Source organism: Syngnathus floridae, chromosome 8 (assembly GCF_059516105.1).
Source record: "Syngnathus floridae isolate MCC-2025c chromosome 8, RoL_Sflo_1.0, whole genome shotgun sequence".
Lineage (NCBI taxonomy): Eukaryota > Metazoa > Chordata > Actinopteri > Syngnathiformes > Syngnathidae > Syngnathus > Syngnathus floridae.
This window is the reverse complement of record NC_142420.1, coordinates 2598377-2816241: the sequence shown is the minus strand read 5'-3', so window position 1 is coordinate 2816241 and position 217865 is coordinate 2598377. Positions and strand designations below refer to the sequence as shown.

The 217865-nt window shown below is 44.0% G+C and overlaps 21 protein-coding genes, 5 long non-coding RNA genes, 1 other non-coding gene and 1 pseudogene across 43 annotated transcripts; 21 read left to right on the top strand and 7 right to left on the bottom strand.

The window, feature by feature from the left end:
• Nucleotides 1–6668: 6668 nt before the first annotated feature.
• On the bottom strand, nt 6669–20968 carry arhgef7a (Rho guanine nucleotide exchange factor 7a). 2 transcript variants are annotated; one of them, XM_088383498.1, is made up of 21 exons: nt 20565–20964; nt 18611–18694; nt 15626–15710; nt 15370–15503; nt 14815–15016; nt 14632–14720; nt 14465–14559; nt 14297–14392; nt 13657–13779; nt 13403–13541; nt 13275–13334; nt 13066–13212; nt 12719–12805; nt 12563–12641; nt 12350–12489; nt 12055–12276; nt 11789–11882; nt 11499–11588; nt 8140–8239; nt 7493–7547; nt 6669–7213 (listed from the first exon to the last, which is right to left on the bottom strand). In XM_088383498.1, the coding sequence occupies exons 1-21, from the start codon at nt 20727–20729 to the stop codon at nt 7091–7093; spliced, it is 2409 nt and encodes an 802-aa protein (XP_088239624.1). In that variant the 5' UTR covers nt 20730–20964; the 3' UTR covers nt 6669–7090. The 2 variants fall into 2 exon arrangements, with proteins under 2 accessions (XP_088239624.1, XP_088239625.1); XM_088383499.1 differs by lacking the exons at nt 6669–7213; nt 7493–7547; nt 8140–8239 and adding an exon at nt 8461–10734 and having other exon boundaries at nt 20565–20968.
• A 749-nt stretch (nt 20969–21717) lies between these two features.
• On the top strand, nt 21718–36547 carry aff3 (ALF transcription elongation factor 3). 2 transcript variants are annotated; one of them, XM_088383709.1, is made up of 19 exons: nt 21718–24145; nt 26022–26063; nt 26695–26763; nt 26843–26876; nt 26952–27000; nt 27379–27430; nt 27607–27641; nt 28178–28337; nt 31147–32772; nt 33371–33498; nt 33668–33818; nt 33883–33980; nt 34063–34126; nt 34390–34526; nt 34611–34682; nt 34767–34860; nt 34956–35005; nt 35073–35281; nt 35870–36547. In XM_088383709.1, exons 1-19 carry the CDS (start codon nt 24071–24073, stop codon nt 35989–35991), a joined length of 3267 nt encoding a protein of 1088 aa, XP_088239835.1. In that variant the 5' UTR covers nt 21718–24070; the 3' UTR covers nt 35992–36547. The 2 variants fall into 2 exon arrangements, with proteins under 2 accessions (XP_088239835.1, XP_088239836.1); XM_088383710.1 differs by lacking the exons at nt 21718–24145; nt 26022–26063; nt 26695–26763 and having other exon boundaries at nt 26849–26876; nt 31163–32772.
• A 1005-nt stretch (nt 36548–37552) lies between these two features.
• On the top strand, nt 37553–45834 carry rev1 (REV1 DNA directed polymerase). 2 transcript variants are annotated; one of them, XM_088383724.1, is made up of 22 exons: nt 37553–37750; nt 38811–38886; nt 39000–39129; nt 39216–39384; nt 39460–39903; nt 40062–40756; nt 40825–40917; nt 40994–41110; nt 41194–41302; nt 41377–41505; nt 41721–41875; nt 41946–42065; nt 42147–42367; nt 42457–42629; nt 42717–42934; nt 43014–43195; nt 43260–43523; nt 43597–43696; nt 43777–43976; nt 44034–44184; nt 44322–44424; nt 44506–45834. In XM_088383724.1, exons 2-22 carry the CDS (start codon nt 38821–38823, stop codon nt 44615–44617), a joined length of 3951 nt encoding a protein of 1316 aa, XP_088239850.1. In that variant the 5' UTR covers nt 37553–37750; nt 38811–38820; the 3' UTR covers nt 44618–45834. The 2 variants fall into 2 exon arrangements, with proteins under 2 accessions (XP_088239850.1, XP_088239849.1); XM_088383723.1 differs by having other exon boundaries at nt 40994–41119.
• A 108-nt stretch (nt 45835–45942) lies between these two features.
• On the top strand, nt 45943–48094 carry txndc9 (thioredoxin domain containing 9). 2 transcript variants are annotated; one of them, XM_088383728.1, is made up of 5 exons: nt 45943–46066; nt 46519–46705; nt 46779–46897; nt 47081–47335; nt 47441–48094. In XM_088383728.1, exons 2-5 carry the CDS (start codon nt 46532–46534, stop codon nt 47556–47558), a joined length of 666 nt encoding a protein of 221 aa, XP_088239854.1. In that variant the 5' UTR covers nt 45943–46066; nt 46519–46531; the 3' UTR covers nt 47559–48094. The 2 variants fall into 2 exon arrangements, with proteins under 2 accessions (XP_088239854.1, XP_088239855.1); XM_088383729.1 differs by having other exon boundaries at nt 45977–46108.
• A 222-nt stretch (nt 48095–48316) lies between these two features.
• On the bottom strand, nt 48317–49893 carry mrpl30 (mitochondrial ribosomal protein L30). The gene is made up of 5 exons (XM_088383730.1): nt 49612–49893; nt 49241–49312; nt 49016–49162; nt 48879–48952; nt 48317–48618 (listed from the first exon to the last, which is right to left on the bottom strand). The coding sequence occupies exons 1-5, from the start codon at nt 49663–49665 to the stop codon at nt 48486–48488; spliced, it is 480 nt and encodes a 159-aa protein (XP_088239856.1). The 5' UTR covers nt 49666–49893; the 3' UTR covers nt 48317–48485.
• A 424-nt stretch (nt 49894–50317) lies between these two features.
• Nucleotides 50318–52184, top strand: mitd1 (MIT, microtubule interacting and transport, domain containing 1). The gene is made up of 7 exons (XM_088383653.1): nt 50318–50598; nt 50676–50777; nt 51003–51139; nt 51236–51322; nt 51465–51574; nt 51770–51830; nt 51905–52184. Exons 1-7 carry the CDS (start codon nt 50454–50456, stop codon nt 51998–52000), a joined length of 738 nt encoding a protein of 245 aa, XP_088239779.1. The 5' UTR covers nt 50318–50453; the 3' UTR covers nt 52001–52184.
• Nucleotides 52185–52565: 381 nt separating this feature from the next.
• On the top strand, nt 52566–59480 carry cracdla (cracd like a). 2 transcript variants are annotated; one of them, XM_088383651.1, is made up of 11 exons: nt 52566–53884; nt 54790–54874; nt 54985–55100; nt 55175–55319; nt 55710–55851; nt 55911–56072; nt 56164–56415; nt 56520–57492; nt 57642–58390; nt 58533–58617; nt 58676–59480. In XM_088383651.1, the coding sequence occupies exons 3-11, from the start codon at nt 55052–55054 to the stop codon at nt 58861–58863; spliced, it is 2745 nt and encodes a 914-aa protein (XP_088239777.1). In that variant the 5' UTR covers nt 52566–53884; nt 54790–54874; nt 54985–55051; the 3' UTR covers nt 58864–59480. The 2 variants fall into 2 exon arrangements, with proteins under 2 accessions (XP_088239777.1, XP_088239778.1); XM_088383652.1 differs by having other exon boundaries at nt 52566–53894.
• A 218-nt stretch (nt 59481–59698) lies between these two features.
• creg2 (cellular repressor of E1A-stimulated genes 2) lies at nt 59699–61809 on the top strand. The gene is made up of 3 exons (XM_088383076.1): nt 59699–60172; nt 60451–60734; nt 61141–61809. Exons 1-3 carry the CDS (start codon nt 59768–59770, stop codon nt 61280–61282), a joined length of 831 nt encoding a protein of 276 aa, XP_088239202.1. The 5' UTR covers nt 59699–59767; the 3' UTR covers nt 61283–61809.
• Nucleotides 60300–60373, bottom strand: trnan-guu (transfer RNA asparagine (anticodon GUU)). The gene has a single exon. It is a non-coding gene; the product is annotated as a tRNA-Asn (tRNA).
• Nucleotides 61810–62517: 708 nt separating the features above from the next.
• Nucleotides 62518–79968, top strand: mgat4a (alpha-1,3-mannosyl-glycoprotein 4-beta-N-acetylglucosaminyltransferase A). Of its 2 annotated transcripts, XM_088382935.1 has the most exons (16): nt 62519–63176; nt 69981–70148; nt 70289–70429; nt 72296–72429; nt 72505–72551; nt 72621–72734; nt 73202–73277; nt 74213–74327; nt 74545–74675; nt 74845–74952; nt 75052–75126; nt 75551–75669; nt 76434–76512; nt 76753–76813; nt 77238–77350; nt 77438–79968. In XM_088382935.1, the coding sequence occupies exons 1-16, from the start codon at nt 63083–63085 to the stop codon at nt 77462–77464; spliced, it is 1602 nt and encodes a 533-aa protein (XP_088239061.1). In that variant the 5' UTR covers nt 62519–63082; the 3' UTR covers nt 77465–79968. The 2 variants fall into 2 exon arrangements, 1 of the variants encoding a protein (XP_088239061.1); XR_015859838.1 differs by lacking the exon at nt 77438–79968 and having other exon boundaries at nt 62518–63176; nt 76434–76639; nt 77238–77324.
• A 138-nt stretch (nt 79969–80106) lies between these two features.
• Nucleotides 80107–82288, top strand: coa5 (cytochrome C oxidase assembly factor 5). The gene is made up of 3 exons (XM_088382940.1): nt 80107–80353; nt 80527–80610; nt 80684–82288. Exons 1-3 carry the CDS (start codon nt 80252–80254, stop codon nt 80723–80725), a joined length of 228 nt encoding a protein of 75 aa, XP_088239066.1. The 5' UTR covers nt 80107–80251; the 3' UTR covers nt 80726–82288.
• On the bottom strand, nt 81001–83977 carry LOC148393953 (inosine-uridine preferring nucleoside hydrolase). Of its 4 annotated transcripts, none has more exons than XM_088382938.1 (8): nt 83782–83960; nt 83607–83702; nt 83310–83352; nt 82940–83127; nt 82321–82500; nt 82000–82111; nt 81781–81917; nt 81001–81690 (listed from the first exon to the last, which is right to left on the bottom strand). In XM_088382938.1, the coding sequence occupies exons 4-8, from the start codon at nt 83117–83119 to the stop codon at nt 81343–81345; spliced, it is 957 nt and encodes a 318-aa protein (XP_088239064.1). In that variant the 5' UTR covers nt 83120–83127; nt 83310–83352; nt 83607–83702; nt 83782–83960; the 3' UTR covers nt 81001–81342. The 4 variants fall into 4 exon arrangements, with proteins under 4 accessions (XP_088239064.1, XP_088239063.1, XP_088239062.1 ...); XM_088382937.1 differs by having other exon boundaries at nt 83310–83401; nt 83782–83956; XM_088382936.1 differs by lacking the exon at nt 83607–83702 and having other exon boundaries at nt 83310–83401; nt 83782–83977.
• A 461-nt stretch (nt 83978–84438) lies between these two features.
• LOC148393952 (uncharacterized) lies at nt 84439–88173 on the top strand. 3 transcript variants are annotated; one of them, XR_015859991.1, is made up of 4 exons: nt 84439–84599; nt 84822–84933; nt 85144–85210; nt 87899–88173. It is a non-coding gene; the product is annotated as an uncharacterized LOC148393952 (long non-coding RNA). The 3 variants fall into 3 exon arrangements; XR_015859992.1 differs by lacking the exon at nt 85144–85210 and having other exon boundaries at nt 84447–84599; nt 84822–84929; XR_015859990.1 differs by lacking the exon at nt 85144–85210 and having other exon boundaries at nt 84447–84599.
• Nucleotides 85264–94286, bottom strand: inpp4aa (inositol polyphosphate-4-phosphatase type I Aa). Of its 2 annotated transcripts, none has more exons than XM_088383603.1 (24): nt 94133–94286; nt 91591–91822; nt 91457–91501; nt 91137–91255; nt 90958–91074; nt 90792–90871; nt 90592–90709; nt 90421–90511; nt 90197–90344; nt 89932–90062; nt 89713–89817; nt 89430–89538; nt 89336–89353; nt 89083–89263; nt 88689–88943; nt 88475–88622; nt 88304–88336; nt 87918–88090; nt 87734–87857; nt 87364–87631; nt 87113–87210; nt 86927–87039; nt 86703–86857; nt 85264–86640 (listed from the first exon to the last, which is right to left on the bottom strand). In XM_088383603.1, exons 2-24 carry the CDS (start codon nt 91718–91720, stop codon nt 86508–86510), a joined length of 2892 nt encoding a protein of 963 aa, XP_088239729.1. In that variant the 5' UTR covers nt 91721–91822; nt 94133–94286; the 3' UTR covers nt 85264–86507. The 2 variants fall into 2 exon arrangements, with proteins under 2 accessions (XP_088239729.1, XP_088239728.1); XM_088383602.1 differs by having other exon boundaries at nt 94074–94235.
• A 572-nt stretch (nt 94287–94858) lies between these two features.
• On the top strand, nt 94859–101581 carry slc9a2 (solute carrier family 9 member 2). The gene is made up of 13 exons (XM_088383156.1): nt 94859–95382; nt 96060–96274; nt 96338–96586; nt 97541–97791; nt 97858–98075; nt 98299–98498; nt 98721–98810; nt 98876–98946; nt 99359–99526; nt 99621–99726; nt 99985–100101; nt 100177–100264; nt 100950–101581. Exons 1-13 carry the CDS (start codon nt 95100–95102, stop codon nt 101282–101284), a joined length of 2391 nt encoding a protein of 796 aa, XP_088239282.1. The 5' UTR covers nt 94859–95099; the 3' UTR covers nt 101285–101581.
• On the bottom strand, nt 101479–106045 carry slc67a2 (solute carrier family 67 member 2). Its single transcript, XM_088383157.1, has 6 exons — nt 105670–106045; nt 104806–104893; nt 104050–104093; nt 103383–103512; nt 102926–103135; nt 101479–102665 (listed from the first exon to the last, which is right to left on the bottom strand). The coding sequence occupies exons 1-6, from the start codon at nt 105754–105756 to the stop codon at nt 101872–101874; spliced, it is 1353 nt and encodes a 450-aa protein (XP_088239283.1). The 5' UTR covers nt 105757–106045; the 3' UTR covers nt 101479–101871.
• A 1114-nt stretch (nt 106046–107159) lies between these two features.
• Nucleotides 107160–111529, top strand: tmem182a (transmembrane protein 182a). The gene is made up of 5 exons (XM_088383860.1): nt 107160–107537; nt 108631–108754; nt 109323–109421; nt 109505–109642; nt 109946–111529. The coding sequence occupies exons 1-5, from the start codon at nt 107385–107387 to the stop codon at nt 110164–110166; spliced, it is 735 nt and encodes a 244-aa protein (XP_088239986.1). The 5' UTR covers nt 107160–107384; the 3' UTR covers nt 110167–111529.
• Nucleotides 111530–111758: 229 nt separating this feature from the next.
• On the top strand, nt 111759–114856 carry LOC148393947 (uncharacterized). The gene is made up of 3 exons (XR_015860125.1): nt 111759–111889; nt 112921–113013; nt 114228–114856. It is a non-coding gene; the product is annotated as an uncharacterized LOC148393947 (long non-coding RNA).
• Nucleotides 114857–117889: 3033 nt separating this feature from the next.
• Nucleotides 117890–130066, top strand: LOC148393946 (uncharacterized). Of its 2 annotated transcripts, none has more exons than XR_015859930.1 (3): nt 117890–118056; nt 125733–125931; nt 129225–130066. It is a non-coding gene; the product is annotated as an uncharacterized LOC148393946 (long non-coding RNA). The 2 variants fall into 2 exon arrangements; XR_015859929.1 differs by lacking the exon at nt 129225–130066 and adding an exon at nt 127999–128381.
• Nucleotides 130067–132699: 2633 nt separating this feature from the next.
• Nucleotides 132700–134830, top strand: pou3f3a (POU class 3 homeobox 3a). The gene has a single exon (XM_088382934.1). The coding sequence runs from the start codon at nt 133042–133044 to the stop codon at nt 134341–134343; it is 1302 nt and encodes a 433-aa protein (XP_088239060.1). The 5' UTR covers nt 132700–133041; the 3' UTR covers nt 134344–134830.
• Nucleotides 134831–138353: 3523 nt separating this feature from the next.
• gpr45 (G protein-coupled receptor 45) lies at nt 138354–142224 on the top strand. Its single transcript, XM_088383127.1, has 3 exons — nt 138354–138545; nt 139250–139351; nt 139755–142224. Exon 3 carries the CDS (start codon nt 139835–139837, stop codon nt 140993–140995), a length of 1161 nt encoding a protein of 386 aa, XP_088239253.1. The 5' UTR covers nt 138354–138545; nt 139250–139351; nt 139755–139834; the 3' UTR covers nt 140996–142224.
• A 392-nt stretch (nt 142225–142616) lies between these two features.
• On the top strand, nt 142617–144527 carry tslig2 (tRNA splicing ligase complex subunit 2). Its single transcript, XM_088383442.1, has 4 exons — nt 142617–142776; nt 142942–143105; nt 143542–143803; nt 144109–144527. The coding sequence occupies exons 1-4, from the start codon at nt 142648–142650 to the stop codon at nt 144163–144165; spliced, it is 612 nt and encodes a 203-aa protein (XP_088239568.1). The 5' UTR covers nt 142617–142647; the 3' UTR covers nt 144166–144527.
• A 525-nt stretch (nt 144528–145052) lies between these two features.
• Nucleotides 145053–149447, bottom strand: fhl2a (four and a half LIM domains 2a). Its single transcript, XM_088383441.1, has 6 exons — nt 149354–149447; nt 147472–147646; nt 146587–146761; nt 146331–146500; nt 146065–146251; nt 145053–145583 (listed from the first exon to the last, which is right to left on the bottom strand). Exons 2-6 carry the CDS (start codon nt 147625–147627, stop codon nt 145432–145434), a joined length of 840 nt encoding a protein of 279 aa, XP_088239567.1. The 5' UTR covers nt 147628–147646; nt 149354–149447; the 3' UTR covers nt 145053–145431.
• An 8777-nt stretch (nt 149448–158224) lies between these two features.
• Nucleotides 158225–176900, top strand: nck2a (NCK adaptor protein 2a). The gene is made up of 4 exons (XM_088383452.1): nt 158225–158502; nt 169450–169691; nt 173766–174544; nt 175094–176900. Exons 2-4 carry the CDS (start codon nt 169466–169468, stop codon nt 175286–175288), a joined length of 1200 nt encoding a protein of 399 aa, XP_088239578.1. The 5' UTR covers nt 158225–158502; nt 169450–169465; the 3' UTR covers nt 175289–176900.
• A 2386-nt stretch (nt 176901–179286) lies between these two features.
• Nucleotides 179287–180409, top strand: LOC148393940 (intersectin-2-like). The gene is made up of 4 exons (XM_088383761.1): nt 179287–179447; nt 179541–179681; nt 179756–179843; nt 180043–180409. The coding sequence occupies exons 1-4, from the start codon at nt 179430–179432 to the stop codon at nt 180189–180191; spliced, it is 396 nt and encodes a 131-aa protein (XP_088239887.1). The 5' UTR covers nt 179287–179429; the 3' UTR covers nt 180192–180409.
• Nucleotides 180384–183220, top strand: LOC148393939 (uncharacterized; annotated as a pseudogene). Its single transcript, XR_015859959.1, has 5 exons — nt 180384–180396; nt 180974–181121; nt 181203–182021; nt 182103–182200; nt 182309–183220. The product of XR_015859959.1 is annotated as an uncharacterized LOC148393939 (transcript).
• Nucleotides 183221–185567: 2347 nt separating this feature from the next.
• Nucleotides 185568–187527, top strand: LOC148393938 (uncharacterized). Its single transcript, XR_015860075.1, has 3 exons — nt 185568–185735; nt 185835–185953; nt 186239–187527. It is a non-coding gene; the product is annotated as an uncharacterized LOC148393938 (long non-coding RNA).
• A 704-nt stretch (nt 187528–188231) lies between these two features.
• Nucleotides 188232–197533, top strand: LOC148393937 (uncharacterized). Of its 3 annotated transcripts, none has more exons than XR_015859726.1 (3): nt 188232–188511; nt 189875–189996; nt 191948–197532. It is a non-coding gene; the product is annotated as an uncharacterized LOC148393937 (long non-coding RNA). The 3 variants fall into 3 exon arrangements; XR_015859728.1 differs by lacking the exon at nt 188232–188511 and adding an exon at nt 188542–188827 and having other exon boundaries at nt 191948–197533; XR_015859727.1 differs by lacking the exon at nt 188232–188511 and adding an exon at nt 188849–189078.
• The last annotated feature ends 20332 nt before the right edge of the window (nt 197534–217865 follow it).

The window sequence follows — 217865 nt, the reverse complement described above, 5'->3', positions numbered from 1 at the left end:
GTGCGCACTTACAAGTAGCCATAACATTAGGTACCGCTGGCACAATCTCATGAGAGATATTATTAAGAATATGGTTATTGTTATGGTTTGTGGAGATCTAGACAGGCTAGTGAAGGTCACATGACCAAACCCAGAAAACAGGTGATCCATGATGGACGTTACCTGAGCCCTGAGCAACTGTGACATCATTTTGCTGATTATTTCATATTCCACAAAAATGATATGAATAAGAATGCCCTTCCTGTTTAGACTATTGGGGGTGCAGCCATAACATTTTATTATAATGAAAATGCCTCACTTGATTTAAAAGCAATTTCATATTTTAACCATTAAAAAAATTGCAATTGTTGAAACAATTGTAAAAAAATTAAAAAAGACATTGACAAAAACAAAAGAGTGGAAAACATTTTTCGAGTTTCTGCCATACAAAAAAATGCATTCTAAAAATAACCAAATTGGTAAATATAATGCAGATACTAATCAATGGTTGCTTACAATAGTCTATCTTGGAAATTAAAAACTAAAACTAGTTTAACTGCAGTAACTGTATAGTTAAATTTTAGCCCTGTGTCAGAGTCAAGCAAAAAAAAAGCACGATTATCTTTGCCATTCTGGATCTCATTCAGTTGTGCAGGCATATCTAATTTTGCGATGAGACAAACGCACATACACAAACAGCGGCTTCCCTTCCCTGTGAATGAAAAGTAGCATGAAATGCCCCCCCCCACACACACACACATCCGTCATTCCCCATCTGTGTGGCCGGCCTGGGTCGTCTGACATTTGGACACTTGTCAATCATCTCTTTCAATAGCCCAAACGGCAGGAAAAATGGAGTCGGGGGGTCAGAAACTCGGCATATCACCATGGCAACAGCTGCATTGAAGTTCATAGCCTGCTGGGACTGTAGCGCTAAGTGTGTGCAAGTGTGTGGCAGTGTGCGTGTGGGAAAGTCCATTTTAGTTTGCGGTTCAAGGGTGTGTGCGCACCTCCTCGTGTGTCCAATTGTTCACCATCAGCCAGAGGCAAATACTCCTCCCCCAAGTCCATTTTTTTTTAGCTCTTACGTTCTCACCTTGAGACCTCACAAGCCGCTTCAGCCTTTTTCTCCCCCATTTCTCTTGCTGACACTTTTTATTTACACTTCCCCGCGCTGCACTACAGGTGAGGGATCAAGGCCCTGCAGAAAGTACAGTGTCCCCTAAAAATGAGCACTTAACCTTTGCACTCTCTCTCTCTCTCTCTGCCTTGTCAGTGTGCCTCACCTTGCTCGCCCCCATGTGGCCTCGCGGCATAATTATTATCAACTGTTGTCATTTTTCTGTAACAATTGTTTTATGATGCTCAAGAACTCCACCTGAAAGTGGATTCATAAGATGGACATAAAAATGATTTTTTTTTTACTTCAATTCAATGGATATTGTGCTACTCCTTCTGGGGTGCCTGCCATTTCAGACTGAAGGATATATCACACATTAAGTGGTCTTCAGCTTCTCAATATGTCGCAGTAATAGAAGTTGGATAAAATAAATATGCGCCTTTGAGTATTCTTTTATTATCTGTGATATGTCATTAACCTACACTACATTTATCACTATTAAATCCCAGTTACAGCATATATTTTCATTCATATATTTTATTTCATTTGCATTTCAAATGCAAAAGAGTAAGTGCGGCGGCAAGGCAAAGCAATTGTATTTACTGCATGTAGCGTATTTCACACACAAGGCAACGTCAGCGTGCTTCACATCATTGAACGTACAACATTTAAAAGCGTTTACAAATAAAAGAGTCGATGACATTCAAAAGCAAAATAAATAAATAAAAAATACCTGAGCGTGAGCTGGGGACTTGAGCAGCTATGTGCAAACTACTTCACTGCATGCCTTTTGTAATCTGGACAGTTGTACCGTTATAAACAGAGGACCTCACCTGCAATATAAACAGTACCCTGAAATTTTAGGTTCCATCAATGAGGTGGATTCAATGAAATTGTCAACTAATGTTTCAGAAATAAAGGAAAATCAGAAATTCATCTAAATTAAAGAATGAGAAAAATTTCCACACATTTCTAATTTATAAAAAACAAAACATGGATGTCTAAATGACTATTTGAAATGCTAGCAGTGGGTGAATATTAGCTTCTTTATCTACAGTGAATATGTAAAGAAAAATATAGTTTTTAAATGTTTTTTTAATTTGGAAAAAAAAATCCGCGATGTAGTGAAGCCGCGATAAACGAAACGCGAAGTAGCGAGGGATCACTGCATTCTGACCAATCTGCAAATTCTAAAACGTCATCAAAAATTCATACCAAATATAACTAACCCTCAAAGGATGAATTTAGGGTTGAGTTCCAGAAATGGAGCACTTTAACCATGCAGGGTCAATCCAGCCAAATTCACGTTTTGCCACGGTCGCAGTTTGTTTTGAGCGAGCCTGATTGTTAATTTTGCAAAGTAGCGCCATCTATAGCAGCGGAGGTCAACATACCTCAGCCAAGGTGAATCCTTGGAGGACACAAGTACGAATAAATCTTTCTCCAGATGACTTGTTTGCCAGTTTTCGATCTGCTAAGTATTGTTCGTGACGTGCACGAGCATTTGCGTGCACGTTGGGTCACTAAATTCAACTGCTGGCAGTCGGCGATAAATAAGGAGGATATTTTGTGTTCCCGGTCGGAAAATCGTTCCGAAGGGGCAATCCGGTGACCTGTTTAGTGAACACTTACCGCGGAGAGGCTTAGCGCAGCTATACAAGCAGCATGTGCAGGTCGGTGGCGCAAAAGTGGTGAGCAGTCGCCACGATTTCCTGCCCAGACGCTGACAGCATGGGAGAAATCACTTTAATGATGCGCTCGAAAATTGCTCCAAAACTGTGCCGCTTTTCAAACAAATCTCGGAGGAAAATAATGGCACAGTAGCAACATGGTTCGTGTCAACCAATAGAATGATTCACATTTTAATATATATTTTTTTGCCATTCGGAAAAAGAAGTGAAAAATATCCAAAGTATTGATTTTGTGAAACTGTCGTAATTTGAGCTGCTAATAGTTGTTTGGTGTGGATTAACACGCTCCATTACATCCAATGCACCAATGCTGCCAGAATCATTACACAAATTCACACACACAAGAAAAACTCCTGCTCCCACAGATGGACAAGGCCTGACTGGAATGGCGTAATTCTAGAGGGATAATTCGTGGATAATTTCGGGATAATCTTCAACCAGCAAACCCATTCGGAGCGCCGCCACCCAAGTTTGCCCACAGCCTGATTAGCAGGCGCCCAGTGCCAGCCACTTGTAGTGACCAGCACCGCCAGCAGCCACTTTACTGCCTTGCAAATAAACACAAACAAAGAAGGAGGCAGTGCGTACGGCACTGACAATTGCGCTGACACTCGACTGTCAGTGAAAGACTGCAGGTTAAACATATGGACACACAAACACACACACACTCTAACGTGTTCCATAATGTGTCATTGCCATCTTGTGGTAGGAACCAGTACAATTCATATATCAGCTTTTACCGGAGTGTGGCATTTTGCAGAAGCCAATTCATAAACATTTAAAATATTAAGTAGCATCAGGAAATTAAAACAATTGGTATTAATGATAATCTTATTTAAAAAGAAATATTAGATATGTGGACTTTCCGCTGCATTTAAAGGGAGTCTGAATCCAATTGAAAGTAATGAAATGTGTTGATAAATGCTGACATCTAGAGGGGGGAAGTCAACATTGCATAAGGCGCACCTTTAAATATTCAAGCGCCCCTCGTATGGAAAAAAACGGAAAACTGACAGCTATTTTACGTGGCTGCGTGAATGCCAACGTTAATCAACAATAAAATGCTTTCGATTTCAAACAGTACATTATAAATAGAACTACATAATACACAATACTACATTTCACGTATCACACAAACAGGGTTTAAAAGTGATTTATAAAAAAACAAACAATACTTTTGTAGTCTTTCGTGGCATTATTTCACATACATGCAACAAAAGTTTCACTTCTTCACGAATTCCAGAGACAACACACACACACACAGCCGAAACATGCCATCCCTAGATTACTCACCATGAGTTTTCACCTTTACTTTTAAAAAGTCTAAAGTTCAAACGACGAGCTCCCCAATTAGTGTCCTGGAGTTAAAGGGTGGGTAGAAAGATTCCTCGATGTTACCTTCCTTGTTTAGTAAGAATCCCACAGAGCTTGAGGGAGGGGAAATCCAGTCAGAGGACATGTGGAGTCGGGAAGCACTCAGTAAACTGTGAGCGAGCAAGTGGACGGAGCCAAGCATCACCTGTGGTCCCCCCCCCCCTCCCTCCGATTCCCACTCACTCCCGATGGACTCCTTGTATGCACACTTTCTCCGCCTCACCTCTTTTTTTTCATCTCCCATCAGCTCCTTTCCGGCACTTTTCTTCTGATGAGCGGTCCGCCCTGACCCAATTTGGTCCTATTCGGTGTCCGGTCGTCCCTTGCGCTCGCCATCCCTGCCGCCGCCGCCACTGCCGCCTCACGTCCTTATATATCCCTCAGCCTTCCCTTTGCCTTCTCCCCATCTCCAGCAGCATGAATATATTATTATCCGCACAATGGGGCCCTGCTTATTGTTTATGAATTACCAGCCTCGCGGCCAAACAAAGCCTATTTTCATAAGAAACATCCATTTCATTTCAGCTCCAATTAGATTGGGGGGGTGCTAAAGAATAGGAGTCCTCAGGCCTCTCAGCCCCTAAGGATGGCAGGTCCATTCAGCCGCATTCAATGGGGGCCTTATTGCTTCGCCGTACAAAAGAGCACGTGGACGAGCTTTCAGACGGAAAGAGCCACCCCAAAAATGACTGGGAGACAGTACTGTACAATAACAAATCTTTAAAGAAAAGGACACTGAGTGCTTATCCTCCCATCCCATCAATTCATCCCTCGCTCACGGCTTTCTTCTCCTCCGCCGCCACCGCGAGATTGTGGACATTAATGACAGACAGTTGAAAGAGAGAAAGGCAGAGGGGAGAAAGAGGAGAAGAAAAGAGCTCAGTTTTCCACAATGCACGTCAAGTCTAAATGATCGTTGGCCGCTGAATAGCAGGAAGCGAGTCTCCTGTATGTACGAGAGAGTGTGTGTGAGAGCGAGTGCTTGATTGATTCCATGCATTCAAAAGAGAGAGAAAGAACCAACACACCAGAAGAAGAAGAAGACCTTGATGCTTTTTCTATAGATGCAACAATGGCGGCAGCTTCCGAGTTGAATTGTTGGGCAGGCTGTCATTCCATCCTGTGTGTGTGTGTGTGCGTGTGTGTGTGTGCCTGAGGCGGGTCAGAAGGTGATCGTAATCCTCCTCACTTCACAACTTTCTCAAATAGCACACTCTTGAAAGAGCCCACTTGTCAAGTTGCACTGGTAGAGTGAGCCCATCGTTGGATTTCCACCTATGAGGTTTTATGGTTCTTGGAACTTTGAGATCCTGGAACGAAAAGTAAGGACCAAGGCTGACCAGTTTCTGCCAAACTGGGTGGACCACCACACCAGCAGAAGCAGGCCTTTCTTCTAAACGCCATTATGATGTAACGTGACTTATTTATGGTCAATTTATTTGAATCAAATTATGCTACTGGTCTATAAATACGATCATTTTATTTCACTTTTACCATTATCAATGCATTTTGATTTAACTTACCGAGGAAAATAATATTTAAAGAAAAAAAAATGTACTCACATGATCATGCTTCGGTTTTTATCTGACCTCATCTGCCTCACAGGTTGAATGTGAAGTAAGGCTTTTGTTCCCCTATGAGGCACGGAGGTTAGTATTCAACGTGAAACAAAAGACAACCGTTTTCATTACCAACGAGTGGACAAGGTCAGAGTCACTGTGAAAAGGTTGACATCTGCGTTTATTCATACCACCGAGGCCGGATTGGATCAGCCAACTCCTCCGATAAACAAAGCTTGGCGTACAATAGATTTCAATAGGCCGGCTGCAAACACACACACAAACGTGTGCCGTATGTTACCGTGGCGATACGATCACGCAACTCATTAACATGCAAGTTACAACACATAAAATATGTCAGAGGCCGATCTACGACTGGACATTTTTATTAGGTACACAAGTAAATGAAGGATCGTCATTGTCGCATTTTTCCATGCCGTAGAAAAGCAGCAACTGAGAACAGGTTTTAAAATTTTGAAATAGGTGAATTTTTCTGCTTAATTAATATTCCACAAACGCAACAAAATGGATTTTTTTAAACCAGTGGAGCCACATACAACATGTTCTTGTACGGAAATATTTTGGGATGATTTCCCTTTTAAATGCCGTACCGGAATTGAAATGATGCAGTATAATATTTTCTGTAGTTGGCTCAGTTTTGTTCCTGTTTTCTGAAAAGAACATAATTAGGCCTATTTTAGGAAGGTCACAATATGATGGTATAGTCACAATTTGAAGCAAAACTGAAATCAGAACCTAAGGTAGGCTTGCACAATCTAGGGAGATTCCTGTCATAAATTGTATTAAATTGTTTTTATTCAAATCTGTTTTGTCTAAGAGCTAGTATTGACAGCTAACGTTCCCCAATTTAGCAACACCGTTTAAGAACACACTATATTCATAAGTCAGTGTATGAAAAAAGCGGAAATATTCAAGAACAAAAGGTAAATCTTTTTTTTTTTTATTTCTCCCCAAACTTTTTCTTGCCATATTTACACTATACACTTCAAGTTAAACAATGGAGCACTTACCTCAGCATTCCCAAACATAGCAAATCAAATAGCAAAATAAACATGCAAAGAAAATAATCATAAAAAAAGCTTATCAAAGGACTCAACAAGTCATAAAAATGAAATAACAAAATGTTTACGAAAATACATGTCAGAGGTGCAGTCATTGTGTATCAGTACCATGTATGGAGCACCAGAGGGCATCCAGTGGAATGATTGTAAACAGGACCTCGAGTTGTCTTTTCCCCCTCGTGGGCAGACTGGAGATGACGTTCATGTTTGAGGAATGTCTTGAAACAATTCACACGGGAAAGTAAAACAGAGCACATCAACCATCTCTTGTTTTGAAGCACAGTTTCACAGGTTGGTCTCGTCCCAAGTGGGGTCATTTATGCTCTTCAACACCCTCCTGACAACCTTCTCCAGATCTTTGAGGGCCTTCTGCTCTTCCTCTAATGACCTTTTCATCTTTTTGTTGTCCTACACAGGAACAACAAAAAGTGCATGCTTAAAACCATCAAGATATATAAAACTGTATACAAAGGGGAATAAACAAACCGAAACACATTTCCACGACGCTGGACAAAAAATAATATCCGACGTCTCAGGTTAGGTCTTTAGATTTGTGAAAATAAGATAAATTGACTATGATAAAAAGATTCTATGTGCACGTATGAATGGGGACGTGGTTATGCGGATCATTTTGAGCAGTTGAGGTTTAGCAGCTGAATAAATACAAACTTTTGCAATCGGGATTACCTGTTTTAGTTCTTGCACCTCGCCCCTCAGGGCATACAGCACATCCACTAGGCTCCTTGAAAAAGAGAAAAGAGAACAAAATATGAAGCTCTTTAGCATTCCTAAAGGACTTTTATCAAATTATCTGGCATGTACGTTTTTTACCGTATTCTTTCAAACTGTATGTCACGTTTTTTTTCATAGCTTGGCTGTTTTTTCAACTTGCACTCAGATATGAGACTTGTGTTAAAATTGGAGCTTGGGCTGGCACCAAAATATCCCCATTCGCAAATCATGTTGAATTTCTTTTGGAGGGTTGCAAATACTTTTGGTGCAAGAATTAAAGAAGAAATGGAAGAACAAGAGGTACGGAAAGGCTAGATGACCTCAGGCGATGTCATCGCCGGTCGGCCATTTTAGAACAGACCACTGCTCTGGTGCGTTTTACTGTATTCCGTGGTAAATTGGATGATTTATTCAATTAAATAATCGTAACTTTGAATTCTTAACTTGATTTACAAACTGATTAGTTTATCACAAATCATAGTAGCGGCTCACAGCAGGTATACTGTATAAGCCATTGAGTCTTTGTTTACATATATCTATATCTGTGGTATTCTAGCTCAGGTAAGGCGATTTATAAATAATGAAAATGAAAAATAAAATACTTCTCTTCCGCTGCGCTTTGTCTAATGCGACCGGGGTCGTCGAGCAGGACTTTCTCCTCGCTGGGAATGATCGCATGCAGCCCTGTTTCCCTTCGTGGTCCTGTTTCAAGACAAAAACAAGAGCTCAGACATTCAACACTTCACTTTTTTAGCTTTTCCAACAGCTGAGTTTTTTCTCTTGAATAAATGTCAACAGTTTTGAAAGCACACATGTTAGTTATGTACAGACATAAATGTTGAAGGGAAAAAAAGAGTGGAAACAGAGAGGTCGTGCTCCTTCCAAAATAATAGAATTAAGACAAAATCACAATGAAACACATCTACCAAAAGACAGATTTATTCCAAATTCATAATCCAGCCGTTTTAGGACTTGAACAATTCCGCAAGTATTTGACAAACACTCTCAAGGCGCCGTTAATGAGTTATTGAGACACGTACGTCAAGGACAATGATAGTTCAAGACAGACTTCACTCTGCATGTCCCAAATGTTGATTCCACTGAATACAACTGTCACAAAGTATAGCACAATACAGGACAGTGATATTCCTACAGCTCACTAAATTATTTTTTTTCCCCCAAGGTAATTAACAACTATATTATTTACAGAAGACGGGTGATGTACACTTTTAAACCTACATTATTCTGAGATTGAGAGCATTCATATAAACACTTCAAATCTGCCTGGATCAATATTGTGAGATTAAGGGAGTTCGTACATCCACTTCAAGGTCGTATTAAATTTTGAGCATGTTCATACATCCGTTTTAATCCTCACCCCGGAGCACATTTCGAGATTGAAGCAGTACGTCCATAGAAATGTTTCTGTTAAAATATTTTTTGTGGCCCTTCAATTCTTACACAATGCTGAAGGAAGGCATCACACCACATGACTTTACTTTACAGAAACACACAATATTTAATAAAAGTCTCCCTTTAGGAACTATAACATTCACACTCTAGGTAGAGGAGAAAAGATTTTTGCATTTAACACATTCTCACTCCACTGTCCAGTTACATGATTGTGCAAAAATAATTTATAACACTTCACTTTTTGTCCAAATAAATTTAAAAAAATCATGGTTTAATGGTTTTATAAACTGATATAAAAATTTAAATAAATTAAAAACATTACAAAAAATAAATAGAACAAAAATCGTAACATGGACCATTATATGTAATATGGCTACACAAGCCAACCAGAATTTCTAGTACCAACACTGGAAAAATACTTTGTCAGAAAAATAGTGACAAGCCAGAAAACACTGAGGCATGCCGGACTTTTAATGAGGCTAAACAGCAGTTAGCATGTTAGCTCGCCATGGTTTAAGTGTAAATAAATCTGGTCAAACTTTGACAGCCTTCTACTTAAGATATTACTTTTTGGACATTTTGGGAAAAGTGTCGAGTCTCAACCACAATTTTAAATCTTGTATTCCAAATGTTTATGTTTTTACAGAGCTGGAGGTAGATATAACTTAGCATAATTTAGCCTAGCATCCAAACTAGAGAGGAGATTTAAATACCTAGTCTGGCTAAGTCTTTTTTTTTTTAAACCCATAGGGGAAGGGGTTACCAATTTTGTTGCTAGCAAAAGTGGGCTCGACGCTCAAATTATTGACCGAAATGTTGCACTTTTTGTCTTTTACGATTAAAATCAGCATCAGGGCGATCATGTCCGTTATCATGTTCGATGAACTAGGACATGAACGAAAGTACTGTGTGTCCATTTCCAAAATATCTCACTACATTTTAAATTGTAGACCATCATTTATCACCAAAAAGGCATTTGGTTTCCTACAGTTTTGTTGTCCCTCAATAAAAGATTGGAATGAGGGGCATGTGGGGTTAAATTGGCATGCTGCTGTATTAAATGGCAGCAGGGACGGAGATCATGGCTGAAGTTGTCTTCACAAGTGCCATCTGTGCTAAGTGTTCCTCAAGCATCCACGCTCCAAAACCACCAATGGAAATAGAAGCCAGACACCATCCAAGAGTATTCACTCCTTCCTGAACTACATCTGAATATCAGACAGGGTAAGAGGAGCCTCCATTTTTTTTTTTAATTCCACCAACATCTCTTTCATGCTCACTCTACGGGGCAAAAAGAGAGTTCCCCATGTTTGTGCTCAAACGAGGGGGTCACATTCAAGAAGAACAAATGAACAGGAATGGGCAAACGCTTACTGCATGACAGCTACAGAAAGAGAGGAGGCACATAGAAGGGGAAAAGGGGCAAAGGCAACAGGGAGCTGCATTAAACCTTCTCAAATTGTCCAAAAATAAATAAAGCCAATTAAGTTAACAAAAACAACAGAATAAATAGATTAAAAAAAAAATTGAGATGATAAAGAGGTAAGCATGCCAGGTGGCAGCACGGAGAATTCTTTAGTTTTGGTGCGAGAAGCAGCTCTTGCGTGACACCGAGCCCATTCGGTAAGAGTGGCTGGTCCAAATGGAGTCGTAGTCCGAATCCTCCGAAAGGTCGGAGCTCAACTCCGGTCGCGACACGCTGCTGCGGCGACCCGGCGAGTCCGCAGAGGGCCGATCGGCGTCGGCCAGCACGTGGTTGTGCATCAAGTCGGTGCCCTGCCAGGCTGGTATGGGGAGGGAGTTGTGGGAATGTAGCGGAGGGGAAGTTTGCGCAGGTTTTTCATGCACAACAAATGGCAAAATCGGGGAGGATGGGACAATGGAGCGAATGCAAACAAAGAGAATGGCCAGAACACAAGAATGGATAAAGGTCAACCGGAGCGATGAGGAGAAGGAGGGAGATACAAGAAGGAAAAGATACTGTTAGAAGGCACAGCTGAGGACATCAGTGTTAATAAAGGTCAGCAAACCCAAACACTGCTCATTTCAACAGCAACAAGTATCCAGGACATACTTCTATTTAAGAGTTACAATGGTGCAGCAATGACAGTGGTCCCAGGCAAGCGCTGTGAAGCCTCACAAATTTGTGGTTCTGAATTTGCAAATTGGTATACTTGCAGGTTTTTTGGGGGGGGAACTGATATCTGAAAATATTATCGGAGTTATTTTTGTGCGCAAACCAAAATATTTAAAGCTATACATTGGCCCCACCGATCACAAAAGTACGGTTGATAGTTGTATCAGCCAGTACCTTCAAATAAGGCTGGTATCGGCACCGATACCTGCCGTTATCGGTACTCGCCCATCTCCACCCACATGTGATCACATGGATTCATGTAACATGCTAGAAGCAAGATGTGGGTACTTCATGATCCTCTCCGATTTTAGCGCTTTGCCACCAGTAGCGGCGAGTAGGCATTGTGCAGTGGGAAAGACCTGTTTGTCTAAATCAACAAACTGTGGTCCAAACAAATGTTATTTTTCTTACTGGAGTTGAGTGTCTGCCTGGTCTTGGCACTGGTGCAGTAGGCCTCAATAACTTTTAGGATCTGGGCATCTTCTTCCAGAGCAGCGGTACCTAAAGATAATGAGAGGTTATTGCTTCTCCATCACTGGAGAAGATCTGTTTTGATGGACACTGCAAGAGGAGCTTTTCATTATCAATAAACGTATGATTGTGCTTGACCTCATCATACTGAGAGATAATATTTTGGTGACCGTATCAGGTGGCCATCATACACAAACAACCTGCAGATATGAAAAGGAAAGAAAACATACTCTTCCTCAAGGCAAATTCTTCCTCAGACTGTTTCCTCTCTGGCTTGCGCTTGGGAAGGAGTTTCTTGACACTCTTGGGACTTTTACTTAGATCCTACACACAGAGAGAAGACTACAATGACTGATAGTACAGAAGTTTCAAGTCGTTGTTAGCTCCCTACTAAATACCCAATCTACTGTAAAGAGTCATGTAGCAAACCCAAATTTAAATGACTAATTAATTGCTGCTAATACGTGGACTTTCTTTCTAACCCTAACCCACTCACCTCCTTGTAGCAGAGGGCCGCAGAGGGTCGCAGCGGGGGTGCGGGCCGCAGGCAACTTAAGCTCCAGGGTTTGGGGGTGTTGGGAGGTTCCAGGGGGCCCCACATCATGGTGCTGTGAGATGTCCCATGGGAGGAAGGGTGAGGGAGGGTGTGGTAGGTGGGGGCCACCGTCATGGCCCTTCCCTCGGCGTGACGGGACGGTGTGACAGGATGGGATGGAAGCTAAGGAGCCGGTGTTTCAAATGTATTAGAAATGGAATGAAAACAAAGGTGTGTGTGTGTGTGTGATCCTGACCGTGTGGCAGGGAACAGTGAGAGGTTTGTGGCTCGGCGCTGTAGCTGCAGTGTGCTTGATCTGCCGCGTTAGATGCTCCACCCAGTCCAGCAGATCCTGCTGGCTGGTGCACGACACCTGAAGACGCTCAAACATGGGGCCTGCCCAAAACGGAGTTGTTGAAGACCTTCTGATACCACAACTTGATGCAAACACGATGTCGAGGCGTTTTACCGCTGAGCTCAAAGGCATTTTTGTGGGTTTCACATTCTTCGAGCTTGCTCACCGACATGCTGGCCAGAGGCAGTTTTCCCTGTGGATAGCAAACACACCATGAGAAGGGAGACCAAAATAAATATGAAACATAGGAGCACATTCCTCAGCAATAACCTGGAATATGAAGCCGCTCATCCTGGGGCTGGCCGACAACATGAGGAGGACGTGGGGGAACAGCATGAGGTAACGCTCACTCCTTTCCTGAAGGATGAAAAGGAAAAGGCACAGAGAGAATAAGGTTTCCAATCGGCTTGTAAATATTCCAGATTCACAGTTTTATGGTCAAACAGTAGCAGACCAGAAATTTAAATATGCTTACTCAACCAATACAATTGCTAAAACTTACATTTCAAGGGTGTCAATCTCCAAAACGTACAAAATGAAAGTTTTTGCTATCCAATGCCAAAATGAAAGGCATGCTTGAAACATTTGAAAGACAAATGGACAAAGTGTAGCTTTACCTCTGCCCCAGGAGTGTGCACAAGGACCTGGCTCATGTAGAGCACAGAGCCCAGGGTCTTGATGTCGTCACCTTCCCACAGCCGGATGGATTCAGTCAGAATCTGCAGCTCCAGCTCCTTCCGCTTGCGTACCTCCTGGCACTGCGCCTGAAACAGCTAAGCAGTCAGAATCCAAATCCCCAAGTAAGAAGATGAAGATAAAATCTTACGGAAAGATGTTTGAAGGTGGCCATGCACTTCTGGATGTCACTCCTGTCAGGGTGACTCTCCTGAAAGACATCAAATGAGATAAGATGTAAGATGACCTTGCAGAGTGTCAACATTTCTACATACATACCTCCATGTGGCGCTCCAGCTCTTTGAGCAGGGTGGGGTATTTGTCGAGTCTCATGAAAGGCTTACTGAGACCGGTGGTCAGAGTGAGGATCCCGGGGCTGACGGCACCTCGGCCCTCCATGAACTCCCCCAACGTCTCGCTGCAGTCACACCAAAACAATTTGTAGGGGAGAAAAAACATTTCAATTCGCTTTAAATCAAAAGTGGCTTGATTTTCGATTGACTGGTGATCGACTGGTGCATTCAAAGACGGACCTGTGTTGCGTCAGTACGTTAACTGCACAGGGATGGTTGGAGCAGTAGCCCACATAAAGAGCCTTCATTTGGGGCATGAGGTTCAGGAAGAAACCGCCCACCCTCTGCTGACTTTCTGGAAGCCTTGGAAAAATAGCAAGAAGGTGCCATCTTTATAAAATGACACAAAAATACATTCACAATATTTTGGCAGCGTGAGCATAGAACTTTAAGTTGTATATCTATGTCTAATATTATGCCCAATAGATGAATAAGAAAATTGTGCCTAATGGCATGTCCACCTAAACCTTGTTATTTTAAAGAACATGTTTTTGCATAATTGGATAAGTATGGAGAGAAGAGATTATTTCATTTCTATTTTGTGAATTATATTTTCAAATTCAAATTTTAGATTTTGAATTAAGCGTGCAACATTTAGGTCTCACACAATACTGGGGAATGGAGGTATCAGGATGCTGCTGGCTTTTCCAGGCATTGTTATCTCCTCCAAATGGGAAAAAAACGGACCTGGGCACATTGACTTTAACTATCTTTGTAGTACAAAGGGCCAACGCTAGAGGGCTCTGCATTTTTGTTATGAAACAGGCTGGGCTGCTGCTGCAGTGAGACTGTGCTGGAGGGGTGGGAGTGGGAGATTTACTTGGTGCATTCCTCCAGTGATTGGACAAGCATCTGTTGAAAGGTGCTGATCTCCTCCAGGTTCCCCAGGATCAGAGATAGATCAGAGCCGCTCAGCCTGAAGGTGGAGACAGTTTGTGACGGTTTAGCACCATTCGTTTTACACTTTGACTGAGCCATGCCGACGTACTTTTCAAAGCTCTGAAGGGGGCGCAGGTAATTTGTGAGGAGGACCTGAAGGTCCTTGGAATATTCAGTCTCTGTTTCTAAAATGTTCTGCAACACCTATGAACCCAAGCAGGAGAATGACATGATCAATTCCGAAACTACTGTTGAAACAGTGCCCGACATGCTTACCAAGTTGTAGTATGTCTTGCTAATGGCAGATGTGTCAAAGCCTTTAGGAGGACTTTTAAGGGTACCAGATTTGGGTGACACTTGCTTATCTATGGAAAGACAGACAAATACAGAAATATGCATTGAGCAAATAAAAACTCAATTCGAGTCTCCAGACAAATCACATCCTGTGAGGGCACCCACCAGAGCCTTTGACTTCACGGACGTAGTTGCTAGGAAACCATCCCGTCTTGCCGTTGAGGGTCCCCTCCCACCAGCCCCCGTCCTCCTGACGAGTCACGCCAATGATGTCACCCTTGTTAAAGGTGAGCTCATCCTCGTTCGTTTGTAGGAAGTTGAAACGCGCCTTCACCAGCAGCTGCTGCCCACTGTTCTCTGACATGTCCTGGAAGCATGATCGCGAATTAGCATCTTTCCGCCAACTCGTTAGCCTGCCCAGTACTTCTTGTTGGTGACCGTACTTCGCGGATTTCACTTATCGCGGATGGTTTTTGGAACCGATTATCCGCGATAAACGAGGGATTACTGTATACCTGTTGTACAATGACAATCAAGACATGCTATGCTATGCTATGCTATGCTATGCTATGCTATGCTATGCTATGCTATGCTATGCTATGCTATGCTATGCTATGCTATGCTATGCTATGCTATGCTATCAACCTAGTGCCAGCATTAACTATGTCTATTGCTTTGAACAATACGTGTTAGTCAATTTATTTCAATCACAGTACTTACCAGACTGCGAAACTGGTTTTGCAGCAGCTTGGAGGATCGAGCCAGTGAAGCCTGGGAGGCCAGAGACTCAAAAGACTTGATGCGGTGGGCTGACGAGTGTCGGGCGCACACCGAATCACTGCCCACGCCGATATCTGGAGAGAAGTGGGCGAGAATAAAAATATCTCAGACCAGGTTGCTGCGGTCAGAACCGAAACACGTTCATTGACGACTCAGCTGTTAGCCTTTATGAACACCCACATATATTTGGACTAACCTGCAGTCACTTTATTCAGAGCCACGAGACTACTCAGCACCTTGGAGAAGTTCAGACCGAGCAGGAGGTCACTGGCCTCAAATGGCTGTAGATGAGAGAGGGAGGGAAGATTTGAGTGTCACAAAACTCTAATTGTTCCCAAGCACAAAACAGAGAAATCCATTCCACTTCTGGTCGTCCTCGTTCAGAGATTTAATGAGGACCAGGGCGGAGGAAAAACACGAACTCAGCAGACTTGAACATCTGCAGCAGTCAACCCTCGTTACACCACATTGAATTATGCGCTGAGTGAAGAAGCCCAGTGCGATCAGTGATAGGACTGAGGACAATCGGGACTTGTTGTGGAATATGGTGACAGTCGCAAAAAAAAAATGAAGACCTCAACGTTCATGTCAGTGTGGCTGCCAGTTGGGTTGAATGGCAGCGATTGTATCTCTGATGACGAGGAGCGGCTCTTCCTGTGGAGCACTGGTTATATTGCTAGTGCTTCAGTCATGCTGAAGATGAGTGAGTGAGATTCAAATCTTCCGCTCTGATTGCTGATATGCCTCAAGGTGATGTGTGGATGCGGCTTTGTGTTTTTCAACAAGTCGACGGTATTTGTGTGGATGCTTTGCGGATTCACAGAAAACGGCCTTTTGTGTGTGCTTGAAAGCACGCATTGCAACATGTATCCTTTCAATGAAACAAGAGAGACACATGATGGGATAACAACACAATCGCTCGCTGGCTCAGCAAATGTTGTTTCCCCTGCGAACATAGAATGTCACAAAGTTGGACTCATTCATTCCTGTGTGTATGAAACTAGATGCATATTTATTTTTAAAACAATATAAACATCACTGCCCTTATACTTCCATAAGTTCAATGTGCTCCAATTTGCAAATAGTCCGCCATTAATTATTTTTTTCCTCCACTCAATTCATTTGTGTATTGCACTAAGGTTCGGCTCGCGCGCTGGTTCCTCCGTTTCGTGAGGTGTGTGTTTGCATGTCCTCCTTGTCTTGTTGTGCCCAAAGCACTTTTGAAGCACCGCCTTTTTTTTACCATTCCCAACCTCCACACATCTATGTTCTTCCCACACACTCTCAAAAATCACCGACATGGTGTCCCATCCCCATTGGTGGCAAGATGCAGAGGTGAGGTCCACGTTCATCTCTGTAATCATCCACAGCCAGGGTCAAGTACAAACTCCTTCATGAGTCAGGACTGATGGTAGGTAGAGGGTGTGACCCCCCCCCGCAGATGGAGCAACGTGGGTTCATAGCCAGCAGGGTGCGGCACAAGTCTGACAAAGATCCAACTGGGTTGTGCAGATGGCAAAGTCCCAAACTACATGTAATCCTGCTCAGTCAACTTTAATCAAAAGAATCAAGTCATGTCTTTGAACATGCTGAGTCTTGTGGGCACATATTACCTGGAAAATCTCCTGGATAATAGATTAGAATATTATATAATGATAAATTGGCAACAATATGGTAATCGCCAACTAATTTGATAGCATAGCAGAAAGACTGTGTAAATGAAATAACAAGACTCCTAACAACCCAATTTTCTCACATTGTCTCCGAACAACAACAAAAAAATGATTGTTTAAAAAAACTGTATTTCCAAGATGGTGAGATTTCTTGACATTGTTACACAAAGGTGACAGTTCTGTCAAGCAATTAATGGAGAGTGTTTAGCTCTCACCACTCTGCAACCAGTACCTCAACAAAAAAAGTTAGACATGATCTAGGAGCCTTTAGATTGGAACACGATAAATGTGTCAGACCCATTGACCTCCAGCGGAGAGCCTAAATAAACGGACTTCCTTCTCCAAATCGGTCAGACATTTGCAGACATTCAGCTGTGTGGGACTGCTGAAGGGCCCGTTTCATTTGTTCAGAACCAGCCAAGAGGAGCAGCGCTGAAGAACACTGACTGGCATTGTCAGGAGGAGCGTGCTTCAATGACCCTGTGTGTAAGGGCGAATGCACCGCCTTACACGGCACACTCCCCTCCATTTAATCAGGTGGTATTCTGGCATTCTCATCGGTCCGAACCCACATCGATAAATTGCAAAAGTCAAAATGCCAAACAATGGTATCAATTGAAGACATGCCCTCTTTCGAATGTGGGAAGTAAAACAGATGAATCAATCCAAGCAACGTGATTGGCTGAGGCCCCATTTCCACAAGTCAGTATGGTTTGGTGCAGTTTTTATTATGTTTCCATTGAAACAAAATATCAGACTTAAACCATTCAGTGGAAATCACTGCATGTCACAAAAAATAAGATACAGTATGTGAGCAAAGGAAAAAAAATCTGATATAACCTACAATGTGAACGTAGCATGAGAGTATTTGTCATACACATACAGTATTTACTATAATTATAGTACTTACATTGGCACTCATTTTGTCAATATAGACTTAAAAATGTCTCCAAAATCATAAAGGTTTCGTGCTTCTATTTGTGGGGGAAAGCTTTGATTTTTCTTTGTGTTTCAGATAAAAAAAAAGATTGTAGATCTGTGATGATAGCCCAATTTTATTAGCTGCTTAGTATTATGATTTTCTGGCAAGGCCATGCCAGAATATTGTTTTGGAAACGAGTCATGTTGGGAAAATACATCAGAGTGTTATTTTTAGTACAAATTTAATGATCTTGAAGTAGTTGTGACAACAAAGCCACGCATGACTACATCGATTTGCATTCATTAATAGCTTGAAGCTTCTGGCTGTGTAAATACAAATGTGAGGCAAATAATACCGTCAGTGGCTGTTTAAAGAAGTTTGCAGAAATGTTACGAATATAATGTGGTCGCGACACTGCTCCGAGGCAGCCGGGCGATGGGTGCTTGCTCCCCGGCTGCAGCCTCCTCCCCCTTGCCAGCACAGCGGCAAGCTTTGTTTCAACATCTCCACTTCAAGCGTTTTATAATCGCATTTAAAACTAAGTTTGGGGAATGTTTTGCTGATGTGTTTAAATATTACGTCTTACCTCGACGCGGAAAGATGTGCAACCCTTGACAAACTCCTTTATGTTGCTCAGACACTCGCTGTCGTTCTTGGGCTCCTGGTAGATCTAAAAGGGACGAGGAGCGCCAACATTAGCGACACATTTCCACTTCTCCGGCTTGGGGGTCACTTTAGTTCACGTTCTCAAATTTAATAACCCCAGAAAATGGTAAACATTAACAACAATAAGATCCACAACGACTCCGATATCGAGAGCTCATGTCCCGCTGTGAGCTCCTGTAGCGAACTGAAGACGTAGAGGAGCTGGGTTAGAGTCTCATCGGAAGTGACGTCACAAGATTTCTCGTTTAGAAAACGAAAAGTATACTAATGACTATCAACCAACAACTGTCTGTATAAATATATATGTATATATTAGTGGTGTCAGTCAATCAAGTTATTAACGCGATTAATCCAACCCCGTTTTAATGCCATCATTTTTTTTAATGGCGCAATTAAGGCCTAATAATAGTTGTAGTCTTTTTCCCGTGCTGCTGCCGCAGAAAAACTACAACACCTCACCGGATGTGCGTGACCGGAAATAAACATCAAGCAAACATATTCTTGGCTTGCTGTGCAAAGATTTCATCCGTTTTTAGAAATAAAACCATCACGGCGAGAGGTCTGTTCATTCTTTCTTGAGAAATCAGAAAAAGGGTTAATATGGTGAATCAAGACCGTTATATTGCTTTTAAGTTCAAAACAAACTTAAAAAATGGTTTTGTTGCACTATAGGCTGAATCCTTGTTTACATTTCATGTGCATGTTATATTTTTTATATTGCCCGGATTTTGAATTCTTAGAATGGACTGTTGAGGGGCTATTTGTGACTATAAATTGAATATAATTCAATAAAAAATGTCTGTATAAGAAAATCAATCCTGTTCTTCATATTAAGGGTATCCAAATGTGTTAAAATAATGGATCACAAACTTTGAACATTTTCTATCTTTATGGACTTCTTCCTCCTGGCTCACCACCATCACACCAACTTTCTTTTCTACACAGATCGGTTTATGCGATCACAGTAACATTAGTCTGTGTGGAAAAATGGTGCAAAGGTCCGATGCGGTGATTTTACTCTCTGTAATCAACTTATTTGAGTCATTCAATGAATTATTGCAATCCAGTGCAGAATTTGGTCAATTAAAGCTCCATTATAGAGGATATAATCTGTGTATCCACACACTTGTGACATTCCTTTTTATGCAATAAGATTTTTTTTTTGCATAATGTAAATTACAATATATGCATTGGCGCAATAAAGATGAGGGAAACAGCCCCCCACCCCACCCAAACTATGCGAGGGGGGGGGGCTGCCATGGGCATGAAATCGGAATTGGCCGCTTAAATGGATACCGACAAAAAATATATAATATTTGTCTCTCCAGTTTGGTGCATCGTGGAGGATTTCTTGCTGCTTTTTAACAGGCTGATTTAGTTACCACCCTGGGGGCCCCTGTCGAAATGGGCCCGGGCAGTTTGCTGACGGACACAAACACCACACTGTGTCTTTAAAAAAAAAAAAAGAGAGAGAGGGGGGTGGGAGGGGGTCCATCTGCGTTGGACTTGGCAAGTCAATGGCGGCTTATAGCTACAGTATATGGTCCACATCAGCATATTATTTTCACCCAATATTAAATGACATTTTAAATCCTTTCAAATATGTTGTCCGTGTATTAAACTGCACGCTATTCTGCAAGATTTATATTATTATTTCAAAGCATGTGCATTGGTGTTATTCTCCACACAACAATAATGACGTCGTGACGTGACCTACTAACGAAATCTCCTCATGGTCCAGTGGGCAGGGAGTGAAGCCAGACAACAACCTCGGATGTGGGCAGCACACAGACACGCCGAACCTTATGCGGAGGGAGGGAGGCAGGGTGCGAGGAGGGGAAGGGAGGGGAGGCGGACAACAATCACGCTCTTACTTTCTCCGTGGATCCGGGGCTGAGGCGCTCCAGGAGCCTGCAAAGCACCACGCCATCCTTGAGGGAGCTGTGCAGGAAAGCCTCCGGGTCCGCAATGCTCTTCTTTGGCGACTCGAGCACGCCGAGCGTAATGAGCCATGTCACCGTTTGCTCCGCCGAATTCATGTCCACATCCGAGTCGATGAAAACGGCCGTGGAGGGAGAAAGAGGGGCGGGGGCGGGCGGGCGTGTGTGTACCTCGACAGCTCCTGGCCCCGCTTCACGCTGTCATCCCGGAGCATCCACAGGAATGATGATGCACGCGGGGAGAATAGGAGATAGAGAGGAGCGGGGGGGAGGAGGAGGTGCTCCGATTTCTTCCCCTCTTCGGTGGTGTGTTTCCCCTCCCTCAATCTGTCAGACTCTGCTGATGCCGCTCGATGATGTCACGCACGCGTGTGGGAGAAGGGGGAGGGGGGAATTGACTGTTTTCACGTGCCACTTCCCGTCTGCGGGACATAACATTAGGTACACCACGTCCTACTCCAATGCAAAAAAAAAAAAACCTCTATATTTCAAAATAGAACACATCTTTCTCTGCACACATTAACTTTAACAAAACACTAGAAATCTGACTCAAAAGGAAATTAATCTGTCAAAAAATAACACTTGTTTTCACTTCACAATGAAAGTACACCAGATTTTAAAACCTTTATTTTATTTTCGTATTTTCTCACACAGTAATGGATTTCATTTTTATTTCCATGTATTCTCTGTGTAAAGATTCCATTTGTCAGCCACAGTCTGCAAAAAAAGATGTAATCAATCAAATTTGCATCTAAGCATAGCTGATTCTGCATGCATTTTTTGTCAAATTGCATCATTTTTGTCAAATTGCAATTTACAGTCTTTGTGTGTGTTGTTGTAATCTAAAATGTGGCCATCAGTCATTGAGGTGCTGTTGACCAATATTAAAGGAGAGCTCAACTCAAAATTTTCTGAACAATAATGAGCCCCTACTGGTCTAAACGATCAGAATGTTGTGTTTCGACTAGTTGGACTCAATGAAAATCTGGGAGTTGACTTCTTCTTTAAGCCCTGCCCCTTCTAAAGTGCTCTCTTTTGAAACCAAGTCTTTGCGTGTCTTCCTCTTTCATCCACACAGGACATGTGTGTGTGTGTGTGTTGTCATCCTCTTGTAAGCTGGCCTCAATTTAAGAGCAGCAGCAGAAATCAGACTTTTTTAATAGTCCTCCATTGACAATCATTCATCCATGGAGAAACAAAAAATAGGAGGAAATATCAAAGTGGTAGTTATCTGGTGCAACATGCTGTTAGCCAGTTAGCTATGCATACGCAATCGACCAAGGGCTTGGTGATTTTAGAACGCCTCATCGTCACCCGTGAGTATGGCTGCAGAGAGAAAGGAAGGAGGGAGAAAAGAAATCCGACTTGAGAGCTTCAGGCTGGTGTGGCCTCTTTAGAGCACTTCGTTGTTAGCCCTGAGTGCATGCATGCATGCACTGGAGAGAAGGCGGAAGAGTGTGTGTGTGTGAGTGTGTGTAAGCATCTATTTCTCCACGTTGTAGCAATGGCATTTGATTGACAGTTGACAGCTGGGCTATATCATTTGTTGTCGGAGAGGCATTTTGAAAATCAGACTGCGTTCCAAAGAGTGTTCATACTCTTCAGGTAAATCTTGCCTTACTTATGAAAAACATCTAATCACAACAAAATTGTCTGACTAAAAGTGAAAGTTATATCAACAGTAGCAGAATATGCAACTCTGGCTCTTCTTGCAAATTTCATCATTGATTATCATCAAGCCAACCCACTCATTACCATTGCTCAGAATTGATCAAGAAACACTATGTCCTTTCGTTTCCTTGTTATTGTTGCCCAGGGTATGAGTCACATCCATAATCGTTTTGTCGGAGTCAGCCATGATGCTGCGTGACGACGGTGAGTCAGGAACAGCAACAGCAGAGGCGAAGCAGCTCAGTGCAATTCAGCCATCACTCATTCTATTATTCATCCACGCCTGTGTTTTTCCCACTGGAATATATCCAGGTTGTGTACTACTGTGGAAAATCATCATTTCTTCATGCATACATTAAAACATTTCATTGTTATGAGGTACTTGAAAGCACTACTTGGAGGCCTCACTTCAGGCCACAGGGTGGGGCTCTTTGCACACTGCAACTATCTCCAACGACTAGTACTACGACAAATAACTATTCATGCTTATAGACAATTTAGAGCCTTCAGTGAACCTAACATGCATCATTTTGGAATGTGAGCAGCACAGCAGATGATGATGATCATCAGAGTAAGCTGATAAAAAACTTGACCTGTGATCATTTTTAAAGGTTGCATTTTTTGTATGATGATATAATGCCTGTACTATTACTCACATCAAATGATTGGAATTTATTTCACTGAAAATTGAATGAGAACATTATACATATTTCTTTAAATACCCCTCGCACCCCTCTCCATTTCGTTCTTCATATGAGAGGATGTTAAGGAAGAAGAGGTTGTCAGGAGGACTAACTCTTTTGGGGTTATGGAGCTGCTCCACACAGGTGAGCGTCTGGGGATTGTAAGTTTGAAGGTGGCGTCGCCATGCCTAGGTAACCATGGGGCTCGGCCCCCAGGCATGTTCTATGCCTCCGTTCACCCGAAATTCCAACATTTCCGCTTCTCCCACTGGGAAATGCTGCTGTTTTGCTATTCACTGAACAGATGTTCCCACCACAATAATATCAACACGCTGGAGGAAGTCCACTTAAATCCCATTTATTATGTAAATGAGTTTGGTTCGAGAACCCATTTTGGTTCTCGAGCCTCAGTTTGGGGAAAATTGATGTTATTCATTTCAGGTCAGTGGTGCACATTGGTATTAAATGCTTTCACATCTGGATTGTGATCTATTCGCAGGAAATATTATTCCCACTCGAAGCCAGAATGGATCAAGCACGGAAGCAGAAATAATGGATGATGCTGGCAAGAGGACAAGGCCAGCATGCAGGGATAGATGGTCGGACATATGTTCGCTATAATCCCGCCACGGGGATTATGTTGACGGAAAAAGCCGCCCGACTGAATTTAGCATCCCATTTCTAATGCTAACCTGCTATTCATAAAGGCTACAAAGCCCAGATTCAGTAAGAGCCCCCTTTATGTCTCATAATATGTCTCATTTGTGAAGGAAACCAAAGGAAGAAATAAGTAGACAGAGGCACAGTCCTGAGGTTCTTCTGCTAATAATTTCATCTTCTTCAAGCACATTACAGTTAGCAAATTGAGGAGACTCTCCTGGGTCGTGATCGTCCCCAGCATCCCTACGTCTTTGTGACGTCACCAGCCCGCCTCCAACTGCCCTCCACGGTAACCACACGGAGCTTCATCATGATCCTGCTCATCATCTTCCTCCTCAAGAGCAAAAAAAGCAGGCTGCGTGTCGCCACGCTACTTGAGCTTAATATGGACAACCGCACGGGGCTCTGAGAATCCAGGCAGGAACAATGCCCACTGTCCTGTGCAGTGGCAGGAGGAAACTTTCCTTTGGCTTTTTGCTGCACCGATGCCTTTTTTCTCAGGTGAGGAAGAGCTAAGTCTCCGACAAAGCGGGTGTGCGTGTGTGTTTTCAACTGGGTGTGTGTTTAGTGTACAATTTCTTGTTTCCACATGATTTTGGTTTTAATGCTTTGTTTGGTAATGTTCCAGAAGTGTTCTAATGCAATTCACAGATGACTTTAGAAAAGGACCTAAATGCAATTTTGTGATGGACAAACTCACCCCAAAGAATAACCAAATAAATGTATCTGTTCATGTCAAATTATTATTGATTTGAAACTTGGTAAGTTACTTGTCTGCCTGCTCCTCAATTGTAATGTTAAATCAAGGTAAATCCAGATTGATTCGTGATTGCACTTTTATTGGCAGTATCCAATTAAGATCTTAAAGCACTAGGTTATCTGATGATTGTTTAACATTTTAACAAATATTTTTTTTTTAATCCAAACCTTTTGGGAATATTCCAGAAATCCTAATTAAATTCAAGTAAGAATTTCTGCATTGATAATGTGAAATAAAGTTAACATTCAAAACCTTTCAAATTTAAAAATGTAGTGATTAAAATGTAGTGATTAAAAATAAAAATAAAGAGTTACACATTCCAGGGTTACAGTCTATCTAAAACAACTTGGTACTTATGATCCTAAATAAATTTAATGTAAACCAAATTCAATCCAGAACTGATCCATGTTTCATGTGCATTATTAAATTAAAATCAAATTAAACATTTGTTCAAATTAAAATCAACGTAATTACATTGGAAAGGGGCATCCCATAGCTTCTTCATGTGTAAATTTGAATATTTTCAAAGTATATTTTATTTGTCAGTCATCAGTTTAACACAAAAATATTCAGCTTAGTCGTCAACAATTGATTCTTTTTCTTTTGGATGAAATCTTGCTTCATTTCATGTTACCCATTGTGGACAGTTTATTTTAAAGGAGCATTCTGCCTGCAATCCAGAATATATATTTTTATGTACACTATCCACCAAATGGCAGCTATTTGAAGAATGTTAACCTGTTGAAAAGTCTTGCTGTGTGCAGCTTGTGGCAGGTGTTTTGTTTGCTGGGTTGCGGTTGACTCGATCCCTCGTGGCTTGGTCCGTTCATCAGGGTATTGCGCCACAAGTCTACAGCTTGGCCCATGTGTTATAATAGCCTGCTAATTGGAACTCAAAGAACTGTTTCTCTTTGACCTGATGAACTGATGATGGCACACTTGAGCCCTTTTCTCCTCCGTGGCCTTCCGGTCTAGCCAAGTGACCTTTGTGAGTCATGAATGAAGGACGGCAAAATGGTTCATGGACACCTACACTAGCAATGGCTGTCATTGCAAATTGTCTTCACTTTCAAAAATCAAAAATTTCAAATATTTGAACAGTTTTTACTAGTCTAATTTGACAACGAGTTTTATTTTGTAGCTTATAATATGAAGCGTTCGTACATTTATTCGGGTTGACCAAGGACAAGAAAAGATGGTTGGATGCACACAGAGACCAACTGAGATTTCTGCTCTCATATACATCTGAATGGGGAGCAGCAAAAAGGGCGAGTAACATGCGGGGGAGGCATGGGGTAGAAGGGCGGAAAGCGAAAGATCATTTTGCAACATGCACACACGCACTCCCCGTCCTCCTACTCATCTGCAGCTGTGATTTCAACTAGACAGTATGACTCACTGACTCCCTGTCATTTCTTACAATGACTAATATCTTCGTTCTGCATCATTCACCTGCACACCTGCAACTAAGAGAGCATGAGTGTGATTTTAAAAACATCTTAAATGTGAATTAGTTGGTTTGCATTGTTAGCTTGGCTACTGTGCGTGCACCATCACTTATAGTTCGTGATGACCTTTGACTCGCCTTTGCTCTTCCTATCACGCACTTGTGTACAGGTAAAGAGAGGCCAACACAGCTGTGCCAAAGATATTTGGAGGGTAAGGACCCACTTTTTATTATATCACACATTTATGAAAATATTTGACTTGTCATCGTAATTGCATATTCATTGCAGCATTGATATATTCATAATACTAGTATCTTATTATTTTTTTATTATTTTCAGTGTCATACTGCTAAATAAGGTCACAAAAATATTAGAAAGATTTCTCAGTAAAATGATGTATCATTAAAATACCACCAGAGAGAACCTGCGTACCACACTCTGAAAATCGCTGTGATAAAAGATTAGAAGCAGTGTGTAAAATTTCACATTTTCAAAATTAACATGTTAAAATATTTTAAAAAAGGAAATTTTATTTTAAATTTTATGTGGCCCACAAGGACAAATCAAATTTAAAATTGCAAATTGTTTTCACTTTTAAAAAATAGAGATATTGCTAGCATTTTTTACGATTCATCTTTTTAAAGTATTTTGCAGTGGTTCCATTTCTTATTCTGTGGTTATCACATTTTGCCCACACAGTGGCATCACAAAAGTCACAAAAAAAAACTTTGACTTTTGAGGCATGTTTTTCCAGAACATCTTGATTGGATTAATCGTAAACAAAATCGTTTGAGGATTCCTGAGATTCTTCTGTGTGTTAAAGATAATGTATGATCCAACAGGACATGACTCAGTCGTGCCCATCAGAACAAGCCTTAGCAGGTGACCAGGGAATCCTCTTCAACGCTACGGTACATTCATTTATTTTCAATTATATTTCATTTCAATGTCATTTGTGTCGTCACATTTCTACTCCCAATCTGTTTAAAGGATGGCAAACAGCCGACAACACAACAGAGGCAAGGTACGTGGGAATTTAAATGAGTTATAATCATCTTAACATGACTTTATATCCGCTGTCCATGTCTCTTTCCGACAGGTTGGGGGCTGCGAATGACCCGTCATCCCCATGTGGCGCCTCACAAGTCGTAAGTGACACATGAGGAAAAGATAAATCACAGCAGCTTCTTAAACCTCAAAGGCACAAACACAAATGTCAGTGTGGAACTCAGGGGCCAGCGACCCCCTTTGAGCTTCTTCTCGGTTAGTGATTAATGCTGTTACACACTCTGAAACATCAAATTTGCTCAGATGACTGTTATTTTTAAAGATTATTATTCATCATCACAATAAGGCACTTTGATATAGTTTTAATAAATTACAAATAGTACAACCATGCCAATCAAAACATTGATCACAATCATCTTTAATGGCTGTGTAGGCAAGAACACTGCCTCCTTTAGTTTGAGCAATACAGGAACAAGAAAGTGTTACTTTCTAATTTCTCTTTTTCTTTCCTTTTGTAGAATGCTTGTTGATGATTTAAGATTAAGCAGCGATGAGGATGATGCACAAAGGGTAGGTGGTATTACTATTTGCCTAATGGCTGAAATACAAGTTGGAGTGAAGGAAGCACACTGATAATTGACTTAAAAACTTTGGGGCAAAATTAAGTTACAAATGTGTTTATATTTGACTTCTGTGATTGAGGATGTTTACTTTCATTTTTTTTTTTTTGCTTTGTGCTGCAAAAGGCAACTCGTGAATCAGCTTCATGGGAAGGACACAGGTATGTGTGTGTGTGTGAGTGTGTGTGTGTGGTTTAATACCTGGCAATCACGTCTCCTTACCCTGTTATGTTGAACGTAAAGTAGATATTTTGTACATCACCAAAGAATGAACTAAATGTAGGATTCCATTGGAATTGTGCTTGCATTCCTCTTCGCTGGGTTCTGTGTGAAATGCTGAGTTGGATAAATACTGGTTTCCCAGAAACTGTATGAAAGGCGTTGCTGATGACATAATGGCACCTCTCTTCTGATCCTCACCTGAATGTCTCCTAAATGACTCTTTTTTAGAAATCACTTTTGTAACGTGGCTGTAAATATGTTGGAGTAGCATGTCTGCCTCCGAGTCGAGAAGTTCTCGGTTCAAATCTTTGCTCCAACTTCGTAAGGTTAAAACATCTTAGGTATGAATGGTTGTTTCGAGACATGGATTGAAGATTTGTATACTTATTTTCAATGTTTGTATCTGTGTGTAGCCATAAAAGGAGTACTTTGCTAACCCTTCCTTCTGCTGGCGTGTGTGTGTGCTGACTGACAGTGTGTCGCACAGAAACGGCAGGAGGGTGAGACATTCCAGCTCGAACTCATCGCAATCCCACTCTTCCGTGGAGTCGGTCAGCGGGAGTCTTCATTCCCGGAGCTCCAGCCCAGCTGCTTGGCCCACAGATGCACAGTCCCCATGCAGCAGCAACAAGGAGGTAAGCACCAGGGCCATTGCTGCCTCTTCTCCTTGCTTGGTTGTCTGGATGATGTGGGAGCGGTGGCCTGGAGGCACTTATGACGGCAGGTGTGGGAGGGAGGGAGAGAGGGAGGGAGGAGGAATGCAAGTGTGAGTTTGAAAAAAAAAGGTGGAGGAAGTAGTAGCTCAGGGGCTGTGCGGTGCGGCGGTAGCTTTGGGAATTATTGCCTGGGTGTCATGTCAACAGGCTCACTCTTACGGAACAAAAGCCCCCAGGAAAGGAAGTCACGTTGACATCAGACACGGCAACAGCGCACACTAACTAGGATTACACATCCATCCATTTCCTAAAGCGTTTGACCTCATTAGGGTTGTTGTGGAGCTGGAACCTATCCCAGATGACTTGGGGTAAGAGACAGGGTACACAGTGGAGTGATTGCTATCTATCTATCTATCTATCTATCTATCTATCTATCTATCTATCTATCTATCTATCTATCTATCTATCTATCTATCTATCTATCTATCTATCTATCTATCTATCTATCTATCTATCTATCTATCTATCTATCTATCTATCTATCTATCTATCTATCTATCTATCTATCTATCTATCTATCTATCTATCTATCTATCTGTCTATTTGTCTGTCTGTCTGTCTGTCTGTCTGTCTGTCTGTCTGTCTGTCTGTCTGTATATCCATCCATCCATCCATCCATCCATCCATCCATCCATCCATCCATCCATCCATCCATCCATCCATCCATCCATCCATCCATCCATCCATCCATCCATCCATCCATCCATCCATCCATCCATCCATCCATCCATCCATCCATCCATCCATCCATCCACCTACCTACCTACCTACCTACCTACCTACCTACCTACCTACCTACCTACCTACCTACCTACCTACCTACCTACCTACCTACCTACCTACCTACCTACCTACCTACCTACCTACCTACCTACCTACCTACCTACCTACCTACCTACCTACCTACCTACCTACCTACCTACCTACCTACCTACCTACCTACCTACCTACTCACCCTTCCACCCTGACTAACTTTTGATGGCAGGCAGGTAGAGCACAAAGAAAACAACCTTTAACACTCACATTCACACAATTATGGTCAATTTAAAATCTTCATTTCAGTGGCCCATCCTAAAACATAACTAGCACACAGGGGAAAAAATAGCAAATATTACTTTTTAAGTCTCTTCAGGTCGAAAAGAAACCAATTTAAGTGAGGACTATATAGCAGCATTTTTTTTTTTTTTTTGGTCTGGTTTTATATTCTCGTTTAGGACCATATTTTCTTTTCGAAGGGCAAAATGAGCTGGATCTTTCCAGTTCCAAGTGTCCGATTACATTGTTAGTGTTGACGTGTTAAGCATGGTATACTGCGGGTGGAATCCTGTGGAGAGCGGTGGGCTGCTCTGAGATGCTTGGTATGTGGGGGGACGAAGGGGCAACCTGCTCCTCTTTCATGAAAGCAAGGCCCTGTAGATGTCCCACCATGCAACACATTGGGCCTCTATGGCAAAAAATGGGGAGTGGAGTTTATGTGAGGCTGTGGAGGGGGGTGGGGGGGTTGACCATGTGTTTTCCATTTACGCCGAGTGTCTCCGAAAGGACGAGACGAGCTTGGAGCTGTTCAGGCAGCCGGTCCAGAGTTATAGGTACGAAAGAGGTAGGGTGGACCAGAAGAAAAGAAAAGGGGAGGGAAGTCGAGACGGTACAAGCGATGTAGTGTCTTCCCTGGAAAGAGGTCGAGGGATGTGGCGAGTAGGAGGGGGCTCGCTGTTTGACTTGAGGAGTGGAAGTTTAATATTAGCGCTGCTGCTTCGCTGCCAGAGGGAAGGGAGAAGACGAGAGGCGAAGAGACAGGGAGCAGGGGCAACTTTGCTCTGCAGCTGTGAGTATTTTTCCCCAAAACTTTTTTTCACTCGTACGCTTGCCGTGTCACTCATTTGTCGGGTCAACTTTGAGTTCTTTGAAAGCATCAGACGGGGGTTGTGTCGCTGGATGTGAGTTTGAGGAACAGCAGTAAGACATTTTTGTTGTGTTGTAGTGTCACGGTTAGCACTCCGGACTTTGAATCCAGTGATCGGAGTTCAAAACTCGATCACCTCGATGTTATTTATTTGGAACTTACATGAGTGACCTATCCTTGTGTCTATCCATGTCGTAAGATCTCAGAAGGAATAAATAAATAAATAAATAAATAAATAAATAAAGCACAAATAGTTTGGGAGATTGCTTATTTCAAGTGAATTTGTACTTCTAAAGATAAGATTGAAATATGTCGCTGAGGTTTGTCAGTTATATCGTGAAAAAAAAAATTCAGTTCAGTGAGCATCAAAAGTGTGTATGGTAAAAAAAGGTTTAAAAACAGGACATGTCAGGTAGATAAAATGAATTTACTTTTTCAACATCTTAATGTTGGTTTATTTTTTATTCTTGATCGGCAGTACTGTCACATTTGCCGTACAGCTCTCAGTCTTTTTGTGGCTCCATTTTCTCTCCATGGTTGCAGGGACTCCAAAAACAAAAATACATGTTAGCTTCATGGAATGCAATATGTCCTTTTATTCTCCCCGTACTTCAAAAATGAATCACAGCTCAAACTGTGTGTCATCTTTGAGATTACATGTGTTGCTTTAAGAACAAATATTCACTGGGGTGCTGGTAATAGGCAGCCAGCTGCTTTGGAATGTTTACCGTGCATATTTGTTTGAGATGTATTCACTCTCAAACACAGTTAAATAAAACACAAAATGATTCGCTGAAGTTCCATTTTCTTCAATGATCTCTGCAGACTGATCGCTCCACAGCTGCCCAGTGGCAATTGGATAAGTGGCTGAAGAAGTCCCAGAACAAGGTAGCTCCAAGTGACCCCACCCATAGCATTTCTGGAGATCCACCCTCCCCACGCACACTCAAAGCACCATCTCCGGCAAGATGCTGGGACAGCAATCAGGAATACAGCCCTAGCCAAAGCCCCATTCCCAGCCCGCAATTGAGCTTCAGGCCAAGCAGCCCCCTGCTGAGTCCCGATTACGGCTTTTGTCCGAGCCCGCTCCCGAGCACCTGCCCAAGTCCCAGCAATAGCAGGCGCAGTTCCATTCTGAGTCCAGCTCCAAGTGAAATCCCAAGTCCATGCGGGAGCTCAAGAGTGCAGCATAGCCCAAAGCCAAGTCACAGAGGACCTCAGTTAAGTCCCACTTCATCTCCTTTGCAGGGTTACCACTACCCTGAGGTTCAAAGTCATCTGTACGCAGCAAAATTTAGGTCACGGATTGACCCATTGTCTAACTCTGACGCCAAAACCAAGCTCACAAATAGCACAAAGGCGAGGCCCGCAGAACCCAGAGACCAAAAACAAAACAAATCCAAAGCCGTCTTAACCCACAGTGATAGTCGCAGACCACAGAACCGTTCCCATCCAGGCAATAAAAAGCCGGCCAAACACCCATCGCAATACGAGCGCATTCAGGGAGACCGACCCGGCAAGGCTCGTTCTCCGCTTCGGCTCAGTTCTCAACACCTTCAAGGCCCGAGCGCCAAAGCTGTTAATCACCCGAGACCATGTCCTAACCCACAACCCTGGGCTAAGCCGAGTGCTGTTAATGTTTCTACAACATCACACAAGAAGCCCCAGGACAAGAAACGTGACGTGGTCCACAGAGAAGTTCCTCAACCCGAGGGGAGGAAAGACAGAAGGAGAGAAGATAGGCACAGGGAGGAGGCGAGAAAGGAAGACAGGAGGCTGGCGGAGGAGCAGCTCCTGAGACATCGCTGGATCGAGACTTCCGCAGAAGAGGAGGAAGAGGAGGCGGTAGTTATCGAGAAGCAGCGGAGGAGGCCTCGGGAGAAACAACAAATCCGGGAGTGCCAAACAATCCATTTCAAAGAGCGACAACCTCATCACAATCAGCCCCAAAGAAGAACACAGAAGAAGACCAAGCGGCGAGACTCTTCATCTTCACTCAGCCCGCCTCCTCAAGGACAGTCTTGCTCATCCTCTGCTCTGACAAATTCCGATTCGGAATATCAGACACAAGTCGCCAAGGTTCCGGCAGACTCTACTTCACTCCAGAAACTTCGCAGGAGAAGTCAAAACATCTCTAGCAAGTCCAGAGGAAAGACCTCCGAAAGCCAAGGCGAGGGGCAGCAGAGTGAGACCAGGCACAGACTCTACACTCTGGTCCCGTTCGGGCGAAGCGAGCAGGCCGCGGCGCCTTCCCAACGTGGACTGGGGAACCTGGTGGTGCACATAGACCTCTGTCTCCTCAAGAGGGTCCCGGACACAGCTGTTAATTCCATCGTTAAAGCCACTAACTCCTCCTCGTCTTCGTCAAAGACGAAAAACAAGCAAACGGAGGCTATGAAACATCTCTACATGGCAGATGCCTTCTCCAAAGACAGCAAAAGAAAACGCAAGGTAACACCAAGCATTTTTTTTTTTAATACCGTTTCAAATGAGCACTTTGAAACTTTAAAGGAGGCAGATGGTGTTAAAAACAAATGAACATTTTGGAGCTTTTAGTCAAAATTCTAATTCCTCAGCCCAAAGTGATGTTTCCTCATGTGTGCACTTAACAGCCTGTCAAAGCACTTTCATGCAAAATGACTTCAAATGAATATTGATTTTACTTTCATATAAAGTCACCAAACATGACCGCCTCACAGTTAGGAGGGTGCGGGTTCGATTCCACCTCCAGCCCTCCCTGTGTGGAGTTTGCATGTTCCCCCCCGTGCCCGTGTGGGTTTCCTCCCACATCCCAAAAACATGCTGGGTAGGCCGATTGAGTACTTCAAAAGGTACATTTGGATTTATTACTATGGTGCAATCTGACGGATTTATATGATTCAAAAATTCTTATCTAGACTCAGCCTCATTTTTTTTTTTTTAAGAAAATAGAGTAGGCTACTTCCCCAATTTTCTCAGTGTTGGAGTAGGAAGTGAAGACGTCCACTAATTCCTGGCAAGTAAATTGTGTGTGTTTGTGTGTGTGTGCACACGCACACTTGTGTGACAGTTGGAGAATGGCGTCTCACAAAAAGAAAGCAAGAGGAACACGCCACAAGCCAAAGACGCTGCCTCTGGCTTAAAATCCTCATTACATGTGGCTGAGTGTAGCATTTCAACTGAGACCGTGCATAATGGGTAAGAGTTGGATTATTTTTTTTTGATCGACACATGCTGATCGGTATGACCTAATGAAATCATTTGAAAATGGACGTACCGAAAAATCCCATCTCGTAGAATGTATCGTGTATAAAATTGGTGTTCCTAATAAAATGGCTGCTACAACATGCTTCTTGTTTGTTGACAGATTTTTGGACGAGTACTTAGACGATAAGCAGCCGTTATCTCCCCTGTCACCGCTGTCAGACAACCCTGAGACCACCCAACGTACATCCAAATCAAAAAATGGCGAGGTTTATCACAAGAACAAAGATAAGAGCAAAGATTCAGCACTCAAGGTAACACAAAACGATTTACTTGCAACCGATTGTCTTGATTTTTATTTTTCACGTACTCCCCTAGCCAAAAAAGGAGGTGGATTATGTGAAAGTATCCAGACGACCTTTGTCGGATTCCTGGGGCCCTGCAGGACACAGAGCAGCCGTGGCAAATACAGAAACGTGAGCGATCATTTTGGACGATGCCACCTCATTAGGATTTACGAACAAATCTTAATTAACATTTCATTTCTCACATTTCCAGGCCTCACCACGCCGAGTACTACTTACACGAAGCTAAAAGGATGAAGCACCGTGCAGATGCCATGGTGAGTCTACGATCACAAAAGTACGATTTTAGACAAAAGTCAAAAGATGTGGCTGGAATGGCCTCAGTGCAACTCAATAAGAATTTTGAAAAGTACAGATAAGTTCCACAAAAAATAGGGCATGTACTTTATTTTCTATTTTTTATTTGTGACCTTGAGGGTTGAGGGTTTTAGAAGTGCTCATTCCATGTTTTTCATTTTAAGAAAATTCCACCAAATAGCATCATTGCTAATGTTAGCCCTGTCCCCTTCACGTATTCCAGGTGGACAAGCTGGGGAAGGCCGTAAATTACGTCGACGCTGCTCTCTCATTTATGGAATGTGGCAAAGCCATGGAGGATGGCCCGCTGGAGGCAAAATCGCCCTACACTATGTATGCGGAGACGGTGGAGCTCATAAGGTGAGCTAAAAAAATACTCAGACAGTACTTCTATCAAAAAAGATATTTAATTCCCCAATGAAAATAAACTAAATGGCTTTCCAGGTATGCTATGAGGCTAAAGAGCCATTCTGGTCCTGGTGCACGACAAGAAGACAAACAGCTGGCAGTCCTCTGGTGCGTAAGTTTGCTTCTCACTCACAAAGATGGGTTTTGAAACTCTATTCAAAGTGACTTTCAATCGTCCTTGTTTGTTCGCAGCTTTCGATGTCTCGCCCTCCTCTACTGGCAGATGTTTCGTTTAAAGAAGGATCATGCACTGAAATACTCTAAAGTACTACTCGACTACTTTAAGGTAAGCCACGATTGGTATCGCCGGTGCTGGAATCGGAACTGGACCGAGCAGAAAGAAAAAGGATCTCCTTACTGACTCTGTTGTTCTCCTTCCAGACTTCTCCCAAAGTGCCTCTGATGCCATCCTGCTGGAATGACACCGGAAAGTAAGCAGACAACAAGTCTAATTGCTCCAAGAATCAGACTCAAACCACTCTTGCGTTTATCCTGCAGGGATACAGGAGGACCCTCTCCTCCCCAACTACCCGATGCCACCAAACACATCCGGCGGGGTTCACATGGGGACAGTGCTTCTCCGTCACTCATAAGCATACCTCAACGTATCCACCAGATGGCGGCAAATCACCTAAATATCACCAATAGTGTCCTGTACAGCTATGAGTACTGGGAGGTTGCAGACAATCTGGCAAAAGAGAGTAAAGGTATGTGCATTGAACGTCATACATAACTGATTAATTGATTTATTGGGTATATTATAATGAAAAATGTTGGTCATTTAAAAACAAAAAACACACAGTACATTTGATTAATTTAATTTAATAATTGGTTCATTAATTAGAACTGAGTTGAAAAAAAATAGAATTAATTGTTATATTTGAAATGATTGTAATTTAGAATATTTATTTTATTTTGAATTCTATATCAATAAAAAGTAACTTTAGATTTCATTATTTTATTCTAAAAGTAAACAATTTTACATTTCTTATTCTTTGAGTTTTACATTAGTTACTATTGTAAAAAAACGACTAATGATTAGTTGTAGTACAGGTAGTAGTAGTGAGTATATATTAAAAAAACAGTTACATATACAGTTAAAATATCTATTTTATCAAATATTTTTTAGCATTGTTTATTATTACTATTCTATTAGTAAAAGGAAACAATGTATATAAATTATATAAATACTTGCCCAGCCTTCCTCTGACCACTAGTCCACAGTGTTACCTGCATTGCACATTATTTAACTTGAAAATATTTCTTTTTTAAATATTCTTTTTCTACTCAAACAGAGTTCTTTAACTACTTGAATACTCTTTCCGGGCCATTGACGCTTCACAGCAGCATCGTTCATGCAGTCCAGTACACCAGACAAGCTCTTCAGTGGATTCGCATCAGTGCCAAACTTAACTAACATGCACAAGATGTCCAATCTGTCAAAGAAAAGCCTTCTTCCTATCATTTACGGAAAGTATGCTGCAGAACTGGAGCAAATGTCTATAATTATATATTACGAGCATTTTGCCTCGGGCCATAGGTTCCCAACCCTTGAACAAAAGAGATCTGAACTGTGAACATCCCTGCAGAAATGATATTGACCAATTTCAGGACTCCTCCACTTCCTTCCTCATTAAATGAACCTGGAAAAATGTGCATAGTGATTTGAAGCCTCTAATCCTTTGCCAAATATCCAATAGCGACATAAACAGGACTCAGTCACTGTAATGTCAGCCAATTGTTGCGCAAAGGCCTTTCATATGTTAATTACAGTTGTACTTTTTTAATATGTGCTGTACAAAACAGTTTTTACAATTTTGCATTGTGCGCTAATGAAGATTTCATGGTTTTTTTTGTATATTTAAATATTCGTTCTACTGTGCAATACTTCTTGGAATTGTTTAAGAAAAACAAATACAAAGAAATAAAGTGTGGCTCTCTCACTACCTAAATTTGAGGAGTGAAAAGTCAAATGAATCAGGTGAGCACATTATTTGTATCCCGACTCAAGATACAGAATGGTGGACATCTGTTGTTGAAGGGGGTATTTGGAAATCTATAGCACAGCAAAAATCAATTAATTGTTAATTGATTGAAACAAAAATATTGCTGACAATAGAGACAAAAAGACGTAGAGTGACAGTCACAAGTAGATGTAGATTGGCCAGTTATTCTTTATCCTTTGTATATTTTGACAGGATAAAAAAATCAAATACATTTTAAGACATATCAGAAACATCCCTGTGTGATGCATAGCAGTACTGAACTACTCAAAACTACAAAAAAAAAAATAAAAATAAAATATCAACTGAACATATTATATAATTGTGAAGGGACACGAACGTCAGCCTCTCCATCTATACTTCCTTCTTGCAAAAACAGTAGGCGTAAGACACCTCAGCATCTCATGTCTGCTGCCATGGCAACAGTGAACAGCCAATGACAGCGCTCACGTGCATTATAGGTCAAAGCGTCCTAATCCTCGGAGTCTGGGAGCACGTGCACTGCAGATAATTGTCATTTTAAACGTATATTTATGGATTAAGTATGTACTGTTTGATCCATCATGATGTAACCCATAATTACACATATTTGTGCGACGCCAGTGGGTTCATCTGAGGACAAAAACATCCCAGACAGTCCCATCGACTGTCTGCAAAGCGAGTGAGAGAATAGCATGGAAGCATAAGCAAACTCTGCTGACGTTGTAAAATAAAATCACGGTGAGGGTCGACAATCAAGTGTTAGGAAATTGACATATTCATATTCGGCCATTGTTTCGTGAGTTATGGGCCAAGAGTTAATTTAAGTGAATGGGCGACGAGCTAGATAAAGCTAAACGTTTAAAAATATTTTCCGGCAGTGGCCAAAAAAACTATCCAACAATAAAACATATCAGGCTTCGTAACCTTAGGTGTATTTTATTTTGAAAATATACCGGAACTATGCTTTCTCTACACGTTTATTTTTCCACAGCGCAGACAGAATGGAAAGCAAAAGGGACCATCCGAGAAGCGGTAGCAATGGAGACCTGACGGGATGTAGAACATGACCAACTACCCGGTGTGTCGCCATGACTATAAAAGGTTATTGAAGCCGAATAAGGACAATAAAAGGCTGGTTCTGTCTGGGGGAATTTCCGAAGGTTTGACGACTGGACAGCTTCACATGCGGAGGCAAGTCTGCCGTGTGCTCATTTTGACAGCACAAAAGGAACACGACATTCCATGTTTGTCACATGGCCCCGTTTGTGTACAACGCGCTCAGCTGCTTCTTGTTTTCTTGCTTTTTTTTTTTTTTTTGTGCGGTAGTAACGTTTCCCCCAGCGATTAGTTGACGCTTGGAATAATTTGCCTTGAACTGACGTGAACTCTGTGCGATTTGCCCTTTGTGATTTCGTGCTAGGCTAATGTTAGCTAACAAAAGTGCTTTTGCATTTCGTTAATAAGTTTGCATGAGCTGGCAGATATGCCTACACAAAGCTTGCATACATTGCTATTAATGCATTGCCGTTTGAAGATTGATATATTTTAATATTGCCGAAGACTTTACGAACAACATACATAAGCAAGGTGTTCTCGTGTTACCACTGAGTTCCCCCAAATTTGTATGAAATCCGTATCTGTAGCTTTCCTACGCAAAAATTTTAAAATTAATTTAATAAGACACGAAATATCAAATGGAAAACACTAAATACGAATTGTAGCTGACCTTGTAGCCGCAAATATTCAGAAAAGTACAGCTGCAGCCTACAACTAAAGATGATTCTTATAATTATTCTGTCACTATATTTTCGATTAATTGAGTCCAATAAAATGTATTTATTTCGTCCCTTTAATAAAAACAGGACATTATTTGAAATTGGCATTGCAGAAAATGTGCAAACAAATTCCTTTTATTTTCAAATGTCCTATTTGGTAACTGTTAGATAGAAAATCAGACTGTTTCCCTGAAGGACGACAGAAATCTGTGAATATTTACTTTTGACAGGCTGAAATTCTCAGCATTTGGATCATTTTAAGTTAAGCATGGTTTTTAAACAATCAGTTTACAAGATTTTTGTCTACTAATTTGATAATTTTTTTAAAAAAAATCAAGACTGCACATTCGGAACAATCCAATAGTAATCAGTAAGGACTGCTGTAACTACACCATGTGTGTAACCTCCAAATATTATACAGTTGCCACCGTCTTTTCTGCACAGTCCATTTTTAATGTGTTTATTTGTGTTTTCAGGTAGCTCAGTATGAGTCGAGATGTGTGGACCAAGAAGAAAGCCAATGCCAGCGATGACAACGGTTGGGCTGAGAGGGTGAGCACCTTTTAACAGTGTCAGTCGTGTCACATAAGATTAACATTATTTCTCATATGAAATACATAAAGAGAATTTACAATGTTGTCACTCATTCCCATTCTTGTTTGCAGGGCGGCTACATGGCTGCCAAGGTGTCAAAGTTGGAGGAGCAGTTCAAAAGCGATGCCCCCAAGGAGAAACAGAGGGACAGTTCTTCCAATATTTTCTCTGGGGTGGCCATCTATGTTAACGGCTACACAGGTAACATATGTTCAGATTTTGGAACAGGCCAAAATGTCATTTGTTGTCCTTCATAAAATAAGTCCAAATTTGTGATTTGTGGGCAGAGCCAAGTGCAGACGAGCTCCGCAGGTTGATGATGCTGCACGGCGGGCAGTTCCACGTTTACTACTCCCGCTCCAAGACCACCCATATCATTGCCAACAATTTGCCAAACAACAAAATTCAGGAGCTGAAAGGGGAAAAAGTCATCAAGCCCGGCTGGATTACCGACAGGTGAGTTCATCTATAACGCAGATGAGAATCAATGATCTGGATTAATGTTTTTTTTTTTCTTCTTCTTCAAAATAGCATAAAAGCAGGGCATCGCCTCCCTCACTTGCACTACCAACTGTATGCCAAACACAAAGGGCCACTGTTTCCAGCTCTAAAGCAGCATCAGACCTCAGATAGCGCTGGACCCAGTCACAGTCATCACAGTGTTCCTAAGCAAGACTCACCTAACTCCATTTCCCCCTCTCACAAGCACCAAGACTTTCACCAGAAGAGCCTCTCGCCAAACCCACATCTTATCACCTCAGCATTCTCGCACACCGACCCTGAGCACAGCCACTTTAGTGTCGAACCCAGACACCGCAGCAGTTCCGATTCCCACCACCCGCTATTTAAATCAAGCCCCTTAAAGCGCCCACAGTTATCACCTCATACCCTGCAGCCACAGAGTGAAGACCAACATGAACCTCAAGCTTTCTGCAGTCCGCATCAGAGGAGTCACAAGGAAGTGGAAATAAGAGTGTGAGTATGTCTTTTTATGCCAATGTTTTCTTTTTTTTGTATGACTTTGCCGCTAATGTACAAATCAATATATTATTCATACTGGGGAGTTCAGTGTGTTCCAAGTGAACTGTTAAATTTGCTTCCTTTTTTTTCTCATTCAGTTTATCAACTTGCAGGAATGGATCCTTGCAGACCTCAGACTTGACACCCGAGTGCATCGACGCCCCCTCGCCCCTCACCAATGGCCATGCTCATCTTTTTAATGGTGCCTTAAAATCAAAGGACCTTTTTACAGACAAACATTTTGTTTCCAAGGACCTGAGTAAATGCAGAACGGTGAGCCCCGAACATAAAGACACTTCCTTGAACAAACTAGACCCGTACGAGTTCCCCAGCAGTCCTCCGAAACAGTCCGACCTGTCGCCCGTTCGTTTTGAGGAATCGTGTTCGAAAGATGCGCTCGATTCATCGCAACAGACTTCCTGTCAAGTTGACTCAAGTCCTGACAAAATTCCTCATTTGCCAACATCTCATCCACACATTCCCGTGCGTCTGAACGGAAGTCACCAAAATGCCTTCTCATTCCACCCTGCCTTGGAAAGCAACTCAACCGACCGACCTCATCCCAGCACGGCGGCGTCCGGATCTCCCAACGAGGCGGCCACTGCGGCTCAGCTGTCGGCGCAGACGGGCGGCCTGATCTCAGAGTATTACGCTCACTCGCGTTTACACCAGATCTCCACGTGGAGGACGGGCTTCTCCGAGTACGTCAACGAACTGCACAACAAGCGGAAGGCGTCGGGCGGAGCCTCCTTTCCGGGCAAAGAGCGACTTCGGAAATTGGTGGAGCAACGTACTTTTGGAAGCCCAGGTAGAAAAAGCGATAAACAGTAAGTTTGTAAAAAAAAACATTCCTGATGTTTTATTTTCATTTGTCAGATACACAGACAGCAGTTAAATCTTGCATCCTCCACGTGGACATGGATTGTTTCTTTGTGTCTGTTGGGATCCGGCATCGACCTGAACTCAAGGGTGAGGTTTGTCTAAAATGAATAAAGTTATCAAAATATTAGAATTTCAGGGTTTTTTTTTCCCTTCCCTCTCACAGGTAAGCCCGTAGCTGTGACGAGTAACCGTGGGCATATGCGAGTGCCTTTAAGACCAGGGGCCAACCCACAGCTGGAGCAGCAGTACTACCAGAGGAAACACTCTCTGGCTCCACCTGGTGTGAACGGTCTTACCTGTTGAAATTGTCCAATCGAAGGTGTGCTTGATATTAGAAATGACGCACGTCGCTTTGCCTCACAGGGAAAGAGTTTGAAGATTCACATGATGATGCTCCTCAAGAGGTCCATGCTAACGGAGTGGACCAGGCTCTTTCTATGGCGGAGATTGCATCCTGTAGCTATGCTGCAAGGTGAGACATGGACGTTACATCTTCCGAATAACATTCACTGACTGACTCGCCGCTGCGTCGGCGTTCACTCACAGGCAGGCAGGTGTGAAGAACGGGATGTTTTTCGGAAAAGCCAAACAGCTGTGCCCCAGCCTGCAGTCCGTCCCGTACGACTTTGACGCCTATAAAGAGGTGGCCCTCACCATGTACGAGACTTTGGCCGGGTAAGAGGAAACGCTGCTCGATTCGGGCGCTCATTTGAAAAGTACAGTGGTGCTTTGAAATATGAATTGAATTCCTTCCCAGACCGTGTTTGTAACTTAAAGCGTTTATATCTCAAAGCATCTTCCCCAGTGGAATGATTGGTCATTGTTTTATTTTAGTGTCCATCCAAGATGGAGATTTGATATGATTTGGTGATTGTTTTTGTCGGTTGCAGTTACACCCATGACATCGAAGCTCTAAGCTGTGACGAAGTCCTACTGGACGCCTCTGCTCTCATCGCCGAGTTGGGGGTCGACCCAGAGGATCTGGCTGAAGCCATCAGAGCAGACATCAAGGAGAAAACGGGATGCTGCGCTTCAATTGGCATGGGTGAGTGTGCGTGTTTCGGATCAGTTGAAGCAAGCGTTTCGAATTCACTCTTACTTCTCATCTTATTTAGGGTCCAATATCTTGTTGGCTAGGCTTTCCACACGCAAAGCCAAGCCCGATGGGCAGTATTTCTTAAAGTCAGAAGATGTGGATGATTTTATCCGGGACCTGCTAGTGACCAGTTTACCAGGTGAGTACAGCACCCCCTGTTGATTGGAATTATAGGTTCCTCTCAGTGTTCTTAAGATTTGCCTTTTTTTTTTTTTTCCAGGTGTGGGGCCTGTAATGGGCAGAAAGCTGGCAGCTATTGGGGTCAAGTCATGCGGAGACCTCCGGAACGTTTCTCTGACTCAGCTGCAGAAGAAGTTTGGACCTCGATCGGGACAGACGCTGTTCCGTTTCTGCAGGGGTCTCGATGACCGACCCGTCCGCTACGAGAAGGAGAGGAAGTCCGTGTCGGCAGAGATGAACTACAATATACGTTTTAAAAAGGTCAAACTGACGCTTCCTGGACTCTTTAATTGGTTTCAGTGAGAGCGGTGTGCAAATGTCTCATGTATTTCTACTTATTGCTCTTTCAGGTTGATGAGGCGGAGTCGTTCCTATCCAGCCTGTCCATGGAGGTGGAGCGACGCCTACAAGAAGCCGGGCTGCAAGGTCGCAGAGTGACGCTCAAAGTCATGGTCCGCAAAGAGGGCGCACCCCAGGAGACGGCGAAATACGGCGGCCATGGCATCTGCGACAACTTTGCCAAGTAAGAGGGGGGTTGCCTCCATGCTGCATTTCAAAACGACTTGACTTGACGTTTTCATGTGTTCATCTCTTCTCGTCTTTTGTTTAGGACAGTGATGCTAGCACAGTCCACGGCCAGTGGCCAGCTGATTGCCGCTACGGTCATCAAGATGTTCCACACTATGAAGTTGCCAGTGCAGGACCTCCGAGGCCTCGGCATCCAGGTCCAACTTCTCGAGGGAAGTCAGTCTGCTCACAACAATGTCAACGGGCATCGGACACGGTCCATCAAAGAAATGTTGCTCGGCCATGCATCCACCAGCAAAGGTCAGCCTCTTTAGTTGACGCTGCTTCAGTTGATGTACAGTATTTACAAACTTTAGAAAGAGTCCTATGTACGTCACAGATGCTGCTGACAACAAAGATCAGCCCCCTTCCCGAGCTGGATTACCTGGAACCGTTGAGCATCCTCAGTCTCCCAATGCAACAGTTCCAGGAACTAGCAAGGAACATGAAGCATGCAGACAAACGCCCAAACACCCCAGAACGCGTCTCGACGTCAGTATCGAAATCCCCTCACCTTCACAGGTAGGCACTCGGTTTCGCTGTGTGCTTTTTCCTACACACAAACATTGTTTATATGATGTCCAAGGTGGATCTATCCGTGTTGGAAGCCCTGCCCGCAGAGCTGAGATTACAAGTAGAACAGTCGTGGACTTGCAGAGAAGGCAAACAACAAAAACACTGCCATCCTGCCGCTCCACAACCTTCGAGTCCCAAGTCACGGCTGGTCTCCTCCGCTTGTTCTCCTCCTGCACTGAACAACCACCCTGCACCGCCTGGAGCGCTTCTACTGCAGATTCCAAACCAGCCGGACAGTCCTGGAATTATTTTGGAGCTGCCCAACTACTCCCAGGTATGTGGACATTCGTAGCTGATCAGTGTCATATTAAAAAAAAATATATTTCTTCTCTAATGTGTGATTGCAGGTTGACCCAGAAGTTTTCGCCGCTCTCCCCAAAGAGCTCCAGGAGGAACTTAAGTCTGCTTACAACCGAGCTACTAATAACCAGCCTCAGACAAAAACATGTACGCCTTTGAAGTGTTCTAATTCTATTTGCAGCACAGGTTTTTTTTTTTTTCTGTTTCTCATTCTTATTTCCCCGCAGTGGAGCAGAAGAATGCACTTTTGCAGCTGAAGCAGTCTGTAGGAGTCGGCATCGGACGAGTGAAGCGGCGATACAAGAGGAAGAACGCAGTAAGCCCTGCCAAAAAGGGCCCATCGCCTCAAAAGAAGCCCCGCCTAATCAACAGCCCTGCCAAAGCAGCACCTTTTACAAAACTAAAGGAGCCTATGAATGTATTCAAGGTAGATTTGCAATGATTTTTTGTGGAAGTGGAACATTTCTAACTTTTGCTTGCGCAGGGTGAAAATGGTCCATCCACATCCTCCTCAAAGCAGGACCTCGAAGAGCCTCTGCCAAAATGCATCCTTCGCCCTCCTCCAGCATTGGCCGGAGCTTCTGAGCTACCGGATATTAAAACACTTTTACGGGAATGGGTGACCACCATGACAGGTATACATGTGACTCTGCAATATTGTTAAAAAAGAAAAAAAGATTAATCTTGATGTGAGATTTCCTGACATCTTTTTTTTATGTGACAAATGAGTCATTGTGAAAGGATTGTAGTGAGACTTGTAACTTTGTGTCAGACCCCATGGAGGAGGACATTCTGCAGGTGGTGAAATATTGCACTGATCTAATCGAAGACAAGGATCTGGAGAAGCTGGATCTGATCATAAAATACATGAAGAGGCAAGTTTGACGACTCATGAAGTCCTTCATCGCTCCTACTGTTATCTGAAAACAAATCCGGTGACCATGTTGTGTGCGCAGGATCATGCAGCAGTCGCTGGAGTCTGTGTGGAGTATGGCCTTTGACTTCATCGTGGACAACGTGCAGGTGGTTGTGCAGCAAACCTACGGTAGCACCCTGAAGATTGCATGAGCATATCAACTTTTTTCCGAAATTTGAACCCAACTGCTGGCTTCTGTACGCTGCATAGACGTCACAGCTTTCCTGAGCCAAGGAAGAAATGCAAAAGCCACGAATTTTTTTGGAAGTTTGTATTTGTTTGTCTTTTAAAGACCAAGTCAACCGAAGGGCAGAACTGTTAGAGACCGGCTCCTCGTTTTGTAGGTCGTGTTCTTTCTTGGAAATCAGTGGGGCCTCCAAAGTGGAACACAGTTTGTCACATATCTATCACATAGGATATAGTGCAAAGTGAATTCGTTTTCTTCTCTCCATAATTCCCACCCCTCCTTTTTTTTTTTTTTTAATCGCACAGTTAATGTTTTAATAAACATTTTAACATTCTTAACTGTCATGCAAGTTAACTGCAAAAATAAAAAGTAAAACGACTCATTGGAAGTGCCTGACACATTTATTGGAGGGAGGGCAGGAAGGTGCAATTACAAATTAAAAGGTACACGATTTGTCCAATGTAAGATTTTTCTTTTCTCCTTTAATATATCTGATCATATCTGATACTACTTTTTAAAAAAAGCAGAAAAAAACACTGCAAAACATTTGACATTTTACATTTTTTGCAAAAAAAAAAGTGCCAAATCCTTGTCATTAAAATATGTAAAAAAAAAATGTTTTTCAATGTACTTGTTTAATGGAAGGGTTTACCTCTTGCATTGTTTACATTTAATGAATTCTTAGTAACTGCAAACTGGACCTTTTGGGTCTTTGGGGAAAAAGAGCACTTAAGAGGTTAGCTGTTGTCACTCTTGTCAATATAATACCTCTAATTTTTTTTTTCTTTTGTGTTATCTAGTGAAGATGTCCCGTTGGACACAAGTTTGATCTGAACAATGTTACATTTTTAACTTTATATTGTAAATTTGTATTGCATGACATTCAGCGCTCATCATTCAGAAATGCTGTGCTTGGTTGGAGGAAAGAAAAAAAAAAACTATATATGCAAATCAAATTAGTGTAATATTTCTGCATATGAATGTTTGAGAAGTATTGTTCACTTTCCAAGTTGTTGCTTCTCATGTTTTCCTCTCCTCCCCATTGATGTGTTGGTGAAAGCAAATGGGCCACATTTTCGAACGGGCCAACATTTGTCTTTATAATTCTGGCTTGTGCCTGAAGACCTGAAGCTGTGAAAGTTTTCTAAAGCTTGATAATAATAATAAAATGTTAACTTCTAATTTTGTGGAGTTAGTCTTAAGTTATTTCTTCTTCCTTGACCTAATCAATTCTCATCTGCCTTCTCCTTTCTTTCTCCTGCCTCAGTACTTTAAACTGAAGACAAAGCCTGCAAAGTCAGTTTTGCACTCCTGTACAGTAGGTGGCGGTAGAGACCACATAAATGTAAATCCGTCACGGAACTCTGGCGTCATTTCCGCAATAGCATTACTATTGTTACTGCGTCGCTATCAGGTAACGAACGACACCAGCGTTACAGTTCTGTTAATTTTATTGGTAAATTTACTATCTTATTCGAATTTATGTTTGTCTGTTTGTTTTTCCATAACGTGCAATTCAATGTGGAACTTTCGCTGGCCTCTTATTGCTGGTTACTAACGCGTTGCTAGGTTAACGCTAGCTTCGTAGTAACGTAGATCATTAGTAGCGCCATATACATGACTGTAGTTTATTATCTTTTTCGTGTCGTCTCATAAGAATAATGTTATTTATCCTGGAAGCGAAATATGACCTATAAATGGCCTTTTGCTGGCAGAACTTCAGAATTTAAAATGGTGGAAGAATAATATGGCACTAAATACACCAACGTATTACACGTCATTATCAGTGCTTGGTTTTAAACTACTTTGATGTTGCGCCAATGTTTTAGATATTTAAAATGTGACTGTGTACCGTTTCACTCTCAGGTTGAAGGCAACTATGGCGAACGACATGATGGACAGCATCACAAAGGTTCTGGTGCAATCCGCTAAGGTGGTGGAGGATCAGGTGGATGCGGAGTTGACCAAACTCAATGAAATGGATGAAGATGACCTTGAGAAAATGAGGGAAAGACGACTAGAGGCACTGAAGAAAGCACAGAAACAGAAACAAGTATGCCTTTTTTTTTTTTAAATTGACCTTTTATGCAAAAAAGTGAGACGATGTTATGTTTCTGTCATCACAGGAGTGGTTGTCTAAAGGACACGGAGAGTACCGTGAAATTTCTAGTGAGAAAGAATTCTTTGGTGAGGTCAAGGACAGTAAGAAGGTTGTCTGCCATTTCTACAGAAATACCACCTTCAGGTGAGGTCACTGTTTTATTCTCGTTCGTTTATAATCGGCAAATGTTGGAGAAGCCAATTAGACAGAATTGCATAGGAGCCAAAATTGTCCAGAAGCGTATGGGATTTTTTTTGCTTGAGTTTTGCATATTTTGATGTCATGCTATCGTGCAGGTCTTCATTCAAATGTCTCCCACACATCTAGATGCAGGATCGTGGACAAACACTTGGCCCTCCTGGCAAAGAAGCACCTCGAGACCAAATTCATCAAACTCAACGTGGAGAGGGCGCCCTTCTTGACCGAGCGGCTGCGCATCAAAGTCATCCCCACCCTGGCGCTGCTCATCGACGGCAAGTCCAAGGACTACGTGGTCGGCTTCAGCGACCTGGGGAACACTGACGATTTCAGCACCGAGATCCTGGAATGGCGACTGGGCTGCGCCGATGTTATTAACTACAGGTACATCCTGCCAGCGTGCTTTGAAAATTATACATTGTAATCGCACTTGATCATTATTAGTCTTTTTGAGAACGTAAACATTTCCTTCATCTTCATTCCCCCTAGTGGGAACCTGATGGAGCCACCCACATCCACGCAGAAGCCTCACTCCAGGTTCACCAAAGTGGAGAAGAAGACCATCAGGGGGCGGGGCTATGAAACAGATTCTGACGATGACGACTGAGGGACTTTGACAGCCGTCTTGGTTTCTCTCTCTGGGCTACCTCTTTCGTAATCTCTAAGCCAGCCCTATTTTCTTTTATTACTCCATCCTTTACGATTTGTTGAAACGTTTTCATGATAAATAGGAAGTTACTTCAAATCGTCTTTCAGCCGTGTCTACACAGCTTGGTAAGTGCGTTGTGCCATCATAGTAATGAATTTAATTCTCCATTGCCTAAATACGTTTTATTTCTTGACATCAGGCCTTTTCACACACAAGTGAAAAGATAATCGAAAGATTCTTGGTTTTGCCTAACGAAACAACAGTTTGGAAACTTAATTCATTAAAAAAATGTATCGAATGCTGTGGAGGTACCCAGTACTGTGAAGGGATTAGAAACCTTGAAATTAATATTTGATGGACGGCTTGAACTTTAACTGAGTTCTTGCTCAGACAGAGAAAAAAGTACTTAGTCGACTGAGAATGATTGATGAATACTCTGTAGGACTAAAATTTCAGTTTTTGCTCAAGTAAAATAAAAAAAATGATTTACAGTATTTAATTGTACTTTCTTAATTTTTGTTTCTCGCATCTAATGCAAACAAATCTAATTTGGACATCGAAAAATATATCCAGTAATATTGTAATTTATGTACTTTTTTTCCCCAGAAAGTCTCATTGTAGTGAATTGACTAGCTTTGGCAGGTCCCAGTCGACAAAGCAAACTTGTACTTTTGAAAAATGTCCTTGATGGGGTGAATAATGCTACAGACCACATGTGCTTTCACAATTATTTAATTTAATGATGACTGAAATTAATTTGACAGTCAAACTGGGTAACCATGGTAATGGAGTTTGACTGAATGCTGCAATACAAGATAATAGAAAAGAAAAGGGTGCTCCATCGTTAAGATTGCCCAAGGTGATCCAACAGCCTGGGTGGATGCGCTAAGATTCAATAGCTTTGGGTTGGAGCGGTGTGAGCAGCCGTCGAACAATCAGTTCGCCATTGCTATTGATGTAGCTGTCAGCCATGTCCTGCTCGGTGGGCAGCCCGTACGGTGTCCTCAGTGGCTGAATCCTGAAAAAGTATTGTCATCCCATCTCCATTTATCTTCGTTAAAACTGTTTACAACATTGACAGATTAATAAAATACAAATATAATTATGACAATCTAATCAGCAATTTAAAGAGAAAATGGCAGGTTATCAGCACGAGGACTTTTATTAAATTTATAGTTTTTTTAAGTACAATTTAAAACGACTTGGCTTTAGATACTCATGTTATTAGGCTCACAATAAAAATTCCCAAATGCTGTTTTCAAATGTAGCATCTCATACCTGACAAGATGCTTGATGACTTTGAGTTTGTTGTTGACTGCAGGTATATTCTTGTGGATCACAGGAACATGTGGCTGCATGACAATGACAAGGCCATTATATTTCACATTTAACTCAAATTAGAAGAGCAGCCTCACCTTTTGGAGGCCCAGGTTCTTCACCATGTCTTTCTCCCAGTATGGCCGTCTCATTGCGCTTCTGACACGAGTCACTACGTGAAGTTTGTGAGGCTGCTCTGGGTCGCCACCATATTTCTCATGTTCCTTCGACCGCTCTTCAAAGAGCTATTAGGGCAAGACACAGATGAGGTTATGAAGACTATAAAGCAGACAATCTTAAAATGGCAACAAAATCAGATTTACCTCTTGTGGAATTCTTGCTCTGGTAAACTTGCTGCGTCCAAACAAAATATAACGGGAAATTCCTGTCAGGACCTATCACAACAACACATAGTTAATAAACTCATGACAAAGAACACATAGGACAAACAAAAATCAAACAGTCCTTTATGGTGAAATAACATTTTACATCCGATTTAATTTTAATCCCCATCTAATTTGGGCCCAGACCTCCAGTTTGCAAAACCCTTTTTTATAAGGAACAAGGTGATCAATTTTATAAGGTGATTAATTCTAATCACAATAGTTCATTACATGAACCAAAAATAACTGACAGGAAAGACATTTTATATTTTTCAAACAGTGGAAGAGTATATATTAGGCGAAGCTCTTACTTTGACGGATGATGACTTTAAACTGAATGCAGACATTTTAGTGGCTCCTAACATTCATTTTGACCGAGCTGCAGGACAAGGTTAGTGCGCGGAAGTCGCGTGAAACATGCGCAATCAAGCTTCAATCATATGACGAAAATCGAAATGCAAATTTAAAGAACAAAATGCAATATCCAGTTAATATTACTATAACTAAAGAAAATATTTTGGACAGCTAAGAGAAGACCACACGAGAAACACGACCACCATTAAGCCTCATCCGGAACCAGAAATACGTCAAGCGACATCCGCGTGTGTTCAATTTGTTTTTATTATTATTTTTTAAAAAAGGTCAAAATGTAAGAAATATACACTAACAACTCACAGAAGAAAACATAGTTAAAAAACGCCAAAATTAACAAAAATATATACATAAAAAATGCCTCGGGTTTTTAAACGAAAACAAAAATAACAAAAATGTGTCATTACGTTTCCTGGGGACATGTTTTGTAGACGTACCCGTCTAAATTGCCACTTAATTTGTTGGCGTTAACAGTTATGGTTTCTGGGTTATGGTTTAAAAATTATAAGCAGAACCATATAACTGCGCTATCATTTTTATCATGTAAATACCCGGTACATACTTAAAATAATATATATAATAATAAATTTTAACGATGCAAACCAAGCAAACCACTGGCGGAACAAAATCAGCCACTACGTTCCCTAGGGACATATATTGGCAACGGAACCACACGGAAGTGAAGCACCATCGCTTATGCTAATGCTGCCACTAACAATCCTTTGGTTGATGCCACCCTTGCCCACAATCTCCCTCAAATCGTGACCCTACATTTGACAACATGACTCAAAATCACCTACCAGGTATGGAGTCGTCCGCCATCTCTGTGCTAAAGCGGGCGGTGGAGTTGGACCAGAGTGGCCGCTTCTTGGAGTCTCTCGTCTGCTACCAAGAAGGCATTCAGTTGTTGTTAGACGCCCAAAAAGGTCGCCGCCACACGTCTCGCCCCTTTTATTCACACTACTGTATATATTCCACAATTTACATTTTCTATTGCCAGCAGCAGTGAAGGATGAGTCGAAGAGAGGACATTACAGGGAAAAGATAAAAGGTTATATGGACAGAGCAGAACAAATCAAAGCTCATGTGAACAAGACGAAAGAAGGTAATCATAAAATGGTCAATTGATTGATCATAATAATAATCATTTATTTACGCTACATGCTGCTAAAGCACTAATATGCAAGTAGACAAATCGAATTATATTGTATCTCTTTGTATGGGTTTTCTAAGACTGATTGAATCCAATGTCAAATTTGTGATTAAAAAAAATTATATTCTGACCCTTGGGGGAATATCACACATTCCTCCTCCCTCTCTGTTTTCTCAGAGGGAAAGTACCACGAGCAGGTAAGGATAGAGGAGGATGCCACAGGTTACAGTTACGAGGCCATCTTCAAGCCGTACATCAGCGGTGCTCTTACCGAGGTCTGGGTGGAGGATCCTTACATACGACACACACATCAGGTTAGCCAACAGTCACATTGTTGGATCATATTCAATTTACAGGGGTTCCTAATATTTGTTTGAATTGAACACAAGTCATGTTTCCATGCATGGTAGCTGTACAACTTCTTGCGGTTCTGTGAGATGCTACTCAAAGCGTCATGCAAGGTGAAGACCATACATCTCCTCACGTCACCTGAAGAAGTAAGTTTCTGGGGTTTTTTCAAACAGTAAGGTTTCACACAAAATATGATTCCAATAAAGACTATGTCTGCAACTGTGTAAACAATTATTGAAATTTAGTTAGAAGTTTATTGAGGTGGCATTCATACGCGTTGCTGTGCAGGATGGTGGCCAACAGGCAAGCTGTATGGCCGAGCTGAAGCAGAGCCTCGGTGCTCACGGCGTCACTCTTGACCTGCGGTACTCCACCTCCATCCATGACCGAGAGATCAGGTACTATGAGTGAAGGAAAAGTGCAGGATGAAAATCACCACAACTAAAAATGGCATCACGTTTGCTCAATCATAGCTCACCTGTTTTTTGGGATATGGCAAAATGACGTTTGGAAGATGAGCAATACTTAGTTTTCTATGGTCATCATCACCTTCACATCACTCACCAAACGCTATCATGGTGGACTCTTTGTAGGTTTGATAACGGTTGGATTGTCAAGATCGGAAGAGGGCTGGATTACTTCAAGAAACCCAAAGTGAGTCCACATTTGATTGTTGAGATTCCAAATTTGCGTTTTACGTTCTCATGTGTTGTTGTGATCATCCACAGGGACGGTTCTCGATTGGATACTGTGACTATGACCTCAGGCAGTGCCACAAAACCACAGTAGACATTTTCCATACAAAACACACCAAAGTCCTATGAGGCACACAGTCACTTACATTTAATGCATCTATTTTTATTATGAATGTATTGTAAAAAAAATCATGTTAAAAATGTAATCAAGCAGAAGATCTTAGATTTGTATTTAAATGAATATAATCTGGTGCCTTTTTTTATCATGCTCTTAAAATGGGGAGAACAGTGGATAGCTTGGTTGGTAAAATATTGTATCTGCATATTGTAAAATTGTAAAAATTGATTTTTATTTTCACAAAATTTATTGAATTAATGTCATTTAATCTAGATTTACTTACTATTAAATGTGGTATAATGTTAAAAATACACAATTGTATTGAGTTACAGTAAGAATGGTGTAAATATATGTCACTAGTTTGTGATTTTACAAAATGTAAACTAAACGGTTAGGTGTCAATATAACTTTTTTATTACCCAAAGCATTTGTTTGTGTAGGCGTCTCTTATACTGTGGCCTGTTGACGTTGTCTGGAAAATGTGTGAATGAACCATGAGCCGTGAGAGTTGAAACGGCGTTGTGATCGGATTATCTCTCGGCCTTAATCTCGATATGTCATCTGCATGCACCACCGGGGGAAATTATAATCCCGGAAAGGGGCGCATGCATCGAGCAGGATGGTGGAGCTGCCACCAAAATTTATATATTAACGCAAAGAACCTTAAGAGTTACAGCTCGATGTATTGGTGTCACAGGACTTAATGTGGATCGATAACATTTTCGATTGATTCCATGAATGGTCATATTAAGCAAAACATAGACGTCTCACTGAGGTAATCCACAACAACAGCTGGTTTGGTGCTGTGGGTGGGAGAGCAGATTTATGTGAGAACCAGAAGCCTTTTACATTAACACCTTAAATTTTACATTTGAATTATTCTCTAATATGTGAGGTGACTTTATTATAAACACCTTTCTTTTCAGGTCTTTCAAAGGGTGAGTGGTTTGACTTGATTTTAGTTTTATTATACAGTTTTTTGTTTATGTTAATGACAATGTGTCTATGGATGGAAAATATATTTATATACATTTTTTTACAAATGAATAATCTAAAAAGTTTCATCAATAAATTATATTATGTGATTTAATGTAATAATATTTTTGTAAATATGTTTTTAAAGAAATATTAAATCATAGATATTTTGCGTACATAAATCTACATTTCAATAATGGTATGGTGAAGGTAAATAATGAAAAAAAACGCTTTTAACAAAATATTAAATCATCACTGAATGAAAATATTGCCAAATTACCATATAAAGAGTGTATAATATGCATATATTCATATACAAATATAGTATATACATGAATATATAATTATGTTTTTTGACCTGACCTATATAGCCCACAGCGAAGCTATAATTATTTAATGATGAGAATGTGCAGGAATGTAACATTTGACATGTGTTAGTAGTTTTTATTTCATTCCTCTTTTAGAGTGAGCGTGAACATTCATTCCTGCCGTGTTTCCAACTACGAGCTTTCATTACCCCCCCTCCACACACACACACACACCCTCCACCTCCGCATCCCCTCCCTCCCTCCCTCCTTTACTCTCATTTCTGGGCCCAAAATCAGGTTAGTGTTTTATAAGGAGCTTAGCGCAGAAGGCCACAGTGTGCTCCTAATGTAATAGAGTATCTCTCCTCCTCCTCTCTCCCACACTCCCTCCCTCCTTCTCTGTCTCATTCTATTCTGTCCTCTTTTTGTGCATGTGCATGTCCCACCATAGTGACCTTCTCCCTCTCTCTCTCTGGCACTCACTCCGCCTTCCCTCCTCCCCCTCCTGTCTCTCTGCAGATGTGGACGACAAACCTGCAGGTTCAAACAGGACGGGACGCTGACAACACAACTTGGGGGACAACAGACAGCTGAGTCCTGGGTTGACTCGTGGTATGTTGAGGTACTTTTATTTTTGAGTGGGGGTGTGTGTGGGGGGGGGGGTCTGCTGTGACATGTGAAGTCTTGTCATTGAGATCATCTAAGACTCCCAAAAATGGTCTTCTTGCTTCATGCATGACCACACGTATATGAAATTAACTTTAGGCCTGTTTTTCCATCCGGGCTCTCACGTGTTTGTCAACACGACAGATGAGGTGCAGTCTGGACTTTGCTTTCACGAGCGGACATATCTCGTCTTTATCACGATACCAGGGCACGGTGTTGACAACAGCACTGACAGCCGGACTGCTCGATCCGGAGCAAGTGTGTGATGCACGCAGCGAGAAAGTACACAAATGACTAAAATTCGAGATATAGTGACCTTCATAATTATTGCCACCCCTAGTTAAGATGTGTTCAATTTGATTTATGAAAATTGTAGGAATTCCCCAGACTCCAACCCCACTAAAAACCAGGGAGGGGGCTAGAGGAGAGGAAACAGGTCGCTGGATAATTTAGTGTGCAAAGAGGAATGGTCTCTTTCTGTCATCATCCATCTAGTGAAAGATTATAGAAGAAGATTATGCATTGTGTTGTTGGCAAAATAGACTTCGATGTGAAATATTTTTTTCTTAATGTCGTCCATTCTCACACTTGTATTGAATTTTTCTCTTTGTTTAATTTTGGGCTTATATTATTTATTTTAAAAAATGATTTTTTTTTAGAACTTTAGGAACACATCGTGATTATGGACATCACTGCACAAAAATGAAAATCATAAAAACATCAAGCCCTTCCTCACATGCCGGGGGTGTGTCTGCTAAATTTGTTGGAATCACAACTCTGGAACTAAAAAAAAAAAAAAAGGATGCTACTTTGTCTAGCATTTTCCTAATCTGATTCAATCTCATCTGCAGGTGTACCTAATGTAATGTCCTGCAAGCGTGCAGTCGATTCATGAAAAGGACAAAAGGGTGCACACCCCACCCTCTAACAGCGAAGGTTGGTCCCGTTCTTGATAAGAACAGTAAACCTTTGAACCGCAAGTCCGTGCGTCACATCTCAGGGCTTACTTATCTGCAAACAATATTATATTTTTTTTTCCCGCCCAGTGAACTGGTTCTTGTTGGCTCTTGCCATCTGGACTTTTGTGCCGACCAGTTTGTACCAGGCAGACAAATGGAGGCCTTCTCGGCGAATACAGAGGTGTGCGCCGAAGATACTTCAGGTGAGATTATCGAGCAATCTATCGAAATGATCATAACATTGAAAAGACAGTCTCAAACATGTTATATTTTCTAGAACCACCAAAGTCCAGAGTCAAGTTTCCTAGGGCTCGTCTGTTTATGAGAAGCAAGCGAGCAGGCGTGGAGTTCAATGCCAAGTTCAGCCAGTCGGCCAGTGACATCCTTGCAGGAAAGGCGCTGGGATCCGAGGAGGATTTGGCGTGAGTGTGATGGCTCAAAATGTAGAGAGGACCAAAAGTATATGAAAGAAAATGAGCTTTGATTTTGATCTTCACTTTAAAAAAAAAAAATAGTTATTACTTGCAATTTTATTCTCTCTCTCATTTATCCATCCATCCATCCATCCATCCATCCATCCATCCATCCATCCATCCATCCATCCATCCATCCATCCATCCATCCATCCATCCATCCATCCATCCATCCATCCATCCATCCATCCATCCATCCATCCATCCATCCATCCATCCATCCATCCATCCATCCATCCATCCATCCATCCATCCATCCATCCATCCATCCATCCATTTCTTTTTGAAGAGTTAACTTGAATGTCTCATAGATCGGTGCGTCATCTATTTACACTGTAGATGCCCCCAGGGAATTATGGGATCTCGAGCGCTCTCCCACGACAGCATCTTCTGGGCCGACCAGGTGCATGCAGATGACGACGACGAGCCAGTCAGGGTGTCATCCCAGGAGAACGTCCACAGCAAAATCAAAGCTCTGCAGGTGAGGTTTCTTTTCTTTTTGAAAACGGAGGCCACAACTCAGCGCTGCTGCATTTTCAGGTGAAGCTTCAGCAGCAGAAGATGCATCTGGGACCGCCTCCTCTTGTTCTGCCCATCAGGCGACAAGAGAATGGAGGTGGCAACTCTAATGAGGGCCTTGCTCCTCACAAGAGCCCTGAATTTTCTACTGTGGATGTTCCAACCCATGGAGCCCTCAGAAAGGTGAAATTGAGATCAGTTCCAGGTTCAAACCGACAAAAAGAAACGTATATGGGCAATGTTGGAAGTACAAATCTGATGTTCATCTTCACAGGTGGCATCCCAGCCAAGCTCACACCCACTCTCCCCCATCTTCAAACCTCCAGCATCCAAATTTGGGGCGGCCACTACGCCGTCCCCAACGTTCATCCCATTTGGTCCCGCTGTCCCTTCTCCTGGCGAGTTCCCGTCGGACTTTAGCACTCCGGCCCAGTTCACCCCTTCTTTGGACACATCTGCTGCCCGGCATCGTATGTCCATCAAGCCCCGCAACCAGAGGGTCAGCACCAAGAGGAGAGCGGCTGAAGTGAGTGGTCCTCTTCTCCACCTTATGGAATATTACTTCCTCTTGAAATGTTAGCATTTCCTGAATGGGTTTAATAATAAAATAATCTTGTCCATTTTTAACAGCCTGATGCTAAGGTGGATGACATGAACAACCATCCTGAACCTGTGACAGATGAACACGCTAAGGAGGAAGTCATATTGGAAGAACAAGGCGAAATCAAGGTGTCACAAGAAACCTTTCCGAAATCCACCCAGCCCGAAGCGTTCCGATCGGAAGCCACTCTGGACCGTGCTGGCAGATGCTCTCCCGTGTCCTCTCAAGAGCTTCAAGTGAAGCTTCAGAGGCGAGCACTTGTAGTATCAAGCGAGAGAGCACATCCATACTCAGAGGATTCTGGAATTGAAAGAAAGACCCACAATAAGAGTGAAATCATCTCCTCCAGCCAGCTGTCCAATAGCGGTGCATCAACGTTGTCCAGATCCGTAATTTGTCCTCAGGATGAAGCCGACGTAGACAGCGTGAGAGGACTAAAAAGACCTGGATCTGGATCATTTCATTCCTCCATTACCTCTGCCAAGAGCCGCATCGAAGACAGACCGCGATCAGGCAGTTTTGTGGGAGTTGTAGGACAAGCGGGGTCCAGACACAAGGTAGGAGGACCGGTGGAGGACATAACGTCAAGCTTGAGGCAAAGGGATGAGCGTAAGGATCTGCAGCCAGGAGCTAGGCCTTTTGCAGTGGGAAAACTTAGACAAGAGCAGAGAAGCTCAGGACATCCCTGGGAAAGGCAGGATAGTGCGAAAAATCTCGAAGGAGCTAAAGCCGTAGATGCTGTCCCATCGCAGGAAGTGGAGGGGGTCGTCGTGGCCACAAAGGTGGAAATCAAGGAGGAAGGAGAAGAAGAAGCAAAGACCATGTTTGGTTTTAAACTCCGCTCCACCTCTAACTCCATGCGATTTTGGTCCGATGGATCTTCCAGCCGTCAGTCGGGGAAGTCGTCGAGTGAGGAGCCGAGCGTCGGACTGAAAAGTCAAGAAAGCCGAGATCACGATAGCCTGTCCAAAAATGCTAATGCGGGAGATTTCACACAGACAGGTGAGTTCTCGCCTAGTTTTTTTTTTTTGGGTGCCCTTTAATTCGAGTAAAAATAAATGACTAAATAACCAGCATGTATGTCATACATATATATTTTTTAATTTACCTCATTCTAACATTTCCAACAACCATTTGTTTTGCCTCCACAGATCCAGTCCTCTCATGCAAGCCGAGCCCTCCGTCTATCTTCGAGGCTCCCACCTTCCCAACAAACGTCCAATCAACCTCCTTAAATCAATCTCAGGAGCTTCAATCGACCCCGCAAACAAGTTCACCCGAGGTATCCTGGATGAGTCTAGCAATGGAAAAGACCAGAAGCCTCCAGCAGCTTTTTGCGAGACGATTTCCAAAGGACTGCTCGAGTTCGGCTCCACCAGAGAAGACACCAAATTCTGCTGAGATGTTAAATGAGAAATCTCAGTCTGTACGATTACAAGAATATGAGAAACCAGCACACGATGGCGGCGGCAGAGTTGTAATGGAGCACGGCGAATCGTTCCAGAAGACAACAGTCAACACCTGGAAAGAACCCGAAGCACCTCAATCACATGTAAATACAAGTCAACCGGCCTTGCAAAGAAACGTATGGACAAAATGTGGGTCTCCATCACGCTCCAACGCTCAGTCAGACACCCCGTCTCAGTTTGGAACAGCGACGACTCAATCACGAGCCCAGTCCTACCAGACTTCAGACCAGCACCCGCTACCTTGGAGCCAACGAGGTCTCCAACCTACTGCACAGCAGCCCAAATTTGTGGACCAGGGCAAATGTACAATCCAGGAAAAGGAGAGCTCCTCACCTCCGGTGAACCGCAGCATTTTGGCCCGATCAGTCAGCGAGCGAGCTGCGTTTTTGGAGAGACAAGCCGAGTGGTGTTGTCCGACTTTAACAAAAGGGGTTTGTACTTCTTTGTTAACCATCTTCAGAAATGGCAAACATACTTACGCTTGGTCCTTAAGTAGAAGTTCACGTACTTTATGACATTGACATGACATTGTTACTTCCCAATTTCTCTTTTCATGATTCCCAATCTTCTTAGGTGGAGTTGAGGAAAGTGGAAATCAAGACTGAACCCCTCACACAAGGCAAAGACACAAAACCTGAAGAAGGCTTCAAACCTCCAGGTACGGCAATTCCCAAGTGGAATCTTTTCATCTGAGGTAACTTTGTGTTTTCTTCCAGAGTCCCACAGCCCCATCCGAGTGCCTGACAGACCTCGCGAAGAGAAATGGATGCGCAAAAACATGGGGTCCTCGCGGTCGCCTTCCTCGTCACCCATCTTGAGGTCCACGCCTGACAACGCTCAGCCTTCCTGGATGGAACTGGCCAAAAGGAAGTCCATGGCGTGGAGTGACAAGACCATGGACTGAGGATTTTTTTTTATTATTTAGCTCCCTAAGAATCATAGCACACTTGTCTTTTTGAAAGCTGAAATGAAAAATCAGCCTCTTTTGAGGAGGTTTTATATCGCCACTCCTACTTTGGATACATACAATTCTGCCATTTTAAAGGAAGACAGTCAAGAAGCTCTAAGAGCAAATGAAAGTCCGCAGAGAAACTTATGAAAGCGCAAAAATATTTCAACCACAGAGGAATGGTTGTCTGTCTATGTGTGCCCTGTGATTGGCTGGTAGCCAGTTCAGGTGTTCCCTGCCTGCTGCCCAAAGTCAGCTGGGATAGGCTCCAGCTCGTGAAGATAAGCGGTTCCGAAAATGAATGGATGATATCAATATAATGATGTATATTTGTAATAATTAACACATGTTCAACTGTTGCATTCCTTAAATGTAGTATGGAAACAGAAATGGGAAAAGCTGCTATGGGCAAACCACAATTTAGTGGATGACAGGGTTAAAAAAAAAAAAAAAAAGTTAAATTGAAGTGTAATTCTTTCCAAAGGGTTGTGTATTCAATTGTATTATACTGTAAAATGTCCATGTTATTTGCCACTCCAACACTTTGAAATAAAGAATATTTCTGGATATAATTTTGATGTTATGAATGTATAGAAAAAATATTTCATATTACTGTTCTGAGTATCTGGATTATTATCTTCTGGCTAAATGGTGTGGATTAGTTTTGTTTAGACAAAAGTAATGGTTTGGCAACATTTAGGGGCTGGTCTCTCGTTCTGTCCCCCCAGACTTTCCTCAATATTTTTTGGAGTTTTACAGGTTTATGTAGTACCCGAATGTGCCAGTAGGGGGCAGATAATGCTTATGAAACTATTGGATAAACGACTTCTAGGGAAGGCAGCCATTGCTCATAAAACTCATGAGGCCCACTTTTTACTTCACCCTGCCAGTGTTGGCAAACATTCTGACCGCGTGTGCAGCCTACACTTTGAGGAGCTCCGTCTCCTGGGCAGTGTCCTCCAACCACGTGGAGGCCGACCTGTCGGAGGAAGTCGCCCCGTCTTTGCTGGTGGACGGCGGCGGACTGTGGAAGCAGGCGTATCCGGCAGGCATAGATGACACTCCCGGGGAGAAAGTGGAGCCAGAGGGCGACTCCAATGCGGCGGCGGCGGAGAGCCCCGCTCGCCTTTTTTCCTATCGGACCGAGAAGGTGCAGGTGGGGAGGGGTGGTCCTCCACCGCACCAGGAAACTGCAAGAACGGCCAGATACATCGCTCATAGTAGCGACTGGGGTTCCCTGGCCACCATTTCTAGCCAAGACAAGGTAACATACGCACGAGTTAATGTTTACATTAATATGCAAAACGCATAAATAATAAAATGGCCCTGGTTTAAAAAACAAAACCTTCCACTAATTTTTCCATTGTAAATCATCGTTCCTAAAAATTGCTCGTCCCTGGGTGGGCTCGAACCACCAACCTTTCGGTTAACAGCCGAACGCGCTAACCGATTGCGCCACAGAGACACGATGTCACCGCGATACATCTCCACTTCAAATTGGTCATCTAATGAGTCTTTTTTTCTTTTTTTTTCTTTTGCTAGATCAAAGGTCATCCTTTTGGGAACATTTTCTCCATCAGTGATGGACCACTGGACAACAGCACAGGCGTCATCTATTTTTATATGACACCTATGGACAACACAGTAACCGACCTGAAGATGAACCCTTATGCTTCCATCACTTTCTCAGAAGCTGAGAGTGATTTCTGCAGACAAATGATCTATGAGGCAGAAGACCCCAGATGTGCTCGACTCACGCTTACAGGCAAGATGGTGGAGGTGGCCCCAGAGGAGCTGGCCTTTGCTAAGGAGGCCATGTTCTCCAGGTAAGAGCAAACACCCTTCACATTCAATGGTGTCTCAACTCAAAACATTCGTAGCAAGTCTTATTTCTCATATGAAATGAATGAAAATGTCTTTAAATGATTCTAGCTGCCCAAAATGTTTTAACTTGTTTTTTAATGAGGGAAACAGCAGTATCTTACTTTATAGAAATACGGCAATAATGAATAAATAAAGTACAATGTAAAGGATTGAACAATGTGTGATTGAGATTTATTTATTTTGCAACGTCCTCTGGTGCGCATCTTGGCCACCAGGGGGCAGTATTAATATACAATACGTACATACAGGCATGAAGAAAGGACAATCACTACTGAGTAAAATCTCATCTGTGGTAATGAAGTATTTGGATATCAACACATTTTAATATGCCACTTTTTTTTGTTCCAGGCATCCGGTGATGGCAAAGTGGCCCGTGGGACACAAGTGGTTCTTCATGAAGCTGGAGCTGATCCAAGTGTGGCTGCAGGACTGGATAGGAGGCACGTCGCTCATTCCTCTAGAAGAATACTTCAAAGCGTCCCCTTTTTAAGATTCGCTGCATTATGAAAAAGAAATTCTCACGAATCCAAGTCTGTCAAATTTTCAATGTATTGTGCTACGGTGAAGGTCGCCAAAATGGAAGTACTAGTAGGAAGGGATGCTGGAACCAGAAAGGGTTCCAAGGCTAACACTGAAGGGTCTTCTGTCACAGAAGCCTTGATCTTCTCCCTTCTTGTCGTCCTCCATAATCATGTTCCTTAATTAAATGCTTGGACTGTCTGCTGAGAGGTGGGGGGTGGACTGTCAGATTTTATGCTGCGAGGCTTTTATAAGAATTGGTTGGGATCCTCTGCTGCCATTTGCGGGGCGACTGTTGCCATCTGAATCCACATTACATAACCACAGCCGCTGGCAAACATTTTCAGGCCAGCAGTCCACTCTGGTTTTGCTGTGGGCATATGTGATTTGGTTTTTGAAAATAAATATGCATCCAAATCATGTTAAAGGAATGCATACAATTATTTTTCATACAGTTGCTCCGCTTTGGATTTTGTATTAAAATCATCGCAAAATAAAGAGTCTGAATACGCTCGTAAATGTAAAATGTCAATGTTGCAGCATATTTTTTCGACACCATAATTTGACACAATTTTCAACATGCGCAAAACATTATACACCTCAATACAAGCTAAGAAATGTGAATTAATTAGCTTTGGGTGGATTTGAATGTGACTGCTACACCTGAAACAATTGAATGTACCCTATGCGCGAAATAAAAACCCAATGTATTGGAAATAATGGAGATACAGTATACATAATAAGTCAAAATGAAACTTTGGACGCCTTCATTCGAAGGGAAACCGCAGAAAAGCGTTTGGCAGGTTTTGTAGTACATCAAATGGTCACTGTGTGGCGCCACAGGACACTAGTCCCAGTCACGCGTCGCTTGTTGGAAAACAAAGGTTGCGCTTGGTCAAACAAGCAGTACTTCCTGAGAAATCATTTTAATAGTTTAGTAGCTCCGTTTAAGACAATTTTAAAAAAAACAACATCCTGCGCTATAATTTTAATTAAATAGAGCTTGCAGATGGTTTTTTTTCTTTACGTAAAAGAATTACACATTTTCATGCATGGATGAAGTTTTATTTCTTTAAATATTTTTGCTACAATTTGATAGAATCGAGGGGTTCCTGCTTTTCTCTGGTCTAAAATGTAGTTTTTAGTTAGTCTTCACGTCCACTATTTTGAAAGGTGTAACCGGAAGCGAGCCTGGAAACGGACGGTAATAGACAGGTAAGAACAAACAGTTTGTGTGCTCGGAAATGTGCGTGAAGTGTGCATGAGGAATTTAACATTTAAGGCGTTTCCCGACGAAAGATTGAGATATTAATTACCTGGAATGCCTTTTTATTGTTTTGCAATAGTGTGTCGCAATTGCAATTGAATATTAGCTTGACGTCCTGCCAAGCTCGGCTGATCCGCAGAACCGAACCGAAGAGGATTTATGAGAAGCGGGGGATGTGACTGCACTTGAACGGCTCTTCGGAACCTCGTTTTCGGGTTGCCTCATCTGTTGCTTGTTGTAGCGGAGTCGACGTGGTTTCGAGGCGTCGCCAGTAGGCGATCACGGAAGGGTCCCGCCACCATCAGACACCCGCCTGGCAACAAGCCGAAGTCGAAATGCTCCTTCTTCCTGCTTGAGACGCTTCCTAACGGAGACTCCCCTCCCCTCCCCCAAACGAAATGGAGCGCGCCGGTAGCTAACAAGCCACAGCCCCCCGCCACCCCCCTATTTTGGGGAGAGCCACGGAGGACGGCGGCGACACAAGCGAGGCTTCGCTGAAATGAGATGAGGCTCAGAAATGGAACTGTGGCCACTGCGATAATTTTCTTCACGTCTTTCCTCAGCTTGTCCTGGTACACCGCCTGGCAGGATGGCAAAGGTATGCTCAGCCGCTTTGCTCACTGTTTCACTTTGACATGTACAGGAAAGAAGAGAAAAAGGCATTTAAATTCATTCATTTTATTGTGTTCATAACTCATTTACATTTCTTTTTGGATGTCAGCATGCTTGAACAAACTGATGGTATAAATGCTTTGGAATGTTTTTAGGCAAGGTGTTGCACTTTGAAAATAATTTGAGTATACCTGTTTGGTATACTCTTTAACTTCAGTATATGTGATTTTTATTTAAAAAAAAACAACATGTGTTCAAGGCTTGAACATGCTTTTATGTATTTAATTTAAAACTATAGGCATAGTACTGTATGTCTATGATGTATGATAGGCATATGTCTATGATGTATGTATATTATTTCTTTAAGATTCTAATGGCCTTCTTCTGTAAGCGAGTGATTTTTAATATTGAGCTTTTATAGTTGTTTCCCCATGTCTCTGAGCAATAGCTCAAATATAGTGATACCAGAGAACGATTCAATATATGCAGATTTGTGATCAAGAAAATACTTTGCCATATACAAGATTTCTTTTCAACGTATCTAATATAATGTTTCCAATTTGTATATTTATAATTCCATTTTTAGTCTATGGAGTCTTTCAATTATGGTTCCATCTATTTGTATTTGAACATCAGTTAATTTGTGATGGTTACCAAAAGTGGTTTTTGGTTTTACTCAATTTTATTTATTTTTTTTAACTAAAACTTTTAAATTTTGAACTATTGTAAGTGTTTGTGGCACATGAATGTAAATTATGTAGGGTAAATAATTTTTGTCAGAGACTTAACTGCTTCAGTGTCTGAGGTTTTAAGCGATATGGCCTCAAATTCATCGAAAACGAAACTTACCCTCTATACCAGATGAATTTGAGGCCATATCGCTTAAAACCTCAGACGCTGTTTGAAGCAGTAAGTACAAGGTATACGGAAGTACCAGGTATACGGTATACTTTGTTTGAGTCTACGAAAAGTTTCCTTCATGCACCATTTTCTCTTAACTATATAACCCACCATCATGGAATCATTAACTCATGGTTCCAGCCTTAATTATCACGTATCACAATTTTTGTTTGGGCGTAAGGTGAGGCCAGCTTGTGACTGCTTGCCCAGGTTTCATTTCCTGTGGGAAGCATCGGAGCTGTGTCTTTAATGACTTCTTATCAGCAGAGTGTAAATAATTGCAGCCCTTAGATAAATTCCAAGCCACGTCATCGTGGTGTGCCTTTGCGCTATCAATCTTTATGAGGAAGTTCAAAGAATGAAAGCACGTTGGGGCGTATGACTCAAGAGCAATGGGACGGTGAGCTGCAAGTTGGTGCACCTGTCTACACAAACCAACACATTTTATAGTCTGAACACATCACATGATTGTGATTATTCATTGAATGAACACTGATGATGAACCGAACGAACAGTACAAAATTTGGATTTGCAAAGTGCGCCAATTACTTTTTCCCAACAATCTTTGTGCATATAAAATGTCCGGTTGTCCTTATTTCACGTAAGCAGAGGTGATAGATTTGATCTCCAAAGTTGGCGCATTAAGTTTGACAGCCCTAATATTTTAAAGGATGATTTCTTTTCATCATTACGTCAATGGAAAATGCTCAAATTCAAAGTCACCAGTGTGATACATTAACCCTTTCTTTGAAACTGGAATATTGTTGGTTATCATGAAAATGAAAACATTTTGCTGTCCACTGCAACTAGAAATAGTATTTTTATAGTCAAATGATACAGTTTATTTTTACATCAAAGGATACATTTATTACCAACACTAATATACCCAAAATTCAAACCAAATAAAAAAATTACTGCCATTTATTACACTTTATTGGATGACCAAAATAATATCTCTTAGGTCACAAGCACACCACAGAGCCATGCCCCCTCCTGGTTTCTATTAAATACAAAAAGATGAAGACACGCTGAATAATATTTTTGGAGTCACGACAGCGGTAATCAAAATTTCAATCCGTATCCGACAAATGTCATTCAACCAAATACGTAAGAGCCACTTTTGGGAGCTGAGAGCTAATCTTGGATGTTGGAGTTCGTGCCTCTTGACATCTTGAATCATTCCCTGGTCATGTGACCTGATGAGACAACGGCCTGATGTAAGTCAGCTGTACAAACACTCCATCGTGACTCTCTCGAGTGCGCGCTGCTTTCTTTCTTGTTGCATCTCGTGGTGAAGCAAAGAGTGGATGGCAGTCAAATGCTATGTGACATATCCTCATTAATAACATCATGATTGATAATCCCAAATTAATTTTCTAAAGATGTCAACATGTCCGTTTTTCACGATCGCAACTCGTAAATTTTCCAATTTTTTGGAACAATTAAACATTCGCATCTGTCGGCAAAAATTTAAATGCGTATATTGTTTTTGTTCCATCGCATAATATGTTTAAGGGGAGTGTTGAACTTGCGTTGAACGCTCTTCCTCTTTGCAAATTACACTTCCTCCTCCCTGTCCTTCAAGATCTCCCTTCCAGCAACCGGCTGATGCTTTTCCTCCTGAGTCCCAGCAGTCCACACACAATGGGACAAAAATAGCACACGCAGGGTGCGTCAAATCGGTTACAAACACACTCGCATGCAAAAAAACGCAATAATATGCATTTTCAGATTGTTTGTCTGAATCACGTAGAAGCGTTTGGGTCGTGTGTCGCCGTATTGAGGAAGTGCAGCCTGCCAGACGAATCCCTTAGTGGTCTGGAAGGATGAGGAGGGCAGGAGCAGGCCGAATGATAAAAGAGGGAGAGCGAATGGTGGGCTGCTGGATGTGAAAAGCAGGAGAGTGCTGACAAGGCAACGAGACAAGTGGGATGTGTTCCTTTCTTTGTTGTGTGTCCTGCTACACATACCTACCTGCCGTTCCCCCGGGCGCTCCTCACACTGTCGGAAACAGGACTGGGCACCTTGCACTCTTAAGTAACGGCAACATCCTGCGTTCCAGACTTCCGTTCACACAGTCACAATACATTTCTATTTCGGCACAGAGATCCCCCCCAAAAGAATTCCCCTTGATTTTAAAATTGGGATACATGCTGTAATTTATTGTCCTTTCAACGGATTAATTTTCCGGGACTTCTGTCTTTTCTCGGCACTCATGGTAAGCGTATTTACATAAATATTCACAGCTATGGTCAAGGCCAGGTCTCGTAAATGCCACAAATCACGTTTTTAGAGCGCACCACGGCAACTCTTCGCTCAAGTAGCGCTCATGTTTATCGGTTTACGCTCTCGGCAGTCACGGGAAGAGGCTTTTGTGGTCGCTTGGCTGAAGTTATCACAGTTGCCTCTGTCATGAATTCTATGTGATGGTCGGAAACGATGAATAAAGCAAGACTCTATTATGAAGACAAAGCATGGTTTGTTTATTTGAGCATGAATCTTAAAACTTACCATTCCTGTTTTGTGTGTGTTTGTGTGCTTAAAAAGGAAGCCAACCCCGAAATTTTCTTTACAATAATATTTTGTATGTGCCACAACTAGTCTAAACGCAACATTGTGATTAATATTGTATTTGTGGAATATGAGTTAAATGAGCTAAGCAATAAAAGCCACCTTTTTTTTGTATCCATCGCAAGGGGCGGCCATTTTGCCAATGACATCACAGCTTCCAGGTCTCAGGTCTCAACCAATCACAGCTCAGCTTCAGTAAACTTGAGCCGTGATACAGAGCATATTCTATAAAGTATTGTGAAAGTGCTATACAAATATATATATATAGTTTGTGAAAAAAGCATAAAGGTGAAAATTTCCAGTCTTGCTGGGTATTATCACTTACTATCCCAAATATGCTGCACATTGTCATGCTACAAAAGCCCTATTGAATCCATGCTTCATCTTTTCTAGTCTGTGAAGGCACTCGTTTTTCTCGAGAACAAACTGAACGTGCTAAAAATAAATTCTGTAGAGGACTTTCAGCTTTTCAATTCCGTGTGGTGTCACGTTCTGTACAGTACAGTCAGCTTTTCCTGCTTTACATATAGTAAAATGACAGCTTTCCATCCCCTGCAAAGGAGAGTTTTTTTTTCCTGTCCTCTAAACACAACCATGAAAAAACAAATAAGAAGTGAAAAGGTACAGACCTTTCAGTTCCTTCCCTCCTTTGGCTAATAATTTTCCGCAACTTGTTAGTGTTAATTACTCTTCATCTTCACGCACCAATCGTTTTGCTTTCATAACCAGAGAGGCTTTCAACAAGAAAATAATCCGAAAATAGAGATGCATCCTTTTTTCATGTGGTGCCAGCTTGCTGTGCCAGTGATGCTCACAGCAAACAGCAGGATCTCAAGAGTGGGTGAAGGTCGAGAGAAACAATGAGCTCATGTTGAGGAAGCAAAATAAAGAATCTTTGTTGGACCCATGCCACAGGGATTGGCTGGCTTGATGCTGCAGTCATTTTGCCTTGCAAACAGATTAGATTGGACTGGAAAGATTTATTATAATAAGAAAAACACAAGGTAATCCTTTGGGGCTCGCTGATCTGAAGTCTTGTTAGCGTGGCGTTTCATATGGCAGACCAGGCTAGCACGTTTGGCGCACATGTGGCTCTCATCTCGCTCTTGTGTCAGCTCGGTGGAATCTGGGGATTTCTTTTTTCCACATTACAATTAGATTATTTTAAAATGTTCCAGTAAATAGTCTGATCCTAAACTATAAGAAGTGTCAAGGTTCTTTTGCTCCTATTTATACATTCTGATTCAAATCGGTTATTTTATGTGAAGTAATACCAAAATGCAAATGTGTATGCAGACGTGACGTCCATGTTCTTGCTGTGGCTGTCGTGTAAAAGGAGCGTAAGGCCTTAATGTACATTTCAAAAGGCATTTGACGAATGTCAATTGCACAGTTCGACTGGCCTTGCCTCCATTAATAAATAAATACGCCCATGTTTTCCGGGAGAGCACGGTCACGAGAGAAGAATAGATAAAAAAAATCTGCAGCAGAAGATGAAACGCATACAATCAGGACAGAAGAAAGGTTGTGTCAGCGGTGGATGTTAGCTCCTCCTTCCATTTCTCCTGGGGAAATGGAGAAGAATAATGAGATTGGCAAGGACTGGACTCTGCTTGGCCTAATTGTTTAATGTATTTTGTGCACTTGCCCACGTTTTTTATATCCGCTATTGCTTTTCGTAAGTGACAGTACCTGACAGACGCCCAATTCGATTTTTTTATTTTACCTTTTATCAACATTGACAAGTTTTACTCGAGTATATGTTGCAAACTGCATTGGACACATACATGAAGACATTTATGATCGCCGCATGCCTTAATAGAATCCGACTTGAGATCAATAGACGGAAATGGCGTGAAGGTTCATAAGCTCCATAGACGTAGGCCAAAGCTCGTCGATTTAGTCTCAGCTCATCACGTGCGGCGTCTCTCACAAATTACAAATTGAATGAAATGTTAAAAATTGTGTTCCAGGGTTCAGAATTTACGGTACCTAACATCTCCAGTATATTATAAATACAATTCGTACAGTACAAACAAAAAGGAAGACAAAATCACCTTTGGACTCTTTGACTCTTTGGACTCGACAAAATTGCCTAGTCTGCATTCGCAACAGTGTTCAGAATTGTCAAGTGTTGAGTTACCCTTTAGAAAATTTGAAAAATGATGATGGGTGTGGAAGATTGTTGCTTGGAGTTCCATTCAAGTGGATCACTGTTTTGGTTTCGTCAGCATCAGTCCAGATAAGCGCTAGAACATGCAAGCATTGGTTTTTTTTTGGTCAAGCAGGCTGTGATATGCAGATGACTCATGTTTAAATGTTTTTTTTATACGGAATACTCCTCTTTGTTGCCCAAAGAGAAGAAAATAAAAATCTTTTCTGCTCCATGGGATTAGCAGGTGTGGCTTCACCTCCACAGTGCTGGCAGCCAAAAGCACTGTTGTGCAGATGAAAGTCTATTTCGGATTTGAAGCTGCCCTTTTCATAGGGCTCGGGTTCACATGACTGCATCTGTGTTTAAAGCGGGAGCAGCCTGGAACAGACAATAGCTCAGTCAGAGAGAATGCAAGATAAAGGGAGTCCAGTCGGCATTGTTTTATTGATGCTCACAACAATATACCGGCCGGCGCTGGTAGATCAGAGACAAACGGCCCCGGATAAACCATAACCTCTCCATCTGGCCCGTTCTTTGAATTTCAGTTGCTACTTCAAAAGGTCTGGTTTAAAAAAAAAAAAAAAGTCAAAAATGCAGAAAAGCTCACTTTTCTGGGTTACTGCCTGGAGCCATGAGTCATATGAGACAACATTATGACGATAGCGCCTGAAGAAAACCTCGTTGACACCTCAAAACAGACGATCCTCTTATATTCCCAATTAACAGGCTGAAGAACTCTTAAGTCATCCCTATTTTGAACAAACAGATCTTATCATAGTTGTCAGATGACAACCATTTTTCTTAAAAAGATGTCACTAACAGTACTGGTAAATACCAAAATCTTTTTTTTTTTTTTTTTAAATGCAAAGGCCCATGTCATTGTTGTTGACAACTCTTTTGATAATAGGGTAATTATATTTCGCCAAGATTGTCCAAATCAATCTTCTCAACAACAATATCGTCTAATTTATTGGTTGTCTGAACGCCACATCGCTTATTCCAACTACTTTGATTTTTGCCGATCAGTAACACAGAAGTCAGCCACAGGTGACATTTGTATACTCGATATATTCCACGTAGTTGCTGCTCGCTAAAGTTCCGTTTTTTTTTTGTTTTTTTTGAATGATTGAGTTCTCAAAAGCCACTTTCTGTTCCTCATTGCAGAGAAACTGGTAGCATACCAGCGGGAATTCCATACCTTGAAAGAGCGCCTACGCGTCGCCGAGCACAGGACACTGCAGCGCTCGTTGGAGCTCAACAACATCCTCGAGCAGTTTCGGCGCGCCGTTGCCGAAACCAACAACAGCAAAGATGCCCTCACCAATTTTTCAGGTAACCTGGAACGTATAACGAAGAAATGGCAGGTGTTTTAGTGTCGTTGGTGTTTAAAGGTAACAAAAATCAAAATGCTTGCCACACCAAGGTTACTGGCGCTGGCTCGGCTGATATATTTTCTGTCCTTATGAATTTAGCGGATACCAAGAAACTTTTTAAGCAGCTGGCCAACAGGGAACCTCTCCACGTGCCAGACATCTATCACCACATGCCTCACCTGCTCACCAACGAGGACAGCTTGCACCCCGCCGTACAAGTCAGCCTCGGGCGCACCGGAGGTGAGAACTTAGTTAGCCAACGCATATTTTGAGCTTCAGTGACGCCTTCTCTGTAAATATCCTCTGGACTCAACGTTGAGGCCTCCCCGAGGAATGTTTACACACTGTAGATAATTATAGTCTATGTACAGGAGGACATTGTGAGTCTAAGCTATGCAGCAAACTTCCTGACATTGATCGCTTAATCAATGTGCTTCCCACTTGCACTTCCCAAAAAGTAGTTGTTGGTCTCTGCGTACCCTCTAAGACAGTTTAAGGTGTCCACCACCTACTGCCCGATGACTGCTGGGATTGGCTCCAGGAAACACCCATGATGGAAGTCCTCACCATTAGTCTAAAATAAAACCCTGAGAAGGAAAAATGGCAAGCATTTTTTAAAAGGTTCATGTCGCAACACTGGTCAAACCGGCTGAATGTTGCCGTGGAGGCCCCTGCATACATGTTCAGTACACTGCTGATGTTTTTCTGACCTGCTGGCCTCAACCTGGAGGACCTTTGTTTAGTGTAGTATTACATAAACACTCTTGATGTCCTCATCCCGTCAAAATTGAATAGCATCCAAAGTCCACAAGGTTGTAACCTTTTATGTATTGTGAAGAACCTTTCTGATAAGCATGTTTTTTTTTTTTAAACTTCTGGTTTTAGTTTCTTGCAGAAATTTCACACTTCTTTTGCTTAGCAACACATTCCTCCTTGTGTGAAACGTTTCTATTTTTACTCTTAAGTGTGACCGTGTAAAACGTTCTTCATTGATGAGTTCATTTACTATTGAGCGGAAAAGCTTCTCTGGATGCAGCCCAACAAAACTCTGCAAAAATTTGATGAACGGCCGGTTTGAATGAACGATTTGAGCAGCGATTAGCGAGGGATCAGGCTGGAGGGGTTCGGGGCTTGCATTGAGTTTCGGGCGCTTTTAGACTTCTGCACACGTTGCACTTGCCTGCATTATCACTCATTCACTGTCTACCACCATCCCTGATGATGTCACACTTTTTTTTTATTTCCTGTCTCCCACGCTCTCCTTTCATCTTCGACCTAGTTTTTTTTTTTTAATGCTGGTGGGCGTCGCCATTCAATGTGGGGTTCGATGTGAGAAACACAAAGCGAAACTGGGACAGATTTTCCACGCCGTGGAAATTGTTGGCCCCCTTTTCTCAAGCCTGCAGCGTGCGCCTCATTGCTCCTGCACCTCATGTTTTTCGTAGTCTTCGCGATGCTCCCTGTCGCTGTTTCCAACGGCCATGATAACACCTATCGTAGCCAAGTGTTGTTTCCCTGTGATTTAGGGCTGCAATGAAGTAACTTGAATACTTTGATTTACAAAATTTGTGACGCAGTGCTTCACAGCAATCAGACGTCTGACTTTTTTGGTATGATAAAAGAAAGCACATGGGACCAGCCCATCTCTCATCATCACTTCCTGTTTCCTGTTAGTCGAGTGCCTGCCTGTTTTTAAAATTATTTTGAGAAAACCTAATGAATTCTGATTTATTCATAAACTAAAGAAACAAATTTGATCATCTGAGCAACATCATGCCCTTTGGGCAAATCCATTCAATTCATAAAAGAAGCTCATGAATTAATTCAGCAGGTCTTTGCGTCAGTCGAGCGGATGCCAAGTAGCATTACGCTCCCGTGTCGTCCTTAATTCTGCCAATTGTTGCCCTCCTACCGCTTGTAAACGGAAGCATTTATAGAATCCATCCATATCTGACTCAGATGTTGTTTTAAGGTGGCTCTCCGTGAGCATCCAGGGTTGCCATCTCTTTGCGTTGTGGAATCCATCCAATCTATTAAATGTCGAGCAATGCGCATGCACTATTTATTAAAACTCCTCCGTTCTCACCCCGGTGCTCCTCTGCCCAGTTACCATGGTGATGGGGATCCCCACGGTGAAGCGGAAGGTGAAGTCGTATCTGGCGGAGACGCTGCATTCCGTCATCGACAAGTTGACTCCGGAGGAGAAACTCGACTGTGTGGTTATTGTCTTTGTCGGGGAGGTGAGAGGTCGCCCTGCAGCGGTCTTCACGTGACTCGAGAAGTCGCTCAAAGGTCACCCTTCTTTTTCCCCGCAGACTGACCTGGAGTACATTCAGAGTGTGGTTTCAAGCCTGCAGAAGGAGTAAGAGCAACTTGTGATGGGAATGTTCTCCATGCTCCCTGACGTCACCCGGGTTCTATTTTTCTTCAGGTTCTCAACAGAGCTGAATTCAGGTTTGCTAGAGGTCATTTCGCCTCCCGCCACCTTTTACCCAGACCTCAACAACCTTAAAGAGACATTTGGTGACTCCAAAGACAGAGTAAGGTACGACGATGAATCATCTGCACCACTTTTTTTTTTTTTTCCTTTGCCTAATTAGGCAAAGTGAGAAGGAGAAAATGATGGCCTGAAGAGGCACAGATAGGAGATATGAGGCAGCGACTGCAGAACCAGAAGGGATGAGTCAGTGGGAGGGAGCGAGCGGGCGAGAGCTTTTAGTCAGCTGCTTAGTATTCTACAAGCATTTGTCAAAGTCGGATCAAGGTCATCAGTAAAGGCGCCTTCCGCCTCTTGCACCCGAAGCACTCCCTCGCTTTTGTCGTGGATGTTTTCTTTACCTCAGCCGACGAACGGCTTAATAGAAATCTGTCAGATTGTGTGGACTCCATGGGAATAGAGCTCAACCACAGACGAGTCTTGTTTTGTGTGGGAGCGAGTGTTTGTTTGCACTACCTTGCTGGGTAACATATGTCTTTTATTTATTTGTATTTTTTGTGAATGTGTTTGCTTAGATGGCGGACAAAGCAGAACCTGGACTATTCCTTTCTCATGATGTATGCAGTGAGCAAAGGAGTTTATTATGTTCAGGTAAGCCCTTAAATGATGCTAAGTGGTGCTTTCACTTTGACTGCCGCTCTCAATTTAAAAACGAGGGCGGCCACAAAACAAATGTCGTTGCAATTCGTCAGCGTCTGTTTCCTCTCGTTAAAACCCTCGCCCCGGTTCACTTACTCTCGGGTTAATCCTCTTGGATTTCTGCCGCCATCATCTGTCTTTTTGGCGCTCCGAGTTTTTTAAATTTGTCACCAATACAGTGGTACTGCTAAAGTTGAGCACAATCTGTTCGAGGATTCCATCGAAATCTGTCCCGCAATCCAACTATCAGCATCAGAAATCCTTTATCAACTGTAATAATCCCTTTTAGTTGGGCTGATCGATATTTTGATTTAAGGTTGTAATCGTGGGCAGATACCAGCGATCGTTAATCCATGCCGATACCAGCCTTACTTCACGGTATCGATACTCGTGACGTTGGCCGATACCAGCATGGGCTGCCATTTTACGATGAGGAACTCAAAATCAAAAATTAGAATAGAAAATGAATTTCATTCATTCTCATGGTCACCTGCAGACTTACTTTCTGCTCCGAATGTCAAGTCTGTTTGCTTCATGTACGTGTATCTTCCAAAAGACTGAAATTTTAAAGGAACTGACATTTTTGACACGATTGTCAGTGATTGGAACGCTGAGATTTTGTGTGATATTTCTACGGTTTTACGATGGTTTTGTTTCACCGACGACTACCATGTTATCAGTTTCACATCTAATGGTTGCTAATTTTCATTCTCTGCTCTCACCTGGAGGGAAGAGGTACTAACCATCCGCTTTAGTTTGATGTACACTAGCTGGGCTGTGGTTTCATTGCTTAATTCCCAATAGCACATCCCTTTTGTGACCATTGCAAGTCCCAACCCTCCCAGTTGTTTGTAATGGCTCACTCCTGTGCGCTTCTGCTCCCTCAGTTGGAGGACGACATCGTTGCCAAGCCCAACTACTTTGCCACCATGAAGAACTTTGCCCTCCAGCTTGCATCCGAAGACTGGATGATCCTGGAGTTTTCTCAGCTCGGCTTCATCGGTATGATAAGTCACACTGGCTCAACAAGTGCTCAACTCACTTTGCGCTTTTCTGCTTAAGGGTAGCATTTCTCGTCCCACCTGTTTATGTTCTCCCGTCGACGGTGTCGCAACAATTCCCCGATGTCTTGTTAATCAGACTCAAATGTTGGTTGCTAATGAGCATCTGTGCCAGAAGCTCAGATCTCATTAATGCTTTGCAATGCACTCTCCTGCAGGGAAGATGTTCAAGGCACCAGACCTGAATCTCATTGTCGAGTTCATCTTCATGTTCTATAAGGAGAAGCCAATCGACTGGCTGCTGGACCACATTCTCTGGGTCAAAGTGTGCAATCCGGAGAAAGATGCGGTATGTGAGAGTCTTTGGATGTCTTAAGTCATCTCTGACGTTCTCCTTCAAAATCTCGGTGATAATTCAGACACAAAAGCATTTCTCGTCAAATTCCAAGTCGTCCAGCTTTCGCTACATAATGGCAGTGAACGCATCCTGTTGTTGACCCATTTTAACACTTTTCCAGAAACACTGCGAGCGCCAGAAGTCCAGCCTCCGTGTGCGCTTCCGACCCTCCTTGTTTCAACACGTGGGCCTCCATTCTTCTCTCGCCGGGAAGATCCAAAAGCTCACAGTGAGTCCCTGTGCCCACGCAAGCAGTCACTTGACACACTTGATCCATTCCGCACATTTCAGCGTTGCTCTTTCTTTCTCTCTCTGCACGTGGCTGCAGGACAAAGACTTCCTCAAGCCTCTTCTCCACAAGATACATGTCAACCCGCCTGCCGAGGTTTCCACCTCAATGAAGGTAAGCATCTTTATAGGTGCTTTTATTTTTTCTGTCATACATATATGGTAGAGCCTCCAATTCTAAACAAATGATCCCGTAGAGAACAATACAGATTAAAAATAATAAATTGATACAACCTTCAAATACACAAACGTACATCATTTTAAATTTTAGAAATTAGGCGGGAAGTATTCTAAAAAGTAGTTCCTCGATTTTTAAAATGATGAATTTACATTAGAAAACAGTCATGCAATGATTTAAAAAAAAAAAATGGGAGAGTGGACCTTGACTTAAGCCATATGTACGGTTTAGAAATATTTTTCAGGAAAGATTTTAATTTAATATGTTAAGATTGACACCATCCTACGCATACGTTTCATAACATACAGTTGTTTTACCCTTTTGCAGAATTTGAGTTCTAAACATGTGTTAATTCTGCCAGGTTTATCATGGCCACACCCTGGAGAAGACATACCTCGGGGAGGATTTCTTCTGGGCCATCTCACCTTCCGCAGGAGACTACATCCTCTTTAAATTTGACAGACCCATCAGCATAGAGCGGTAAGAAGAGAGGTTATTGGCACTCAACTACCCTGCTAAGTTCATTTCCACACGCTACCCTTTGCACAGAGCCCATTTTTACCTCCTGTCTGTATGTTTGCATACCTCTTCGAGGATATAAAGAGAGAAAACTAGCCGAGCGTTGTCAGTTGCTCTGCCAGGAAGGGACTCCTATCCGTCGGAGTGATGTTCGTTATAGACTCTAGCTGTGCTGATGAGACAAGATCTTATCAAGAGGAAGACCATTTTTTTGCTGTCTGTGCTTGTTCGCTGAATCGCAGCCCCCCCCCTCATATTTTATTAACAGTAAATGTCTCCAACTTTGGTCCGTAGAGAGAAATGAACATCTTGAATTCCAAATTAACGCTCACATTGTTATGCTAGTCCCCCCCTTTACTGGCTAGAAACATTCAGCACTACATTTGTGACTTATTATTGCGAACTTAAAATGACTGAAATGGTTCTGCAGATCCGTAAAACATCTTAAGAAGGCTTACATTCAAAGTAAATGCCGTGATTATCCTCAAAAATGACATTCTAAAATGCCAGACAGAGCAAAAGGGACTCATTTCAGTGGTGCACCTTCTGTTGTTTTGTTTTAATACAATTAAAAAGTAACCGTAGTCGGCAAACACACTGAAATCCCTCGTTTGGCCTCACTTTGATATTTTTGTAAAATGATGTGAGAAGCCACGAGTGGGCACTTGTTCGCCCCCGTATCAAGTTTAGAAAAGTGCTTAATGATTTTTTTTTTTTGTCGGCAGGTTCCTGTTTCGCAGCGGTAACCAGGAACACCTCGGGGACAAGATGCATAACACCACAGTGGAAATACTGCCCGTCTCCGTAAGGAAACACTCGCCCACATGCAATCCAGCACACACAGCGATGTGACCAGTGACAGCGATCATTACATGACACTGTTTGGACCGATCGCTTTGAAGGCTGCAGCCCATTGATTTGAAAGCGGAATGTAAGCGTGACAGCTCTGCCGGAGGCAATTGACTGATCAGGGATCAGAGACCCACATCATTAACATTCGCTTCGACTCGACTGTTGCATAATTTAACTTTTGCCTTTTGTCAGGAACCTGGACCGCAGACCAAAGAGAAGTACAAACGAACCGAAGATCGCTTCTATAGGATCGGTAAGTGTGTGTGCAAACACACGTAAACATCAGTCTCAGATAACACACACATCGATTGCACGCTGGAAATTCTACGTCCGTGACGCAAATTTGATATGAGTACGAAACCCAGAGGAAGTTGAAGCCCGCTGATAAGTGGCGCCTCGAGATACGAGTGACCCCGACTGGTTTGCTTTGACGTGAAGGAAGGGCTGTATGGTGGCAGTCGACTCAATTTAACAAAACAAAAATAATTTCTCACTATATTTCAAATCACAGAAAAGTCTGTACAGTTTAATGCGAGCATGCAATGCAATACAGTGAACATTTATTTATTTATTGATTGATCCCCGGGGGTGGGGAATTTTTTTTTCCAGCAAGCACGTTTGATATGCTATTATTAATGTGATTGTGAGATCAAATGACATTTAACATTGCCACACAGGTCAGTTTGAAAAGGGTGTGGCTGAAGGGGCTGTCGATCCTTCCTTCAATCCCATCGTGGCCTTGCGACTGTCCGTGCTCAAAAACTCGGCTGTTTGGGTCATCATCAGTGAAGTAAGCAAAGCGAATAACGTGTGCATGGTTTGTGTAATCATTGCATCTTTAACTGGATTTGACAGCATCCTCTCTTTGTCTCATCAGATCCATATAAAGAAGACAGCAGGCTGAATTTCGTGCAGGGCGGCCTCCAATTGCCCATCCCTGGGAGTTAAATGCTTGCAGGCTTCTCATATTGGGGCCCTCAGGCAGCAATGAAGTCATGAGACCACTTGGAGCTAGCTCATCGTTATTTCTCTTTTCATTCACCCTTTCTCTCTCTCTGTCACTCTCTTACTTCCCTTGATAGTGAGAATGTGAATTCTGCTGCCAATGGGCAAAACAGGCACGCTTGTGTGACGGAACCACACGAGCAATTTTGGAACACAATCGGATGAACGAGGACAAAATCATGACGTCAGTCACCTGGCCACTCGTGTCCATGTATGCTGCCAAATCACTCCCGTTCAACTCAATGCTGCCACTCTTGGGCGTGCTGGGGCATTGCACTCTGACTAGCGCCACCGGCTGGTGCCCATGATTGTGCCAGGAATGTATACCCGAACCCACAAATGAGGAAATAACCGTTTTAAGTACAACACCAGCCCCAACTCACAAAATACTCCAATATCTTTAAATCCTGCCTGTGCTCGGTTACAGTCGGCGATAATTCTTGAAAGGAAAAAAAAGTGATCACCGCCTGTCTGACCTGACGGGGGTCCTTGTATATAACCCACTCAAGAAATTGCCTTGGTTTTTTTTTTCCAGAAGGAACATACTGATAAATTAGATATAAGGATCTATGAAGGTGACTTAATTTATTTAAAAAGAGATCTTTTAATTTCTACAAAAGTAAATATATTTTTGAATCTATGACGAGATGTTTATGCTTGTGTGACTTTAGTTTTTACGTTTGCTGTGCATTTTCATGATTGATTTCACTTGAAGCCCGATTGACATTATTCATCATTTTCATACAGCTCAAAGATAGGAACGATGATAACAGACTCAGTTGTGTGTGTGGAAAATTGTGCCTTATTATATCGTGTTCCCCAAGTGTGTATCAGCTATTTCAATCACATTTGCCAACATCTCACTGGCTGGATCTAGTATTATCATTGTAGTTATTGATGTGAAAATAGCAGACAGTGTTTGATGTGATTCCAAAAGTGTGGTATCACATTACATTTTAAACTGCTTGCTTTGCACTGTTTGTTCGTTGCATCAGCATTGGGACCACAATCTTTTCATTGTACGAGGACCATTAGGGCCAGACTGAAGAAGAGGAGGGGGCGTGGCAAATTAGGAGAACTTGAGTCGTACCGTTTTGGAAATCATAATAATGTGTGGAAAAACTTTTTTCAGACATGGAAAATATATTGTAATTTTATTACAAGATAAAAAGTCACTGTTAGTCGTTTAAAAGGAAAACAGTAGAAAAAATAATTTCTTGCAGAGCCTTGGGATCGACCACATACGATTAACCTTTTTGAATGTGAAGGAAAAATACTTCCATTCATGTAAATTGATTTTTTTTTTCTTGGACTACTTACTATTGCAACAAAAAAATAAGCATTTTTAGTTTAATTTAAATCAAATTTTCCACATTTTTTTAAATTAAACTATCCTGGAGAGAGATTTATTTTTAAAATAAATACAAGATTAGTCTTGTAACAACCCAGCCCCCACTGCAATTTTCTTGCTAAATTACAATTACAACTAAAGTTTTTGTTGAATTTAAAGCATTTTTATGTGGCACTAATGCTCCTTCGTACCCTTGTACACTTTACCTGAAAGGACATCATTTCTCTCTTGTTTTGTTTTGGAACGGAATGTCACGACTACTGATCTAAAGAGTGCACCTTTTTTGTCGTAGAGTTTTAGCGGAGGATGTCGCCTTCATTGTAAATGTATAAAAAGCAATGAGCATCTCTTTCTGTCACTTGTCCAACTCGCGTAACTAGTTTATTGAAATCCACATCACTTTTTGTCGTAACTTGCTGTCAATTTAAATGACAGTGGTCAAGGAGGTCATGAAGTGCCTTTTGATGAAAGTGGACAGAGTTGTAAGTGTGCTGTACACACAAGTTTGTACATACTTGACAAGTGTTATTGTTTATCTAAAGCAAGCTTCTGGATTACACTTTCAATTTTTTTTCAATTGATTCTAATTTATCCTAATCAGGATGTTTACTTTGGAAAAGGATGAGAATAAGATGCCACAAAGCTTCTCTTTAACATTTACTGGATTGTCTTTATGCCTAAAGTTGTGAAACTGGTTGCACGTCACAAAACCCCTTCGTGAATGTTAATGGAGAGTAAAGACTGAAAACTATTTGATTTATTTTAATTGATCCTAATCGGGATGTTTACTTTGGAAAAGGATGAGAATAAGATGCCACAAAGCTTCTCTTAACATATACTGGATTGTCTTTATGCCTAAAGTTGAAAGAAACTGGTTGCACGTCAGAAAAAAAAACCCGTGAATGTGTTAATGGAGAGTAAAGACCGAAAAAACGATTTCAGGCTAGAAACCTCCTTCCCTCCTATCGGTTTGTGTGCCTTCATCGTGTTATATGTTGCCTTTTTTGACATCTTTTTTTCATGGACATGTTAGAAATAAATGAGGAAACAAATTGCCTGGTGTTTGTGCATTTAGTTTTGTTCTTTGCGAATTAATCCTTATGTCTCAAACCAGTTTGGGCCTACAGTTGTATGCTTTTTTTGGCTCTCGCAGAAACGATAAAAACTACAACTGCTCCCATGATGCATTTCTGTCAGCATTTCCTGTTTCCCATCATGCAACGCGTTTTCAAAATGGCCCCGGAGTGCGTTCATAACAACTAAAATAGATGTCAACCCTTTTGGTTTTCGCACCATTGAGGTTATTTATGTTATTGTTGTCAACAGAATTTTGCAATGCCGAAATATTACGAAGATAAAGAGGAAGATAACCGAGCCTGTGCTGGGCTAAGAGAGGACTTTAAAGCTTGTCTCCTTCAACATGACTGCGTCCTTAAGGTAAGCCACACCTGCCTATCGCTTTTAATATGAACGCTTTTGTGTTAAAGTATTTAGAAAAATTGCTTGAATTACGCTCCAAATCTTCAACCATGGATCACCTGCAACAATGGAACTCATTCTATCCGTATGCAAATGCATATTGAGTCTATATTCCTTTACACCTTTTTTAGGAGGGCAAAATGCCCAGTGAATGCTTGAAGGAAGGCCACTGCAAAGCCCTGCAGACGTCATTTTTTGAGTGCAAGAGATCTATGGTGAGTTTGTGAAAAGACTCGGCACCAAACACTGAAAATGTCCATTCACATTCTCCACACTCTTCTATCGCAGCTGGACACAAGGTCAAGATTCAGAGGAAGAAAGGGATATTAAAGACTGCAAGAATTGTGCCAGTTAAGCTTCTCCTCTTCCTGCTTGCTTGAACAGCTCAGGATGTCAGAGAGCAGCAAAGGACTGTCAAAGTTCCAAGAAAAGTTATTTGACACTTAAGCAAATTAAGAGAGACATTTTTGCTTTTACTTTTTATTAGTTTTTGCAGGTGGAGTATTATGAAACTGTGCCTATTGTTGAAAACTAGATAGTAGAGCCACACTGAAAATAAAGTTGATTTATGAATCAAGAACAAAATCACAATAAAACACATACAATGAGTATAAAAATGTTCTGTTTTAATTCTTCAAAAGTCACAGTGGCCCATTATTAGTGAGCTATTTTTAGAAGTGAACCAGTTGCTGGTCATGTTCTTGGGGCTAACAATACACATTAGATGTGTGCATATCATCTTGTTCCCTACATTATGAGTAAAAAAGGTAAAAAAATAAAGTTAAATTGGACCAATCAGACAAGCAGCTAATCATAGTGTGCACTACTTAATCGTCCTCGCAAACAAGAGCCAGTATACTCATTTTATTAATGTGAAGAAAAACATTAACCTAGTTCAGTGTGACTCAGTTCTATTAGTGTGACTATTGTTCTTCAAGCATTAAGAACTATTTCAAGGCGGCCATCATCATCTCCTTAAACCTCTCCATGTCCACCTTCTTCATGATAAAAGCCTTGTGAGTCTTCTTGAGCAATCCCATCTTGTCCACCACCATCATGCCTCGTGTGTGCGTGCCTGTCAGCTCCACGCTGACCGGGTAACAGTCGGTCTCGGTGACTAACGCGTCATCCACGGCGGCGGCCGCGGCGTACGAGTCACAGGAAACGAATCCGCTGCCGCCCACGAACACCTTCTGGACGTGCTCGCTGAGTGACGCCTCGATGCTGTGGCGGAAGATGCGTGCCATGAAGCGAGCTTTGTGTGTGGGCTGCGCCAGCCAGGCGTCACAGAACTCCTTTTAGAAGCAGAGAGATGGTGTTCAGGTTCAATAAATCATGAACTCTGCTGGAATGTTTGTTACACAAATAACCTGTTATGTGCTCACCCAGGACAGCTGGCTGTAGCACGTGAACTCCCAGCATGCCAAGTAGGTTGGACACTGGTATTCGTTCAGCACGATGTACGCCGCTTCCGGATCAGCTGTGAAGTTAAACTCCCCGCACACCGTGGTGTTCCCTCGTGCTGCTCAAAGCGGCCGTAAATGTGTCACTTAACAAAAACTCCACACAGTCATCTATTGTTGATGATGTTCGACTTGACTGACATTCAGTGTTGCCTCCCATGATGTAGAGCGCCCGCAGCTTGCTCGGCAAAGACGGTTCCAACCTTACGGCCAGAGCCAAGTTGGTGAGTGGCGCCGTGGCAACCAGTGATACCTTGCAGAAATGCGAGAGAAGCCCACACACAGGTCACATAACAGCATGGATTGTATTTTCTCTCGTGGAACTGTTTTTCCAGACAGACTTGGCTATTGAATTTCACACGAGCAACTAAAATTTCTAATACATCTCATAAACTACCAATAAATGTACAACTTTATTAGTTAGAAAGGAGCTTAGGTGTACCTAATATAGCAGTGGCTCACCTCTCCAGGGTTCTCATTGACAATTCTGATCATAGCTGACACGGCGCCTTCGTCCTGCACCAGGTCCACGCTGGGAGCATTCGGGTCAGGGGCGTCCCCGAGGCCGTCCAGCCCGTGGAAGTGGCTCGCGTTCATCGTGTTGCCAAGGAGGGGCTTGGCAGCACCTTTAAATACTGGAATCTAGCACATGAAATGAAGCACTCGAGGGGTTGAGTTGAAGATTTTACCTGAACAAAATTGACAAGACTAGAGTTGTAATGTAAGATATTGGGGGAAAAAAACATCTAAAGATCATGTAAATTAAGTTCTAATATTTTTTTCAAGAAAATTCTAGCTTAATGAGAGTATTGTCAAAGTCTATCCAAGTAGTCAATTTTCCAAAAATCAAGCCACATTTCAAAAAGTCACAATATTATGAAAATCAAGCCATCATTTGAACAAAAGCAAATATCTCAGGAAAGAAAAATGTAACAGACATTTACTAACTGAGGCTTCCTGGTTGGAGGACAAGTAAATCATTGTCCGTCCCTGAAGGTCACATGAGTGCAGTCAACTTGACTCATGTGATGCAACCTCTTCCAAATCTCCATATTTCCAAGTCAAATCAAAATGGACCCACCTCTAGCCGATCACAAGCCTGCAAAACCCGCAGCGTGTTCCTGCACACGTTCTCCACTGTGGTGTTTCCGTGCACGCATGTCACTCCCAGCAGGTCCACGTTGGGGGCGGCTAGTGCTAACATGATGGCCTGCGCGTCATCCACACCACAGTCCACATCCATCAGCAGCTTCTTGCTCATTCTGGAGGCTTTTTTGCACAATTTAACAGTTAAGTTATGTTTACAGTACAGTTCAGTTGCTTAACTCAAGTTGTATCCACTTTGGACTACTACGCTACTGTATTTTATCATTTGTCAAAATGGCATTACTTGGAGAGCCAAGTATTTTTTTTTTAGGTGGAGAAACACTAACTTAGGCGACCATACTTACCTTTTGGATATAAAAATGAAGTGAAGCGTGTGATTGCTGAAGTCTTCGGAAAGAAGAAACAATGACAGTTGATAGCTGTTGTTGCCAAGAAACTGTTGTTAAAATGTTACAAGAATAAAGTTAGATGATTTCATGTTAAAAGAAAAGGTCAAATGTTACAAAATGAAAGGTTGTTGAAAGGCATGTCAAGTTTTTTTTTTTTTTGCAGGAATCTGTAGCAGTACTACATAAAAACATTACACAGTAGTGAGAATAAAGTTAAGAATATAAAGTCCCAAAAGTCAATGTTGAGAAAACCTTTGCCCAGGCGTCCTCGAAAATATGAGGCGTCCCCTTTTTTCCGCAACCCAAATCTGGTTACCCTCGCGTTACTCTCTCACGCTCACGTCGATACTACAACAGGAAATTCACAGTCCATATAAAGCAACAATTTTCTCTTCTAATGTTAATAATTGAAAGAATTTAAGATTACCTCGGTGCAAAGCTGCGGCGCAAGACGGTAACACACAGCGCCATGCACGGGGGGCAAGAGAAGGGTCAAGAGAGTAAGAATTTGCACGTCATTTTTTGCATTTGTACACAATAAAACCTTACTCGAATTTAAGACATCCTAAAAATGTAGCATAAAATTTGTGTGGGTTAAAAAAAAATAGAGAGAGAGAGAGGGCTCAACTTTATGCTGGAGGACCAGCGGCATGAAACGTCATTTCCGGTTGTTGCCTTAAAGCACTGGTGTCAAACTCAAGGCCCGGGGGCCAGATACGGCCCGCCACATCGTTTTATTGTGCATCAAATTCGTGTGTCATTACGAGAATTGCAAACACTTTTTTTTTCGGGGATGGTTGATGATGAAGTGGTACACTCGCCTGTTTTGATTGCAAGCACTATGAGTTCGATTCTCACGCATGTGTGTGAGAGTGTGTGACTTAAATAAAAGAAAAAACATTTTCTTTTGAGCTCATTAACGTAAGCGAGATGCTTTTTCATCATTACCGTATTCACTGAATAGTGTTGCGGTGACCCGAGAAGTGCGCACCTGTCTGTGGGTGCATGTGACCACAAGGGGGCACTGCAGGGGTATGACGTGAACGCGCAGCACGCAGGGGCGCTCCTCAGAGCGCCTCAACAGTTGAGCGCAATCAATCCTGATTGGGAGTACGCGCACGCCAGGGTTTATAAGCAGCAAACAGCCAAAAAAAACAATCTTTTTAGATCAGCGAGCAACGCACTGAGCTCCACGGAGAAAGGAAAAAAAAAACTCATGGGAAGAGGAGACCAAAGAGACTACAGGTGAGCTCACAGTTCTCAACTGGACTCATTTATTTATGACAAGCATTAAATTGTGTTTGAAAAACTAACCCTAACCCTTTTGTTTGAAAGTGTAACTTTATGTTCAATACCCTTTCTTTCCTTCTTTTGGTGAAATGACCTGAACTTTATCTGCATTGTTTATTTGGAAGGAAATTGTACCTTTTGTTTAAACTCATCCATTTTCTTGTATGTGTTTTAAAGGTTTTTCACCTTGATTGTTTCGCTCATTAAAAACCCGAACAAGAGTGGAATCCCAGTCTGGTCAAGTCCTCAAGTGTGGAAACCCATGATGTTAAAATACACTCGCCAGTAAGTATGTAAATAAATAACATATTGGCCTAGTTCTGAACACAAATTGTTGATACAGCTGGATGATCTAATCTGCCGTACCTTCTTCCACATAATGGAAAATCGTCAGTTACGTTGTCTGTCACGATACGTCATTGTCATATTTTAAATAAATCACAATTTTCAACAAATTAGTCTGACAATTTTAATCTGGTTGGAAATCGCTGCTTTCAAGGAACTACATGGTGCCAGACCACCCCGGCCACGTCTGGCCCATGTACTTGAAACACAAGAACATCATGGTGAGTCAGTGTGTATAAGAAAACAAGAAATAAACATTTCAGGCCACATATCATTTTCTCACCCATTTTTGGAGTTGACCATCTTTTATTCAGCAGCCATTTTTACAAGCTCTTCCACCTATGCACATGTAATTTATGCAATAATCTTAACAACATACATGAACACAAATAGCTCTAAGCAAAATATAATTTCTAAATTAAAATTGGCAGTGTCTGTTACAGTACAGTGAGGTACATGGGGCCTGCTATGGCAGCAACAAAGGAGGTGCTGTTAAAGCTCAATACAATTTATGCTTTACCGCAAACAATAATTATTTTTCTTAATCCCGTGCAAAAATCACTATTTTTGTAACAATGTGCATAATTCCACTGAATGCGGCAACTCAAACCAATACATGCTGCATGGGGTTCTTCTCCAAGAGCTTCCAGTGTGCAATCAAATAACGTTCAATCCACATCTGGTGCGCTTGTAACATTTCATGCAATCTGTTTTCCTGCACATATACTCATTATCTCATCTGTGGCATTTAGGGAAAGAAAAATAAAGAAATATCAGTAGATTGCTATGCATAAAGAAGTATTAGGACCAAACTGAAGCTGTGTCCAAATTCAAAGCGTGCGTCTGTGAAGGTAGCATTTTTCAGCTGTGTGATGTCAGTTCCAGAAAGATTTTAAAAAGACAATTGGTAGGCTGGGTCTTTTTAAATTTGTAAATTTGTACTGTTTTGAGATTTATTTTCATATTTTCAATCAAGACAAAAGTCATGTTTTTAAGATTAAAGTCGTAATCTTGTGAGGATTAAGTTTTATTTTCAAAATTAGTCTTAACATGAGAATAAATATATTTTCTAGATGTTATATTGACTTGTAAAATCTTATAATCTTAAGACTAAAGTCATAATTATGAGAATAAAGTTTCACGTTTTCAAGATAGTTTCAAGATTGAAGCAAAAAAATAGAATAAAGTTTGTGTATAGTTTTAACATTAAAAATGTCATGAGAATAAAGTCTTGTATCGTCATTGTTAAAGTTGTAATATTGTGAGAATAGGAGAATTTTGAAATTCGCTTGTTAAAATTTGAGTCAAGAGGAATACTTGAGTGTTCTTAAATGAATTTTTTCTTCAGTTTGCCACTAATAGTACTTTGTTGTAATTCAACTGAAAGGAAACAAAATCACTAAAAAACAATCTACAATAGCACTTGGAAATAAACAAATCTCCTTATTGGTGACTAAACACAACAACTGTCACTGTGTGCGTGTGTGTGTATGCTGTAAATTTATCAATCTTCTCCAGTTAGGATTCAACTTTCCCGTACGTGCCCTCCGGGGGGCGATATTCTTTGGGGAAGGCCTTGAGCTGGAGTGAGTTAAAGGCGTATTTGCGACATCCCACATTCTTCATCGTATTCTCCCGTCTACAGCCCTCGCTGCAAGAATGACTGGGTTAGGGTTAAGGTTAGGAGTGATGAACATCTGGCGAGCAACTGACCTGCGCATACAGTCCAGGGCCTGGTAGAAGACCTGCGGCGCTAAAGCGTGTTCCTGCTGCAGGATGTGACACTGCTCCAGCGTCAAGGACATAGCCGTGCGGTCCTTGGCACTCTTGCAGCTTGTGAAGCGCACGCCGTTCAGACGTCTGCACGCCTGCAGAAGACATTTTTTGGGGTCAAAATATCTGCATTGAGGTCAGAGGGTGACGATTTGTTAGTGTACCTCTGCTGCTTGCCACAAAATCTCCACATTCTTGCTCTTTTTGGCGTTGACGTTGTGGCTGAGCTGTTTGAGCAAATCGGGCAGATTGGTGGTGCTACGTGAGCGAGGAAGACCTATGAGGAGAACGAAGAGTGAAGGCGAGGGAGACATTTTTACTGTTGATGCTTTAAAGCAGAGTGGACTGACAATCTTCCGGCAGGACTTCTTTAAAGTGGTCGTAATACAAGCTGAGACGAGCCATGCTCTCCGTATTGATGACGTCCTGCAGAGATGTGTCACCAAACCTGCACACCAACAATCGTTCGAATCAAATCATCCTCAAATGAATCATTATTCGTCCACTCGAACATGGAAACTTGCTGAACTTGATCGAATTCCGATTAAATCCGCATTTCTATCGTAATTCTGTCTCGTTAATGAGATTTGTATCAACTTACTTCTCAGCCAGCGTTTGCTGCTCATTGATGCCTACGTTGAAGAGGACGGGTTGCACGCGCAGCAGCATCCCATTTTGGATTTCCCTCGGCAGACCGTCGAAAATGGCCGCGGGGATGGGGACCCTGACATTAAAGCCGTTCCTGTTTCCTGTGATGACGGGAAGCATGTCGGGACTGAAGACCGTACTCGCTTGCGTGATCTTAAAGGTGACGTTCCTCAGGTCGGTCACCCCGACGCTCATGTCCTCCAACATGGCAAGTTCCTCACCTAAAGGTGCCCAAACACATTGGAGCAATCTCACCACTGACGCACCTTCTAATATTATCTTAATATGCATTCGAAAAGCGTCGGTGTACACTCGCACATTACCGTAGGTGCTGAGCAAGCTCTCATACTGCACCAACAGGCCGATGGTGTGGAGCTGCTTGAGGAAGCCCGAATCACACAGGCTGTTCCTCAGCTTGAGGACAAATCCGCAGATAAGAGCTGTTATCTGTAAGCACACCAGCAAAAATCATCTTCATCCCGTTGCAGGCGGCCGCAGAGAACTGACCGTCTGGCAGAAGACGACGTCGCGGCGGTACTGCAGTGTGAGGCTCATGGCGATGGTAGGGGCGCTGTCCTGCATGAGGAGGAACACCATGGCTTTCTTGGCTTTGTCGCTCATTAGCGAGGCGCGGTCGCTCAGCGTGGAGAGAAGAGGGTGCAGGGCCTCGGCCCACTCTCCTGCGGGAAAGAGGTTTGTGGTACATCACACCTTATTTTCCAAGCCATTCTTCAATTAATGGATTAGCCCCTTTTTTAATAAATGCCTCCAACAATTCCAAAGACAGACTCCGTAAATTTCGTTGTACCCACTGAGAGTCAAGTATGTGGAGATCTTGAGTGACCTCATGCATGATGGAGAGGTCAACTAGATAGTCTTGATTCAGGCCTTACCTGGAGATGTTTTTCCCCGCTCAGGACTGCTCCCTAGCAGAGAGAGGGAGTACGAGTCAACACGTTTATTCAAATGTTTCTTTTCTTGCATGCCAGGAGATATGTTCAAAATGCTGCCGACAATAAACATTTCAATATATATCCTCAACTATGACAAAATAAGAGCTTGACCTTTTTGGGTGTTTGTAGTATCTTCACTGGCCAACGCAAACACATCATCAGAGCTGCTGTCGCTCTGGAGCTGATCCCCTCGCAGCATCCTGTCCACCTTCTGGATAACGCATTCTAGACTCTTGTCCACATTCAGCCACACCTTCTCCTGCACACACATAGGATAAAGATTCGTAAAGAAGTCCACGCACGAGTCTCATGGATGTTCTCGTACCCACTCCTCCGCATTCAAGGAGGCTCGCTTGTTTTTAATCGCGTCGATGCTCTCCGGCGGGGTGGCGAGGCGGGAGGGTGAGGTAGCCACCCTCGAAGGGGACGATGGGTGGTGAGCTGGAGAGCGCGAAGGTGAACGCGAGGAAGGCGAGAGGGAGGATGAGGAAGGGGACGGAGTGCCTGGGCGGGCGGCGGCCAGGGCGATGATGGCCGAGGACAAGAGCTTGGAGTCGCAGACGCTCACCAACTGACGAGTCTGAAAGAGGCCAGCAGATAGATTGTTCAATAAAACTTCAATGTTAAGTAAGCTGGTTAGCACGTGCGCCTCACAATTCAGGGCTTTTCCCCCACCCCACAACAACGAGGCGCTCTAAAGCAGCGCAAAAGAACCACACCTTCTCCTTGAGGACAGCTAAAGTTCTCTCCAGGGCGTTGGCCGAGCGCTCCTTAGCCGCTCTGGTCAGACGCTCAATGTAGTAGCACACTTGGGTCTTCAGCGTGTTAATTTGGCCAATCAGCTCCTTTGCTCGGACGATATCCTGCGGCTGGTACGCCATTCCTCTCGGCCCGGCCGAACTACCGAAAAAACATTTCGATTTGGGAGGTAAATGTGCGGCCACAACACACCAATGACATCATCAGTCTTACCTTTCTTCCTCGTAAGAGCTGGCAGTGCACAAAAAAAAAAAAAGGAAAAGGGTGTTATGTTTATTTCTAATTATTTTAAATGCGTACTACTTACTGTTGTCTGGCCTCTTCAAGCTTTTGCAGAAGCTTCCTAAGGCCGCAACCTTTAAAGCCTTGATGATGTGCAGCGGGTGCGCCGTTGGTCACCACGTCGTACGTGTGGTCTGATTGAACGACACGGGTCAAGGGTCAGTGAAAGCAACACTAAATACATTACAAAAAATATTAGCTGCCCAATCTAATAAGATCCAATGCAAGAAAAGTGTCAAAAATTCCACCTTAATGAAGATAATAATACTCGGCTCTTAATTACTGGATGTCATTGGATTGTGAGTTACCATAGCCGGAATCTCCTTGTACTCTCATCCTCTGGATGTGCAAATTTGTCGGAATAAATTCCAACTTCCGCTCAGCCTTCAGTGTGCTGGATTTAAAAGAAGGTCCTGAAAGAGAAGAAAGGCTACTGTTTATTTTCATTCATTTTTTTTTCTTCTATTTCGAATAATATGGCTTTGCTTAAATGTTGTGTTCCTGTATCTTCAACTTGTGGCTCTTACCTTTGTATTCATGCAGGTCACTAATGGTCTCCTGATATGTGAGAATGATGGTCTGGTACTGAGTGATGATCTGCCTCCTGAGGTTCTCCCAGCACGGAGACAACTCGCCCAGTTCTTCCAGTTCACAACATCTGTGAGACATCATCACCACTCTCAATTGAATATTGCAGATGGATTCCGGTGATGTCTGGATTCTTCGTTCTACTATTTCGTGTTCTAGCTGACAATTATTAATCCCATTCAAATATTTATCTGGCAATGTTACCTGACAGCGTCTTCTTCCAGAAGCAACTTCACAAACTGTCGAGGGATGTGGAGGGAGAGCACGCTCTCAGCCATCTGCTCGAGGACGCGGAGATGGTTGCCGTCCGTCGTGGGGAAACGGTACGTGTGCGACATGACACCTCCGAACACTGGGAACGACGGGAAACATCGGCGTGACACCATAAAAACTTTCTTGAAGTTCAGATGCTCTCTGATGATACTCACCGGCCTTCAGCAGGGGATCTTTACACAGGGACGAAGACTTGGACTTGATGCCTTTAGATTCAGTCAGGCTTTCGTCAACTGGAAGAACCATCTAGAACCGTAGATGACTTTTCATTTCAACATACCGAGGCAAAGTATTCACACTATGTCGGAAGAAGTATAGATACTCACCCTTCCGTTAACAGTGTCTCCTCGCTGTAGTTTGGCAACCGAAGCTTTCTGCTCGTGTTTCTCCTCAATCTGCCAGGCGATGACTGTGAGGTTGCCCACTCGCTCATTCTCGGCCGACCTGGAAGTAAACTCAATGAGCGTGATCCCCAGTCCAGATGGGGGGGGTCACTTGAAAGGAGGAAAACATTGAGATGGGCTACCTGAGAGCCAGGTGCAGACGATGGTGTTTGTCCTGCAGGAGCTCCTTCAAGGAAAATATGGCCGAGCCGAGCAAGTACATCTGTTTGACAGAAGTGGTATTTCCGAGAGTTCACCAAACGGTTTGGTTTGATCGTGACCCCAAAAAAAAATCCGGATGTGACTTACAGTGCCCTGGGAGCGATCCTTCACATCATAGACCGAGAGCTTGACCTGTGTCTGCTGAGTGATTAGAGAGTCCTGGAAGAAGGCCACGCTGCTCAAGAAGATGGGGTTACTTGTCCCCTGCAGGCAACATGGAAGAAGGTCTATGTTGTCCTTGAGAGGAGCGAGGAAGGTTTATGTACCTCAATAATTTCGGTTTGAGAGTGTTTGGTCCAGAAGGCTTGGGGGGGAGTGGTGCAGCTGACGGCCACAAAGCTGCTGGGCTTACGGTCCACAGTGGGTGTGACCAGCTCGCTGCAGACTGGAGGAAACAGAAAGTTCTGGAGCGGTCACTAATTCTTTGCTCTGCTTTCACATGTTGTTGGTTAAGTGAGATCGAACTGTTCTGGACCGAGTTTGAGCTATCCAAAGTCCTGTGGTGCAAATCCTAGCGTAAGGCTCCTTTCATAAATTAAATTTTGTGAAGTCTAAGTTCATGTCCATCTCCAAAACACATTCTTACCCAAACTGAACTCTAACACTGGCTCGTCCGGGTCCTGACTGTTGCCTGTAGACCGAAGAGAAGGAGAGCTCAATTGGAATAGCTTTTTTGTCATAAATGGAGCAGCGTTACCACGGATACGGTCACATGGTTACCTGACAGAGCCAGCCCCATCATCTCCGACGAAAGATCAAACGTGTTGGCCCGGTAGACTGACCACGGCCTGTGACGGGGGCTGCGCTCTTTCCCAGACATGGATGGGTCACGTCGCGGCTGTGGATGCATCCTTTTTTTTGTCTTGAAGAAATTTCAAGAGAACCTTCAACCTGAACTTCCCTTGCGATATGGACGTCTCGTGCGATGACCTCAGCAGTTACGCATGAGTCACTAATGAAAGGCAAACAGGAAGAGGAGAGGGGGTTAGTCTGATGTCGCCATGGAGACAGATGAGACACTGATGACATCATCTTCTCACCCAGCTGGCTGCATTTAAATTGACACAATTATCTTCTTCCATGCGCCGACTCTGTTGATGTGCTAATGTAGGCAGTGGCAAACCTTTCCCAGTGTGAACTTTCACATGACTAAAAATACCCCTGCTCAATCTGCTCATGTTAAAAGGTGGAATATTTTTGTTCCACAAACTGCTCATAAAATTGGAAGCATAGAATTAATCAAAACATAAGTTATACTTTTCCTAATACTACATGACTAGTTGCTAGTTACCTGGGAATGGGAAATAAAGTAACAATGGGGTCCCATCTACACCTATAACCTTAGGTTAGATGGGAAATTTGATAAATATTTCGAAATTGAAGTCTGAAGAGAAGTTTTTAAAGCTCATAAAATAAATTGTCATTTTAAAAAGCATCATTGCAAAGTACCACTACTACTACTGATAATAATAATGATAAAAATACTACATTGACCACTGACTACATTGTAGGATGGGTAAAATTAAAATAAAATGCTAATAATAATGTTTGTAAAAAAAAAAAGGTAAAAAAATATTTCAAAAGAATTGGGGGAAAATATATTACAAAATGAGTAATGGAGTCATAAAAATGGTTATTGTCTCCACTGTCCAAACTGTAAATAAAAAATATGTCTAATTAATTGTAAAATCCTCTAAGGTAAGTTTAAAAAAAAAACACACATCACAAGTCAGTAGATGTGACTTTACACCAACAAATACAGAAGTGCTTTAAACATGCATGTGTGTGTGTGTGTGTGTGTGTGTGTGTGTGTGTGTGTGTGTGTTTTTCTATGTGCGTATGTCATTGTGTGTTCATGTGTAAGAGCATCCGCCATGGCGCTCTATTTTTACATATGAGTCTGTTTTGACGTCACCCGCCCAGTCCCACACATGCTGCTCTTCTGCTCAGTCACAGATGAGCTCGTATAGCCTGTGTGTGTGAAAAGAAAATGTGAATGTTGGTTAGGGTGGGGGGGGGGGGGGGATGCTCTGTAGGAGTGTCACAGTCGGTTTGGTACATCGACCCAGGGAGTCACAGATCATTGTGGTGACATGTTTGACAACCACCACCATCCTCAGATGCATGTGGCGAGCTTCTCCATTATGTCGCTCATTAGGCGACCCCCCCCACACAAATATGAGGAAAGCAAACATGTTGCTTTGAATGCATTAGTTGGAACCAGCAAAAAACAATCGTGGAGATTGACGGACTTCGGTGGTAACTTATTCACATAAGATGCTAATTTCATCACTGCAGAAAAGCTCATCCAGGTTCAGCTACCATTCACCACTCCATCTTTATGGACGTCATTTTATTTCTATTTAGGGTTTTTTTGTAGCACTGCCTGCAGATCTCCAGAGTTCCTTGCGAGAAGCCTACAGATGCAGTCAGCACCAGCTGTTCCCCCAAAATACTCAATAGAAACGCATCATTAACATTAAGCCGCATCATGAGGCTCTCAGAAAACTTTTATTATTATTGACGTCACAGCATCACTTTAATGCGGAGGAAAGCTCCAGTGTTTATTTGCTCAATCATTGATCAGTCTTTAAGTTTGACTTAGCACACACTTGAGGAAAAACAAATCGAACTAAAGCAAAATCTAGGGGAAAAATATAATGTCACATCTTTTCCCGCATTTCAGATTCATTCCACCGCATTTCAGTACCGCATTCACACTCCTACAGAAATCAAATTTCGTTTCATATTAGCAGAGCGGACCGGCTCCAATATGACTGCGGGAGGTATGTGGCCCATGGACCTCAGGTTGACTACCTCTGCAACACTGACTTGTCACTGGGGTGGTACCCTTAAGCGCCACTTTGACAGCAAAACAAGGTATTTTTGGTCCACCTAAAAGGACTCAAATCGAGTTGTAAATAAATGAAAACATTCCCCTTCCCTCCTAATAATCCACAACCAATGGCCTGGATTTTAATCCCGCATGAAACATGTTGTGTCATCTCGTCTGTTTACTTGGATGCTTGCATCACTTGAACAGCTACTGTGTGTAGTAGTGTCACACAGTAACACAACAATATACACACTATTACAAATTTCCGTCATGATGTCTGCTGATGCTTACAAAATGAAGGAGGGGGAGGAGAGAGGGGGAGCACAGATGAAAACAAAAACAGCCACATCGCTATTCATTTCAGCACCTTCTCGCTCTGAATGCGTGACGTCATCAGGTATTTCATGTAAATCTCAGAAATCCGACCTTTGGGAGAATCAAGGAAGAAAACGTGTTGTCATCGTAAGCCGAGCGTTGCTGCATCCATCCTGGCTGCTCGACGGCGTCTGCAGGCTGCACGAGACTCGCCCAGACTCCCTGTGACACCCTGCAACGTCACTTTAAAGCCACTAGAGGGAGCTAAAAGTCTGCTTTGAAGCTGCCTTCATAAAAGTTCTCTATTACCGCTGGTTCATTTGTGGCCTCCATGATGCTGTGGCATACGCAATTGTAATGACGTCGCCATTGTTGACGTATTTAAAAACACCGTTATTATTTGGTTTTAAAAAGCAGTCAGTCGAGGAAAACGTTGTAGCCGCCCGTACCACTGTGCACGCTTAATTTTTGTATTCATGACATGTTATTTTTATAAAAAACATTGTGTTTGAACTATGTGATAGAAATCATGCTTTACTTTTGTAAATATTTCAGATTTTTGTGATCAAAAACATGAACTAATAAACTAGTCAAATTAATGTCATAATTACAATCAGTATGCATAGTGGATGTAATAGGTAAACATATCCATGCTCATGCCAGGATTTTGTGAAAAATAAAATCAAGATAAACCTATTCAAAATATTTTTAAATAAATTTTTAGACGAACAAGTCAACTGAGATGAACCTGTTTTGTTGAACAAAACGGGAAGTTGAAACTTGCGCGTCCACCGAAACTGGGCCCATCAGTTCACGTGACATTCAATCAGTCGTGACCGCGCCCATGTAGAGGAACTCGTGCACGCGCCCCAGGTAGACTTTTCCACAGGTGTGCTCTGAGTAGTGCTCAACTTTGGAAGAAAGCAGACACACCAAAGGGAGACACCAGACATTTGGCAAACATGTCGCTTTTGAATGTTTCAGCGAGGAAAATATAATGCGTGTTTAAAGTTCTTGTCGCGTTAATTAGTTGCCTGGTGGATTGGTTGAGCGCAACTCGCCGCGACGGACACTTAAAATGGACCCTCACTTCAGCAGACCATGGCACGTTTTGCTTTTTATTTGTGGTATTTTAAGCGTCTTGCATGGCTCCGCGGGGAGGATCTCATCTCAGCCCACGCTGGGTGGTGTTCCTGCTGGCGGTGGTGTCACGGTGGTGCCCCCGGTCGAGCCGGACGGGCCCCAAGCATACCCAGAGTCCGAAAAGGACAATTTACCCGTTTTCACCATGGACTACCTGAGAATCCAAATTCCCTTTGAGATAACTCTCTGGGTGCTACTCGCCTCTTTTGCCAAGATCGGTAAGTGGCATATCGAAGTAGAACGTTTCCAACATTACATAGGAAAAAAAAAATATTTAACCTCTCTGAAGTCCGAGGTGGCAGAGTAGCCTTCTCACACTCAAGTGGAAATACTGATTCAACTTGAAAAGTGCAGTCTGAAATGTACAAATAAAAAAAATATAAACAATACGCATTTTGGAAACTAGGCAGAACCTTATCTGGACACAAAATACAAAGCTTTCACTGATCTTAGAAATTCAAGATGTAACTTTAACAATTTGTGCATCGTAATTAAATGTTGCAATCATTGGGTTATTTCTTCTGGTGTTCCTGCCTTTCCATTGGGAGGCAGTATAATCATGCAGAACACTTTTTCAAGCTACTACTTACTACTGTAAGTGACTGCATTTTTTTCTGTAGAGGATAAAGAATATATGCCCATGTGTAATATTGCATTATCTGTCTACAAGTGTTCAAATATCTTCTGCTTTTTAAAACATCAAATGTAAATCTTAACCATTGTGTCAATGGTATTTTGCATTTATTTGTGTTACCATTTACAGTCCTTTAGCTTAAATAAATGTAACATGAAGTTAAGCTATGTCAACTTATAAAACACAACTGCTCCAGATGGTGCTGATATGATCAAAATGATGCTGGTAACAGGATTTCAGAACTTTGCTCTCCTCTCTCAGGCTTTCACGTATACAACAAGATCACTGTTTGGGTACCCGAGTCATGCCTGCTGATCAGCATCGGCCTCATCGTGGGCGCCATTATGCACTCAGTCAACGAGGAACCCCCCGCCGTGCTGACCAGCGACGTCTTTTTCCTCTACATGCTGCCCCCAATTGTCCTGGACTCGGGCTACTTCATGCCCACCAGGCCTTTCTTTGAGAACATCGGGACGGTCTGTTCGGAATATCCGAAAGGTCTCGCAGTGATACCGAGGTTAATATGTCTGTGTGTGTAGGTGCTGTGGTTCGCCGTGGTGGGAACCCTGTGGAATAGTATCGGTATCGGGATGTCACTGTTCGCCATATGCCAGATCGAGGCGTTCGGAGTGCAGGACATCAACCTGCAGGAGAATCTCCTCTTCGCCGCCATCATCTCAGCAGTGGATCCCGTGGCCGTGTTGAGCGTCTTCGAGGATGTGTCTGTCAATGAGCAGCTCTACATCGTGGTGTTCGGAGAGTGTCTCTTCAACGACGCCGTCACTGTGGTGAGTTGTTGATGACGTTTTCTCCTGTTGCTTGTTTTGGTGACACAAGACAATGTGGGTTGTGTGCAGAAGTTAGTACCGATGTTTTGACCCACCACAAAATGAGACCTGAGGGGGCAGAAAATCTAGAATTTGCATGAGGAACCACAAAAAGCTTCCCATTTTTCCTAGCACATCTTGCAAACGTTGAAGTTTATTTTTGAACATGAGCTCGACCAAACACAAAATCATTTTTTTCACATAATTTCATGTTATGCCAATAAGACAAATAAATCAACATGTTTAAAAAAGAAGGAAGAAGCTATTGCTATTAATTCTTAACATGGTTGCTGATTAGTTTTTTCGAGGTACAGAAACTTGATTTATCAGAGGAAGATCATTTTGGAAATGAAAAACAGTTTATACAATAATATTCTGGAAAGAAAAATAAATAAGATATGGACTATATAGATGAAAACAGACAAGCAAAAGATTTCAATTACTATAATTTTCTAGTGTAAACGTAGCTTTTGAGTTTCTTTTGTTTACAACCATTCCCCAACTCCACCCTCCATTTTGAAACTCCAGTTTGGCCCCTTTTTATTGTCAATAACATGAAAGCTAGACATACTATTGTGTTTCTCTATTCTTTCCCCTCCAAGCTTAGCTCAGGTTTCGCTGCATTTCTGTGGTCGGTTTTGCCTTTTGCGTGTGTAACGCAATGTTTGGGGCATCTCGATTTAAAGTTGAGTCAAAGTAACATGGTTGATAAACATTCCGCTTTGCCGTTGGGAGTTTATTTGCTTAGATGTCGTCAAACCAGTTTGTGAGGGCACTCTGGCAAACGTTATGGGAGGAGATTGCCCGGAAATCATCCGAAACTGGACTGAAGTTTCCCCTATCCCACAATGCCCCCCGCCCCCTTTGCTTTATATTGCAAATTGCTCCCTAATTCACCTGTGACTGTTGTTGCAGGTATTGTACAACATGTTCAACTTCATAGCGGAAATGCCGGTGGTGGAACCGGTGGACGTGTTCCTGGGCATGGCCCGTTTCTTTGTGGTGGGCTCGGGCGGCATGGCCTTCGGCGTGTTGTTCGGCATTGTGGCGGCCTTCACCACCAGGTTCACCTCCAAGGTGCGGGAGATCGAGCCGCTCTTCATCTTCATGTACAGCTACCTGGCCTACCTGGTGGCGGAGCTCTTCACCATCTCGTCCATCATGGCGTGAGTAGACAATCAGTGACAAAAATGTCTTTTTTGGTCAATCAATCCATCTTCCCTCTCCGTCAGCATCGTGACGTGCGCACTCACCATGAAGTACTACGTGGAGGAAAATGTTTCTCAGCGCTCGTGCACCACCATCCGCCACGTGGTGAAGATGCTGGGTTCCATCTCGGAAACGCTCATCTTCTTCTTCCTGGGCGTGGTTACCATAACGACAGAGCACGAGTGGAACTGGGGCTACATCCTCTTCACGCTGCTCTTTGCCTTTCTCTGGAGGGGTCTCGGTAAGGACGCGGGGGCTGAGGAGTTTTTTGCGCCATTGCCTGTTTTTTTTTAAAAAGCATAATGATCTCTCGCCGTTTAGTATCGGCCCAAACAGACTGGATATCGATACTAACCCAATACAGTTGATACTAGAAAGGCTGGAAAAAATATTTATCGTAATCGAAGAGCATTTTGATATCCCAAGCCAACTTTTCGACTGAATCTTTGCCCCCTCCTTGGCAGGTGTCTTCGTGCTGACTCAAATCATCAACCCCTTCCGTACCATACCCTTCAACCTCAAGGATCAGTTTGGTCTGGCATATGGTGGTCTTCGAGGGGCAATTTCATTCGCCTTGGCCTTCACTCTTCCGCTTAACATCGGCCGCAAGCAGCTTTTTGTCACCGCCACCATTGCCATCATCATCTTTACCGTTTTTATACAGGTATGAAGCAACGTATGCTGACGTGCTGTTACATTCCAATCCTGTAGATGGCAGTATTTCACATTGGAAAGTCGTACAATTTAAGGTGTCACTGCACTGGTCAACAGCACATTTTAATCAGAGATTAAGCAATTATTTTTATTTTTTTTTAGCTTTTGATGATGATGTCGTTATACATGGGCGGGTTAAAGCATCTTTTGTGTTCTCTTCTGATCTTTGCAGGGCATCAGCATCCGGCCTTTGATCGAGTTCATTAACGTGCGCAGAACTAATCGCAATCTGGACACCATCAACGGTGAAATTCACTGCAGGGTATGTATTGGTGTTATTTGAATGTATGCTTTGGTAGCTGAACAAATCCCTCTTTGTGGTCTTAGCTGATGGAACACACCGTCGCTGGCATCGAGGACCTGTGTGGACAGTGGAGTCACTTTTACTGGAAGGACAAGTGAGTCTCACTGACATACTTGGTCAAACTTTACTTTTTTTTTTCTTTTGTTTCAACCATGCTGCCATTGTCTGCTGTGGGATAGTGTGGGAAGTTTAGATGTGGTGTCATGTTCACTTTTGCACAGGCCAGACTGGTTTTTCTCTATCGAAATTTCTTAAAGGTTCCTCATTGTCTCTTGTTGACGACAATTCACATATTCACAGTTTACTGTTACCAAAATGAAGCTCTTATCATCGATACCAGGGGTCCTCAAACACAAATCTTTACAAATATATATTCAAAACAAAATGTCCAGCAGATGAAAAAAGCAGCGGCTTAAAGTGCTAATTCTATTAGCCATTTACTTATACAGATATATATATATATTTTTATAGTATTCGATATTTCATTTTTTTTCTGTCACTGTCAGATTCATGAAGTTCAACACTCGCATCCTGCGCCGAATCCTGATCCGGGACAACCGTGCGGAGTCGAGCATTGTGGCGCTGTACAAGAAGCTGGAGCTGCAGAACGCCATGGAGATCCTGGACACAGTGTCGGGAGACATCAGTGCCGCGCCATCCATCGTCTCGCTGCAGTATGAAGCTGTCTTGTGTCTCTGTGTGTGATTTTCACCCTCCATTTGTTGTGTTGTGATGAACTGATGAGCTTTGTACAAAAAAATATTTCAGTGAGGAGAAGAAAGGAGTTGCTAAGCCTAAGAAGAAATTCCTGGCTGCTGACTTGAGGAGCATGCATGACATTCTGGCTAAGAACATGTACAAGATCAGGCAAAGGGTGAGGCCTTTGTGTTTACTCAATAATACATTAGAATACAAATATTCACCCCAAAAAATATTAAATTATGAACAGCACAGTGATTATTTAATATGTAAGAAGAGCGCCATCTGGCGGGGCACTGACATATGACACTTAAGCCTTATCAGTTGACAAAAGAAATTGAATAACTTGATCTACACTAGGTTTTTTTGGTGTGATGGTTTTTGGAGAGTGTTTTGTATGGTACCAAGAAGCTTCTTATCGTTCTCCCATCAGACGACGTCATACACCAGCAAGCACGCGTTGCCCAATGACAATCGGGCCAAAGAGATTCTCATCCGACGTCACTCCAGCATCCGACGCAGCCTCCGCTCGGGAAGCTTCCAGACGGCGGTAAACTTTGACATGCTGGTGTGAGGTTGCTGTGCCCGCTCTGCAAAGAAACATTTATTATTTCTTTATTTGAAGGTGGTGCCCAAATCACACAAGTACTTCTCACTTCCTGCTGGGAAGAACCTGGACTCTAATTTCCCACCTATGAGGCAGAGTGACCCTGGTGCGTTGTTTCTTTTTATTCAAGTGGGAGAACGCCGTTTAGCGAATATGAAAATGAAAATCACTGTTTTCATACGTTTAATGTTATGCATTACTAGCTACTCAGTTTTCATCATTTAAATTGAGCAGGCAGTTTTCATATTAAATGAGGGGCCAGCGATCCAAAAATATTACACTCTGATGATTATTATTTTACTTTGTTATAATAGCCACATTAGCCATTACTAATTGGGATTATTCAATATGTACTCTACATTTGTATGCTTTTACAAACAAATAATTGATCAAAGGTAAATTACATGACTTGATCTTAATCATTGATTCACGTATTAGTGTAACAATTTATACATTATTTATTGAGCCAAGCACATATTTATGTTTATTGTTCATGGCACTCAAAACATCCTAAATACGTTTAGTTTATTAATAATAAAACGTGTAGTGCAGCTGCAGCGCCATCTGCTGGATCAGTTTGCACCATTTTTTTCCCGACGCAAGTAAAATGTAATAATGATTCAATTCAAATGTATCTCACATAAAAAACAGCACATAAATGAATAAAAATAAAAACTTGCATCTGCATTTAATCTTCAATTCAAAACAAGTGAGCTGTACTTAAGCTGTGATTCTTTTGCATTATTAATTTTGACACTCGCTACGTTTCATTTGGATTGTTTTGCTTGCAGATGATCACGAAACCATGTCGGAGTTGTCGTACCCTGCCAGACGTTCCCGCTTCGCCCCGCCCTCACGCTCATCGTCCAGGGGGGGATTTCCTCTGCACCGGCTGGACACGTTGGAGGAAGCTCCCTCCGTGGACCTCCTGGATGAAAGACGGCCCCGGAGAGGTCTACCCAGAACACATTCTTCTGCTGTTGAACCTCGCCGCAACGCAGACCCATCAGAAAAGGTAAACGACAATGACAGCTCAACTGTGGCCGCTGGCTGGGCTGCAGAACCTCGAGAGGACACCACGAGGAACCCACTGCTAAGGAGGCCGCAGTGGAAACCCTCAAAGTGAAGAGGTCAAGACATGCAACATAGAAGCTTTACAGTATGGCCATTTTGTTTCTTTTTCAAGAACTACGCAGCTTAAACTGAGAGGACAGTCAACAATGGCTGATGTGGCCCATCTTTAAAAGTTTAGGAATATTACCTGTAGCATTTTGAATGTAAATTTTTAAAGTGACTATTGTGGTTTTTTTTACACATATATATATATATACCAGTAAATATTGTTTTTAATTCATAGTTGTGTGTGGATTTCCGTTTTTAAGTCAACACAAGCTGTTACAAAATAAATTTAAAAAAAAAACTTTTGGGGCGCTGCAATGAATGATTTTAGATATGATTGTTGTGAATCGCTGGCTTGGTAATAAAATACAAACTTGTAGTCAAGGCACCGCTAATTAGTGATTAGGGAGAAGTGAAGGATTCTGAACACAGATTCAGATTCAGTGGTCGTTTAGTGTGATACAGCAGTGATCACTGTAAAGAAGCACTAATGTCAAGCCATAAAAATAGTTTTAAAAATATAAACCCCCCTTCTGAACAAAATTGTACAGTATGAGAAAAAAGTTCAGTGCTTTGAAGAAAAGTCTGGTCTTGTTACTCTATTTTGGTTGCCATTTTTATCCCCCCCATCTTGCTCCATTTAGGGATTCTAACAAGAAGCACGGCCACCGCTGCGAGAGCCAGCAGCACCCCCAGGCTGGGGGGGCCGCACGGGCTGAACTCCTGGGTGACACCTGAGAGTAACGGGGCCAGCACGCGACCCACGGCCGTTACCGACTGTCCGGCGCCGATCAGTGTCCCGCTGTCCCGCGCCCCGCCTCTCTGTAACTCCAGGTCGGTGATGCTGGTGCGGCCAACTGTGGTGGACATGGCAAAGAAGGTGGAGGTGAGCAGCACCTGCCACACGCCCTGGGCGGTGGCGTACAGCGTGATAAGCAGACACGTCAGGAGAGTGGAGTGCAGCAGCAGGGCTGCCATGTTGTTTCCGTAGAGCTTGGTGACGGGTCCCACCAGGAAACCGGCCAGCGCGCCAAGAGTGCTGCTGTAGCTGATGAGGTAGCCTGTCGTCTTGGGCTTGAGAGAGAAGCGCTCCTCCATGGCCAGCGAGAAGTTGCTGTAGTACAGCATGATGGCCACGGCCATCAGCAGGCGCACCAGGAACAGGTCCCACATGTCGGACAAGGCCACCATGCGGATCCTGGAGCTCACCGAGGACAGCTGGCGCCAGGCAGGCTCCCGGGAGGACGGCCGCGTCTTCGCAATATCTGGGTAGGTCCGTGCTGAGACGTGGCTTTTGGTTGAGCAACCGTTGCTGATTGATTTGCTGGGGTTATTGGTGGCGTTACAATGTAGGATAATGTGGTCCCATGGAAGCAGCCATACAAGCCCTACAAAAGACAAACAGCATTTGGAACACTAAAAAAACTACGGTAGTCTGCAAGGGACAAAAAGCTAAACAACCCAAGTTGTAAAGCAACATAATGGTGAGTTTTATTTTGATTTAGATTTGTTTTTATGCTAGTCGTATCATTTTATGTTGTCGTATTTACCCTCTGGACTTTAAAGGCCGGTCCGTGAAAATATTTGACACATAACCGGTCCGTGGCGCAAAATCGGTTAGGGACTTTCAATAAGTTTATCCACCCACCTGCATTGATGAGGAAGATGGCGGCACAGGCGAAAGCGGAGGTGTAGAAGCCGCCCTCGTGCTCCGTCAGGTAGCCGCCCACCACGGGCCCCAGAATGAAGCCCACGCTGGAGGCGGCGTTGAAGTGTCCCATCACCAGGGGGCGCTCTGCCTCAGACACCAGGTCAGACAGCAGGGCTCTGCAGATGGACAGGGAGTGCTTGAACAGTCCTGAGACGGGAGACAGTCGACAGGCTGGCATCATTAACAAACACTCGCTGACTAATCAGTAAAATAATTCATTTAATTATTCGGGTTAAGGTTAGTACAGTCCACTTGTCGTGTACTACGTTTTCCCTCAGGAGCTACAAATGAAACCGGCTTTGGAGAATAGATGGTTGGGGGGGTTAGTTGTCAACATCAAATTAAGTTCAAATATAAATGTATGACTGATTTCTTCCCACGGCTAGTCACTTACCCACGGGGATCCGTGAGAGCACAAACAAAGTGATGCTGGAGGACATTCCCAGCAGGCCGTAGCCCAAAGCGCTCAGAAGTAAGCAGGTCAGCAGAGACTGACGTCGACCCACCACGTCACTCCAGCTGCCCTGAAAACCGCACACAAAACATTTTGAGTCAATTACAGGAACGACATTTATGAAGTTTTATGTTTTGTTAGTCACGCTTTGTTGCATCTCATGATAGGTTTTCCTAATGAAGTATTTAGTCATTTATATGACGGAATTGAGGCAGACTCTGCATCTTATTAGGCAACAGCACAGACAGTTGTATTCAATTTCTACCCCATCTTTAACACACGCACACAAATAATGCAATTTAGACAGAGTGAGTTTGTCGTGTTCCACGTGCAGGCTCTTGTAGACTTGTCAAGATTCCGCCACAGGGAGTAACAGATGCCTCCTTATCATCCTAATTGGTCGCATGATCTGCCACAATTGCGCCCACGTCAGGAGCTGAGCAGAGGCCTGAGAATCTTGCATCAGATGGAATACTTAACTCTGTATCTTTTGTCAGAGTATTTCTTTCCTCAAGATGAGAAAGTGTCGATTATCTATTATCACTGTGCCTATACAGTGTCAAATTGAGAAGGGGGGTGGGGGGGGGGGTTAAAAGTTGATCCTCACCACAACTGTGCTTGAGAACAACTGTAAGACGCCATATGTGGACCCTGCAAACAAAATAAAATCATGAGATTCAGATCAGGGAGTAATTGAAAAATTATGTACACAATTGATTTCACGGGGAAAAAAAAAGTGTGGGTTAAAAATAAGATACAGGAAAAGTTACATGAAATCATAAATGTATATAATATCCATCCATTTGCTTTACCGCTTCTTCCCTAACCCTATCACAGCTGTCTTTAGACACCCTGAACTGGTTGCCAGTCAGTTGCAGTATATATAATATATACATAAGAATAAAATTTTTTGGTATAATAACCCTAATACGAACGTTTTCTCCACTTGCAAGTGCTAAAAGGGACTGTCTCCCGTGTGCTTCTTGCAAATAAGTCCAATGAAAATATAGTCTAAACATCCCAAAATTATTTCAAACCTTTTTTTAAACATTTTTCCCATTAATGTGACCAACTCAATTCAGAAATATAGACTATTTTGAGTGGGGTAGTGAAAATAAACAACTGAGGGATGTGGTTGCATAAGTGTGCACCCCTTGTTATAACTGGCTGTGAACCAAAATTTATCTTGGGACAAGGCAAACACTTGCCACCATAGTGCCACTAATTAACCACAAATAAAGTTTTATAAGACCTTTCTTGACAGTTTTTCGGTTTCTAGTAGAAGCCTGAAGTTATTGGACAAACGATTTGTTTTTATTTGTTGCCTTGAACGTAAGTAAGGTGGGTCATGGCTACGTCTCACCAACAATACCAGCAACAGTCGGACTTGCGCCGAGCGCTTTGACGTGATGGCTCAACAGCGGGATGATCATGCTCACCCCAAACAAGTCCTACAAAAAAGAAAGGGGAAAAAATTGAGAAAAGCTAAGAGAACATCTTAATTTGTGTGACGTCATCACGGAAAGGATCGGTGATGGCAAATGGGATTTTGTAAATGTTGTGACGTTCTCTTAGCATTTTAAGAAAATGTCTTTCTAAATATGGACATTGGAGGTTAACACTGAAAAAGGAAGCTCCGCCTTGTTTTTATTCATTCTCCATTGCGGAGATCAGAGCAACTGTTGCCAAACTCTTGATATAAGGCTCAAGGCAAGTCATTATGTCTTCTGAAGGCACTGCTTCATGTTATTTGAGAACATTACCTTGCCCAGTGGCTCTTCTTATCCTCTCCACTTTCAATTAGATGAAGACAGGGTTAGCAGGTTTGGCAGGTAAAAAGTTAGTCGTCAACCCATAGAATTGTTCTTATCGTATTTTGCCATGGTGTTAATGTAACAGACTTGCAGAGCTGCCTCATGCTGCAACAGATTTTAGTGACAGGGATGCTTTTGAACAGGAGACCCTCAGAGTTCACTGTGTTGCCATGGCAACCTGAAATATGCACCTGACTGTCACCTGCATGACCACATTAGTTTGGTCATATTAACAAAAGGCAAATAAGCACATACTGTTATTCAGATAAGCATGACCGATTATTTTAAGGTACATTTATGTGTGATCATTTTCTTTGCCGAGTTTCCTTAAGATATTTGTTTTACACACTGAAGTGTGTCTGCAGAGATCACAAAACATTCTAGTGTGTTTTAGCTGCTGTCACTTTACTCACCATGAAGCCAACCACATAGATACATTGAAGAATTCTCGTCCGTCCTCGCGGTTTCTGATACAAAGTGCTACATTTGTGGTTGCTCATCCTCCGTCTCTGACCGCACGCCTGATGGCAACGCGGAAGCGCACATCCGACTTGGGAGTTTCACGTCAAAGATTCCGCGGTTGTCTCTCAAAGGGGGTGACCGACAAACAATCTGGTTTGTTTCTTTTGTAAAGGAAAATTCGCCACTAAAAAAGCAGAATTCACTACATAAAATATTCGACTCTCATACTGAGATGGCGGGAGCGTGGTTGTTCTTGTTTTTGTACAGAAAAAAAATTCGGGTAGACCAGTTCGACTACCCCATGTTAACATGAACGGTTGGTATCATCTTTGACGTCACGTCTAAAAGCGGAAGTGTTTCTTTTTGTAAACAAATAAGGATTTCAAAATAACAAACGAACACGATTCATATTCTTGAGAATTTTTTTCTACACAAATGCAAAGTTTTGAAGGTGGAACAATTTTTTTTCCATTTTCACAACGAGTTTGTTTCTTTTCCAAAGAATTATGAAAAATTATGTTAATCTTGTTTATATAATTGACAAATACATGTTATGTGAAAAGCCCTAGCTGATTTATTTTTCTCATTTATATATCTATTTTTTATATATTGCACTATTTTTTCCTGTATTTTAATTGCTAGTGTATACTTGTTTCACACACATGTTCATTAAAGAATGGATGGATGCATGGATGGATGGATGCATGGATGGACGGATGCATGGATGGATGGATGGATGGATGGATGGATGGATGGATGGATGGATGGATGGATGGATGGATGGATGGATGGATGGATGGATGGATGGATGGATGGATGGATGGATGGATGGATGGATGGGAAAATTACCTTACCACCTGGAAACTTGATATTACCATGTGTTGCTCAACAATTGTTATGGGAAGACTATTAACCAGCTGATCAGCATTTGGTCTTTCAGTCATTTATAACTGCAAGGGCAAGTGTTGGGTGTGGTTGGGTCACACCAGTGTGTAAATGAGTCAAGCGTCTACATATAGGTTCACCGCTAAATATTCCCCTGAGACGCTACTTAACCTGCAGGCCAGTTGATTCATGTTATCCTGTACCTTTTATCCTGATCAGGTATTGACAAATGAGTAAATATGTTTTATTATGATATGTTATACTCCAATGGTTCCCACTGGAATGCTCAAAAAGGTCAAGACACATTTGTATATATTTGTATTGTATTTGGGATAAATTAGTGCAATTTTGTGGAACAAATGTTATGTACGACAGTGCTTCTTCTGGTCTTTAGACCACTGACATCCCACCACTGATAATATCCTAAATGACGTGCATTCTGCTGCTGGGGCAGAATGTGGCGTCCTCACGGTCTCACCCTGACATTCCCTCGTCACTCCGGGTGTCCAGTTGCTGCTGCTGGTCCCATTCCTTACACACTCCCGCAGCAGTTGGAGTGTTTGGGCAGCAGCCGCCTTCACTCAGGCCTCAAAATAGCACAGAGGGCTGTGTGATGGGTGGGCAGGGGTGTCCAGAGAGGAGTCATGTGCTCCAAACAGTCGACTGTCATAGAGCTTGACACGCTGGTGTGGATGTGCTCCAGCATCTGAACATTGTCACATGCGTCAACTCGTTGATTGTGCACACTTCCTTAACCACTGACGCATTATTTCCCCCCAGCATGGCCATGAAGCTCAGCTTGGCGTTGTTCTTTGCGGGTCTGTTTGGGGCCTTGGCGGTGGTCTTCATCCTCCTCTCGTTCGGAACCGATTACTGGCTGCTGGCCTCTGAGAGTTGCCATCCACCTTCTGATGACGATCACAACGCTGGGGAGGTAGGTGATAAAGCGACAGTAATTAACCAGATTGATTACTGTATTATTTTTGTCCCATGTTAAATGAGTGAGAGTCAAATGGTTTGTGATTCCAAACCTGTCAAACCATCATCATTCAGGACATCAGGAAACCTCACGAGAAAGTTCAGCGAGCCTCCACAGCAATGGTGGAAAATGCTCAAGGGCCATATTTGTTTTGTCAAATGGACGAATAACACCCATACATTGTAGATCAGTTGGAAAAAGTTGTTCAAATGTCCCATTGGGGTCCAGAAATAGAATCACTGCATTGTGTCGTACAAACAACTAACTTTGCGTAAAAGTCTGCTAGCTTTATGCTAACATATAATAAGAAATGGCATTGACAGGCTAACCAATAGCACTGGTGCTGCTTTAAAACTCACTCTTTTCAAGACCCACAGGAAAGTGTAGGTAGCCAAATCACATATACTCGAATAAACAACACATTGAATTCAAACAGGAAATGTACAAAAATGTCAAAAGACTGCAACAAATTTATATTATAGGGGGAAAAATGTAAACAATTAGTTTGGAATTCATCTGCATCACTCAACAGATTATGTTCAATTTTGGATGCTCTACCATGTAGGCTTGCATTCCTGGTGGTTTTGCCTAGTCTGGAATGTCCAATCAGGAGATGAAATCCATGGCCATGGGACTTCTTCTTGTAATCACACTCACAGTTGAGTGTGTGTGCAGCTATGCAAAGCTTTCAGCACGAGAGAAAAACAAATACCGGCAGTCCCAGCGGTGGAATGATGTCAGATTAAATATCACGAGAACACGTCTCGCTTTAGATAGAGCAACGGGAACCTCTTGCTTTTGCTTTCAACGATATATAAAGATGGGGTTATACTGTATACCGCAAATACCCCCATGGCCGCAGCTGTTAGTGAGTGTAACTCAATGGCTAAAAATTAGGGACACATAAACAATCCAACGATTGCAATGGAAAGATAATAATGCTCACTTTTGATTGATTTTGGCCACCATGTTGAAATTTTCAGGTGCACACCTGCCCGCCATGACACGGAACATCTCACGATGCGAACATTTTTTTCCCCCCCTCCAGCATGGTGATATTTTGGCAAAGAACGTCACCAGTTGGGTCACTTTCTACCATGAGGGCTTCTTCTGGAGGTGCTCTTTTGGGGGCAGTGTGGAAGAAGAAGACTTGCAATGGACAGTTTGGTTCAGTAAGTTAAACTTTGTGAAAAACTGGAAACTCATTGGGACTCATTAGCAACAAAAAAAGATTAGTGTATGTATTTTATGACTGTTTCATGCTGTTGTTTTAATCAAGAAGAGCGTGACAGTAGTCGAGTCCCCAACTTAGAATATGTTTAAATACCTTAGTCAAACTTGAAAAACTTCCAGAAATGTTCCTAAAATTGTCAACAGGGCAACACGGTTCGGAAGTGGTTAGCACATCTGGCTCACACTCAAGAGGTTTTGGACTTATAACAGTCGGGGACTTTTTATTATAGTTAGTTTTTCATTTGTTTTGACTTTTTTTTTTTTTTAAACATTCGGTCAGTTTTAATTCATTTTTATAGAGGTTTTGCTCATTTTTATTAGTTTATTTTTCATTTCAAAAATGCATAAATTTAGTAATATTTTTTTATTTTTTGAACTATATGGAGTATTTGCCAAGTGCAAGACAAAAAAGGGCTATTGTGTAATAAAGTAAAGTAAGCTACAATTCAATTCAATTTTTTTTTAATGCATTTTTTCATGAATGTCCTTTTTACTTTTCCTCCACAGCAAATCAGCCTTACTCCAAAGTGTGCATCCCCGCCTACCTTTACCCATTCCCAGTGTCCCATCACACTCACAACGCCACGGCCTATGAATCCGCCATAAGTAGATACTATTTCTATTTGGTATATTTCATTCCATGATTATTCCGCAGATCCATGTGCAATAAATATGTTTTCTTCTTTTAGTCTACAGAGGCTTCTGGAGCATTTTCATGCTCATCGGCGTGGCGGCTGCGGTGCTCGCTGGTTTCATCATCATCTGCGCTGCCCCCTTTGCCAGCCATTGCTTGTACAAAACGGGAGGTGGCTTCTTCCTGGTATCTGGTGAGAATTTCAAAAGGATCTTGTTGATCTCTGTCTTTTTCCAGATTCCTTAATTTTTGGATCATCACAGCATTTTAAATTCAAACAACCCAAGCATGTTATGGCCTGCAAAAATGACTTTTTCCAAGATAGGGCTGACAGGTTTGACTTTGTTTTTAAAATAGAAACTGATTTGACTTGGGCTGTCTTTGTGAGGTATTGCGTTTAGACTGATAATCTGAAATCTAGGTGTCATAAAAAATAAAAAAAATGACATGGGCAAAAACATTTGCATCGTGACTCAATCATCATCATCATTATTAGGTTTCTTCCTGTTGTGTGCGGTGGTGATGGACGTGATCTGGACTGAGCTGTTGGACGTGGTGGACGTCTACGTGAACTACCAGCGTTCCACCATGTGTTCAGACTTCCAGGTGATCATGAACTATGGCCTCTCCTTCTTCTTCGCTCCCATCGGCATCTTCTTCTCTCTGTTAGCTGGCCTCCTCTTCCTCTTGATTGGCCGAGCCATCAGGATCCTCTAACTGTGGGGAATCAAAAGGGAAACGCTTGAAACTCAAAATACTTCCATTTCGAGTTCATGAACTACAGTACTGTGCAAAAGAAAAAAGCAGCATTATTTTTTTTCAATCTGTGATACATCTTCTTTATAGATTTATATTATTTTTAAAAAATTCAACAAAAATAATCAGAGTTTCCTTTAGCCTTTTTATGACAAAATAAAGTCCAAAAGTAAAAGCAGAAATTAATTGATTGATTGACACTGTCAGAGAGGTATAATTTAACAAGTCTGAATGGTGATCATTAAGATTCTTGAGGGTGGACTTTCACTTCTTACAATGATTTATTAAAATGTATCTGGTCATTTATCAGCAATCTAGGGGTGGGCAAACAATTGCTTCCAATTTTAATGGTTATTGTGAGTTGTCTCTATTTTGTTGCATCAATTGAAATCCATTGCTTGAAAATGGTTCATCCCAATGTATTTTTTTTTGTCAATTCATTCAGGACATTGAATAATTTCTTTCTTTCAGTTTTTAATATTTTGTTTTGTGTGCAAGATGCACTTTCAGAAATAGAACCTTTTTCCTTAAAAAAAGATAATTAGGCCTTTAAGCACAAGTTTGCCCACCCAATCTTGCTCTTTAAAGTTTTGATAAACATTTTAGCTGCTATCTACAATAAGTCAAAATAACTGATGTGAAAAATTAAAACAAAGTTAGTCGTGAGGATTGACCCAAGACTTTTGTACAGTACATGGTTCTTGGTTTATTATATCAGGATATATAATAAGACCCATTCAGTACCCACCGTATTTCCCCTTTTATGCTTGATGTCTTTATATTCATGGCCTAGTAATGTTTTTCACATAAATATATATTTTTTACAACAGCATTATCGTAGGTTAGTGATAGACTAGCCGCGTGCGTGCAAATTCAAGTTACGTTGGTTGATGGAATGGAATCCTGTCATAAACAACCTCCTGTAGTCATCTGGAGCTTGCGTGATGACTGCTGGTTAACCACGCAATTATCTCACTTATACCTCGTGTGTTTCATTTCATTTTACTTTTATATAATGGAACCTTTGAAGTCAGTAAGCGGCTTCAAATGTGTGTTTTATGTGATGGCAGCCTCTCACAGTGTCTGTTTATTAATTGACAAAGCTGTTATAACATCACTATTGGCTAAATTAAAAATGTTTATACGACTTTCCTTACATTTGGTGGACTATTGTGAAGTGGTAGACCAACGGAGAGTAAAGTCACAAGTATTGCAATATGTACACCAAACTGTACACGCTTTATGTGGATTGTATGAATCTTGTTTGGCAGGATGATTCTGCATATATTTTGTGTATACAAATAATAAATTTGTCTACAAATTACTTAACCAAAGTCAGTTGCGTTAAGTTTCAGCCCACCCATGACCCCAATGAGGACAAGTGATATAAAAAGTACATTGATATGTAGAAGAATGAGGAGAAAACGCCTCTATATAGCCACAAGAGGGCAGTATAGTGCCATCTGAGCCTCCCCTGCGGCCCCTTTAAGAGTGAGGCAGACGCCCTATTTTGCTTCTGCAGCCTCCATATGAAGTGCATGTGGTGTTATGCATCTCATCACAAGTTGAGAGGCAGCATGAGAGGAAGATGAAAGAATTCACACCTCCTGGCTGACAGACGGATGCTAATTTCACTCATGAATGGAGCATTTGATCAGGAATGAATGGATGCCGCCGTTGAATCGTATGTGTCTCAATCAACTATGTGTCTCATTCCCATCTAGAAATATACTTTTTATATGTCAGTGTTGCTGACAAAAAATAAGAAGATTCACACCTCCAAAATCAACTGAGGATGTATAGTCCACAGGTCCACCAAGGGACTGCATATGTGGAAAACTGAAAATGTGGAGGAGCCATATTGACGTGCCACATATTTGGCTTTATTAAACATGCTCAAGCCAATCTAGTAGGTCCAGACATGCCCAAAAATAATCAATACTGCTCCTCAGAAGTACCTTGAGATACAAGTGTGATGACTCCAACCCGGTTATTCTCACGATGAGTAATTCTTTTCAAAATAATCACAAAAGTGTGGTAGTCAAAACTAACGCACAACTTTGACCTCTGCAAGCTGCTCAGTGGTTACACCAAATGTTTTTTTTAAATCAACTTTAGTGGATGGGTGCTAACAAGCATGCAAAAAAATAGACGTATGCATGCATGAAGAAAAGAAAACTACTTAAACTTTTTATGGTATGTGGGCCAGATTTATTTTTTTTAAGCAGTGGGCCACAAATCCAGGCTGGTGAGAGCTGTCAAGGTTGCTAGATGCTAATATAATGTAAGTATATATAGTCACATGTTGTTGTTTTTAAAAAATATTTTAAGAATTTTTTTTAAGCCACAAATCCAGGCCGGCCGAAGTTTGCATCCAAAATAAAATGCAACATATACTATAGAGGAGTATCTCAGGTCACTACAAATCAGACTGTCAAGGTTGCTAGATGCTAATATCACGTAAGATACCATCACATGATTTGTTCAGGGTTTACCTGCAGAAAAAAAAGTCTCTCGGGGATGATATTCCTTATCTGTTTCACTTCCTGGTTTGAATGAAATCCTAATAAGATTAAAAAAGTCTCGCTCCATCCACAGCTTTTAATGCTGCTGTGTGGCATGCTGCCTTCCACTCCGCCATGTCATCAGAGTGAGAGCTCCAGCTGAATTGAACACTGTTCTGCATGATTGCCCGTGATAATTGTGTGTTGATAGGGAACGCCGGAGATGGAGTGTAATTTCCACCGAGAGATTCCTAAACAAATACCTGACGTGAAGCGGCGGCGGCGTCGGAGGGACAGGAAAGAGGTGAGGAGAATATAGAGGATGAGGTGAGACGCATGATGATGAAAGGTCGGTGAGGAGGAAGGATTGAAAACATAACATGAAAATCTGTGCACAATCACACTAGAAATATAAGATTAGCCTCAAAAACTAAAGATAAAACAAAAGACAGGTCGTGTATGAGGGGCACAAAGCAGTTGAGGTTGGCTCTTTAAGTTCATGAGGATACACTCGTGAGTGTGAATTAGGAGTTATCATAGCTCTTCTCCCAAATCTGTCCTAATCCCTCACGACACGCAGGTCAGGCTCCATTTAAATACCATCATCCGGCCAATGTATTTGCATTGCATGAACAGTATGGCAAGTCACATTACACGCGGTGGTCCTCTTTGGAGATAGTTTTACATAATTCCCCATTGGTTACTGAAATCATGAATAGACAATGGGCTGTATAATTGTGAGGATTTACAATTCAGAGGACTCCATCATCGTGTCATCACCATGCATAATTCAGAGAGTGGAGCGCGTGGGGTGTGCTCCTGCATCCCCCGCTTCACCAAAAATGAAACTCAGGTCACCAAACAAACATTTGGAAATCAACACTTTCATTAGTGCAAAACCACTGACAGTTTAACACTGCATTGGAACACGATGCTTCACTTGTCCGTTGAAAATATGTGCACGGCCACATTTTGTGAAAATTATTTTTCCTTTGACTGTATTCCTAATTATACTTTTGACTTTTAAAATGGGAAATGTCACATAGATTGAAATCTGACAATGACAACTGACAATGAAAGCTAAATCCTACCTCCTCTCGCTCTCTCTCTCATATATATATATATATATATATATATATATATATATATATATATATATATATATATATATATATATATATATATATATATATATATATATATACACATATATATGTATACATACATATATACACATGCATAATGTATAAGTGTACTTAAAATATTTTTTAAACATCATATATATACATGTATAATGTATAAGTGTACTTAAAATATTTTTTAAAAATCCTTTACTTTAAATTGGATGACACGCTATCGTAATATATCGTAATCATCATAAAAATTCAAGATATTGATAAAACAATGCTATATATATATACATGAAAGGAAACTTTCCGAATTCGGAGATGCTTTTTTTTTAACTGTTCAGTGACCATATGTTTTTCTCGTTTCTTTTTTTCTTTTGCACGTTCACAGCAACTCCTTGATGTGTTAAAACTTCCATTTGAGCCACTGAGCGCTCCACCTGCAAGCAACCCCCCCACTTGCACCCTCACATCCTCTGGCCTCCCATCTCACTTTGTGCATACAAATGACATTCCAAAGTGTGCATGGATGGCTCTTGTTCATAGTCAAGGTCTCTTGTTTCAAAGGCATGCTAATGTCTTTCTCTTTTAGTGTAGGAGTTGATTTGGACTCTTCAACCGGCTTTTCCGCTTGCATATTCATACACGTTTTACTATTTAGCCACAAATGCTTAACAACACCCCCCTAAAAAGTCGCCTCATTAAAAATCAAGGGCTCGTTTCATTGCAAAAAAAGTTGACATTTGGAGAGAAGCGCAAAAAGTTTGCGCCGAGTTGAACATTCATCACTTTTTCCAAATGTTTCGTTTGGGCGGATCAGGCAGCATTAATGCCCCTTGCTCTTAATTTGGACCGTAAGGCTCACCTCAGGCAATTCATTAATGCAGTGGTGCAAACAGCTGATGGATTCCGCCATAAATATTCAAATATATTTCTTGCATATTATTTCTTATTTGGCCTAAAACTATACAGTCAAAAAAGTTATAATCCTCAACAGGGTCTTATCATATTTGATTGATATTTATTAATACTGTGGAATAATGCAAAGAAAGTTTAGTTTGTTTTGACATCATAGATTATGATATATATATCTATATATCTATATATCTATATATCTATATATATATATAATCAAACTTTATATTGGTTGTATTTATTTTTCAAGTAATCCATTTCACATTTAGTACACTTGCTAAATAATTTTAGTCGTGTATTTATATAGTTTTAATTTCTTACTTGTTAATTATGATCATTTTATATTAAACAAATGTATTTTATGGATAAATAAAGTGTTTTTAAAATGAAAGATCTTTAAATTCAAACATTATAATGTAGAATAAATACGTGACACAGGTCTTGATATATTTCATAAACATTTCAGTACGTTGTTTTGCTTCCTTCAATAAAGATACATTGCATTTTGCCATATTTTAAGAGTTTTGTTTTAAATAAAAGAAAATCACAGATTAGGAAAATAACATGGCCAGTAATGAAAATGTTAGATTTGCATGGAGTGAATAGTGCTATTTAACAAATCAACTTTCCAGAATCAAAAAAATTCAAAAAGTACAATTAACTTTTAAGATTTGCTCTGCTCCTCATGTAAGTAAAATGTTAAAAACAGGAAACTACAGGCAAACAGTTCCAAAAAGATAAATTGTAACGTTACCTTAGGTCTTCCATTGTGTTGAACCCGAACGCCCTCAGACTGTTCTGATGTTTATTAATGCCATTTAGCAAGAGGGCGCTGTCATATCTGTTTGTCTTACGCATGTCGTTGCGTATAAACACGTTGGGGGAGTAAAAAAAAAAATAAAACAGCTTACCATATTTAATAGAGAGAAATTATGTACAACTCTAATGTAACTATTCAAATGACTCCCACTCCCTTTGTCTGGCTCTTCATGTGTATTCATAAGAGTGGCGGACTCACTTCATTAGAGCAACATTTATGAAAATGGCGGATTAGGCATTTAAATGATTGCAAAGCAAATACGGGTCCTATTATTAACAACTGAACTACGCCGCTGCTGACATTTGAGTCGCATCGCCCGGGCTGTAATCTAGGTGATGTGTGGCTTAAACTTAGTTCCTGCATGCAAACAACACTGACAAGGAGGTGGAACTCTCTTGCTTGAGGTAATACACAAAAATAGAAAATGTACGGTAAAAAATGTTGATAAAGCAAAAAAAAAAAAAAAAATCATTACAGTGCTTTTAAAATATATAGACGCCAGACAAGATGAAATTAGTTCCATTATAAATAGTTAATAAAGACAAACCTGGCTGTTTCCCTTGAAATCCTCTTTTTTCCCAATAGGAGAGTGAGGTCATCCGCGGTAGGTTCAGCAAACGAGAGACTTCCTGCTCAACTGGCGGCTTCTGCCCGCATGCTTTTTTATATACGGCTTTCAACGTGCAAAAATTATACCTTTGACCTCGAGTGGGGCTGACATTCTCTGAAAGTCAAATCAAACTGTCGAGTTTTGCAATGGTAAAAGTATACTTTGTATTAATTGAAGTATAATGATACCCCAAGTGTGGACGCCCAGGACGAGCGCACACGGTGAATAATGTATCTCCATGCAGATGGTTAACGCTCACGTATTCATGTATTCATTTTTACTTATCATACAGCAATTGAGCTTGCCCTTATACCTTAATACCTTTATTTTGATTCCGTTTACATACTCAATGCTTACAAGTGGGACAATTAAAAAGAAGAACTTTTGCTCTGGAAAGTTTTAGCAAAGTTTCAGCACGAATAGCATGAGGAACTAGCATCGGGCCCGCGGGCGGTGACATGGTGGGCCACGGGGACCACACAAAAGACTGGTAAATGTTACCGCCGATAAATAAACATTATTTAAAAGACATGTCAGCTCCTGTTAGAGCGCCGCCGTGCTTCATTTGTTCCGCCGCTCCGAGGGTATGAGGAATATTTAATCAAGTCTTCCGAGAGACATGAATAATCACACGTGGACGAGCGTACGCAGACGATGTTTAACATTTACATACTAACGATTCACTTTTGATTTCAGAGAAGATACATTAGCAAGTATTAGTGTTCGCTCAAGATTAATCTGGTTAGGCAAGATACAAGAAGACGTTAGTAAAGCAAAGTTATTAGTGGTAAAATTAATGCAAGCGATTCTCTTAACCAGGACAATGAAAATGTGAAAAATAATTGCGGAAGACAATTCTGAGGATTTTGTCTTTTTAATGAGGATTGTTAGGGCAAAATTTAGTTTGAGGGTCACAAATTAAAATGTATTTACGGGCCTTTAGTGTGAATTTAGATACAGTAGGCCTATACATGTTTGCAGATAGTTGCAGAATAAATGAAAAGACAAAGAACTAAGTGGTGATGACTTGAAGTACTTGATGATATCGTAGTATTAAACAGTTTTTCACCAGATTTTTGTGGGGGCATGACTAAAACAACACAGAGTGACACATTTTGAGTTCCCTCTTCCCCACAATATAAAAACTTGAGCCTCTTATCTGGTAGTTAGTGCAATTTCAATTTACTTACCTTACTCGAGGACAGGAAATTGTATTTTTTCAGATCGGAAACCCTCGGGCAGATCAAATTGTAGTGACTTGTGGGGTCCCCTGAGAATCTGTAACCTTTGACCCCTTTAGCTAATTCTGTCCATGCCTTTTGGCCAGTTAGCATGGAGTTGTGCTGCCTGTTAGAAATACAGACTCAGATTTACATTTACATTTACATGACAGAAGGTGAATATAGGCAATTGGACTCTTTCCAATTAATCTTTCCCTTTCTTACAAAAGGTAGATTAATTATAGTTATATGTAAGGAATTTGTTACAAATGAAAAATTATACACTAATTAATGTATGTGATATTATTTAAAGATGTCACGTCTCGTCCCCAGCCGTTACTATGTGTCCGTTGTCATGGTTTCTGTCTGTGTGCTCGCCCCTCCCCTCCTGTGTGCCCATGATGAGTTTGAATCTTCTCACCTGCCTCTTGTTACCTGTCGTGGATATAAGTCCTGTCTGCCCCTCACTCCTTTCGGGTCATTGTCGTTTGTCAATGTCTTGATGTCTTTTATCTCACGTTTCTGTTGTTGGTTTTCTTAGTAAGTTACGTTAGAGTTTGTCAGTTGTTCCCTTCAATAGATCCTGGTCCAAGCTGCACTTGGTCGCCCTGCTCCATTCCTACCGTGACAAAAAGACCGATTCAAATCAATGACGGTGAGTAAAATCGACACAGTAAACTCCAGATTAATTAATTAGGCAGCGCCGCAGAGCATTTTATCGTGGGATTGTGGGATTCTGTTAAGAACAAATCAGGGAGGCACTTAAGGGTTTAAAGAGCATGTCAGCCATGCCTCATTTGCTGAACAGTGAAGCAGTACACCGTTTACAGCATCAGTGTTGCTCTATAAATTAGAATAAGATCAACTATAATACTGTATACCTATTTTTTTTTAATTTTTACAACTTTTGAGATGTTGCCACTCTATTAGAACAGATTTCTGTGTGACTTCAAACAATGATAACCCCAATATGCTGAAGACCTCAAAGTATTCTTTTAACAGCATTTTTGGTTCATAGAGATCTCGGTCATTGGTAATCAAAAAATGTGTATTATCATTAAAAAATAGAATTTTGGTCGCAATTCTTGCACTGGATCGAAATGTTTGTTCAAGTCAACGAGTGTCATCGTCTTACTTTGAGTGTATGTTGCTGTCCTTATTTGCAAATGACATTAAGGTCAGCCCGATTAAAAATCTAAAAGGAACGTAACAACATTGCGTCTTGACTTGGGAATGAAAGCAGAGGACGGGCAGCTGTTGGACTGCCGTGCGTTGATGCACTTTGGCTGCTGATAAACACTCGCAGTGTTCTTTGGGCTCCATGTGTAGTCATGTGTATAATTGCTCTGGGACTTCAAATGCACCATGTGTGAATATAGTGGAAGACTAGGAAAGCCAATCCAAACATCACCGCATCAGTTTGTGTCAGACAAGATGCTCGGGTTAGTGGCTAGCTTGTTAGCAACTAGCTTATTAGACCTAATTGATTGTTTGGTTGAAGCAAACGGAGAACATGCTCTTATTGATCAGATCAAGGCCAAGGGCAGGAGGAAGCTGACGTGTCAAGACGCTGACCTCTACTGCCTTGTCGTTGGCCCTGAGCCACAAAGTTGAACTTTGACCTTTGTCAGGCAGCTCTTGAAATGGAGCCAGATGTGACTTCTTGCTTAAGTCGAGAAAAGGAGTGGAGCAAAATTCAAAACAATGTGAAGACAATCTGCAACTTCTGTCTGGGGAGAAAAAACCCGTCATAGAATTCAGGGGGAAAAAAAAAACTTTAGAATTTACTGTCTTTCAAATGTGATTCTACTATTACGTATTCAATACTAATGACAAAGGTTAAAGGCAAAAGGTCAGGGTCATTACTTGACTGATGGTCATTCCTTAAGCAAATATCAGCTTTACTAATGCATTTATCTTTGAAAATTAAGGTATTCGTACACCTCGGAAAACACTGCAGTAGAAGAAAGAAAATTGTTAAAATGTACTTATTCAGGTTGGCAACTAGTTACCATGTTAAAAGTCCTCAGACAGGTCCACGAGCTGGACCTCCTTGCTCCACATTGTAAGCCTTGTATCGCCTTTATCCATCTATTGTAGCCCTGAACAAAGACCTTCATGTTCAAACAGCAATTACTGTCTCATCTCCCGGGACATCAGCACTGGTCTAATTGGATTTAAATGAACCCCCCCTGCCCAAAAATGTCCCTTTGTTACAGCAAATAATATGCAAGGCCTTTTAATTAAGATGCGATAGGAGCCCACGTGGAGTGGTTGCTTTCATGTGCCCGTCTTCAAATGGAGGCTGATGCTAGGTTCGCAGCAAAACGCTTTGGTGCAGAAGTTTGCTCCGTGTTCAAAATGGCTCAGTAGATTGGACGTCGTACTGAACTATTATACTCTAACATTAAGAAATATTTTAGATGTTGGCCTGCATGACAACAGTATTTTGTTGTCAGAATGCATGTTAGAGAACTTTTTTTTTTTTAATTACAGAATTTAAAGAACAGATCTTGACTAGTCGAGCTTCTTATAGTCTGTCTTTGAGTTCTCCAATAAACCCTGCTCCATTCCTTCCATGACACGGAGGAACATTCACATTAATTAAAAGCTTTGGCTTATCTGAAAACTTTTCTTTTCTTCCTTACATCTAAAATCAGTCATCGGCAACTAGCAGACAGGCCTGCATAATGCAGTACTTTTGCATTTTTTGCTGGTCCATATTCAGGTGCTTGTGACAAGGTTGTCTGTAATTGTTTTTTTTAATGGGGGGTCAAAATTCATTGCAAAACAATGTTCTGTCTGAATAGATGTTTTGTCAATGTGGTATTGGTGTGACAGATGGAAAAGCGAAGACAAATTGTTGTATGATTTGTTCCATTGTCAGTATGACACAGTCAGTCTAGACTAGGAGACAAAAGGAATGATGAAAATGTTTAGATGATTCCTACAAAATCCAATTTGTGGAAAACTCTGAACATGACATTTTCAAACAAGACCTTTTCCTTTTTATTCCACAGAAAGATTTTTCATAAATACCAGCAAATCCACAGCCAAGTATTTTTTTTTTTACATAGTGTAGGCGCATAGGCCAAGGATGAAGTTGTTAAAATTCTGGAAAAATAATATTTGAAAAAAATTATTTTGAGGGTGAGTGAGAGTGGTATGAATCCTTGACTAGCAGTTGAACCCAAGGAAGGGCGAGAATTCCTAAGAGAACAGAAGCGATACTCACGAAATAATGAAAAGTCCAAAAGTCTTTACTCACAGAAGAGTTCAGGGTAAAGCCATCTTACGGTAGAAGCTCAGATGAGCACAGAGCAAAGCTTTGCTGGAGACGACACAAAGGCAAACGGGTGTGCTGGAAGTATAAGTGAATGAGGGGGGGTTACCAAGATCCGCAATCCAAAAATCTGATTTCAAAATCCAATCCAAAGCCAGCAAAACAAGAGTCAGGCAGAGGCAGCGGTCGGGTAAACAGGCAAGATCAGAAGTTCAGTTAAGTCCAAAAACCGGTTCTAAAAGGAGGAGAGTAGTGCAAAACACAAGTGACAAGGCTGTGCAGAGAGATCCAAGATAAAATTGATACTAAATTGAGTATCCGCATAGCATTGATTACTAAACGGCGAGTATCGATGCTATTCTATGATTTCAGTTATTTTCCTATAATTATTGTGTACAGTGACATTTTACGCTAAGTCATATTATGTTTTGTTTGAGCTTTGTATCTACCAGCTTGCTGTTTATTATTGTGGCACAACATAAAATATACTGTCGGAGTGAGAATAACTTGAAATTAACTGCATATAAAGTGCGTGCAAGCAGAATTTTTCATCTTGTGTTCTCTCTGATTGGCAGTACAAGGCCAGTGAAAAGGAAACCCAAACAATGGTCAATAAGGTTGCACTGATTAACTGATTTGACAAATCCAATAAAAAGGAAAAAGAAGTTATATAATAATAAGGTGTCTGGGACTACATCTATTCAGATTATTACTACTTTGTCCATTGCAATTTAAAACAACAATCCAGGTATGTATAAACAGATGCTTTTGTTCAGTCTGCTGACAGTTTCGACTGCGACTGCCGACGGCTCTGAAGAGTAGCAGTCGAAACTATCAGCAGGTAAAAATTTTAATTTTTGTCTGAACAAAAGTTTATATTATTACGAAGACATGATGAATCTCATCAAAATAATCCAGGTATGTTTCTATTGAAGATAATATGGCATAGTTAAGAATTCAACAAGAATGTTTAATTTGCACAAAACATGTTATTTAATTGGCCAACAATTTAAAATATTTTTTAACCTAAACGGTGCCAGTATTTAATTGGTATTGATCGATACCAAAATCTCAGGTAGCGCACAGGGCTGATTACATAATGCAAGGGACAGTGAAATCAATGAGGCTATAACGAGATGAGTAAAGCTATACAGGAACCGAGTAAACACGATAAAATGTGGTCATGAAATCAGCAGAACATGAAACTTCTAATTCCTTACTTTATTTCTGATGTTTGCTTTCTTTTACATTAGTCAGATTTCATTAACTCTCTAGAGTTGAATCCATTGAATTCGTTCTAGTTTAGATTGAAATGTTCCCAAAGAAAAGTCCACCATGCACCCTGAAAACTGAAAAAAAAAAAAAAACAACAACCCAATTTTGGAGTTGAAACTCCATTTTACTTGGCTTTCACTGCTGCAACTTGCAAACACACTAAAAAAGTGTTTTCTTTGGTGCCCAAGCAAGATGCTGAGTCAGCTGTCAGCGCGTATACTCACTTTGCAGTGACGGTGATCATTCCCCGCCTTGAAAGTGATTAGATGGCAACTCCAGAACGTTCTCTCGGTGGAAATCTCCTGTCACGGATAATATGATTGATTGATTGATCGGCTACTCGCGTCCTCGCAGAGTTGCTTGAGCAGCGGCGCATGCGACGAGAAGTCTTCAGTCAGCCATCCGCTGCCATGAATCATTCAACCTTTGACTTGATTACTTTGTCGAGTCAGCTTTCGCCGATTGCGCGAAATGCGGCGAGAGAGGACATGTGATGATACCGCGGGTGGGATTTTGACACTTGTGGAGCTAATGCTCGATAGAATCCATCATTTGCACTGCATTCAGTCGTTGGTTTTCAATTCCATCCATCCATCCATCCATCCATCCATCCATCCATCCATCCATCCATCCATCCATCCATCCATCCATCCATCCATCCATCCATCCATCCATCCGTTTTCAATTTTTAATTAAATCTAAAAAAAACAAATAAAACTCTAAATTACATTTTATTTTTTATGGAATAAACCCCTTTTCAACTCCGTCTGCTTCTGACCTTCCAGTCACTGAGAATCGACCTCTGCACTGAACTGTGTTCGGATTCACCTGTTTTTCACCGAAGCTTTCACGTTGGTCCATAAAATGCATCAATAACTAATTCGAACTCTAAATCGGTTCTAACTATTGTATCGGCAAAATCGCCTGCTCAAGAAGTTGAAGGGAACGTATTTACATTTATATTACACCAATGTTCCACGTTATATATCCGACATTTCAAAAACCTGTGCGAACTGTTCAAGAGTGAATTAGGTTTGACTCAAACAGTATTTAAGCAAACATAATCGAAAGATAACCGCGGCATTAGAAAATGTCACTAAGTTTCCATTTAGCTACAAAGAGAGAACTCTTGATTGTATTTGCACTTAATAATAACATTGGAAGTTGCGTACCAGTGTTGAATTATCAATTTTGCACTGGTCACGACTGTAACGGAACACTAAGAGTATGGATGAAATTCCACTCGCATCTATGAATTTGGAAATACTATTTGATGATTGAACGATTAGGAGGGACATCTTTTCTCTCAGTTAACGAAATCTTCTTTCCGCAACTTTTGATAATGATTTAGCATATTTTCACAGAATATAATGTTAAATTAGAATCATATTTGCCAGTTTCCCAGAACGCAACCAGAAGTATAATTGACGAAAATGTTCCCCGTATTTAATCATTTCAATATATGCGCAGCTGAGAGCATTATATGCCGTATTTAAAGCGCCTGTCTGTAACTGTGGGCTGTTGGGAAAAGGTAATGAGGCAAAAGATGAAAGTTGGTATGGTTTTCATGTTTGTGTATTGAACAGCAGCAAGCAGAACCGAGACTTTTCCCCTCTCTTCAGTATTCCGTTCTGGTTCCGTAAGGTTAAGTTGAACGGTTCCGTGTGGTTTGTCAGTGAATTAATCATGATGATTAATTGGCTTTCAAGTTAAATATCCAGTGAGTGGTGTCAGGCTGCCAGACATCAGGCCCAAATTGACAGGTCTTTAAGGAGAAGCAGATTGATTTACACAGCCGCTAATGAATCCCCCCCACCTCCACCCACAAGGGGAGCAAAGGTAAACAAGTCTTGTGCTCCTCGGCCTCGAGCGAGTCGACTTTTCGGATTGAACTTTTGAGACCGCCGATCAAGTTTTGCCAATTTGATGCTATGTACGTTCTGTACCAGTCAGGCCACCACTTTGGTTTAAACTTAGCTAAAGGTCCCATGATTTCATTTGCATATAACGAGCCTTATGGTGAATTGTAATTACTCTTGCATCCGTGAACTGTGTGCGGGTGCTATTGTAGTTTTAAGTTGTCATATCACCAGTCACCACTAGATGGTAGGTAGTCTTATTCTACGCTAGAGCGAAATATGAGTTGGAGTATTAATTTACTGCAGATTGATTTGATATGCAGGACAAACATAGTACCTAAAAAATATTACAATTTGGAATGAATGATCAAATATTTTGAGAACATGTATTTTGCACATATATTTTGTTCATATTCAAAATAGCATTTTTTAGGAAGGGTGTGGTCCTATATAGCCCATGAGTAGCACTGATGAAAAATTGTGGCTCCCTCCTCCAACATTTAAGTTGCACCTTCCTGATCTATGCTGTAGATGTAAAGGCATGTGTTGGCGTAATACACCAACATCGTTTTGGCACAAGAGCAAGCTTGTGGATGAAGAAACCATTTGCACTTATTATCATCATTATTAATATTGTGTGTGCAGTTTTGTTCTTCTTTAAATTCCAAATGATTAACCTTGCGTCAAAACTTTCCATGTCGACTGTGGAAGCGGCTGCTGCCGCACGAGCAGGTCACGGCTGGAAGAAAACAGAAACTCATGTTTTGATGTCGGCTTCTACCTACTCTAACCCCCCACCCGAGCTCCTCTGATCTATTATGCAGCTAATTAAAACACCCTCTCCACCTCCGCCTTAGCATCAGAGTCATGGTCAGACTCCTTTGTGTAGTATGGCTGGAAAAACAATATCAATAACAACAACAAAAACAACAGTAGCCTTTGGTCCAAGGAGGAGAGGAGGAGGACGCTCTTTGATGATAAACATCAAAGACACACGATGAATCGGACCGCGTTTTACATGCCAAGGTCGTCTCTCATCCCGCTTGTGTGGCGTCGGCACGTCGGTGTTGGGCCTGGATGGCGGAAGGTGAGCTGCGGGGTCTGCGGGATGCATCCTCGGAGAGTAGAAGTCAAATTGTGGCCATAGCAAGTGCCTGACGGGTCAAACTGACCCTCTGAATGCGAGACAATCATTTTCTGTAGCGTTCTCCACGCTGGCCCATGGAGAACATGCAAAAATTAAAGGCTTTTAAGTGCGCCTTATAGTGTGGAAAATACGGTAATCCCAAAATCGTCCTTCGACTAGTGGCAAAAAAAAGCATATTATTGTAAATATGTTTTTTACTTGACTTCCTCCTTAATTGTAAGAATAGAACTGTCAGCTAGTGTTGACTTATACGGTTTCACTTTTATCACTGTGAAGTTGTAAAAAGATGTCAATTTTAAATTTTAAGTGTAAATATTACCAAGAGGAAAAATGTAGGTGATGAAGAAAACAGAGCCTAAGACAGAACTTTGTGGCACCGCATCGAAAACGGGTTCGAGGGGATATGAATGATGTGACTTCCATAGATTGTGGGCCAAGGTGGAGCATCTGAACAAATGGAGGTGTTTATTATTATTATTTTTATTTGTGATTTACCTCAGCACGTCTGCCTCCCAGTTGAGAATTTCAGTGTTCAAATCTCAGCTCAGGCACTCCTGCGTGAGGTTTCCATGTTCTCCCTGTGCTTGTTCAAGTTATGGCCGAGTACTCTAGCACTTCCTCCCACATCGCAAAACGTGGGTAAATAAATGCTTGGTGAATAGTTATTTGCTCAAATTGACTGGTGACCAATCTAGAGTGTACCAAATGATAATTCAAAATGCCACCAAGCTTTCCGCACTTATACCAACCTATCTTTTCATGACTAGAACCCGGTGGGCGCCAGAGGGCCTCTGTGACCAAATGGACCTCAGTGGGAAGGTTCACGGAGAATTCTGTCCTTTCACGAACAGCGCTGAGCTGGCCAGAGGAGGCCCCTGGGGGACACCTGCTGTTTGACTTGGCTCTCCACCGCACACTGCTGCACAAGCCTCCAGTTGTCTGTGGGCACAAGCTGCAGAGCTGCAGGTATTTCCTGAAATGTTTCTCTTCCATACACTATGCAAGTTAGGTGAGAGACGGCTAAGCGGTCATTAGATGCAAGTATGAGAAGACAACATGGAGATACAATGTGATTTTAGTGCATGTACCTTCCTGTCCAGCTCCCATGTGAACAAACACTACCGCAGGCGAGGGCAAAGTATCTTGACGTGAAATGACTTAGTTAAGAATTGACTTAGCTTGTTATTTATATTTCAGGTATCAGCATTTAAGATCTTTTTTGTTTGCATATCATTCCCCTAGTCCAAGTCACACCAACTGAAATTGGAGCAGTGTTGCAAAATTGCCATCAGACAAAAAGTTCAGTGCCAATTTTAAAAGCCACATTGTCACATTGCTTCGACACATGGTAGAATTTATGCTGTTCTTGGCAAGTTTCTCGAAAGAAAATCTGTTTTTGATCAAGACTACAGGCAGAAGACACAAATAAAACAACAGCAACAACTTGTAACTTGTAGTACATATGCGGAATTGATTCCTGTTTTGCAAAATGAGCCACAGCTAGCTCGCTAGATTTTATTCTCCTACAAATGGAAGAAGTGTGACAGCTATAAAGCTTCTCACACTGACACAGTCCCGCGTTCGATGCAAAAAAACATTTACAAAAACTGTAAAAGTTGAGCCATCACATGTTGATAGCCTAAAATCAGTTCTGAAATAAAATGATGGACAATTAAATGCATAGGGAGACCCTTTATTTGGCATAAGCGTTAGATGTCCTCTGATGCAGCAGATGTTTCTTTCGTCTTTCTAAATTCTGTCACGCCAGCATCAATATGCATGTTCCGCCATTACCTTAAAACACTTAGAGCCAACGAAGTAATCTCTGAACACCTGCAAAGACAGGTACACACAGAAAAGTTCTTCTCACTGGAAATATCCTCTTGCTATTTCTTGTCCATTTGGCCCTTTTCAAATTATCTCTTGGGATTGATGGCAGTAATTTTCACACATTAGCTCCCCCTTTCATGCATAATAGGGGACCCACCAACCAGTTTGTGCAGTACATCTGTCCATCGGGTGTCATTACTTACATCCCAGCAGGGGCACGTAATTGGCAATTGTTCCTAATTAGCAAACATGATTGCACCCACTCGTTTTGCCCGTCCTGTAAGTCACTCCACCAAGACCACTCAAGATTATTTTAAGGCAGAGTGTCCGAGAAAAACCTTACTGTGCTCTTTACACTATGCTAGGAAGAACCCAATTATCCATCCACTTAATTAATCACTTAAAATTAAATTAATTTTAAAAAATCAAAGTACTGCAAATATGAACAACTGGAACTTTTTCAGCTATATATTTGGTCTTCTTTATCAGATTAAAAAATTATTTTAAGAAATTATTCAAAAGAAAACATTCAAAAAATAAGAGACCTGTGTAAACCGGTGCAGCATGGCGCATATTAAAAAGGGTGTTTTGCGCCAGTGTGGGCGAGAACACAGCAAAGTCATTTTGCTGGAGTACAGAAACTGTCTGTCAGGACCTCCATTAAATTCACTAAAATCGTATTCCATTCCCTGCGCCAATAGTTAGACATTCCTGAAATTCCGGTCGTTTTTCGTTTGTGTTCGGGCACAAAATTGTTGGCAAGAGATGAATGAATTCTCAAACAAGCCTTCCGTAGGAGAGAATACCAGCCAGGTTTTGAAGCTGCACTTTTTACAAGCGTACAAACCCAAGATTCTCAACTTTATCATCGCTAGTTTATTTGTTAGCCGAATTACAATTTTGAGGTTTTTTGCTTTCATGCCACAAAATCGTATTTGTTTTTTTTCCCCAAAGATTTGTTTTGATTTCACATATGTTCGCTGACTAGTACATAAATCTCCCTGACAAAATTCCAAAACATGCAATTCAGATTAAAATTGTTGACCTTTCGTGGGGGTTTGTTGCTGTGATGCCAGTATTGTTTATATGCTGCATGTGGCAAAAGGATAAACCAAAATATGTCTAAAATGATCCAGTCAAAGGCTAATTTTTTCATATGACTTCCTACTATTCGTGCTGTGTTTCCTAACCTCTGCAAATAAGGGCCTGGCATTTACATCCACCCTGACCATTCCTCCATTTCCCCCATTTCCTCTCCGTCTGAACACGACTGGCCCCGCTGAGCTCATCTCTCGTGCTCCGCAACGGGGCCTGCTTCTGATTTAAAGCACCCAGCGGGGGGCATGTGGAGAGAGACTCACGCTGTGAAGCTTCGCTACAGCTGAAGGTCAAAACACACTCGTGATGGCAACCACGGGATGACACCACGGCGGGCTGAATTAGACGAAACCCAAGGAGTTCCCCCTTGGTGGCAGTTTAGTTAAGTTCTTTATTTAAACACAACATTCAGAAAAATGTATATGAACTCCCACCAGGGATATTATAGTCGCTTGTTAGCCAAGGCTGCAAACAGACAATAAGGGTCCGCAATGAATTAAAGACAATTCACTCTACAATGATGGCCAATCTGAAATTGACGACATTTGATCACACTATTGATTGCGTAGTTTTTGCATACTTCCTGTTCTATGGTGAGCATCACAATTCTCCTGAATTTTGAAAAATGTCACAAAAATTTGAATAAAAACCAAAAGGAAAAACATATTTGCTTTATATGACTGAATAATCTTTATTTATTTTTAAAATTATTTTCACCAAAACATTTTCTGTGAATTACAATTTACTGGAATGAGGTAGCCTACTACCTTGAAAATTCTTCTGACAAAAGATTAAATGAAAAGAAACAATCAGACTAACAAAAAAGCTAATATTGTATAGCAGCCATTTGTGCAACATTCCTGAATAATTTCCCAAATATTCTTCACCAAAAATTTGAAAATGCTCAAAATAAAATTATACAAAAAATGTTGTAATTTTGGAGTAATTTTAACTTGACTGGTGAATTGGTTGAATTTCCATTGTAGAACTTGTCACTGTTCTACTACCATTCATTTTTCTTGGCTATCATACTTTTTTTTTTTTAAAAATTAGCTCCACATAGTACATTTGATTACAACAAAATGTATTGTGATGCCATATAAACTGAAGTGTTAGCAATGTTGCTCGAAGTAGCTCTACGCTCATTTCTATTCATTACAGCTCATTTGTGAGCATTATTCAGGTAAATTGTCACGAGAAGAGGTTTTGAACATACGACATCCACTTAAAAATCAACAACAACTAACATAGTGGTGTAACGCTATGCCAACTTTCCTGAGGTTAGCAGGAAATAATCCAAAACATTTGTTTTTCTGTGTTTTGCGTTACAGTGTTTCTTAATTACACTGGCTGATGGCACATACAAAAGCACGAACAAGGAAAAAAAAATACATCTGTTTCTTTTAATCGAAATCTCCAGGAGACGAGATGATTTTTTTCCTGCCCTTTCCGACTTTGCTTTTTTTTTTTTTTTAAACATTCAAATATTTCAAAAGTCTACCCCAAAAAATAGCCTGGGGGCTAAAATGGTGGCCTGCTCGCCTCGTAAAGATTTAACCTAGAGCAAAAAGACGTAAGAGAGAGTTTAACTGATTTGAGGATGATCTTTGATAAACAGCAATGCCAATTAGCGGACGATATTGTGCTTATTAAGTAAAGTTTAATGGGCAAATTCATTGCAACTCAAACACCCGCAAGAAGAGAGTGCAGTGAGAAAGAAACACGCATCAGAAGTCGGCCTCTTCACCCAGCTTCCTTCATGAATAACAAATAAGACGGGCAGCCAGCACAACACATGCAAAACATTACCGCGTCCCTCCAAACTCATCTGGCTTCCTCAACATTCTGCCGCCGGACTTGGAACTTGGGTTGCTGCTTTTGGACCCGACCGCACCGTTTGTATTATTGTTTTTATTTCACAGCTTCGACATGTAGTATTGGAATATGTTCACAGCATAATCAATCATTCAAGTTGAAGGATTCAAAAAGAAGTGCATGCAACTGCAACTCTTTTTCTTTTTAATGCTTGGTGAATAATTTATTTTGAAGACTTTAAAGTCATTCAAACTAGTTTCAAAAATAATTCAGCTGCTGTTTTTTGTACAATGAAATACATGTACAGGACTCCAGGTTGTGTGTTGGACAACATTTATTTTGATCATTTAACACTTTGTAAGAGAAAATTGTGAGTGTTGGAAACTGTATTTACTTAACTGTCACTTTTCAAACTTCTAATAAAGCAAAATTGATTAACTGAATTATTTAAGGTTATTTTTTTTTCACTTTGTCCAAATGGCAGCAATTCAGTCAATTTGTCTCAACAAATATCAATATACTGAATGTGTGTCTATTGAGACACTTTGTATTTATTATTACAATTGTAAAACAAAAACAATTATATATATATATATATATATATATATATATATATATATATATATATATATATATATATATATATATATATATATATATATATATATATATAGATTTATCTTCAACTACTGAAGTTTTTCATGGCCATTTTCAAGGTTTCTTACTATATTTCTATCTTCTAAGTTGGACCAGTCTACAAATTATGATTTTGTTCTCAGGGGAAATTCATTTTACAAAAACCAAGATTATGAACATTGGGGGTTGATTGGGAAATTCACTCTGATGTCCATGCACTACTCTGAGAATATTGTTTGGCGAGGCAGAACGCAGCCTATGTTCTATACAAATCAGCAGCTCCTGCTTGAACTGTTTCCATCTGGGCTGTCTGACACACTGGTGCACCTTGACCCCAGTTGGCGAGCCCGAAATGCGCACCGGCACCTTATTTTCTGTGTACGCTGAATAACCAAATGGCACATTTCAACAATATTCGGAGTTTCCGAACTGTCGGCGTAAAGCAGTGCAGAATATTTTTCAACGCACCCTAAATCTCGTTCCGCCCCTCTTTCCTTATCATTGGTGTGTTTGAGAATACACTCAGCACTTCATTCAGACCTTTCAGAAACTAAAAATGTGCTTCAAATGTCTTGTTTGGTATTCAGAGTGCCCCCCAAAATTGAGCCCAGCAGTGTAGGAAGTAAACAGGAAAGTAAACAGTTTACGAAAAGCAAGTAAGCGGCTGAGCATAGCACATTGTGCACCCTGGCAGCAGACCACAAAACATCGGCTAACGACTATGTTAAAGTTTTTCTTTTTCTTTTAAAATGTCTAACTAGAATCCCGCGTCACATTGTAGCCAAAGGATCTTGGTAGATTAATGCACCTTGGAAATCCTTGTACTGTAGTTGAAAGTTGGTTGCCATGACTCCCTCCAAAGAAGTAGTAGATGAAGAAATAGAAGAAATTGTGGAATGTACATTGTTTAATTTGGGAACGTGATTGATCTGCCTTTCTAATGGCTAACATACTGAATACAATTAATTTGAATTTCAATTTGTAGAGGTGAAATGTCTCAAAAGCATCTTATGGCGATATTGTCTAAGCAAAATTCATCAGCCAAGTCGACCCAAGACCATGCAAGTAAAACATTTGCAGCATAGTGTGTCTGTTTGGCTTTTTCTTTTGAGAGAAAAAAAAAGATCCTATAGCATGTTCTCGCGTCAGATCGTCCCGTAAACGGGACCAGTGTTGAGATGGTTTTTCAAACTGCACGGTGGCAGCTTTCCTTTTACACTTCAGCAACGAGGCGCAACTGTGTTCTTTCTTTCCAACTTGAAAGGCAGAGCACATTAGCATGCGAAAGGCGTGCACACCTTATTTGTGTCCAAAGCTGAAGATCCTTGGGAAAAGTTCCAGCTATTATGCTATCTCATCTATATATTTGTATATTTATTCTGCGAGACAAGCATTCACACAGCTTTTGTGCCATCAAAAGTCTATTTTTCTTTTCATTTTCGTCATTTTCCCACACATTCACTCAACAATATCAAAACAAAATGCGTTTCTCTTTGGGCATGTTTTGTACTTTTCTCGCAACTGCAACATGATCATGCATTTACGAACTGTTGAATCATTGAGAAAAGAAGTGAAAGATAGGAAAGGAAATGTAACAAGTGCTCAAACATGTTGTTCCAGTGTCATCAATTTGCAACCTGCAGTCTCATAATGTGCATTTGCGAAAAGTATATACAAGTATATAAATTATTATTCTAGTTATCCGCCTCACATTTGCTCAGATGTCATCACATTGCTACTCATGGGCCGAGATATTGCGGATTGCTATGTTGTCATGAGTGAAAAATATTTAATAGGAGTCATCAAAATTGACATACGTGCAATTTTTAGCTTTTCTTCCAGGCATGCATAATTTTAGCAGCATAACCTCTCGACCCCTCAAACTCAATCAATAAAAAAAATATGGGTCCAATAATTCAACACAGGTGATTCCCCCTCATCTCAACACTAATCAGTTGGACATTTTTCAACAAAAGAACTTTAAAGATGAGTGGGGGAAAATAATGCACCACCATTGATACGAAATTACCAAGTAAATAAAATGTTTTTCCAACAACCTCAAGTAGGTAAAGGTTAAATGAATGCCTCCAATCAAAGGCTGACTTTTTAATAGTATTGGATCTTATCAGAAGGTACAAGTGCACATATTTTGATAGTCACTGGGTGTGTAAGAAATAAGATTTTTATACTATGATGTTATTGTATGGATATAATAAATTTAGCGCAGACTACCCAGATTAGACTGCCTCCGTACATACGCACTCCTCTCTGGCTGAGCGTCCAATCAGGGAGGACTCAGCGGGCTAGTTTGCACCTAATTGGCCGGTGATGGGGAGAGGGAAGCTCGGCCGTGGTCTCAGTTAAACACATGTTCGCTTCCTTTGCTCCGTGGAGGATGCGCTTCGCCTCAGCGGGGAGTTTTCGACCTTATCATTTCGTCGCGTTCTGGAAAAAGAAAAAAAATAGACGAGGGGCAGACTTTTACGCACACTCCAAATCCAAAATCAGGCGCGGATCAAATTGTAAAGTGTTCTGTGGATTATTCACAACTGGGTAAACTTTTTTTTGAAACTTTTGCAGTCCCCTTGCAACTATTTTTAATGGCTGTTTTTGCTCCAAGGACTGTTTTGTTCTTTTTCCACATAGTGCATTTGTGAGTGAATCGACTGTCAAGAAAAAAAATAGAAATCCAGATTTATGATTTGGGGGATGGCTACAGCCACCTCCAGCCCGTACCTAGCCAGCAGCAGGGTTTTAACCGGCCCGGTCGCTCACTCTGACCGGAGAGGCGGGAGCATGCAGCCGGCAAACGGTGTGGTCACCTCGGTGTCTTCCAGCGCTTTCAGAGGGGACCCGTCGGTCAAGATGGTGCAAAATGACTTCATGCAAGGGGCCACCATGGTGTCCAGCAACGGGGGGCACATGCTCAGCCATGCCCACCAGTGGGTCACGTCGTTGCCCCACGCTGCAGCCGCGGCGGCCGCTGCGGCTGCCGCAGCTGCCGCAGAAGTTGGTGCTGCGTGGCCGGCCAGCTCCCAGCCCCCGGAGACGAAGAGAGGCAGCGGGAGGGAGGACATCCATTCGGGCGCCGCTCTGCACCACCGCGGCTCCCATTTAGGGGGTCATCAAGCACACCCTGGTGGCTGGGGAGGCTCCATAAACATTACTGAGGGTCAGACCCAGCAGCACCAGCAACAACAGAGCCTCGTTTACTCCCAACCCGCCGCCTTCACTGTGAACGGGATGCTCAGCACCCAGAGCCTCATGCACGCCGGTGCGCTTGTACGCGGGAACTCCCCAGAGCTGGACCACCCTCATCACCACCATCACCACCACCACCATCCTCACCATCATCATCATCCTCATCACCAGCACGCACACCATCAGCACCAGCATCACCACCAGCATCATCACCAAGAGGCGCACTCGGATGAGGACACGCCGACCTCAGACGACCTGGAGCACTTCGCTAAGCAGTTCAAGCAGCGTCGCATCAAGCTGGGTTTTACGCAAGCCGACGTGGGTCTGGCCCTGGGAACACTGTACGGCAACGTCTTCTCGCAGACCACCATCTGTCGGTTCGAGGCGCTGCAGTTGAGCTTCAAGAACATGTGCAAGCTGAAGCCGCTGCTGAATAAGTGGTTAGAGGAGGCCGACTCGAGCACCGGCAGCCCGGCCAGCATCGACAAGATCGCCACGCAGGGACGCAAGCGGAAGAAACGCACGTCCATCGAGGTGAGCGTCAAAGGCGCATTGGAGAGCCACTTTCTCAAGTGCCCCAAGCCGTCGGCGCAGGAGATCAACGGCTTGGCGGACACGCTGCAGCTGGAGAAGGAGGTGGTACGCGTCTGGTTCTGCAACCGCAGGCAGAAGGAAAAGCGCATGACGCCACCCGGGCTCCCGCGAAGCCCGGATAACGCGTACTCGCAGGTGGGCAGCATGGGCGCGGACACGCCGCCACCCTCCATAGACTGCAAGAGGATGTACAGCGACACGTGAACGCGACACCAAATTAACCAAGCTTTATTTTTTTCTTTGTTTATCTCACGATTAATAATCATCGTTTTGTTACAAGCTCCCGTGTGTCCTGTAATCCGCGATGGCGTGCGAGTATGCGAGTGTCATCACACATAAGTCAAGTTTTACGCATCATATTGAAAACATAAGAACCATTAACATAAAACAGGCTTGTTGCTTTAATTTAGCACTGACTTGTTCCCGAAAGCAATAATTAATATACGTAACCCCATTAAGTTGCTTATAACTGTGTTTTGTGGTAGTAGATTTACAGTGGAAGCAACTTATTGAATTGTTTTTCCATCTATTATTAAAATACATGTTTGTTTTTTTTAGTTCAAAACATTCCTTTACATCTCCAAGTTAAATGAGTATTATTGTGTTTGCACTATTTATTTCCCCCTTATTCTTACAGTATTTGCAGTGAAGAAATTAAATATTTAATAAATTGGAGTGACATGAAAGACGACACATGAGTTGAACGTCATTATTACGCGCACGTACACTGACCCGACTGAAAGGTTTTCTGTGTTTATATTTATATGCAGCTGTACAAATGCTTTTTTCCCCCGTCCATACCGCTCAATAATTATTATAACCATAATTCACAAACTGTAACCTTTACTTATGTTGTTATATTTGAATTTGGTTCATTGGCGTAAATACTAAAGTTTGCATTTCATTAAACTAGCAAATTAAATATATATATTTATATTGTACAGCATGCATGTATCGTGTAATGTGATAAATACCATCCATCCATTTTCTGAACTGCATTATGGGTCGCGGGAAGTCTTTGGGCGGTAGGTACACCCTGAACCGGTCGCCGGCCAATCGCATGCTAGACAAACGTAGACAAAAGAAATAATTTACGCTCCCAATCACACCCACGCACAATTTGGAGAGGTCAACCTGCCTATCATTTTAAAAACAATTATTTCATATCTTAAAGCAGAACTGTAAGACTGTAAGACTTGTACTGCACAAGAATAACAATCGTATTGGTTTCTTTGCAACATATTAATTCTATCAGATACATAAATAAAAAGTGAGTGGAAACAAACAAACAAACAAATTACAGAGCTGTGAACATAGTCCAAAACAATGGCTGGAAGCACAGACTGTTGACCTCAGCATTAAACTCGACCCACTATGCAATTTGAAAAACAATTAATACCTCAGAAAAGCCCAGAAAAACGCAATGCACAAATATCCATCATTTTTTTCAACCACTGAAAATAAAATGGGCCCGAATAGTGACCCCAACACCGGCAGTCTTGTTTTAGCCATGTGCTTTGGTGGTGGCAAGCCCCAAACTAAAATGAGCGTGCTGCATCTATGTTCTAAATATTCAGATACACTAAATACAGAATGTTGTGCACACAGTTTGGCCTACTGTCAAAACGAGCTGGGCCTTCAGAGACTCAGAGAGCTAAAAAGAAATCAGCAGGTTCGAGAGTATTCGCTATTCGGGTTCTCGTAGCCTGGAATGCCTGGGGAAATTAGAGTGGCTACATCAGTGGAAATGTAAAGTGGGAGGGGTGGGGGGGGGTCTCACCCGGATGCACGATCAAGGTGGAAGAGGGTCTCCAAGTGCTCAGTCCAACTTTAGATCATCTGCAAGTGGTGATCTTCTTGGAGTTCTTTTTTCAATGAACGCATTGATCTCCTGCATGGATTGGTTTGCCATGCTCTCCTGCATTGACTTCAAAGCGAATGAGAGGAGCCGTTTCCATTGGCTTGGAAGCAAATTGGCTGTGTTCACTCCCACAACGGCGCAACCGCTCTTTTTGTTGTTTTACTGCGTGCAAAAATATCAACGAAAATAAATTTCGATGTGTAATATGTTTATGAACACTGTGTATGTACTGAAAAAGTTATCCACATTGCCTCAATGTGCTCTTCTAGTCTTTTCAGCATTTTGATGTGAGGCTGATTGCATTCAAGCACTTTCCTGTGCCAACCAGCAAAGTTCAGCACTCCCAGCTGGCAGGTCAACGCACAAGTGGTTGCCAAGGTGACAGAGTGACACCAGGCAGCAGATCTTTGGCCACACATGATGGATTATGGCGGTGCGTGCTTCCACACTCCAATCAATATTCACTCACACACAAACACACACACACTTTTAAGTGCACACACTAATCACAACAAAACGAAAGAAACTTACCAATGACAAGCAGGAAGTCGAGCCAACGAGAAGCAAGGGTTTCTGCTAAAGAGGAATAAACAATACTGTATGTTAATATTTCACTTGTGCTGTCACACTAAACTCACACAATATGTAAAAAATAACCATCAGGTTATGAATAATTTTTTCCTTGGCCTGTTATGCACCTTTTAAAAGTATATTCAGTAATGTGAGGCTATCAAGTGGATTGTAGTCATTTTATTTTAGTTTTCTCATACACTGGAATGATGTGTTCACAATCATCGTCATGGTGAGTTTTCTGGTCATTTCTTAACTAGGTTGGATGTATTTTTTGTTAGCGTTGATTTCTCCTACTGCCCATAAAGGCACCACAGCGATCAGTATTGTGTTGGGAAAGAGGAAAGGAAGTACGTGAATGTGGAGGAGACGGCTCTGTTTGTGAGTGTAGTTGGAGAAGAATGAAAACACCGTTGAAAGCTAAAACTTGCCCCTCGTCGTGACTCGTGACTCGGAGCCGCAATATAAGTGGTTACATGTTAATTTTTGTATACTGTAGTAATATTGTTAGGTTCAACAACATAGTGTCCGGTTGCAGCAGGTAATAGCCCGTGTAAAGTCATCTTACAAGCTGAGACATTATGATTTCCAGGGGATTTTGTAAAAGTGTGAATTTGAGAGATTTATTGAAATAAAGTGCTGCATATCTCCTTCTTTCTTGAATTATTGTTGATAATTATAGTGAGAAAACATAAATACGATCTATTTTTTCCACATAGATGAACGACGCTAACACAACCAAAGACGATTTATTCAAGTTTGTTTTTTCAGAAGAGTGGGAGCCCTTTACATTAATCAGTACTCATGAAGTAGCTCTCAGTTTCAAATATGTTGGTGGCCCCTGTAGTACACTGTAGTCTCTATACTAGATTACTATTTTGCGAAACAGGCCTTTTTTTTTTTTTCTCAGACACCTATCTTAAAATTCCACTGAGGTTTGCACATTCCCCAATGTTGTTAATTATTCTCACATTGCCCAGAATGTTTGACCACCTCGAGTGTTTTACCATTGATTAACACCTTTCGCGGAATCTAAATTGACTCTCATAACTGGGAGCTGAAGTCACAAGCAGCAGTGTGTCAATACAAGATTCAGGAGGTGTATTTAAGTTAGATGTTGTGCAAAATGTCCTAAATGTAACTCTCTGTTCCGCGTGTGTGTGTGTGTTTCCTTTTCACTCTTAATATTCTGATTTAAGGAGAGAAACATTTTTCATGCAGGCAGGCTAGAGTGTTTGCTTTTAAGCCGAATGATGGAGTGGCAACGTCTCGATAGAGGTGTGGAATAAAAGAAATTAATTTTCCCTCCCTATGAGCTTGCCAGTGGACGTGATATGCATGCATGCGTCACATCAGTCGAGTGGAACTGAGGTGGGCACGTTCAGCACATGGGCACCGTGCCAATTTACACTATGAAGGGAAGATAATTCAGGACTGTATTCTAGTGCCTGAGCTAAATGGAAAAACACTAACAAGATTATTCATAAAACTGTCAACGATTACTAAAAACATCTTTGTGGATGCTGTTTTGCACATGTGACCTATCGTCAGGGGTTTGCAGAACTAAATATGTATGTTGTAATGCTGCCATCTATTGGACAAAATTATCATAGCATGTGAGTTTAAAAAAATATTTTATCATAAGTACTGTGTGATAGGTACAAATTATATCTTAAAGTATAATTCACTGCAAGCCAGTCAGCCAGCTATAAATACAGACAGACTTTTTTTAAGACATGCGCGCACTGTTCCTTTAAATCTGCATCCACCTGCTTTGTGTGGCGTCTGCATCGTCTGCAGGCGGCAGGCTGACGACCAAGCCCGCTCCGAAATGTTCTCCTCGGGATATTTCTATTCATCGTGATTAATTTAAATTTTTGGTATATGCCACGGAGCCCCCCCTCCGTCACTTCATGTATTACTAAGGAGTCGGACCAGGATGCTGTCACCAGGGCTCCACAATGAACACTTCAAGGTGGGTCTATTTTTATTTTATTTTATTTGTTCATATACTGAATACACATTTGTCCATGAAGGTGCTATTGCACTCCCCATATTCCCCACCAGGTGAAATGATAAAACGGAGACAAAATAGGCCCTGCAAGGCCATCGTGAGAAAAAACCCTGCATTATTGTGTTTGACTTCATTTTATTTAGGCAGAGTTACTAGACACTATCCAGTATTTTTAGATATCATCTCATTTAAGGCAATTTCACACGTGCATATTTTAATCCTATGAATGATAAGCAAGCTCTTCCTATTTATAAATATAACAATTTAGTTACTGTTTGAGTCCAACAAGATCAGGTGACCTTGTGCGTAATCATAAAGTTGGCAGTAGTAGGCTGTGCTATCGAAAATATTTGGTCGTGGAAACACGAGTATATGGGATGCTTGTTGCCATGGAGCTGCTAATCCTGTTGCCGTGGCAACAGCAGCAAAACTATGCAGCGCTTTTGGAGAGGGTTTTGTGTAAGAATGTCGCAATAGCAAAGCTGTTATTTCTCATGTTATTTTAATGCTTATTTTTTGCTCTGGTGTGTGATAACTAATATTGAGGTTGGGAATTTGTTCAATTATTATATAATACATTCGTTTTCACCTTAGTTTGGGTACAACCCTGTAAATGACTTTGACACATGTGCTTAACAGTTCATATTTATTCCTTCCCCTCCCAGATGCTGGCATCCACCATGGTAACAGACACGTCCTGTTTGTGCTCCGCCTCGACGTCTCATCCGGATTTGATCTGATCCTGAAGCATCCTCGATTGTCTGGAGGTGTGAGAAATGACACGTATTGTGTAACGGGTGGGAGGAAGGAAGGTGCTGGCTCAACTGTTAATAAGCAACCGAATTAAAGCCACTGAGATGCACATCTGGCTCATGTGACTGCATCTATTCTTTTAGATCTTCAGTTTTGGACAAAATAATTTAACAGCTTGCTTTTTTTTGTATTCTATATCCATATTTATGTTTCTTCTGGGGCTGTCATGATGTTTAAGTTTGGTCAAGGTAACGAGGACCATATTTTGTATCGTCAAGTGGGTATGTTTGTTAGATGTCTTTATTGATTGGCTGGGAGACATCACATGGTTCTACTGTTTCATGAACCTTGACCTTCATGACCAATGACAGTTTCTTGACTAATCTAAGTGTGATCTATTTTCTTTATGTGTTTCAGATGGATTACAAACTGTTGCTATGCCTTTGACAGAGCTCTCACACTTTACCCACGTTAGTATTTGCTGATAAAGTGCCACGATGGCTTTTTGCAATGAAAGCCTGCTGGAAGGATGTGACTTCATGGAGCCGGATGATGCTAATCAGGCCACCAGTAGTCCACCATCCGAACCTGGAACTCCTCTCATATCGGTCACCCTGCGTGTAACTTTGGCCGCTATTATGATCTTCATGATTACCATTGGTTTCCTGGGCAACTCCATCGTGTGTTTGATCGTCTACCAGAAACCGGCCATGCGCTCCGCAATCAACCTGTTGCTGGCGACGCTGGCCTTCTCCGACATTATGCTCTCGCTCCTTTGCATGCCCTTCACCGCCGTCACGCTGGGGAGCACCGACTGGAGCTTCGGGAGTGGATTTTGCCGTGCCTCCATCATGCTTTATTGGCTCTTTGTCTTGGAGGGGGTCTCCATACTTCTCATCATCAGCGTGGATCGCTTCCTCATCATCGTGCAGCGTCAGGACAAGTTGACCCCGCACAGGGCTAAGGTTTTGATCGCGGGCTCGTGGCTGCTTAGTCTGTGCGTGTCCTTACCGTCCATCGTGGGTTGGAGGACGGGCACGGCAGGTGCAGGGGTGGTCTGGGTCCCGCAGTGCGTGCTGGGATACAGCGAGTCGGTGGCCGATCGCGCTTACACCGTCCTCTTGGCGGTGGCGGTCTTCTTCGCCCCCTTTTCGGTCATGCTCTACTCATACATGTGTATCCTGAACACGGTGCGACGCAACACCCTACGTGTCCACAGCCACGCCAGCGAGCCCTCCTGCCTGCCGGCCCTCAACCAAGTCAGCAAAATGAGACTCATCGGTCTGCAGAGACCCCCGCAGATTAAGGTGGACATGAGCTTCAAGACCCGCGCCTTCACGACCATCCTCATCCTTTTTGTGGGTTTCTCCGTGTGCTGGCTGCCCTACACCGTGGTCAGCCTGCTGGCGGTCTTCAGCCGCCAGTTCTACTTCAGCCCCAATTTCTACCCAATCAGCATCGGTGCTCTGTGGCTCAGCTACCTGAAGACAGTTTTCAACCCCATCATTTACTGTTGGAGGATCCGAAAGTTCCGGGAAGCCTGCCAGGAGTTCTTTCCCAAAAGCTGTCGCCTGTGTCCCAGGGTCGGTGGCCGCAGCCGAAGGAGAGTGCGACCCAGCAACATCTATGTCTGCAGCGAGACTCAATCGGCTGTATGAAGGACACAAATTGTCCTGGGATTCTACTTTTTTTTCTCTCAGATTTACAGAAGTGTGGAACTGCCAGTGTGAAGTAAAAACAAAATGGTCTGGGCTATGTCATTCATAGCCCAGTCCAAAATGTTTCCTTCATATTGGCAGCTTCACACAGATGTGATAGCCAACATGGCAGCAAAACAACTTCACATTGTCCAATGTAAACATTTCTCTCTCGTTTGTGAGCAATCGTTGATGAGCTGCCGTTTTGTACGTTGAGTCACAGTGGTGGTAAGGGATGAGTATTAGATTAATAGAGTGATTTTTAGTATTGAATATGATTATTTTGACTGGGAAAATCTTGCTTGGGAGACATTGACTTGGTTGTAGATACATACAGTGTGAATGTGATTGTAAATGGTTGTGTGTCTCTGTGTGCGCCCCATGATTGACTGACAACCAGTCCAGGGTGAAGTCAAGCTTTTGCCCAAAGTCCCGTGAGATAGGTTCCAACTTACACGACCTAAAAATAGAATAAAATGAACGGACGGATGAATGTCTCTGAATGTTTCATACTGCTGGCAACAACAACACCCTGAGATGGATAAAAACAGGTGGATTTTTAATTTTAATTACATATTTCACAAACAAAATATTAATCCGAACACTGTGTTCTGACTTGGAGGTCTGCACAGAACCTAAATTTAGCACAAAGAAAATTTTAGGCTCGACTTCCTTCTTAAGAAGGAATCCTTGGCTGAAGCTAGGATTGGCTGTACTTAGGGTCTCTCAAAAGATTCATTTGGCTGCTTAATTACAGGTTTAAATATTGGAAAATCTGTTAAGTCAACTACCTGTATTCCATCAAACATTCAGTTTCCATGATTCCATGTTTCAAATTAAAAATAAGGGGAAAAAAATGTGATTATTGTCCAATGGTGTTCTGAAACATTTGTGCAGGAAAACAATGTCATTTATTAAGCTGTAAACATGTACTTGGATACATCATGTATTAGCAAGAACCGAAACAGACAAATAAAGATGATTTTTAAAGGAATGATGGTGCACGTCGTGGCAAAAATACAACAAAACATTGAGGTCATCCACTTGCACAATGTAAACAGTGTCGTTGTCAGATGATGTGAATATATTGCCATGTTGCCGGGATACGATAGACGTACGTTTCCTACGGGTGTCCACTTGGCTGAAAACTACTGAGGCAGGTGAACTTACCAGAGTGAGGATAATTGTGAATCAATTGAAATGGTGTTTTGATTTCCTATTGGACAAAAATATGAAATATTATATTAAATATATATTCATATTAAATATAAATACTTAATATAAATATTAAATAAATATTAAAATATTTATTTTACTTTCGTAAATAAAGTATTGGTTTACAGTAAAACAAAGTATTTTAGATATGATTTTACATTAAACATTTGAAAAAAAATTACCACGTGTAAGAATGACCGGCATCTGTCCATTTTCAAAACAAATATGGCTCTTGAGCTCCAAAGTTTGCCCACCCTTGTTTGAGAATGATTTTATGATTAAATCTTTCAGTGGACTATGGACTGTTCAGTTTTCTGCTGCTGTTTTGACTGGCTACCGCAAGAGGGCAGTCTTGCAGCCTAAAACGATCAAAGAAGAAGACAACGGTGACGCGGAGCATGCTGGGTAAAACAAACATGGCGACCTCCTGTGAATTAGCCGGCAAAGCTGTTCACGCTTCGGACGTGGATATCTTACTACACCCTGAATTGCTGTCTCAAGATTTTCTTCAGTTGATTTTGAATGAGGTGAGATATAATATCAAAACGACGCATTCACATTGCAATTCAATTAATGAATTAGTTCGAGGAACGAAACGGTCGCGTTAGCATACTTGTCAAAAAAAACCTCAATGCATCTCCTCTGGTCATGTTCGTACTTAAAAGATGGTCTCACCAGTGTTTATGGCTTAGAAAAAGATAAGTTGCAAAGATTGCGGGAGTCGGAACCAACTCGTAGACCTCTACGTACGGCACGTTATCCCGCGACCTCAGCGCACTTTACCCGACAACCGCTGGGGAAAGAGGATGGCGAAGACTCCAGGGAGACAAGCCCCAGCCGGCCTGCGACCGGACAGGTGAGTCGCCCTACCAATGCACCTTCAAGCGGGGGGATCACACTGAGGTGTAGCAAGGTCTGGGAACAGAATTGTCATATCTCCAGAGACACACTTAAACTTGACTTGAATTTCAAACTAGCCACCACCTCATTCAAAACAATGAAATGACAAAAAGTGTCAGTAATGAACAAAACAAAAACAATTATCATAACATGCAAAATAAACTATGAATGAATCGAACAAGACGTGTAATTTTACAATTTAGCGTACCTCAAAATATGACCATAGCCCAATTTATATGAACTCCCTGTTTTTGTTTTGTTTTTTTATACGCCAGCTCACGGTTCACCTTCTTTCTAAGTTTGATCATGGCGTTCACTAGCTGAGCTGTGATTGTTTGCTACAGTTGACTGTTCCTCTCTAATGCTCGGTTGTGCCGTTCCTTTCTTTCCAGGGACCACTTTAGGTCCTCTCATTCTATTTCCTACGGCTCAGCAAAAATCAAGAAGCCGGAAATGAGTACAGTGTCGTCATCAGGAGTGGCCGACAGGCTAAAACCCCCACCGGCGCTAAATCTGGCCAACCCCATTCGTCGTTTATCTGGCAGCTCATCTACATTGTCACCATCATCATCATCGTCGTCAATGTCTTCATCCAACCAGAAGTTTTCACGCTGCCCTGACACAGCAAGCCTAAAGCGGGAGGCAAACTGCTCAGTAAGTTATGCTATTGGACTATTTGTGTTTTGGAATTCCAGTCATTCCAGACATACAGTGGATATAACAAGTCTACACACTCTAAATTTTTTAAAATGCTTTATGTTTTAGTCTCATGTTTACAAATCACAAAAAGAACTGCATTGGAAGTGTGTTGATTTTTTTATTTATCGATATTTATTTATTTATTACCAATTAAGAATGTTCATAGTATTTTGAAATATTCTTCACGATTGGTTCAGTCAGTCATTTTATGGTTGTGAGTTTTCTTGACCTGTTTTTTCATTATCATTTTTTGTCTTCAGGGTCTTTCAATGTCTCCAGAGGTGAAGAAAAAGATTCAGCATGTGACATGGCCTTGACGTCACCCCTTTCAAGACTCGCTAAGTGTGATTTCACAGGTTGGCTATAAATAAACATTTTTAAAATGTTAATTCATTGGTCATCTCACTGGTAATGCGCTATTATGTGATGCTGGTGGGGCTAATACAAGTTTGCACTTGAGATCATCTAGTAGTTCTTCATGTAGCGTTTTACATGTTTAGCATGTGTTATTGGCGAGTGTGTATATATATAATACTTTATATATTTCTGTACTGACATTTTCTGCAAGCTCGTGTTTTGTTTTGCGTGTGTGATGTGGTGACTTAGTGTAATAACGCTGTCATTTTATAATCCACAGCCAAGTAGCTCAAATGGAATTAATAAAATGGCTCACTGTCAACATTAATTCTTCAATTTTTCACAAAAATGGGATCAAATTCACCTTTAAAAAAAAGCACTCTTACATTTTTAAGGCACCAGGCATGAGCTATAAACATTGACAACTTTTTTTGTTTTGTGGACGATGTTGACTTTCTTTTTAGATCAGAGATGCCAACTTCATACTTTTACCCACAACTTTTTTTTTGTTAAAATCAATCAAGTCTGCCAAATGAAATGATCAACGTTACTTTTACTAAAGAAGGGGAAATCAATTTTGCATTTATGACCATGAACAGTAGTCGGTAGTGAGGTCCACGTGAGGCTAAATGACATTAGCGGTCAGGGATGAAAATCAACTGGTTTGATTCCCAGGAATTGATTGATTGCCTGACAATTGTGCTGATCAATTCCTGAAATAAGAAACCTTGCTTTAGTGTTTCATTCCCAGTTGTTTTGAATTGTAAAAGAAATTGCACGCTTGTCATTTTGTGGAAGGCAGTATGAAAATATCCAAAATGGATAATATGAACGAGTGACGCTATGCCTTTGTTAACACTTTATTTTGGATCATTCTTAAATTCATAAATCTGACTCCATGCATTTCTAAATTTTAAACAAGTCATTAACACCAAGTGGCACAGAGGTGAATCCATGCAACAAAGAGATTAGTAACATTAGAAGCGTGCAATCTGAGTTCATGTCGATTCTACGCAATAATTCATATTTTCAAACATGTCCTCTACGTTCATGCAAGTAGTTATATTGTTAGCGTTATTCTTCGGTTCTTGTCATATACTGCAGTAGCTATGCCGTACCCCGTTGTACATTAAAATGGAGTCACGAGACTGCAGCGTGTGCCGCGTATGCTCAATGAGCATTTTTTATGTGCGTGTGTATGCAAATTATGCGTGCAGCGGCATCTTTCAGATGTCTTTGCCACACTCGGGGCACAGGATGTCGTCACGCTCGGTCAGGAAGCCGCGGCCCACCAGGGACACTGAGCACTTCTTACAGTTGAAGCAGTCGTTGTGCCACTGGCGCTCCTCAAAAGAAATGTACTTGCTGCCTCCGAGGCCTGAAAAAACAAAAGTTGCACTGAGTCATGCTTTTATTTTATTCAACCTGATTTTGTTTTTGAATAAAATAAAAACATGGCTTAAATCTGTTTTTAGTACAATTTTGATTTGAATCATTTTTCATTGAGGGCTCAAATATTGAAGCTTCTTGGGACCTCAGAGATTCCATTGTATTTTCCCAAAACTTCCTTGAAAATTTTGGGAAAATTCTCCCCTTCAAAGAGATTTTAAAATGGATTTGCTGTGGAGATAATATATTTTTTCCCCTTTATTTTATATTATTCCCATTAACATGATTTCCTATGGGAAATATTTCAGAATCAAATCAATCTAGCTTTGTCGACCTAAGAAATTGTTGCAGGGCACCTGTGGAGAAGAAGGAGGAGGAGCTGTGGAGACTCCAGCTCAACTTAATGAGGACAAGCTATATTTATAAAAAAAAAAAAAGTAGGAGAGGATGTATTTAGTTGATTTGTTTACCGCTGATGGGCGTGGTGCAGGATGCACACTTCTTGGCGTAGAGGTTGCAGAAGCAGTTGAGACAGTAGGCAAAGTCGTCTCTGGAGGTGAACCTCTGGCCAAACAGCTGCTGCTTGCAGCCGGTGCACAGGAAGCAGTCCTTGTGCCAAGGCTGGTCACGGTAGGTCACGCCACCAGTGGTGATGGGCTGAGATAGAGCATCGTGTGGCATTACGGAACTGGCGATATGTTATTTGAGAAGAGAACTTTCTGCCCCCCCCCCCTACCTTCTTGCAATGCACACACTGCATAGCGAACTGCTTCTCGTAGCAGGGCACGCAGAAGTTGTGGTTATCCTTGGGGATGAAGCTCTTGGTGCCAATGGGCTGCTGGCATCGCTGGCAGGTGAAGCAGGTTTCGTGCCAGCTGTTCCCCTTGTGCTCCATCTTCCTGGAGCCTTCAGGGCAGCAACAACAAAAACGGCCAAGATGAGAAAGAGAACCTAGGAGGGTGTCGATACAGTGTTTTTATTTCCGCCCCCACCAGGCATGATGGTTTTCTTGCACTCGTGGCACTTGGAGGAGTATTCGTTGGAGTAGCACTCAGTGCACAGGAGCTGCTCGTCCTTAGTGGAGAAGGGCTTGTCCACCAGGGAGCGCTTGCACTGGAAGCACTTGAAGCAGTCTTCATGCCAGTGGCGGTCTTTGTAAGACAGATCCTGGCGGGACAGTGGGTTCATGAGTGGACGTGTTGTGCAAGATGAACTGGGGATGCAGTATCCCACCAGATTCAACAGATGAGGCTGTTTCTCTTCATAATATAGGTTTTGGATCTACTACTTGTGCGTAAATAACAATAATATCAATATTAAAAACATTTGTCTAGAACAATATTCACCCTTTACTTTCATTAACATTTCTCACTTTTCTAATGCTGATAATTGGTGTCATATATTTTTACAGTTTGCCAATGAATTAACTAACTATGAACTAATTAACTAACCCTGTCATGTTGATCTACATTGGCAAAATTTGAAATGAAGAGAAATTCCAATCAATTGTGCTGCCTTTAGTACCCGAAAGTTATCATAGCAATATTTGAAAACACTTTGAAAACTGTTAATTGTACTCAAAGAATAAATAAAAATAAGAGAAAATTATTTGATATTGAATCCATTTATCTATTACAATTCTTACATCTATATCTATATATATATATATATATATATAGATATATAGATAGATAGATATAGATAGATAGATAGATAGATAGATAGATATACACGATATATATATATATATATATATATATATATATATACACGATATATAAATATATAACCCAGCTATATAGAATTTTATATTGCCCTCCCCGTCTAAAAATGACCAGACTTAGTATGTGTTTATGTGTTTCCACATGCATGCTCACCCTGGTATTGCATCCAATGGGTTTCTTGCAGTCCTCGCAAGAGTTGGAGTAGAGACTCTCGTAACATTTTACACAGTAGGGATTTTCCTCTCGCAGGACATACTTATTCCCAAACAGGGATTCCTTGCAGTAGTGGCAGTCGTAGCGGTCTGTCATTTTCACCCACCACTGATCACTTAGGATTATAAAGAAATAAAAAGATGAGCATGAAAGGTCATCTATTGTTACTGGGCATGCTTTTAAACATTTCAATGTTCTCGCTCTCTCTCTCTCATCAGCGGGCTCCTATTTTGTTCTGGCTCCAAATAAGGAGGTTATAAATAAGCCCTATCAGTCTACTTGGTGTGTGTGTGAGCGAGCGAGGGTCCACACACATACACACACACAACTTCTGCATACCACCAAGTCACCCCACTATACTGTATGCATCCATCAACTAACCTCCAGCTGTCAGCACTGGAGTATCCCTTGTCACCGTGTGTATAAGTGGCTTGAATGGCACTTGGAAAAAAAATGGCTACTCACTACCACAGCTGCTCACCCTGGCGTCTTTTGTCATTCGGCGAGCAGTATGGATTTAAATCAAGAGCGGGATATTCTTTTCAAAGATAAAAGATAGGTCTTTCAAATTGTGCGATCAAAAGTTATCCGAGGCTGTTTGGTGTCCAGCTTTGAGCTTGACAGCCTTCATCACATCTCTCTATTGATCCAAGAAAATAACTTCCCAACAAAATTTGTCCCACTCAATCATCAAAAACACTCAAGATGTTTCTGAAAATATTCCAAAACTGAATGGTATTATCTTTCCGTTCACCCCGCCCACATTCTCTTATTGTCTATCACTGCCCACCATGACTCACCTAGCTTACACAAGAATTTATCTACTGCCTAAAAATAAAAACAGCTAATCTGAAGTGCCACAAATACAGTCTGCGGCCTCGGTTCGACACGGTGGGCAGCTGTTTCCCAGATAGTTGGGCTCCCTTTGATGGTGGACAAACTAAAGCCAGTGAGATGATGAACCATCATGTGGGCCCTGAAGGTCTATCCCTGCAAATCCCAGCCAACTGTTCTTAAGGCCTGCATACTACGGGTGGCAATCACAATACGATATTAGCACGATATTTTTCCAATGCTAATCATAATAATCTGATTATTTCAAAAGAATAATGATAATAATCCAAAAAAGTGAAGGAAAAACCAAATGACCATAAAAACTGATGCCCATACAGTAACATTATTTTTCTATACCAGACATATTTTTCCAAACATTTCACCAAAAGTGTACGTTTACAATAAAATCCAAAATTCATTGCTTCCCCTCACAAAAATAACTGCCCATACCATAACTCACGATATTATTGCCAAACAATATTGGTGATATTCAGATATGTTGGAGATAAATATAATACAGTCAATAAAAAATATGTTTCACTTCAAAATATTACCATCAAAAACGAATCCCCATACTCATGTTGCTGTCAACAAGAGTATTGATATTGAATCTAATCGTTATTGTAACATTGCAATATCCATTTTTGATATTCAATTCTGATCTCCAGCCTCATGAATGGCAGAACCTCAATGATCAATCAAGACTTTAAATCAAACGTGTCCATGAGATCACTATCTGTACCAGACACAATAAGGCCTGATGCCTTCAGAGATGAAAATGTTGGGAATTAAAAGTGGAAAGCGGCCTCTCGGTTGAGTACTTTTAGGATGATAAGAATCAAAGAGGCTGCTGCCCGAAGGCCGGATGGCAGGTGAAGGAGAAAGATGGTAAAATAGTGACAAGACCACAGAGGTGGGATGAAAGGATTGATAGGGGGGATGAAGATGATGATTGGGGATGAGCAGATGATGGATAGATCGGTCTTACCTTCTTGTGTGAGAAGTTTGTGCCTGTGCGGAGTCTGGTTCAGACTGAGGCAAGACTCTCCGGGAGATCGCTAGTCAATTGTATTACTCCACCCAGGAAGGGCTAATTGAAAATGGGGGAGGAGCAACATTAAGAGTTGGTGGGTGGGTCGGTGGTTGTCGTTTTTTTTTTTTTTTTTTTTAGATCTATAAATAAAGCAGCGCTTCTCAGAGATAAACCCGAGGCCACCCATTCACTGACCGACTCCCGGAGTCAACCATGTGGCCTTTTACGGTCACTCAGATAGTTTACGGTCCCCATCACAATGCAATATATTCTCACGAATCTTTGCAAAGCGTTTTAATCAAATATTGATGTGTATTTCATCTTTTTCCAAAAAAATGATGGCAATGATCCAAACATGCAAATTGTTACGCAACTTCACATTATTTGTTGCATGAAACAGGACACCATCCAAAGCGTTGAGGGTCTAACCAAGAGGATTGTCACCCCCCTCCCCTCTCTCCACTCATATGTCTCATCTGTCTCTACCTCCACTCACTGGGGAAGACACATACAATCCGAAACCTCCAACGCATCGGATCTCGTATTCAGGCCCGGTGATGACAGACACCCGCATGGTGGCAAATTATAGCGCTATTTTCTTCACCCTCTCGCTGAAACCTGCACAGTGCACACGCATCCCAGTTCGTTATTTCAGCCAAAGCCTCTATGGCTCTCTCTCAGGTTTTCCTGACCCGATGGGCCCTGGATTCCCTCCAGTGAGAAACACGTCAGCACTGCTCGACTAAGCTCCGAGTGCTCTATTTGTGGTGCACCTCGGAGAGATTAGTTCGTGTGAGGAGACAAAAACGGGGTCTTTACAGCTGAATGTGTTCATCATACGTATGTATGGACGTGAATTGACTGGCTTGCTTATATTACATGCTTTTTTTTTTTTTTCAGACTAGTACCACCACGAGTACTTAGCTCTTGACTTGTCACAGATACCGATACCAAGTACCGATACCACAAGTACTTTTGATATGAAACGTTTCAAATGAATTTACTGTTATTAAAGACATCTCCCGAAGACAGGCAAAGACAATTTTAATTTTGAGGATTTTGTAACCACAATATTTCACAGTGTTTGGTTCAGAAGATGAATGAACGAATGAATGAACGAATGAATAAGTGAGTGAGTGAATGAATGATTTTCTTAACATAGTTCATATTCACTATTACATTAATGTGCTTTATTGCAAGTCACTTAAGGTAATTTTTTCAATGCCCGTGGAAAATCAACATTGAAGCCGTGGAATCAACAATTGCTCTCTGCAGAATCAGCATTGTTTTTTGGAATCAACACGTTTTCGTGTTGGACTAATTATGTCTGTCACTTTTAATTGCAAAGCATGATTATATACAATGTATGCTTGAAATGAAAGTAAGACAGTGTATGTTAAGTGATGAATCATAAAATTATACTCAAATGTGGAGAGTAGGACAAACAGGATGCCATGTCCTTTGACTCAATATTTTTCACTCCCTAATTGAAGGCAGATGGTTGAAGAGAAGACAGAGCAGCATGTTGTACTTATTAAGGAGAACATGACTAGTAATAGATTGGATTACTCTTTGTGTGACAGACATGGGGCATATTTTCCATGCAAACTGTATGTCTTTGTTAAACAAGAAAATCACAAGGTATTTGGACGATGCAAATACTAAACAAGGGGGGGGGGAAAAGCCGACTGTATTTACAGCCAAGCCATCATGTTTAATCATGAACATATGAAGAAAAAGGTTATAAATAAAATAATAAATATAATCATAAATCAAATTATTATCTGTAAAACAAGAAAATGGAGGAAATGTGATGGTGTCAAAAGGATGTTGTAGATTTTCATTGGGTATTTCAAAAAAGTGTGTCACAGACAACATGCAGTTTTATCTTCTTACGTGCTTCTTACATGCTTGCAACACAGTTTAAATGGGCTCAGCTGTGAACTATTTAAAGAAGACCCCCTACCAAATTTTTACTCCACCCTTCACTAAAATTTGAAAACGGCGCACAACGGGGGTGTTACCTGACTTGGATGGGGGTCAGAGGGTCAGCCGTGATCTGGCAAATGATTGACAGCAGCAGAAACTCCGACCAAAATATTTTCTATATTAAGACGAGCTATGCTAAAGAAACGAACCAAATGCTATGCGAACAAATCACTAATGTGGAAATTGTTCGTAAACGCCGCTACATATTCACGGAGGTGCGTACGAGACCGAGTTGCTAGTGTACCCCATGGTAGCAAGACTCCGGGAGTGATGTCGGGAATCCCCGCTCGTCCAATCAGAGGCCAAAAACAAATTCACGTACAATGTTTAACTTAAGGATATCGCCACACAAACAGATTTCAAGCGTTAAGCTTCAAGCAAATTCAAGCGTTCACCAAACTGAATATCAAAATGACCTAGTTGACAACTGTTTATACCATTTATCAGCAAAAAAAAAAAAGATTTAGGGTTGAGCACTCCTTTAAGCACGTGGCCTATACCAAATAGGAGATTCTATCGACAAACTCTTGCAGAAAAGTCTGGCAAAATGTCCCATTAGTTTTATCCAGCTGGCTCATAATGACCCCTCCTTGGTGTCTAGCTCAGCTCCGCAGTCCAAGGGATAAAAGTGCAGCTGTCTCGTGATGCTTCAGCTCGACGCGTCCTTGCACTGCCAACATAAGAGGCCGCGTGGAAAGGTCAGGAAAGACGGACCCCCGTTGTCTTTTTTTGGACTGCTAATCATTGGTATGCAGGAGACCAATTGCACTGGAATCCTTGCAACTCATCCGAGGACCAAAATGAGCATCCTGGAAAAAAAAAAAACTACGAACAGAGGAAATGGATCCCCGGGACCAACTTGAGCGTCATAACGAAGGTCGCTCAAAGGGCAGTTGTATCTGATGGAGGATGGATTTTTTTTAGGCTCATGGGACAAGAGAACCGGTTAGTGACCAGAGCCAGAATTGAATTGCGTTGAAATCGGATTAAATACACACATTTTTGCCTTTTCATTCTAGTGGTGCCAACTTTCCGGCGTCACCACCGAAAAACACGTGTTTATTAAGTACCCTAACCAATTTTCCAAACCAAAATCAATGAAACTTGACGAACTCGGATGTCATTGGATTCCAATATTTAATTTAATTATGCTCAAAGTAATACAGCACCAATTTCTCTTATGAATGTCATAAGACTTTGGTGAAGGCCCAAATATGTCAGTAAGCGTCATGAATCAAGGCCAACAAACAAAAGCTTAATGACTGGCATCAAATCACCGTTTCAAGGAGAAAATATATTTTACACTAAAACTTCAAATTGGAATTAAGGCTGCAACAAAATATGTTCGGGAGGGTGCTTAAGCACCCGGTGGAGCAGTTTGGGGGATTGATGTCTTGCTCAAAGGACACAACAGCTGTGTGTCTGTGGATAGTCTTGACCTGGGGTCCCTGGGGTGATAGGTGACGATCGTATCCACTTCATCATGGCTGCCCCCATATATTTTCACATATGTATAATGCTGAAGGGGGCCAGAGATTTCTGACTGGGTTATAAACGCCCCAGCAGCCTCGGTGTAGCAACACCATCCCTGACCCTCTAACGGATTTAAGCAGCATCAAACCAATGTATCTAAGATCAAATGTTCCTCACATTTTTTTACTCTTTAGCCTTCATAGGAATCTTAATAACATCATTTGTAACACCAGAGCATACTCTTGATCCCAAAGCATTTTTCTCAGATTATCATAGCGATCCGTCTCCTCTTGTTGAGTCAAATATTGACCAAGCCTGATTTTGCTCTCGCTGCCATCGTGGTGATACGAGTCTATATCTGACTTGGCGAATCTGCACACATTTAACCTGGTGTTGTGTTCCCAGGCAGCTAAATCCCTGAAAAGATTAGTGGGGTGTTTCAACTCGAGCCTTTATTTAGAAAATCACTTGTCTTTGTTCACATAAACACTGCACACACATAAACCTGAAGTGTTGAACTACAGATAGAATAGCTTGTGCGTGGTTTATGTGCAAAGTACGTTTCAGCATGCACGATTGTTTGCAGCTGAAAGATTGTCCCAGTGACTTGTTTTAAATGAGCACTCCCACATGTCCACTTTTACTGAGGACAAAATGATCAGATAAATCACCATCTCTTGCAACTTATTTGCTCAATAGAAAACTTGAGGATCTTGGGCACCAGAAAAGCTCAATATTGAGCACTTAACTAATAGTCTCAAATGTATTTGGTGCTTTTATTTATGCCGAAGTCCAGTTTGGAACAAAACTTGAAGGATGGAGCTTGACACACTAACAAAAGTGAAAGTTAAAACAAAAAAAAACTATATCCTGAGCCTAATAGAATAATTGCCCAGGTCATTTTTAACACAGCCACATAAATAAATAAATAAATAAATAAATAAATAAATAAATAAATAGATAGATAGATAAGAACAAAGTGCTTGCAAAAACCGGACTGTTTGTGTGTTAAAGGTGTACGTTAACCCTCATTTTCCGAAGACATTCCAAAATGACTTTTACAATTAGGCAAATCGTATTTATCATCACTTCTTACACCTTTTGTTGGATTACTAACCAATGTGGCAGGATACCTAAACCTTGGCGCTAGCCGCAATGCATAAGCTGTATTGCAGTCTTTATCAAAACATGTCAAAGTTGTAAAATAACCAATCGATAGCTCTCTCTGTTTGGGTAGTAACCACAGTGGGCATGGTAACTAAAGTGCTGAAATGTCAGACGTGCAAAAGAAAACTAATCTAATGCTGGGTGTAAACCACATTGACATAGTAACTAGAGGGTAGAACTTGGCACCCTGCAGTCAGTTTCTGTTGATGCTTGACTGTTAAGCTTTTCTAAATTCAGTGACTGAGTGAAAGACACTCACTTGTCTTGCCAACAAGCGGAGCCCTCTGTTCCCGAGTGTGTTTATCTGGCGAACTCTACCCGTCGCATAGCTATAGCAGCTGCCGTGGCCTCTCGCAGTTACCAGGCCTCGAGTGTCCAAAGGCAAGATCAGAAACTGAAACCCAGGTTGTTTTCTGTGACACTAGAGAGAAAAGCACAGTTGGGTATGAAGTTGTCAAGCAAACATTACTCTATATTTGATGCTTCAGTTTCAGTCTAAATATACAGTATATGGTGTTACATGCTCGCTGCCACTGTTTCCACAGATGACTGCCTGTCCTCATATTTCCTATATTTCAAAGTGAATATTGAGTTACAAGTTGATTTTAAAACCTGTTTGTCTTGGTGGACTTTTTTTATACACATATAATGCTACTTATGATGTCCAGGTTTTAAAACGAATCCAGTTTGACATACGGTACACCTAACGTTCCATCCAAAAAATTTCTGGAGCGCTGAGGGTTGCGGATGAGATGGGGCCGATCTCAGCTGACGTTGGGTGAGCAGTTGCGCGCATCCTGGATTAGTTGATAGTCGTTCAGGGTACATATCGACAAATAAACATTCATACTTAGTCTCTATGGAAAATTTAGAGTCTTCAGTAAACGTGGAATGTTGACTGAAGGTCAAGGTGATTATGAGTTCCACGAAATGGTGTGAATTTTTTAACGACACTTTCGCTTGCTAATAAACAGCAGTCAAGTGGAGTCACTGTTTCTAAGCTCATTTATGTAATATGTACTCATGAATCCCAATCAATGATGACTGAACAGCACAGCTGCCTCAAAAAACATCCATACCGCACCACTACATCCAGAGAAAGTATTTACAAGGAAGACCAAAGATTCTGTTTCCTCATCATGTTTAATGGCTCTGGTGTGGCAGCTGCAGCCATTTTAGAAATGTGCTGATGACCATGTCGTTTTTTTCCTGTTTGAAATGCAGTTTTTGAAAACACGTGGAGACTTACAGTATATTCCGGACTATAAGTCGCTCCGGAGTACAAGTTGCACCAGCCGTAAAGTACCCTTGGCCAAACTATGAAAGAAACTGCAGCTTATAGTCTGGAAAATACGGTAATTATATTAAGTACAAGTGGCAGAATCAATTAGTCTTAATTTATGTTTGCCAAAGATGGATAATGTCAATATTGTCACGACAGACGTGGAGACCGGTAATCTGGTATACATTGCATTCTACTAGAAATTGCAGTCGATGAGTGATTGGCACATCTGCTGCACAAGAATGAACTTTGAACCCGCATGCCGTCTTTCCTCTTTAGATGTATGTTCATCCTTCTTCCCATATTTTAAAACAAGCATATTCGCTTGGTTGAAATTCCAAATTGTCCATTGGCGTGAATGTGAATGCACGCTTTAAAATACTATCCCATTAAAATGCATCCCACTTGAGTCACGTTTCACTAGCCTGCAGGCCACAGAATAGCCCACATTGCCCAGGAGTCATGCTGAGTTCCTTCTACATCATCATTTCCAGTCAGGTGGGCTTAAAGGCAGCCGCCCCTTGGTCAAAATAGACCTCCAGCTCCTTGGACCTTGTAACTATAGCTTCAGCCCCCACTCACTTGCCGTCTTTTAGCTCCAGCAGGTGAAAGGCGAGGAATATAAAATGGGGGGCGGGAGTTGGGTTGGATATCCTGGCAGGGGGAAGCCGTCGCAAGTAGAGCGCTGACTTGTGTAACTCTGACTTGACTGATATGTTCTCCTCCGGGTATAAGTGAGGACGTGCCAGATTAATTTGGCTTTTTAGTTTTTGTTTTGTAATCAAGCACAAGCCAAGGGAATTCTCTTGCTAACTTTCCTCGGCAACAACCATTCCAATTGAATAATATTTACTATGGAAGAGTAATTTGTATCAGGGTCATCATCATCATGAAGGCTTTAGTAACCAAACCTTGTGAGGGCACTCCACCCTTTTCCGACTAAGACCTCAGATATGGAGGTGCTGATTTCCATCCCAACAGCTTCATGCTCTGCTGAGAACTATACCAGTGAGAGTGGCCAATCGCAATTTGATGAAGTCTACAGAACCACATCATCTGCAACAAGTAGATGCTAATACTGAGGTCACCAAACCTGATTCTCAAAGTGGCTCACCTGCGCTCAGATATTCTATCTATAAACATAAATTGTATGGGTATCAGAACTTTGGTACTCCTTATGTAACAGGTAGAACCTCTGTGTGATGCAGATGAGGTTTTTCAAAAAGAACATTTCAGACGTCAATCGTTTGTTCCATCCCATCATATGACATTGCGGTAAAATATCGTTTTTTTACAAATCTACAATCAGACCATGTGCAGGCCAGTGTGCATGTGCTTTGACTTATTATCTCTCTCATAGCTTTCCACTTAGTTGGTTTTAAAAGGGAAGCTTGTCATGACTGTTCAATGAGCGTTAATGTGAGAAGGGCTACGACCGCTTGACTACTCAAGGCCCCTCGGAAGGTCACACTATCAGTCATGAGACATGCGGTACTGATGAATAACTGTAGACCAGGGGTCTGCAACCTTTATTATCAATTTTGACCCCTCGTCTGCCCAAAAAATGTTGTAGGGAGCCGCACAAAATAACAGAACTTGTAAAAGTTCTGCTGACATTGTTTCAAGATGTACACAAAGTATGTACATCTTGAAACAATGTCCCTTTTGTTCTCAATAATGTCAAAAATATCCCTTACCAATAACATTTACAGTACATGCATATTTCTAACATTTCTTTCAGTGAAGTTGCAGGAATAAGAGTGCAAAAAATGTGTGTGTGAGAATAGTTATTGTACAAGAAGAGACTGGGCTTTTCCCTGTTAGAAGTTGCTACCACGAGTGATTTGCTGTGTGTGTGTGTGGGCTTTTTTTGTAGACCTTTGCTGCCTCCAGCTGGAAATTCACACCACATAGCAAAAGATGAACAGTTGAAAGTTGGAACGGGTTGAATCGATTGAAAAATGTATAAATTAGAAGTGAAAAATGACATTTTGCGCAAATTTTAAATGTGAAAATGTGAAACTTTAGAAGTTGGTCATTTTAGGAGTGTTGAAAATCTTCCCCAATGTGATTTGAATGTGCTGATTGATGTGAATTTCAAACTGGAACATTGTAAATGTGAAATGTTTAATGTATCATTAAGAATGAATTTGCTGTGAATTTGCAAAAAAATGCAAGCGCTCATCATATTAATATTTGGAATACATCAAAAGTGGAATGGAGTGAATCAGATAAATTATGTGGAAGGAGTAGCGCGTCAAAAAATTCAAACATGGTTTGTTGAACTATAGGCTGAGTCCTCGTTTGCATTTCATATGCATTTATATTTTTTATATTGCCCAAATTTAGAATTCTTAGAATGGTTTGTTGAGGGCTGTTTATGTGACTTTTTATAAATTATATGTAATTCAATAAAAAAATTGTCTAAATTAGTAAACCTCTTCATCAAAATTATCACCCTGGGCGATAATTAGAATAAATACGGTAATTATTTTAATTGCTTGACAGCACTTATAGTAATACTTTTAATTAATAGTAATATTATTATTCATATTTTTATTGATTTGCAAATCTCATGTGCCAAAAAAAAGATGAGCAATGATTTTGAAAGAAAAAACACCTTTAAATTCGCAATTTTGTATTCTTTTATTTAATTTAGGCACTTTTGATCCTCTGTCCCTTCGGGGCTCCGTACACTTCTTCCTGTAATCGGCAAGAGGGCGACATTACCCCCCACATGTCGCTCTTTGTCAGCGGCGTACTGTGCCAGTCTGGGTTTTGACGTCACCAGGACGCCATAAAATTCGGCCATCCAAAAGTCGATTCAAACAGGAAATAAACTCTACCTTCAGATTAAAACTCAAAGTCATAGCTCAGTCTGCTTTTATTTTGAAAACCATCATCGGAAGTGTAGCTATCACCTCTTCCAGCTTGTTCCGCGTGAATGCGCTGTGATCCTGGTGGTGGTTGCATTCAAGGCTGCGACAGAAAAACAAGCGAGGATTGCTTGAACAGTCTGCAATTTTCACCACTCACCGCCCCTCCACAAAAAACTGCAAAAGACGCCATTTAGTGTATTTAAACATCCGTTGGTTGATTAAGTTACTTTTGCCAGGCGTCTTATTCCTGGGGTCGTGCAGTCAGTCAGTCAGTCAAGAGAGTGTCGCCGTTTCTCCCTGAAGCCAACACTAAGGTAAGCTCCGAATCGTTAAGCAAGTTTACTTTTCACCCTCAAAAAGCCACCTGCTGCCGTTTTAAATGCCGTAAGGCTTTAATCGCAAACGGCAGTAAAAGTTGTGACGAAACGGCTGCGTGCTCTCGTCACTTTTGAAGCTCTGACGCAGGGTCTTTGTCCGGACAGAAGCGGTGCTGTCTCCGCCACTTGCGCCACATTTGGCCTTGTTGTTGGCAAAATAGCCCAAATGATCCATTTTTTTATCCGTAACCTTTCATTAATCAACAGAAAGAGCTTTAATAAATGTGTTAAATGTGGTGGAAAAATCCTGAAGCTGTTTTTAAGCTTGAATGGGCGCCTAATTGCACATCTGTTTTCCTATACACTACACCCCCGCTATTCTTATAGTAAAACAATATTATCAACTTTAATGTTCGGGTTTTGTCATTGTTGCAATCCGAATATTAAAACTCATTACTTGTCATTGCTTGTCTTCGTGGCTTCTGCAACCTGTCCAGACAGACAGATGTGTTCATATTTTTTTTACTGATTGTTTTGTGATATCAAAAATTGAGGGGAGGGCTTTTGGTTAAGGTACAGGTACTGTCTGCAAGGCCCACCTTTTCTGCAGGCACACCCTTCCGGTAAGGCCGGTGGTGTAGTGCTAGTACAAGGTTCACTTGAAATGTCAGGTATGTGGAAGGTGAGCGGACGAAAGAGCGCAAGGAATGTTTTGAACAAACTGGCCTCTTCATTGAAAACCTTCACTGCTGTGAACTGATTTAGTCTATTATACATTTGACACTTTTGACAGCTGGCCCTTGAAAAATTGTAAACCAATACCTCGTGGTATCATGATGAATCAGAATATCATAAAGAAGTCTGTTTATTTCATTGGGTCCATTTGAAACATGTGAAGCATTTCATCATCTAATTTAGCGAAGAACCCAAAGTTGGGAATTTGAACATCTAGTGATGTAGACATTGGCCTCCTGAAAAGTAGCAAATTGAACGACTGTAAAGTTTTGCAACATCTATGGTAACTATTGCTATAGCAACATCAGTTCAGACCTCCACTATGGCAACATTAATCTGCTTAAAGGCATCGAAAGAAGAGTTTAGATCAAGGGGGTCAAACTCTAGCCCATAGGCGACATTTGGCCCGCAGTGTAAATTATATTTGGCCCGCGAAGACAAATTGTGCATCGACTATATGTGTCAATACAAACATTGCAAATTGTCTTCACAAATGAGTTTGACACCAGATAATGCTGAGATTCTGCTATCCTATGAAAATGTCAGTTATGAAGTGAAAACTGCCAAGCTCATTGCTGCATGACACTGACAATCTGCAGCTGTTGTTGCTTTTGATTATTTTTCCATTGGTAAAAGCGGCTACTATGTCGAGTAACTAATCCCAAATACGCCCAGTCAAAAGTTGATATGAGAGATTTAAGCCACCGCTGTTTGGTCATTTGGCAAATGGATTTGGTTAATCTCAATATTTGAGGATGCCTGTCTAAAATGACAAAAAAAAAGAATTGCTAATGTTCGTTGTCTTAGCTCTGGCTGCCGCAGTGTTATAATCTGCAGTCTCCGTTTTGCTGCAGAGATCAGTCCCCTAATTTAATTTGTCTCCTTGCAGTGAAAGTCAATACAAGAGACATTCTCCATTTTTGTAGTCTGCTAGCATGTTTCTTTTGGACTCAAGCATTCAATGCGTTTTGGTTTCACATTTTACCATACTACCAAAGGCCCCCGAGCCAAAGCAAGTTAGCCGAGCTAAACTGCTACTGTGCAGGGGAAGAGTGACGTTAGAAAGAGAAGAGTGTCAGGTACTGTGTCTGAAATGCTACCTTCACTTTTACTCGGCACAATACACCTGCTCCTGGAAATGATTCTGATCAAAAGTGGAATTTAACACGACAGTGCTATTTAACCCTGCAACGTCTTCTCTGTCACACTTTGCTATGACTCCAATTATTGAAATGATCTAGCAAGAGCTGTGATGTAATATTTGATTGTAATATCAGACACCTTTCTCATGCTTCACAATGCCAGCTTGTTGCATTGCCGCCAGCACTTCTTCAGTCATTTTAATTGTTTGTGATTGTACTTTTCTCACCAGTAACTCTCCCTTCTTAGATCAAGAATACTTTATTATCCCCTTGGGACAATTTGTTTGCAACTGCAGTTAAAAAAAAAAACATATCACACATGGCATTTGGAACCATGGACTTCCTACGAGATGCATGCTGTCAATATTGTGAAAACTAAAAGTTCCTGATTTCACTAGCACCATTTTTGCAAGTGTCTGTTTGATAAGCACCAAAAACAATTGCTGGATATTATTTTCCAACAGACATCCAAGTTTTATTGCCCCGTAATAACATAACAGGAACTGGTTATTATAAGTTACTGATTAAAAGATGTTCACTTGATCTAGAACACCAATTATTTGTGACGATGTCAGGGTGTCAGGGCTAGCATCAGGTGTGAGAGTGACATAACTTCTGACACAAAAGGCCAGATGTTATGAATCTGGGCCGACTCACACGGAGCGACGTCGCTGAATCTGACTGAATGCCGCATGTTGGTCAAGTTTCACCAAGTACCGTAACTTCTGGACTATAAGCCACGTCTGATGTCCTCATTTTTATTACCTGTGTCAACAAAACTAATCCTCTTACAGTATCATAAAAATCATGAAAAATCCATAGATAAGCCACACTGGACAATAAGCCTTTTCAAAGTTTGTGCAAAAACTAGCGGTTTATAGTCCAGAAATTACGGTAGTTTTCATTAGTGTCTGACCACTAGCAAGGCGCCGTGGATAAAAAAAAGTGCAGCGTGCAGAATCCCAGTGCCAGAAATGCTTGTGAGCTTTCACAACAAAAATGATGTTTGGTGGTAGAAGCGTTGAGTCAGAGTTTTTCTATTTCAGCTGGCCTTGTTTGCCATTGGGAATCGTCAACTGTATTTCCTTTTAGATTGTTATTTTCCTTTTCGGCCACATGGCTTGTTTTGCAACAGGCCTTAAACTGTACAGCATTCTGTAATATCTTTGCACACAGGTAGTGGTAGAGCTTTAATACTTCTTTGTACCTCTGGAGGTATTTTTTCAGACAGTTCAAAAGAGTCACTTGATTAGTGCCACCGATTTCCAGATAGGAGACATTCGCACGCAGTCATCCTCGTCAAGATTATCCCACGAATCTGTGTTTCAATGTTGAAAGTGAGATTTAAAGTCCTTACCCGAGCAGAGTTTAATGAAGAGCGAGCACAGATGGGCACACTGGCTACACGGGCAACTGGGTGGTGTGAGATAAAGGTCATCCCATTGTTATGATAATCAACTGTAATCTGGCCAGTGGGTAACCATTCAACGGAGCATGTTCGCTGCTAAGACAATAGAGATCACTGCTCGAACGCCAATCGTGAGGAAAGCGAAAGAGGATTTGTGCTGCCGCTAGCGTCTGTCTTATTTATTTATTTTTAATCAGTTTTGAGTCAGCATGTTAAGCTCTTTGTGCTGACAGTTCCCCTTTTGTCCATTAAGTGTGTCCGTGTCTGTCATCGTCTTCATTGGCAGCAACCTGGGTTTGAGTTCCTAATTTGCGGTCCAAAAACTGAAGTGACAGTCTGTCAACTCACATACTGCTACCACCGGGCAGCAGGCCTAATCCTGCTCTGGGTTTCCGAAGCAGAGAGGGGAACCAACGAGGAAGAAAAATGGCAACGAGTCAAGCCAGTTCCAGTATCTCTGATGTCATAACTCTCGATAGTATGGGAAGTGAAGTGGAGGTGGATAAATCATTTTTTATTAACTTTTATTATGCAAGTTTTTTTTTTTGACCAAACAAAATGAGTAATCTTTTTTTTTTGTCAACTTTGTAATCATGGAGTATAATAATTATATTTTGATGATTTGCACAGTCCTGCTATAAATAATTAATCAATCATCAAAATCCATTTTCAATTCATTTCGGGTGGGCTCCCGTGTTTTCTCCAATTGTTGGTGACTTCAGAGTGACGAAAATATTTGAGGTGTTTTATTCCATCATCTTGTTTGGATTAGATACTGCAGCCCTTCATGCTCTAATTCTTTTGATTAAGCGACTGCTCTCCCTTTTGGCAGTTCCAGCAGTCAATCAGGCAGCCAAACATTTATTCGTCTAGACCGCAAAATGATCAGCGTCTCAGCGACCGCTCCATGCTAGCGGGTTCCCCGTAGAGCTACGTAGCGCATGTTAACATGCCTCCCTCTGAGCTTCGCCCTCATTAACAGTCTACTTACACTCCTGCCGGGGCGGTGAAATGGCGTTGGCGTGCCGCTACCCACTCCAGTTCACATCTGTTTAAAGTTTTTCCCTGTAGGTTGATGGAAGGGAGAAATGGGAGTCAATTGATGTTTGTCCATCCATCAATACTATGTAGATATGAGAGGAAGGGCTCCATGTTCATTCATGGGGGATGTGTGGAAGTAGCAACTCAACATGTGGCCTTGTATCAGAGACAGCGTAGAATTGGACTTGCACCTCTAAAATGTACTCTTTTTTTAAATATATGTCAAAATTGTTTTCTCAAATAAAATATAGACGATTTGGTTTGTACTTGCTAAAATACACAAATGAAAAAAAAAGAAATAAAATTTTATGGAGTCTGCAGCGACATAGTGGTGTACTGGTTAGCATGTCCGTCTCGCAGTTCAGAGGTTGTGAGTTTGGTTCCAGCCTTCCTCTGTGGAGTTTGCATGTTCTCCCCGTGCCTGCGCGGGTTTCCTCTGGGTACTTCCATATTCTAAAAACATTGTAGGATGATTGACCACTCCAAATTATCTGTGGGTGTGATTTTGTGAGTGCGAATGGCTGGCAAGCGGTTCTGGGTGTACACCCCGCCTACCGTCAAAGAATCCTGGGATAGGCTCGTAACAATAAGCGGCACGGAAGAATAAATATCTGTAGTCTGTATTAAATATATAAGTCTACAGCACAACAGAAAAACTTAAATGCAGTAAATATTCATGTACAACAATTGTGATTATTAATATCAATATTGTTATTGTAGTCAGCGTTTTCCATTGGACCTAGTTCATACTTTTTTTGTCGCACAGAAAAAATATAAAATGTGGTATAAAATTGAGCCAATATTGCTGACTCCTCCTGGTTATTTGTATTTTTACCCTACCATTTTTTTTATTATTATTCAAACAATCAGCCAACGTCCGTTCTATTTACTACCTTGATAAACTTGACGAGACAACACAGCAGTCAGTTAATTATGTCTCCCACTTGATGGACGTTTCTGCTCAATTGTTCCAATTGCCTGAAAAATGTCTTAGCTTCGTAAAGATGATTAGGTCAATGGCCTTCTGGTTTTGAGCCTGTGCCGTTGTCCTCAAGGACATTAGTCGCAAGATGTGCTGTGTTGCTGCAGAGTTGAATGAAGGAATATGATAGGCTATCCCCCCCTACCACCACATCCCCTTCGCCTCTCTTGACACACACACACACACAAGGATGACTGCAGCTGAAGGAAGTCCTGCTTTATTTATGAGATGGATCGCTCTGAATGCCACAGGGCTCTCCTGAGAATTCAAGACGGCACACAAACAGTATTTGGTCTCATGCTCAGACACGAACACACACACTCGCTGCAGGCCTCCAATGCACAGTTGGTCTTTCTCGAGAGTTTTACGGCAAGCCATGAGCACAGATCCACACTTCTTCCCACTTGGTGTGTTACATCACCCACTCAACAGCTGAGGGTGAACTTGAAATTTGGATGAAATGAAGTCCACTGTCACACTATGTAATGAGAACGAGTGATTCTCAAATGTTGAGGTGGGACACAAAAGTGGGTCGTGAAATTCACCCGGGTGCTAGTACTTAAAAAGAAATAACGGGGGTCTTTGCTTTAAGACGCTACCAATGGATGACTTTTTTTCATCTTTTTTTCATACCGTATTTACTGAAGTTATGAGCAAAACTGCATTGGTGTAAGTTACTGTTGCGGCTAATAAATTTGCAAGGGAATTTTCATCGTCAAAATAATTTTAATATACAGTCCGTGTCAGAAAGGTGATGGTATTCATTAATACATTGAACTTGGTTTGTAAGGAACTTTCCTAAAATAATAATAATAATAATAATGGGTGCAAAAAGAAATAAGTCAAATTTCATGACCATATTTTCTTTTTCAGTAGTTATTTTTTCATTGCATTTTTAATTGTATTTATTTGGCAAGTCCCTTGTCACACCACATTACAGTAGCAGTACAACTGTGTGTAATACCCCGTTGTGTTAAATACTTCAATCCAGGCACTTTCCTGCTGGTAATTATATGCAAGCGGTGATGATAGTTCTTGGAAGTTCATGCAGTTGCAGAAATCCTGTATAAAATGCACCGGCAGATAAACGAATACATTTCTCTCAGGTCAGTCCGTGTGCTGCTTCCTCTCTGGGGACACGAAGAGCAGCTTGCAGCTATTTAGCACAAATCATTACAATGTGTGTTTTTAGCAGTTGTAGGAATATAAATTGGTGGTTTTTATTCAGCATCGTTGCAAGGGTTGAGGTGGTTGCTAGTTTATCCCCCCATGGGCAAACGTGGTTGAAGTTTGTTGATGTTTTTACCACATGTACAAAGGGTAATCTATTAAAGGCAGTGGGGTAGTACATTAATAGTTTCAGTCATTGGGTTTTTTTTTTTTCTTTAAATAACTACAGAGAAATGGTTCAGTTATGTGCAGCTTTTGCTGATTGGCAGATTTCACTTTGAAAGATAAGAACAGACAAGGATGCTAATATTCAGTCTGTTGGCAAAATAGTTGTTAATGAAATTAATGCTCAAGCATATTAGTAGATTGAAATGGTTTGAGTAGCAAAGACTTCAGTTCTACTTGATGTTATTTTATTCAAAAATACACCTTCAACTTGTTCCCTTTGTGAAAGAAGCTCACATCAAAGCTTCCTTTTTCCTTCTTTCCTGAATTCACACCCTTGCTGCATAGTGTTGCCTGAGTTTTTAAACATTGTTCTTTTCTGGTTGTGCCAGGGGACATGAATATCACACCGGGGTGCGAGAAAATAAAAATAGCAACCTTTCTTCCGGCTATACCTGACGCAAAAATCTAATGATCACATCTTGCAGTAGGTTGTTGCAGAGGATAGCTTTCGGGAAAACAAGCTGCCCCGGAGAGACAGATGTGTTTTTCGAGAGCCGAGATGTGTGCGCGGTGAAAAAGAACTACACTGTTTAGGAAGAGAACAAAGTGGGCATCAAGGAGCCCCCACAAAAATGAAAATAATCCATCAAAGTGGAATTAAGCTGCTGTTTGAAGCACAAATGCGCAATGTGTGTGTAATTAAAACTTGCTTTTAGTGCAGGAATATTATGAATCTCAGAGGGTGACTGAAAGTCTCATTCTTTGGTAATGCCCCCCGTCACTGAAAACGAGACCACCCAGTGATGGTTGCTATGGAGATTCACTCAACAATGTTGGCTATGCTGATGAGGGAGAGCCCATAGTGAGAGAAATGAAAGTGACATGAAAAATTGCTGTAACGTTGGACGAGGGCTAGTCAGAATAAATATCTTCTGTCAATCGAAACCTAAGTGTGTGCTGCAGCATCAGATATTCACTTTTCCAATAACGACTACTATTTTTGTATAATCTCAATGACACATTTGTATTTAAGTCTTTGGCTACATTGTACGTCTTAATGCTCAATTCTTATTTTTGGGTGGAGTCCGTGGGCTTATTTATTTTATTTTTTTAGTATTATTTTTTTTATTATCTTGTGTCCACAGAGGAGCTCTCTGGTTTATCGGAAAAGATGCCCCAGTTTGGGATTGCAGTAGTCCTTTTTTATCCCCTTGGTGGGTTAAGCGCAGCGCAATAATCTAGCCTAAACCTAGTCCTGTTTTGTGAACGAGCTGACAATCCATAAACTGGCAGCGAGTGAATCAGCAGTGCCTCTGTTGGTCGAAGCCGGGTATTGCGCTCTGTTTGGTCTCAACGCAATCATATCAGCAATCAAGTTCACATAATTGACAGAATCAATCAATTGCTATCTTTTTCTTTCATCCATTTCTGTTCAAACCGCCTCCGGTAAACTGTGTGTGTTTATGTGTGTGTGTTGAGGCGACAGATTGAAAGCTTGTTAAGTTGATAAACTGTTCAAAGCGTCGCCAGTCAATATCTTTTAATGGTGATGTGGCGCAGCAGCAGCTGCTATACTTGTAAACACCATCGAGGTGTTCAGTGGGCCAAGTGTCTTCAAACAGGACCATTGGGCTGATTAACATTGTGGAGCCTCAAAGAGAGCTGCTGGCTCTGCTCCGTCACGTTCCAACGTTCATTGAGTTTACTCCAAATGTTCTCTCATTGCCAGGAAAGCAGCTTCCCTCTTCAAACTGTGTGGGATGAAGTGGAAGCAGGGAGGGGGGTAGGTGGGAATGAGTTTCCATTGGCTGAATGCTCCTTGTGTTTGACCTGAATGGCAAACACAGAAAGCTCTGCCAGATCTTTTTCTCTTTAAAAATCTCCACTCTTTTTTTATAATCCTCTTTTACGTCCCTTTTCTCTTTGTGCCGTGTTAAAAGAGCCCCCCCCCCTCCAGTTCAGCTGCCTGTCGCTCATCTATTTCCCCCCCTCCCTCTTTCAATTCTCAGTGGAATGAACTTCGTTCGGGGGTTTCTCTCACATTTGATTGCGGTGTAACTGGAAATGACACCTGCACAGTTTAGATGTATAGTTTAGATGTGTAATCAAAGCAAAACTAAAGTAGATAAACATTGGCACTTATGTGATGAAGCACAATTTAGAGTTCATTTAGTTTTGAGCCTTGTGAATATAAACACTCCAGCTAGAAAAATTAAAGTTCATGCCATGAACATTAATGACACTTTTTATGTACACCAGAACAATGCGCTGCTTTCTGACATAGAAGTAAATAGTGACTTAATTTTGCTTAGTCTCACTGGCATCTTGGAAATGTAAACACTGCAATTTCTAAAGCGCATTAGCATTAATTAATAACACAACACGGCACAGCTAGAACAATAAAAGTTACATTATGAACACAAAACTGCACAGCTGCATTCAAGCGGATGAAAATGAATTACATATTTTGTAAACATGGACAGCGTACTATTTTCTGATTCCGAAATGTCAGCAGCAACTTAAATTGCACGCGTTTAGCGCCTCTCTGCAGTGAACATGTTTAATCTGGTCAATATTTGCCTACATCCAACATTAAATCCCTGTGCAAGGATCATGGCAGCTCAATCAAGCATGCAGGATGAATCATTGCAGTACAAAATGGAAATAGAAAAACTTGGTGTGATTCAGCAGCTGTAGCCTGAGGCGGACAGAGGCCGCAGCTTGTTCGCATACCTTACTCCTGTTTTATGGAAGAATCGGTGTCTCTCTATTTCTCTTTCCTTGAATTTGGTCTTCTGCATCGATTCAGCATTTGTTTGCATCTGCTTTGTGGAAGGGACCCTTCTCCACTGCCCTTGTTGCCCCAGTTGGGGGTGAGATCTCTGTTGAAAGCCAATCAGACTTTCTTAACGCCGTGTTGCACAACTTCTCTCAAATCAAGTTTGACAGCTTTAGTGACTGCAAGCAGAGACACAGTCATCTCTCCATTGAAGCACTTACAAAATGTTAATGTGATGATGTCACCACTCCTTTTTTTTTTTTTTTTTTTGCTTGGGACTCGAAACTCCCTTCCACAGCGATGCCACAAAATTGCTGTATCAGGCCCTTGACAGGAAAGACTGGCTCTCGCCTCATTCACAAAGTGAATGCAGGATATTGCTGCTTGTTGCGAGATTTTATACAGCAACACAATATCTTGCAATCTCATTCGATACATGACAAATATTTTGTGATACACGTGTAAAATGTCGATACCAAAATGCGCATGTTCTTATAGAAACATTTTTGCAATCATTTACAAACAGTGTAACAGTTGTAGCCAGTCATGTCTGCATTGCTTGGTGAAAATGAAACGTAATACCTCCGGACTGCTACCGTCCACCCAAGATCTTTCCACAGACAATCGGATCTTTTGATGTAACCTAATTGGTGCGGCTGCATTCCTCATTAGCCATCACTCTCTTGCGGTAGCTCGGCCGGCTCCCCCCATTTAGTATCTCACTCATACGGTTCGCCAATCTGGTCCGAGTCGTATCATGAAGAATCACGTGAGCAGTTCCCCCTGAAATGGTTCGAAACACTCGAATTGACTTCAGTTGTAGAGCGATAGTGCTGCTTGAAAATAAAAGGCGTGCATTGGAATAATTGCATTTATTTCCCCCCGCAGTTGGGCTCCCAGCTACAGGCTTTTGACCGACTGCTGAGCTAAATATAAACCTGATCGCTCAGATGGTTCTCATACCATGAGACTCCCCTATTCGTCACAAAACGGAAAGGAACGGAGCTTCCCATATCCCAGCATGCATTTCTTCCAACAATCTCTCACGACCCTGCTGTACTGTCAGACTTGTTAAATCCCTTAGAAGTCAATTTGAGAAAGGCCAACTCATGTTCAGGGAGCTGCCTTGTCTTAAACTGGAGACATTTTTATTGTATTTGCCCGATCTTTATGCCTTTTGGGTCTTAAAGGTTTGTCTACACTAACAGCAGCCACTAGAGATTTTCCTACTTGGTGGGATTCATACAAATTGGAATTAATATTACAACAAGCTTTGCCAGATTATGTAATTTCACCTTTTGACAAACTGCAAATCCCTTTAGGGCATATCCTCTCCCATACTGATTTAAATGATGTAATTCACTTTGCTGCTACACCAAAACTGAGCTTCACACAACTCCAAAAGTGGCTGTAACATGATGATGACACGGCATTTTTTTTAGTAGTAGGAATAAGAATTATAATCCCCCCCCCTCTCTCTCTCTCTCTCTCTCTCTCTATTCCTCTCTTCCTTCCACAGGGGGACTCCATGAAAGATGACAGAGGAGGTGATTGTTGTAGCCAAGTGGGACTACACAGCCCAGCAGGACCAGGAACTTGACATTCGAAAAAACGAGCGCCTGTTCCTGCTGGACGACTCTAAAACATGGTGGCGTGTCCGCAACACCGCCAATCAGACAGGCTACGTGCCGTCCAACTACGTCGAGCGCAAGAACAGCCTGAAGAAAGGCTCACTGGTGAAGAACATCAAGGACACGCTAGGTAAATAACTCGAGGCTTTCACTTACTAATATTCTGCCTGTTGCATTCTAAAATTTTCCGCCAATTAATCGGGCAATGCCTGCCAAGTATCTTGAATAAGATAGTTTGACCGTTAATCTGTGCAAGTTCATAAAAAAAATCAGTTGGGAAGAAAATTCTGAAAATAAAATACAATCAAATGGTCTCCACCCACTTCTCAAATACTTTTAAAGCTTATAAATTCATTTTTGTTTAAAAAAAAAAAAAACACGTGGTACTTTTACACATCAGCCAAGAGAAGCCTATAAGATCTAAATTATATTTATTATATACTCAATATTGTGATATTTGCTGTTAGTTGCACTATAGCGCTGAATTTTAATTTTGACTTGAATGTTTTCGGAATGTATTCATTCATTCATTCATTTGTTTGTATTAATTTAGCTTTGCTAGCTAGCTCTAAAAGCGAAAAGATTCCATTTTTCTTGTTTTTTTTTTATCGTCAAGCCCTACTCGTGGGACGCCAAAGATTTTGAAGAGATTTTTTTATGGGCATGTTTTAGTATCCCCACTGCACATTTGGCACAAACAACATGAAGTGAAATCTGTGTAAAACAAGCTTTTAATTGGGAGACTATCTCTTTGAATACTCTGGACTCTTGTTTCCATGCCAGTGCCCTATTGAGTAGAAAAAATGCTGCCCGGAGGAGTTGTGCTGCCCACAGCCTGAATGTAGTTCAACTCACCATAACAGATTTTGATTATTTTGCCCATCCCCAGTCAGCACAGCTTTCACGTGTTCATGCACTGTGTCTATTTTGTGTTACCGAAAATAACACAGTTACAAAGTGTTTGATGCCTTTCACTTCTGCTTAAAAAACAACCTGAAACTGATCTTTTTATTCAAAGTCTTTTAATCCCCATGTGTGGGTTCTGTTATAGATAAACAACCTTAATAAAAAAAAAAAAAATCCTCATGAGACAGTTTATACATTATTATTATAGACAGTATATACATGATTTAGACAGTATTTTAAACAAGCAAAACAGCATGGCCACCAAAAACTGACGCCTTTTCCATGCCCAGAACTTTTTCCATGCCTTGAAAAACATGTTTTTAGATATTCAATATTTTACTGTTTGTTATTGTAAAGTTCTGCTGTTTCTTCAGTCGGGCCTTTTTTTTGGGGGGGGGCTCCACTGCAAGCATGAATTAATAAAATAAAATAAAATAAAATCCAAAAATATATTTCAGCTGGAGACTTAGTGTCATTGGTAGTGGTGTCGGAAAGTGAGAAGGTCACAATTGTGATTGTTTTGCATCAGCGCAAACCACAATAGACCTCGTTGGTGGTGTTTTGACAGCCAGCGTGGCACGGCCTGTCACCATCCCCCCTCCCCCTGTCCCCCGCTGTTTTACATCCTACCAGCCACACTGTTCCCCACATCAACCTTTTTTTCCTCTATCACTGTAGCTGTCTTTTTTTTTCTGACAGTCCCTAGATTGATTACGGAAGATAAGCGTCCATCTAATGGATGTGCTGGAATGATGAATTACTCTACTGTCCTATATTGGAACATTATCGACTGGCACATCATGGGCTCGATGTTAAAAGCCCAAGCTTATGCTGCGGTGGAGGTCATTTCCTTGATTAGGTGAAGTCAGGAGCTAATGGAACATACTCGCATACTTGAATAGAATATGTTAATTGGTTCATGTGTGCGTTCACTTTAGATTCTGCACTGATTCTCTTTCTCTGTAGTTGTACAACTTTGTATCTACCTTTTTTTAAATTCCTCTTTTGACTCACATTTTACTCATGAAATGAAAATGCTAATATCAGTTCCAAGACTATACAATATATCCCAAACTTTATAAATATAAGCATGTTATAATATAGATAAACAACCAGAAATAAAGATCATTTTACTGAAGCCACAAGAATTGGAGAGTAAAAAATAAAAAAATCTTAACTATACACCTTATTAATTCCAACTTAATTCCACATGCTTATTAGTATTCAACACAAAGAATAGTTGCAGATGAATGCCTGTACCATATAATAGGATCTATTTAAAATAAAAAATAATAATTAAAAACATAATACATGTATTTCTAAATAGAAACATTTTGATCGTTACTGTCATGTCATCAATAAAGAGAATAAACATCTAAGGTAAAACAAAAATAATAAAAATCTGCTCCACAAAATTTGAAGGCAGTAATCTCCCATACCGCCCAGTTCTGCTTTTATTTCTCTCTATATATTTCTTATATCTAAGCTTTCTATTTTCTACCGGATATGTCTTGGTCTTCCACACCACCTTTCCTCAAGAGTTCTCTAATGCACATTGATCCTCAATGAGTGGAAGCCTTCCGGTGTGGTTCCACTGGATGAAATGTGGAAGAAGCAATTCTAACCGCCAAACAACATTATCCAAAATGAGTGAAGGTGTATTTCAATCAGCGAAAAAAAAACTTTTATGCTTCTTATACAAGCGGCAGATGGAGAAAACTCTCCGTCAAACTAAAGTAAGACTCCTAAACATGTAGGATTTGTGCCGCATCATCCATAAACATGATCTACTTGTGATTCCCATCCCATCCCATGTCTCGTCATTGTCAGCTCCGGTCTTCAGCTGGCGAATACCATCTGCCAAGGGACCCCTTGTCTATTTTTTTCCCCCCCGCCAACAAGTTTCATGCTACTCCGCGTGAACCCCGCCACACTTCCAACAATGCAAATGGGCCCGGTCTGCAATCGGCGTTGACATTTTGTGGCATTTCGCCGGGGCTTGTGTAGATGAGCTGTCGAGGCGTGCACAAACGAAAAGATTTGCTGACAAAAGCCTCAACCGTCAGATGAACTGTTTACTTGGCAAATACATGTTGCCATAAAAACGGAGCAACCGTTTTATTGTCCGTGATGTCAATTGAAATGCAAGTCAAGAACTCACGTGATTTCCCACTTGACTACTCCTAGCCTACACTGAGCTGTTACTGTTCCACTTAAGCTGCCCTGTTAGTGTCATTACTCGACTTCTTTTCTGTGGGCTCGCAATGCTAATGCTAAACAGCTTCACATCTGTGTCCACTGCCCATCCAAAGTGGCTTTTCAAACATTTTTTTTTTCCTACGTCCCTATTTTGTGTGGAAAGTACCAAATACAGAATAATGGGGGACTGTTGGGTTTCCTAGCTTCCTATGTGAAACGGAATAGAAGAAAGGGGTTTAACCTCCAAGATGTGACCTGCCGTATTTTTCGGACTATAAGTCGCAGTTTCAGTCTAAAGAAAAAAAGGGATGTTCAACATAAATTACAGTCGTTTTCAAAGATCCGTTTTAACGCATTTGACATAGTTGCAAAACAAATAACCCCCCATTTTATCGAGCTTGTTGTTCTGTAAACGTACCATTCCAATACTCTGTGTCTCCGTCAAGTGGGGAAATCATAGCTTTGATTTGGGATGAAGCAGTCGGTCCTGGGCCCTTGGTGCCTGCTCCACTTTACCCTCCCTGACTGTCTATTTTCAGCCTTTTGATTAGCATTGGATGCGCATGCTCATGTCACGACTCCACAGAATGTGATGGTATGTGGGAGAGGGGAAGAAAGTGCACCCAGCGGGGTGTTGTGGAGAATCGATCTATCCTCCACCGCTCAGGTTTTCTCAAGATGTCAAGTATCCTTTTCTCGGGGCTCCTCCTCTTTTCCCTGAGGAATGCTGACCTGCCCTTTTCTTGTTGCCATGACGAGCTAAGAGCGCTCGGATGGAGAGGCTTGAAAACCTGCTTTGGCACGGTACACCGGATCTTAAGTGGCTTCAGAGAGTTCAAAGCGTAAAGGCGTTTTTCTTGGGTTGCGTTGCGCAGTGTGCACTCGGGTGGAAAAAACATAGATGGAATGTGTTTCAGAAATATTAAATAAAAATGATAGCAGTTTCAAATGTATTTAAAGACTAAAAGGATCAAACTGTACTTAAAGGAGAAATCGATATTGTAGATTTTCACCTATTTAAGGGGCTGCCTGGAATGTAATCTCCATGATGATAGTGTTGACTGTAATGGTCACGACCCTCGTTTCGTTCTCGTTGCAGGTTTGGGAAAAACAAAGAGGAAAACAAGTGCCCGCGATACTTCGCCGACGCCGAGCTCCGACACGGAATATCCCTCCAACGGTAGCGGCCTTGGAATGGGAGGAGGTGGCGGCGGCGGCGGAGGAGGGGCCGCAGAGAGAATCAACGACCTCAACATCTCCGCTGTGGTCAAGTTTAGCTACACGGCAGGGAGGGATGACGAGCTGACCTTGATGAAGGGCTCCCGGGTGCTGGTGATGGAGAAGTGCAACGACGGGTGGTGGCGAGGCAGCCAGGCGGGACGCGTGGGCTGGTTCCCTTCCAATTACGTGCAGGAGGAGATGGTAGGGCCAGATGACAGAGGGGAGGGGGATTCTTCACGGATATACCACACTCAAGGGACCATGCTGGCCAACGGGAGCGCCGGCGGCGTGCTGGACCTAGTGCAGACCCTCTACCCCTTCAGCTCCGTCACGGAAGAGGAGCTCAATTTTGAGAAGGGCGAGGTCATGGAGGTGATGGAGAAGCCGGAGAACGACCCTGAGTGGTGGCGGTGTAAGAACTCGCGTGGCATGGTGGGCTTGGTGCCTAAAAACTATGTGATGGTGCTGGACGAGCGACCCGGCCCACCGTCCTCCACGGCCGTGTCGCCGCGCAACCGCCACGTGGCGGCGGCGCGGTCGGGCAGGTTCGCCGGGAGGGACTGGTACTACGGCAACATCACCCGACACCAGGCCGAGCGCATCCTTAACGAGAGAGGCGATGACGGCGACTTCCTCGTACGAGACAGCGAGTCGTCGGTGAGTCTAAAGACGCGGTCTCAGAGTGATATTGCATCATTCCTGAAATCCGAAACCTGCTCAAACCATTTTGAAATTTGTTTATTGCCTAGTGTTGCGTTCGGTTACAGTGATTTTTTTTTTTTTTTTTAAACGTGCAGAAGCACTTTATGAGTAAACATGGCTACAAACAGGTGACTGAAAATGTCATCTCCTGGGGAAACCATGCTTAAAAAGCAAATACTGACTCATCCTTGTGGTCCCGGAGAGTGCACTTGCGTGCTTTGAGTCATCATGCATGGAAAATACTACACAGTGGTCAGATGAACTCATTCGTCACCTCTGCAGTTGGGCTTTGCCTCACAAGCATCTTCATTTATTTAACACAATGAAACAAAATGTTCTCGTTCAGATCGACAATAACCCAACCGCACGGTTTTGCAACAGACTTTTAGCGCCGCAAAACATTTCAAACAAGAAAATGAATACAAATACATATGAGCTTGTCACAAATAATTTAGCGTGAATGTCACTGGAACAACTCTTTTTTTTTTTTTTTTTGCCTTTCAGCCCAGTGACTTCTCAGTGTCTCTGAAAGCGCCGGGCAAGAACAAGCACTTTAAAGTGCAGCAATGCGACGGCGTCTACTGCATCGGCCAGCGCAGGTTCACTTCCATGGAGGAGCTGGTGGAGCACTACAAGAAAGCTCCCATCTTCACCAGCGAGCACGGAGAAAGGCTGTACCTGGTCAAAGCACTGCTGTGAAACACACACGCAAGCGTTCTCTTCGCACGCACACATACATACACACACACACAAACAAACACTGCTCCCTGACTGTCTTATGAATCAAGCCTTATCTGGACATCCTCTGGTGATATCCACCCTCCATCCATAGCCTCTGTCGCCCCCTTGTGGCCATCACGTGAAGCTCACAGCAGGTGACCACTGAGGCCCTCCCGTGGGGGGGGGTCCTGAAAGTCTCTGTGATGTCATACATGTCATATTGGAGTATGACCTAACACCACTGCTCTTAAACACAGTTGAAAAAGATCACAACTCGCTGTTGATTTTTTTTTTCCCCCAGTTTTTTTGTTTTCCTTTGTTTGATTTTACTTCTTCATCAAAGGTGTCAGTCATTACAATGACTTAAGTAATTGACCAGAATCACTCGCTTGCCTTCTTGTCGCATCAGTTTTTAATTGAAATATGTTTTTCAATTTCCACTTTATCCCTGTGCAGTCGACTTAGGTTACACCAATGACACTATTCATAACTGTGGCAAATATTTGAGTTCCAATTTACCCCCCAATTATTCATAAGCACTACACATTAAAGTCCAAGCCTATTCATAACCTGAACACATAAGTTATTGATCATCTTAAAACATTTTGATGAACTGCAAAGGCCAAATTACTCATAACCTGAACTCAGTTTGAGTGAAAATCAATGACAAATTATTCATAACCTGGGCTTTTTTTTATATATATTTACAAATCACATATTCATAACTTTCACACAATTTAAGGAAAAGCTAGCATTAAGTCCAAATTATTCACAACATGAACATATTGTTAAAAATGACAAAAGGTGATACTTTTGGTTTATCAAGAATTTAAAAAAAAGTCTCAAGTTTTCTAAAGCCACACAACAAACAAATTTAGATCAGTTATTTGTTTTCATTGCATTTTTTTTTTTTAAATGTGTTGCTTTCAAATCCTGGTTCAAAGTAAAAAAAAACAAAACATTAATATCTGTAACACAACTTAGCCTTTAACAAATACAAATTCAATCCAAATGTGTGTGGTGCTAAAAATGATTTCTTGTTCGGTTAATCAGTGTAACAAAATGTGGCCACCCAGTCTTAGGGCATCACTGTACTCATCCGCTCATCAATGTGTCAACTTATTGTGAAAGCCTGCTTAAGCTCGTGAAAGCATTTGGATCCACTTCTACGAAGAAATGCAGTAATGAGATGGGGCTGATTGTCAAAAATGGTCTTTCAGGGGCCATTATATGTGCCAAATGTTTGTCTCCAGTGCGTCCCAGCATCACAAGTAAACACTACTCATTTGGTTCCGAGCCAACCAAAACATTTGCTTCATTAATTAAGGTGACCAGTCTTGTCCGACCAAGCACACATTCTTTGGATTGTTTGGTTTGTTTACCGATGGAAGTGTTGAGGGTTGGTTCACTTTTTTTTTTAATTATTATTATATAGGATCTATCTGAATGTTATTGAACATTGTTATTTAATTCTTGGCTCCACCGTATGTATATATTCCCAAATAGGACACCAAGCGCTCGGTCATCCAACTATGGTACTGTATCATGGACAAAGTGATGACAATTGTTCAATAAAAGTTTTTTGAAAGAATATTGAAACCACATTGTGATGTGATTTCTTGGTTTGTATGTGTGTTTTATTAAATATGTTTTTGGATAAATGCCAAATTGACAGAACAAGCATAGTACGAGACAGATAGTGCAGTACTCCGATATTCCCACAGGGTGGCAGTAATGAGCTTTCTTGACTGCTGCTAGAGGTTCTTTGTCAATTTTGGCCTTTAGAATATGTACAAGGAAATGTAGGAAGCATTTAATGTATTTTATTCATCAAGTTACATTTTCATACTTTGATTAGAACATTTGCACACAAGAACATTTTAGAAACATTTTCCAAAAAGGGCAGCACTAATTAAAAAAGTCGACTCAAGTCAAAGCTACAGAAAATGTTTACTCCAGTAATTGTGTGTAAAAACAATAACACTAACTCTTTCTGCGTTGCCCTGATAGAACTCAAGCTAATTAGTCAAATGGACACTGCGGTGATTTGGTACTCGTTTCCATGGTGACAGAATCTACGCGAAAAATGACAGTCTGCAGAGAAATGAATCCGACTATTGACTATTATACTGCTTTCATGCCAGCAATTTTAAGAGTATCTAGAGGGGGAGCTGTTTCGAGTTGTTTGTCCTTTCAAGCGGAGCAAAGTCACAGTGTGCACACACGCATCTGAACGGGCAACATCATGCTGGAGGTCAACTGAAGCAAGCATCCGTCCGTGACTTCCGTGCCTCTTTTCCATTTCCCCGCCTTCCCTACGGGCAGCTTCGTGCCCGGGATCGCCCGTTTGCAGACCCCCCCTCAGAGAAGCGGCGCGCTCAGACTTTGATGAGCCTGTTTTCACAGGCCAAACGGGGGAATTTCCTCTATATGCATCTGTTTTCCCTTCAGGGGGTGTGTGCTGTGTTTGGAGTTATTTTTCCATCTGCAGTAGCAGCTTGTGTTGGAGGATGGAAAGAGCTTGACCTCTCATTTTCAGCTCGGTCGACTCTAGTTTAGCTTCAGTGCAAATAAAAGGGCACGCTGATGTGTTCATTAGGTCAAAATATGCTTCATGAGGTAGTAGGAAGTGGAGTATCAGAACTAACACATCCGTGTTTACCTTGAAGTGTCTCCGCATGGCTGACGAGGCTCCTAATCTGACTGGGTGGAAGATCTATGTCAGGCTGATGAAGTGGTATTGGTGTCATAGCATCGGGGAACTTTTACCAACATCGATACTTTTATCAGTGCGTTCGGGTGCTGAGCTCCTGGCCATGCAAGATAAATTTCACTGTTCTGTATATAAGGAGAAGCATAACACGAGGCCCCGACCGATTAATCGGACTATTAAATCTGATTATGGCCCTTTGAATACCATGCAAAGTAAATTGGTCTGGTTAAAAGGGCCGCATGGAAACTTTCAACTATTTGTCCAAACGATTTGCTGACTCGGGGAATTTGCCACCGTCTGCCAACATCAGGCTGCTTCCCACATACCACTCCTACCTGCACACACATAGACTCTATTCACACATGCACACTAACACACACACACACACACACACACACACACACACACACACACACACACACACACACACACTCTCTCTGGAAGCACATGGACAAAATGCCCTACGACTACGGTGTCACTTGCAAGCTTGTGTCCACTTGTTGTTCAACAATATGGCATCACAGGGACATACCTGCTTTTAATAGTCCATACATGTAATGAAGAACAGATTCATATTTTTTTCATGAGGTGATGCAGGACTCACAGGCTTAACGTGGATTACATATTGATTCTTTGCAGTTCTCTGTAGATTGATTGACTTGATCAATGGTGACTGGTTTGAAGAGTCTAATGTGATTAATGTTGATTTTGTCAAGGCTTGAGGCAAGCCACTGAGCTGTGAAAGCTCTTGGTTTCAAAAGAAATTGCAAAGGCGAGTGACCGTATAAAGCACAAATCCAAAATTTTGGATGAAGAAGATTCAACAGATGTGTGTAGTGGATGCCATCAGATTTTGTTCATACACACCGCATCGAACTCGCTGAATGAGTGTAGTGTTGGCTCGTGAGTGAACGATTCGTTCAAAAAGAACGAATGTTTTCAGTGAACGAGAGTGAACGAAAAGATATAAAGATCTTTGTAGCCATGAAGGAAAAACTTGTTTGGACCCGTTTGAAAATCATTTATTTGATATGATATAAAGGAGATTTGGTCCTATTGATAGGGTATCCATCCAAACATGTTGGGTGTTCAAAGTTTCAACGGATAGTCCGAAGCAACCCTTTCCACAGTAGTCACCATGACAGGCGAACACCTGGTGGCGTCAGTGTGCCGAGCGCCGTTGGACGATCAGGAGAAGAAGATTTGAATCGACGGATATGATGTCAGGGCTTTAGGTCAATTGAAGACAGGTGTGCTCAAGCGGAGTTATCATATGCAGGTGCCACCGAGCTTGAGCGGCAAAGGAAGGAGGAATTTCAAAGGAGGAAAAGAGGCGAGCTCCAAATAAAAAGGCAGCAGGAGCAGGACGACATCATCCAGCTCAAAGCTAAGAAGAGGAGTTTGGAGATGGAGTTGGAAGCTGTGGTTAGTGATGTGAAGCGACTGGAGGCTCAATTGTAAAAGTTGCGCCAACCTGGGTGGAGATTTCAGGTCATTTTTTGTGTCTTAAAACTCAAGGGTAACAAACAACGGCAGATTTCTGACCGTTTGCGTGACATTCAAAATAAGAAGAAGCTTCCCAGGACTGAGCTGGACCTTATTAATCAGAGGAAAGATGCACGCCATCTTGACATCAAAAACATTCAGCAACAGATTGAGGTTAGTGTTGGTTTTCTTTCCAACTGTTTAGGATTACCATTTTGTTTGCTGAATGCAACAAAACTTTTTGACAGGAGTTCCAGAAGAAATTAGCCCTATTGACCCCAGAACAGAAAAGGCTGACAGAGACACTCCAAAGCATGGCGGTGAATAACCGGTCAGGTTGGTGTTGTTGGTGGTAATATTTATTTTGCAAACTGACACAAAAGACATCATAAGAAACACAAGAATGAGTATAGCGTGTAACCCAATGCAACGGTTGACACGTTAGTATTAATTCAAATACATTAAAATATATATCTTCTATAGTATTTGCCTCATAAATACCAGCTTTTTGTGCTGTCTCATCCTATGTTTGTAGTGTCCACCAACTCCAACTTGAAGCTCAATGTCAACCAGAAGCGAGGTGCATGCACAAACCTGAAAACTCAGTTGGAAGCCCTTGAGAGAGAAACTGCTGCCAAACTGGAAGAGCTGGACCGATATAACAAAAACATGCAGGTAGAATAAGGCAACATCATATGTCGCAACTTGACATGGCATCAGTTAAAAACCTTGCAGTCACATGAAATAGTGAGTCAATATGACTGTGTGTATGGGTCACACTGTGTCACGCTTTATGTAACTTAATTCCTCATAGCATTTATTTACTCAACAGCAGATAGTGGATACATTTAGTCTGTTAGTGACATTTGTGCTAGAATGCTAATTGCCAGTAAAGATCCAATCAATACATTTAATGCTTCAAAGCGGCATTGGTTAGTTCACCACATTTGAAATTCATCGGAAAGACGCCTTGTGCTTCAGTGCTGCTGGATTGGTTATCGACCAAGTTAATGCTTTTATGTCTGAGCGCAAACACAACTTGTCCATGAACTACAAAGTTTGATAATGTTCTCATATACAATTGTGTCCAACTTGCTTCCTCCTTTTTGACCTTATCTTTTGCTACCTTCAACTGTTGTTAGTTTCTTCTGCATCTTCCTCCTGTCCTCTTGTTGCACATCTTCCTTGTAACTTTGCAGCATGTGGGTGCTAACGACGCTTTGCTTGAGGCAGTCGTCTCACTGCTGGCCTGCCTGCGTAATCTCTTCTACCTGCTGAAGGTTTTCATTCTTCTTGTTGTTCTCAACTTTGAATATCTTTTATCGGCTGGTGTCATTGGCTATCCCCATTTTTTTATGTTTTGACCCCACCACCTTCACTCGTCTAACATGTATTTTTACTTTTACTCCTTTTGCTCAGCCCCTTACTTGTTAGTCCAGTCACCCCCTGTTTTTCATCTACATCAGGAACTAAAAGCGAATGCAGCAGGCAGCACTCGAACCTACGAAGCATCAAAGAGGACAAAAAGCAAGAGCTGATTCGAAAGAAGCAGGTGCACGAGGAGAGGAGGAAACTAGAAGAAGAGAGGAGGCGGCAGGAGGAGGAAGCTCAAAGGTCTTTTACACGTTTTCACAAGTGAAACGCCATCGAACCTGCTTTACGATTTTCACGTTCGTGTTTTCATCTGTTTTGCAGGCTTATCAAGCTAGAAAAGGAGCGTCAGTGGAAGGAGAAGTTGAGGAGGGATGAAGAGGAGCCCCAAAGAAGACTTCAGGAGGAACGTGAGGCCAAACAAAGGGAGGAGGAGGAGGAGAAAGAAAGGCAGGCTCTCATCCAGGCAGCAAAGTTGGAGGCCGAACGAGAGCTCAGGGCAAAGCAGGAGGAGGAGCGCAAGCGCAGAGAAGAAGAGGAGAGGAAGAAAAGGGAGGAGGAACGCCGGAGGCAAATAGAGAGACAGCGATAGGAGGAAGAGAGGAGAAAACTGGAGGAAGAGAGGAGGCAGTTGGAGGCTGAGAGGAAGAAGCTGGAGGAGGATAAAAGGATGGAGGAAAGGAAAAGGAAAGAAGAGGAGGAGCGACTGAAGCGGGAGGAGGAGAGAAGGAGGCTGGAGGAAGAACGCCTAAGGAAGCAAGAGCAGGAGGCAGAGGAGAGGAGACGGCTTGAAGAAGAACACAGAAAGGAGATGGAGCGGGTGGAGGAGGAAAGGCGGAGACAGAGGGCAGCCCAGGCAGCCGTCCGAGACTCTGAGGAGAGGAGGAGGTTGGAGGAGGAGGAGCGAAGGAGAAAAGAGCAGCAGGAAGAGGAGAGGCGAAAGAGGGAGGAAGAGAAACGGAAGCTTCAGCACCAACAGGAAGACGATCGGAGGAGGCGTGAGGAGGAACGAAAAAGAGCAGAGGAGGATAGAAAGAGGAAGGTGCAAGAAGAAGAGAAAGGAGCATCAGTCCAGTGGAGGAGGCAAGATTGACATTCAAGAGAAGCTCAACTCTCTGCTTCGAGGACTGGAGGAAAGGAAAGGTAAGTCAATACGACGTGAGATGATCAGATGATGAATGAGGAGCTTCTTGTTTGGTTCAAATTGCTCATGTGCCACCATAGGCCGGCAACCACGGACCATGCAATCCAGCAAGTCGGTGACTCTTACGCCGTTCAGGTCACTTTACCCGTTCACGGCGCGAATGGATGAAATCATCGAGGTATGATTGCAATCACCTCACAAGGGCTGCCCTCCGAAATCAAATCGATTATCTTTGCACTTAATATATTCTCTCCTCACTTTCCAACTCTCCGTCCTCTTCTGTTAGGTGGATGAGACTGTGGAGCCAGAGGAGGGTTGGTTGTATGGGCACAGACAAGGTCTGATGGGTTGGTTCCCAAAGAGCTACGTAGAGAGGGTGGGCCAGTCGGACTTGGCAGCCCCCGCGCCACCTCCGAAGTTGCCCATTCAGTCGCAGCTTTCTAATGCTCTTGAAGCGGCAAAAGTAGCTGGGACTAAATCTGCCTTCACCCCAACACACTCTCCAAACTCTACTCACTCTGACACACCAGGACAGGGAAGTTAGCTTTGTTGGATTTATTATAGGATGATATCACACACAATTGACATGGCTGACATAGCTTGCCTGGAGGAACTGTTACCATTTCAAACCACACCACGTCTAGAAAGCTTTTCTAAACGTACCTATATGGATACACCGTTTTTCTTTTATCAGCAGGTGGTAGGGAACCTGCTCGCCCAGGCCCTGTGCTCCTGGACCGCAAAGACGGACAACCATCTGAACTTTGAAAAGGACGATGTGATTCAGGTGCTAGGACAGCTGGTGGCTGGGAAACCTGAAGGGAGAACAGGGCTGGTTCCCCAAGTCTTACGTCACACTTGTGGGCGAAGGGGACAGTTCAGAGTATGTATTCAAATACCCAAAAAAAAAAGAACAAGATCGTTTTAACATGTTACAATATTTTTTTTCTGAAAGCCTTGGTGGCAAAACGTCATACAATCAAATTTGCACAATAGATAAGTTTAAGTCATAAAGTAAAGTTTATTTCAGCAACTCTGGGAAATATCATTAATACTGCTTTGTAGTACATATTAAATTCTCCTGTGTCTGAGTGTGTGTATATAATTAGCCTGCTAATATAAATTTACATGATAAATGATAAATATAACGATAAACGAATCTTAGATTATTAGAAGATAAAAATGGGATAACCCTGAATGTGTTTTCTGCCTACTCATCAACTGCCACTAGGCAGATTGAAGCCTTGGCATTTTCATTCATTTAAAGTCAAAAAGTCCCAATGATCATCGTCACACACACATCTGAGCAGCAGCGGAGCCCCATTTCAACCCCTTACACTGAGTGCCAAGCAGGGAAGAAATGGGTACCATTTTGATAATGGTCACTGGTATGACCCGGCCGGGGGATTGAACCCCCGACCTCCCAATCTCAGGGCGGACACTCTCCTCTCTGGCCACTGAGCTGGTAAAGTGCTTAACCAGTTGTTTATCATTGGACTTGTGACACATGAACTCAACAATGGAAGTGCATTCTATATCAAATTCCTTTTTCCCTTCCTCTTCAACGACTTCCTGCTCTTGATCCGTGACGAAATCCGTCGTCACTCGCGCGAACTGGAAGCCGTGGCTGACGGGGGCTGTCCTCAGACTGTTGAGGGCCAGGGACAAGGCTTTCAGAGCGGGGGATGAGGCTGGCTTGAGGACAGCGAGGGCCGACCTGTCCCGAGGCATCAAAGAAGCGAAGAAGGCGTTCTCGTGCAAGGTCTCCACCCACTTCAAGGACAGCAAGGACGCACGTAGCCTTTGGCGGGGCATTCAGACCATCACGGACTACAAGCCCGCGCCGAGGAGCTGTGAGGGCGACGTCCGTCTGCTGAACGATCTGAACCGCTTCTTTGCTCGCTTCGACGCCCAGAACAGCACTCGCCCGCTGAAGACCACTCCCCCCCCCACACGAGCAGCCCCTGCGCCTCTCTGCCGACGGTGTGAGGAGGGTGCTTGCCGCTATTGACACCCGTAAGGCGGCGGGCCCTGACAACATCCCGGGTCGAGCGCTGATGGACTTCGCTGGGGAGCTGTCGGGTGTCTTCACGGACATCTTTAACGTTTCCCTGCAGCAGGCCATCGTCCCCTCGTGTTTCAAGGCTGCCACCATCGTTCCTGTGCCGAAGAAACCTGCACCGTCCTGCTTCAATGACTACCGCCTCGTGGCACTGACGCCCATCATCATGAAGTGCTTTGAGCGGCTTGTCATGGAGCACATCAAGTCCGTTCTCCCCCCCCACCATTGACCCTTTCCAGTTTGCGTACCGTGCCAAGCGGTCCTCTGAGGATGCCATCTGCTCTGCCCTCCACTCGGCCCTCACCCACCTGGAGAGAAAGGACTCATATGTGAGGTTGCTGTTTGTGGACTTCAGCTCTGCCTTCAACACCATTGTGCCGCAGCGACTCATCTGCAAACTCGACGAGCTGGGCCTCAGTACCTCCCTCTGCAACTGGCTACTGGACTTCCTCTGTCAGAGGCCTCAGGTGGTGCGTGTTGGCGACAAAATCTCCGCCAGCATCACGCTGAGCACGGGGGCCCCCCAGGGCTGCGTGCTCAGTCCATTGCTCTTCACCCTGCTGACGCATGACTGCACTGCGACCTACAGCGACAACCGCATAGTGAAGTTTGCTGACGACATGACTCTGGTGGGTCTCATCACGAAGGGCGACGAGACTCGGTACAGGTCGGAAGTTGACCTTCTGACCACGTGGTGCAGGGACAACAACCTCCTGCTGAACGTCAATCAGACCAAGGAAATCGTTGTTGACTTCCGGAAGGGTCACACAACACACCTGCCGCTGATCATCGACGGTACTGTGGTGGAGAGGGTGAGCTGCACCAAGTTCCTGGGGGTGCACATCAGTGAGGACCTCTCCTGGTCCGCAAACACCTCGTCACTGGCAAAGAAAGCTCAGCGCCGCCTGTACTTCCTGCGGAAGTTCAGGCGTGCATGTGCTCCTCAGGCAGTCCTGTCTACATTCTACCGTGGCACCATTGAGAGCGTCCTCACCAGTTGCATCGCTGTCTGGGGTGGTAACTGCACTGAACAGAACTTGAAGGCCCTGCAGCGCATAGTGAATACGGCTGGTAAGATTATTGGTGCTTTGCTCCCCTCCCTGAAGGACATTTACACCGCCCATCTCGCCCGCAAGACAACCTCGATTGCCAGAGATGTGAGTCACCCGGCTCACTCTTTGTTTGACCTTCTGTCCTCTGGGAAGAGGTACAGGAGCCTGCGCTCCCGCACCACCAGACTCGCCAACAGCTTCTTTCTCCAGGCTGTTAGGGCCCTGAACTCGCTACCCCCTTCTGCGTAGCGTGCGGCACTGTTGCGCTATTTTCTGGAATGTCTGCTGTACGCGCACTTGCTCCTTTTTTTTTTGCTCCTCTTATTTACTTATTTGTTGTGTTATTTATTCATTATTTATTCAGCACGCTTTTGTTATCCTTGTTTACTTGTTTGTCTGTTGTGGGCCATGTCTTGTCACCGTGGGTATAGGGGGGAACGAAATCTCGGTTTCTTTGTGTGTCTTTGGCATGTGGAGAAATTGACAATAAAGCTGACTTTGACTTTGACTTGACTCACTCAGGGAAACAATTCACCTCATCTGGCATTGATAAACTGTTCAGCACCTAGAACAACACACACCTCAAAATGTACAAGCCGGTAAGACACAAAATATCATGCTGTCAATCAACTTGACGTAGTTTTTATTCTCATTATTTTTTATTTGCATTGATATCTGCTGACTGTGTTTTCCTGCAGCCTATTATGCTCAATGAAGTTTTGGTGAAACTGCCGTATCCTTCTCGTGACGATCCCGTCTTCCACGTCTCGCACATCGACACGGTTTACAAACCGACGACGGAGAACATCAATGAACGGTAGCCATGCACACAAACACACGTACGCCTGAATAGCATGTTGTGCGTTGAACATGTGCATTCAAAACTTTCAAGAAGGTCAAATTAAATGAACCTGTTAATGTTAAACTGTTTGTGAGTCGTATATGTGTAATTTAGGCAGCCAAAATGATCAATCTGATGAAATGTGCTGAGACTTGATATTGACTCTTCAGATGCGCTATTCTTTCGAGTCCAATTAAAAAGCCTACCGCACTAATTGCCCTCATATGTGTGTGTGTGTGTGTGTGTGTGAGATGTGTTCAGGTACACCCACTTGGCATCCATGTGTGACTAGACCACAGTGTGGGGGACCTGATGCTAAGCCGACATGACAGACGCAAATAATGTCTGCTCCCGTTATCTTCTCTTCCCCCTCGGCCCTGCAGGAACCTTTTAAAGGGCCAAACACTGATACAAACACTCATGCACAGAGATGCACATATATATATACAGTATGCCGTGGGTATGAGCCGTGTACCAACTGCACACATATGTATGCCCGTGTAACATGACGTTGCACAATCCAAAATTCTAAGAATGACTACTGTTGGATTTTGTCCACAATTTAGGGAGCGCGTTATCTGCGCTTCACGGCAAAAGCCATTGCCAATCACCTGTTATCTAATTTACTCACTGTGTGCTCGTTTGATTTCTTCAGATTTCGGAAAATGCTAAGACACTGAAGCAGAAATTAGACTTACACAGGTTGGTTGAGTTCAATCACAATTCTTGTTCAAAAAGCTCTGTCTTCAGGAAAGTACAATACAGCGCTGGGCCTTTCAAGAGCGGAAAGTCTCCATTCAGAAAAGGCAACATTCAACATTTTTTGGTCAGCTTATATTCAGTTGCACATGCCAGCGTGGGCCGAGTTTGATGGGTGATGAGTCTTTGGGGCGGGGCAAGTTCGCAGGAGAGTCTAATTCCATGGGAGTGGGTGCTGGTTCGGTGAGAGCTGGTTCCGTGGGGTTGGGTGCTGATTATGGGCGATTCGATGTGTGGGAGCTGTTGTTTTCCTTTCCGTCTTTCGGCCTTGACGATCATCTTTGGCTGGGCTGTCTCCCTCTGGCACCTGCTGGTTTTATCTCCAAGTGACCTTCCTGTAAACATTCTCCTCCATTCTTGCACATAGACTGTCTCACCTAATTCTTTCAGTTTTGTCATTTTGTACGAAATTATGTGAGCTTTTGGCTGTGACATCATTAATCTATTACTGTTCCCTGACTATGCAAAGTTGGTTCTTTTGATCTCCATGTACTTGCTTACGTCACCATGCTTTCAACCATATCTTTTCTTTGTTAGGCAAAATATTTCCCTCTGTCCAGAACGTTCAGTAGTAATCGAAAACTGGCGTCTAACATTCGTCAAAACATAAGCTACAATCAAGTACTGAACATTTTTAAACGACTTTGGCAGTGTCCGTGATTTAGAAAATCATCAGGCATGCATTACACAGTTCCTTAAGGGTCATTAAGCTATTTAGGCAATATATCAAAAGACATTTGTCATTTCAAAGTGCTCAGAAATATATATTAGATCATAAAGTTAGAAAAACCTTTCTCATTACCACTTATCAAAAATGTCTAGTTATGTCTTCTTTATTGATTTGGTGTGTAGGTATAATTATATGCTTAAAATGTTTCTTTTATTTATTTAACATGTGAATATGCTTGTCTGCTTATGTACTTTATTCAATGAGGTTTGAGCATATCTGTTTTTGTAGCTAGGCAGGACTTTTTGTATTTCGACCTCATTCCTTCACTACTCTACTAGTTTTGCAACACTATAATTACCTGAATAGTATACAATTGCACTTGAAACACCATTGTTTTGAGGCAAAATGCTGCATTCAAGATTTCTGATATATATATATATATATATATATATATATATATATATATATATATATATATATATATATATATATATAAATAAATAAAAACTTGGATTTATATTTTTAAATGGTCTAAATGCTCAATTCACAAAGCAAACGAGCCACTTGCACAGAGCACACCTACGGAAGCCCAACAAGCATGAAGGAAGCGGTGGTTCATTTCTTCAATTCGCATCGTATTCGTGATAAAGAAAGTTATTTTGGCCTTTTTTCCATCTAGTATTTTATTTGACGACTTTATTTAATTTCATCGTGTTCGTTTTATTCATATGGTTCATTTAAATCAGTAATTAACTGAATACTAGGTTGGGCCTATCGTAATGCGCAGGTTAGTGATGTGCATTCCAGTTCTTTTAGGTGAACGGATCTTTAAAATCAGTTCACTCATAAGATTCGTTCAAACGAATCGTTCAACGAATCCCCCCCACACACAAACACACAAAATGATAAGGCTTTTTTTTTTTTTAATAATATCCAGTGGAAATAACCCATACACATTAAACAATACAACTACCCCAAAATTATTATATATGATAATAATTAATAATAATAATTCCTTCCGAATCGTTCACTCACCGGCCAACATTAGCGCGGGCGTAATCACATGCCGGCTGTCTCCATTCTAAATTGCGGTGAAAAACATGAGGTAAGAACGATGTATTATAAATTAACTACTACCAACAATCGTAATAATATGGAGAGTTAAATAATAAACAACTTTATTAAATTATTCGATGAACTATTGTCGTACTAATATTGGTAGTGTTGTAGTAATTGTTCTCGTTCGCGCGCAGCTTAGCGCTAACAGCATTCGGAGCAACACGACGGAGTTTTAGCTTGTAGCTTGGCCTACCATCCTTTACGATTTTTTCCCCCTCTAAACTGCCCTACAAATGTATGGAAATGGTGTGTACTGTTAGAATGGTTTATAGACTTGCCCCTGAAAATGGGCAAACCTAAAGGTAAGTCTCGTTAAAAATGTGTTTATCTCGTTTATTTGAAAATATGATGTGCCGTGTTGCTTCGTTTTCAATTGGTTGATGTTAATAAAGTATTTTTGGTGTCTTTGACTGCCCAAAAGTGTTAATAACCAGCTGGAATATTCTAGAATATTAATATTGCCATATTGTGGCCGAGTTTAACTGTGAACTGCGCAGGTGTGTGTAATCAATTGGCGGCTGTCTCCTTTTTAAATTGCGTTGAAACGCATGAGGTAAGAACGATATTAACTACTACCAACAATTGTAATAATATGGAGAGTTGAATAATAAACAACTTTATTAAATGATACGATAAACTATTGTACTAATATTGGTAGTATTGTAGCAATTGTTCTCGTTCGCGCGTCGGCGCGAACACAGCATTCGGGGCAACACGACGGAGTTTTAGCTTGTAGCTTGGCCTACCATACTTCACATTTTTTTCCCTCTAAACTGCTCTACAAATGTATGGAAATGGTGTGTAATAGAATGATTTATAGGGTTGCCCTTAAATATGGGCAAAGCTAAAAGTATGTCTCGTGAAAAATGTGTTTATCTCGTCTATTTGAAAATATTATGTGCCGTGTTGCTTCGTTTTCAATTGATGTTCATACAGTATTCTAGTGTCTTTGACTGCCCAACAGTGTTGATAACCTGCTGGAATATTAATATTGCCATATTGTGGCCGAGTTTGAGGGTTTAAGCGTTTTAGAGAAGTAATGTTAATCTAATTTCATATTACTGTATTGGCCCAAATATAATTTTTTTGTTTCTTTAATTGCATTGCAGAAAATAAAGAACTTTATCACAATATTCTAATTTCCCGTGACAGTCCTGTATATTATGTATACTAATAACTGATTGAAGTTTAGTGGCTCAACTCTTTGTATTATACTGAAGCATGAAATCATTATGTACAACCCTTTCTGTAATTCTTTACATTCTTTTCAATTATGCTATTACTGTAGGTTTTTATGAAGTAAAAAACAAACAAAATAAACTATTTTTGTTTTGTATTGTTTTTTTTAGGGGCCTGCGCGAGTTGCATTTGCCTGCATTTCAATGGTGTAGTGGATGCTCCATGTGTGTTCATTTGGAGTTCCAAAATTACGTCAGCCATTATGATCTGAATACTTGAGAACAGGAAACAAGTAAGTCATTATCACTCATTTACAAAAGTCACACTTTACGACAAGTATTTTAGCATCTCCCAGATGTTTTAGTTTTGTCTGAGCTTAATGTTAACATACAATGCTAACAATTATAGATCAATGTTGCAGTCTTTATAACTCCAATATAACACCAATATTTGATCACAAACTTTGCAGCAACACTTATAGGCAGAAAATATAACAATACTCACGCGCATATATTATGTATACTAAAAATTGATTGATGTTTAGTGGCTCAAATATGCTGGTGACTGCGAACCACCCAATACAGATTTGACACAGTATGTGAAGAAAATGTGATGAATGCTAAGCTTGGTTAGCTTGATGCTAACGCATTATTGAAAGCACCATCGACAGACTAACACAACCAGCATCAGTCTTTTGTTTGCGGCTATGTCATGTGCCTGCATCTGGTTGAAACTGCCCACCCCTGCCCTGCCCTGCGCCTGCGTTGAGATCAGTGTTTCTCAATCATTTTCTGAGATGCCCCCCCCAGGGAGAAGAAAACATTTTACGCCACCCCCAAGCTTGTACCCTTATTAACATTAAACTTTAATGTTTCTTTAATGATTAAAGAAAACAAAAAATAAATAAAAAAGAAAGATCAACTTACAATAAAGAATAACATTGTTTTTTAGTTTGTAACAGAACAGATTCAATGTGCATCACTTTGCCTGAAATTAAGATAAATTATGATTATTTAAATGCTAAACATTCTTGACCAACTGCGATTTTTATGCTAAAAAAATACAATAAAATAATAATTAACATACATAATATTAAATAACAGCAATAAATAATATTCAATTCAAAGTAATTAGCACCATTAACTCTGGAGCACAATATATAAAACATTTTAACCTACAAAACAAAAATAAATAAAACAATTTGTGCTGTTTTTTTTAATGAAAATAAGGCAGCATGACGGAGACCATATATCCACGGCTGCAGGTAGTATCAGCTTTTCTACAAAAGTGTTGATAACCAGCTGGATTATTATTATTGACATATTGTGGCCGAGTTTAAGCGTTTTAGAGAAGTAATGTTAATCTAATTTCACATGTTGTATACTTTTGCTTAATTTTTTAATTATTTTTGTTTATTTTCACATACAAAAACATTTAAAATGTACATAGATTAAATACATGTGAAAAAGAATGTCTAAAAAACCCTCCAGGGGCTTGCAAAGTAGCATTCTCCAGAAATATGAATACATTTAAGGTAAAATTTCAATGGATAGAGAAATATGCATCCTAATACATGTCATACAGATGAAAAAAGAAACATTAATAACAGGGATAAGGCATACAACAATAGGGAAAAAGCACACCAAAACTATAACTAAAGAGAATAATGAATGGATCCAGCCAGGTTCATTTAGCATACCATATGGAAAGTATTTAGTCTCTAAGATAAGTGATTTCAGAGCCTTCTTAAATTGGTGAGAAAAGTCCCATAAAAATAGTGGAAGCGAATTGTAAATCTTTGACCCTCTGTAGCCTAGTATGTTAAATTGAGTTTGGGCTGTACGGGCTATTGGTGGTCTGAGGTCATTTGAGCTGCATGTGGGGTAATTATGGACCTGAGAATTCTGTCTAAATAAGTTATGAAAAAATAGGGGAAGGGTTCTCCCCAATGAGCCATGAAGCAAGAGACCAATTTGAAGATGATTGACTTGAAAAACAGTGAGGATACTTAGCTGAGTAAAAAGAGGCTGAGATGAACGTTTCGGATGTACACAACATATTACTCTTAGAGCTCGTTTCTGCAGACCATATATAGGCTCAAGTCTGTTACAAGCATGAAATCATTATGTGCAAGCTGTTTTTATTTAATTATTTACATTCTTTTCAATTATGCTATGACTGTAGGTTTTTATAACGTAAAAAATAAATTAAATGAACTATTTTCCTTTTGTAATTTTTTTTAGGGGGCTGCACGAGTTGCATTTGCCTGCCTTTCAATGGTCTACTGTAAATTCCATATGTTCATTTGGAGTTCCAAAAATTACGTCAGCCATTATGATCTGAATACTTGAGAAGAACAGCAACAAGTAAGTCATTATTTCTCATTTACAAAAGTCACACTGTACGACAAGTATTTTAGCAACTCCCGGATGTTTTAGCTTTGTCTGAGCTTAATGCTAACATACAATGCTAACAATTCTAGATTAATGTTGCAGTCATATAACTCCAATATAACTGATATTTGAACACAAACTTTACAGCAACACTTGTAGGCAGAAAATATAACTAAACTCAGAGGCATATATTATGTATACTAAAAAGTGATTGAAGCTTAGCGGCTCAAATATTTTGGTGATTGCGAACCACCCAATACAGATTTGACACAGTGTGTGAAGAAAATGTGATGAATGCTAAGCTTGGTTAGCTTGATGCTAACGCATTATGGAAAACACCATCGACAGACTAACACAACCATGCTAACAATTCTAGATTAATGTTACAGTCATTATAACTCCAATATATCACTGATATTTGAACACAAACTTGGCAGCAACACTTGTAGGCAGAAAATATAACAATACTCACAGCATACAATATATTATGTATACCAAAAACTGATTGAAGCTTAGTGGCTCAAATATTTTGGTGGCTGCGAACCACCCAATACAGATTTGACACAGTATGTGAAGAAAATGTGATGAATGCTAAGGTTGGTTAGCTTGATGCCAACGCATCAATGGTGGAAAACACCATCGACAGATTAACGCAACTAGCATAAGTCTTTTGTGTGCGGCTATGTCATGTGCCCGCATCTGGTTGAAACTGCCCACCCTTGCCCTACCCTGCCCTACCCTGCCCACCCCTGCCCTGCCCTGCCCTGCCATGCCCTGCGCCTGCGCTTAGTTCAGTGCTGCTCAATCAATTCCCTGATGCCCCCAGGGACAAAAAAACATTTTGAGCCCCCCACGCTTGTACCCTTATTAACATTAAACTTTAATGATTCTTCAATGATTAAAGCAAACAAAATTAAATATAAAGGAAAGATCAACTTACAGTAAAGAATAACTTTATTATAACATTGTTTTTGTGTCTAACAAAACAGATTGAATGTGCATCACTTTGCCTGAAATTAAAAAATAAATTATGAATTTTTAAACTCTAAACATTCTTGACCAACTGCTGAATGCTGAAGAAAATACAATAAAATAATGAGCAAACATAATATAAACATAACATTGCCCTGCCCTGGCCTACCCTGCCCACCCCTGCCCTGCGCCTGTGCTTAGTTCAGTGCTGCTCAATCAATTCCCTGATGCCCCCCAGGGAGAAAAAAACATTTTGAGCCCCCCACGCTTGTACCCTTATTAACATTAAACTTTAATGATTCTTCAATGATTAAAGCAAACAAAATTAAATAAAAAGGAAAGATCAACTTACAGTAAAGAATAACTTTATTATAACATTGTTTTTGTGTCTAACAAAACAGATTGAATGTGCATCACTTTGCCTGAAATTAAAAAATAAATTATGAATTTTTAAACTCTAAACATTCTTGACCAACTGCTGAATGCTGAAGAAAATACAATAAAATAATGAGCAAACATAATATTAAATGAAATAACAGCAATAATTAATATTCAATTCAAAGTAAGGAGCACAATATTTAAAACATTTTATCCTACAAAACAAAAGTAAATAAAATGATTTCCTTATGAATGTAAATGAGGCAGCATGATGGAGACCATATCCACGACTGCAGGTAGGTCTTCTGCAATGGTGTTTTTTTTTGTTTGCCTGAAATTAAAAAATAAATTATGAATTTTTAAACTCTAAACATTCTTGACCAACTGCTGAATGCTGAAGAAAATACAATAAAATAATGAGCAAACATAATATTAAATGAAATAACAGCAACAATTAATATTAAATTCAAAGTAAGGGGCACAATATTTAAAACATCATATCCTACAAAACAAAAGTAAATAAAATGATTTCTTTTTTAATGTAAATGAGGCAGCATGACGGAGACCATATCCACGACTGCAGGTAGGTCTTATGCAATGGTGTTTTTTTTGTTGTTGTTGCACTGAGCAATTTGGTACGCTGCCTTGGAATTTCCTGGATGAAGCCAGGACTGCTTCGAATGCGTCAGAACTGCCTTGGATGAGCCTTGAAATTGCCTTGAATGCGCCTCGGATGTGCTTGGACACTGGGATCGCCTTGGTCACGCCTGGACAACGCCGGAGAACCACCTTGTATGCGCCTGGACGACGCCGGGACCCCCTTGGATGCACCTGGATGGAGCTGGGATCGCACTGGATGCGCTTGGACGACACCGAGTCCGGCTTGTATGCGCCTGGACGACGCCGGGATTGCCTTGGATGCGCCTGGACAATGCCAGGACTGCCTTGGATGCGCCTTGAATGCGCCTGGGCGAGGCCGGGACCGCCTTGGATATGCTTTGGATGCGCCAGGACAACGCGGAGACCGCCTTGAATGCGCCTGGACGCCGCTGGGACTGCCTTGGATGTGCCTGGACGACACCGGGAAAGCCTTGGATGCGCCTGGATGACGCCGGGACAGATTTGAATGCGCCTGGTTGACGCCAAGCTCAGCTTGGATGCGCCTGGACGACGGCGGGATCACTTTGGATGCTTCTGGATGACGCCGGGATCACCTTAGATGCGCCTCGACAATGCTTGGACCACATTGGATGCGCCTGTAAAACACCAAGACCACCTTGGATGCGCCTTGGATACCCTTGGACGACACCAGGACCACCTAGGATGCCCCTAGACGACTTGAAATGTGGCTTGAAATGTGCCTCGGATGCACCTTGGATGCACCTAATCGACGCCAGGACAACCTTGGATGTGCCCAGACGATGCCAGGACTGCCCTGGATGTGCCTGGAAGACGCTGGGACCACCTTGTACCCGCCTAGACGATGCCGGGATCACTTTGGATGCACCTGGACCATGCCAAGACTGCCTTGGATGCAGCTGGACGAAGCCGAGACTGTCTTGGATGGAGCTGGACAAAGCCAGGACTGCCTTGCATGCGCCTGGACGACGCTGGAACGGCCTTGGTTGCGCCTGGACGAAACCGGGACCGCCTTGTATGCGCCTGGACGACGCCGGGGCAGCCTTGTGTGGGCCTGGACAAAACCAGGAGCGCGTCTGATGCTCCTGGATGACTCCGGTACAGCCTTAGGTGTGCCTGGACGACGTCAGAACTGCCTGGGATGTACCTGGACGACGCTTGGACCGCCTTGAATGCACCTTGGACATGCCTGGAAGAGGAAGGGACCATCTTGCATGCGCCTGGACGATGCAGGAACCGCCTGGGATGCGCCTTGTATGCGCCTGGATGGAGCCGGGATCACCTTGGATGCGCCTGGATGATGCTTGGACCGCCTTGGATGCGCCTGGATGACACTGGGACCGCCTTGGATGCGTCATGGATGCGCCTGGACTAAAGCGAGATCACCTTGGATGCGTATGGACGACGCCGGGACCGCCTTGGTTGCGTTTGGACGACACCTGGACCGCCTTGCTTGCGCCTGGACGTCGCCGGGACCGCCTTTGGTGCGCCTGGACGATGCCAAGGCGCCTAGATAATTCTGAGACCCCCTTGGATGCGCCTGGACGACACTGGGACCGTCTTGGATGTGCCTGGACGACGCTGGGATTGCCTTGGATGCCCTTTGTGACCTCTGGACTGCCCTTGATGCGCCTGGAACACACCGGGACCGCGTTGGATGCGCCTGGACGACGCCGGGACCGCCTTGGTTGCGCCTGTACGACGCAGGGACGGCCTTGGATGCGTCTGGACGATGCCGGGACGGCCTTGGATGCGCCATGATTGCGCCTTGGATGCGCCTGGACGACACCAGGACCTCCTTAGGTGTGCATGGATGATGCCTGGACCACCTTGGATAAGACTTGGATGCGCTTGGGCAACTTCGGGACTGCCTTGGATGCGCCTGGACGTCGCCGGGACTGTCTTGGATGCGGCTCGGATAAGCCTTGGATGCGCCTGGTCGACGCCGAGACTACCTTGGATACGCCATCTATGTGCCTTGGATTCGCCTGGGTGAAGCCGCGACCGCCTTGGATAGGCCTGAAAGACGCCGGTATCACCTTGGATGCGCCTGGACAAAGCCGGGACTGCCTTGGATGCGTCTGGATCACGCCGTTACCTGCTTGTATGCACCTGGACGAAGCCCGGACTGCCTTAGATGTGCCTTGGAAGCGCCTGGATGATGGAGGGACTGACTTGGCTGCGGCTCGGCTGCGGCTGGGCTGCGGCTCGGCTGCGGCTGGGCTGCGGCTCGGCTGCGGCTGGGCTGCGGCTCGGCTGCGGCTCGGCTGCGGCTCGGCTGCGGGTAACGCCTTGGACATGCTTTGGATGAACCTGGAAGACACCGGGACTGCCTTGGATGCGCCTGGACGACGCCGGGACTTCTTTGGATGTGCCTTGGTTGCGCCTGGACAACGCCGGACTGCCTTGGATGCTGCTTGGATGCTGCTTGGATGCGCCTCGGATGCGCCTCTGATGCGCCTCTGATGCGCCTGTACGACACCAGGACCGCCTTGGATGTGTCTGGACGTTGCTGGGACCGTCTTGGATGTGCTTTTGATGTGCCTGTCAAGGCTGCACCTTGGATGCCCCTGGACGACGCCGGGACTTATTTGGATGTGCCTTGGTTGCGCCTGGACGACGCCAGGACCGCCTAGGATGTGCCTCGGATGCGTCATGGATGCGCCTGGATTATGGCAAGACTGCCTTGGATGCTCCTGGACGACGCAGGGACTGCCTTTGTTGCGCCTAGACGACACCGGGACCACCTCGGATGCACTTTGGATGCGCCTGATCGGCGCTGGGACAGTCTTGGATGTGCCTGGACGATGCTGGGATTGCCTTGGATGCGTCTAGTGACCTCTGGAACGCCTTGGATGTGCCTGGACAACGCCTGGACCGCCTTGTATGCGCCTGGACGATCCTGGGACCGCCTTTGTGGCGCCTGGACGACATTGGGACCACCTTGGATGCGCGTAGACGATGCTGGGACTGCCTTTGATGCGCGTTTGATGCGCCTGTGCGACACCAGGACCGCCTTGAATGTGCCTGAACGACGCCGACATCGTCTTGGATGTGGCTTGGATGCGCCCGGACGACGCCTGGACCGCCTTGGAATGAGCCTGGACGACGCCGGGATCTCCTTGGATGAGGTTGGATAACTCAGGGACTGCCTTGGATGAGCCTGGATAACGCCGCGACCGCCTTGGATAGGCCTGAAAGACGCCGGTATCACCATAGATGCGCCTGGACAAAGCCGGGACTGCCTTGGATGCGTCTGGATCACGCTGTGACCTACTTGTATGCACCTGGACGAAGCCGGGACTCCCTTAGATGTGCCTTGGATGCGCCTGGATGATGCAGGGACTGCCTTAGATGAGCCTTGGATGCGCCTGGATGATGCAGGGACTGCCTTGGCTGCGGCTCGGCTGCGGCTCGGCTGCGGCTCGGCTGCGGCTCGGCTGCGGCCCGGCTGCGGCTCGGCTGCGGCTGGGCTGCGGCTCGGCTGCGGCTCGGCTGCGGCTCGGCTGCGGGTTACGCCTTGGACATGTTTCGGATGAACCTGGAAGACACCGGGACTGCCTTGGATGCGCCTGGACGACGCCGGGACTTCTTTGGATGTGCCTTGGTTGCGCCTAAACGACGCCAGGACCGCCTAGGATTCACCTGAAAAACGCCGGGACTGCCTTGAATGCGTCTTGTATGCGCCTGGACAACGCCGGGACTGCCTTGGATGCTGCTTGGATGCGCCTCGGATGCGCCTCTGATGCGCCTCTGATGCGCCTGTACGACACCAGGACCGCCTTGGATGTGTCTGGACGTTGCTGGGACCGTCTTGGATGTGCTTTTGATGTGCCTGTCAAGGATGCACCTTGGATGCCCCTGGACGACGCCAGGACTTCTTTGGATGTGCCTTGGTTGCGCCTGGACGACGCCAGGACCGCCTAGGATGTGCCTCGGATGCGTCATGGATGCGCCTGGATTATGGCAAGACTGCCTTGGATGCTCCTGGACGACACAGGGACTGCCTTTGTTGCGCCTAGACGACACCGGGATGATGCAGGGACTGCCTTAGATGAGCCTTGGATGCGCCTGGATGATGCAGGGACTGCCTTGGCTGCGGCTCGGCTGCGGCTCGGCTGCGGCTCGGCTGCGGCTCGGCTGCGGCTGGGCTGCGGCTGGGCTGCGGCTGGGCTGCGGCTGGGCTGCGGCTCGGCTGCGGCTCGGCTGCGGCTCGGCTGCGGCTCGGCTGCGGCTCGGCTGCGGCTCGGCTGCGGCTCGGCTGCGGGTAACGCCTTGGACATGCCTCGGATGAACCTGGAAGACGCCGGGACTGCCTTGGATGCGCCTGGACGACGCCGGGACTTCTTTGGATGTGCCTTGGTTGCGCCTGGACGACGCCAGGACCGCCTAGGATGCACCTGAAAAACACTGGGACTGCCTTGAATGCGTCTTGTATGCGCCTGGACAACGCCGGGACTGCCTTGGATGCTGCTTGGATGCGCCTCTGATGCGCCTGTACGGCACCAGGACCGCCTTGTCTGGACGAACCTGGAAGACACCCGGACTGCCTTGGATGCGCCTGGACGACGCCGCGACTTCTTTGGATGTGCCTTGGTTGCGCCTGGACGACGCCAGGACCGCCTAGGATGCACCTGAAAAAACGCCGGGACTGCCTTGAATGCGTCTTGTATGCGCCTGGACAACGCCGGGACTGCCTTGGATGCTGCTTGGATGCGCCTCGGATGCGCCTCTGATGCGCCTCTGATGCGCCTCTGATGCGCCTGTACGACACCAGGACCGCCTTGGATGTGTCTGGACGTTGCTGGGACCGTCTTGGATGTGCTTTTGATGTGCCTGGATCACGCCGGGACAGCGTTGGATGCGCCTTGGATGCCCCTGGACGACCCCAGGATTCCCTTGGATGAGGCTGGACGACTACGGGACTGTCAAGGATGCACCTTGGATGCGCCTGGACGACGCCGGGACTGCCTCGGATATGTCTTTGATATGCCTGGACTACGCCAGTACCACCGTGGATGCGCCTGGATGACTTCGGGACTGCCTAGGATGTGCCTCGGGTGCGTCATGGATGCGCCTGGACTATGGCAAGACCGCCTTGGATGCTCCTGGACGACGCAGGGACTGCCTTTGTTGCCCCTAGACGACACCGGGACCACCTCTGATGCACTTTGGATGCGCCCGATCGGCGCTAGGACAGTCTTGGATGTGCCTGGACGATGCTGGGATTGCCTTGGATGCGTCTAGTGACCTCTGGAACGCCTTGGATGTGCCTGGACAACGCCTGGACCGCCTTGCATGCGCCTGGACGATCCTGGGACCGCCTTGGTGGCGCCTGGACGACACTGGGACCACCTTGGATGGAATGAGCCTGGACGACGCCGGGATCACCTTGGATGAGGCTGGATGACTCAGGGACTGCCTTGGATGAGCCTGGATGAGGCAGGGACTGCCTTGGCTGCGCCTTGGCTGCGGCTGGGCTGCGGCTGGGCTGCGGCTCGGCTGCGGCTCGGCTGCGGCTCGGCTGCGGCTGGGCTGCGGCTGGGCTGCGGCTGGACTGCGGCTGGGCTGCGGCTCGGCTGCGGCTCGGCTGCGGCTCGGCTGCGGCTCGGCTGCGGGTAACGCCTTGGACATGCCTCGGATGAACCTGGAAGACGCCGGGACTGCCTTGGATGCGCCTGGACGACGACGGGACTTCTTTGGATGTGCCTTGGTTGCGCCTGGACGACGCCAGGACCGCCTAGGATGCACCTGAAAAACACTGGGACTGCCTTGAATGCGTCTTGTATGCGCCTGGACAACGCCGGGACTGCCTTGGATGCTGCTTGGATGCGCCTCTGATGCGCCTCTGATGCGCCTCTGATGCGCCTGTACGGCACCAGGACCGCCTTGTCTGGACGAACCTGGAAGACACCCGGACTGCCTTGGATGCGCCTGGACGACGCCGCGACTTCTTTGGATGTGCCTTGGTTGCGCCTGGACGACGCCAGGACCGCCTAGGATGCACCTGAAAAAACGCCGGGACTGCCTTGAATGCGTCTTGTATGCGCCTGGACAACGCCGGGACTGCCTTGGATGCTGCTTGGATGCGCCTCTGATGCGCCTCTGATGCGCCTCTGATGCGCCTCTGATGCGCCTGTACGACACCAGGACCGCCTTGGATGTGTCTGGACGTTGCTGGGACCGTCTTGGATGTGCTTTTGATGTGCCTGGATCACGCCGGGACAGCGTTGGATGCGCCTTGGATGCCCCTGGACGACCCCAGGATTCCCTTGGATGAGGCTGGACGACTACGGGACTGTCAAGGATGCACCTTGGATGCGCCTGGACGACGCCGGGACTGCCTCGGATATGTCTTTGATATGCCTGGACTACGCCAGTACCACCGTGGATGCGCCTGGATGACTTCGGGACTGCCTAGGATGTGCCTCGGATGCGTCATGGATGCGCCTGGACTATGGCAAGACCGCCTTGGATGCTCCTGGACGACGCAGGGACTGCCTTTGTTGCCCCTAGACGACACCGGGACCACCTCTGATGCACTTTGGATGGGCCTGATCGGCGCTAGGACAGTCTTGGATGTGCCTGGACGATGCTGGGATTGCCTTGGATGCGTCTAGTGACCTCTGGAACGCCTTGGATGTGCCTGGACAACGCCTGGACCGCCTTGCATGCGCCTGGACGATCCTGGGACCGCCTTGGTGGCGCCTGGACGACACTGGGACCACCTTGGATGGAATGAGCCTGGACGACGCCGGGATCACCTTGGATGAGGCTGGATGACTCAGGGACTGCCTTGGATGAGCCTGGATGAGGCAGGGACTGCCTTGGCTGCGCCTCGGCTGCGGCTCGGCTGCGGCTCGGCTGCGGCTGGGCTGCGGCTGGGCTGCGGCTGGACTGCGGCTGGGCTGCGGCTCGGCTGCGGCTCGGCTGCGGCTCGGCTGCGGCTCGGCTGCGGCTCGGCTGCGGCTCGGCTGCGGGTAACGCCTTGGACATGCCTCGGATGAACCTGGAAGACGCCGGGACTGCCTTGGATGCGCCTGGACGACGCCGGGACTTCTTTGGATGTGCCTTGGTTGCGCCTGGACGACGCCAGGACCGCCTAGGATGCACCTGAAAAACACTGGGACTGCCTTGAATGCGTCTTGTATGCGCCTGGACAACGCCGGGACTGCCTTGGATGCTGCTTGGATGCGCCTCTGATGCGCCTCTGATGCGCCTCTGATGCGCCTGTACGGCACCAGGACCGCCTTGTCTGGACGAACCTGGAAGACACCCGGACTGCCTTGGATGCGCCTGGACGACGCCGCGACTTCTTTTGATGTGCCTTGGTTGCGCCTGGACGACGCTAGGACCGCCTAGGATGCACCTGAAAAAACGCCGGGACTGCCTTGAATGCGTCTTGTATGCGCCTGGACAACGCCGGAACTGCCTTGGATGCTGCTTGGATGCGCCTCTGATGCGCCTCTGATGCGCCTCTGATGCGCCTGTACGACACCAGGACCGCCTTGGATGTGTCTGGACGTTGCTGGGACCGTCTTGGATGTGCTTTTGATGTGCCTGGATCACGCCGGGACAGCGTTGGATGCGCCTTGGATGCCCCTGGACGACCCCAGGATTCCCTTGGATGAGGCTGGACGACTACGGGACTGTCAAGGATGCACCTTGGATGCGCCTGGACAACGCCGGGACTGCCTCGGATATGTCTTTGATATGCCTGGACTACGCCAGTACCACCGTGGATGCGCCTGGATGACTTCGGAACTGCCTAGGATGTGCCTCGGATGCGTCATGGATGCGCCTGGACTATGGCAAGACCGCCTTGGATGCTCTTGGACGACGCAGGGACTGCCTTTGTTGCCCCTAGACGACACCGGGACCACCTCTGATGCACTTTGGATGCGCCTGATCGGCGCTAGGACAGTCTTGGATGTGCCTGGACGATGCTGGGATTGCCTTGGATGCGTCTAGTGACCTCTGGAACGCCTTGGATGTGCCTGGACAACGCCTGGACCGCCTTGCATGCGCCTGGACGATCCTGGGACCGCCTTGGTGGCGCCTGGACGACACTGGGACCACCTTGGATGGAATGAGCCTGGACGACGCCGGGATCACCTTGGATGAGGCTGGATGACTCAGGGACTGCCTTGGATGAGCCTGGATGAGGCAGGGACTGCCTTGGCTGCGCCTTGGCTGCGGCTCGGCTGCGGCTCGGCTGCGGCTCGGCTGCGGCTCGGCTGCGGCTCGGCTGCGGCTGGGCTGCGGCTGGGCTGCGGCTGGACTGCGGCTGGGCTGCGGCTGGGCTGCGGCTCGGCTGCGGCTCGGCTGCGGCTCGGCTGCGGATCGGCTGCGGGTAACGCCTTGGACATGCCTCGGATGAACCTGGAAGACGCCGGGACTGCCTTGGATGCGCCTGGACGACGCCGGGACTTCTTTGGATGTGCCTTGGTTGCGCCTGGACGACGCCAGGACCGCCTAGGATGCACCTGAAAAACACTGGGACTGCCTTGAATGCGTCTTGTATGCGCCTGGACAACGCCGGGACTGCCTTGGATGCTGCTTGGATGCGCCTCTGATGCGCCTCTGATGCGCCTGTACGGCACCAGGACCGCCTTGGATGTGTCTGGACGAACCTGGAAGACACCCGGACTGCCTTGGATGCGCCTGGACGACGCCGCGACTTCTTTGGATGATGCCTTGGTTGCGCCTGGACGACGCCAGGACCGCCTAGGATGCACCTGAAAAAACGCCGGGACTGCCTTGAATGCGTCTTGTATGCGCCTGGACAACGCCGGGACTGCCTTGGATGCTGCTTGGATGCGCCTCGGATGCGCCTCTGATGCGCCTCTGATGCGCCTCTGATGCGCCTGTACGACACCAGGACCGCCTTGGATGTGTCTGGACGTTGCTGGGACCGTCTTGGATGTGCTTTTGATGTGCCTGGATCACGCCGGGACAGCGTTGGATGCGCCTTGGATGCCCCTGGACGACCCCAGGATTCCCTTGGATGAGGCTGGACGACTACGGGACTGTCAAGGATGCACCTTGGATGCGCCTGGACGACGCCGGGACTGCCTCGGATATGTCTTTGATATGCCTGGACTACGCCAGTACCACCGTGGATGCGCCTGGATGACTTCGGGACTGCCTAGGATGTGCCTCGGATGCGTCATGGATGCGCCTGGACTATGGCAAGACCGCCTTGGATGCTCCTGGACGACGCAGGGACTGCCTTTGTTGCCCCTAGACGACACCGGGACCACCTCTGATGCACTTTGGATGCGCCTGATCGGCGCTAGGACAGTCTTGGATGTGCCTGGACGATGCTGGGATTGCCTTGGATGCGTCTAGTGACCTCTGGAACGCCTTGGATGTGCCTGGACAACGCCTGGACCGCCTTGCATGCGCCTGGACGATCCTGGGACCGCCTTGGTGGCGCCTGGACGACACTGGGACCACCTTGGATGGAATGAGCCTGGATGACGCCGGGATCACCTTGGATGAGGCTGGATGACTCAGGGACTGCCTTGGATGAGCCTGGATGAGGCAGGGACTGCCTTGGCTGCGCCTTGGCTGCGGCTCGGCTGCGGCTCGGCTGCGGCTCGGCTGCGGCTCGGCTGCGGCTCGGCTGCGGCTCGGCTGCGGCTGGGCTGCGGCTGGACTGCGGCTGGGCTGCGGCTGGGCTGCGGCTCGGCTGCGGCTCGGCTGCGGCTCGGCTGCGGCTCGGCTGCGGCTCGGCTGCGGCTCGGCTGCGGCTCGGCTGCGGGTAACGCCTTGGACATGCCTCGGATGAACCTGGAAGACGCCGGGACTGCCTTGGATGCGCCTGGACGATGCCGGGACTTCTTTGGATGTGCCTTGGTTGCGCCTGGACGACGCCAGGACCGCCTAGGATGCACCTGAAAAACACTGGGACTGCCTTGAATGCGTCTTGTATGCGCCTGGACAACGCCGGGACTGCCTTGGATGCTGCTTGGATGCGCCTCTGATGCGCCTCTGATGCGCCTCTGATGCGCCTGTACGGCACCAGGACCGCCTTGGATGTGTCTGGACGAACCTGGAAGACACCCGGACTGCCTTGGATGCGCCTGGACGACGCCGCGACTTCTTTGGATGTGCCTTGGTTGCGCCTGGACGACGCCAGGACCGCCTAGGATGCACCTGAAAAAACGCCGGGACTGCCTTGAATGCGTCTTGTATGCGCCTGGACAACGCCGGGACTGCCTTGGATGCTGCTTGGATGCGCCTCTGATGCGCCTCTGATGCGCCTCTGATGCGCCTCTGATGCGCCTGTACGACACCAGGACCGCCTTGGATGTGTCTGGACGTTGCTGGGACCGTCTTGGATGTGCTTTTGATGTGCCTGGATCACGCCGGGACAGCGTTGGATGCGCCTTGGATGCCCCTGGACGACCCCAGGATTCCCTTGGATGAGGCTGGACGACTACGGGACTGTCAAGGATGCACCTTGGATGCGCCTGGACGACGACGGGACTGCCTCGGATATGTCTTTGATATGCCTGGACTACGCCAGTACCACCGTGGATGCGCCTGGATGACTTCGGGACTGCCTAGGATGTGCCTCGGATGCGTCATGGATGCGCCTGGACTATGGCAAGACCGCCTTGGATGCTCCTGGACGACGCAGGGACTGCCTTTGTTGCCCCTAGACGACACCGGGACCACCTCTGATGCACTTTGGATGGGCCTGATCGGCGCTAGGACAGTCTTGGATGTGCCTGGACGATGCTGGGATTGCCTTGGATGCGTCTAGTGACCTCTGGAACGCCTTGGATGTGCCTGGACAACGCCTGGACCGCCTTGCATGCGCCTGGACGATCCTGGGACCGCCTTGGTGGCGCCTGGACGACACTGGGACCACCTTGGATGGAATGAGCCTGGACGACGCCGGGATCACCTTGGATGAGGCTGGATGACTCAGGGACTGCCTTGGATGAGCCTGGATGAGGCAGGGACTGCCTTGGCTGCGCCTCGGCTGCGGCTCGGCTGCGGCTCGGCTGCGGCTCGGCTGCGGCTCGGCTGCTGCTCGGCTGCGGCTCGGCTGCGGCTGGGCTGCGGCTGGGCTGCGGCTGGGCTGCGGCTCGGCTGCGGCTCGGCTGCGGCTCGGCTGCGGCTCGGCTGCGGGTAACGCCTTGGACATGCCTCGGATGAACCTGGAAGACGCCGGGACTGCCTTGGATGCGCCTGGACGACGCCGGGACTTCTTTGGATGTGCCTTGGTTGCGCCTGGACGACGCCAGGACCGCCTAGGATGCACCTGAAAAACACTGGGACTGCCTTGAATGCGTCTTGTATGCGCCTGGACAACGCCGGGACTGCCTTGGATGCTGCTTGGATGCGCCTCTGATGCGCCTCTGATGCGCCTCTGATGCGCCTGTACGGCACCAGGACTGCCTTGGATGTGTCTGGACGAACCTGGAAGACACCCGGACTGCCTTGGATGCGCCTGGACGACGCCGCGACTTCTTTGGATGTGCCTTGGTTGCGCCTGGACGACGCCAGGACCGCCTAGGATGCACCTGAAAAAACGCCGGGACTGCCTTGAATGCGTCTTGTATGCGCCTGGACAACGCCGGGACTGCCTTGGATGCTGCTTGGATGCGCCTCGGATGCGCCTCTGATGCGCCTCTGATGCGCCTCTGATGCGCCTCTGATGCGCCTGTACGACACCAGGACCGCCTTGGATGTGTCTGGACGTTGCTGGGACCGTCTTGGATGTGCTTTTGATGTGCCTGGATCACGCCGGGACAGCGTTGGATGCGCCTTGGATGCCCCTGGACGACCCCAGGATTCCCTTGGATGAGGCTGGACGACTACGGGACTGTCAAGGATGCACCTTGGATGCGCCTGGACGACGCCGGGACTGCCTCGGATATGTCTTTGATATGCCTGGACTACGCCAGTACCACCGTGGATGCGCCTGGATGACTTCGGGACTGCCTAGGATGTGCCTCGGATGCGTCATGGATGCGCCTGGACTATGGCAAGACCGCCTTGGATGCTCCTGGACGACGCAGGGACTGCCTTTGTTGCCCCTAGACGACACCGGGACCACCTCTGATGCACTTTGGATGCGCCTGATCGGCGCTAGGACAGTCTTGGATGTGCCTGGACGATGCTGGGATTGCCTTGGATGCGTCTAGTGACCTCTGGAACGCCTTGGATGTGCCTGGACAACGCCTGGACCGCCTTGCATGCGCCTGGACGATCCTGGGACCGCCTTGGTGGCGCCTGGACGACACAGGGACCACCTTGGATGGAATGAGCCTGGACGACGCCGGGATCACCTTGGATGAGGCTGGATGACTCAGGGACTGCCTTGGATGAGCCTGGATGAGGCAGGGACTGCCTTGGCTGCGCCTTGGCTGCGGCTCGGCTGCGGCTCGGCTGCGGCTGGGCTGCGGCTGGGCTGCGGCTGGGCTGCGGCTCGGCTGCGGCTCGGCTGCGGCTCGGCTGCGGCTCGGCTGCGGCTCGGCTGCGGCTCGGCTGCGGGTAACGCCTTGGACATGCCTCGGATGAACCTGGAAGACGCCGGGACTGCCTTGGATGCGCCTGGACGACGCCGGGACTTCTTTGGATGTGCCTTGGTTGCGCCTGGACGACGCCAGGACCGCCTAGGATGCACCTGAAAAACACTGGGACTGCCTTGAATGCGTCTTGTATGCGCCTGGACAACGCCGGGACTGCCTTGGATGCTGCTTGGATGCGCCTCTGATGCGCCTCTGATGCGCCTCTGATGCGCCTCTGATGCGCCTGTACGGCACCAGGACCGCCTTGTCTGGACGAACCTGGAAGACACCCGGACTGCCTTGGATGCGCCTGGACGACGCCGCGACTTCTTTGGATGTGCCTTGGTTGCGCCTGGACGACGCTAGGACCGCCTAGGATGCACCTGAAAAAACGCCGGGACTGCCTTGAATGCGTCTTGTATGCGCCTGGACAACGCCGGGACTGCCTTGGATGCTGCTTGGATGCGCCTCTGATGCGCCTCTGATGCGCCTCTGATGCGCCTGTACGACACCAGGACCGCCTTGGATGTGTCTGGACGTTGCTGGGACCGTCTTGGATGTGCTTTTGATGTGCCTGGATCACGCCGGGACAGCGTTGGATGCGCCTTGGATGCCCCTGGACGACCCCAGGATTCCCTTGGATGAGGCTGGACGACTACGGGACTGTCAAGGATGCACCTTGGATGCGCCTGGACAACGCCGGGACTGCCTCGGATATGTCTTTGATATGCCTGGACTACGCCAGTACCACCGTGGATGCGCCTGGATGACTTCGGAACTGCCTAGGATGTGCCTCGGATGCGTCATGGATGCGCCTGGACTATGGCAAGACCGCCTTGGATGCTCTTGGACGACGCAGGGACTGCCTTTGTTGCCCCTAGACGACACCGGGACCACCTCTGATGCACTTTGGATGCGCCTGATCGGCGCTAGGACAGTCTTGGATGTGCCTGGACGATGCTGGGATTGCCTTGGATGCGTCTAGTGACCTCTGGAACGCCTTGGATGTGCCTGGACAACGCCTGGACCGCCTTGCATGCGCCTGGACGATCCTGGGACCGCCTTGGTGGCGCCTGGACGACACTGGGACCACCTTGGATGGAATGAGCCTGGACGACGCCGGGATCACCTTGGATGAGGCTGGATGACTCAGGGACTGCCTTGGATGAGCCTGGATGAGGCAGGGACTGCCTTGGCTGCGCCTTGGCTGCGGCTCGGCTGCGGCTCGGCTGCGGCTCGGCTGCGGCTCGGCTGCGGCTCGGCTGCGGCTGGGCTGCGGCTGGGCTGCGGCTCGACTGCGGCTGGGCTGCGGCTCGGCTGCGGCTCGGCTGCGGCTCGGCTGCGGCTCGGCTGCGGCTCGGCTGCGGGTAACGCCTTGGACATGCCTCGGATGAACCTGGAAGACGCCGGGACTGCCTTGGATGCGCCTGGACGACGCCGGGACTTCTTTGGATGTGCCTTGGTTGCGCCTGGACGACGCCAGGACCGCCTAGGATGCACCTGAAAAACACTGGGACTGCCTTGAATGCGTCTTGTATGCGCCTGGACAACGCCGGGACTGCCTTGGATGCTGCTTGGATGCGCCTCTGATGCGCCTCTGATGCGCCTCTGATGCGCCTGTACGGCACCAGGACTGCCTTGGATGTGTCTGGACGAACCTGGAAGACACCCGGACTGCCTTGGATGCGCCTGGACGACGCCGCGACTTCTTTGGATGTGCCTTGGTTGCGCCTGGACGACGCCAGGACCGCCTAGGATGCACCTGAAAAAACGCCGGGACTGCCTTGAATGCGTCTTGTATGCGCCTGGACAACGCCGGGACTGCCTTGGATGCTGCTTGGATGCGCCTCTGATGCGCCTCTGATGCGCCTCTGATGCGCCTCTGATGCGCCTGTACGACACCAGGACCGCCTTGGATGTGTCTGGACGTTGCTGGGACCGTCTTGGATGTGCTTTTGATGTGCCTGGATCACGCCGGGACAGCGTTGGATGCGCCTTGGATGCCCCTGGACGACCCCAGGATTCCCTTGGATGAGGCTGGACGACTACGGGACTGTCAAGGATGCACCTTGGATGCGCCTGGACGACGCCAGGACTGCCTCGGATATGTCTTTGATATGCCTGGACTACGCCAGTACCACCGTGGATGCGCCTGGATGACTTCGGGACTGCCTAGGATGTGCCTCGGGTGCGTCATGGATGCGCCTGGACTATGGCAAGACCGCCTTGGATGCTCCTGGACGACGCAGGGACTGCCTTTGTTGCCCCTAGACGACACCGGGACCACCTCTGATGCACTTTGGATGCGCCTGATCGGCGCTAGGACAGTCTTGGATGTGCCTGGACGATGCTGGGATTGCCTTGGATGCGTCTAGTGACCTCTGGAACGCCTTGGATGTGCCTGGACAACGCCTGGACCGCCTTGCATGCGCCTGGACGATCCTGGGACCGCCTTGGTGGCGCCTGGACGACACAGGGACCACCTTGGATGGAATGAGCCTGGACGACGCCGGGATCACCTTGGATGAGGCTGGATGACTCAGGGACTGCCTTGGATGAGCCTGGATGAGGCAGGGACTGCCTTGGCTGCGCCTTGGCTGCGGCTCGGCTGCGGCTGGGCTGCGGCTGGGCTGCGGCTGGGCTGCGGCTGGACTGCGGCTCGGCTGCGGCTCGGCTGCGGCTCGGCTGCGGCTCGGCTGCGGCTCGGCTGCGGCTCGGCTGCGGGTAACGCCTTGGACATGCCTCGGATGAACCTGGAAGACGCCGGGACTGCCTTGGATGCGCCTGGACGACGCCGGGACTTCTTTGGATGTGCCTTGGTTGCGCCTGGACGACGCCAGGACCGCCTAGGATGCACCTGAAAAACACTGGGACTGCCTTGAATGCGTCTTGTATGCGCCTGGACAACGCCGGGACTGCCTTGGATGCTGCTTGGATGCGCCTCTGATGCGCCTCTGATGCGCCTCTGATGCGCCTGTACGGCACCAGGACCGCCTTGTCTGGACGAACCTGGAAGACACCCGGACTGCCTTGGATGCGCCTGGACGACGCCGCGACTTCTTTGGATGTGCCTTGGTTGCGCCTGGACGACGCTAGGACCGCCTAGGATGCACCTGAAAAAACGCCGGGACTGCCTTGAATGCGTCTTGTATGCGCCTGGACAACGCCGGGACTGCCTTGGATGCTGCTTGGATGCGCCTCTGATGCGCCTCTGATGCGCCTCTGATGCGCCTGTACGACACCAGGACCGCCTTGGATGTGTCTGGACGTTGCTGGGACCGTCTTGGATGTGCTTTTGATGTGCCTGGATCACGCCGGGACAGCGTTGGATGCGCCTTGGATGCCCCTGGACGACCCCAGGATTCCCTTGGATGAGGCTGGACGACTACGGGACTGTCAAGGATGCACCTTGGATGCGCCTGGACAACGCCGGGACTGCCTCGGATATGTCTTTGATATGCCTGGACTACGCCAGTACCACCGTGGATGCGCCTGGATGACTTCGGAACTGCCTAGGATGTGCCTCGGATGCGTCATGGATGCGCCTGGACTATGGCAAGACCGCCTTGGATGCTCTTGGACGACGCAGGGACTGCCTTTGTTGCCCCTAGACGACACCGGGACCACCTCTGATGCACTTTGGATGCGCCTGATCGGCGCTAGGACAGTCTTGGATGTGCCTGGACGATGCTGGGATTGCCTTGGATGCGTCTAGTGACCTCTGGAACGCCTTGGATGTGCCTGGACAACGCCTGGACCGCCTTGCATGCGCCTGGACGATCCTGGGACCGCCTTGGTGGCGCCTGGACGACACTGGGACCACCTTGGATGGAATGAGCCTGGACGACGCCGGGATCACCTTGGATGAGGCTGGATGACTCAGGGACTGCCTTGGATGAGCCTGGATGAGGCAGGGACTGCCTTGGCTGCGCCTTGGCTGCGGCTCGGCTGCGGCTCGGCTGCAGCTCGGCTGCGGCTCGGCTGCGGCTCGGCTGCGGCTGGGCTGCGGCTGGGCTGCGGCTGGACTGCGGCTGGGCTGCGGCTCGGCTGCGGCTCGGCTGCGGCTCGGCTGCGGCTCGGCTGCGGCTCGGCTGCGGGTAACGCCTTGGACATGCCTCGGATGAACCTGGAAGACGCCGGGACTGCCTTGGATGCGCCTGGACGACGCCGGGACTTCTTTGGATGTGCCTTGGTTGCGCCTGGACGACGCCAGGACCGCCTAGGATGCACCTGAAAAACACTGGGACTGCCTTGAATGCGTCTTGTATGCGCCTGGACAACGCCGGGACTGCCTTGGATGCTGCTTGGATGCGCCTCTGATGCGCCTCTGATGCGCCTGTACGGCACCAGGACCGCCTTGGATGTGTCTGGACGAACCTGGAAGACACCCGGACTGCCTTGGATGCGCCTGGACGACGCCGCGACTTCTTTGGATGATGCCTTGGTTGCGCCTGGACGACGCCAGGACCGCCTAGGATGCACCTGAAAAAACGCCGGGACTGCCTTGAATGCGTCTTGTATGCGCCTGGACAACGCCGGGACTGCCTTGGATGCTGCTTGGATGCGCCTCGGATGCGCCTCTGATGCGCCTCTGATGCGCCTCTGATGCGCCTGTACGACACCAGGACCGCCTTGGATGTGTCTGGACGTTGCTGGGACCGTCTTGGATGTGCTTTTGATGTGCCTGGATCACGCCGGGACAGCGTTGGATGCGCCTTGGATGCCCCTGGACGACCCCAGGATTCCCTTGGATGAGGCTGGACGACTACGGGACTGTCAAGGATGCACCTTGGATGCGCCTGGACGACGCCGGGACTGCCTCGGATATGTCTTTGATATGCCTGGACTACGCCAGTACCACCGTGGATGCGCCTGGATGACTTCGGAACTGCCTAGGATGTGCCTCGGATGCGTCATGGATGCGCCTGGACTATGGCAAGACCGCCTTGGATGCTCCTGGACGACGCAGGGACTGCCTTTGTTGCCCCTAGACGACACCGGGACCACCTCTGATGCACTTTGGATGCGCCTGATCGGCGCTAGGACAGTCTTGGATGTGCCTGGACGATGCTGGGATTGCCTTGGATGCGTCTAGTGACCTCTGGAACGCCTTGGATGTGCCTGGACAACGCCTGGACCGCCTTGCATGCGCCTGGACGATCCTGGGACCGCCTTGGTGGCGCCTGGACGACACTGGGACCACCTTGGATGGAATGAGCCTGGATGACGCCGGGATCACCTTGGATGAGGCTGGATGACTCAGGGACTGCCTTGGATGAGCCTGGATGAGGCAGGGACTGCCTTGGCTGCGCCTTGGCTGCGGCTCGGCTGCGGCTCGGCTGCGGCTCGGCTGCGGCTCGGCTGCGGCTCGGCTGCGGCTCGGCTGCGGCTCGGCTGCGGCTGGGCTGCGGCTGGGCTGCGGCTGGGCTGCGGCTGGGCTGCGGCTCGGCTGCGGCTCGGCTGCGGCTCGGCTGCGGCTCGGCTGCGGCTCGGCTGCGGCTCGGCTGCGGCTCGGCTGCGGGTAACGCCTTGGACATGCCTCGGATGAACCTGGAAGACGCCGGGACTGCCTTGGATGCGCCTGGACGATGCCGGGACTTCTTTGGATGTGCCTTGGTTGCGCCTGGACGACGCCAGGACCGCCTAGGATGCACCTGAAAAACACTGGGACTGCCTTGAATGCGTCTTGTATGCGCCTGGACAACGCCGGGACTGCCTTGGATGCTGCTTGGATGCGCCTCTGATGCGCCTCTGATGCGCCTCTGATGCGCCTGTACGGCACCAGGACCGCCTTGGATGTGTCTGGACGAACCTGGAAGACACCCGGACTGCCTTGGATGCGCCTGGACGACGCCGCGACTTCTTTGGATGTGCCTTGGTTGCGCCTGGACGACGCCAGGACCGCCTAGGATGCACCTGAAAAAACGCCGGGACTGCCTTGAATGCGTCTTGTATGCGCCTGGACAACGCCGGGACTGCCTTGGATGCTGCTTGGATGCGCCTCTGATGCGCCTCTGATGCGCCTCTGATGCGCCTCTGATGCGCCTGTACGACACCAGGACCGCCTTGGATGTGTCTGGACGTTGCTGGGACCGTCTTGGATGTGCTTTTGATGTGCCTGGATCACGCCGGGACAGCGTTGGATGCGCCTTGGATGCCCCTGGACGACCCCAGGATTCCCTTGGATGAGGCTGGACGACTACGGGACTGTCAAGGATGCACCTTGGATGCGCCTGGACGACGCCGGGACTGCCTCGGATATGTCTTTGATATGCCTGGACTACGCCAGTACCACCGTGGATGCGCCTGGATGACTTCGGGACTGCCTAGGATGTGCCTCGGATGCGTCATGGATGCGCCTGGACTATGGCAAGACCGCCTTGGATGCTCCTGGACGACGCAGGGACTGCCTTTGTTGCCCCTAGACGACACCGGGACCACCTCTGATGCACTTTGGATGGGCCTGATCGGCGCTAGGACAGTCTTGGATGTGCCTGGACGATGCTGGGATTGCCTTGGATGCGTCTAGTGACCTCTGGAACGCCTTGGATGTGCCTGGACAACGCCTGGACCGCCTTGCATGCGCCTGGACGATCCTGGGACCGCCTTGGTGGCGCCTGGACGACACTGGGACCACCTTGGATGGAATGAGCCTGGACGACGCCGGGATCACCTTGGATGAGGCTGGATGACTCAGGGACTGCCTTGGATGAGCCTGGATGAGGCAGGGACTGCCTTGGCTGCGCCTCGGCTGCGGCTCGGCTGCGGCTCGGCTGCGGCTCGGCTGCGGCTCGGCTGCTGCTCGGCTGCGGCTCGGCTGCGGCTCGGCTGCGGCTGGGCTGCGGCTCGGCTGCGGCTCGGCTGCGGCTCGGCTGCGGCTCGGCTGCGGCTCGGCTGCGGCTCGGCTGCGGCTCGGCTGCGGGTAACGCCTTGGACATGCCTCGGATGAACCTGGAAGACGCCGGGACTGCCTTGGATGCGCCTGGACGACGCCGGGACTTCTTTGGATGTGCCTTGGTTGCGCCTGGACGACGCCAGGACCGCCTAGGATGCACCTGAAAAACACTGGGACTGCCTTGAATGCGTCTTGTATGCGCCTGGACAACGCCGGGACTGCCTTGGATGCTGCTTGGATGCGCCTCTGATGCGCCTCTGATGCGCCTCTGATGCGCCTGTACGGCACCAGGACTGCCTTGGATGTGTCTGGACGAACCTGGAAGACACCCGGACTGCCTTGGATGCGCCTGGACGACGCCGCGACTTCTTTGGATGTGCCTTGGTTGCGCCTGGACGACGCCAGGACCGCCTAGGATGCACCTGAAAAAACGCCGGGACTGCCTTGAATGCGTCTTGTATGCGCCTGGACAACGCCGGGACTGCCTTGGATGCTGCTTGGATGCGCCTCGGATGCGCCTCTGATGCGCCTCTGATGCGCCTCTGATGCGCCTCTGATGCGCCTGTACGGCACCAGGACCGCCTTGTCTGGACGAACCTGGAAGACACCCGGACTGCCTTGGATGCGCCTGGACGACGCCGCGACTTCTTTGGATGTGCCTTGGTTGCGCCTGGACGACGCTAGGACCGCCTAGGATGCACCTGAAAAAACGCCGGGACTGCCTTGAATGCGTCTTGTATGCGCCTGGACAACGCCGGGACTGCCTTGGATGCTGCTTGGATGCGCCTCTGATGCGCCTCTGATGCGCCTCTGATGCGCCTGTACGACACCAGGACCGCCTTGGATGTGTCTGGACGTTGCTGGGACCGTCTTGGATGTGCTTTTGATGTGCCTGGATCACGCCGGGACAGCGTTGGATGCGCCTTGGATGCCCCTGGACGACCCCAGGATTCCCTTGGATGAGGCTGGACGACTACGGGACTGTCAAGGATGCACCTTGGATGCGCCTGGACAACGCCGGGACTGCCTCGGATATGTCTTTGATATGCCTGGACTACGCCAGTACCACCGTGGATGCGCCTGGATGACTTCGGAACTGCCTAGGATGTGCCTCGGATGCGTCATGGATGCGCCTGGACTATGGCAAGACCGCCTTGGATGCTCTTGGACGACGCAGGGACTGCCTTTGTTGCCCCTAGACGACACCGGGACCACCTCTGATGCACTTTGGATGCGCCTGATCGGCGCTAGGACAGTCTTGGATGTGCCTGGACGATGCTGGGATTGCCTTGGATGCGTCTAGTGACCTCTGGAACGCCTTGGATGTGCCTGGACAACGCCTGGACCGCCTTGCATGCGCCTGGACGATCCTGGGACCGCCTTGGTGGCGCCTGGACGACACTGGGACCACCTTGGATGGAATGAGCCTGGACGACGCCGGGATCACCTTGGATGAGGCTGGATGACTCAGGGACTGCCTTGGATGAGCCTGGATGAGGCAGGGACTGCCTTGGCTGCGCCTTGGCTGCGGCTCGGCTGCGGCTCGGCTGCGGCTCGGCTGCGGCTCGGCTGCGGCTCGGCTGCGGCTGGGCTGCGGCTGGGCTGCGGCTCGACTGCGGCTGGGCTGCGGCTCGGCTGCGGCTCGGCTGCGGCTCGGCTGCGGCTCGGCTGCGGCTAGGCTGCGGGTAACGCCTTGGACATGCCTCGGATGAACCTGGAAGACGCCGGGACTGCCTTGGATGCGCCTGGACGACGCCGGGACTTCTTTGGATGTGCCTTGGTTGCGCCTGGACGACGCCAGGACCGCCTAGGATGCACCTGAAAAACACTGGGACTGCCTTGAATGCGTCTTGTATGCGCCTGGACAACGCCGGGACTGCCTTGGATGCTGCTTGGATGCGCCTCTGATGCGCCTCTGATGCGCCTCTGATGCGCCTGTACGGCACCAGGACTGCCTTGGATGTGTCTGGACGAACCTGGAAGACACCCGGACTGCCTTGGATGCGCCTGGACGACGCCGCGACTTCTTTGGATGTGCCTTGGTTGCGCCTGGACGACGCCAGGACCGCCTAGGATGCACCTGAAAAAACGCCGGGACTGCCTTGAATGCGTCTTGTATGCGCCTGGACAACGCCGGGACTGCCTTGGATGCTGCTTGGATGCGCCTCTGATGCGCCTCTGATGCGCCTCTGATGCGCCTCTGATGCGCCTCTGATGCGCCTCTGATGCGCCTGTACGACACCAGGACCGCCTTGGATGTGTCTGGACGTTGCTGGGACCGTCTTGGATGTGCTTTTGATGTGCCTGGATCACGCCGGGACAGCGTTGGATGCGCCTTGGATGCCCCTGGACGACCCCAGGATTCCCTTGGATGAGGCTGGACGACTACGGGACTGTCAAGGATGCACCTTGGATGCGCCTGGACGACGCCAGGACTGCCTCGGATATGTCTTTGATATGCCTGGACTACGCCAGTACCACCGTGGATGCGCCTGGATGACTTCGGGACTGCCTAGGATGTGCCTCGGATGCGTCATGGATGCGCCTGGACTATGGCAAGACCGCCTTGGATGCTCCTGGACGACGCAGGGACTGCCTTTGTTGCCCCTAGACGACACCGGGACCACCTCTGATGCACTTTGGATGCGCCTGATCGGCGCTAGGACAGTCTTGGATGTGCCTGGACGATGCTGGGATTGCCTTGGATGCGTCTAGTGACCTCTGGAACGCCTTGGATGTGCCTGGACAACGCCTGGACCGCCTTGCATGCGCCTGGACGATCCTGGGACCGCCTTGGTGGCGCCTGGACGACACTGGGACCACCTTGGATGGAATGAGCCTGGACGACGCCGGGATCACCTTGGATGAGGCTGGATGACTCAGGGACTGCCTTGGATGAGCCTGGATGAGGCAGGGACTGCCTTGGCTGCGCCTTGGCTGCGCCTTGGCTGCGGCTCGGCTGCGGCTCGGCTGCGGCTCGGCTGCGGCTCGGCTGCGGCTCGGCTGCGGCTGGGCTGCGGCTGGGCTGCGGCTCGGCTGCGGCTCGGCTGCGGCTCGGCTGCGGCTCGGCTGCGGCTCGGCTGCGGCTCGGCTGCGGGTAACGCCTTGGACATGCCTCGGATGAACCTGGAAGACGCCGGGACTGCCTTGGATGCGCCTGGACGACGCCGGGACTTCTTTGGATGTGCCTTGGTTGCGCCTGGACGACGCCAGGACCGCCTAGGATGCACCTGAAAAACACTAGGACTGCCTTGAATGCGTCTTGTATGCGCCTGGACAACGCCGGGACTGCCTTGGATGCTGCTTGGATGCGCCTCTGATGCGCCTCTGATGCGCCTCTGATGCGCCTGTACGGCACCAGGACCGCCTTGGATGTGTCTGGACGAACCTGGAAGACACCCGGACTGCCTTGGATGCGCCTGGACGACGCCGCGACTTCTTTGGATGTGCCTTGGTTGCGCCTGGACGACGCCAGGACCGCCTAGGATGCACCTGAAAAAACGCCGGGACTGCCTTGAATGCGTCTTGTATGCGCCTGGACAACGCCGGGACTGCCTTGGATGCTGCTTGGATGCGCCTCGGATGCGCCTCTGATGCGCCTCTGATGCGCCTCTGATGCGCCTGTACGACACCAGGACCGCCTTGGATGTGTCTGGACGTTGCTGGGACCGTCTTGGATGTGCTTTTGATGTGCCTGGATCACGCCGGGACAGCGTTGGATGCGCCTTGGATGCCCCTGGACGACCCCATGATTCCCTTGGATGAGGCTGGACGACTACGGGACTGTCAAGGATGCACCTTGGATGCGCCTGGACGACGCCGGGACTGCCTCGGATATGTCTTTGATATGCCTGGACTACGCCAGTACCACCGTGGATGCGCCTGGATGACTTCGGGACTGCCTAGGATGTGCCTCGGATGCGTCATGGATGCGCCTGGACTATGGCAAAACCGCCTTGGATGCTCCTGGACGACGCAGGGACTGCCTTTGTTGCCCCTAGACGACACCGGGACCACCTCTGATGCACTTTGGATGCGCCTGATCGGCGCTAGGACAGTCTTGGATGTGCCTGGATGATGCTGGGATTGCCTTGGATGCGTCTAGTGACCTCTGGAACGCCTTGGATGTGCCTGGACAACGCCTGGACCCCCTTGCATGCGCCTGGACGATCCTGGGACCGCCTTGGTGGCGCCTGGACGACACTGGGACCACCTTGGATGGAATGAGCCTGGACGACGCCGGGATCACCTTGGATGAGGCTGGATGACTCAGGGACTGCCTTGGATGAGCCTGGATGAGGCAGGGACTGCCTTGGCTGCGCCTTGGCTGCGGCTCGGCTGCGGCTCGGCTGCG

Coding starts and splice junctions, on each gene's coding strand:
- arhgef7a (XM_088383498.1), bottom strand. CDS start 20,729: ATGAATTCGGCGGAGCAAACGGTGACATGGCTCATTACGCTCGGCGTG. Junction 13,213..13,274: donor CCACCTTCAAACATCTTTCC/GTAAGATTTTAT, acceptor TAGCTGTTTCAG/GCGCAGTGCCAGGAGGTACG. Junction 7,548..8,139: donor CAAAGCGCAGCGGAAGAGAA/GTATTTTATTTT, acceptor CTCTTTTTCAAG/GAGCCTAGTGGATGTGCTGT.
- aff3 (XM_088383709.1), top strand. CDS start 24,071: ATGCCCACTGTCCTGTGCAGTGGCAGGAGGAAACTTTCCTTTGGCTTT. Junction 26,877..26,951: donor GACAACACAACAGAGGCAAG/GTACGTGGGAAT, acceptor TCTTTCCGACAG/GTTGGGGGCTGCGAATGACC. Junction 34,683..34,766: donor AAACAGCTGGCAGTCCTCTG/GTGCGTAAGTTT, acceptor GTTTGTTCGCAG/CTTTCGATGTCTCGCCCTCC.
- rev1 (XM_088383723.1), top strand. CDS start 38,821: ATGAGTCGAGATGTGTGGACCAAGAAGAAAGCCAATGCCAGCGATGAC. Junction 39,385..39,459: donor CCCGGCTGGATTACCGACAG/GTGAGTTCATCT, acceptor TCTTCAAAATAG/CATAAAAGCAGGGCATCGCC. Junction 42,935..43,013: donor CCATGCATCCACCAGCAAAG/GTCAGCCTCTTT, acceptor TGTACGTCACAG/ATGCTGCTGACAACAAAGAT.
- txndc9 (XM_088383728.1), top strand. CDS start 46,532: ATGGCGAACGACATGATGGACAGCATCACAAAGGTTCTGGTGCAATCC. Junction 46,706..46,778: donor AAGCACAGAAACAGAAACAA/GTATGCCTTTTT, acceptor CTGTCATCACAG/GAGTGGTTGTCTAAAGGACA. Junction 47,336..47,440: donor GCCGATGTTATTAACTACAG/GTACATCCTGCC, acceptor CATTCCCCCTAG/TGGGAACCTGATGGAGCCAC.
- mrpl30 (XM_088383730.1), bottom strand. CDS start 49,665: ATGTTAGGAGCCACTAAAATGTCTGCATTCAGTTTAAAGTCATCATCC. Junction 49,163..49,240: donor GAGCAAGAATTCCACAAGAG/GTAAATCTGATT, acceptor TTGCCCTAATAG/CTCTTTGAAGAGCGGTCGAA. Junction 48,619..48,878: donor GTCATCAAGCATCTTGTCAG/GTATGAGATGCT, acceptor ATACTTTTTCAG/GATTCAGCCACTGAGGACAC.
- mitd1 (XM_088383653.1), top strand. CDS start 50,454: ATGACTCAAAATCACCTACCAGGTATGGAGTCGTCCGCCATCTCTGTG. Junction 50,778..51,002: donor TGTGAACAAGACGAAAGAAG/GTAATCATAAAA, acceptor CTGTTTTCTCAG/AGGGAAAGTACCACGAGCAG. Junction 51,575..51,769: donor ATCCATGACCGAGAGATCAG/GTACTATGAGTG, acceptor GACTCTTTGTAG/GTTTGATAACGGTTGGATTG.
- cracdla (XM_088383651.1), top strand. CDS start 55,052: ATGGAGGCCTTCTCGGCGAATACAGAGGTGTGCGCCGAAGATACTTCA. Junction 55,101..55,174: donor GTGCGCCGAAGATACTTCAG/GTGAGATTATCG, acceptor TATATTTTCTAG/AACCACCAAAGTCCAGAGTC. Junction 56,073..56,163: donor CCCATGGAGCCCTCAGAAAG/GTGAAATTGAGA, acceptor TCATCTTCACAG/GTGGCATCCCAGCCAAGCTC.
- creg2 (XM_088383076.1), top strand. CDS start 59,768: ATGAGGCCCACTTTTTACTTCACCCTGCCAGTGTTGGCAAACATTCTG. Junction 60,173..60,450: donor CCATTTCTAGCCAAGACAAG/GTAACATACGCA, acceptor TTCTTTTGCTAG/ATCAAAGGTCATCCTTTTGG. Junction 60,735..61,140: donor AAGGAGGCCATGTTCTCCAG/GTAAGAGCAAAC, acceptor TTTTTGTTCCAG/GCATCCGGTGATGGCAAAGT.
- mgat4a (XM_088382935.1), top strand. CDS start 63,083: ATGAGGCTCAGAAATGGAACTGTGGCCACTGCGATAATTTTCTTCACG. Junction 74,328..74,544: donor TTCTCAGCTCGGCTTCATCG/GTATGATAAGTC, acceptor ACTCTCCTGCAG/GGAAGATGTTCAAGGCACCA. Junction 77,351..77,437: donor TTTGGGTCATCATCAGTGAA/GTAAGCAAAGCG, acceptor TTGTCTCATCAG/ATCCATATAAAGAAGACAGC.
- coa5 (XM_088382940.1), top strand. CDS start 80,252: ATGCCGAAATATTACGAAGATAAAGAGGAAGATAACCGAGCCTGTGCT. Junction 80,354..80,526: donor AACATGACTGCGTCCTTAAG/GTAAGCCACACC, acceptor CACCTTTTTTAG/GAGGGCAAAATGCCCAGTGA. Junction 80,611..80,683: donor TTGAGTGCAAGAGATCTATG/GTGAGTTTGTGA, acceptor CTTCTATCGCAG/CTGGACACAAGGTCAAGATT.
- LOC148393953 (XM_088382936.1), bottom strand. CDS start 83,825: ATGGCGCTGTGTGTTACCGTCTTGCGCCGCAGCTTTGCACCGAG. Junction 83,128..83,309: donor TTCATTTTTATATCCAAAAG/GTAAGTATGGTC, acceptor TGTGCAAAAAAG/CCTCCAGAATGAGCAAGAAG. Junction 82,501..82,939: donor AGGCTTGTGATCGGCTAGAG/GTGGGTCCATTT, acceptor TTCATGTGCTAG/ATTCCAGTATTTAAAGGTGC.
- inpp4aa (XM_088383603.1), bottom strand. CDS start 91,720: ATGCATCCACAGCCGCGACGTGACCCATCCATGTCTGGGAAAGAGCGC. Junction 89,818..89,931: donor TGACCTGCATGAATACAAAG/GTAAGAGCCACA, acceptor CTTCTCTTTCAG/GACCTTCTTTTAAATCCAGC. Junction 86,641..86,702: donor GCCCTGGACTGTATGCGCAG/GTCAGTTGCTCG, acceptor TCATTCTTGCAG/CGAGGGCTGTAGACGGGAGA.
- slc9a2 (XM_088383156.1), top strand. CDS start 95,100: ATGGACCCTCACTTCAGCAGACCATGGCACGTTTTGCTTTTTATTTGT. Junction 97,792..97,857: donor ACCATCTCGTCCATCATGGC/GTGAGTAGACAA, acceptor CCTCTCCGTCAG/CATCGTGACGTGCGCACTCA. Junction 98,811..98,875: donor ACGGTGAAATTCACTGCAGG/GTATGTATTGGT, acceptor TTGTGGTCTTAG/CTGATGGAACACACCGTCGC.
- slc67a2 (XM_088383157.1), bottom strand. CDS start 105,756: ATGAGCAACCACAAATGTAGCACTTTGTATCAGAAACCGCGAGGACGG. Junction 104,894..105,669: donor TCTATGTGGTTGGCTTCATG/GTGAGTAAAGTG, acceptor TCTTTTTTGTAG/GACTTGTTTGGGGTGAGCAT. Junction 103,136..103,382: donor GCTCTCACGGATCCCCGTGG/GTAAGTGACTAG, acceptor CTCCCGTCTCAG/GACTGTTCAAGCACTCCCTG.
- tmem182a (XM_088383860.1), top strand. CDS start 107,385: ATGGCCATGAAGCTCAGCTTGGCGTTGTTCTTTGCGGGTCTGTTTGGG. Junction 107,538..108,630: donor ACGATCACAACGCTGGGGAG/GTAGGTGATAAA, acceptor CCCCCCCTCCAG/CATGGTGATATTTTGGCAAA. Junction 108,755..109,322: donor GCAATGGACAGTTTGGTTCA/GTAAGTTAAACT, acceptor TTTCCTCCACAG/CAAATCAGCCTTACTCCAAA.
- pou3f3a (XM_088382934.1), top strand. CDS start 133,042: ATGATTTGGGGGATGGCTACAGCCACCTCCAGCCCGTACCTAGCCAGC.
- gpr45 (XM_088383127.1), top strand. CDS start 139,835: ATGGCTTTTTGCAATGAAAGCCTGCTGGAAGGATGTGACTTCATGGAG.
- tslig2 (XM_088383442.1), top strand. CDS start 142,648: ATGCTGGGTAAAACAAACATGGCGACCTCCTGTGAATTAGCCGGCAAA. Junction 142,777..142,941: donor TTCAGTTGATTTTGAATGAG/GTGAGATATAAT, acceptor TTTATGGCTTAG/AAAAAGATAAGTTGCAAAGA. Junction 143,804..144,108: donor AGCGGGAGGCAAACTGCTCA/GTAAGTTATGCT, acceptor TTTTGTCTTCAG/GGTCTTTCAATGTCTCCAGA.
- fhl2a (XM_088383441.1), bottom strand. CDS start 147,627: ATGACAGACCGCTACGACTGCCACTACTGCAAGGAATCCCTGTTTGGG. Junction 146,762..147,471: donor CCATTGGATGCAATACCAGG/GTGAGCATGCAT, acceptor CTGTCCCGCCAG/GATCTGTCTTACAAAGACCG. Junction 146,501..146,586: donor CAAGAAAACCATCATGCCTG/GTGGGGGCGGAA, acceptor GCTGCCCTGAAG/GCTCCAGGAAGATGGAGCAC.
- nck2a (XM_088383452.1), top strand. CDS start 169,466: ATGACAGAGGAGGTGATTGTTGTAGCCAAGTGGGACTACACAGCCCAG. Junction 169,692..173,765: donor GAACATCAAGGACACGCTAG/GTAAATAACTCG, acceptor TTCTCGTTGCAG/GTTTGGGAAAAACAAAGAGG. Junction 174,545..175,093: donor TACGAGACAGCGAGTCGTCG/GTGAGTCTAAAG, acceptor TTTGCCTTTCAG/CCCAGTGACTTCTCAGTGTC.
- LOC148393940 (XM_088383761.1), top strand. Junction 179,682..179,755: donor ACATTCAGCAACAGATTGAG/GTTAGTGTTGGT, acceptor ACTTTTTGACAG/GAGTTCCAGAAGAAATTAGC. Junction 179,844..180,042: donor GGCGGTGAATAACCGGTCAG/GTTGGTGTTGTT, acceptor CTATGTTTGTAG/TGTCCACCAACTCCAACTTG.